Genomic DNA, 282,571 nt, shown 5'->3' on the forward strand with positions numbered 1-282,571 from the left:
CCATAATGTGTGGGTTGGACTTAATGACTAGTTTCTGTTCAGTAGAATGTGGTGAAAGTGATGGTATGTCACTTCCAAGTAGGGCTGGCTTTCTGTGAATACAGCCTGTATTCTCGCATAGGATAACCTTCTCAGAAGAGCTCCATGCTTGGTTTAACGATATGCTCTCAGTGACCTGAAATTCCTAACAATTTTTAAAATAAGGGTCCCTACAAATTACGTAGCCAGTTTTGCTTCCAAGGTCAGATTATAAATAGGGTTGCACATAAAATTCAGGAATTGGTAAAATCTGAATTTTGAATGAGCATGAATGATTATTTTTAGTCTAAGTACATCCCATGCAAATATTGAAATTATTATCTGAAATTTACATTTAACTGGGTTCCTTGTATTTTTATAGGTGGTTTCCCTGGTGACTCAGGTGGTAAAGAGTCTGCCTGCAATGTGGGAGACCCCGGTTTGATCCCTGGCTTGGGGAGATCCCCTGAAGAAGGAAATGGCAACCTGCTCCAGTATTGTTGCCTGGAAAATCCTATGGATGGAGGAGCCTGGCGGACTACAGTCTGTGGGGTCACAAAGAGTTGGACATGACTGAGCAGCTGAGAGGCTAACACTGTATTTTTATTGGATAAATTGTTTCAGCCACCGTAGTTGGGATTTATTATTTGCAGCTAAATGCATTCCTAACAGGCACATCGGGTGACTACTAAGCCAAAAGAAGGTGGTGTAGCTTTAGAAGTATCGGATGAAATGCACTTTAAGTCAAAAGGCATGATTTTTGAGGATGAATCATTATATAATGGTTAACAAAGAAATTGTTATCAAGGAGATATAATTCTGAACTTGTTTGAACCTAATAGCATAGTCCTCATATTATATTTTTCCTATAAAAGGAGAAGGGGAAGAGGGCAACAGGGGATGAGATGGTTGGATGGCATCACTGATTCAATGCACATGAACTTGCACAAACTCTGAGAGATGGTGAGGGACAGGGAGGCCTGGCATGCTGCGGTACATGGGATCACAAAGTGTTGGACACGACTTGGCAACTAAACAACAACAACAACATAAAAGGAAGGATATTAAATACTTTTAGACTTCTCAGGTAATATAGTCTCTGTCTTAACCTCTCATCTTTGCCATTGTAATGATAACGCAATCGCAGATAACACATAAGAAAAAGAACATGGCCATGTTCCAATTAAGCTTCATTTACAAAAACAAGGAGTGGGCCAATTTGGTTTGATGACTCCTGACATAAAGCAAAAATTGAACCAGTTTTGAAGATGAATGGATTCACAATTTATCCCAAGGACTAAATCGAGCAGCCATAAGATTAACAGACATGCAGAAAATTTGAATAACATAATTAAGAAGCTTGTTCAGACAATCAGAAAACTGACATTCTTCTCATACAATAAGGGAAATTTTATAACAATTGATTACACACTAGGTCATGAAGCAAGACTGTCCACAGAGTAAAGAACTGATATATAGGTCATCTTCTATGATTACAATAAAATGAAATGAGAAAACCATTACAAAAAGATAACAGTAAGTTTGAAAAGAAAGATCTTACCTCCAAATACTTAACAAAGAAAAAATACAAAATTAGGAATTGGCTGACAACAAAAGCATTACATTTTTTAAATTTAATAATTTAAATCAATTAATTTGTTTTTATTTTGAACTGTTCTGGGTCTTCATTGCTGTGCGGGCTTTTCTCTAGCTGTGGTGAGGAGGGGTTCTAGCTGCAGTGTAAAGGCTTCTCTTTGCCGTGGCTTTTCTTGTTGCAGAGCACAGGATGTTGGGCATGTGGACATCAGTAGCTGGGGCGTGTGGACCCAGCAGTTGTGGTTCCTGGGCTCTAGAGCACAGGCTCAATAGTTGTGGGGCACGAACTTAGTTGCTCGGCGGCATGTGGGATCCTCCCTGACCAGGAATCGAACCCATGTCTTCAGCATTGGAAGGTGGATTCTTTACCACTGAGCCACCAGGGAAGCCCAAAAGCGTTACATTTTGAAATTTGAATACAACTAAAGCAATCCTGAGGAGCATGCATATTCTTAAATAAATTAATTAAGGAGTTCACATTAATAAAGATTTCATATTAATGAGTTGAGCATCCAACTTAGGAAATCGAAAGAAAAAACAACATGATAACACCCTTCTCAAATAGCAGAAAATAGTAAAGATGAGAGAAAAATCAATATCAAGAACAGAAAGAAACAATACAGAATCAGTTTAAATAGTGTCTTATAAAATAGATACATTTCTTGAAAGGCTGATTAAAGAAGGCCCAAATAAATAATGAATAGAGGGAATTAACTATAGAAAGATTTTTTTAAACCATAATAAACAACTTTCTGCAGATAAATTTAAAATGTAGATGTAATAGATGTGTCTTTAAAATATACCTTCAAAACTGATTTAAGAAATGGAAATGAGGAATAAATGGTAACATTAAAGAAATGGTTGTTCAGATTGCTTTTTTTAAATCTTTTTAATCGCTCCTGCATGTGTGTTTATCACATCCTTTCCATTCTCAATATTTATTTATTTTTGCCTTTCCTTTTAAAACATAAATCAGCCTAAGAGGTTTGACTATTTTATTGATATTTTCAAAAAACCAGCGTTGGGTTTTATTAATCCTCTCAATTGTGTCTTTTTTTTCTATTTTAGTAAGTTTTGCTTTTATATTCGTTATTTCCGTTATCCTGCTTTCACTGGGTTTATTCTATTTTTTTTTTCTTAAGCTAAAACAAGATAGAATTTTCAACATCTCAGTCAGTAATCACCCCCAGTATCCTAGAGGTAAAACTATTCTGACTTCTATCAGAATTAATTTTGCTTTTGAACTTTATGCAAATGGAACTACAGAGTATTTACTCTTTCTGACTTCTTTCATTCAACATTCTATCTGTGAGGTTTGTTCATGTCATTGCTTGTTAAATAGTGATTTGTGTGTGATTTATTTGGGGGTGTAGCATCCCACTGTGGGCTTCCCTGGTAGCTCAGCTGGTAAAGAATCTGCCTGCAGTGCAGGAGACCCCAGTTGGATTCCTGGGTTGGGAAGATCCCCTGGAGAAGGGGTAAGCTATCCACTCCAGTATTCATGGGCTTCCCTGGTAGCTCAGATCATAAAGAATCCACCTGAAATGCCGGAGACCTGGGTTCAATCCTTGGGTTGGAAAGATCCCCTGGAGGAGGGCATGGCAACCCACTCCAGGATTCTTGCCTGGTGAATTCCCATGGACAGAGGAGCTTGGCAGGCTACAGTCCATGGGGTTGTAAAGAGTCAGACATGACTGAGTGACTAAGCACAGCACAGCATCCCACTGTATGAATATAATACAACTTATTTGTCTAATAAACTGTTGATGAACATTTGGGTTGTTCCCAGAAATGTGTTTTAAAATTTCCAAGCATGTGGGAATTGTTTATTATTATCAATCATTAACTTAATTGCATTTTGGTCAGAAAATATGTGCGTATGACTGATTCTTGACAGTAAGACTTGCTTTATGGCCTGGTGTGTGGTCAATGTTTGCAAATGTTTTATGCATGCTTGGTAAAATAAATGTTGGATGTTGGAGTCACTTTGGGTCAATAAATCAAGCTAGTTAGTTAGTTGTGTTACTTAGATCTTCCATTACTTTACCAATTTTTTTTCTGATTAGAAATGGCAGTCAATAATGGAGAAAAGTGTTTTGAACTGTCCTACTTCAAGCTGTGGCTGTGTACTGTTGATTTACTATTATTACTAAAGTATTTGACTTGTCTCTACAATTTTACCATTTGATTTTTATTCATCCCACTTCGGTCTGTTTTTGTTTGTTTACTTTTTCTCTGTTCTTATCTTTTTAAAAGTAGACTGAATTTCTGTTTTCTGCGTCTTTACTCACCCCCTTAATGTTTTGGACATCATATTTTTCATCTTTTTGTCTTGTATATCCCTAACTACTTATTGTGAATATAGATAGTTTTACTATTTTTGTCTTTTAACTTTCTTACTAGCTTTAAAAATAGTTGATCTACTACTTTACTGTATGATTGCCTTTACTAATGAAATTTTTCCTTTTGTAATTTTCATATTTCTAGTTGTGGTCTTTTCTTTTTTACTTAGAGAAGTCCCTGTAAAATTTCTTATAAAGCCAGTTTTACAAGTGGTGTTGAACTCTTAGCTTTTGCTTTGTCTGTAAAACTCTTTATCTCTCTTTCATATCTGAATGAAAGATTTTCTGGGTATAATATTCTTGCTTTCACCATTTAAAATATTTCACCATTCCATTCCCTCTGCCCTGCAAAGTTTCTGCTAAAAAGTCAACTGATAGCCTCTGGGAGTTCCCTTGCTACTTTTAAGATTCTCCCTTCATCTTTAATTTCTGCCGTTTTAATGACAATGTGTCTTGATATGAATTTCTTTGGGTTCAACTTGTTTGTGACTCTGTGCTTCCTGGACCTGGGTGTCTGTTCTCTTTCCCAGGTTAGAAAACTTTCAGCTATTATTTCCTGAGATAAGTTCTTGTCTCTTTCTCTTTTCCATCTGGGACCCCAATGATACAAATGTTCACATGCTTTATGCTGCCTCAGAGTTCTTTAAAATTATCCTCATTAAAAATCTCTCTTTTTTTCCATTCAGCTTCAGTGAGTTCCACTACTGTCTTTTAGTTCATTAATCTGTTCTTCTGTATCATCTAATCCACAGTTGATTCCTTCCATTGTATTTTTCATTTCAGTTATTGTATTCTTCAGCTCTGTTTAGTCCTTTTCTATTTCTTTAAACTCTTTTTTAAAATTCTCACTTTGTTCATCTGTTCTTCCCCTGAATTTATTGAGCATCTTTATGATCATTATCTTGAACTCTTTATTGGGTAGATTGCTTGTCTAGCTCTTCTTCTGGGGTTTTATCTTGTTCTTTCTTTTGGAATATACTCCACTGTTGCCTCATTTTGCCTGATTCTCTATTTTTATTTCTGTGTATTTAGTAGTTCAGTTACATTTCCTGATTTTGGAGAAATGGTCTTATGTAGGAAGCATCCTATGGGGCCCAGTAACACACTTCCCCTTGGTCACTCAAGCTATGCACTTTACATGGGCACTTCTATTGTAGTGGGATGGATTACTGTGGGCACACTGGTAGTTGACCCTGGTCCAGCTGGCTACCAGGCCCTGTCTAGTGTGAAGGTTGCTGTCCACCAGTGGGCGAAGTTGCATCCTGGTGATAATAAACTAGAGGGAGGATTCTAAACTGGTACTTGCCAGCACCAGTGTCCTGGTGGTACAACAAGCTCCCCAAAATGACTGCTGCCAGTGTCCATGTCCTCAAGGGGGGCCCGAATTGCCTCCCGTCTCTCCAGGAGACTCTCCAAGTTCAGCAAGTGGGTCCAATCAGGTTCCTTTCAAATTCCTGCCTCTGTCCTGGGTCTCAGACATGTGAGATTTTGTGTGAACCCTTTAAGAGTGCTTCCCTGGTGGCTGAGACAGTAAGGAATCTGCCTGCAATATGGAAGACCCAGGTTCAATCCCTGGATTGGGAAGATCCCCTGGAGAAGGAAATGGCAACCAACTAGTATTATTGCCTGGGAAATCCCATGGACAGAGGAGCCTGCAGGCCTCAGTCCATAGGGTTGCAAAGAGTCAGACATTACTGAGCGACTAACACTTCAAGAGTGTAGTTTCTATTTCCTATAAGCTCTCCTGTACACAAGACCTGCTAGCCTTCGAAGTCAGATGTTCTAGGGGCTCATCTTCCTGGTGAGAACACTGGGCTAGGGAGCCCAATCTGGGGCTTGAACCACTTGCTTCTTGGGAAAACCTCTGCAGTTGTGATTATCCTCCTGTTTGTGGGTTGCCTAACCAGGAGTGGGGCGGAGGGTCTTGACTGTACGTCGTGTCCACCCATCCTGTGGTTCCTTCTTAACATCCTTAGGTGTGGAAAATCTTTTCTGCTAGTCTTCAGGTTGTTCTCATAGGTAGTTGCTCTGTACAGAGTTACAATTTGGGTGTGCCCATGGAAGGAAGTGAGCTCAGGGTCTTCCTCCTCCACCATCTTGGTCACACCCTGAATTTCTGTTTTCGTACTCCACATTTTCCATCTACTGGCTTGAAAATTAACTCATTTCTTTGAAGTCATTGACTCTATTTCTATTCTTAGGGTTGTTATTTTTAATTTTTTACCTTGCACATTTAACAAAGCCTGAATTTAATATTCCAACTCTCTTTCCAAACAATGCAAGAACCTTGGAACACTCTAATTCCAATGACTGTGCCCTTCTATCTTGCAGTCAAGTTTCATTTCTATCCTCTTTTTCTTTTAGCCCATGAATTTGCCATCATACTGATTATATTATACAACATTTGTTTACATTATCCACACTTATCATTTTTTCCCTCAACAATCCTCCTTGCTTCTCAGGTTTGTCTTCTTCCATCATTTTTCTTTTCTCTAAAGTACATACTTAGGGAGTTCCCTGGTGGCCCAGTGTTTAGGGCTCAGTGCTTTCATTGCTGTGGATCCAGGTTTGATGCCTGGTTGGGGAACTAAGATCCTTCAAGCTACATAGTATGACATACTTGGACATTCATATATCTAAGGCTGGTCTGTTGGTGATTTTTTTTTAAGCTGTTTATTGTGAGATAATTGTATCTGGGAACTAGGGAGAGCTGCGGACCTGTAATCACTTTAATACACTTCTGTGTCCCTGTTCAAGCTGGAATCTCAGACTCAGATCCCTCAGGTGCTACTGGCCTCATCTGTGCTCCTGACTGTGGTGCTAAATAGGCATTTACTCTCACCCCTCCATAAATATGTACCCCTCATAGATCACAACTGTGTTTGTTTCATCTCCTTAGAGATTTCACTTCCTGGGGAACCAGTAATAAGATACAGAGTTATTGGGTTTTTATTTGGTTCTTTTTTATGTTTTCGACATCTGGTTCTTCTGGAGTGGGAAGACTTTTCAGAGTACCTAATTCACCAGACTTCCTCTGTGATCAATACAAAGAGAGGAAAACAATAGAATGGGAAAGACTAGAGATCTCTTCAAGAAAATTAGAGATATCAAGGGAACATTTCATGCAAAGATGGGCACAATAAAGGACAGAAATGGTACAGACCTAACAGAAGCAGAAGATATTAAGAAGAGGTGGCAAGAATACATGGAAGAACTGTACAAAAAAGAGCTTCACAACCCAGATGATCATGATGGTATGATCACTCACCTAGAACCAGACATCCTGGAATTTGAAGTCAAGTGGGACTTAGGAAGCATCACTACGAACAAAGCTAGTGGAGGTGATGGAATTCCAGTTGGACTATTTCAAACTGTAAGCGATGATGCTGTGAAAGTGCTGCACTCAACATGCCAGCAAATTTGGAAAACTCAGCAGTTGCCACAGAACTGAAAAAGGTCAGTTTTCATTCCAATCCCTAAGAAAGGCAATGCCAAAGAATGCTCAAACTACCACACAATTGTACTCATCTCACATGCTAGTAAAGTAATGCTCAAAATTCTCCAAGCCAGGCTTCAACAGTATGTGAACTGTGAACTTCCAGATGTACAAGCTGGATTTAGAAAAGGCAGAGGGACCAGAAATCAAATTGCCAACATCCATTGGATCACCAAAAAAGCAAGAGAGCTCCAGAAAAACATCTATTTCTGCTTTATTGACTATGCTAAAGCCTTTGACTGTGTGGATCACCAAAAACTGTGAAAAATGCTTAAAGAGATGGGACTACCAGACCACCTGACCTGTCTCTTGAGAAATCTGTATGCAGGTTAGGAAGTAACAGTTAGAACTGGACATGGAACAACAGACTGGTTCCAAATAGGGAAAGGAGTACTTCAAGGTTGTATATTGTCACCTTGCTTATTTAACTTATATGCAGAGTACATCATGAGGAACACTGGGCTGGGTGAAGCACAAGCTGGAATCAAGATTGCCAGGAGAAATATCAATAACCTCAGATATGCAGATGACACCACCCTTAAAGTAGGAAGTGAAGAAGAACTAAAGAGCCTCTTGATGAGAGTGAAAGAGGAGAGTGAAAAAGTTGTCTTAAAACTCAACATTCAGTAAACTAAGATCATGGCACCTGACCCCATCACTTCATGGCAAATAGATGGGGAAACAGTGGCAGACTTTATGTTTTTGGGCTCCAAAATCACTGCAGATGGTGACTGCAGCCATGAAATTAAAAGATGCTTACTCCTTGGAAGGAAAGTTATGACCAACCTAGACAGCATATTAAAAAGCAGAGACATTACTTTGCCAACAAAGGTTCATCTAGTCAAAGCTATGGTTTTTCCAGTAGTCATGTATGGATGTGAGAGACGGACCATAAAGAAAGCTGAGCACCGAAGAACTGATGCTTTTGAACTGTGGTGCTGGAGAAGACTCTTGAGAGTCCCTTGGACTGCAAGGAGATCCAATCAGTCCAACCTCAGGAAATCAGTCCTGAATATTCATTGAAAGGACTGATGCTGAAGCTCAAACTCCAATACTTTGGCCACCTGATATGAAGAACTGACTCATTGGAAAAGACCCTGATGCTGGGAAAGATTGAAAATAGGAGAAGGGGATGACAGAGGATGAGATGCTGGATGGCATCACTGACTCAATGGACATGAGTTTGAGTAAACTCCAGGAGTTGGTGATGGACAGGGAAGCCTGGCGTGGGGTCACAAAGAGTGGGACACAACTGAGTGACTGAACTGAATTCACCAAACTGCCAGAAGTAGATGTCCTTCCCATTCAAATTTTTATTATTTTGCTCCTCTTCTTTGTATCCTTGAGCAGCTGACAGTATTGTTTTGCTTATTCTAAAAAAAATATGTATTTCTTTGTCTGTGTCAGATCTTAGTTGCAGCACGCAGTATCTTTGTTGTGTCATTGCAAGAGGCGGGCTCTCTAGTTGTGGCTCTTGGGCTTAGTTGCTCTGTGGCATGTGGGATCTTCTCAGACCAGGGATCAAACCTTCATCCTCCTGGATTGCAAGGCAGATTCTTAACCACTGGACCACCAGGGAGGTCCCTCTTTTGCTTATTTTTAAGCTTCATATAAAGTTTTCATTTGGTACATATAGTTCTACCTTGTATGTTTAGTATTATAGGTGAGATTTGTCAGTGTTAACACATAACACCTCCCTTAGCTTCACGCCCTCCTCTATGGGTTAAAGTGCCAGGGATCACCCAGGACCATTCGCTTGGTCTTCTAAACCACGTCTGGGTACATGGGATCCTGGAACTCCCTTGACTCAAGGGCCCGGAACCTGTTTCCAAGGCCAGAGCAGTCATTTTGCTAGCTATTTTCCTGAGGTTGACCATCAGGCCATGCACACCCTAAGCCCAAGGGGTGTCCAGGGTGGCTATTTTGGGGGGCTGGCTCTGGTGGACAACATTAAGACAAACTGGCTGATGTTTGAGGTCCTTCACTATATGGGATTGAGCCAGAGTAGGCAGAGACAAGGCATGGGCTCTGAGCCTCCAGATTACTCTTGCCCTGGGTCTCACAAACGTTAGGCGCGGGCCTGTCAATAAATACATGCATAGACCTTCAGTGTATTCATCTTCGTCTTTTTTTTTAAGCTCTAACATGGTTTATTTATCCATTATTCTATTGTCTTCAATCTTTCACTACACACAGTGTTGTAATGAGCTTTTTTCTTTTACTTATCAAGAGTTAGAGCTCTTTCCCGTCGGCACGCCACTGAAGATCCTGGTGTCGCCATGGGCCGCCGCCCCGCCCGGTGTTACCGGTATTGTAAGAACAAGCCGTACCCAAAGTCCCGCTTCTGCCGAGGTGTCCCTGATGCTAAGATCGGCATCTTCGACTTGGGGCGTACGAAGGCCAAAGTGGATGAGTTCCCACTCTGTGGCCACATGGTGTCAGATGGGTATGAGCAGCTCTCCTCTGAAGCCCTGGAGGCTGCCCGTATTTGTGCCAACAAGTACATGGTGAAAAGCTGTGGCAAAGATGGTTTTCACATCCGAGTGCGGCTCCACCCCTTCCATGTCATCCGCATCAACAAGATGTTCTCTTGCGCTGGAGCTGATAGACTCCAGACAGGTATGCGCGGTGCCTTTGGAAAGCCTCAGGGCACAGTGGCTAGGGTCCACATTGGCCAGGTCATAATGTCCATCCGCACCAAGCTGCAGAACAAGGAACATGTGATTGAAGCCCTTCGCCGGGCCAAGTTCAAGTTTCCTGGCCGCCAGAAGATCCACATCTCCAAGAAGTGGGGATTTACCAAGTTCAACGCGGATGAATTTGAGAACATGGTGGCAGAAAAGCGACTCATCCAAGACGGCTGTGGGGTCAAATACATTCCTAATCGTGGTCCCCTGGACAAATGGCGGGCCCTGCACTCATGAGCATCAGCGCTGTCCCCTCCTTAATCATGCTTACCAATAAATGCTATTTCCTGTCAAGAAAAAAAGAGAGTTTATTTCAAGGAGTTAATTGCTAGATTAGAGGGTATGCATGTGTTGAAATTGACTAGATTTTGCCATATTGTTTTTCAAAGTGGTTATAGTTTAAACCTGCTTTAGCATTAACAGGAATGCCCATGGTTCCACACATACTCACCCACACTTGTTAATAATATACTCAGCCTGAAAATGTTTCCAATCTTTTCCAATTTGAGGTATAAAAATATACTGCATTTTGCTTTGATTTGTATTCCAGTAATTTCAAGTAAAGTTAAACATCATTTTATGTATTTGTATGGCTTGCTTCTTTATACCTTTTACTTGCTTTTCTCCTTCTCTCTCTTTTTTCTTACTTTTTGGCTCTGTGCTATAGCATATGGGATCTTAGTTCCCTATCCAGGGACTTAACTTGCCCTTCCTGCATTGTAAGTGCAGAGTCTTAACCACTGGACCACCAGGGAAGTTCCCTTTTCTCTCACGTTGTTTATAATTTGTGTGTGGATCTGTGGTTCTTTTTTAAAATATGCATTTATTTGTTATTTTGGCTGTGTCGGGTCTTAGTTGCAGCATGCAGGCTCTTTTTATTGCAGCACAGGGATTCTCTAGTTGTGGTACACAGGCTCAGTATTACAGCACGCAGGCTTAGTTGCTCTGAGGTATGTGGGATCTTCCTGGACCAGGAGACAAACCCACATCCCCTGCATTAGAAGGCAGATTCTTAACCACTGGACACCCAGGGAAGTCCTTGATCTGCAGCTCTCTATGTAGCCTGGACACTGATGCTGTGTCTGTTGTGTGCATTTTATATCAATACATATCACCTCCCAGCCATGTGGCTTGCCTTTAAATTTTGTTTATATTTTTACTACACAATAGTTTGGAATTTGAATGTAGTTAAATCTATCTGTATTTTCTATACTATTTATGCTTCTTGTTGCTTGAAGTCTTTACATCGTGATGTCTAGAAAAGATTTTCATTGGAGAGTTTCAAGTTTTCTTTTTTCACCTTTAGCATCCCTCTGCGTGGACTTTGGTGATCAGAGTGATAGAGGGGTGCAATTCTCTTTTATCCCACATGGAAAACAAGTTTCCCACCAATTATTTGAGGGAATGGATTTAAATACCACCTCTGACATATGCTGAACCTCCAATCTGCATGTCTCTGTCTCTGAGCTCTCAGTTCTGCCCCGTTAATTTATTTGTGCATCCTTCTGCCAAACTCTCCTTGTCTTACCTACTCCACCTGTATAATAAGTCTTATTACCTGGAGGATCATTCTCACTCGTTCAATATCTTCAAAGTTGTCTTGACTACTCTTGGTTTTTCTTTCATATGACTTTAGGAAAAGCTTGACATATTTCTGGAAACATTTTTTTCCTGAAAACAATAATAATAAAAAAAACACCTTTATTTAGCCCTTTGAAACTGAAATCGATTTATAGATTAATTGGAGAACTGACATGTTTACAGTTGAGTCTTTCCTTCTACAAGCAATGTATACTCTCTATGTACCTATGTCTCTTGAATGACCATCAATCAAGTTTTCTAATTTTCTTCACAAAATCTTGTACATCCCTTAGATTTAGCCCTAGACTTAAGAGTTTTATGTGCTTTAATGAAAGTTATCTTTGTAAATAGCATTTTCTATTTATTGCAAATATTTAGAAATGAAATGGCAGAACTGCCAAGAATGTGAAGAGCCTGGGATTTTGCCCTACTCAGACCCTTAGCTGTCAGTGTCCTAGATGATGAGACTCCTGGGTCAGAGACAAAGAACTCCATTACTGGTGGGTCAGCAAGCAGCATGAGCTTCCTGTTCAAGTCAGTGGTTCCACTTGCCCTTCAAGTCCCAAGGGATGCTGCCCATGCACTGAGTGAGTTGGCCTAATTGCTGAGGAACCCTGCATTGAGGGGACCCGAATGCCTGATCTTGGCTGCAGATGGAGACATTATCTTCATTATACTGGACAGTAAGCAAGTCTGCCTTCTGCTCTGGAGGGAGACGCTTACTCTATATTCCAAAGATGGTTGACATACAGATATTCTTGAAGAGAGTGTCAAGAAAAAGTCCAAAGGTCATTTAGTGCCTCTGTTTGCAGGTCATCCAGGAATGCAACAGACCTATGGGAAACTGCCTCTCACTATGAATCCTCTTAATAGCTTTAAGAATTTGTCTGTGGAATCTCTTAGAATTTCTGGGTAGACAATCACTTAATCTACAAATATATAATGACCATTTTGTTTCTTCCTCTTCAATGGTTTATATCATTTCCCCCCCTTTTTCTTACTGTACAAGCTGCAAAATCTAGTACAGCTTTGAACAGAAAGAGGGATAGTGAACACACTTTTTTTAGGTTTCTGACTTTGAAATGAATTCGTTTTAAGCTTTTATCATTGTTCTGTTTACTGTAGGTTTTAGAAAGATCCTTTACAATTTTCACATTCAGGGAGTTACCTCCTGCAAGTTACCTGGTGGCCAGGTTAGGATTCGATGCTTTCATTGCTGTGTTCTGGGTTCAATCCTTGGTCAGGGAATTGAGATCCCATAAGTCAAAAATAAATAAAGAAATAAAAATAAAAGTACATTCAGAAAACAAACAAAAATAGCCCTTAGAAATTAAAAACATAATATAAAAAAAAATACCTCAGTGTAAGAATTTCCAGTTTCTAATAGGGCTGGGTTATTTGGATCAGGTGTCACTATTCCCCTGGATAAAAACTTTAAAATAAGGATAAAACATATTTCAAAAATTAAAAAAGGAACCCCCTCCTATCCCTAGTTTGCCAAGAATTTGAATAAGTTTCTTTTTTCTTATCTGTTTTATACAATCATAGGCTTTTTGTATCTTTTAACCTGTTAATGCTGCAACTTAAAATGACAATTTTCAAATGTTAAAATAGCCTTGCATTCTTGGAATAAACCCAACTTGGTCATCATGTATTTTTAAATATATTGCTTATTTAGTTTGATAATATTGTGTTTAGGGTATTTGCATCCATATCCATTATTGAGATTGAACTTCCTGTCTCAAACTATCCTTGCCTGGCTTGAGTACCAAGGTTCTACTAGCCACATAAAGTATAAAGGGTTGTTTTGTGTTTCTTTTTTATTTTTCGAAGCCGTTGGTATAAGTTATGGACTCTTTGTTCTCTGAGCATGTCCCTGAGCTCAAGATACTTGACCGTCATAGTCACCTGCCATTAAGAGTGAAAGGGAGAGGCTGAACTGAGACTCTAAGCCCATGACATGTGAAATGGAGGTCAAATCATTTCACCAGGCAGAGATGGCTGTGAGCGGGGCTGCTAGCCCTCATCTCAGTGAGTTGAGATCCCTCAACTCACATCCTAAGCTGAGGCCCCACATTTTACATCATCAGCAATGAAAGTGATATTTTGTCTCCTATAATTACTCTTGTACTTTATTTCCCAGCACGCCAGAATAAAGACCAAGGAAGAGAAAGGACACCCTACACCCCACCCCACCCCGCAGATTTGATCCCTGGTTGGGGAACTAAGATCCTTCCTGCCATGAAGCTAAAAAACAATATTTCCCATAAGTATAGTACATGAACCACAGGTGTGAATAATATTTAGTGGGAAATAAATAAACCTCTGTTATCTTTTATTCAGCTTTTATTTTTCATTTTTGATGTGGACCATTTTTTAAGTGTTGATTGAGTTTATTACAATATTGCTTCTCTTTCATGTTTTTGGTTTTTTGGCCCTGAGGCATGTGGAATCATAGCTCCCAAACCAGGGACTGAACCCATCCCCTCCCTGTGTTGGAAGGCAAAGCCTTGACCAGTGGGCTGCCAGGGAAGTCCCTACTCTTACTTAGTCAAGTATAGTTGATTTACAGTGTTGTGTTAGTTTCTGGTATACAGAAAAGTGATTCAGTTTTTTATATATTTATTCTTGTTCATATTATTTTACATTAAGTAAACCTCTGCTATCTTAAGAGTTTTGTCTTTGTTTTCACATAGATTATAAGATATAACTGTATAATTACAAATAATAAGATATATAATTTTAAAAACACACTTGTAATTTTATAGGTATAATGTAGGATTGGAGAAAGCAATGGCGACCCACTCCAGTATTCTTACCTGGAAAATCCCATGGATGGAGGAGCCTGGTAGGCTGCAGTCCATGGGGTTGCGAAGAGTCGGACGTGACTGAGCGACTTCACTTTCACTTTTCACTTTCATGCATTGGAGAAGGAAATGGCAACCCACTCCAGTGTTATTGCCTGGAGAGTCCCAGGGACGGCGGAGCCTGGTGGGCTGCCGTCTATGGGGTCGCACAGAGTCGGACATGACTGAAGCGACTTAGCAGCAGTTAGCAATGTTGGACTAGGACAGTCAATTCGAAGAAAAATAATACCATAAGTAAACAGTAATGCAGGTAGTAAGAAGATATGGCAAGAAATTAAATAATGGTATGTGAATAACCAAAGTTTAGAAAATATTCAAGAAAAGGCCTATTTAGTGAATAACAAACCAGTATCAGCCACCAACTCTCCCTTATAGATACACTCATATCAGGAACATACAGAGAGACAGCCAGGTTAAAAAGTAAGAGAGAAAGGAGATATACAGATGGCCAACAGGCACAGGGAAAGATCCTCAAAGTCATTCATCATCAAAGAAATACAAATTAAAACCACAGTGAGCTATTACCTCACACCTATTAGGATGGCTATCATAAGAAAGACCATGAATAACAAATGTTGGCGAGGACATGGAGAAAGCTGAACCCTTGTACATTATTGGTGGGACTGTAAATTGGTGCCGCCACTGTGAAAAATAATATAGTGGTTTCTCAAAAAACTAAAAATAGAACTACCATAAGACCCAGCAATTCCACTCCTGGGTATATATCCAAAAAAGAAAAGAGAAGAAAATACTAATTCAAAAAGATAGTGCACCTCAATGTTCACAGCAGCGTTTACAATTGCTCAGATGTGGAAGCAACCTGTGTCCATCAACAGAAGAATGGATAAGATGTTATTATTATTCAGCCATAACAAAGAATGAAAAACTTCCATTTACAACAACATGATACATTATATAACAGAGAATATAGCCAATATTTTATAATAGCTACAAGTGGAATAGAACCCTTAAAATGAATTAATTTGGAGGATATTGAGTTTAGTGAAATAAGACAGAGAAAAACGAATATTGTACAGTATCATTTATATGTGGAATCTAAAACAAGCAAAACTAGTGAATATAACGAAAAAGAAGCAGGTTCACAGATTCAGATAACAAACTAGTGGCTACCAGTGGGGAGAGGGAAGGGGTAAATAGGAGTAGGGGATTAAAAGGCACAAAGTATTATGTATAAAATAAATAAGCTGCAAGGATACATTATATAACAGAGAATATAGCCAACATTTTATAATAGCTACAAGTGGAACAGAACCTTTAAAAATTGTGAATCACTATGCTGTACACTGGTAACCTGTAACACTGTACATCAGCTGTGAGCTGTGCTCAGTCACTCAGTGGTGTCTGACTGTTTGCGAGCCCATGGACTGTAGCCTGCCAGCCTCCTCTGTCCATGAGGACTGTCCAGGCAAGAATATTGGAGTGGGTTGCCATGCCCTCCTCCAGGGGATCTTCCCAACCCAGGGAAACCAGGTATCCCTCATTGCAGGTGGATTCTTTACCAGCTAAGCTAACAGAAAAGCCTGTACATCGACTACATCTCAATTTTTCAAAAGTAAAAATATTTTAAAAAAGAAAAAAATGAGAAAGAAGTACTTTCTAAAAAAACTGAGTAATGTTTTTCAAAAGGACCTGGGTTCCTACTCAGAGTACTGGGGTCTAGAGTAGATCACATCTTATTTGGCCCAGGGTGGGAACTCATGTCTGATTGCCTATCTACCCCCTTCCCACATCCCATAAAGTGAAGCCTGCTGGTTGACCTCCTGACTCAGTAAGCGCACAACAAATTAAAGTCATTTTCAGACATGCAATGAAGCTTTTCTCCCATGCACTCCTTTTTAAAATGTCATTTGAAGATGTACTTCAGCAAAACAGAGGCAAAAACTCCAGAAAGAGAAAGTTAAGAGATTCACGAAAGAGTGGAATTAACCCAGGAGTACAATGAATAGAAATACCAGAGGTCTATAAAGCCATCAGTCAAAATTAGAACAGGAAGTCAGAGGGTTTGGAGAAGAATGTCCTTAAGAAAAAAATGGGCTTCATTCAAAAAATAATGTAATTAAGAAGCTGGAAGATTCTAATGACCTGATTAAAAAGGCATATGTTTCTTTTCTCAAGAAGAGAAGAGAAAAGCAAAGAAAAACTCCCAGAGAACAAAAAGTTGTATAAGAAAGTCGTGGCCCAAATACGAAGCGAATTAAAATCCAACATGACTTTGAGTATCTAAAGGAATGTAGAAAAATATATTTGAACTTGGAGCCTGGAGCATTTCCTCTTCAAGAACATTTAAACTATAAGATCATAGTTCCTTCTTTAGAGGTCCCAGAATGCTAGTTAGTTCTCCAGGGAATAATGTTTGCATAGTCATAAAGTTTTTTCGACATTTTATTGATTTTTCAATTTTGAAGTTCAGAGATACACAACACACAAAACCAGAGCATTTTAATTATGGGTACAGAGCCAGATGCAAATGTAATGGTTTAGCAGGAAGAGGGAGGCCAAGAGTGATAAAGGAGGATGTCTCATCCTAGCCAGGAGTCAAGAGATGTTACGTAAAATTAGGGGCACAAGAAAAATAAGCTGGAAAGTGTATCTCTAACTGACTCTGGGGGCAAAGTACCTTTGCTAAACTTCTTGTCTTTCATAGCAGGTCACCGTTAGCTCCTCAACAGCCACCTCCTCTCCTTCCTTTAGAACCCATATATCTCAGGTAGGCACATGGGCTACTCAGAAAAACATTATATCCCTCAGCTTCCCTTGCAGTTACGTGTGACCAGGTGACCAAATTCAGGCCAACTGGATGCAACAGAAGAGATGGGCCTCCCCCTAGCTGGAATATGGGTGGAGCTGGCCATCTCTGACCCAGGGCAAGAGTTTTAGCTAAGACTTATATGTACATTCTAAAGGAGATCAATCCTGGGTGTTCATTGGAAGGACTGATGATAAAGCTGAAACTCCAATACTTTGGCCACCTCATGTGACGAGTTGACTCACTGGAAAAGACTCTGATGCTAGGAGGGATTGGGGGTGGGAGCAAATGGGGACGACAGAGAATGAGATGGCTGGATGGCATCACCGACTCGATGGACATGAGTTTGAGTGAACTCCAGGAGTTGGTGATGAACAGGGAGGCCTGGCGTGCTGTGATTCATGGGGTCGCAAAGAGTCGGACACAACTGACCTGAACTGAACTGAACTGATATGTAAGCTATGTGTCAGGTAATTTTCTAAGTGCTTTGAATGTATCAACTCATTTTAACCTAACGAAGGTGTGTATTTCCTATTGCTGCTATAAAAAATTACAGCACTGATTTTTTAAGAATTATTATTGGCTCTTTGTTGTGGCACACAGGCTTCTACATTGCAGAGCACGGGCTCTAGAGTGAGAGCCCTTGGTAGCTGTGACTTTTGGGCTTAGTTGCACTGCAGCATGTGGGATCTTAGTTCCTTGACCAGGGAGCAAACCCATGTCCCCTGCATTGAAAGTTGGATTCTCAACCACTGGACCCCCTGGGAAGTCCCTACAGTAGTGATTAAAAAAAAAATGTTCTCTTACCTTTCTGGAGGTCAGAAGTCTAAAAACAGTGTGTCAGCTGGGTTTCTCCCTTTTGGAGACTCAGGGAAGAATCCATTACTCTGCCTTTTTCAGCTCCGAGTGGCCACCTGTAATTCCTGAGTTCATGATCCTGTCATATCACTACAGTTGCTTGCTTCCATCATTCAGTTCAGTTCAGTCACTCAGTCATGTCTGACTCTTTGTGACCCCATGAACTGCAGCACGCCAGGCCTCCCTGTCCATCACCAACTCCCAGAGTTCACTCAAACTCATGTCCATCGAGTCGGTGATGCCATCCAGCCATCTCATTCTCTGTCGTCCCCGTCTCCTCCCACCCCCAATCCTTCCTAGCATCAGACTCTTTTCCAGTGAGTCAACTCATCGCTACATCTCCTATTATTATTTTGATTTCCTGCCTCCCTCTTATAAGGGCCCTGGTGATTACATTGGACCAACCTGGGCCACTCAGGATAACATCTCAAGATTCTTAACATAACCATTTCTGCAGAGTCCCCCTTTTTTTGCCATATAAGGTTACATTCACAGTTTCTAGGGGTTAGGACATAGATGTCTTTAGAAAGTGAGTGTTCGTCGCTCAGTTGTGTCCGACGCTATGTGACCCCATGGCCCACCAGGCTAACATCTTTGGGGGAACATTCTTCTTCCTAGCTTAGGTTGGAGCTATATCATGCCCATTTAACAGATGATGAAATTCAAGCACAGAGAAGTTAACTAGTATGCTCACACACATACAGCTCAAAAGTAGCAGATCCATGATTTAAACCTGGACAATCTGGCGCCAGAACCGGTGCTCAAAACGGGTACTTTTCTGTCCCAGCAGAGTTCTGGCTTTCTGATGATCGTTGAGCCACCTCACCAGCCCTAGATGTCTTGGCGAGAAAAATCAACATCCATCTTTCTAAGTCACTGTGACTGGGGGAATCTTTGTTAGAGTAGCTTCTTATACAGAAATCAATAGCTGCTCTACATAATTAAAAATAATGATTTTACGTTATTTTATTCTGAATGTTTGGAATCTTTCACAAGGAAAATGTACTTTTTATTCATTTCAAATGAGTTTCAGTCAGAGGGTATGGCTGCCAATCAGTCTCCACCACATCCTCACTTACACCCTTCAGGAACTCTACTGCCTCTTGGATGGAGCCCAAGCTCCTCAGCCTAGACTCAAGGCCAGCCCTTCATCCACCTTTCTGTTTCTCATTGCTTCCCTTTGCGGGAGCACCCTCAGGCCAAACTAGCATTTACTGGGGCCCCAGAGCAGACCTGTGGCCATGCCCACCCCTCCTGCTGTCCCCTCTGCCTGGAAGCCTGCACCCTTTTCCCCTCTCCCTTCTGCCCAGCATGTTTCACTCAAAGCCCATCTGAGAACTTCTAATCATCTCTCAAGACCTAGCCCCAGTTGCCCCTGGAGCTTTTTTGTTTATCTTGGTTTTCTCTGTCCTGTTAAAAGATTTTCCTCATATGAGTGGTGATCCAAGTCATAGCGAACTTGCTCTTCACCTCTAGTCTACACACACACACAGACTCACACACAGCCCTCCCAGGAAGACCAGGCCTCTCCTTCTTTTGCTTCCCCTCATATGTTCCTGTGTTGAAATAGCCAAACCAGTACATGTTTCCTATGATCATTGTTTATTACTAATATTATTATTTTAGGGTTTGGATATTTAACAGCCTCCAGCACCAATACGTGATGAGAAATAAAAACACTACTAGGGACTTCACTGGTGAAGACTTTCCCTTCTAATGCGGAGGTTCAATCCCTGGTCAGGGAGCTAAGATCCTGTATGACTCGTGGCAAAAAAAAAAAAAAGAACAAAACATAAAGCAGAAGCAATATTGTAACAAATTCAATGAAGACTTTAAAAATGGTCCACATCAAAAACAAAGAAACAACAACAAAACAAACGACAGGATAAGCATAAGGATATCTGGCAAAGTCTGGATCCTTCCCATGAAGATCACTCTGATTTTAAAAATATTATTTAAAAAATATCATAAGAACGAACGTGTGGTTGTCTGTCTTTCTGGTGCCCAGCACTTGCTGCTCTGCACACCTGCTCTGTTCACAGTGAATACACAACAATGTGCTAAAGGTTCCTGTTGGTCTCCTAGCCAGTGAACTGAGACACAGAGAGGCTGGATTATTTCCTATTGCGCTGTAACATATTACCACTAACTAAGTGACTTAAAACCACACAAAATTTTCTCTCATATGTTTCTGGAGTTTAGAAGTCCAAATGTGTCTTATGAGGCTAAAAATCAAGGAACTGGCAGGGCTGAGTTTCTTCTGGAGACTTCAGGAAAGACTCTGTTGCTTATCTTTTCCAGCTTCTAGAGGCTGCTATCATGCCTTGGTCCATGGCCCCTTCCAGGACTGGCATCGCTCTAACCTCTGTTTTTGTCATCACATCTCCTCTTTCTCACCCACCTGCCTCCTTATGAGGACCTGTCCTCATTATACTATATAGGGTCCACCTGGTTAACTTAGGCTACTCCATCTCAAGAACTTTACCTTAGTCCCATCTGCAAAGCCTCTTTGGCCTTGTAACTTATTTCCAGGTTCTGGGGATTAGGACACGGACGTGTTTGACGGCCATGACCCAGTCCATCAGAGAGGTGAAGTGACTAGTCCAAGATCACACAGTAGTATGCGACAGAGCCACGACTCTAACCCAGGCCTCTCTGGCCCTAGAGCCTGTACTCCTTACCTCCTTTCAGCACCAGAATTAACAAGCTGAGGGGTTTAGTTTGTGTTCCTTCGGATCCACATGCACTACCCATTGTTGGTCCGGGACCCGTCCCACCCCCAGGCCTGACTCCACAGGTCCCACCCTAATGGGCTTGATACCCACTCCACCCATGTTTCCACGAGGCCTCCGCAGCCTAAACAGGAGGACCCCTCAGCTCTGCAGCCTACCTCCCACCAGTGTCTGTTTGTTGAGTGGGTCTATGAGTGAGTGAGCAGACAGAAGACTGCTGTCTCCAGCCCCTTCTCTCTAGCTCCTGCCCCGGCTTGAAGATGCTCCCTACCTGGTGAAGCCACTGAGGATGCCTGACTTTCAGCCCTGGGCTCCTGGTTTTCCTGGTGGATGGTGGGTCCTTTCCAATCACTAAAACCCTAGAAAAATACTGGCCCTACCCAAGGAGAAGGGGCACAAAACCTGAGCTCCTGGCCTGGAGATGGAGGACCTGAGGTCCCAAGGTCCCTCCTGTGGGTATGATGCTTTGTCAGGAACTTCCAGTGGTCAGTACTTTTGGGCCCAAGGACCATAGCACCCTGGCCACCTCCATGGCCTATCTGGACTCAGCCCTCTGAAAGAATTCCCCTTTCCCGGGCCCACAGCCCACTCACTGCTGGCCTTCCCCTGGCCCCACCCCACACCCCTGCTTGTTTTCTGATCTCTGTTCTTCTGACAAGCACCTCTGCCCTCCCCGCCCAGAGTGTTCCCATCCCCATCCTGGGCCCGTGGCAGCATTAGCGAGTTGAAAATGCAATTACATTTTGATTATTCTAGTCCCAGCCAGACAGAGGTTACTGTAAGTCACGCTGGAATTGGGAGGGAGGGGGAGGTAGCACCTGGGGGCAGTGCCCAGGCTGACACTTGAAGATGGATGTGACCGGGCCCTGTGGCTCAGAGGCTCAGGATTAGATCAACAAGGCTGGAGCTGGCTGGTTCCAGGAAAGAGGTCGCGTGGCCAAGGCTGACTGACAGCTTGGGCAAAACAAAGGCTTCAGGCTGGCCCTCCCTGGGAGGAGGAGGCCTCAGGTTGCGCGCCCAGCCTGGAGATGGAGGATATGAGGTCCCTGGGGCCCTCCTCTGGACACAGATGCTTTGCTAGGAGACTCCCAGAGGACTTCCCAGAGGGCACTAGTGGTAAAAAACCTATCCCTGGGTCAGAAAGATTCCCTGGAGGAGGGTATGGCAACCTACTCCTGTATTCTTGCCTGGAGAATCCCATGGACAGAGTAGCCTGACAGTCTACAGTCCATAGGGCTGCAAAGAGTCAGACACAAGTGACTTAGCATGCATGCCCAGAGGACAGTGCTGTTGGACCAAACCACTGCAGCTCCTGGTGGGTCTCCTAGAGCATCACTGGCCCCCTTGGGGCCCCAGAATTTTCTCTGAGCAAGACACCCCAGGGCCTCTACTCCATGCCCACAGAGGCCAAAAACTGGTTTCTCTCTGCCCCCCTCAAGCCATGGCTTAGGGAACCAGACTCCAGGCGAGATGGACCTGGGGACCCAGAGCCTCCTCCTTGGCCAGGGTCTGGTAGGAAAGAAAGAAAAATCTGCTGCTTCAGGTTAGAAGGAATCACCCAGGATCCTTGTCCTGGGGAGCAGTCACTTCTGGGGTCCCCAGGAATGAAGAGGGATCCCTCTTAAGGGGAGAAGTGACAGGCTCTGTGAAACTGGATATTGTGGGCATAGGGGTGGATTCTCAGCCTGACTCTTCCCCATGCAGACACGTGAATCCCCAGTACAATGATTTGGGGGACCTGGAAAGCTCCTTGTTCACTCCAACCCAGTGTGTCTGAGAGGCCCTGAATCATGGCATTCTGAGCTGTGCGCTGGGTTCTAAGCTGGGGCTGTGCTGTGCTCAGTCGGTGCCCATCGCCCACACAGGCACAGAGGGGTCTGTCCCTTTCACATCACCGCCTGTACCTTGTTTGCTGCGGCTGTCATCTGAGCGTCCGTGCGCGATCTGCCTCCCATCCCCGCATGTGCCGCAGCCCACTCTCCAGCCCCTACCTAGCAAACAGTCACAGCTCTAGATGGGCGGGGGACGGGGGGATTCACTTGGGAGATTAGATGAGTCATCGCTGTGGGGGCAGATGTACCCAGTTTCATGCATGCGCGCTCACAGAGCCATGGACACAAAGGCACACCATGCTCACTTTCCCACACTCACAGGGGAACAAACTGGGAGGCCATGCTAGTCAAAGCTACAATCACACATCCAGACACACCAAGAGACAGACACCCCCAACACACACACACACACCCTTCATAGACACAGACACCAGTATGCATAGAGACAAATCAAGACACACATCATACAGACACATCCCACCCTGGGTGACTCGTCATCAACCCAGAGCCTGTCCCCTACCCACATGCATGCTCACACACACACACACACACAGAGCCACACATTGGTCCCCAGACCCTTACTTCTAAATAGAGACACTTAAACTCTCTCTCTCTTCCCCCTGCCCCACCACACACACACACACACACGCACGTCCCCTCATCCATTCCCTATGGCAGGCAGGCACCTCCGGCAGGCAGGGCAGAGCCTTGGAACCTCATGGATGCTCTGAACCATCACTTACTGTGCAGATGCCGCCCAGGGACGGAGTGCTACGTAAGGACCAGTCTCGGCCCTCCTTCCTGCCCTGGACAGGTGAAGCAGTTCCCTGACCTGCCCCCAGCTTCCCTCCCACACCCTCTATACCTAATGTGCATCTCTGCTGCTGCTGCTGCTGCTAAGTCACTTCAGTCGTGTCCGACTCTGTGCGACCCCATAGACGGAAGCCCACCAGGCTCCCCTGTCCTTGGGATTCTCCAGGCAAGAACACTGGAGTGGGCTGACATTTCCTTCTCCAATGTGTGAAAGTGAAAAGGGAAAGTGAAGTTGCTAGCTCCTTTGAAAAAATGCCTTTGGCTGCAACAGGGAAGATGGAAGTTCCAACTCAGGAATCCCCTCCCAGGAGGGAAGGGGTGTGAGTCTCTGAGGGTCAGAGAGGAGGGTGAATCTGACTGGTTAGGAAGGTCCTGTCCGGACACAGAGGACGGTCAAGGTGATGGCTCGATGCCTAGGAGGTCACCCTTCACCGACCTGTGACTCCCGGAAGGCCCAACCGCCATACTTTTGTCCCTGTGTTTTCTTCTGCTTTGAATCCACCACCCCTGCCCCCCACCCCCACCGCAGGGCTTCCTTCTCATTAAGTCTCTACGTCCCAGCTCTAGGAGACTGTCCTGATGTCCTGACTGAATCAATCTGTCCTTCTGTGTCCCAGCAGCTCCGTCACACTGTAGAGGATTTGCCTGGCTGTGAGCCCACCTGCCTCCAGCCAACCTGGGCACCGCTATCTGGCAGAGGAAGAGGATAGACCTGGAGAACTGGGCAGGTTTGAATCCCAGCTCGGCCGCTGCTGTGTGACCCTGGACAAGTCACTGAACCACCTGAGTCCAGGGTCCTTATCTGTGCAATGGGGGTGGTGAACAGCCGCCTCACCGGGTTGATGTGAAGATTAAATGGGATCATGCATGGCAGGAGCGGTGCAAATGGCAGCTGTAATATTCTAGCTCATTGCCTGACACACAGCTGAGAAAATGTTTGTTGAATTCATCAGCCCCTCTGCTCCCCTGCGTGCTGCCCCCATCTATGCTTCCTGACTTGGGAGGGGTGAAGCAGTCATGAACAGAAAGGACTGGAGGGCAGAGAGAATCAGAGGCTGGGGGACGGGCGAGCAGGGTCTCCAGGCATCTCTGGGAGCTCACTGCTCCGGCAACAGCTGGAGCCTGGCAGGAGACCGTGCAAGCGGCGCTCTCTCACCCTGGTCACCCACCGTGCCATCGTCCTCGTCAGCTAGGTGAGGCAGCGGGCAGAGGTGGAGCTGGGACCCACCTCCAGCACTGTGGCTCTCCCAAGCTGCACGAGGGCCCGCCGGCACACAGTAGGTGCCCTCTGAATGCAGCGTAGGCGGAGGCAGGAATGCTGAGTGCATGCGAACGTAATGAATGAACGGATGGACACATGAATGAAGGTGGGATGGATGCGTGAAGTCGCGAGCTGGGAGGGACGGGCCTCCCCCTCCGCCCTCTGAGACTCGGGGGTTGGGAGGCCTGCAGCCGAGACAGGCTGGGGGCCCCCTCCCGCCCCGGCCCCCCCTCCCCGCGGCGCGCAGCTCAGCGGAGCCCGCGCCCTGCACAGCCCGCGTCGGAGCCGGCGCTCGCGCCCAGCCGAACGAGCCCGGACAGCGCTGCCGAGCGAGGGGGCTGCCCCAGCGCGGTGCCCTCCCCCCAGCCCCGGGCCCCGGAGACCGGCCTTCCGGGAGGGGAGGCGAAGTCCCGTTGCACGATCGGCGGAGCAGCAGCCGAGGACGCCCAGGTCCCGGAGCCAACAGGTGCGGGGCTGGGGGAACCCCTGGGCCCGGGGTGGGCGCTTCCAGAGGACCCTCGGCGGGTGCCAAGGGTCTCGGGAGCTATGACCTGGGTGCTGGGAGGCTGGGTCCCCAGCAGGCTCTGCCCTCTTTCCGTCAGGTTCCTAAAGAACCCTTCGCGCCCTCGCTCCCCCGACCGCCGCCCCACAGCCCCCGAGATGCAGTGAGGTCCCGCTGGGGAAGCAGGTCCGTCGGCGCCCGGTGGGGATCTGGAGACCCCTCATGCTCTTCCGGGGGTCTCCAGGGATCCGCAGCCCTCCTACACACATCCGGGGTCGTCCCGGCTCAGCTTGGGGGTTAGGAGGGGTCTGAGCGAGGGAGGAGCAGCGGGGTGCGAGGCCGGTTTATGAATGAAGAGGGCGGCCGGCGCGCCGGTCCAGCGACCCCTGGCGGCCGCCGGGGCTCATCGCGGTCGAGGGATTCAAAGAGGGGACTATCTGGGGCCGGGGGTGCTGACCCGCTCAGCCCCTGGGTCTGGGGCTCTCCCCTCGCTTTCAGGGAGGTTGTCAGCTCCTCCCTGCACCTCCACCCACACCGTGTGTCTGTGTGTCCACCTGGGAGGGTCTGGCAGGTCTGGTGGGCGGGGCCTGGGTCTCTGAAAGCCTCCCTTGATCATTTTTTTTACAACCCCAAAATTCAGGCCCGTGAACTGACTCAGCAGAGAAGGTGTTTGCAACCAGGATGGCTTCTCCTTCCTAAACTGTGGTGTTTGGTGGACTCAGACAGACCACAGTGGCCTTGTGACCTTGAGCAAGGGGCTCAACCTCTCTGAGCTTCTGTCTTCTGCAAAGCGGAGCTCTTAATAGTGGTAACCCGCAATGGCGAGGAAGCCAGCCAGTTTCTGGGTAAAACCCTTGGCGTTCATTAGAGCTGATTTCTCCTCACTGGCCCTGTGAGGCAGGTTCAGTTATTACTCTACAAGATAGATGGGGAAACCAAGGCTGAGAGGTGAGTTGACCAACTGGTATGAAATGGGGATGCAAGGCTTTCTCCAACCATTTCAGGCTCAACCTAACCCACATGACTGTGAGAATTAAGAGAGAGCTTATCTGCACGTAACCCAGCACACTCCCTAATGTTCCCTTTCTTCCTTCCTTCCTTCAGAAGGTTTGGGGCTGGGACCCTAAACACCTGAGTGCAAGACTGGGTCCCCCCCACCAGGGAAGTGGGCTGAAGCCTAGCCCGGGTGCAACCCTCCCTGGGGAGAGCCTGGGATGCCCGCCAGCCTTAGTGGCTCCTGAGCTCATGGAGCCCTCAGCCACCCCAGGGCCCCAGACGGGGGTCCCCACTGAGGGCAGGGAACGGTCCCCGGAGCCTCCAGACTATGAAGACGAGTTTCTCCGCTATCTGTGGCGTGATTATCTGTACCCGAAGCAGTACGAGTGGATCCTCATCGCAGCCTACGTGGCTGTGTTCTTCGTAGCCCTGGTGGGCAACACGCTGGGTAGGTCTCTAGGTCTCTGGGGGTGCTGTGGGCTCCCCCTGGGGACTGGGAGGGGTCCTGGGCCTCACTTTTCTCCCCAGTCCCTACAGGGTAGTGGGGGGAAGGGTCTCGCTGATGGGGCCCAGCTAGACGGGGCATGGCTCTGCCTCCAGCCTCATCCCTCCCCCCACCCACCCTGCAGTGTGCCTGGCCGTGTGGCGGAACCACCACATGAGGACGGTCACCAACTACTTCATCGTCAACCTGTCCCTGGCCGACATGCTGGTGACGGCCATCTGCCTGCCGGCTAGCTTGTTAGTAGACATCACTGAATCCTGGCTCTTCGGCCATGCCCTCTGCAAGGTCATCCCCTATCTACAGGTGAGCTCCGCCTGGGTGACTCTCGTGATCCCTCTGACACACCAAGCACAACAACCATGGCCTTGCTAGGTCTCAGGGACTCTTAGTCTTGACTTTCAGATGGTGGCTCAGTACCTCGACAGGGTCATGCTCTACTGTCAGCAAGGGCAGGCTACCAGGCCTGACACTTAAGGGCACAGACACAGCCCCACGTACCGATACAGAGATCCCCTCCAGGTCACACCCGCAGACTTACACACAGTCATTTGGGGACACATGTACAGTCACCCCCAGGTACATGGGCACACCATGCAGGAGACAGGCACAAGCTTGCTGTGACAGAGTGCTGGGCCTGCTCCCTGATCCGGAGGTAGAGCAGATTTGAGGGCGCCTGCTGGAAAGAGTCTCCTCCCCTTCCCTCCCCTCCCACCCCCGGCCAGGGCCTTCCCTTTCCCAGTGGTGGGAATCAGGATACCCAGTGGGGTTGGCGGGATGGAAGGAGGATTGGCCAGAGGCCAGGGTTTCATCCCTTGCCCCACCTCCCTATACCCCAGAGGGCAGGGGGCCCTCCTGGAGCCAGTGCCCACCTGCATCTCTGGCCTTGGTTCATCTCTGCCTCCCAGAATGAGGACTCTTTTCCCTTACAGCCTGGGGAGAGGGATGAAATCCCAGGGCAGAGAGAATGCCTCTTGGTTTTCCCATTATATTGAGGTTTCCCACTCAACTGATTAACTCCAGCCACCCTGAAAATAAAGACAGGCAGGTGAGGAAACTCACCTAAGGCAAGTTATTTAACCTTTCTGTTCTTCAGTTTCCTCATCTATACCTTGGAGGTAAGAGTACTCACTTCATGGGTCATTGTGAGGATCCTGAGAACAGTGTCTGGCATGTAGTTATTTCCAAAAGTGTAAGTTATTACACCTGCTATGTGCCAGGTCTCAGGCTGGATGTTCTCCACCCATAATTTCATTTATTTTAAAAAGAATCCTGCCAGGAGGATGATATATTCTCATTCTGCAGATGAGGCTCAGAGAGGGCTAGTGATTTGACCAAATCTACCCTGGGCTTCCCTGGTGGCTCAGAGGTTAAAGCATCTGCCTCCAATGTGTGAGACGCAGGTTCGATCCCTGGGTTGGGAAGATCCCTGGAGAAGGAAATGGCAACCCACTCCAGTACTCTTGCCTGGAGAATCCCACGGACGGAGGAGCCTGGTAGGCTACAGTCTACGGGGTTGCAAAGAGTCGGACACGACTGAGTGACTTCACTTCACTTCACCCTGGCAGTAAGGCTTCCCTTGTGGTTCAGATGGCGAAGAATCTGCCTGCAATGAGGGAGACCTGGGTTCGATCCCTGGACTGGGAAGGTCCCCTGGAGGAGGGCATGGCATTCTCTGGAGTATTCTTGCCACGGAGAATCCCGTGGACAGAGGAGCCTGGCGGGCCACAGTCCATGGGATCACAAAGATTCGGACATGATTGAGTAACTAAGCACAGCACAGCACCCAGGCATAAGTGGTGGTCAGGATCAGCATTGCACCTGGATGCCTGGTATTTCTGGGCTGTGAGCTCCATCACTCGCCCCATGTCTCCGGGTGGCCCCCAAAAGGACTGACATCGTGTTCCCACTGGCAGGCCGTGTCTGTGTCCGTGGCAGTGCTGACCCTCAGCTTCATCGCCTTGGACCGCTGGTATGCCATCTGCCGCCCTCTGCTGTTCAAAAGCACTGCCCGGCGTGCCCGGGGCTCCATCCTGGGTATCTGGGCTGTGTCGCTGGCCATCATGGTGCCCCAGGCTGCGGTCATGGAATGCAGCAGTGTGCTGCCTGAGCTAGCCAACCGCACCCGGCTCTTCTCCGTCTGTGATGAACGCTGGGCTGGTAAGAGCGGGAGCCTTGGGAGGGCACCTGAGGTGGGCACCTCTGGGACACATACCCAGCGGTAGAAATCTCTCAGGGCACTTTTGCAGTGGGTACCCCCGGGGTGTGGATCTCTCGGGAGGACACTCCAGAGCAGGCATCTACCAGGATTACCTCCACGGTGGGTACCTCCTCTAGGGTAGACGTCTGTGCCAGGGTTCCTCCAGGATGGACACCCATGGGCTGGTAACTCCAGGGTCTCTCTGCCAGGGCTCCTGCATGGGGCCGAGCTGCTGGCTTTGGCTCTAGTTGGGGCAGGGTGGTATTGCTAAGTGGGGCAGGCTGGGGCCCAACCCTTCTATCTCTTGGCCCCTGCAGATGATCTCTATCCCAAGATCTACCACAGTTGCTTCTTCATCGTCACCTACCTGGCCCCGCTGGGCCTCATGGCCATGGCCTATTTCCAGATCTTCCGCAAGCTCTGGGGCCGCCAGGTGAGGCCCACTCTGGTGTCACTGTCTGGTCTGGGAGGGCACAAAGGGCCCTCATCTGAGGGAGTACACAGTCCTCTGCCTTCAGAACATGCCATTCTGGCTGCAACCAGAGAGGCAAGGCCTAGGGACAAACTCCAGGCCAGAAGTGCGAGTGTCGGCCCTGGAACCAATAATTGATACTATTCTAATATCAGTAGCTGCCTGCCGCTGTCCTAGCATCATACCAGGCACGCCCAGCCAGTCTTGTATCCTCTCCACCACCAAACATTATCCCCAACTCCATATATGAGCGAACTGAGACCCAGAGAGGCAAAGCAACTTCTCCCAAATCCTTCACAGTGAGTGGGAGATCAGGGACTAAAACCCAGGTCTGGCAGTTCCAATGCTTGGTTCAGGGCCTCAGCAACAATAATTGTACTTCTGTGCTGCTTCCCAGTTAAGCACTTGGCTTGCAGTGTCTTCACAACAATTAATATTTAACTGAAGAAGCAATACTACCCACAATACAAACGCTGAGTAAGGGCAACCAGTATGCCACAGCCAACGAGTAACAGCCATCCTGGTTCCAGAGCCTTCCTTCTCTCCTCTATTACAAACTGACCGACAGCAAGTTCCACGGGGTTGGGGGGTGGCGTTTGCCAAGGGAGGGGGTGCTCCGTGGCCCTTGGCACTTGTGGGGGTGAGTCCTGGATCAGTGCCTGGACAGGGAGAGGATGCCAGCCTGAACACGAGCAGGCCTGCGGTTCACCAACACGTGCCATCTGCTCCTCACGGTCCCCCAGTCAAGATGACAGGAGTCACTAGCCTCACCAACAGGGAAAAGTGCAGAGTAAGGGAAAGTCACTCAGCTGTGTTCGACTGTTTGTGACCCCGCGGACTGTACAGTCCATGGAATTCTCCAGGCCAGAATACTGGAGTGGGTAGCTTTTCACTTCTCCAGTTCTGATATAGATTCTCAAACGTTGTGCAAAGTGAAAGTCGCTCAACTGTGTCTGACCAACAGGAAAAACCAAGGCTCAGAAAAGAAAAGTGAGTCACATACCAAGGTCACATGGCTCATGAACGGCTGAGCTGGCCCTAGACCTCAAGTTTCCTAAACTCTGGCCCCATGCCCTTCTGTTGTAGGGTGATTCAGGTGTTTAGTGTGGGAGAGGCTGTGAAGGTATCTGTGCTGCTTCAGGAGTCCAGAATCATCATAGGCCTACAGGCACCGACCTAGGCTGGGACCTGTGCTCTGAGGCCCAGGCCATTCCATGCTGCCCACCTGGTCACCCCTTGCTCGGGCCTCCTAGAGTCAGGCACGCGCCAGGGGAAGGCACAACTCATCACCACTGAGGAAGATGAATGGGTAGCTGGGAGGATGTTCGGGACCCAGGCTGTGACCCAGGGACTTGTCGAGGGTCCCCTACCTTATCTATAACTAAAGGCCAATAACATGTTCCCAAGAGGTATATTGTGGGAGGGCTCACAATGAGCTAATGGAAAAACGGAAGTATACTCAAGTCCAGAATATTGGTCTTTATCATGGTTATTAGTTCCTTCCTACTGCAAGGGTTTGTGCCCTTGCTCACTTCTGCCCTGCCCCAGAGTCCAGCCCAGCAAAGCAGAACACCCCTCCCAAGGGGCTGTACCCACAGCTGCTGTCTGTGCGCTGGACAGATCCCTGGCACCACGTCAGCCCTGGTCAGGAACTGGAAGCGGCCCTCAGTCCAGCTGGAGGACCAGGGGCAAGGCCTGGGTGCAGAGCCCCAGCCTCGGGCCCGCGCCTTCCTGGCCGAGGTGAAGCAGATGCGAGCTCGGAGGAAGACAGCCAAGATGCTGATGGTGGTGCTGCTGGTCTTTGCCCTGTGCTACCTGCCCATCAGTATCCTCAACGTCCTCAAGCGGTGAGAGCACGTGGGGAGCGGCTGGGGGTGGGGAGAGGTGGTGGAACAGAAAAAGAACTGGCCCACTGCTCATTCGCTGTGTGACCTTGGGGCAGTTGTTTCTCTTCTTTGAGCCTCAATCTCCTCATCTGTAAAATGGGAAGAATAACCACCTGCCTCCTTAGGCTATCATGAAAATCCTCTCATCTGTTTACTCAGTCATCAGATTGTAGGGGCTGGGAACAGAGTGAACAAGTGCAGGGGACAGCGTCCTGCCTTTGTGGAGGTGACATCTGGCGGGAGAAAGAATGGACATATTAATACATTACAATATCAGCCAGCGATAACTGCTGGAAGAAAAAAATGGGGAAGGGATAGAAAGTGACAATGACTGAGATTGGTGGGGTTCTTTTAAAAATCTTTTTCTTTTAAGATGTAATGGTTTTTTAAAAAAGGCCTGAGAAAGTGACATTTGGCAGAGACTTGAAGGGAGGGGCCGCGCCCACGGGTGTCTGGAAGAGCAGAGGCTGTGGAGGGGTGGGGGTGGGGAGGGCAGCACACTGGGCTCTGGCCAGTGTGAGACAGTCTGAGTGTGGGTTTGTGCTCGGCCGCTTCCTGGCTGTGCGATCTTGGGCGCATCGCTTTGCTTCTCTGAATCTGTATTTGAAAATCGGATGATGTCTATGACTCATCATGCTGCTGTGAAGACAGATGATAAAGGGGAAGGGGAGCCCCAGGGGATCAGCCAGCCAGTGACTGGGCAGAGGTACCCTGGCTCCTGCCCCTGGGCCCACTTCGGTCATCTGCTCTGTGCTCAAGAACCCCAACCTGTGGTCAGGACCCCACACCCAGAGGCAAAGGCCGTCTGGTGAACAGAAGGGACCGTGGGACTGCTCTACTTTACAGCCATTCATGAGCTGTGTGACCTTGGTCAACTCACTTTCCTTTTCTGAGTCGTGGTTTTCCTGTATGCTAGATGAGGATGCTGACTCCTGCCCAACAAAACACACACACACACACACCCCGTTTCTGAGTGTCCTGCCCCCCCGCCCTGGTCCTAGGGTGTTCGGGATGTTCCGCCAAGCCAGCGACCGGGAAGCTGTCTATGCCTGCTTCACTTTCTCCCACTGGCTCGTGTATGCCAACAGTGCTGCCAACCCCATCATCTACAACTTCCTCAGCGGTGAGTGGACTGCAGACGCAGAGTAACAGGGGGTGACAGCACTCTCCGCATCTCCAATCCAGGCTGAATAAAGCCTGGGAGGATACACCTGCTCCCTCCTGGGGACTGTGGCCCTGCTCTGGGCACCCCCACTCAGGGGGAACACCTGGCCTCACCCAGGAGCCCTGGTTTGAGTGGGAGGAAGGCCACACTCCCAGTAGTGGCCGAAGAAGTTGTCCAGCCCCTGGATCGTTTTGCAGATGATGCAGACCAGTGGGTGGGTGGGAGGGCGGGTGCTGGGCCAGCTCATCGGGCCTGATGCATGCAGAGCAGGACCACGGACCAGACAGTCTGGTTGACACAGGCTGCAGATGGAGCCCCTGTCTGAAAAGGTGAGTGCATAAATCAAGGCATGGGAGGAAGGGAAGGCTGCCAGCAGCAGCAGCCCAGAGCCAGGAAGTGGCTTCCCCATGCCCAGCTAGACATATACCGGCAGAATGGCCAGGATCTGGAGGGGCTACCCCTGAATCCACCTGCCTCCAGCACCAGCCCTGTCACTCTCCAGGCATCTGTGGTCCCCTCTCCCTGCAGGTCTCCTCTCCCAGCTGTCCCACAGCCCCCACCCCCTTCCACTAGCTCCCGGCCTCAGGGCGGAAAGGCCCCACCCCTGGCCCCCGCCTGGGCTCAGCAGAGTGTGACTCACCAGACCTCTGACTTGGACCAGGCCTGAGAACCAGATGACTCTTCAAGCCTGGACACAAACGATTTTTGCGAAAACGTTGAAAAGTTAAAGAGGGGGCCAGGGTCAATATTTTAGCCTTCACCAAGACTAAAGACTTACTTAACAAAGGCTAGCCACTGGTTTCTGGCTCAGAGAACAGAAATGAGCATGTGATGGAGAGCATTCCCTCATTGGCTCTATATTTACTGAGTGCCTACTCTGTGTTGGGGGCTTCCCTGGTGGCTCAGATGGTAAAAAAAAAATCTGCTTGCGATGCAGGAGACCTGGGTTTGATCCCTGAGTTGGGACAGTCCCCTGGAGGAGGGCATGGCAACCCACTCCATTATTCTTGCCTGGAGAATCCCCATGGACAGAGCAGTCTGGCAGGCTACAATCTATGGGGTCGCAGAGTCGGACACAGCTGCGTGTCTAAGCACAGCACTGTGTGCTCAGCCCTCTGCTGGGCATCAGCGTGGCTTGCCGGTGATGGAACGTGGTTATTCAGTTACAGCACAGTCTATTGCCTGGGGTCCTCTGGCTGAACAGGTGGCCGTGGTGGTCCCTCCTTCCCCACTGTCCCCCCACTCTCCTCCACTTTAAGCGAAGGGCTTTAGAATGGTGACGGTCCACTGGACCTGTGTGTCTCATCAGTGGAGTGAGGAGGATGAAGGATTTGGGCCCCTCGGGGTGCAGGGGTGAGCTGGACAACGAGCTCAGACACCGGGCATAACACCTCGTTTGAGGGCCACTGCTGCGGTCATTTTCACCAACACAGGGCAGAGGTGGGCAAAGCCAAGCTGCAGATGGTGAGCCCTGAGCCCCTTTACCCACACGCCATCCGAGGCGGAGGTGACCTGAGGTCCCTGAGCCAGATGCCACGTTTTGAGCAAGGCTCAGAGCCAGGGAGCAGTCAAGGAATCAGATGAAAATTGCATTTCTCCTTGGGAATCTGCTCCAGGGCCTATCGTCTCTCCACCTGGCAGGGGTGAGGTCGCCTTGGGGCTGTCTCCTGCCCGGGGCTACCCTTCCTTCCCACCCCCCAACCCCCGTCACAGGCAGCTTGGCTGGAGCTATGTCAGTGTTCCTGGGCCGAAGGCCACCACTGTCTGCTTATGGCTGTCTTCTCTCAACCAAGGCAAATTCCGGGAACAGTTTAAGGCTGCCTTCTCCTGCTGCCTGCCCGGCCTCGGTCCCTCCGCCTCTCTGAAGGTCCCCAGCCCTCGCTCCTCTGCCAGCCACAAGTCCTTGTCCTTGCAGAGCCGGTGCTCCGTCTCCAAAGTCTCGGAGCACGTGCTGCTCACCGGCGTCACCACGGTGCTGCCCTGAGCGAGGGTCGTGCTGGTGGTTCTAGGGAGACATGCAACGTGTCCTCTGCCTGGGCTGCTCCTCTGGCTCCTGGGGGCCTGCCCCCATGCCTCGTGGAAAGACTGCTGGTTGCAGTGTGAGGCCGCCCAGGGCTCCACTCCTGGTTTTCTGCCTGTTTGCCTCCAGGCAGTGTCACTTCCCTTCTCTCAACTGTGTCCCCTACGAGGGACGGATGCGAGGATTAAGCACACTCAGGATAAGTGGAAAGCTCTCTGTAAACTGCAAAGCGTTACAGACAAGATTATCGTCTCGCTCCTCTCACTTGGCCATACCCCATGGTACCATCCATCACCATCATCCTTCCAGAGCTTGGCCCACCTCCCAAAGACCTTCTCCTACCCAATTACAGGCCTTCCCTGGAGCCTGCTTTAAGGGTCCCAGCAGGCATTTCCATCTGGTCCAGGGGCTCCCTAAAGCCCAGACTGCACTTGGCAGCTGCTCCTTGAGGCCCGTGTGAACTGATCTGAGCCCAGCCCCTCTCTGGTGGGAAATAGCCCCCCGCCCCTGCCAGGTGCCAAGTGCACACACCACAGACTGGCCCCCGCTGACTGTGTGGTGTCACAGAACCCTCTCCATGGGCCGCTTGGCAGGGAGGCTAGCAGCTAGCAGCCTGAAGCAACTGTCATTAAAAGCCTGGCACTGACTGTTCTCTTTCCTTGTCATTGCACAAAATCTGGGGTTCTTAGGTTGGGAGGGAGAAGGTAGGGAGTGAGAAGCTGAGGCGGGGCATGGACAGTCAAGGCAGCGCTGGAAGGCAGCTCTCTGCTGACCCCTCCCGCGTCTTGCCCCTGACACACTGGATCCCAGATGGCTCCTGGCCAGGCCTCAGAACTCAAAGGCTGCTGCCCCTTCTCGTGGCGCCGATGCTGGTGCCAGGACCTCAGTCATGACCACATCTGTCAGCTACTGGGCCCAGGAGCCTGTGGAAGGTGAGGGGGTGGCAGGTGGGCAGACAGCAGGGTTAACTGGTTTACTGTTATCTTCACTTTCTTGGAGATCATGGCTTGCGTTTCTTTTCTGTGAACTTACCGAATAATAAGGGAAAGCCAGGGACGGCTCGACAGGCTCCATCTGCTACCAGATGATTAGAGGGCAGCTGGAGGCCCTGATCCTCACGGCCGGAGCAGGAGGTGGGACGTCTTCTGAAGGGCTCTCTGCTGGGAGGAGCAGCAGACAGCTGGCAGAGGCTGGCTCGGCCCTGTGCACTGCCGGCTCTGCTTAACCTGATTAATGACCTCGCCTGTCAGAAAATGGGGCAAAATGCAGCTCCTGCCAGGGACCCAGCCCAGGAACGCGTCAGCACCCCTCCTCGTGGGCAGAGCAGGTGGAAGGAGTGGTCTGCGCCTGTCATCCCACTCTCCAGAGAACTCGCAGCCCAGCTCCTATGAGTCGTTGCCAGGCAGGATGGGGTGTCCCACCCATTCTCCACTCCCCTCCCTCTGGCCTTGGGATCCAAAGTTGTTTGTCAAGTCTGTAGCCAGGCTTGGAAGGGTGGTGTGGTAGAATGAGGTGGGACGGCTGACCCCCAAGCCTAGAACCAACCATGACTGTAAGGACGCAGCCAGGTCCTGGGCGCCTCAGTCCCAGCGAAGTGTGAGGGTGACAGCATATGACTGGCATGTTCTACACGTGGGTTTCAGTAGACACGTGGCTCAGTGGAGCGAAGAAACAACAGAAGCTTCTCCTAACGTCTGCATTTCTACCCGACTCTCTGCTGGTTGAGCCCAGCAGCGTGCTGGGCCTCGGGCTTCCGCTTTGGGGGACTCGGATAATTCAGAGGTCACCCAGGATGAAGCTCAGTGAAGAGCTTCTGAGGAGCCCAGGACTATGTGACCTAGGGAAGGGAGGCCCTGGAGGGAAATGCAGTGACAGGTTTCAGCTACCTAGGGGGCTGGCACGCTGAGAGGGTGAAACAGGTTCTGGGTGGCCCGAGAGAGAAAACCATAGCCAATGGGTGATGTTTCCAATGTGGTGGGATTTGGGATCCACATCAGGAAGACGTCCCTATTAGTCAAGGAGGAAATGGGCTGCCTGGAAAGGCACTGAATTGTCACTGGAGGTTGGCAAGCAGAGGCCAGACTGACAGTGGAGTAAATGGAGGGGGTTCTAGCTCTAGGTGGGGACTGGCCTCTGGGAACTGGCCTCTGGGAACTGGACTCCATCTAACTTGAGGATTCTAGCACAACAGCAGCCAGAAGAGAATGAGGCTGAACTGGCTCAGCCTGACACACCTGCCGGCCTCACTGAGCCGCTTCCCCAACCAAATATGGAGGAGAGCCTGGCTTGCTTATCTTCACCCCCCAGAATGAAAGGATTAGCTTGCCACTACCCATCATCAAGTCTCCCTGGCAAGTCAGAATGTCTGGTGTCTTGGCTTTTGATTGAGATTTTGTCAGATCACTATAGACATTTGGCATAGGCTGATTATCATGCTGAAGATCCAGCTGGTAAGTACAGATGTTTGAGCTTAATAAAAATGGAGGGAAAGTTCAGTTCAGTTCAGTCGCTCAGTTGTGACCGACTCTCCGCGACCCCATGAATCACAGCACGCCAGGCCTCCCTGTCCATCACCAACTCCTGGAGTTCACTCAAACTCATGTCCACAGTCAGTGATGCCATCCAGCCATCTCATTCTCGGTCGTCCCCTTCTCCTCCCACCCCCAACCTTTCCCAGCATCAGAGTCTTTTCCAGTGAGTCAACTCGTCGCATGAGGTGGCCAAAGTATTGCAGTTTCAGCTTTAGCATCAGTCCTTCCAATGAACACCCAGGATCTTATGACTTCATAAATGCAGTTTGTCTGGAAGATATAACTAGAGCTTGATGCTTTTGAACTGTGGTGTTGGAGAAGACTCTTGAGAGTCCCTTGGACTGCAAGGAGATCCAACCAGTCCATTCTAAAGGAGATCAGTCCTGGGTGTTCATTGGAGGGACTGATGCTAAAGCTGAAACTCCAATACTTTGGCCACCTCATGCGACGAGTTGACTCACTGGAAAAGACTCTGATGCTGGGAGGGATTGGGGGCAGGAGGAGAAGGGAACGACAGAGAATGAGATGGCTGGATGGCATCACCGACTCGACGGACATGAGTTGGAGTGAACTCCAGGAGTTAGTGATGGACAGGGAGGCCTGGCATGCTGCGATTCATGGGGTCGCAAAGAGTCGGACACGACTGAGCAACTGAACTGACTGACTGAGATGATAAAAGGCCGTGCTGTGAGAAGTCTGGGGTGGCGGCTTCTAGCCCAGAATGCCAGCCCTAAAACTGTTATAAAACACAGTCAGCCCCTTGGACTGAACTGGGCAGGCCCTGACACTTTTCACCCAGGTAAGTGATAGCTGCCCCATGAAGGCCATGCCCTTTGAGCTGTTTCTTTCTGCATAGCATGGTATACAGCAGGGGTCCCCAAGCTCCAGGATCTAATGCCTAATGATCTGAGGTGGAGTTGATGTAATAATAATAAGAAAGTGAAAGTGAAGTCGCTCAGCTGTGTCCGACTCTTTGCAACCCCATAGACTGTACCCTACCAGGCTCTTCCGTCCATGGGATTCTCCAGGCAAGAATACTGGAGTGGGTTGCCATTTCCTTCTCCAGAGAATCTTCTCGACTGAGGGATAGAACCCGGGTCTCCTGCATTGCAGGCAGACGCTTTACCCTCTGAGCCACCAGGGAAACCCAATAATAATAAAGTGCACAATAAATGTAATGCACTTTAATTGTACTGAAACCATTCCCTCCCTACTCCCCCATCCATGAGAAAACTGTCTTCCACAAGACCAGTCTCTGGTGCCAAAAAGGCTGCGGACCACAGGATATAATATGTACTTAAATATTCGTTGAATGAAGTAAACGAGTGACTAAATGGATACACGCGTGGGCCTTTAACTGGGAAGGTATGGTGAAAAACATGGAACTCCAGAATTTTATTCTTATATTGAAGCTTACGGTGTCACTGAACGTTTTGGCCCCAAATGAAAAAAAAAAAAACAACACAAATAAAAAAAGCATTGGCAGTGGGAGGTGGCAACTTGTTCCCTGGGAACTGAAGCCAAGCAGAAAACGCAGGCAAGTGAGGGGTCCGAGCTGCAGAGGGGTAGCCTGACCAAAGGTGCCCAGAGAGCAGACGGCCCAAGCTCCCTGAGCAGGGACAACCCCTGGGCAGCTAGAAGTCAACCACATACGGCCTTGTGGGGGTGGAATACAAGCCACTGGTCCCATGGGCAGATCTCTCACCCCTACCCCAGTCAGATTCCACTTTGGAGAAATGGGGTCTGTTTGACAAGATAGTGTGCTAATGGTAAGAGGCTGACGAATACTTACCACTGGTGTCAGGGCACAGAAGGAAAAGCTAGAGGCTGGAGCCAGCCAACTGGACAGTAACTCCACAGCTGTGACTTGCATCTCTTGCAACTGGCACAAGGATGTGCCATTTAAATGCTCAGGGATGTAAGGACATTCAACTTCCAGTCCTCTCCTCGGTCAGCCCTAACTGTGTGGCCTCAGCTAAGGCCCCCACTACTTGGTGGCCATGACACAGACTCCCAGCACTCTTTAGGAACACTGCTGCATCATGCAAGGGAGAATTCTTTTTCTAGAAGGGGCAGGAAAGGAAGAGAGGCCCACATGCTTCTCCCACCCTAGGAGCCAGGAAACTTCGTCGCCCGGCGCGCTCCCCACTCTGCGGATGGGCTGGTCATAGCATCCGAGAGGCTGTCATGGTGACGAAGTCCTCGAAGCTGAGCCGAATGCTGCCCTGCACAGCTGTGTCCTTCTCCCGGAAGGCCTCGGTCAGCACCTGCAGCTGGGTGCACACCTGGATGAAGCGATCCAGCTGCATGGCGGGATTGGCGGAGCGTGGGCAGTAGCGGGAGACCAGGAGCTGGGTGAACTGGGGGCTCAGGTTGTAGCCCATCTGGGAGAGAGCTGGAGAGGAGGGGCACACAGAGCAGACACAAAAACCTGCCGTGAGCACTGCCGTCGACCAGCTCCACGGAGCACAGCACTTCAGGAACTTCAAAGGGACTGGCACCAAAGTGAAAATGGGACAGATGTCCGAGATGGCAGGAGCACAGCCGGAGCTCTGGGTGCTCCCCTGAGCTGGAAGGCCCCCATCGCTTGCTCTCAAGGTCTCTACTGTCTGTTTAGTTAGGGGCCCGCAGGGTCCCAGAATGACACTAGTCTGTACATGCTCATCTCTGATTTGTCTGTATTACAGATGGAAGCCTGAGCCTCCTTGGGCCATCCTGCTCCAAGTCAACAGACATCAGAGGGCAGCTCAGCTGAAGCTATGAGGGCCTGCTCTGGAGTTAAGACAGCTCCTCTGCAAGTAGTTTATTAACCTTGCTAGTCCTCTGTCTTACCATCTCTAAAATGGGGATATTACTTACCTTGTAGGTTCTAGTAAGGATTAAAGGAGGTGATCATGCAAAGGATTTGGCATATTGCCTGGCACATAATAAACACTCAGAGTGTTATTTGTTAAAAGTAATAAATCCCCTATCTCCCCCGGGTGAGGCTGCAGGGCAATCCCAAGGTCGCAGCCTCCACACTGCTCCCCATGTCTCCCAATCCCAGCAGGGATGCCCACCCCTGTATAATCTACCCCCTCAGGCTACTACCTCGGCTCCCCTTTTGCCATGTGGCCCTTGGGCAAGTTTTCTAGACTAAGCCTCAGTTTGCTCATCTGTCAGTTCAGTTCAGTCGCTCAGTTGTGTCCGACTCTCCGCAACCCCATGAATCACAGCACGCCAGGCCTCCCTGTCCATCACCAACTCCTGAAGTTCACTCAAACTCATGTCTACAGAGTCGGTGATGCCATCCAGCCATCTCATTCTCGGTCGTCCCCTTCTCCTCCCGCCCCCAACCAGATGCCATGATCTTTGTTTTCTGAATGTTGAGCTTCAAGCCAACCTTTTCACTCTCCTCTTTCACTTTCATCAAGAGGCTTTTGAGTTCCTCTTCACTTTCTGCCATAAGGGTAGTGTCATCTGCATATCTGAGTAGGCAGTCAAGAAACACCTGGAGTAACAGGCATATTTGGCCTTGGAGCACGGAATGAAGCAGGGCAAAGGCTAATAGAGTTTTGTCAAGAGAACGCACTGGTCATAGCAAACACCCTCTTCCAACAACACAAGAGAAGACTCTACACATGGACATCACCAGATGGTCAACACTGAAATCAGATCGATTATATTCTTTGCAGCCAAAGATGGAGAAGCTGTATACAGTTAGCAAAAATAAGACCAGGAGCTGACTGTGGCTCAGATCATGAACTCCTTATTGCCAAATTCAGACTTAAATTGAAGAAAGTAGGGAAAACCGCTAGACCATTCGGATATGACCTAAATCAAATTCCTTATGATTATACAGTGGAAGCGAGAAATAGATTTAAGGGACTAGATCTGATAGATAGAGTGCCTGATGAACTCTGGACGGAGGTTCATGACATTGTACAGGAGACAGGGACCAAGACCATCCCCATGGAAAAGAAATGCAAAAAAGCAAAATGGCTGTCTGAGGAGGCCTTACAAATAGCTGTGAAAAGAAGAGAAGCGAAAAGCAAAGGAGAAAAGGAAAGATATAAGCATCTGAATGCAGAGTTCCAAAGAATAGCAAGGAGAGATAAGAAAGACTTTCTCAGTGATCAATGCAAAGAAATTGAGGAAAACAACAGAATAGGAAAAACAAAAGAGATCTCTTCAAGAAAATTAGAGATTCCAAGGAAACATTTCATGCAAAGATGGGCTCGATAAAGGACAGAAATGGTATGGACCTAACATAAGCAGAAGATATTAAGAAGAGGTGGCAAGAATACACAGAAGAACTGTTCAAAAAAGATCTTCATGACCAGGATAGTCACGATAATGTGATCACTGACCTAGAGCCAGACATCTTGGAATGTGAAGTCAAGTGGGCCTTAGGGAGCATCTCTGTGAACAAAGCTAGTGGAGGTGATGGAATTCCAGTTGAGCTATTTCAAATCCTGAAAGATGATGCTGTGAAAGTGCTGCACTCAATATGCCAGCAAATTTGGAAAACTCAGCAGTGGCCACAGGACTGGAAAAGGTCAGTCTTCATTCCAATCCCAAAGAAAGGCAATGCCAAAGAATGCTCAAACTACCACACAATTGCACTCATCTCACACGCTAGTAAAGTCATGCTCAAAATTCTCCAAGCCAGGCTTCAGCAATATGTGAACCGTGAACTCCCAGATGTTCAAGCAGGTTTTAGAAAAGGCAGAGGCACCAGAGATCAAATTGCCAACATCCGCTGGATCATGGAGAAAGCAAGAGAGTTTCAGAAAAATATCTATTTCTGCTTCATTGACTATGCCAAAGCCTTTGACTGTGTGGATCACAATAAACTGTGGAAAATTCTGAAAGAGATTGGAATCCCAGACCACCTGACCTGCCTCTTGAGAAACCTGTATGCAGGTCAGGAAGCAACAGTCAGAACTGCTCATGTGTAAAAGGGTAATAATAAGAGATCCTTCATCTAAGGGTGGGGAATAAGAAACGGTACCTATCACATGCAGAGACAGAATGATGTAACATAGGAGAAAAGCTTATTCCAGTGCCTGGCCCATAGCAAAGATTCAATAAGTACTAGCTTTCCTGTGATGGTATCACCCCTACAAACACCCATCACTGGATCATCACTCAACACCAGGGCAGGTGCTCAGGACAAATCTCCTCCTTTCTCTTCCACCAGGGAGCTCCCCTCTCCCCCTGCCTCCAAGCTCCTCGGTCTGAGTAAAATCCATGGCCAGGGCGATGGTCTAGGTTCCCTGGGGAGCCCTTTTGCCCTCTCAGCTGGCAAAGCTCCCTGTCCAGTTCTCATCAACCACACTAACCAACTGTCCTCTAGAGGTAGACCTGGAACCAGACCTGGAGCTGTGACCTCATGTCATCTTACCCAACTACATTTAGAGTACTCTGGGAAGGAAACTGCCTTCCAGCAGAGCCAGCAACAGAAGCCATCTTTCTGAGCCCTTCTACAGGGCTCTTTCCATTCTGCATGCTAGAAACTCAAGAGGAAAGAGCCACACAAGCCTTAAAGTGCCCTGGGCTGCTGAGTTTCCATCCCAAAGGCTCCCTGCCGGCTGGATCTCTCTGACCCAGCGCTGCCAGGAATTTCACTGTCAGAGTCCAGCGCTGCTCATGTCCTTGCCCGGGATTTGGCTCACTGTTCAGCCAGGTCATAGATGGGGTGGGGAGGGGGCCTGTGCTGAGGGCAGCATTTTGTAGTGCAGTTGGACACGAGGTGGTCAGAAAGCAGAGGGCACCCCCTGCTCTGTCCTAGGGAGTAAAGAGAAAGGTCCGCTGTGCCTGTGCACCGAGTCCCTGCCAGGCCCTCACCTTGCTGCAGCTCTGTGTAGCTAATGGAGCCCGAGCAGTCCCGGTCATACTGCTGGAAGAGGTTCTTCCACTGCTGGATGAACTTCCACAGGGCGGAGAAACCGTAGACGTCAATGCGGCCTGACTTGGTCTTGTCAAACATGTCTTGGGGGGAAAGGGAAAGAAGGCTTCAAGACTAAGGGCCCAGGGTCCTCAGGTACCACTCAGGCAGCCCGTCTCCCCAGGCTGGGGTAGGAGACTCCACAGAACCATAGGCCCGAGGCCCAGATGCCAGCACCCAAGATGCACCCTCATCAAGCGCTGTACCAGTCCCATCCCTGCCAAAACCGCATCATCTCCACAGGCTTGCGGCTGACCCCCTCCCTGCCATCATCCACCAGGACAAGTAGTCCCATCCTGCAGAACGAGAAACCGAGTTGGCCTGTGACTTAGCCATGTCTAGAACTTCAGAAAAGATCTAAGGAAAAGAGCTCTCAGTTTAAGGGATATCTCATCGTGAACCCAGTTTCCTGCTTGAAATCCTCCCTGGCCGAAAGAATTCTCCTCAGAATGGCCTTCCATTTGCCTCCCGTCAGACAGGAGGTGGTTCGACCCCAGCTCGAGTCCATGGGGAAGGGCTAGGACTCACTTATCATCATAAGGCATGTCTCATCGTTGAATGAGGACCAGTTGGAGTTGACCAGGGCCTGCTTCAGCTCCTTGATGGAGATGTAGCCACTGTGATCAGAGTCCACGGACTGGAACCAGGAGTAAGCCTCAGGATCCACATTAGGAGGGGCGCCACCTGGAGGAAGGGGCGCCAACCAGGACAGTCAGACGCAGGTCGCAAGACCAATCTGCAGAAATGCTGGCAAGGGCCAGCCTCAGTGCCTCCCTGGCTACAGGTTTTCCCTTCTCTGAAAGCCTTACAGGTCTGTCTGCCCCCTCCCTGTCTTTCATCAAGACAACACCCTTCCTCTAATGGAAGAGGACCTTCTGTGTAAATGCACTGAATTCTACTCCACAAATCCTTCAGGCTTTTCCTATAGTGCTCCAGCCACTCTTCTATTTGATTTTCAGTTTCTAAGAAACAGGGACTTGTCTGTCAGATTAAGAATCTTCTGAGAAGCGGGATCATCTCTTCCCCCCTCAGACTGGGGACCCAAAACTGTTTGCTGAGCATCTAACACGCATGGCCCTGAGACAGGCATCTTGAGCATCAGGCAGCAGGGAGTTCTCTGCAGTGGGAACCAGGTCTGGTCCATCTCTGACTGCCCTGGCACCATGAAAGCAGGCATATCCTCTCCGGACCTACCAGAGTGTGGGTGGCCACGGAGCTCCATTGTTCCTCCCTCCCCATGGCCTCCAAAGGTCCTCATCTGCGAACCTCCCTGCGGACATCTCTGACACCTCCTCACCCCACACATCCAAACAGCTGCCCAAAGCTGGCAGTTCCACACACAGCTATCAACTCTTCCCTGTTCCTACTGCACCTGCCCTGATTCAGACCCTCTCACCTGACTGTGGAACAAACCCCAAATCCTAACCAAATCCCCCATACGACAACTCTCCAGCATCCAGCACTTGGAGCTGAGTAACCGTCGAAAAAACTCTGTTCTCACCAGTTTCCCCCTCCCTCAACTCAAAACTCTTCAGAGGCGCCTGACTGCCTACAAAATGAAGCCCAGAGTCCCTAAAACAGCATTCCCGTCTCCCCACCACGTGGTCCGCCCCTGCCTACCTGTCAGTCTCTCCCCAGCCTTCTGTGCCAGCCTAGCTGCAGTAAGGCCCTTGCTCCTCCCCAGAGTGGCCCAGCCCCTCCATGGAGCCCTGACACACTGGGTTCTCTCTGCTTCGCACCCCCTTCTCCCTCAGCTCTTTGCATCCGTTTCCCATCCACACTTCAAAACTCAAAGAAAATGCTGCTCCTTCCCTAAAGCCTTTCTTCTTCTTCCATCCCTGGACAGACCTCCTCCCTCTCTCCTTTGTACCCCTTCACTCTACAGCCCTGATCACTCTTCTGTGTACATGTTTTTCCCTACTTCTTCCAGGTTATACTCGGAGCAACTTGCAAGCAAGATCCAAGCCTAACTCATCTCTGAATCCCCAGGGGCACAGCAGGACACAGAAAAGGAAGGTGCTCAGCTCCCGCTAGAGGTGGCCTCCTGGTTCAAGTCTCAGTTCTCCCGTGTGCGGCCTTGGCTAAGCTCTACAAAGTTCTCTGTGTTTCAGTTTTCTTATCTGTGAAATGAGGACACAAAAGCCTCCACTTCATAAGGTTACTATGAAGGTATAATGAATACATGAAAGCCCTTAGATCAGCACCTGGCACCATCTAAGTTCTGTGTAACTGATGATTATTAGTGTTGCTGCAGTGGTTCAAACAGCTTTGGGTGTCTGCGAGCTTTGTGTGTACGTCAGAAGATGCGAGAAAGGATCATTCATTTGGAAAGGTGACTGCAGGGTGGGTTGGGGGTGAGGGGAGAGGGTGGCAGATGAAAGCGGAGAAGCACAGAAGACTGTCTTGGGAAAAAGCCAGAGTACTGGTAAACCTGCTGAGTTGACTGGCCACAAAAAGGGCTCATTGGCACAAGGCAGTATCAGAGACTGCACAGAAACCACCGCCCAGTGCCCAAAGTGAGGCCGGAAGGAAAAAGATTTGCCTGACTGAGGGACTAGGCTGACCTGCTCGGATGGGAAATCCCGACAGGCCCCACCCTCTTTCCTAAAAAAACAGCTGCTGTGCCAGACGTGGAGGAGGCCACAGGCAGGGGCGAAGAGTCTCTGGAACACGTGGTCTCTGCAATCAGCAGAGAACAGCTCGGCCTCTGGAAGCAAAGAGCTCTGATCCTTACTAGCTTGTGTGACTTTAGAGAAACCGTTCCATTCTCTCAGTACTGATTCCTCCATTTCTAAACTGGACCTACTTCCCAGGGTTTCTGTGATGAATAAGTGACATAATGGCAAAATAAAATTTTCACAAAGGGCCTGGAATGTGTGCAGTCACATTTTCACAGAGGAAGGGCTTTTAAAATTGGGTCTGAAAGGGTGATAAAAGAGTTGGGATGGGGAAAAGAAAAGCTGTGTGCAAAGGCACAGAGTGTGTTCAGAGCCCTCCATGGGGTCTCGGGCTGGGGGGAGGGAGGGGCAATGGCAGGTGAGGAGCTGGAGAGGCCCTTTGGGAGTTGAGTGCCCCTAGGATCTTCCCTGTGGGCAGTGGGGGCAACTTTAAGGGCCTAACCTCTCTGGCAGAGCATGGTGCTCAACTTCTAGACCCTGGATTCAGCAGGGCTAAGATGGGCCCTCAGGTGATTCCAGAGCATGTGATGCAAGGATCATACTTCAAGAAGCACTGCTCCAGGGGTTCACAGGCAGCACTGGAGGAAGATGATGGTGGTCGGAAGAGAGGCAGCTGCAGAGGGTGAGCAGTTAACAGTCTGAAGTACATCTTTCCTCTCCTCTGCAGCCCCAGAGAATATCTCTGGCCTCAGGCCCTGGAGGAGTGAGCTTCACAGCCAGGGGTTCCAGTCCCCTGCTGGGAACTCATGCAAGCTCAGAAACAAAATTTTAGAAGGAGGAGGAAATCCACCAGGAAGCTGCTGAGCTGAAAGCAAATAGCCAGCAGCTCCGGCTCTGACAAGATAAATGCCACTGGCTCCCAGTGTTTAGAACCCCCAAGGTCTGAGCCTCTCCCTCGGCCACCTGCCGGTCTGTATTCCAAGATGCTGCAGTTTCCCTGCAGCACCACTCCCTGGAGGCCCTTCAGGTGCACCAGAGTGGTTTCAGGCTGCCTCACTGCCAAGGCGGACTCCTCGGAACAAGTATGCTGTGAACAGGTTCACTTATTTGGGAGGTCGCAGGGGTCTGGGCACTCACCTTTCCTGACAGCCGGTCTGAGACCACTCAGCAGTCTTCACTGAGCCTGAAGCCCCCACCTAAGCTTCTCCACATCCACTGAGTTGCCAAGCCCCCTCCCCAGCCCCATTTGTCCAGCAGCTCACCTTCACTGCCTCTGCTCTTTATCCTTCCCCATCTCATCTCATTACTCCCCTGCCTGCCTCGGCATCCTGCAATGGTACAGCCCTTGTCATATCTGCTGTCACATTAAATGCTGAATACCTCTTTGCTGAGAATGTTCCAGAACGAGCCCTCTAACAGAACACTGTTTAGTAAGCCCCTCCCACTGGCCAGACACTGTGCCCAGTGTTCACCTGCTACTTCTCATTTAATCTTTATTAACGATCCTGTGAAGCAGTGATATTTACCCATTTTACAGATGGCTACTGAGACTTAAAGAGATGAAGTAATGTGGTCAGATCAGTAAATGATCTTATCTCAAAAGCCCAAGCTTTCAGCAATTAGGCTACTGTGCCTTTCTGCGTATAAGCAGTCTCCCTTACACAGAAATGGGGTTCCTTCCCACAGCAGATGGTAGTACTGTCCCCAATGACTGGCTAATCCACTCCTTCCCCCACTTCTGACAAGGTCATGGTACATCCTCTCCACTGCCTAGGGGCTGCAGAGCTCCTCCAATGAGAGAAATATCCACTCCCATCCTATTGATGTCAGGCTTGAACCAGGGGATGTGATAAACCTGAGTGGAAGAGATATAAAGTCCTTCAGACCAGAAGCTTTAGGAGGCATTGTGCATTCCTCCTAGCTCTCCTGTTCTTTTTGCCTGTCACAGAAACAGCATACCCCAAACGGGGGCTGCGCCTCCAGCCGAGAGCCTGGCAAGAAAAGACACGTGGAGCAGAACCTCAGCAGCCAAGCCTGCAGCTGCCGACGTGTAAGCAAGAGTAAATAAGTGTGAGGGAGGAACAGAAATAAACGTTTGTTGCTGTAAGCCAGAGATTCCAGAATTGTTGTCACCACAGCAAAGCTAATTAACAGACTTCTCATTCTGCTAATGCAAGCAAAGCTAGAGACAAGATGCTTAGAAGCCAGAGAGCAGGCTGCCTGTGCATTCACAAGAAGTGCACACAAGGGCCCTGGATAACTCAGAACAAGGCTCAAGGCACCTGGAGTCCAAGTCCCCTACTTACCTGGAGGAGGTGGTCCCTGTCCATAAGGTCCGGCACCATAGGAATTTGGAGGTGGTGGACCATAGGGGCCCCCTGGGGCTGCGCCACCATAGGGTCCTCCCGGAGTTCCAGAAGGGATCCCCCCAGGGTGGGGGTGTCCATAGGGTCCTCCACCAGCTGGTGGTCCATAAGGCCCTCCAGGGGCAGGACCTCCTCCATATCCACCACCAGGGGGTACCCCGCTCCCATACTGCCCTCCACCGTGGGGGGGTCCGGGGTAGTAGCTACCCGGAGGAGCTCCAGGTGCCTGTCCTCCAGCTCCTGGGCAGCCCTGCAAGAAGAGCAAGACATCGGTCAGAAGGACAGGGCCAAAATCTAGCCACGGCACAGCACTTTACAGTTATAAAGCCCTGCCACAGCCTTTCTTTCAACTGATCCTACAGGCTGGACTGGACTCATGATCCCATGGTTCAGATGGGGAACCCGAGGTGTCTAGAAGACATACAGCTTATCCAATCACACTGCCCATGACCTGCAGAGGCAGGGCTGGAAACCTGCTCTCCTGGCTCCCCTGGAAAACTGCCCTTCCCTGCACACCAAGGGGCTCCACAAGGGCTGGTATCCTGACTGGTTTGCCACTTTATCCCCAGCCCCCGGGGCAGAATGGATGCTCAGTGAATATGGATTGTATCAGTAAGCAAGCAAATGAATCAAACTGAATTCAAAATCCACACTCCACCCCCACCTCTACCTGCAGAATTCACAGCACAAACGCAATCTCCAGCAAATGCCCCTGACCCTCCAGTCACCAACGGTGCATCCAGAGAATGGATTCACCCAGACCACGTCTTCCTTACTGTACTCTAGCTCATGATGCAAAAACATTTCCCCAGACTCACCCACAGCTCTGTGAGACAGGCAGGCAAGACCCTATTCCTAAAGTAATATAGGACAACAGTTAGGAGTGAAAAAGACCAGTTCAAGTTGGGGTTCTGCCATTTACTAATTGGTCCAATGACTTAGCTTCTCAATATTCTTTGCTTTAAAAGTGCCTGCCTACCAATTAGTATGAGAATGAAATGAGGCCTATCACGTGAGGAGTTCTGACAGGACCCTAGCACAAAACACTCAGTTTAGTTCAGTCACTCAGTCATGTCCGACTCTTTGTGACCCCATGAACTATTAATAGTAGCACTCCCCTATGGAGAAGGAAACTCAAGTCCAGAAAAATCACACAAAACTGCATGGAAGGGCTGGGGCCAGAATGCAGGTCTCCTGGCTGCTAAGCCCGGGCCATGGGTACAGTAGAGCCTACATGGGAGCACTCCCTCTCTTGTTCGTGTCCCCATACCACTAGCCAGGGATCCCTGAGACTCAGAGTATTCGGCTCCATCTCCCTAACAGGCCAGTCAAAGGCCGAATGCAGGACAGCCTCAAGGCCTCTGCACATTGGCTAAGTTCAAGGGCACAGAGGGCAACTGGGCCCAGCTCCAAACATTGTGAGGATGCTACCATCTAGACAAGTCCTAGACCAACCACCAGTGGCCTAGCCAGTGTGAACCTGGACATTCTCTTTTAATTGTGTTTGATGGCTTCCTTGACAGTTACCCTCAAGGCTAAGGCCAAATTCACACTTGATCTAAAGAGGGACTGCCTGCTCAAGGAAGAGAAGCTTCTTGAGGGAGGGTGGGTGGCAGGTCCTTCCCCACTCAGCATCGTGGGCACTCTTCTGCCCTGGAAGCTGCCAGAGCTCATGGCAAGACTCCTTCACAGATAATGAAGTCACAGGCAAATCTCAGTTCTATATTGTGCTCTCATCAGCTGATTTCATGACCATGTGCCAGTGGCTTAATCTCTCTAAGCCTGTTCTCTCACAAGCAAAATACATAATAATCCCTTCCTCACTGAACTGTTGTGCAGATTACAAGAAATGTATACAGCTTTTGTTAAATTTTAGCTAAAGAACCTTTTGATAAATACAAATTTAAAAACACAAGAGAAACTTTCTGTGGTTGGAGGTGGGGATTCCAGAGCCCCAATCAGGCGGGCTCACAAGCCCTCCCTTGCGAGCTTGTGAGTGAGCCCTGCAGAGCCTTCCCCAAAGGCAATTTGAAAAGCACTAATCTAAGACCTGGGTTCAATCCCTGGGTTGGGAAGATCCCCTGGAGAAGGAAATGGTAACCCACTCCAGTATTCTTGCCTGGAGAATCCCATGGACGGAGAAGCCTGGTAGGCTACAGTCCACGGGGTCGCAAAGAGTCGGACACGACTGAGTGACGGGACGGGAATCTAAGACAAGACAAACAGTTCTTACAACAGTGTCTGGCATAAATCATAGCTGCTATTGTTATATTAATTATTATTATTACTATCAGCAAAGCCCTGAGCCAGGTAAATTTGGCACGGCGGGGTGCAGGGGGCACGGTGTGGTGTATAAAGGAGAGAGAAATGTTCGAAGGAGCATGGAAACACTCTCTGTAACATTTAACAAAGCAGCATAAGGACACGTAAGCCAGGTGCCATGGCACCAACAAAGAATAAAAAGGGGGACTTCCCTGGTGGTCCAGTGGTTTAGAACCCGCCTGCCAATACAAAGGACCCAGCTTTGATCCCTAGTCCTGGAAGATTCCACATGCCTCAGGGCAACTAAGTCTGTGCGGCCACAACTACTGAAACCCACGCATCCTAGAGCTCACGCTCTGCAAAAGAAGCCACCTCTGTGGGAAACCTGCGCACCGCAAGGAAGAGTAGCTCCCGTTATCCACAACTAGAGAAAGCCCATGTGCAGCAACAAATACCTAGCACACCCAAAAATAAATAGATACAATTTTTAAAAGATTCCCAATGGGGTTGGAGAGATGCGCAGGGAACCTCTTCAATCCATCCCCTCCAGTTCACAGACAAGAAACTAAGGCCAGGTGAGGGGAAGGGACTGGCTCAAGAAACTGACGTGGAGGCAGACCACTCCTTGTTCACACCCCAGCCCAGTGACTCCCACTACCTCCTGCGACAGTGCTCTTTCCTTAAGCAATAGGGCACAGGATTCCAAGGTAGGCTAGAAGAGGGGCTAGGACTCTGCAGAGGCTGGGCAAACCAAAGAACAGGCTGGACAAGAAGCCAGGGAGTCGCTGCTCCCAAGAACTCCTGTGAGCGAAGCCATAAACTGTTCCTGGCTAAAGACACCTTACCTCAGGAAAGGCCCCCACGACAATCAAGCAAGGGCTGTCCCAGCAGGGCTTCTGACCTTGGCACTATCACAATCCAGGGGGCTGATGGCAACTAAACCCTTTCCTTTCTGCCCTGCATTGAAGCCCTCAGGTGTACAGTTTACAAAGCACTTTCACATACGCACATAAACGCTACTGGCAAAATCCCACCAACAATCCTTTAATAGAAAAAAAGGAAGGTGTTAGTAGGCCTATTTTCAGAAACTGATGTGGACAACTGTGAAAAGACTTCATTCATTCAGTAAAACTTTACAGAGCAATACTGTTGTGTTAGGTTGTGCTAGACAAAACAGGGCCTGGCCGTGAAGAGCCTGGGGTAACTGTGATACAATCCAACCAATGTCATCAGACAATCGACTTAAATACTATTCAGAGCCATGGGTAGAGGGATTGGTTCCATTTGTCAAATGGTAAATAAGCAATCAAAGGAACACATGCAGCCAGGGGCTCAAGGAAGGCTTCCTGGAGGAGGCAGAGTCTGGCACACAGGAATTCTCCAAAAGGAAACTGGATAACCCAGACAGAAGCGAAGAGACAGACAAAGGCACAGACCTGAGGGCAAGTATGGAGTGGTCAGAGTGGGCTAACCACCAGGGGGCAGGGGCAAGAACGCAGTGTGAGCTCAGAAAAGCAGGCTCTTTCCGTGCTCCTTGTCCCAGCACCGCTCCTGCTGCATTTTGGTTAGCTGGCGGGAGCTGCATCTTAGAAGAATTTCTCTCTGTCACAAAACAGTGAGCTCCCTGGGGGCAGACACTGGGCCTCATTCATCACAGCACCCCAGTGTCCAGCACAGTGCCTGGCACCAGCAAGCCTCCGTAAAAACGTGAACAAATGAATATCACTCAGAAGATGTGGAGCTTTATGCCAGGGGAAATGGAGTGCCACAGGAGGGCTTCCAACAGGGAAGAAATGTGATCAGAGCCTTGTTTAGAGAATTAAGCAGCAGAGGGTGTGGAGGATGAGCTTGCGGGGGAGGAAGCTGCCAAGGTGCTGGACAAGCAGAGCCTGAACCAGACAGCAGACTCAGAACAGGATGGATTCTGGAGCTATTTCAGAGATAGACTAGACATGACTTGGCAACTAATTAGATTAGGGAAGCGATGGAAGGAGGAGTGAAGAAGGGGAAGTGTTTAGGATGACTCAGGTTTCTAGTCTGCACCATAAGATGAGGAAAGTAAAACCACCAGAATCCAGGCTGGCGAAGATGGTTCCCGGGGTCACTGAGTTGTCACTAAAGGTCAGAACCAGAAATGAAACAGGAGTGAGAGTCCTTGACTCCATGTTCTTTTATACTACTCCATGCCACTTGCCAGCCCCTGTAAGAGGTTTTTCCAAGAGTATTTCATGCTGATAATAAACACAAGATTATCAAAAAAAAAAGGAGAAAAAAGACAGGAAAAGTTCAGTAACCACGGTTTCCAAAACATTACAGAAAACTAACCCTTTGTTGTTATTATTAGTTTTCAGTTGCTAAGTCATGTCCAACTCTTTGTAACCCCACGGACTGTAGTACACCAGGCTTCCCTGTCCTTCACTATCTCCTGGAGCTTGCTCAAACTCATGTCCATTGAGTCGGTGATGCCATCCAACCACCTCATCCTTTGTTGCTCCCTTTTCCTCCTGCCCTCAATCTTTCCCAGCATCAGGGTCTTTTCCAAACTAATCCTATGTCTTTACTGATTGCAAGTAAAATACATTTGATAAATTTGGGTGGCGGCAGGGAGCAATTAACATTTTATTAAGGCTCTCGCTGATCCTCTGTCCTATGAGGTAAGGGCTACGATCCCTATTTTACAGATGAGAAAATTAAGGACCAGAAAGTTTAATCATGTGCCTGGGAGGACACAGCTAGAAATAGTGAAATTTAAAACAGGGTCTGCATGACTCCACCCACTCTACCCTCTTCTAAGTGTTCATGATAAATGGGTGAGAGTCTACCACATGCCAGTGGCAGGGACTGTCCAAAATATATGTCAGATGTAATGGGTCTCTACAGTGGGCAGGGTTGAAGGGGGAAAGGCTGAATTAGGTGATCTTTCAGAGGCTTCAAGCCCAGAAATCAGGGAGACTCAGAAGAATTTTATCCAGCACTCAGACCCAATTCAAGACCCACAGTATTGTAACAGACCCCAGAGCTCTCCCGGTCCAACCTTTCAATCAATGATGGAATCTCTGTAGCACCATATGGAATCTCTGCTTACATTCCTGTAAGTCTTGGTGGGGAGCTTGCACACGCAAAGTCACTTCAGTCATGTCTGACTCTTCACGACCCTATGGACTGTAACATGCCAGGCTCCTCTGTCCATGTGATTCTCCAGGCAAGGATACTGGAGTGGGTTGCCATGCCCTCCTCCAGGGGATCTTCTCAAACCAGGGATCAAACCCACATCTCCTGCATCACAGGCAGATTCTTTACCTGTGTCACTGAGGAAGCCCTAGTGGGGAGTTCAGTTCAGTTCAATCCCCTCTTAAATAACCCACTCAGAAAGTCCTACATTTTGATTTGGCTCTGAGAGCTCATTCTTTTACCCTGAAGATGCTAGTAAAGCTCGGAGGTGTCAAAGGTTGGTCCATGCTGAGGCTGACGGGGAAGAGTCGGCTGTGTTGCAAAGACAAGCCCGTGCTCTGGAGCCACCCTCAGCCTGCTGCAGGAGGCTAGAGCCCATTCTAAGGGGTTAAACAGTCACAAGATTACAGAAGGAGTGGTTTGGGTGTTCACCAACAGAATGTCCTAAAATATTTAAAGGCTAGAAGCCTGTAGCCAATAAACAGAGAGCCAAGAATTGTCCCAAGACTTCAATTACCACCTCCCGTGCTGACACTCTAAAATCTTTCTCTCCAGCTTCATCTCTTGTGAGCTGCAGACCTTCATATCCAACAGCCTCCTGACGTTCCATCCAAATCTGCTCTCTGTGTGCCCACCGCAGTGAAGGGACACCCTGGTGCACTCCCTGACCCCTGCTCTTTCCTCTTCCCTGAGGCCTCAATTAGGCACCAAGTTTTCTCACTTCTACTTCCCAGCTCCATGTTCACCAGGTCACTGTTCTCTCACCTAGGTAACTTTTTTTTTTGGACAGGAAAGTAGGATTTATTGGTGGGCATGAATAAGGAGGGGTCAGCGCCAAGGCTCTCATGAATGCAGGGCACATCATTTGTCCAGAGGACCATGATTAGGGATGTATTTGACACCACAGCCATCTGGATGAGCCACTTTTCTGCCACTACGTTTTCAAATTCATCCTCATTAAACTTAAGTAAATGCCCACTTCTCGGAGATGGGGACCTTCTGGTGGCCAGAGAACTTGAACTTGGCCCTGCAGAGGGCTTCAATCACATGCTCCTTTTTCTACGGCTTGGTGCGGATAGACAGTATGACTTGGCCAATGTACCTGGCCACTCTCCCGTGGCGCTTTCTAAAGACACTGCACATAACCTGCTTGGAGTCTAGATTAGGGACAGCATGCCAGTCATGAATGTCCACTGGAAAAGGCTGTCTCCAAGGTCCCTTAGGGCAACAGGCTGTATATACTACAGAGGAGGTTGCTGTTTGCGGCCATGGCCCACTGGGCCCCCAGAGTAGAAAGAGCACAGTCGGCTTAATGGGCTGCAAATCATCTAGATTACTTCAATAGCTTTGAAACTGGTCTCCCTGCTTCAACCCATCCTGACAGTGCCCCCCAGTAACAGCTTCAAAACACAAATGGGATAAAACTCTTTAGGAGATCCCTCACAAGTCCACCCTCCTCAAAAAGAACATAAGGCCCTTTAAGATCTAGTCCTTGCTTACCTTTCTGGTCTCATTTCTTACCATTCCCCCCTCCTCTTCACTACAACTAGACTGATCTCCTTAAATTCTTCCACAATACTGGGCTCTTGCTTCCTGGCCTTTGCGAACACTATTCCCTCCACAGGAATACTTTCTTCATGCAGCCAACTCCTACCGGATGTTTGGTTTTGGGCTTAAATGTCATCTCCTTTAAGAAGCCTTCCCTCCCTCAAGACTGAGTTAGGGGTCCCTCCTGTGCAGGCCTGATTCTTACTCCCGTTTAACACTCATCACGCTGATTCTACAATTTACGTGTCTGTGTCACTCTTGCACCTGGAGTATTTACTATATGCCAAAACACAGTATCACTCACTTACCATGGATTATCTCATTTAATTTTTACAGTAACTCTTGAAGTAGGTATGCCTATGATCCCATTTATAAAAAGGGCGATACCAAGCCTCAGACTTTGGTGGGAAATTTCTGCAAGGAAATGGCAGTGGAGGGGTTTGAAGCCAATCTCTCTGGTCTCAGAGACCAAGCTCATATGTGCTGAAATCCATTAGGCTGGTTCCCCGACACGACCAAAGGGTACTCGAGTTTTACTTCTCCAACACCAAGTCCATGCTTGAGAACCCCCCCAGGCAGGCGGCAGTGGAAAGTTACAGGAATTTTGGTTCCTAACAGGAGGCTGGAATCCTCCAGGGCTACATACTGGGTGGAGGACAGGCAGTACTAATTCTTTGGATGCTTTCAAACAACCCGCTTCCTTTCTTGCAACACTGTGGACCACGAGGTGGACAGGAGGAACAAAGGTACGGTGAGGGAAAAGCATTTCTTCTTCTACTTGAGGCACATTTCTCTCTGGGCTCCTTCTCACTATCTCACTGAGCATAAGGCCAGGCAGCACAGCACAATAACAGCGATCACAGCAACAAGAGCGATGCCACCACAAGCTAGCACGCTACACATTAGCAATGCACCAAGCTGCCTACAGGCTTTACCATATTTCATCCTCTTTCAGCCCTATGAAGTATCATTCCTCCCTCTGTACAAGGAAGGAAACTGACTCAGAGGCCTTAGATGATTTGTCCAAAGGGGTATAAATATTAAATAGTAGAATTAGGATTCCAGCCTAATTCGGTCTAATCTGGAAGTTCAGGCTCCTCATTTCTATGTCACTGCTTCTAGGATGCATACCAATGATCTCCAAAAGCTTATTAAAATGCAGACGCTTGGGCCTTTTCTGGGTACAGAACAGGTCTGAGGTGGAAATCTAAACCGTGCTTTTTTAACAAGCTCCTAGGGGATTCTGATGCAGACCACCCACCGAGGAACAATGCACCATGGCAAAGTTTTCCCAAACTATATTCCTCAAGAATAATGTGTCACCAAAATAATGACCAGACTCAAAACAGGGGAGGGGGAGTTTTCCATGGTTAAGTAAATTTAAGAAACACTGCATATTCTGTCCCTCTCTGGCAAATATACAATGTTTATTAACAAGAATTCTGTGATGAAAAAGTTACTAAGCTATATTTAACAGAGTATTTCCCAAACTTATTTATCTATACTCCCTTCTGAGCAATACTTATTATCATCTCATAAGCCTCAGCAAATGGAACCGAGCTTGGTTATACTTCCTCCTAACCTCAGCCCCAGTGGGCCTCTCTTTCCTACCTCTGCTAAGTATGCAACAAAAGTTCTAAGTTCTAGCATAGATGCTCCCTCACTTGCTATGTGCAACCATGGGCAAGCCACTTAACCTCTTTGGGCTCTTTCCAGAGTTATAAGTTGAATCAATTATTCCTGAAAGCCTGCTTGTAGGGCCTTCACGATTGAGAATATGGATGTCCAAATACTGTGTACAGGGCTGCACTCCCTAAGAGGGCTCTTGCCACATCTTTTGGTATGTGATTACACATAGCGCTTAGTAAGAGCCCATGTGACCCTGTTTGCCAATTTTTCCTGCATGGGTTTTATCTCCTAAATTAGTGTGATCTTGGGCAACTCAGGAGCCCTCTCTGAGCTTCAGTTTCCTCCTTTTAAAATGAAGGAACTTGGCATTTCTCAGGTGGTCCACCAGTTAGGACTCTGCACTCCCAACACAGGGGGCCCAGGTTCCATCCTTGGCCGGGGAACTTGATCCCACCTGCTGGAACTAAGACCGGAGGCAGCCAAATAAATGACATTTAAAAGTAAATTAATAAAATGAAGGAACTCTTTTGAAGGCTCTTCCAGCACTGACCATCTAGGAAAAATCAAAATAGTAAAAGGTAACACCCGTTACACTCTTAGTTATACCAAAGGTTTTACGAGCATCACTTCATTATTCTTCATAACAGCTCTATGAAATAGACCCTATTATGTGGCCCTATTTTACAGAGGAGGAAACTTCAACTCAGAAAGGCAAAAGTACCCTGTTTAAGGGCTCTAAACTAACTGATGGACCCAAGATGTGAACCTTCCTCTGACTCCAAACTGCACCTGATCACTCAACCATTCTGTCATCCAACAACGTATTCTGGCCACAGAATCACCTTGCTGTGGCGTTCTTGGCTGGATCAAGGTGCGCTGGGGAAGAGGCATTTGCTGACAGCTCCGGGTTCTGCTGCCTAACGACTTCAAATAAATTCCATGTCTTCTTGGGTTTTACTTTTTCTATGTGTGAAACGAAGGTACTGGACTAAATCTGTGGCCAGACAAGCTCACTTGTGCAGTCTGCTAAAACCACAGATTCTCCTGATTATTCAGATGCAGTACGTCAGAGGTGTATTTTTATCCACTCCCCAAAAGATACAGACAGAACCAGTGCTCTAAACGTTCTGCTGGCGTTGATGACTTGCGGGCCCCGGTGGAGTCCTGGGAGAGTCGGGAGGCCCAGGCCAAGCGCAGTCTGACTATGGGGTCCAAGAGCCCCAAATCTTCCCGTGCGCAACGTCAAAGGAGGCGCGACACGACCTCCCAGACGTGCATGCCTACGTGACGTTAGCCAGGCGCGACCGACCATCCCTTTTCCCTTCTCTCCTGCGCAACCTCGCAGAAGACAATCTCAGCGTGGGAAAGGCGCGGAGAAGGCGGGAAGAAAGCGAAGCAGGGGGTTCCAGGCAGGACTTAGCGAGGGCCCTACTTGAATTCGCCCGCCCCTCACACTCACCTGCCCGTAAGGGTAGCTGGCCATGGCGACTCTGACGTCACACGTCCGAGAGGGGCGGAGCTTCCAGGCGTCAACCCCGCCTCCTCTTGGGTCTGGGGGCGGGCCCTACTCTGATTGGATGTATGAGACTGTCTATCCTGGACGCATGGGTCGACGGAACTGACGCTCTAGGGCGGAGATTTGGCGCCTCCTAGAGAGAGGCCACAGGAGCCAAGGGTCAGGAGACCGAATCCGGAAAACTTGTTTACTGTGGTGGCTCAGCTCTTCGTCCCTTTCTTGCTCTAGAGTAGGTCCCGGAACTGGTCGACCTGGGTATTTAGAGAGAAACTTGGGTAGGGTGTTGCAGCGGTGGCCATGTTTTAACCTGGCAAAAAGGACGCATGAAAGTGGCGTGGTTGCTGCCTTCGGGCCAAGTTTCCACCAGGGGAAGGCCCAAGCGGTTACCCTGACAACGGGGAACAGAGGCATCCTGGGAAGGACAGAGGCTAGGGCTAGAAGTACTTCGTTCTAACGTCAGGACACCATATGTCAAGTAACTTTGGAGTGGGATCTGTGGTATTTGGACAGGAAAATTCCAAGACGTCAGAATGGGAGGGAAATTAAATCATCTCGGGTCTCTTCAGGCTTTACTTTCACAACCAGACACATCCACAGCTGAGCCTTGTTTCTACTTTGGCCCAGCCTTTTCATTCGTTCAGGCTCTCCTGGTGGCTTAAAGGGTTAAGAATCTGCCTGCAATGCAGGAGACACGGGTTCGATCCCTGGGTAAGGAAATGGCTATCCATTCCAGTATTCTTGCCTGGAGAATCCCATGGACAGAGGAGCCTGGTGGGCTACAGTTTTTAGGATTGCAAACAGTACAGCAGGACTGAGGAACACTTTCTTTAATTTCTTCTGGAGTTATTTCTCTTCTCTTCCCTGGTCGGATACTGGACATCTGTCTGCCTGGGGGTTTATCTTTCGGTATCCTATCTATTTGCTTTTTCATACTGTTCATGGGGTTCTTGAGGCAGAAATACTGAAGTGATTGCCATTCCCTTCTCCAGTGGACCATGTTTTGTCAGAATGCTCCACTGTGACCCGTCTGTTTTGGATTGCCCTGCATGGTATGGCTCATAATTTCATTGAGTTACATAAGGCTGACTTGTTTCGTAAATGGAGAAATAGGTCCAGTGACCTGCCCTAGTTCACTATGGCTTAGGGGCAGAGTGTAGCCTAGAACTGGGGTCAATGGCTGTCCCAGGTCTCATCAGGGAAGTGTTGAGGACTGATCCCCAATGTAAGTAAAATCTTGGTTATTAAGAGATGTCAGCTACAAATTGGCACTTGCAAAGAGCTTTTGCCAGCGACTGAACTGCACCAACAAGGGCCCTTCCCGTCTGCCTGTGCTGGTGCAGCTGCTAACCTTCAACACTCCCCAAAAGGAATTCGGGGTGGAGAGGGAGGCACTCTGTGCTCCTGGGAAACGGATGAAACAGGTCTTTAGACAGTTAGATATTTTCAGGAACTGATTTTATGATCCCAATCCTTGCATTTCCTCATATCTAGAAAGGCACTAAATCCCTTGATGGTGACATCAGTTCCTCATGATTAACAGAAAACCTTTTGTGAAGTAAGCTCAGGAGTGCATTGAACTCCCCCTTTACCACAGCTTATGTATTGACCTTCCCCCCACTGCCTCTTTGGAGCAGTCTTTCAGAGCTATCTGAAGTGCTCTCTCCTAGGCTGCAGTCCTCATTTTGCCCCCAAATAAAACTTGACTCACAACTCTAAACATTTTTTTAGTTGACAAAGACCTCATAGTCATGTATTTGCTTCTTTGTGGTTTAGGCTTTCCACTTGTTTGCATGCTTATTTGATTAATTTGTTAGTCCTGTGGGGCACAGCTTGTGTCTGATTTTGCTTGTCATTGTATCTCCAGAACTGTATTTTTAAAAATAATTAGTAGTGTTACGAGGTGTTGTCACTTTTGGCCATCTAGCCATTGTCACCTGCAAATTAGCATTTGCCATCTATCTCTGCTGCTGCTGCTGCTAAGTCACCTCAGTCGTGTCCGAGTCTGTGCGAACCCATAGACGGCAGCCCACCAGGCTCCCCCGTCCCCGGGATTCTCCAGGCAGGAACACTGGAGTGGGTTGCCATTGCCTTCTCCACCATCTATCTCTACAGAGGATCAAATTATGAGCCACTATTGCTGCTGACCTTCAACACCCCCTGAAAGGAGTTAAACGTGGAGATTCGGAATGAGGCATTATGTGCTCTGGGGAAAATTGGCAGAATAGGTCTTCAGTTAGTTAGGTATTTTCAGGAGAAAATGTTATGAGCCCCGTTCTTGCATCACCTTGTACCTATGAAAGAACTAAAATCCTCCATGGTGACATCTTCTCGTAACTGGCAGACACATTCTGCAAAAAATATGGGCTTTATTACATATATTCCCCTTTCACCAAAATCACATATATACTGACCTTCCTCCTACCACTTCCAAGCAGTTTCTCAGAAATATCTGAAATGCTTTCTCCCAGACTATAGCCCTCATTTTGCACCAAATGAAATAACTCACAGCGCTCATGTTTTGCTTTTTTTTTTCAGTCAACAGCCAGCACTTTCCAAAATCATAGTGCTGATCATGCTCCTCACTCACTGGAGAACCTCCAATGGCTTGTCTTCAGCTCCATCTACAAAATAAGTCCAGCCTCTTCACTGCACTACAACAGACCCTTCACAAGTTGGCCCAGCCTCACCTTTTCATCTTATGTCTTATAGCCCCTGTTTGTCTGCTGTTCTGTACACCTACGTTCAGTTCCACCATTCAGCCCCCTCTCTTTGGAATGGGGAATCTTGATTTTACCACTTTCTAACTCTATGACCTCAGGCAAGTCATTTAATTTCTGAGTCTCAGTTTCCTCCACTGTCAGAAACTATAAAGAGATCTGAAAAAATGAGTTTATGGCACCTATTCATGCCCAGACTTGTGTTCAGACAAGACTTGTGTTCAGACCACTCCATTCACCCAACCAGCAGCCCTCCCAAGTCCAGTCCTTCAAAGCTCAGTTCCAGGGACTTCGCTGGTGGTCCAGTGATTAAGAATCGACCTTCCGATGCAGGAGACGAAGGTTCCATCCCTGTTCAGGAAACTAAGGTCCCACATACCTCACCAGGTAACTAAGCCAGCACGCAGCAACTACTGAGCCTGCATGCCACAACTAAGACCTGATGCAGTCAATTAAATAAGTAAATTAAAAAAAAAAAAACAGTTCCAGTCCCATGCTTCACCTAGCCCTCCCACATCCCCACCAGCTGCAGAGTTATCCACGCTCTTGCCTGCCTCCCTTTGCACTTGGCACTGTCGCTGTGCTGTATTCTAGCCTGCCTGCTTCAGAGGTCTCTTTGATAATTTTTCCCAAGCTCATTCCTTTCCTTCATCTCTGAAAATCCACCCAGTCTCTCAGGCCTGAAACCGAGGATCATTCCTGTGCAACCTCTGTTTCTCCACACACTCTCCCACTTCCATGTGCTCTAGCTCAAAAATAGACCATGTTTGCACAGTCACCCTAGCCTGAGACACCATCATCTGTGGCCTGGACCATGACCATAGCTTCCTGATCAATGTCCCTGCTTTCACTCCTTCCCCCACATTCTATTTTTCACAGGGCAGCTGGAATGATGGTCTTAAATGTAAATAAGATCATGTCATTCCTGGGCTTAAACTCCTCCAGAGGCTTCCAATAACTCTTACAGGAACATCTGTAACTGTACTCATCCTGATAGCATTTATGGCCCTCTGTAAGCAAGACCACGCCTGCCTCTTCAGCCCTTCTTCCCGCCACTGTGGTCCTCAGGTCACTCTCAACTGTGCTGGCCTGGTCTCCACCCCTAGAACGTACCAAGCTCATTCCCACCTCTAGATTTAGAATTAGCAGTTCCTTCTGCCTGGAATGCTCTTCCACTGGCTCTTCACTGGCTAGCTTCTCCTTGTCATCCGGCTCTCAGTTCAAATACCACTTCCTTGGGTGGTGAGGGTGGGGACATTGACACCAGATCTAAAGTAGCCACTGGGGGCTTCCCTAGTGGTCCAGTGGTTAAGAATCTGCCTGCTAATGCAGGGGACATGGGTTCGATTCCCCAGTCTGGGAAGATACCACGTGCTGCAGAGAAACTAAGCCCGTGCACCACTGCTACTGAGCCAGCCCTCCAGAGCCCATGAGCCACAACTCCCGAAGCCCACGTGCCTAGAAGCTGTGCTCCACAACAGAAGCCCCTGCAATGAGAAGTCTGTGCACCCCAACTGGAGAGTAGCCCCCACTCACTGCAACTAGAGAAAGCCCGCGTACAGCAATGAAGAGCCAGCACAGCCAATAAACAAATAAATCTTTTTTAAAAAGTAACATTGCCCCCCACACACACATTCTAGTCATCTTTAATACCACTATGTCTTATTTTTTCATAACACTTGTCACTACTTGAATTGTCCTCTTTAAAGTTCACATGTATACTGTAGGGTTGTCTTTTTCTTATTCAATCTTCTATCCCCAATGCCTAGAATAGTGCCTGGGATGAGTTCAATGACTATTAATAGTTATCAGTAGTATCCTGTACTGAATGTTTGCTACATGTCAAATATTGTGCTAAGTACAATATATTGCCTCAATTTCACCACAATCCTTTGACATACTGTTACCCTTCTATAATGAGGAGCTGAGGCTGACAGCAGCTAAGTTACTTCCCAATTATCAAAAGGAAATGGAGAAGGCAGATTTGAAGCCAGGTCCGCAAACTTAACTCATCAGTATTTAGTAGTTAGTTGGTCTTCTTTGCCTTTGTAAATCACCACCGCCCCCACATGCACAGTCCGAAACAATGAGAGGAGTCGAACTGCAAAATCTCCGAAAGAAGGAAGCCCTGCAGTCTGGGCTGAAGGTCAAGGGAGAGAGAATAGTGACACCTGGACTGCAAATTGGGGCAGTGTGAGACGAACTCATTTTGTTCCACAAGCATAACAACCTGTTGTGCTCCCACCAATTGTCAGGCTGTGTTCGAGGCCCTGAGGATTAAACTATGAGAATTTCACACCCCAGTTCCCTCTGCCCAGCAAAGGGCTCCTAGGAGGACGTTCTATTGGATGTCTGTGCTGTCTGGGGGCAAGGGTATCCAAATCATATCTCAGGCAGTCGGAGACCAGCCAAAGCCAAGTCCAGGGCTACGCCTCAGAGGACCTGCAGCAGGCCCAGGTGTGTTTATTTTGGAGAGGGCTGGGTAAAATGGAGGTCAGGAGCTTCCAAAGACTGAAAAACAATCAACTCGTTTCCAAAACCTCAGCTACCTGAGGCAGACAGAGGTGGGTGGAGAAGTTCCTGTTTTTGTTTCAGCTTTAGCCAAAGGGGGAAACTTGGATTCCAGCCCTTTTTTGGAGCACAGAGTACTTTCCTGAGTTCATGGAAGCCCCATGATTGACCCATGAGAGGTGAGGCAGAGCTTGGTAATGGAAGGACCATCCACGAAAATATCAGCACCCCTGGAGACACATTATTCCCTCTAGGCATCTGGTTCAGCACCAAGCTCCAGTATTGCTTACTGAGAAGGAATACCAATACCCACTTAATTATTATGGAATTAATTCTCTTTGATTCTGACTAGATTCAGTTCCAAAATTTAAATTCCAGTTGCATGCCTTGGAGCAGAGGGTGATTTGTAGCTTTCCGCAGAACCAACAGAAAAATGAGAACAGCAGACATGGCAATTTGGCCCCACAGCCCTTTCATTATGAGATCATATGGAGGCTACATTGATACATTCTATTCCCACAAACTATTCAGGACAATGACAAAAAGATTTAGTCTCGGAGGGGGTTAATGGACCACATATGAAGAGTCTAAACAGATTCTGTTAAATTCGGGTGACAACGGAAAATATTATGACAGAAAAGAAGATTTCAGTTCCAGAAGACATCAGATTTGGGGATTTTCCTCTGCAGAATAAACAGGCAGCAGCCTTTTCTCCTTCTCACTCAAATTTGAGAGGGGTTCTCAAATTAAGGATTCCCTGTTACGCAAACTTGACTCGACACAGCCTCCCGTGAAACCCTGGCTTCCCACCGTCTCCCTCCCTCCGTCACACTTCATGTTCCAACCTCATGCCCTGCCTCTCATCACTCAGCGTGCTGCCCCCAGTCATCTCTGGACCTCGGCACACGACGTTCCCTCTGCCTACAGCGATCTCTGTCTAGACAGGGCTAGGTCTCTCAGCTCTGTGCTCCCCTGGTGCCTGGTACTGCCCTATCACCACATGTTATTGTAGCTGTTTGTTTAACTCAGCTGTCCCCCACTAGACACTGTGGGGGCGCGGCCCTATCTGTCTAGGTCACCTCTGAATCCCCAGAGCCTGGTACTGTTCCCGGCACAAAATAGAAAGTGGAAATGGACTCATCAATTGCCAATCCAAATGATCTGTTGGTGCCTTCAGAACCTGAAATAAATATACTAAGAAACGAAGACAGGCAGGAATGTGAGTGAGCTCCCTGAAAGAAGGGGAAGGTGCACGCCGCTCCTGCCTTTCCCTAAGAGCTTACCCAGCTCCTACTTATGAGCAAAATCCATGGATTTTTTTTTTTTTTGCTGACCACAGTAACAGAAGAGACTATAAAATTCAGCTACCCATCTGGTTCTTCATGGTCCAAGAAAATACAGCAATTTCCAACTCCAGGGAGACAAGCACTCAAATCATGAAAGCTTAAACCTAGCCTGTTGTAGGATCCCCTGAAGAGTAGTATGAATTTGACTCAAGGAGAGAAGAGAAGAAAGTGTCATTTACTCTGTAAGGATCGATTCCCTGGTGGTCTTCCGAGAGGATGGGTTTGATGTTTCCTCATAGTGGTTTCCCCCCTCTGGCCTTCAAAGCCAACCTGCTGAGTTCAACAGCTGGTCCTTGCTTCTCTTTCCTTCTACTCGTGCCAACGTGCTCCTTATCGTGAAGCCCATCATCAGTTAGTGCTTCACAGATTGGGTTGAAAAGAAGCTGGCCTTCCAATGGGAGCACTTTAACATCTGTCCTCGTCCACTGTCAAAAACTGGCTGCTACTTCTGTGCGAAGAGGATGGGTTTGCTTTTTCATGTTTTATGTTGGAATCAGGGTTAACTGAGAATTGCTGGTGAGAGCTCAAACAAGAACTGGCTCCTCCTTTATCTAAAAGTATCATGTGAGATACTTGGCAGCCTCAAGAGTTTGCCTTATTTCATTTCTCTCATCACTGGCACACCTTTCTGCTCCTGGCAGGAAAAAAATAGGTCAAAGGTTCTGAAAAGCTCTTGGCATTTGGGGCTCAACAGGGGAAGAGTATTTTCAAAACCATGCTGGAAATGCCAGCTCTGGAGAGATTTGACAGCCAGTTTGAAAGCTTCAGGCAGTTTGGATAAGCATCTGGACTTCGGGTACATTTCTCAGCCTGCTCTGTGATCCCTTTGAAGTTTATCCAACTTGAATAAACCTTCCAGAAAGCTGGGGCCAGTAAAAAGGCTTTCTCTGGAAGTCCCCCTGGATGTGCCCTATTGCTTTCTCACAAGGCAGGCATCCCATCAGGATCAAGAGATCTGAGAAGCAGAAAAGGAAGAAGTCTGAGGTAGAATGTTTCTATAATATTCATCTTTCTTTTTTTCTTCTTCTTCTGAGCCTTTTTACAAATGGAGAAGGAGGCAGCAGATGGATCGCCAAAGTCCCAGTGGACTTGGAGGCCCATGAACTCAGATCTTATTGTGGCTTGCCTGTGATCCCTCTGCACTGATGCAACCTCTTTCTGAAGGCCCAGGGCTAAAGATGTACAGAAAAAGCACTCCACGGGCTAGATTAACAAAGAATAACAAAAGATGCCATGTGCAGTCCAGGAGGGAGGGTGAGAGGGCCCTCCGTCAGTACAGGAAGGAATTTCCATGTCATTTCCTGGAGAAGCACTCCCTGCTTCCCTGGGCCAGGGGCTGCCACTTTATCTTTCCTCCTGTTCGCACAGACTTTTCTAATCATGGAATTACTGGAGCAGCAAGAAGAGAGTGTGCTTGCTTGGAAGAGCTGTCAGGCAGATAGATGAATGTACCTCAGCACCAGGTGGCATTTCAAAAGGTGCATCCTGGATGGGGCTTTGCATCACACCCTAGAGATGAAGAGGGTGAGTGGGGTACCAGATACCCATCTCTTTTAAGGAAGAAAATAGGGAGTGGCCTTTATGAACTGGAAAGAGGTCTTCAAACTGCTTTTGGTTCATTCATGAGAAGGGACTGAGCAATGCCCTCTCTCTGATTTGGAGAAGTGTGCCATGAAGGATAGAACAGGTGGTCCGGAGGACCAAAGGATGACTCAGAAGTATCAGAGAGGAGACCTGAGCTGGGGACCCTCTCTACAGGAGCATTCCACAGCTTTACTGGTTGACCACAGGCAATGAAGGAGATGCCCCCTTTTGATCCTGGGACCGAATGATAAGAAGATGACAGAGATGCAGCTGCAGCCCCAGAGAAACCCCAGTGGCACTGACATTGCAGATAGTTTTATTTCTTTATTTATTGATAAAAAAATATTAATAGCAATTAAAAAAATCCCAAACATTCACAACCCATCCAGAGTCCTATAAAGTTTGAGCCATTTGTTCCCAGTGGAGTCCTTCATCTGATGGAAATGGCGATTTCAGCCAAAAGGCCCCTTCATGTTTTTCATGGGCGGGTACTGTTGCTCCATCGGCATGGCCCCAAAGCAGTCAGAAGGGTTACAGTGGCCAGTCTTGCCCGGCGGGCCCATGGGGCCTGGGGGACCAGGGATGCCAGGAATGCCTTGCTGGCCCATTGGCCCAGTCGCACCCATCTTGCCATACCCTGGAGGACCCTGGGGACCTAAGGCAGGAAGGAGTCAGAGAAGGGGAATCAGGAAACCCAGGTCATAAGAAAAGAAGAAATAACAGTCATGGTAAATAATAGGAATACCTTCCATCTGATGACTATTTCTCCAGCTACACCATATTTTCATGAAGACTTGATCTGATCCTGACGTTAACTGAACAGTGACAGTAATACCACTGGCTAATTTTATTCAGGGTTTCCACCTGCCGAGCAGAAGCCAAGTGCTTTCTCTGCATTATTCATGGAATCGTCGCAGCAATTCCATGAGAAAGAAACTATCATCTCATTTTGGAGATGAGGACACGGGCTCAGAGAGGTCACGCACCTGCCATGTGGTGAAGCTACATCTCAGAACCAGGCTAAACTTCGGTCATTTCCCTCTTAGGCTCATCGAGGTGATATAGCCAGTAAAATGATGAGCGGGACCTAAGCTTGCATTCCCTGGCCCCACCACATCCGAGTCTCTTCCACTCTGTCATGCTCGCCCAGGTTAGGACTTGAGAACAGGCCTGGGCTCTCCCACCTAATCCTCAACACTCCTGCCCCACCAACACACACACACACACACATACACACCTATGCCCTAACAGAGACTCTTATACACAGTGCCATTACTATAAATGTTGGTTGATAGGCCTATGGTTATTTGAGACACTACACAACTATGTTACGGAAAGAACATCAAGAAAGGAGCTCTCAGCTGTTCCAGATTCACAGTCTCAAAGACTGACTTTTCCTACCTGGGGGGCCGGGGAGACCAATTTCTCCTGTGATGCCAACACCAATGTCTCCCTTTTCACCTTTGGTACCAGGCAATCCTGAAACAAAAGAAATAAGATAAGAGGTCCCATCCTGGAGTAGAAAAATGGTCTACCTGGTCAGATTATTTGAAACACACGTATACACGCAAATGCTATACTCACAACAAACCTCGTGCAATGCTTCTGTGTGCCCCCAAGAACTAGGCATGTAACTGGAGGGCAGACCTACCTCTCATCCCGGGCAAGCCCTGCCGTCCTTCTCTGCCAATCTGACCGGGGAGTCCCGGTGATCCTGGGGAGCCTGGCCGGCCTGGGGGACCGTCCTTCCCTGGGGGCCCTGGTCGCCCTGGAGCTGCTGCCATCTCCATGGGAAACTGCATCCTGGAGGTGTAGTAAGCCATCCTCTCTGTAAGAAAGGACAGGGACTGGTCACAGGGCACCCTGGGGACTCAGAACGACAGGCTGCCGGCGTGAAGTCCAAGACAGCCTTTCTTCAGAGGGACGTCAGAGCAAGGAACACACAAGTGGATCTCTTAGGTGGTCGCGTGTGCCCTCTCCCCCACATCACTCCCCACAGTGATCTTCCTGAAACCCAGATCTGATTCCAGCATCTCTTTTCTCCAGCAGCCTTTATTAATCCATCACCGGCTTCAGAATAAAGTCCAGACTCCTTGCTTGGCATTCAAGGTCTGCTTCCCAAGCAAGATGCCTGGCCCCTTCTGGAAAGGTCCATGTTTTCCCCAGTCCCTAGCTTACTGATGTTGGATGAACAGATCAACAGGAGAAAAAGCTGAAAATGAAACCACACCAGCCATCTTAAGGCTGCTGCGCGCCCCTCTATTTAGAGCTCACTCTCTGCAGACTCATTTGGTATCAATTTTCTTGTCTGTCTCCTCTGCTTCAGTGGGGGCTTGGGGCAGGGGGGCAGGAGGGAATCATTTTGTCTCTGAACAGAGCAGGTGAGAGGGAAGGCTGAAGTCTAATTGAACAGATGCCTGTAGGTGGGGCTGCGAGGTAAGTAGCGGGGTGGATACTTTAAGGGAAAGGAGGCTGGGGTGGGGTGGAGAAGCAGCTGGGAAGGGCGAACAGTACCCACTGCCAGCCAGTCAGCTGCCAATTACCATCAAACATTTTAATGATCTCTTGTCTGATGAACCTCTTGATTTCATCATAATTCACCATGTCTCCCTGAGGAAAGAGAAGAAACCTGCCTCAATCACACTTTCAAGTCTGGGACTCATCTCTCCTGGGAATAGATTTCATGGGAATAAAGGATGGGGGGGCTGGGGAACAAAGGTCCCAGAAGCCTCCCACAGACACTGAAGCCAATGTCCTAACACCCCTAAAGTGGAAGAAAACATTTTGTGCATCTTCCTAGGGAAAGGGTCTCCACCCCCTCCACTCTCCCACACAGTTAAGAACTACCCATATGGAGGTCACACTGTTCTGCAGAGCATCTACAGGAGCTTCTAAAATGGTCTGCGCTCTGCCTTGCACGCCTGCTCTGTGGGACCAGTGCCCCTGGTGGCCAGCCTCCTCCTTACCATGGAGCCAGGCACCCCGGGCAATCCGGGGCTTCCCGCAGGCCCCGGAGATCCAGGGTGGCCTCTCTCTCCTGCAGGACCTGGCGGCCCCGCAGGTCCCATGGAGCCACTCTTGCCAGGCCCGCCAGGCATGCCCGCTCTCCCCTTCTCTCCTGCCTGGCCCTTCTGTCCTGAAGGTCCCGGGTCGCCCTGCGAGGACAGGAAGTCACATGGTCCAGCATTGCCAAGTACCGTCAAGTTTATCTCACGGTGTCTCAGTGGCCTGCCCCCGTGTTCAGTGCTGCACCCACCCCCAGCATCTCCCTCTGGACCACAGCATCTTGACAGGCGGCCCCATGTCTCTGCCCCCAAGGCAGACCTTTTAAAGGATGGTTTTCATGTTCTTACTCCCTACTGAGACATTTCCATATCTCCCAATTGCCCTCAGCATGAAGGTTCAATCCCTCAGCCAGGTATTCCAGGCCATCATGACGGGGTCCTGACTATGTCTGCTCCAGCCTCGTTTTCCTGCCCGTGTGCTTCCAGCCACACCTTGCTGGTGATGATTCTGACTCAGCCATGTGTCTTAGCCCTCCCAGCCTGGAAGGCCTTCCCTCTCCCCAGTGTCCTCCTTCCACTCGGCTGTAAGGTCCCTGTTCTCTGTACAGCCTCCCTGGCGCCCCAGGCTTAGTGGATCGCTCCCTCCCTCTGATTCCACAGCACTGCATCTAAAACCCAACAGGCTCCAGTGTAAGTGTGACTGGACTAAGTGGGCACCGGGCCCACGGCTAAGACAGGGCCTGGCAGGTGAGTAAAGCCAAGCAGATGCTCGCAGAATGAATGCATGAATCAATCAGGAGTGAATGAACATGAGAGTTCCGTTCTTCCGACCAAAGCTAAGAACCTTGCAACAGCCCCACGTGAGAAGTCTTCAGAGACGAGGTTGCTCCAAGTTCCGCCCATTTCTCTTCCCTGCCCACTGGCCTTGCAGTGTCTCCTCTCCATGGCTAAAGTCAGAGCTTCGGGCTGGGCTTCATCAACTCATGAGCTGCTCCTCTCAAACCCAGCCAGTGCCCAACTCACCTTTGGACCTGGGGGTCCATAGAGTCCCTGTTTTCCAGGGGGTCCCTAGAAGAAAGCAGAAGTCAAGGGTGAAGTCTGTGCAGCATCTCCAAACCATCCAGGGGAAACAGGTGTCATGAAAGGACCTTCCAAAGCGTTAGGCCCCCAAACCGTGTCCAACTGGGTTCTGTGCGAGAAAGGATGAGAACCTCCCTACCAAGAGCGTGGACAGCAGGAAGGGAGAATTATGTTTCCAGGACGTGGCCTCGTATGATTGTGTTAGGTGGGCCCCTTGTCACAGACAGAGAGCAGTGAGAAGTTAGAATGAAAGGGAGGGCCTGGCAAGAGCAGGTCCCCAGGAGATGTGTATTTGGACTTTATTATTATCATTGGCTTTTTTGGACCAGGTATATGGTTTTATTTTGTTGTTTTTTTTAAAAAAAGAAGAGTGAAAAACAAGGCTCATTCTCATCCTTCTTCCTAGTCCCCAGTTCCTCTCCTGTAATAACAAGGGCACCAGTTGCCTGTATATCCATCCAGAGATGGTCTGTATATACAGGAAGCATTTACCAAGTGAATGAAGAGGGGTCAGGGCAAAGCCAGGAGCTAAAAGAAGCATCCCTGAGAGGAAACGAGAAGCCCAGCACAACGGTACCTCTTTGCCAGCTGCGCCATCCGCGCCGGGTTCACCCTGGGGAGCAGAGAGCAACGGAGCTTGTGATGAGCCCCAACCCATTTCATGCCTCACCTCGCCCACCAGGTGTGGCCAGCCCCCATTCCACCTAGGAGCCACAATCCTCCCCACCTCCCCCTGACACTCTAGGCACAGGTTGTGGACACTCAGACCCCATGCCATGCTCTAGCCTGGCCCCGGCCACCCCCCAATTGAGTTCTGGGAAGGAAGAGCAGATTGCACCTGCCCTGCTCTTTGCTTGAGATCCTGGCATCTCACACATTTCCTGGCTCTGAGTGTATGTTCAGTGTTTGCTGAATGAAGGTTGTGAACCTGTGAACCTCTGTCCTTGATGAAGTCCCAGAGTTTGGCCAGGGCAGCCTCAGTGTCCACTCCTTCCCCAAGACGGGAGAGGCTGCCCCCTGGGCCCTGCCCACTTCTAGTGAAACGCTGGGGAAGAGGAATCTATGCTTGCAAGGCAACTGGCAGATTCGTAAGGGGACCCTGGAGGTTCTTAGCCTGTAGGCAGGAGGGACAAAGGACTGATGGGACCTGCCTGCCCAGGGCCCGTGGCAGGAATTAGAGGAGTGGGCGGCAAGACTGGAGCCTCTTGGCAGATGGGCTGGAGTCATCCACTTCGTTTCAGGGCACCAGCCCCAGGGGCATTGCTCTTGCCCCCACAGAAGAAAGTCCACTTGGGTGAAAAGCACCCCGGCCTGGGGGCTAGGAGACCTGGGTCCCTGCCCCAGTCTCCTGGGAGACTTTTCATCCCTGAGCCTGGCAGTCAGTTCTACCTGATGTGGCCCACCTGTCTAGAACCTCTGAAAGAGGGAGTATCACAGACTGGCTCCGGACCCAAGTTCTGGAGTCAGGCAGCCTCTTAATACTCAATAGCTGTGTGACTCTGGGCAACCTACTCAACCTTGCTGAGCCTTGGTTCCTTCATCTGTAAAACGGGGACAATCAGACCTACTAAATAGGGTGGCAGCGCAGATTGAACGACAACATGTCAGGCATGTAGGTCACCGTTTAGCCCAGTGTCAGGGACCAGTGTATCACAGCTCTGGGCATACATGCTAACGGACGCTGAGGAGTGGTTTCAGAGTTGCTGAGAAAGCTCCAGCAATAACACTGCGTTTGGGTGCCTGACGTTTACAGGTTTTCTATGCGACCAACAAGCTCCGCTGGGGAGGGGACAGGGGTGGGACAGGGAGCAGTTTCCCCGTCCGACACCTCAAGGAGGGATGTGCAGGTGGGTGCCAGGTCTGGCAGCCGTCTGCTGCGTGGCTGGCCCAGTGCTGGCTTGTACAGCTTGTCCTTTATTCCAAACAGGATGAGATCCTCGGGCATAAGCTCCAAGCTGCCATCGTGGTGCTGAGCACCTCTCCTTCCCCAGAGATCCCCAAAGTGCAGGGCTGTGTGCAGCTGACAAAGTCCACTGGCCCTTTCCCCTGGGCTGTGCCTTAAGAGGTAGGGTCTTACCGGGGGACCAGGGTGTCCAGGGGGGCCAGGTTGGCCTGGAAGACCTAAAAGGCCCCTTTCTCCAGTGGCTCCACGGTCTCCTTTCGGGCCCTAGAGAAAAAGATGGAGATGGCGGGAGTGAAGAGTGAACCCCACAGAGCCAGAGGCAGACAGTGAGCATGAGGGACCCTGTCCCCCAGTTCTGAGGCCCCAGAGGGGGAGGTGGCGCTGCCTGAACTTGGGGAAGGACCCTGGGGAAGCCTCCAGGCCTCTCCGAAGGTCTTCACCCCGGGCCAGTTAGGGAGATGGACTGGAGGCAGGAGAGGCTTACAAGAGGGAAGGAGGGGGGATGGGGACATGCAGGGAAGGGAGGGACAAACCTCGGGGAGGGAGGGAAGTGAGGAGGAGCACGGCACTCACCACTGCGGAGATCCCAGCTGGGCCCGGCTGGCCTGGAGGCCCCGGCGGCCCCTAAAGGGAGACAAGTCAGTGAGTTGGAAAGAGGCTCCAGTAACAAAGCCCCAGGAGGCAGCGAGGGACCAACCGCAGGAACAAGCCCTGAACTTGGTTATGGCAGCTCCACCCTCTTCCCTGAGCCTTCCTTCCATCTACTCTTGCATTTGATCTGTGCCTGGGGATCCCTGGGCACAGAGGATGCGCACACCTGCTGTTTGCCGAGTGGTACAACTGGGGCCTGCACAGAGGGGATGATCTGGGAGCCAGAGCCAAGTGCAAGGGAGTGAAGTACATGGCACGTGGGCCTGGATGTCTTCTGAGGACCCCCAACAGTCCCCACCCTGCCGCCTTCCCTCTGTTCTGTGGGGGGAGCAGAGACCAGGAGCTTGTTTCTGTGCGGGGGTAGGTGACGGACAGGAGCTCAGCTCCAACCCCAACATCCTCGCAGGAAAGCCCCAAGCTCCCTGGTCCCCTGATGCTCACCCATCACGGGGGGGGGGGGGGGCGGGGACGAGCCTCAACCGCTCAGGAGGGCTCCCACCTGCCCCATCTCTCCACATCCCACCCTGGAGGCCCAGCTCACACATCACCTCCCTGGTCAGAGCGACACTTCCTCTGAACCCAGGGGGCACACGAGTCTCTCTCTCGGACACCTCCCTCTGTGCTCACCGATGGAAAGTTCTGGAGGCACAGGTTCTGTTCTACTCATCTGAAGCCTCCCAGGCCAGGAGTGGCCAGCCCTCAGCAGGGGGCTGAGCTGGATGGATGGAGGTGGGAAGAAGAGCCCTGCACACCCCAGCCCCGCAGTGAATCCCCACAATTCAGAGTGTGTGCTTCTTTCTTTCATCTCTGGTGTGGAGTGGGGGCAGGCAGGGCTAGACCTGGGGTCCCCAATGCAAGGTCTCTGGACCCCTTGAGAGCCATAAAAACAGTGATGAGGCCCCAAGAGTTCCTGTTGTGGGGTCCTGATCTATTTTTAACATTTCCAAAAGCCTTCTGGAAAGCAGACGGCCAGTGTATTCCCTTCTCTCTGGAACCGCACCAGCTCGGAGCCGTCACACTGATCAAAGGCGCCCATTGGCAGTCATCTGCGTTACAGATGCGTCAAGGAGAAGGGAAAGTCATTATTTCATAAACCTCCTCTCCAAGTCACCCTTTCTCAGTAAACACGCCACCCACTCACCCGGCTGCCCGAGCCAAACAGGAGTCATCCTCGATTCTCTCCTTCTGCCGCCTCCTGCCCCCTTCCCGTCTGGGTCATTAGCAAGTCCTCTACCTCCAAACACTTGCAGGATGGGTCCACCGCTACCCTCCGTCCACTGACATCTCTGCTACCACTTGCATGTCCTTCCCCTCCTGCCCTGAGGGCCTCCACCATCTGCACCACAACCTCTCCCAGCTCAGCCTTCCCGTCTCCAATCACGCCCTCCTCAAACTCCACTCCCCCGTGCCCTGCCTGTCTCAGGCTCTTCGCAGCAGCTACACCCCTGCCTGGACGCTCCTCCCCCAGTCGGCCCAATAGCTGACTCCTGCATGTTATTTGGGCCCCTGCTCAAAGACCACTTCCGCAGGGAAGTCGCCTCCCAGCCCTCCCCAGGACATCACATCACAGCCTGGTCCCTCCGCGCTCATCAACATGTGCCCACATGGAAGTTCTGGGATCAGGGGACCTTTCTACCTCACGCATCGCCGTAGCCCAGGGCTTGGAACAGTGCCTGGCATGGAGCAGGTGCTCAACAATTATTTGTTGAATAACCGAATGATCTCTGTTTGATAAGCAAACTCGAATGTGCCCAGAAAATGGCACAGAGCCGGGGAACTGCTGGATGGGGTGAGCCCAGAGCCCTTCTGGTTCTGCGCGGCTGGCGCTGCTCCTGCAGTCAGTTCTTTCAAGTCATCGTCAGCTCGCCCACCACCACCGCCACCCAGCCCAACGCGATCCACACTCTTAGAGAGACAGAGGATAAAACAGGTCAACTCACAACATGGCCAGGGGGGCCGGGTCTTCCCTGGGGTCCCATGGCACCAGGCTCGCCCTGCAGGAGCCAGAAAGAGGAAGGGATGACACAGAAACAGACTTACACACACGGGCCGTCAGGTAAGAGAGGGTTGAGCAGAGCAGATGGGACACACCAATGGCCGGAGGAAACACGCTGAGCCCTGGCCTCTCGGTCTAAGCCCTAGGGGACCAGCCCTACCTGTAAATACGGTTGGAGGGGGAAGCAAGGACCAGGCCTTTGTAGGTTAGTGACCCAGCAGCCCATAGCGGGAGGAGCCAGTTATAAGCCTTAAGAGGGGGAAGGTCAAGATGTGCAGAGTTGGGGAAAACCTCCCCCAGAAGGCCAAGCAGAGGAGGCAGCCACCTTGCCAGGGAGGAGGGAGGAAGGGGCAGCATTCAGGACTCAGCAGAACCCAGGGCTGTCTAAAGGTAGCACGCGTAGACCCCGGGCCCTTACCTCTGCTCCAGGCCGGCCACTGCTGCCCGGGGGGCCTGGCTTTCCACAGTCACCCTAGAGGAGAGAGGGGCATCTGGGGCTGACCAGATCTCCACGTGGCTCTGCCACCCCGACTGACCCCACATCAGAGGGGTCCTGCCACAGGCCCCCACTCTGATGCCCTTAGGCTGGCAGATGGCAAAGTCCCGACCCAGTCTGCCAGGCATTGGTGGCCTCAGAAGGTCTGAATGCTGGAATGACATCTCAGTCAAGGGTCAGGTGGCCTGTCCACTCCAGCTAGGCTGACCCATCTGCCCAAGGTCGAGCCTTGAGAAAAGCCAAGAAAACCCGGTTGGTGGAAGTCACCAGGTCCTTACCTTCGGTCCTGGGAGGCCAGGATGGCCAGGTTTTCCCTTGAAGCCCTGGAAGAAAAAGAAGGAGCTGCCACATCCCTCACCTCAAGCAGAGGCCACTTCTCACCCCTCCCTCTCCAGGTCAAACAAGTCAAACCCATCCAAAGCCATAACTCAGTCCCCAGGGTACGTGGATGGGCGCTGCCCCGCCCACCGAGTCACCTGCCCAGCTTTGGAATCTCCCAGTTCCCAGCCCCTTCCTGCAGCCTAGCTTACCGGGGGTCCCATGAGTCCGGGAGGGCCAGCAGGACCGGGGTCCCCCTAGGGAAAGAGACCAGGGGCACAGAGACAGGAGCTTTGTCCAGCTTGTACCCACTCGTTCACCACTGTCTCCCGCTTTCTTCAGCCCCTCCCCCAGCTCTCTGGGATGGAGGGTTTGTCACACAGGGCTTGGCCTCTGACTTGGCTGTGCACGCTGAGTGAATCCTGGCCCCTCTCTGAACCTTATTTTCCTTCTTTTGGGTACAGAAGGCAGTTGACCTTGATGCTCTGCCCTTCTCCATGGTCCCCTCCTTTTCAGATACCCCAGAAAAAACAGGCACAAGGAGCCAGGCAGGGCTGCTCAGGTCCTTCCATGTCTGCAGCCTGTTCTTTCTGACGCCCAGCCTAGTTTCTTAGTTGATTGAGCTTCTGGGTATAAATTTACTGCCTTCACTGCCTGCCAGCCCATCTAACCTGGTTAAAGCAGACTGGAAGAATGGAGAAACCAGGGGGCTCTGGGGCCTTCAGAGAAGTGGGGTGCGGTGAGAGGCAGACTGAGGGAAGGTGGGGGCACCTCCTGAAAGCGGTGTGGGGGATGAGATTCAGCTCCCTCCATCAGGGTTCCCTCAGCTTTGGCTCTTGGGGAAGGAAGGAGAAGGAAGGGCGTGCCCTCCTGGGCCCGCGTCTCACCCTCAAGCCAGGCTTGCCGTCCTTCCCATCCAGACCATCCAGACCGGCGGGGCCCTGGAAATGAGGAAAAGACATTTCTGCATGTTGCGCTGGAGCCCTCGGAGGTGGGAGCCTGACCAGCCCTGCCCATCCACCCCTCATCCCACTCCCACCCCTAAACACACATACACACACCCCATCTGTCAGGCTATGACACACCCACCTGAATCCCGGGAGATCCTGGTGGTCCAGGGGGACCAGGCAGACCTGATGGGCCTCGAATCCCTTCACTGCCCTGGAAACGAGACCCCCAACAAAGTCAGCAGGACCTTGTCCCTCTCCCTCCCCTGGACACACCAGCAGGAGAAGGGACCCTGGGCCACAGGGGCTGGTGGCTACTGGAAGTCAGGACAGCTGGCTTCAAATCCCAGTTCAGTTCTGGTCTAACCGGCTGTATCCCACATACCACTTGCCCAAGAAGATCTGCCTTCATCTGCAGAGCATCTCCCTTTCTGCACTGCTCCACAAAGAAGGGACAGAGCCTGCTCAGTCCAGCACCTTCCCCACGGCTGATGGGGGACTGGCCTGGCACGTGCTCGGTAACGCTGGCTGGGCCTCTGATCCCCCAGATGGAACAAGGGTGGCTCCTGTCCCCAAGGAGCTCACAGTCCAGTGAGAGTCACAGACCCATGACAACCAAGAGCGATGCAACAGTCCCTGGGCTCTGAGTCAGGGGCCCTGGGCATTCAGAAGGGAACTGGGCGTTCAGAAGAGGGCACAGCTCACTCTGCTCGGGGGGGGGGGGATGGGGGGTCAGGGAAAGTGTCACAGAGGAGTCCACAGGCACTGGGCTCTGAAGGGTGGCTGGGATTTGGGCAGGCGGAGAGGGGGAAAGGGTGTGCCACTGGGGACTTCAGAGAAGGATAAAGGTTTGGAGCGGGCGACATGCCTGGTCTAGCCAGGGTGTCTGGGGAGCCCGTATGGTGGGGGTGGCAGGGAGAGGAGGCTGCAGGACTTAGATTGGGGGAGGACACTGAACCCTATACTAGACTTTACCAAAAGGACTAGTGGCTTTCAAACTACTCAGGGTCTGGGGGCTCCTGGAAGACTCTGGAGGGGCTGGGGGCACAAAGTGGAGACCCAAGGGTTGGACTCCAGACCCCTACCCCTTGCTTAGCCAGAGCAGCTCTACTTGCATATTTGTTTATTAAGATTTTTTTTTTAATATGGACCACTTTCAAAGTCTTTATTGAATTTGTTACAATATTGTTTGTGCTTTATTTTTGTTGTTGTTGTTTTTGGGCCCAAGGCATGTGGGATCTTAGCTCTGCCACCAGGAATCGAACCCACACCCCCTGGATCAGAAGTCTTAAACATTGGACTGTTGGGCAAGTCTGTTTTACAGATTGAGCATTCACATGAGATTCTGTGTGGTAAAAAGCCTTGTGGTGGTGGTTTAGTTGCTAAGTTGTGTCCAACTCTTGTGACCCCCATGGACTGCAACCTGCCAGGCTCCCTCTGTCCATGAGATTCTCCAGGCAAAAATACTGGAGAGGGCTGCCGTTTCCTTCTCCGGGGGATCTTTCCCACCCAGGAATCCAACACAGGGCTCCTGAATTGCAGGCAGATTCTTTATTAACTGAGCCACGAGGGAAAAGCCTTGGGGACTACAAAATGAAGCCTGAAAAACACCGCTACAGGCCCTGGGGCGCCACTGACAGTTCAGAGCAGGGGAAAAGGTGGAAGCAGACGTGTGAATTAGAATGTTTATCGGAGAAGGGAGGGCAAGGCGGGCAGCTTAGTAGGGGAGATGGCAGCATTTCCCCAGGGGGAAGAGGCTGGCTGCCCCAGAGCAGTCAGGGGCTGTGGGACTCGCCAAGGGGAAGGGCTCCAGCCAGAGACCCCATGGGAGGGGTCGGGGGAGAGAGCTTCGGGTGGTACTGCAATGCCACCAGCTACCAGGAGGGGTCAGCACAACCCCAGGAAATGGCGGCCCCGCAGGGAGTCAAGCTGGAGAACCTCTGGCCAGAGGTTTGGGAGTCGGCAATGACTGGCCTAAGGAGAGCAGGCAGCCCTGGATACAGAGCCAGCATGGAAGACTCTGGCAGGGGCCGCCACCCAGGTGAAGGGAGGTGGCACCTGCCACATCAACCATGGCTGATCGGGGAGGCAGCAAGGGTGTGGGGGTTCTCCTGAGTAGGGTTGGGGATGGGGGGACAAATCTTAGCTCTTTTTGCTATTATGCTGTGCATCCTGGAATGCCGGGGGCATTCCAGGGCCTTCCAGTATTCTCTGGGCCTCTTCTTCACCTGGATAGTGAGAATCTAGACCAAGGCGTCCTTTCCAGGAGGTGTCCTTTTCTAGGAGTCCTTTCCAGCTTTCAGAGGAAAGAGGCTCCCCATGAGGCTACAGTCCTCCTGCCCCTCCCTCTGGGCCATGATCCTCTCACCCCAAGCTCACAGGTCGCTTCCGGGACTCCTGACACTGCCCGCCTGTCACATCTGGAGAAGCCCAGAGGCTGGGCTGAGTCAGGGACGTCAGTCTCCAGACCAAAGCAGTGGTGGTTTAGATGCTAAGTTGTGTCCGATTCTTGCAACCCCATGGACTGCAGCCTGCCGGGCTCCCCCTGTCCATGGGCTTCTCCATGGCAAGAATACTGGAGTGGGTTGCCATTTCCTTCTCCAGAGGATCTTCCCGACCCAGGGATCAAACTCAGGTCTCCTGCATTGCAGGCAGGTTCTTTACCCTCTTAGCTACGAGGGAAGCCCTAAAGACCAAAACCAAAAGCAGAGCTAGTCCCAAAGCCAAACCCAGTGATGGTCAGTGTGTGCGCTCCCCGACTGCTGCTCCTTCCCCGTCTTGTCACCAGGTCATAGGCCATGCCTGCCCTCTTTGGCCTTTGGGGACACTCTGAGCCTGGCTCCTCAGGAGGCCCATTCCCTTTTCCTGCTGTGGTCAGACCCAGAAGGCAAACGCCCAGAGCTCCTCTTGCTGCTCGACTGGGGGTTCCCAGTCTTGGATGTGCTTCTCTCAACTCCTTGCCCTGCCCTGGAGAAGCAAGCTGCAAGCTGGCCCGGGCCACCCTGTCACATTCTAGTAGGCCACGTCTCACTACACCCTTCTGCCTCCTCCCCAGCCACCCTCTCCCACTGGGAGAGCTGCAGAGCTTGGTGGCATAGAGGCCAGCAGGCATCCTGGACCCAGCCTGGTCCAGGATGGGGGGGCCCACTGGTCTGCCCCGGCCCTGTTGCCCTACAGCAGTTGCTGGGCCCATTCTCGAGTCTCTTTGCCCATCCCTGCTGTAACTGAGTCAGTCCTTGAATTTCTGAAGGCCTGATACTGGGGGTGGGGGCGGGTGGGAGGAGGCAGACAGAGGCTAGGAGCTGCTTGGCTCAGATATGTGAGTGTGGCCAACTTGGGGGTCCTGCTCACCTTCTCCGCTTGGGGGCCAGGTGGGCCAGGTGCTCCAGCTTTGCCTGGGAATCCAGGGGGACCCTAAACCAACAAAGGAGCAGGCAGGGATGAACGCAGGGCTGGAAAAGAGCTCCGCTTCCTTCTTCCTCTTGGGTGTCCTTCGCGCCCGTTGTGTTAACGTGATGTGTTTTTTTTTTGACTTCCGGGCTGCTGGGCTGCTGGGGCCCACCCAGGAGGCCTTGCTCTCCGGGTCTCTGTTCCTGGAATCAGCCCTGACCACCCAGGCCGTTCCTCCTCCCGGGCCTTCCTCCCTCCCCTCCCCAGGCCCACGTTCATGCAGCCTGGCCTCACCAGGCCTGCCCCTGTCCCGACAGAGCTGGCTTTGTGTCTGCACTCACCGGGGGGCCTGGAAAGCCGGGTTGCCCTTGGAATCCCTAGGGGAAGAAAGCAAGGGGCAGTGTGCTGCGCCACCCTCTCTCTACAGCCTGGCTGCCCAGGTGGAAAGAGTGACACAGTAACGCTGCTTCGAGTCATGGGGCCTAGTCCTCCACTCTGCCCCCAAAGGCCGGCAGGTGAGGCTCTGGGTAGGAGGTGAGAGGTTACAGCTCAAGGATGGTGGAGGCTGGGAGGCTACAACTGGTCCCCACTCCCATGCCTAAGAGTGACCACCAGGGAGAGGCCCCCTTCCCTGCCTCCCCCCAGCCCTTCACAGTGGTCAGAACAACCAGCTAGGTCCTGTCACCACTCACCTGGTCTCCTTTCTCACCCGAGCTTCCCTGGGGTCCTCGCTCTCCTCGGGGACCCTGTCACCACAGAGAACAATGCATCTGGAGCCCCAGATGTAACCTTCCCATGCAACCTTCCTGATCCCAGACTGCAGGGCAAGATCAGGGATTCTCATGTCTACATCTCTCTGTCCTCATCCTCACTCACCGCTGGGCCTGGGGGACCTGGAAGGCCTTCAGATCCTGGTGGGCCCTGGTGACACAAAGGAGTAGAATCAGTCCCTCTGACTGGGGGAGGGGGGAGATCAGGGCTTGGGGCAGGGGATGGGCACAGAGCAGAGGCAGGGATGTGGGCGGAGGCCCTTCCAAGCTGCAGGACTCCTCTCCCTGGTCTGTTTGGCTGCCCCTTCCCTTGCCTGAGTTACTGAACCAGTCTCTTAACTAGTTCTGCCACTGCTTAGTTCACGCTAAAATCCAGCTGCTCTTCTTCAACACAGCCCTGATTATAACACCCTCTTGCTCCAACACCCTCCATGGCTCCCCTCCGCCAACCGAACACTGAGTTTTGAGGCATCCTGTGATCTGATACCAGCCACCCTTTCCTGTTTCACTTTCCTCTCCTTTTCTTATCTTCTGCCTGGCTTGGTCAGACTGCCATTCCCTGAATACTGTACATTCATACCACTGACTGTCCCCTCTACCTAGAAGGTCTGTCATCCCTCATCCTTTCCAGGTCTCCTGAAACCTTATCAAACCATCAATGGCGCCAATCTGTTCTGGGGTGCCCCCACCCGTGGACTCTACCTCTGGGATTCCCCAGCATGGACAACCATATGTCCTTCTCCACCCTCGACCCTGAAGCTCCATTCAAGGCTCAGCTCCGATGCCACCCCCTCAGAGAGGCCTTCCTAACCCTCTGTCTACAGCATCCTGTTCGTGGCTTCAGCTTGATTTTTTTCCACCAGTCCCATCTCTCCTAATTTATGTGTATCTGTTTATTCATCTGTTATCTGCTTGTCCCACTGGAACTTAGCTCCCTGAGGGCCAGGGGCCCAACTGCCTGTTTTATCCATCAAGGCGTCTTCAGAACAGAGTCTGGCACCTAGAAGGCCCCTCGAGGGCCTTATTGAATAAAGGCACACCTGAAGTTTACAGCATTCTCCCTGGCCTCACCAGCCGCTGTGGGTGGCCGGCATGAGTGATGGGGAAGGGAAGACAGAGGTTTGGGGAGGCTGGAAACAAAGAGGGTTGGGTGCAAGTCCAGCCTCCACCCTAATCCACTAACTAGCTGCAGGACCCCTGGTGAGCCGTGTCACTGCGGAGGCTCCCACTGATGACCTGAGCTCAGGGTGGGTCAGGCACACCGGCTGTGCCACCGTCGGCTCTGGGTGGCCTGCGACAGGCCTGGGGGCAGCGGGGTCCAGAGTGCCGGGCTGGCTCTCCAGCCTGTGGGCGTGGGGGTGGGAGGAGGGCCCCTCTTCCAGGCAGCCCCTCCAGCTGTCTCCACTAAACCTGGCGCGATCCTCCTCCTCGCAGCTGCCGCCCCCGCAGCAACCAGCCGGCAGCGCCGACTGAGACGCAGCTGGAGGATTGGGGGGGGGTTGGGAAGCTGGGGTCATGTCTCGCGTTCACAGGGCGGCTGGGAAGCACTCCAGGCGGCGGCAGTGGAGGAGGAGGAGGAGGTGGGCGGGCAGGACCAGCCATCTGAAGCCCTTCCTCCCGCCCCGGTGCGCGCCGGGGAGCAGCACTCCGGCACTCACCGATTCTCCCTTCTCTCCCGGGGAACCCGCGTAGCCTCGCTCCCCCTTGATGCCCTGACAGGCAGCAAAGAGAGAGGGAATTAGCCCCGCGGCCCTCCCGGCGCGGCGCGATGGGAGGGGTGGAGGCTGCTGCAGCTGGCACCCAGACTGGCACTTGGGCGCAGATGGCGCCCAGGAAGAGGCTGAGAACCAGTGGGGTGGGGTGCTCTCGGAGCGGGAGCGCGGCTCCGGGTCTCCCACCACCATTCGGTGGAAAGGGCAGGGGTCGTCATGTCTACCGAACTCGGGCCTCCGCGGGGTCTCCCCAACTTTCCCTCCCCCTCCCCACCAGACAGCCTCCAGTCTGGGAGGCTCCGGGTGCTGTGAGCCGCTGGCCCCTGATGTGTAGCGACTGCCGTGGGCCCCTCCCAAAGCAGAGAGGTGGGCCAAGTCCCACTCCCAAGGGGCTTATATGGCCGGGGGAGGGGAGGGGAGGTTGGTCCCTGAATGGACAGCCTGGCAGAAAACATCAGCTGAAATGCTTATAAGGGAGGCTCCCAAGCCTGGCCCTGTTCTGACCACCACCCCGGGGCACCAGGACTGCCCCCGCCCCCACCCCAGCCCCGATCTGGGCCTGCTTACTCACAGGCAGTCCTGGGGGGCCCATGGCGCCTGGGTAACCAGGTTGCCCTGGAGGACCCTGCAAAGAAAGGGAGACATGATGGACCAGCCCCTCAACATTTCTGTCACCCTCCCTGGGTAAGAGGGCAGCCAAGGCCAGACGGTCTACAGCTGCCCCTCAGCAGGCACCAGTCCTCCCCGGGGACAGCCACCACCTCAGACCGTATCCCCTAGGCCAGCTTCCCTCAGTGGAGACCACCACCAGAGGCCTGGACCCTGGGGGGCCGCGCCAAAGGAGGAAACCCGGGGCAGGGGATGATGAAGACCGGGGTGGGCGAGTGGAAGGGGCAGGCTAAACGCTGCAGGAAGAGGGAGAGAGGAAGCCCCTGGGGCTGGGGGTGTTTGCCCCTGACAGGAGTGAGGGCACCTGGAGATCGGCTTCCTTGGATCCTGAGGGGTTGTGAAGATCCCGGTGCTGAGGGAATCAAGGCTAAGGGGCAAAGAGTTTCACCTCCCATCTTCCACTTGACAGCTGTCCCAGGGGGCCCAACCCGTCTCCCCACCACCCCCTGCCACTCCCTCTTACCGGCTCCCCCTTCTCTCCCGTCAGGCCCCTGAGGCCTCGCTCTCCTTGAAGACCCTTGGAGAGAAAAATCATGAGAAACTGCAGGGGAGGGCAGTCCCCACCCAGCCCCTGCCTCCTCCCCACGCCCCACAGCCCTCTGTTCCCATTCTAGGCAAAGGTGTGGGGGGGTGGCTGCTGGTGGCCCCCAGAGTGTCCCCGGCAAAGTGACCATAAGGGGTGGACCCAGAATGGCAACACTGTCAGAGGTATAAATCCCCACATTCGGGTGCCTCTCAGGAGCGGGGGCCCCCACGACGGGCCACCAGAGAGATACACCCACCAGGCGGGTGCCTCTCAGAAGGTATTTCTCAGGTGACTGTCATCGCTGGGCCCTACTGTGACCACTGTCTGGGGCGCACTTTTAGGAGGGTGACACACGTGCTCTCTCCGAGGGGCAGCTGTCAGCAGAGGTGTCCCTAGAGTGCTCCCCACCAAGATGTATTACCCGATGCCCGACACTTACCTGTCCAAGCCCCCCCACCCCCACCCCAGGCAAAAATCAACTTCCTTTAGGGATCCTGGGGAAGGACTCAGGAAGGCTCCCTCCAGAGCAGTCCCTGTCTCTTTGGGGATATCCGTTGCAAAGTAGAGTCCCCATCCCTCATCCTCAGCCTGGACTTCATAGACGCAACACACACCGTTAAGGGGCCGTGTCTGCCCCTTCTCCCTCATGTCTTCCAGAGACGCGGCGCACAAACCTTTCCACAACACAAGACAGATGGCTAGACGGACAGATGGCCCCTCCACCCAAGCAAGCAGAAACAGACAAGGTCCGGCCAGGATGAGGACGTGGGGACAGATGGAGCTGTGACAAGGAGGGGCCCTGCTCCCTGAGCCGCCATCACCAGCCCTGGGAGGAGAGGAGCCAACCCCGGGAACATGAAGTCCAACAAAACAGGAGGTTAGTTTCCATGACCCAGGAGGGAGCAACAGTGAGGATGAGAATGACTTAAACGTACTTGTGATGATGACGAAGGCAGAGCAATTAACGACACCGGGCAGAAGGAGGTGGTCAAGACACTGGAGGGGCAGGGCCCCGTGACACCTGGAAACCCTACTGCTGGCATCACATGCCCAGCTTCAGAGCAGATGTGGCCCGGAGCCAAAGAAGAAGAAGAAGGGAAGAGGAGGAAGCTTCCTCTAGAATGATGGGAAAGGTTGCAAGCGTGGCCGCCTTGAAATCCCCAGGGCGCCTCTGGACCAGCCCCGCCAAGCAGCAGGGCAGCGATCCCGTGCCAGCCTGCAGTGTGAAGCCCTAAAGCTTTGGCATCTCTGCCGGGCTCTGTGCCAGGCGCCTGGCAGGGCCCCAAGAACTACTTTCAGCAAATCTTCAGTCAACACCAAAGGTGGGAGAAGCAGGAGGCAGAGTGAGAAGGGAGGGAATAAAGAGGCCCCTAGAGGCACCAGCTTAAAATAAGAAGGTAAAATAGCTCCGGAGGATTTAGGGGGGAGTGATGTGTGATTGTGGGAGAGAAAAAAGGGAAATGGAAGGGGGGGAGAAGAGAGACGATGAGAGAGAGAGAGAAAGCAGAAGAGGGAGAAAGTCAGAGACTGGGAGGCTGTCCAAGCTGCTGGGACCTCAGGGAACCTGTGTCGTTAGCTACCGAGCCTGCAGGGGTATGACGATGGTGACACACACACGGAGGCGGGGGGCCAGGGCACGGCAGGAAGGGAGACGAGCAAAAGCCACAGAGACCTGGCTGGCAGGGGAGGGGAGGTCGAGCAGCGCTAGGTTCTTACAGGCAATCCGGGGGAGCCAACAGCACCAGGAAAACCTGGGGGGCCCTGGTGGGAGAAACAGGCAGGTCATATCTCACAAGCACAGTAACCCTGGGTCACGATCTGGGGCTGAGGGCTCATGGGGAAAGGAAGTCATGGGGGTATTATCAAGGCAGCTAGCAAAGAGACTCGTCCCGAGTCGGTCCAGAAGCCACCTGCTCCTCGCCTCCGCTCCAGGAAGAATGAATGGCTCTGCTGACGGTGGAGACGCGCAACAGCCCCCGGAGTCAGACCACCGGCCCATGTCTGCCCGCGTCCAGGCAAACCCCAGTGCCAGAGTGGAAGCCCATGGTGCCTGTTACCTGACCTCCACGGGCCCCCAGGTCAGGGCTCCCTGGTTCTAAGATGGCTCCCACCGGCCAATTTTTTTTTAATTTCCCTCCAAAGGAAGCGTTTTCAGTTCTTCCAGGTTTTCCTAGTCACTTCTACGTCCCTGCCATGTCAACACCAGGGGAGATGCTCCTAGGCTGGCCTTTGCAGGCTTGTCCTAGAGACTGGCCCTACAGAGCCGTGGAGTGCGGCTCCATCTTAGCTTCTGGCCCCTGCCTGCAGATTGCCACACGCTTTCCTGGCAATCCAGACCATGAGTCGTCGTGCAAAACACAGCAGGGATTGTTGGGGCGGGGGTGGGGGAGCTGGGAAACACAGATAAGCCCTGAGGCCTCCTCTAAGCAGGACCACAGGCAGATCGTGGCAGAGCGGGCCGGCTCTGGGGGATTCGGAGGTGGGAGACCACGGTCCCTGTAGATGCTGTGACGAGGGAAAGGCAGAAGAGGTGACCCCTTTCTGTCCTGCCCAGCTTCCTGGGACAAGGCAGCAGAATGGTGTCTGGGTTTTACGTCTCCTTTGAGAGCCTCTCAAGCAGGCCAGAAGACCACGGATACTCACAATTGGGCCTGGAGGACCCGGGGAGCCCCTCATACCGGGTGGACCCTGCAAAAGAAGCCACAGGAAATAAATGGAGAGGCTCAGAGTGCGCAGCGCCCCGGGGGTCTCCACAGCCCTCCCCCCTAGCCCGCCGCAGAGTCAAAAGGCAGCTGCTGTCAGCGCTGGATGGTAAAGCTTTCATTCGGTTCGTTCAATCATCCAACAAACATTTATCGAGCAACTGTTCTGTACTGAGCACCAACTGTTGTGCTGAAGACACAACAGTAAACGGGACGTTAGAATCCCTGCCTTGTGGCGGTTTCGTTCTGGGAAGAGGTGGACAGGAAAGAATAGAACAGAGGCCGGCGCGCAGGTGGTGCTCAGCAGATTCCTGCAGTGTGGTCCCCAGGGAAGGGAACACAAGGACGCCAGGGCGAGGGGTAACGGGCAGGGAGAGGGCCTGGGGCTCGAGGAATGTGGGGTGTGTGGGGGGCTCCATTCTAGAGGGTGGTCCGGGAAGGTCTCCGGGAGATGGGCAGGGACAGGGAAGCCTGGCGTGCCGTGGTCCAGCAAGAGTCAGACGTGACTTAGTGACTGAACAACAGGGAATATCTCACTGAGAAGGTGATCTTAGAAAAAAAAAAAGGGCTGAAGGGGTGAGGGAGCAGGCCCTGGAGAAGAAAGAGCCACAGGCCGAGGGAGGAAGAGTGGCCGGGGGCCCAGCACTGCAAGGAGGCCCCGGGTGCCAGGCGGGCAGATGAAGCCAGCGCAGTGAGGGGTGCGCGGTGGCCTGACGCCTTAGCAGCCCCTGAGGGACTCCCGGGGGAGACGAGGAGCCAGCAGAAGGCCCAAGGAGACTGCTGGCAGGAATGGAACTGCCCTCAGGAACCCACGGTCATGGAGGTGCAGACACCGGCTGCCTCGGGGCCAGCCCAGGCGGGGGCCCAGCCCAGGCGGGGGCCCAAGTTCTTACCTCTTCTCCTCTCTGGCCAGGCAGTCCCGGAGGACCCGGCAGCCCGGGGCTCCCTGCACAGGCCGGGTCTCCCTCGTGGTTGTCCCCCTGGAGCGGGATGGACGGTGAGTGTGAGCAACCCCGTGGGACACGGGGCAGGAGGCGAGAAGATGGAGGCCCACTCACCCGGGCCTCCTCGGCTCTCGGGCGCTCCCGCTCCATGAAGCACTGCAGACGACAGTCGGAGGCCCGGTCAGCAGTGGGGGCGGGCATCAGCCGGGGAGCTCGCCCCGACCAGGGCCACCCTGAGCCCCCCGCCCCCTGCCCCCACCTCCTACCCGGGCACAGCTGTCGAGGCCTGGCACGCCAGGGATGCCCTGGTCTCCCTTCTCTCCACTTTCCAGGAGGGCCACCTCGTGGGCCGTCTTGCCCTGGATACAGTCCCCGCAGATGCTCTGATGAGAAGGGGAGGGTGGTGGGGTCAGGGCTGGGGAAGGGCCAGGATGGGCCGGATGTGGGGAATCCCTGCTCCGAACCAGCCCGGGGTGCCCTGCAGACTGGGCCCCCACCCATGCTCTTAAGACCTCCCCAGTCACTGCTCTCTTCCTCCCCAGCCACAACCCTGCGGCCTCTTGGCTGCCTCCTCGGGGGACCCGGTCCCAACACTGGCTTTGAGTTTCTTCCAGGAAGAAGCTCGGGTGGGGCCAAGCCGACGCCACTTTGCAGAGAGCCGTGTAGGAGGAGGCGGAGGGGCCTGACGGGAGGGGGGTGACCATCTGTCCCGGCTGTTCCTGCAACCTGTGCCCACTGTGAGGACATGCCACCAGGATTCAGCCTGAAAAGGCCAGCTCCACACAGCAGCTCCTCTGCCCAAGGGAGCCAAGGAAACAGCTGCCGGCCCTTCGCAGACAGCCTCAGGGATGGGACGGCAGGTCCCTGCTGTCACGGGCTCCCCAGTGTGCGGGCCTGACGTCTTCCTGTGACGAGAAAGGTCCTCCTCTTTTCTGGAGGCTTTAACTTCTTGGGGTCACAGGCCTCTCTGAGAGTCTGAAGGAGGCTATGAGTCCTTGCCCCCCCCCCAAAATGAAACCTTCTAGTGAAAACTAGACTACAATTTCAGAGGACTAGGGAGCCGGGCGTCCATCCACGGCCTGGTGGGGTGGGGAGGCGTCTGTGGGCCTCTAGAGGAGCTACCGCTCCATCGCCACTGTTCGCTGTGAAGCTCAGTGATAATGGTTGTCATTGACTCAGCACTCGTGACACCAGCCATGGTGACAGGCTCTGCACATGATCGCATTCCACCCAGACAGAGCAGTGAGGCGGGTCATCTCACAAGCACTCTGGAAATGAGAAAGCCAAGGCTCGAAGAGACAGCCTGACTTATCTAAAGTTAAGTGGGACCCTGGATTGGAGTTTGATTTGAGGGTGTAACGAGCGCTCTGTCCACAGACTCAGGCTTCCCCTGGGCTGTGGGGGCCTGCGGGAGTCAGCGTCCCCTGGGGCGCCATCGGATCCCTTCTCCAGACCACACTCGGTTCCTGTCAGGGGCCTTCCATGGAGCACTTGATTGAGAAGCTGTCAGATGACATGTTACACAGAGAATGTTGAATGCTACCTTTGGAGTCACACCATCACTTGCCCAGGGGCAGACCTTGGGGAACCTCAGCTTGCCAGAGGCCTAGGGCGGAAAAGCTGGGGTTCATTGCCGCAGCCTCACCATGATCCAACCTATAACTGTCGCCAGGAGGTTAGCCCAAATTCAAGCTGCTTCTGGCAATGACTGCTGTCCACAGCAGGGTGGGGCACCCCATGCTCTGCTCTGAGCAGGACCGCTTGATTCATGGGAGGTCCAGAGCACTTACCAGCCAGTGCTAGAAGGGGGTGACCAGGACGGGGGGGCTCTGGAGGCCAGGGCCTGGGAGGGACCCCTAGGGATGCTGAGCTGGAGGAAGAAGAGTCCTGATCTGGTCTTTAGAGGTGATTGAGTAATGAAAGGCTATGTCACCCGTGGTGCCCAGCATGGGAGGTCAGACCAGACCACGGCCCTGGGGTGTGGACTTAATGCTGCTGACAGCCCTGGTCCAGGCCAACTCTCCCACCAGGCCCCAGCTCCTGGTTCTTGCACCACTAGAATTGCCTTGCAAACCCCCTCCTTGCTGGATTCTTTCTGAATTGATCAGGGGACAGCGGAGGCTTCTTCCAGGCCCTCACCCAGTCTTAACCATAGCACATAACCCTCGCAGGCCCCTGCCTGGCAGCCAGAAGAGTGCACTTTCCCCCTCCCCGCTCTGCCCCAGTGTGTGACCTCACCGGCGGCAGCTGTGGGCAGGTCTCACAGGTGCAATTGGCAGGAGCACCCATGGCCACGTGGGTGCCTTTGCAGGCTTCCTTCAAACACTCATTCAGCAAACACTGACTGGGGGGGTCTGTTCTGAGCCGGCACTGTGTTAGGCCCCCTTATACAGATGTGTGGCATGCCTGGTCCCCACAAACAGCTCCATCTGCAGCTCTCTATGAGCAGCGCCATGCAGCTGAGCGCTGACTATGATGATCCCCTTAGGGGAAGCCCTGCCAGTTCCCATGCCCTTCCTCTGACGCTCTTACCTTCAGGAGGTGCTGTTCAATGGGCAAGGATCCCTGCAAGAGACAGACATGAGGGCTCAGAAGGGGTATGGGGACTTAGGGCACCAGGTGAAGCCTTGGGAAGCCACGTGGCATCTAGGCTTCTCCCAGCCTCGGAAGAGGGAGGGAAGAGGGACCCCCACTGAGGCTAAGGGTGCTGGCGTGGCAAACTCAGCCCCGAGAAGAGTAGGGGAGGCAGTGGGCGATGAGATCTGGCCAGTACCTACCAGTTCTGCAGTCAGCCCGGGCTGTCCCGGCAAACCGTTGTGCCCGGGCACCCCCTGCAGCCAAGAAGAGACACGGGTGAGTGGACACCTCTCTCTGGCCTGCAGGTCCCTCTGATTCATTCTCACCGTCACTGCCCCTTCCCTTCATCCTGCAGAGCTGAGAGCCTGGGCTGGCACAAAGCTGATGTCTATTCTTAGCTCGAAAGTCTCCAGACGGTTTGTAGGGGTAGCTGAGGTAGGCCCAGAGCGGGACCCCGACCCCAATAAAACCAGTCCAAAATAGTTCTTCCCCTACATGTGAGGGGCAGAGGGTCTTCTGTGTAATAAATAACTATGGTTTCTTTTTGTGCTAAGTACTTTTCCTATATTTTCTCATTTAGTCACCACAATTGTTTCAATGTGCTGGGTGTTATCTCCAGCTTAAAGACAAGATGAAGAACTCAGAGGGGCAAGTATCTTGCCAAAGGTCACAGCACAAGCCAGGCACAGAGGCGAGACGCAGACTGAGGACCATTGACTTCAACCCCCCTCTTAACGACTATTTCAGCATCACTCCTCAAAAGGCATCTCCCAGAACGCTCATGCACACGCAGGGTGGAGGCTGGAAGTCAGGCCCATCCAGGCGCAGATCCTAACTGACCACCTGCACAATTTTTGGCAGGTTGCTTGGGAGGGGAAAAAAAATCTCTGCCTCCGATTCCTTTTCTGTAAAACAGGGATAGTTTACAGGGAGGCGTAAAGGAGATCACGGCTATAAGGAGCTTCGTACAGAGCCTGGCACCTGCGATGCTCACGTTAACTGTTTGCGACCCAGACTCTGTTCCCCTTACAGACACACAATGCACATTTGCATATTAAATACTCCATGGAGGCTGGGCGTGTGTTAGGTTTTAAATCCCCAGTGCCCTGGCGGAGGCATGCATCAACTATGTGCAGCATGAATGCACCACTGCTCCCCCGCCCCGCCACGGGGTTTCCTTCGTCTACTCTGACAGCCGGTCTCCCTTCAAGTCGTAGCGCCCAGCAATAGAACCTGTCACCCTCCCTGGCAGCCCACCTGATTTCAGGCCAGGCTCCACCAGGCCTGAGTCAGACCTAGAGTCAGTCTCCCCAGGCCCCTCCTGCACCCCACGTGCCGTCACCCAGCCCTGCTCATTCCAAGCCCTCAGTGAATTAAGAAGGTAAAGTGTTTAGAATAGCACCCGACACAGGGAAACCACCTTGACCGTGTTCATTCTAATTATGCCCCTAAAGTATCATTCACCCCTGCTCCCTTCTTCATTGCCCGTGTGTCCGTTCAAGCCTGAGACTGAGTTTCTTGTCCTGCCCTTCCAGCACCACACCTCCCACTTGGTTCTACTGTAGACTGAAGAGCTACCTACGCACCGTCTTCTAGCTATAGAACCGCACATTTCTTAATGTCTGTAGGAATGGATGTCATTAGTGGAGCCGGGATGCTGTGTATCTCTGAGTCTGTTCCTGTACCTGAAGAGAATTACTGCTGGGATCTCTCTTCCTTGGAAGGACTGCAGACCACCAGGCACCGGGACCTGCACTCAGCCTAGCATGGGGCAGGTGCCCGCTGGCAGCAGCCTCGGCTTGGTCTCCAGCACTGGTGCCAGACGGGGACTCTGGTGCCTGGGACCAGACTTGGTGGCAGTCATTCTTTCTGCCTCGTTCCCCCAGCATGTCTTGGCCAGGTTCACATGACATCAGCGTGAGCTTGTTAATGGGTCACTTTGAAATGACTCTCACGCTTCTCCTGGCAAACCGCAAACCCCCTGCAGACTGATTCCTGTTTCCTGGCCATGCGGCAGGAAGCCTGGACACTTGGTAAAGGTGAGGCTGGCCTGTGGGGGACCCACAGTTGGCTCTAATTCTGAGCTTTCAAAGAGACAGAGAACTGGAATCCTGACAGAGGCTCCCATCAGCAAAGGGGGTCCCCAGAGTCAATTCTCAGGCCAGGGTGGAGGCAGGTATATCATAAATCGTCAGGGCAGAGGGAGTAGTTTGTAAAAACCTTCCACGCAATTATCCTTTGCTTTTTCAGATCAGACTCACTCTTTCAAGAGCTGGGAGCCAGACATGCAGAAGCCACTGTCTGTGCCTCCTAAGGCCTCTGAGAAGTGTGGCCTGGCATGCAAGCCTGGGGGAGCCGCCCTGCAGGGCAGTGGAGGTCAGACAAAAGTGCCCTGCTTGGGAAAGACCCAGTCCAGCACTGCCAATTCCTAGCCAATGACTTCAGACAATGACTTCACCTCCCAGAGCCTCAGTGTGTCCAGCTGTGACACACTGCCCTCCTATTGGAGTTGATGGAAGGCCCAGATGAATGCGAGAGAACGGATGGAAAATCCTAACAGTGGTTGTCATAAAGATGGCTAATGTCTGCTGCGTGTTTACTATGTATCAGGCAAGGTGCTATACATTTAGCAGGTTTTAACTTGTTTAACGATACTCACAAAAGCCCCATGAGGTAGGTTCGGTAATTATTTCCCCTTGACAGACGAAGGGACTGAGACACGGAGAGGCTAAGTGACACGCCCAGCATCACGAAGCTGACACATAGCAGACCCGGGATTCAAAGTCAGGCTGCCTGGTTCTGGACCCACACTCTAATCACGATGCCACGTGGATCTCACGATGCCGCCTGCTCCTCTCCCCCACTGCGTGGCCTCCTTCCTGCTCCCCAAACACGGCAGGCACGTCCCCACCCCCGGGCCTTTGCACCTGCTGCTTTGTCTGTCAGGAATATTCTCTTTTGCAGGCTCACTCCTCATTTCCTTTGAGTCTTTTTATTTTTCCTTTTTCTCTTTTTTTCCTTTAGGTCTTGATTCAAACGTTCCCTTCTTTTCAACACTTTTCTCAAATATCTGCCCTGGGCTCCTCCCATTTCCTACCTTCACTCCCTGTTTTAGGTCTCTCATCAGGATGTATCACTTTCTGACTTACTAAATTTTATTTCTTTCTCTGGCTTATCATCTGTCTCTCCTACTACAATGCAAGCTCCCAGAGAGCAGAGATCTCTTTCTGTCCACTGCTGTATTGCTGGCACCTAAAACAGTGCTTGGAAAGTGGTAGATGTGCAAAAATATTTATTGCATGAATGAATGTTCAATGCTGCTCCAAAATGGTGAGCTCTGTACCAGTGTCAAGGATTGTTAACTGACCTAGATTCTGGGTTCCTGCCAACTGACCAAGGCCCGAGCTTGGCACGGGTGTCAGTGGGATGCCTGAGCTACACTCAACAGGACATGCCTCAGAAAGGAGCTGGGAGTACACACAGCCTGCCCTCAGGGACCAGTGGGCCCTGGGAACCACTCTGGGAAGCAGGAGACAAGGAGTGAGAAATGATATGTACGGGTGTTGGAGCCGGGGAGCGGCACACTTGGGGTCAAGCACAGAGCATGCGCCCTGCCGCCCTGCCCTCCCTTCGCTCTCCCTCTTTACCTGCAGCCCAGGCATTCCAGGAGGGCCTGGTGGTCCAGGAACACCCGGAGGACCCTGAGGGAGAGAAGAAATCATCAGACCCGGAAGAAAGTTCCGCCCCATCACTGGGGGCAGCGGTGTTAGGACGGGCAAGCCTCGGGGTGCTGGCGGATGGAAGGAGACACAGAGGAGACAAGCGACACACCTGCGGGCCCGGCTGCCAGGAGCTGCCCATCCAAAGTCCCGGAGCACCCTGGGTGGGAGTGGGGGTCGCAAAAGAAGGGCAGAGGTTATAGGCAACGTCCACACCAAGCGCAGGGCTGCGTGGGGAGGCAGCTGGCCAGGGCATGGGGGCCCGTGCATCATGGGCACGAGGCAGAAAGCCAGGCCTCTCCCCCAGGTTCGGGGGGAAGGCTCTTGGCACCACTTACCGGCATGCCAGAGAAGATGGGGTCCCCTCGGGAAGGGCAGGAGCACTCCCCCGGCTCGCCCTGAAAAGAGAAGAGCCTTTGTCAGTGGCAGAGGGGCAAGGATGGAGTACCCTCTGGAAACTGACAGCTGGGAGGTAGGGTGGGCTCTAGAGATGGAGAGGGCAGGGTTTAAATCCAGGATCTGCCTCTTATGACTATGCCCTTGAGTAATCTGTTCAACGTCTCTGAACCTCGGTCTTCTCATCTGTACAATGGGGATAATAATGCCCAATAGCATAGACTGTCATGAGGATGGACTGGATGAACGTATACAGAGTTCCTGCCACAGGCCAAGCACTCAGCAAACAACAGCTCTTCCTATTCCTGCCTTATCAGCTTCATCACCATCTGCAACGGCACAGGTTTTCAGCCTTGTTCCCCTTGGCCCGGCCCGCCTTCCACGCCCTTCTCTCCTGGCCCCTCACGTCCCTGTCCTCTCACTAGTTCTTCTGAACTCAGCTCCTTCCCCTGTCCTGTGACTCAGCACTCATCTGAAAATGCAGTGCCCACTGTAGGGAGACTTGGAGCTCTCTGGGTCTCCTAGGAACCTGGTTGAGCCCTGGGCTGGCAACCAGGTGAGGTGGGAAGTGTTTGGGGCCCCCTGCAACCTGGAACCAAGGAGCTGGTAGGTGGCAAGAAGACCAGGATGGCTCCTCAGCACTCATCCTCCAGTCCAGGGTCACGACCAAGTGCAGAGGATCCCCCGAGTGGCAGGGTTCTGGGGGCTGCTAATTTCCCCGGAGGTACTGGTCATATGGGACTTACCTTCTCTCCCTGTGATCCCTTCTCACCCTGCAGGGAAGAAACACAGGTGGGTGAGGAGATAGGCGTGCAGAATCAAGGCCAGTGGTGGCTTCCTGCTGCCCTGACACGCAGCACTCACCGGCATCCCTCTGGCTCCTGGAAGTCCATTCTGTCCTTGCTGCCCATCAGGGCCCTGCAGGGAGAGAGCCCAGGGTCAGCAGGCGGGGCTGGACAGCAGCCAGCCAGCTGGCCTGCTTGGAGGGGATGGTAACAGGACAAACGGAAGCCACACCGGGCTCCCTGGAACCCACATCTCAGTGCCCAAGTCCAGAGGAGGAGACTGAGGCCCACCAGGCGAGGAGAGGGGGAAGGAGGGAGACTGGCATTGCTCGAGTGCTTTCGGGGGTCAGACTCCGGGCCAAGTGCCTGTCAGAGGGCGGTGGACGGAACCCCCCTGCTCCCAGCCCTCCAGGATGGTATCGTTCCACTTCACAGGGGAGGAAGTGAAAGTCGCTCAGTCATGTCTGACTCTTTGCAACCCCACGGACTATACAGTCCACGGAATCCTCCAGGCCAGAACACTGGAGTGGGGAGCCTTTCCCTTCTCCAGGGGATCTTCCCAACTCAGGGATCAAACCCAGGGCTCCCGCATTGCAGGCGGATTCTTTACCAGCTGAGCCACAGGGAAGCCCACAGCGGGGGAAACTAAGGCTTGACGAGATTTTCTAATAAGCCCAAGAGGACGACTGCACCCCGGCCCGCGCTCTGTCCCAAGGCCCCTGCTCTATCCTCTCTCTCCTCAGTGCTTGAGACTCAGTCTCTCCATCAGAGAAGGTCTCTCAGTTGACTTAAGAAGGAGATAGGAACTTCAGCTCTTATTAAAGGGAATTAAAGGCTCCGAGAGGCTTTCGGGTGCTGCAGGTCACGCAGCTAGGGACTGTGGAGCCTCACGGATGGGATTCAGCTTGAGGGAAGCTCTGGAGAGACCAGCCAGGGCACATGCTGACAGCTGCTCTCCTGCCGGACAGGCCACCTTCCCACATGGGACTCAGAGCTCCCTGAGGACCTGGGCCTCCTTCACCTTCACATCTGCCTTTACTGGGGGCAGGGGAGGGGGTGTGCTCCTTGGCTCAGGCGGGGACCATGATGACCCAGGCTGACAGTGGGGACTTGGGCAAGGCCGTAGCCCCCTCATGAGGAATCCATCAGTGATTGCCAAACTGGGTCTGGACTTTCTCTAGGGATTGATAAAGATAGAAAAGATATGGTTCACTGAGCTATTTTCAACATTACCAAAAGCCTAAGAAAAATTATACATTTGCCCACGACCTGGCACCGCACCGGCTGGCTGCAAGGCAGCATTTCTTTGATTCAAGCTAGAATTATATATCATCTTGAAAATTCTAGTGGGTTCATGTGGAGCTGAAGCTAGCTATTATATAGGTCTTTGATGAATAAAAACGAGGAAATGCGCTTATTATTACCTAATCTGTGCAATTTGTTCAATAGATACATCTTTCAGAATATGGGAATCATCGGTGGGACAGTAATCAAGGGAGGTCCTCGAGGGTAATGAGACTGAAAGTCTTGCTGGTCTAGACAGAGCTGTGCTGGCCAGCACGGTAGCCAATAGCCACATGTGGCTACTTACATTTAAAATAATTAAAACTAAATTAAATGTAAAATTTCGTTCTTCAGTCACGCTAGCTATATTTTGAGTGCTCAAGAGCCACATGGGGCTGGTGGCTACATCAGGCAGGGCAGAGAGTTCTATTGGGCAGCACTGTTTTAGATCATCCCGAATGACTTGAAGTTTTGAAGTGGGGTGGCGGGGCTGAACATATGGGCTTTGAGTCAGACAGAACTGGGTTCAAGTCCTGACTCTGTCTCCGCACTCACAGGCCTTCATTTTCCTCATCTGTGAAATGGGAATAACCATAGCTATTCCCTTACAGGGCTGTTGTGAGGATTAAGTTAAACTCTGTTTGTTTTAGCACGGGCCTCAGCACGGTCACTGCTCAAAAACTGGTGGTGATCAATACTGTCATTCTTCAGGGATTCCCCCCAAACAGTGTGGTCTTCCTACTCCCACTCTGGGCTGAGCTGAGGCCTCTTGCCTCCCATCCCCCATGCTGCCGGGACGGGCAAGGTCAGCCCCATGCCCTCTTCCTGGCACCAATGCCCTTAGTCCCAGCAACATCCCCAGTGTGGAGTACAGAAGGGGCCCTTACCGGAGGCCCAGAGACACTGGTGCCAGGTGGTCCCACAGGCCCAGTGGCTCCTTTCACTCCTGGAGATCCCTGTGGAAGAGACGGTACCAAGGTTGCAGGGCCCGAGTTTGAAGCTCGCGACAATCCAGCAGGTGAGACCAGGCCTTGGGTAGCCGTCTGATGAGTCTCCCTCAGTTCCCATGTCCCCTGTGCCCATGGCCAGGACATTCTGAAGCGTCACTAGTCTAGAGCCCAAGGAGGCAGAGGCTCACCTTGGCACCCTTCTCTCCAGCAGGGCCAGGTGGTCCCCGAGGGCCTGGAAGCCCCTGCAGATGGAAGCACACTTAGTTATCTCTATCCTCGGGTGGCCACTTCCCCAGTCAGGCTCCTCCAAGGCCCGAGGCAGACGTACCTGAATGCCAGGCAAACCCTGGGCTCCAGGCTCCCCCTGCAAGTCAGAAAAAGGCAGCCTGGGTCATAGCTGCCCAAGCCACCCTGCCCCACTGGCAGACCTGGTCTGGGGTGGGGTATCTGCCAGGCCAAACTCATGAGGGCTCCACAAGGAGACTCGGAGGGTCAAAGAGGGGCAGGGGGTCCAAACCAAAGTCCCAGAGAGAAGCGACAGCAGGCCAGGGTTGTGCCCTGGAGCCTCTGGGGGCGGGAAGGGGGCTGAGGTTTGGAGGGGCAGATGGGAGTAAGCAGTTGGCTAAGTAAGTGTTCATTGGAAGGACTGATACTGAAGCTGAAACTTTAATACTTAGGCCACCTGATGCGAAGAACTGACTCATTTGAAAAGACCCCACTGCTGGGAAAGATTGAAGGCAGGAGGAGAAGGGGACAAGAGAGGATGAGATGGTTGGGTGGCATCACCAACTCAATGGGACATGAGTCTGAGTAAGCTCCGGGAGTTGGTGATGGACAGGGAAGCCTGGTGTGCTGCAGTCCATGGGGTCGCAAAGAGTCGGACCCGACTGAGCAACTGAACTGAACTGAGAGTAAGTGCTGGGAAGCAAGTAGGCAAAGGGAAGGCTGGAGGCTCACCTGGGGCCCCTGGACTCCCACTCCTGGAGGGCCGGGCTCTCCCTAAATAGGCAGAAGAACAAGTTTGAGCTTGAGATTCCGTCTTCATCTTTCACCCCCGCCCCAGCCCCTCCTCCTCCTCCGCCTCCCCCTGCTCGGCGCCCCGATCTCCCTTCCCCCCTCCAGGCCCACTTGCCCCCAGTATCTCCCCACCCCCACAGAGCTGCAGCCCAGGCCCCCCACACTCACACATACCTGTATGCCCTTCAGTCCTGGGGGTCCTTGAACTCCTGGTAGACCAGGCTGGCCCTAAAAGACACAGGTGAGCCAGGGCTCCCACCGAGGCAAGGGGGCAGGAGGGAGAGAAAGAAGGCCCAGGGAGGGAAGGACGAGAAGGCAGGTAGCCAGAACTCACCGGTTTACCAGGCCGGCCCACGCCTTCTGGCCCAGGATCTCCTTTCGGGCCTGGCTTCCCAGGCAGCCCTGCTCTGTCTGTCAGCGCCCCCTGCAGGCCGGGGCAGGCGGTGCAGCCGTCACCCTGGTCAGAGATGGGCACCCGTGAGCCAGGCCCGGCAGCCAAGCTGGGAGCAGGCATTGGAAACAGGGGTCCTTGTGCCCTTTGGAGAGCTCCACCCCTCCGACCCCTCCTCAGCCCAGGATATCAATATTGGCCCCTGACACTCCTGGGTCTCCTCCCCTGCCTTGGAGAAGAGCCGAGGGGCCTCCACCAGGTGACGCCAGCATCTCATGAGGGTCACGGCCTGACCCCAAAGTCCTTCCCCTCATCAGCTCTCAGCCTGATCTTCTTGTGCTCGTGGGACAATCTGCCCCCTGCCTGACTGACCTTTTCTCCTTTTGGCCCCACAGGGCCCCGAACCCCTGGCTCTCCCGACAGTCCTGGCCGCCCCGTGGTGCCTGGTGTTCCAGGGTCTCCAGGATTCCCAGCATCACCCTGTAAGGAGTAAGGTTCAAGGAAGGCAGGGATGACCCAGCTTGGGGCATGGTGGCCTCTAGGGACCTACAGGAACTCAGAGCCCTTCACGGGGGTTGGGGGCTGGGCAGGGAGTGGAGAGTGGGCACAGCACAATTCAGGAATAGGAGGTGGGGATGGCATCTGAGAGAAGGCAGTGCCCACCCGTGCCCACCGAGTTTTCTCTCACCTTTTGCCCCTTCAGTCCACGTTCTCCGGCCTTGCCCTGAGGAGAAAGCATTTCCAGCATCCGTTCCCTCATACTAGACACCCTTACGTGTCTGGGAGTGTGTTAGATGGGAGGAAAAGACAACACACCAGACAAACCAAAACCTCTGCTCTCCTTCCAGTGAATTTGTGTAGATTAAGAAAAGAGCCTTGAGTCAGACTTCCTGCCTGGGTGACCCTGGCAAGCTGCTTAACCTCTCTGTGCCTCAGTTTCTTTATCTATCAAATGGGGATGATAAAAAGAGCACGGCCTTCTATCCCACAGAGTCCTTGTGAGATTAGACAAGTTGATATACATGAAGCTGCGAATGGCCCAGGATACACACTATGGTCGCATCCACTGCTATGAGTATAAAGCAGTAACAATAATAATCGCCCCAGTGGGAATTATCATCCTTATTTTTTGGTAATTATCATTCTTGAATGCCTGTGGTGTGCCACCAGGTGCTTCACACACGTCGTTCCTAGACTTTACAGCAACACTATTTGTAGGAAACAGACGCAGAGAAGGGAAGTAACTGGCTCAAGTCAAAGGGCTTGTAAAAGGCAGAGGTGGGCTTTGAACCCAGGTCTGTCAGGTCTCAGGTTGGTGGTCTTTCTGCACACTTGGCCATGCTGTGTCCCAGGACGAAGGGCAGAGGTCCGTCAGGCGAGCTCCCTCTGGGGACAGAGGCACTAGCCCCTCCACACTCCCACCTACGCCCCCACCCCAATGCACCAGGAGCCTAGAGACCCAGGCAGCCCTGCCTGTATCCCACCTCCACGAGCCCCAGAACTTGCCTGTTTTCCTGGCAGACCGAAACCTGGAGGCCCGGGCTCCCCCTTCTCTCCGCGGGGCCCCGGCAAGGCCACCACATGGCTGTCCTCATCCTGATGCTCGGTCAGGGCTCTGCATGGCTCACAGGGCTCCCCCTGCCAAGCAAGGACACAGGGTTGAGGGGACCCCAGCCCAGGCTTGGAATCTGGGGCTGGGAATGTAGCTGGGCCTGACCTAGCACCCAGACTGGGCAGGGGCATTGTGGAAAACCAGGTTATAAAAGGAGGCGGAGCCAAGCCTCAGGAGTTCTGCACATCCTGGTAAGGGTTCCGATGTTACTCTCAGGCAGTGGGCAGCCTGGGAGGGTTTGAAGAAGAGCAGGAGGAGTGTGTTTGGGATGCTCACCTTCTCCCCTTTGATGCCTGTGGGTCCCGCAGGCCCTGGCAGCCCCTGTGTGATGAGAAGCCTGTGTGACGCCCGGCATCTGCCCGGGCCCTGCTGGGGCCTATGGTCTGTCCGCCTCCCACCTTGTCCTGCCCCCTCGAGCTGTTGTCATCCAAAGCTCACTTACCGGACTGCCGGCTGGCCCTACCTCCCCGAAATTACCCTGAAAGCAAAGCAGAGAACACAGGGTCAAGCTGGGGAGGCACACAAGTGTTAGGTCATTCCAAAACCCCAAGCCACAAGAGTAGCCCCTGGGGACCCCTAACCACCCCCACTCCCATTTCCTGGCTAGGAAACAGACCCAGCGAGCAAAGGGATGGCCTCCAAGGTCCTCAGGGGAGACTGTGGCCAGCCTGTTTCTGTCCTCAGGTGCAGGCTGCAGAATCCCAGACCCACCCTCAGCCCTGGCCCAGCACACAAAGATCAGGAATTCGTTCATCCAACAGTCACTCGCTGGACGCCTGGACGCGCTGTGCACTGGGCAAGGTGCCGGTCAGTAGCAGAGAACAGCACAGACAAACACGTCTGTGGAGCTGACACCCTTGTGGGAGACACCAAGAGCTTTTAAATAATTGTAACTTGATGGCCAGGAGTGCTCTGAAGGAAGTAAACAGGGTGGGGAGAGAAAGTGGGCAGGGCAGGCCGTTTTAGACAAGATGGTCAGAGAACTGTTTATTATTATATTCCGACAATTACTGTCAGAAAGAGGAGACTAAGGCCCGGTCAATGAAAGAGCAGGGGGAGAAGAGAGGAAAAGCCTTCCAGACAGTGGGAGCCACGAGGACAAAATCTAAGAGGTGGGAACGTTCTTGACATATTCCGGAAAGGAAGGAGGGCGGCACATCTACAGCACAGGAAACAGGGAGAGAAGAACCAGATGAACCTGCAGAGGTGGGCAGGGCTGGGCGTCCAGGGTCTCGTTAGGCACAACCGGCCTTTGAGACAATGTGCAGTTCCAGAAGGATCTTCAGCAGGGAAACAGTGTAACTTGAGTGTATGTTTGTTTTAACAAAGCCACAATAGCTACTGGGTGAAAAGGTTGAAGAGCTGCAGTGGCTGCAGACAGGTGAGCTAAAGGGCTGCCACCTCCATCCAAGCAGGAGACTGTGGGACCAAGACGATGTGCAACCGTGGAGGTGAGCCAAGAAGCGGGAGAGAGAGGATCAGGAGAGACCTGTCAGATGGAGGAGATGAGGTGGAGACGGGTTTGGGGTTTGAGGAGGCTTGAAGAACTGGGAATATGCCACTTATGGAGATCAGGAGGACTGGAAGAGGAAACAAGTGAGGGTGCAAAGCTCCATCTGAGAAATCTGCCTGGTAGAGAGGAGTCTGAACATATATTCCAGGGTTTCTCACACTTGAACCCTCGTACACCCAGCGAACCCCTCACTGGAGTAGCTGCTTTATCATTTGTCTCTAACACAACCACAAACACATGCATTCACAGGGCACTGAAATTGAGTGACCCAGCCGAGCAGCAAGACTATAGACCCTGGAGCCAGGTTCCCTGTGCTCAAATCCCAGGTCTGCACCCGAACACCCACGTGACTTTGGGCAATTTACTTGGTCTTTTTGGACCTCTGTTTCCTCATCCACAAAATGGGAAGAATGAAGTACCTACCCCATGAGGTTTTGGGAGGACGAAACAAGTCAATGCATCTATAAGCCTTTGGAATGCTACTTGGCACAAAGTAAGTGGTAAAGAAGGGCTGTTATTATTATTTTATGAAGGTACTGAATTGTTTTGGATCATTAATAAATTAAAAATACAATACTAAAGGAACTCTCTTGGAGAACATGTGGGCTCTCAGAAATAAATTCTTTGACTCCAGTCTGCAAGACGTTGATGAATTTATTTCTCTGGATTTACAGTTTGCTCTCTTGTCTATGTTGTCCCTAGGCCCCACCCAGGGGCTCCCTCGCCTTCCTCCTTGGCAAGAATATCCCAGTTTTCCTGACATCTAACCAGATCTCACCTTCTCTCCTTTCAGCCCTGTTGGCCCTGGGGCCCCAGCTTTCCCCTGAAAAAAAAAAAATCAAGTCACAGTCACTGTGTGCCCCCTACTCCCATCCCTCTAAGATTCCATGAGTCCCAGTGTCCACCCAGAAAGAGAAAGGCCAGCTCAGAACTACAAATCCCACAACCCCATGGTGGTTGGACTACAGCTGTTGCACAGATTGGCACTCAGAGGTTCTAAGAGGGAGTCCTGGGGAGATGCAGGGGTGAAGGAAGACACTGGGCTATAGGCCTGGGATGCCTACCTCAGGGCCTCTCTCCTGGCCTCTGCCTTGCTTGAGACACTTGGCCTAAGGAGCCAGGGAGGCTACCAGTGTGGCAAAGATGGGCTGCCCTGGCCCGGCTGGGGGAAGCAGCAACTTACCGGAAGGCCTGGCAAACCGAGGCCAGGAAGGCCCGCATCTCCTTTGGCACCTGCAGAAGGCCTGAGATGCTGGGCCGCTATGGCAAAGCTGCAGGACGAGCAGGACTCCCCCTGGGGAAGGAAGAGAAGGGATCAGAAAGGCTCGCAGTGGTCAGAGGGGGGCAGCCAGAGGAGGGGGTCCCTCACCTTCTCTCCTTTGAGGCCTTGGATGCCAGGGTCTCCCTGCAGGGAGAAAAGGTTTATGGGCTGAGAGACTGGGTATGTTGGGGCACCCCAAATTTCCCAGCCATCTATGAGGACAGCAATGTCACATACCACAAACCCTTCAAACAGCCAGGAGTCCCAGGGCGTTCAAGGTCAGCATCCCAGAGTTGGGGCTCATCAACCCACGTGACAGACAGAGAGGAAAGAAGGCCAGGCTAACCTACCCCACTGGAAAGTGCCTATACATACCCGATCACCTTTTTGTCCGACAGCTCCCAGACCCTCCTGAAAAAAAGCATCTGTGAGGGAGTGGAAGACACAGTCCAAGCCAGGACCCTAACCACCCCTGCCCACTCCTTTCTTCCACCCTCAACCAGCATCCAATCCCAGGAGGAGGGCACAGCCTCACTCACTATAAGAGCTGGCTCCACCCCAGCATGCCCAAAAGGCATCTTAAGCCTTGGCTTAAAGAACCCTCTTTGGTTGCTATGGAGACCTGGGGCAGCCTTCTAGGCCAGCCCTAAACTCTATGGTTCAGTCCCCACCCCCATGGAACTAAGATCCTAGACTCTCTGCTCACGAGGTCTCTATGGCCATGAGAAATTTCCAGCCCCTCTGCCCAACTCCTCTCCATGATTATGCCCCCAGGTTTTTTGATGGAGTCCCGCAGGCCACCCTAGGCACTCACCCTGGCTGGTGCAGGATCACCTGGTTCTCCCTTGGGTCCTGGCTTTCCAGGGAGCCCCACAAAGTTCTGGAACCCTTCAGGCAGTGTTGGGCACACTTCACAGGGGTCACCCTAGCAGAAGGGAAAGACCATGAGCAGACAGGGCGGGGCTGAAACCCTGGGGAAGACAAGGGGTGAGCCAGGCAAGTGGGCAGCAGGAGTAGAGGGTGCTTTCTGTTCACCTGACTCATTCACTCAGAGTACAGTTCCTGGACATCAAAAACTACCTCCTCACAACAAGCCATAAGAAATCATTGTGTCCCATTTAGGGGTGTGGAAACTTGGGCTAAAAAGAGAAGCTAAGTGACTAATCATATGCATGTATGTAGCGGAGGTGGGATTTGAACCTGCCTGAGAATCCCAGGGATGGGGGAGCCTGGTGGGCTTCCGTCTGTGGGGTCACACAGAGTCGGACACGACTGAAGTGACTTAGCAGCAGCAGCAGCAGCATGTAACTCCAAAGCCAGGCCCTTTATTTAGTAGTCAAAGGCATGCCATTGGAAGGGGTGAGGGTCCCCCAAGGAAGGTCTCAGGTCCAGCACCCTTGATGCTCACCGTCACCTTCAGAGATAGGTTTGCCCTCCCACCCCACCCCGTTGCAACCAGGCCTGGGACTCACCTTCTCTCCCTTCAGCCCGGGCACCCCTGGTTTTCCCTGTTGGAGAAGTAGCAGGTGTTAGCCGTGGCAGAGAGGGCCCGAGGACAGAACCCCCTCCCTCTGGAGGCCTTGGTAGAGGAGGTCTGGGCATGGTGGGCAGCCGAGCTCCCACTGGGTCACTCACAGGTTTCCCGCCAGGACCTTCCTTTCCAGGCACCCCGGAGCTGCCCTGCAGTCAGAAGAAGGGTTAAGGGGAAGGGTGCTGGCCGTGGCCTCAGCCCATCCAGTCCTTCGCCCTCCAGGCCCCTCTGGATGGCAGGACAATCTTGCCAAATCTCTTGTCTCCTCTCGGTCAGTTTTGTCAACGAACACTCCCTTCCTGTTGCCTGTCCTTCTCCGTGTCTAACCCGAGTCCTTCTGCTTGCACAGGAAGGGGGATCACAAGGCCTCTGTGTGTCCCTGCCCCAGGGCAGCAGGTTGGGAGGTGACCTGAGTGAGCCCAGAGGAACCACAGCAGACAGACATTTCCAGGGCTCCTGCTCTTTGAGGCACAAGGCCCTCCCATGAGCTTGGGCCCTCCAGTCGGACCACTGTGGTCACTGACCAGACTTAGGCCTGTGAACCCAGGCCAAGGCCTTCATGTCAGCAAGCAATGGCATGGGGACACCGCCCACTGAGGGGCCCAGCCCCTAGCCCCTTCCCCGACACGCCTGCCGCCTCCCTCCCGCTGCCCCGGCCACCCTGGCCCCATTTTCCTCTCTCCTCTCCAAGCAGGGGGTTCCCACATGGGCCCCCACTCTTGTCCGTGCTTACCTTGTCTCCCTTGGGGCCTGGAGGGCCACCTGGGTCCCCCTGAGGGCAGAAACAGGGTGGGTCAGCCAGGAGCCTCCCATTACAGTGGGGTCCATTCTGGCTCTTTCCCCCAGCCCGGCCCCCTGGGACTCAGCCCCACCTCCCCCCCCCCGGCCAGGAGGGAGAAGGGTCTCTGAGGGGAAAACGGCAGGAGGGGCAAGGGGTACTCACCGGGGTCCCCGGAAGTCCTATCCCAGGGGGTCCAGGGAGGCCTGGGGGCCCGGGCTCTCCTGCCAGCCCCTCAGGCCCAACAAAGCCAGGGTCTCCCTAGCATAGACATAAGGTAGGTGTGAGAGACCCACCACCTCTGTTCCCCCTCACCTGCTCCTCCCCATCAGCTAGCCACAGCTCACCTTCTGCCCTTTGGGCCCTATGACACAGATCTCTCCTGGCCGGCCCTGTGGGCGGGGGGAGGTTGTGAGAATGGCTGAGGCCTGGCACCTCCCAGGACAGCAGCCCCACTGGGACATGGAAATGCCCACCCTCACTGCCCTGTCCCAAAGCCAGACTCCACCCAGTACCCCAAGGCCATCAGATGTCAACTCAGGACTTAGAGGTCAAGGGCTCCTGGACTGGGAGTCATGTTGCGCTAAGTCACTTCAGGTGTGTCTGACTCTTTGTGACCCCATGGACTGCAACCCACCAGGTTCCTCTGTCCATGAGATTCTCCAGGTAAGAATACTGCAGTGGGTTGCCATGCCCTCCTCCAGGGTATCTTCCCCACCCAGGGATCAAACCCACATCTCTTGTATTGACAGGCGGGTTCTTTACCCCTAGCGCCACCTGGGAAGCTGGGAGTCAATCAGGCCCTTTTCTGCCCCTTCCTGGGGCACAGCCCTCCCCTCCCTGGGTCTCCATTCTGTCTGAACAAGGGCAGTGGGTTGATTCCAAAGGTTACAGTTCAGCACTTCAAGACCACGTGCTGAGGACGTGGGGGTTGTGGGGGGAAGGGTCCCAGCACCGTACATCTCGGCCTGGCTTTCCCGGCGAGCCCTTCACACCTCCGTCTCCCTTCTCGCCTTTCTGGCCCTGAAGGAGGAAGAGGCAGAGTGATGGGGGCTGAGAGAACGGGCTGGAAGAACCGGAGCAGCTTCATCTGCTCCCTAGAGCCAGTCTCAGCCTCCCCAGAGATTAAATGGCTTCACAGGAGGGTGGACAACAGAAAGAACTGCCCATCTAGCCAGGCCACTCACTCAGGGAGTCTGTGGCTTTCCCTCCTGGTTTTGCTGGGACTGTGGACGAGGCAGGATGACTGGGAGGGTTGGGGGGTGCCACCCACTCTGGGCCCAATGACGTCATCCTCTGAGATGACTTTGGACACCTCCCTCCTCCTGTCTGTAGGGTTCACAGGTCTCCCTGGTACCCAGCCCCTCAGAATCCAGGCCCATTACCTTCTGGCCTGTGGAGCCAGGGAGTCCTGAAGGTCCCTGAGATGAGAAGGGGACACACAAGAGAGGTGAGGGAAGGACGGGGAGGCTGGCCTTGACCCCGCTGCCCTGCCCTAGCCCTGGTCGCATACTCACCAAGGCTCCCGACTCCCCCTTCTCTCCTTTCGGGCCTTCTGCACACTGAGCAGGGAGATAAGGTGTTGAGAGGGGCCCAGGGTCACCCCCCAGGGCTTGGAGGGCACAGCCCCCTTCCCCAGGAGTCACCCACATATTGGCCCTAAAGCAGACCTCTCCTCCAGGTCTTACCTGAAGCGGGGCATCCGGGGAGATTCTAACACAGTCATTGCCCTAGAAGTAGGAAGCAAGGAATCAGCCTCCTAGGGGAGCCACCCTAGACCTATTTTGAGAAGGAAGGGCCCAGGAATCCCATCGTCCCAGGTGCCCCTAGAAAATAGAGGTTTCTACACACTAATCCCTTGAAAGACCCTGGCCCTCCTCCTCTATTTAGACCAGGCTGCAGATTTCCAGCTAAGATGATGGGATGATGATGGCTCCCATTCCAGACCAACCCCAGGGCACACTGGGAAGATCCTACTGTGGGCACGGATGGAGCACTTACCCGGGCTCCCTTCTCTCCCTTGGGTCCTGATGGACCAGGCAGGCCCCGCTCACCTTTCCCTCCCTGTGGATGAGACCAAGACAGGGGCTGGGACCAGAGAAGCACATGAGAGCCTTGAAGAAGCTCTCCTCAGTCTGATCTTTTCCATGCATCCACCACACATGGGTGTGTAAATGAGTACAGCCAACCCAACCCCCAGCACCACGCACACAGCATATGGATCCCATACGCATTCATCCCCCTGTCCCTCCCACCCCAAAAGGCTATATTTGGTAAATCTATAGTCTCACGCAGAAAGCATCTCTTCCCCACACCCCTTTCCAAGCATGCTAGCTCACACCCAGGGGCTTAGGGACACACGTGCTTGGACACACACATGTGGAATGGCAGACACCCATAACGGTGAGTGTCAGGCTGCCCAAGTTCAAATCCTACCTCCACACCTTATAAGTACATGACTCAGGGTAAGTCATGCGACTTGTTTGAACCTCAGTTTCTTCATCAAGAAAATGGGATTCATGTCAGCACCTACCTCAAGGGGCTAAGGGGCTGTAATACGGAAGAAATGTAACCCTGCAGGTAAACTGCTCGGTGCCACCTAGCACGCACACAGAGGTGGCCCCAAGAATAACATGATTTATTCACGGGCACACCCAAGAGTGCAATCTCACATTCGCACACGCTGCCTAGCCCATCACCCACAGTTCTATGGTCTTGTCAGGCCCACAGGTATATGGGTTCACCCCCTGCACACGCAAACACGTGTCCAGAAATGCACAGTCACACACACACACACAATCACACCAGTCACACATGTGGGCATAGCTGGCTCTGAAATTAAATGACAGTACCTATGCCTGAGGTGGTTTAAGAAGGTCATACTGCTAATGGGCAACCCAGGGCCTGACGCACAATAGACCCTCAGATATGAGCAGTTCTTTACATCTTTACATTCACACGACCCCCTACTCCCTAACAAACACACACACACGCAAACATACATCTAATCAGCCCCACCTTATGCAGACTTGGGTGCATGCGTGCACACTAAGTCACTTCAGTCACGTCCAACTCTGTGAGGCCTAGAGGTGGGGAGCTGTAGCCTGTAGGGTGGTAGCCCACCGGGGCCATGGGATTCTCCAGGCAAGAACACTGGAGTGGATTGCCATGCCTCCCCAGGGCATCTTCCCAACATGCATCTCCTGCATTGGCAGCTGGACTCTTTACCACTAGCGCCACCTGGGAAGCCCAGGCAGGTTTGGGTAGCCCTGATATAAACACACAAGCCATGAGATGGGCTAGCACCACTGAAGAGGGCAGGGGTGTCCTATTCTCCATCTGGGACTCACCTGGGGACCAGAGGGACCAATTGTGACCTGAAAGGACAGAGGAGAGAGGACATAATTATCTTAGAGAGCAAGGGGAAACCAGGGGCCCAGAGAGGGCAAGCAGTTTAGTCAGGGTCACACAGGAGTGGCCGAGCCAACATACTGTATCCCAGCCCCTGCTCTGCCTCCCAGGCCAACCAGCATGCTGATTTTATATTCCAAAACTGTCAGATTTACAGAGGGGGTTTGACCCATCTTCTCTAACCTGCCTGGCTTTGGCTAGCTCCACCCCCTAGTTGCTAGGATAACATGGCTGCTCAGTTGCCATGGTAACCCCTGCATATCTGGGGATGATCAGCGTTACTGGATTTGGTGGGGGACAGGATGGAAAAAGGGGCAGGCAGCAGAGGGGTACTTCCTGACATCCCCGAAGGCCAGGGGCTTAGAGCTGAGGGGAGAGAGGGTTGTGTCCTTTGTGGATCAATGCAGAATGTCAACTCAGAATGTCAGGCTGTGGGAAAGTGGTGACTCATACTGCCCACGGAAGAGGCACAGTTGGGTACCAGCTGGGCTCACAGTGAGCCCCTTTCCCTTGTTCTTCTGGCCCCCCAGAGGGAGAATGGGCCAGGACCACCTGGAGAGGGATTAGAGGGGAGGCCCCAAGTCAACATGTGGCTTGGGGGGCCATGCTGCGCTGTGTCACCCTAAGCCAGCCCTTCCCTTTCTCTGTCTCTAGAATGACAATGGGAAGCCTTCCAAGCAAAGCAGGCCTGAGTCCCCGTGGGGAGTGCTGGGATCAGTACTGAGGCCCTGATCCTACAGGCTGCCACCCATTCCCCTTCTACCCTGGAGCCCAGTACATTGCCTAGATCACAGAGCATGAGACTCCCTTCCATGAGGCCCTGGCCTGGTGGGGCTGGGGGGTGAGGGTCAAGCCCGGCTCTGGGGGATGGGTGGGCAGAGTGTGAAAGTACACAGAGACCCCCTTGTCCTGAACCAAGAAGTTGCCAAGCCAACCTCCAGGCAGTGCCCACTCCCAGCCTCCTCCCGCCCCACCCAGCACACTCCCTCTTCACTCACGTTGCTCTCCCGGGCACCATGGGCACAGGGTGGGCACTGAAAGGGAAGAATGGACCTGGAGGTCAGGTCTGAGAGCACAGGACCAGTCTCCTGTACCCCACTGGCCCCCATACACACACCAGATGCACAGGTGTCTGGGTGGAGTTGAGGAGCATAAAGATCGAAATCCCATCAAATAGGCCGTGTCCCCCAACTCCCACCAACCCAGAGCCAAGCCGGGTCTCAGACAAGGAAACAAGCCCAGAGAGGGCCAGCAGTGAGCCCTGGACCACACAGCATACTGGAGCAGAGTGAGACCCCCAAATCCGGGGTCCCGTGGGCAAGGCCTGAGCTCTCTCCAAAACGCATGCGGCCATTGGCTGCCCACTCAACAGGAGTGCCCAGGGCTAAACACCCACTTCCTAAGGAGAAGCAGCAGACAGACAGAGCCCAGCATCAGGTCCCCAAGGAATGCTGGGAGCTGTGTGGTCATCCCACCCCAGGCCCAGCCTCCAGGGCCCCAAAGCCTTGTCCAAAGGGCTCAGGCTGGCACCCTTCCAACCAAGTTCTTTTCTCCAGTCTGGATGGGAGGCTTACCTCATCGGCTGCTGTCTCCTGGTGGGCCTGGGAAGAGGAGCGGGCATGAGAACGGGCGGGGGATGGAGGGGACAAAGCACGACTTCCAACACCCCTACCCAAGAGCCACCAGGAGAGGGTGCCCTGCACAGAGCCAGGTACTTTTCTGTCTCGCCCCCTTCATCTTTCCTTCTCAGAGCTGGCATCTTCAAGTCCTAAGCTCTGTCCAAGAGTGGGGGCAGGTGGGAAGAGCGTGGGCGGAGAGCCTCTTACTCTAGGGGTTTACAGAGGACATGGAGGGCAGACTGAGGACACCGTGGGCTCCTCCGCCCTCCGACTGTCTCTACCTTTGCTCCTTTTTCTGGCTTCTGGCTGATTCTTCCCGACAGCTGGGCATTCACCTGAGCAGAAAGAATAAGGGCCAAATCTTGAGAAGGAGACAGTTCTGGGGGCCCCTAGGCAGGGGCATGGACCCTAGGGACCCCCTCAGCCTGATATCTGGCAGCTCCCAGGGTATCGAGAGCCTGCTCAGACCCTTGGCACCCCCACAGTCCACCCCCCTTCTTTTCCCCCTACCCACGTGATGTCGGAGAAAACAAGACCATGAATCAATGGGATCCTGTGTTCCTAGAGCCAAAGGCTGGGCAAGATGCCTGGTGGGCAGGGAGGCTGCAGGGCCAGGGGTGGGGCTACGGGAGGAACTGGGTTTCCCTGCCACCCCCTAAAGAATCTGGGAGCAGGCAGGGCAGCTGGCCATGGTGCTGGGCATGGAACCAGCTTAGCATTGGCCCGGGTTGAGCCCAGAAGAATGAGTGAGCCCTAACGCAAGCAATGTGGCGTCTGGCCTCTGACCCTAGGTATCTGTGTCCTGGAGAAAATACCTTTGGGTGCCAGCCTGATCCTTCACTCATCAGGGTCTGGGATGGTACCAGTGAAGTTCTGGTTAGTGCCAGAGTTCGATAGGCACAATTCTCAATGCCAGCAAGCAGGCAGGCACAGGGTCATACAGTGGGCTGTCTCTCTGCCTCTCAAAATCCAGTAGGGGTAGGAAGCAAATAGGCAGGCCTTCCAGTGCCCTCCCTGCCCCGGCGCGCGTGACCAACTGACCCTGGAAGCAGGCTTTAGTCAGATTGGGGGAGGGACAGGACCACTCGAGCCTGTGCCCACGTCTGCCTACCCTGGCCACCCACCTTGCTGTTTTGGGGCTCCTCCAGGCAGAAGCAGCGGGTGTAGACCTTGCCCTCAGTCTGTGGATTGATCTCGATGAGCTCATTGTTCTGGGTGTCCCGGCGGGCCTTGGAGGTCTCTGGGGCACACTGTCCAGTGTAGGGGAAGGACTGGGGTCAGTACAGAAGGTGGGCCCCCACCTTTAACCCACTCAGCATCCTAACATGTCTAGGCATCGCCTTCCTGGCCCTTCTCCTCCAACACACTGTGCCCCAGGGCAGTGTCCCAGCCTCTCCCAGCTGGGCTGGGTCCAGGCCACTCACCCCTCCTGGTAAAATCTCACAGCAGCCCTCTTCTAGCACGAGCTCCGGGTCACAGTAGATGTGTGCCTGCTGAAGGTCAAACTGCAGGGGACACACAAGTGTCACTTCATTTTAGCAAACAGCTCTGTGTCCTGGCCCCCAAGGAGGCACAGAGATGGCTCCATCCCAGGGTTTGCCCTCAGAGGCTTTCCAGTCTGGCCTGGAAGACCATCAAGAATATAGTCACAAAATACAAAGCAAAACCATACATCCAAGATAGAGGGAGAGGCGGGAGAAACATTCGCTTCGGCCAGAGGAAGAGGGGAAGAGAAGGTTCCATTCAAGCTGAGCCGTGAGGACCAGTAGGTATTTGGCAGGTAGGTGTGCAAGGACAAGCATTCCAGGTGGAGGTAGCAGCATAGGCAAAGGCTGGAGGCGTGAAAGTATTAGGTGAGATCGATGGCCGGCATGGGATCAACCAGAGCCAAGGTGCATGGACAGACAGAGCAGAAGGTGATGCTGCAGACATTTTAGGGCCCAGGTCATGAAAGGCCTTGAATGCCAGGTTAATATGTTGAGGCTGCACCTGGAGGTCAATGGGGAAGCATAAGGGGATTCTGAGCCCTGGTGAGATACAGGTTCTGGGGAGCCCACTCAGGCTCCCAGAAAGTGGGAGCAGAGTCCAAGTTGACCTAGCACTCACCGAGACAGGTTTGCCCTGTTCAGCATCCAAGCCCAGAAAGACATGGCCCACAGGCTGTACGGATCGCCAGGGCCCCAGGGGCTGCGAGGAGGCTGACATGCAGTCCACGTGCACGGACGCCACTCGTTCGGCCACGCTCAGCACCAGCTTGTGCCAATGCAGGTCGAAGAGCTGGGGAACTGAGAAGATGCAGGACACGAAGTCACCATCCTGGCCCCGGGCCCGCAACTCCAGGCTCCGCTCTTGACCGTTGACTTCCAGGGAAATCTGTGGGGGCCGGGGGGAGGCAAGGACAGAGAATCAGAGCCCTGTGAGCCACAGCCTGGCAAAGGTAAGGGCCCTCCCACTCATTTCACAAGAGGCAAAACTGAGCCCACGAAGCGAGGAAAGCTGGCTGGGGTCACAGAGAAATGCCTTCTAAAAGAATGGGATAGGTGTGCTGCAGGTGGCCTCAAGGGTGGGCACTGGGGTGGAGCAGGGAGGCTCCAGAATCACAAGCTGGGACAGAAGCTGGGCTCAACTTGTACCGCTCGATACCCAAGAGCAACAGGGGTGAAGGAGCACGGCGCCAGGCTCACCTGCGGGTACCCATCTCCATCGGTCACTTGAAACAAATACCACGTGTTCCGGTGGGTGTGTTTCTTCATCAATAGTGTCAGCACCAGGGCAAACTCACCGGGGAGGCCCCGAGGGAACACGCGTCTGGGGGTAGAACAAGGAGGGTGCCCTGGGGCTCAGGTAAGAGACCATCCACTGCCCACCCTGGGCCCTCAGCACTGTTGAACCTACATGAGACATACACAGGCACACAACGTCCAATGGACACACATATACATATACACATCCATTCATTCTACAGACATTTCTTGAGGGCCTACTATGCGTCGGGGGTGGTCTGGTTGCCGCAGGTAACAGATGAAAAGACAGAGAAGAGGCCTGTCCTCAGGCAGCCTGCAAGTCTGATGGGATGATGGGAGAGGTAAAGCCACAAAACAAAGAATCCTCAGAATGACTGTTTTGCTCTTTCACGAGGATTCCAAGGAAACCAGGACGCCATGTGGAGCATGACCAGGTCTGGGGGAAGGGAAGAGATACTGAAAAAAGATGACTGGATTGAGCATGATTAGAGAATCAGGAAAGAAAGAGGAACATTCTGGAAGATGAGGCTGGAGAGGTAAGAAAAGGCCAGAACACTCAGGAACTTGTAGGAGCTTGGACTTGACACGCATCAATGCATGTGAACACACACACGCGCACTCACAAACACACCCAACTCTTTCAGCCTCCCTCCTCCATCCTGGGGTCCTCACAGTGCCCATGGGATATAGACCTGTCCTCACCTACTGCTAGCCAGAGATGGGGAAAGGACAGAGGGTAGGCCTGCCAGTCCCCTGCCCTGCCAGGCCCAGGGGTGCGACCAGGCTGACTCCTGGCAAGGAGCGAGATAAATGACCCACGGGTCCCCCCTGAGCTTAAGCTCCACATCCAGAGTTGCTGGGGAGTGTGGCTGAGACTGATTCCCAGTGGCCACACTGGGGCCTTTACCGCGTGGGCTGGGTGACTGAGACTGCTCCCAGTCGCAGGATGAGCGGTCCCTTGGGATTTCGGATCTTCTTGATAGCAGACGTCTTCATGAGGCTGAGTCGGTGGATGAGGTTGAAGCCTTTGGGGGAGACACCAGATGACAAGCTCAGCTGGGCAGGTGAGTGGGAGTACAGGCCACTCCAGGAAGATGGCGGAGGGGGGACAACAGCCTGAGATGGGGGCTCACCAGTCACGTTGGTCGATAAGTCACTTCTGTGTTCCAACTTGAGTCCTTCTTGCTGTGAAGGTGGGCACTGCTCCCCTGGAAAATAATTGGCAGTGGGGGCATCTGGAGGGGCTCAGGCTGAGGTGGGGGCATAGCTCTTGGGGAACCTGGGACAGAGCCAGTTCATGTTCCCTCCTCTGGATCTTCAGCCAGGCTCTGCCTTGAGCTCCTTTCAGCTTTTGCCTTCTGACCCTGGTGGTGGTTCAGTCGGTAAAGAGTCTGCCTGCAATGCAGGAGACCCGGGTTCGATCCCTAGGTCAGGAAGATCCCCTGGAGAAGGAAATGGCAACCTACTCCAATATTCTTGCCTGGGAAATCCCATGGACAGAGGAGCCTGCTGGGGTCGCAAGAGTCAGACATGACTTAGCGACTAATCCTACCTACCCACCCTGGGAGTCAGGGCACAGATGGGAAGACTGAGGCCTGGCCGAAGGCTACTAAGTGAGTTCATAACTGAGCAAGATCTCCTAGAACCCAGACCTCTCCTAGAGCCCCAGGACAGGGGCCAGGCTGCTTTCATCCTAGAGAATGAAAGAAATTCTAGACAGCTCACATATCCCACGACACACACCTGAGTGGGGGACAAAGGAGCACTTCAAGGGCAAGGAGATGTCAGATCCGCGCACACTGGATTATATATCTATGCACACGCGTGTCTGCACATGTGTGAGCTGCGGATGCCTGTGCCACCAGGGCTGCCATGTGTCGCCGCTACATGTGCTGTCAGCAATGGGTGGGGTTCCGCTTTCCGCAGCCAAAACAGACAAGCAGGCCAGACACAAGTCTGAGTCAACAGACTGACTTTTCACCTGGATAGCCACCTTATGAAACTGCGAGGAGAGACTGAGGGCCTGAGTGGACCACAAGCTCAAGGGAACCACCAGAGCCTTAGGGCTCCAGACAGGATATATGAAGAGGGTAGAGGCTCCTGCAGAAGGGGATAACTTATTCAGGTCTCCCAGACCTTAAAGGGACCAGGTAGGCAGCCATGGGCCTGCCTCTTCTCTAGGGCTGACTGAACAGAAGTTTTGAGAGAGGTACTATAACAGCAGAGATAGAGGCTAGAATTTTAAAAAAGAGAGAGCAAGCTTTTTCATCAATGCAGACAGGGTAGCTGGGACAAGGCGATGGATATAGCTCCTAGAAGCTGGGACACTGGACTCCTCGGATCCCTGGCTAGAAGAAGGAATCCTGGATCCCTAGGCTCAGTGACCAACCCCCCTCCCCGAATCCTTCTGCCCCAGGTTTGGCCAGGAAAGCTATCACCGTCTAGTATCAGCAGCAGCAAGGGGTGACTCACCCCTTGGCAATGGGCCCAAATTCCTTACAGATGTTGAAATTTTCTGCCTCAATCCCCAGGGGACCCGGTGAGGGAGAGGAGAGTAGAGCATACGTGGGAACATGCGAAAACACATATGGAGACACACAACCCACAGGTTGCCACATATACCCTCTCACATCTGTCCCTGGGTTTATCTGCCTCTTTTGGCCGGATTGGGGGTTCTAGGAGTTCTATTTCTGCTCAACTACACAGCCAGAGGGCACCCAGCAGGGCAGGGCAAGCTGCCCGGTCAACTTCCTCTGGCTTTGGGCCCTGGAAAGCTACACCCTTCTGTCTTATCCAGCGTCTGGGCCTTGAGGCGGGCCCTTCATCCAAGATTGCCAGGGAGGAGGAGGAGCACGTGGGCTGGAGGATGGATCCTCCACATGGAAAGGACTGGAGAGTCCTGGCCTGTCTGCAAGGAGAGCTTGCTGCCGGCTCCTCCCCACCACACTGGCCTCACCAGCCCTTGGGGCACAGGTTGGGTTTATGCACTGGGGAGGGGGGTTCTTCTCACACACAGAGACACAGGAGTGTGTCCAGAAGCACAGAGCAGCTCTGAGATGTAAAAACAGAGAGGCCCAGAGACGCACAGATATGTAGACAGAAACACACACACTCTCTAGCTCAGCGGTCTCCCAACTTGCGGCACCAGGCACCAGTGTCGTGGAAGACAATTTTTCCAAGGACCGGGGTCCAAGAGGGATGGTTTCAGGATGATTACATTTACTGTGCACTTTATTTCTATTATTGTTACATTACCTCCACCTCCACCTTAGGTGTTAGATCCCGGAGGTTGGGAACCCCTGCTCTAGCTCGCCTCACGCTGGTACATGTGTCCAAACAGCTCAGGCCACCCTGAGCCCAGCCTCGGGACTCTCCTATAAATGCCCACGTGACTGAGGCCCATGGTCACATACCTGCATAGGACCCCACACCTCGGAGAGCCAGCGGCAGGCCTATGGCACTCCGATCCTCACGTCATCTCACCTGCATCTGCCCCATGGCTGTAGGTAAAGCATAGACTGAGCAGCCACAAGCCAGGAGCCCAAGATGCCCACATCCTGGTCCAGAGAAGTCGACTGCAGCCACAGGACCTGAAAACCACAGGAAGGGGGACGGTGGATTCCAGAGCTCACAGAGAACAATCTCTCACGTGGGCAAGCAGCAGCCAGCCCATGGGGCCCAGGCGCTGGTCCTGGGGTGGCAGGTCTGGCCAGGCATCAGTCCCTCTCAGAGGCCCAACCACAGGCCTTGGGCTAGGATTTGGGCCACAGTGATATTCAAAATATTTAACCACCGGTATGGCACGGACACCCAGCAGCCAGCGCAGAATGCTGGCCGGAGTGGTGAAACCAGGTCCAGGCAGCATCAGGCTGTCTAGTGGACAGTTGCTGGACTAAGGAGAGATCGAGAGGGTCCTAAAAGGCCAGGTCACTGGGGATAGTACGGAAGTTTGAGGCAGAGGCTATTTGCCAAGACACTTGGAAGTACTTCAGTATTTTATCAACCTGTGCACTGTATTGGTATATGCTAATCTGGTACCTGGCTAGCTGCACCCAGCTCAGCCAGCAGGCCTTTTCTGGCACCCACAAGGGACTGACAACTGAGCTGAGTCTCCTAGAGGCATCACAGGAGCCAAGGAAGCTTCCCTCATGGGTGCAGTGGGCAGGAGAGCAGGTCACCGGGCTCGGGACCTTGTTGCCAATCTCCCCTGCTGATGGATGCTCGTCTTTTAGTTTTATTAAACCCTGATGGATGGGCCCAGATAAATCAATGCGAGCTCAGCAAGCGGCCAGGAGAGCCATACATCATCCGGCCTCCCCTGAGACAGGCAGCCGGCGCGTGCACACACAGTCATGATACACACAGATATACAGGCATATATACACACAGGCATATTTGTGCACACAAGCCTACCTACACACAAGCTCACAGAGACATGTGTCCAGGGGCCACCCAGACACACCAGCTTGAACGCATACACGTGCACACAGGCAGGCGATGACTACGCTTCCTGCAGGCCCTCCTGTTGGGAAGTTCTTAAGCAAGTCTGACCTCATTCTCTCCAGCTGCAAAGGAATTCTGTTTCCCCCTCCCTCAGTTCTGGATGGGGAACGAGAGCAGGAAGGACCCCTCGCCTCCATATATTTGGAGATAGGACCCCAACCTCCCTCTTCTTGAGGCAGTGCTGTTCCCCACCCTACTCATCCCCCATTCTGCCGGTATGCACCTCCTCTCCCTCTACCCCTATTCTGACCTCCCCCTCCTGCCAGTCAGCGGGAGGACTGCCGGCTGTGAGAGGCAGACGAGTGCATGTGGAGGCGTGAACTTCCATGTGCTCCCTGTCCCCTTCGCGCTCCTGACCTCTGGCCTCCCGCTCAGTGCCCCAGCCAGAGCAGGGCACCGCAGAGACAGGAGAGATGCTTCCGCGAGGAAACGATCCCATCCCAACAGGAAGGCACAGACTTGGGGGCAGGGAGAGTCAGAACTGCCACGGAGGTAGAGCTTATCCTGCTAGAAAGAAGAGGACTGAAGTCCAGAGAGGGAATGCCCTTTGCCCCAGGTCACACAGCAAGCCCAGAGCCGGGAGGCAACCCCCTCCACCCTCACTTACCTCGGCTGGGGATCGCCCCCACCTCACTGAGTAATCCTGGCAGCCCAGTGCAGCCAGCCCCAGAAAGCAGGGCCTGGGTTCCTCAGCCCGCTGGAAGGTCCTGGATCCCTTCTGGCCGGCTTCGCGGACCCCAAGTTCCCGGGTCCCGAGCTTTGGGGGCTGAAGGCTGTCCCGCTCGCGCGCCCGCGCGCGCGACTGCCCGGGACTGCCGGCTACTCCGGGTGGGGGACTAGGGGGCGGCTCCAGGGGGCTGGGGACTTGCCAGGGCCGCTAATGGAACACAGCTGGGCCCGCCCGCCAGGCTGGAGGAGGGCGGGAGGACCGGGAGGGGGCTCCAGCGGTGGCAGAGGCGGCGGGCCGCGCAGCCCCGCTGCTGGTCTGGCTGCGCTCCCAGGCCCGCCCCTCCCATTTGCCCGCCAGGTGAGCGAGCGAGCTAGGCGGGACCCTGCGTGCCCGGAGCTGCCCTGCAAGGGGGCTCTGGCTGCAGGCGGGTGGGGGGCGGGGGCGTCCTGCCCTTTAAGAGCCAGGCCTGGAGCTTGAAAGGCCTCCCCTTTGCCACCCCCTTCCCCTTCCCCGGCTGGGCCTCCAGAAACGGGGGTGGAGGGTGGGGAGGGTTGGGGGGGGAATGAAGACCCTCCTCCCCAGTTCCGCGGCACTCGTGACGTGGCTGCTGCCCAAGCCTCCTTGGTCAGCTTTTTCCAGTTTCTGAGCCTAACATTCCCTGTGACTCTATTCTCTGACCGTCTGAACTGGGGGGAAGGGGGGCTCCCTCCAGGAGTTGGGGATGGTGCTAAATTAACCCCTTCTTCTCTGGACTCAATTCCAGACAAGTGGAACCCAGCGGGTCCCCTTATTCCTCCTGACTCTATGAGGTTAGAAGGGTTCAAATCCCTATCCTCTAGTTTTGAACTTATTATTTATAACGATGACTTTACTTTCTCATCTGTAAAATGGGATAATGACTGCATATACTTTGTGAGCAGAAAACAAATTAGTCTGTAAAAGTGCTTACCAAGGGCACAAAAGAAGAGCTCAATAAATATTCGCTGTTTTATCATTATTATGGTGAATGCTGGCAGGATGTGAGAATGGGGGATGGGGTGAGGGGGTGACGCTGGGCCAGCCCAGCAATGGAGAGGGTTTTGCTTTATGCTCAGGATCCAAGGAAGCAAGGGGAATTGAGGTTGGATGAGGAGAAAGTTGGACTTCTGAGGAGAAGGAAGCAGGTAAAGTGCCTAGTTCTGTCCAGAGGCAGAGGGATGATCAAGGTGACCCTCCTAAGGGAGGTAGCAAATTTCTGGGCCCCAAGGATAAGGACCTATTGAGAAGTAGGTTCAAGAAGTCCTTGAGCATAAAAATGCCTGTGGGGGGAGCAACTGGAGTCCCCTGATTTGGGGGCGGGGGTCTTCCTGGAAAAGTGACCTTGTGGAGCCATAGCCCTGTGGCCCCATGTAACCTGAGGTGGGGGTTGTGAGGCAGGACTGGGATTTCCCGCCTCCAGAGCCTGAGGCGCTGAGTCAGCGGAAACCCCAGCCGTGGCCACGGAGGCGCACCACTGTGGTCCCTGCGCAGAGCTGGCCCAGATGTGGCTATGACAGTGGCAGGGCCTGGGAAGCGCTGAGCTCAGCAGGCGGGAAGTGGAGGGGGTGGGGCTTTCTGGAAGCTTTGGCCTGAGGAGTGGGTAGGCACAGGCTCTGTCTCCATAGGGTGCTGCCCCAGCGGCAGGCACTTGGGAATGAGTAGATAACACCCAGACAGAGGTCAGGCTCTGTGCTTAGCATTTCACATCGGCTAGCTCCTTTCATCCTCACAACAGCCCCAGAAAGAAAATTCTATGCTTACCCCCATTTTACAGATGGAGAAACCCGGAGCATAGGAATGACTCAATTTGCCCAAGGTCACATAGTTAGTGGGTGGTGGGGCAGGGGCCCACATCAGCTAGCCTGGACCCATTGCACACGCTCTTAACCACTGTGCCACCCTGGACACCCCCAATCCTTCCCCCACTCATACCCCAGACCCTCCTAGGCAGGAGGGGATGGTTGGACCCAGAGCAGAAGGGACCTGAGAAGCGGGAGTCCAGATCCCTTTCCATTGCTCCCTAAGGGTGCGCATATGAACAGCCAAGCCTGGGGCACAGCCTATGCCTGGATGCACTGTCACAGACACAGTCTAGAAATGGGCCTGTGCCCCTCCCTGCCCCGGACACATATATGCACCCATGCAGAAGCAGAGAGTTAGATATGTTCTCTCACAGCACATGTGGATAGACTCCGCATGCAAATGTAGACAGGTTTACACAGACACATGCACACACACAAGCACATAAGCACACTCCACATAAGCAGACACACAGAGACACACGTGTGAGCACAGATGAAGCCACAGAAATACATCCCTGGGTGTACTCAAACACAGGTGCATCATTTTCAGAATGCACACATACAGTACTTCATTTCATGTACTTGGATTTGCATAAAGAAACACATACAGGCCCATGCAGACGTGTGTGCACAGACATACACATAGAAACACACACCCGTGCCCGCAGGCATCATTCTTCATGTATGCACACAGGGAAACCTGCAGACCTGCAGAACATACACATGCACACAGACGCAGGGGGCCACACAGACTCGGCTCCCCCGGAAACCCCTGCTCAGATATGTACTCACCAGTGGGCATCCACACACACGCAGGCCATGATACTGACACAGTTACATGCATTGAGCCCCAGAAAGCCCTGCGTGCCAGCAAGCAGGGGATCCCGTGGGGTTGGGCTCTGTGCCCTCACCCCAGATGGCATCACCACGAGGTAATCAACGCTGCTAATCGCCACCAGCTGCCCCGGAGCCTGCCTGCTGCTGCCAGGCGGGGCTCCCGGGGCCTCCTGGGCCTGGGGTTGTGTGCCCAGATGTCAGCAGCGCCAAGGGCCTGCCCACCCCATTGTTCCTGCTGGCCCTTGGGGAATACCCATCTGGCAGGGGCAGCACCTGGGGCTGGGGGAAGCGAAGAGTCAAGACAGGGCCTGGTCCCAGGTCAGGCCCAGGAACCCCCACACGGCCAAGCAAGAGGTGGTCTGAACCCACACAGGCACACGTGCACACCTGGGCCCTGGCAGATGTGCACACAGGTGCACACACACACACAGGCACGTCACACAGCCGAAGCAGACTCCTGTACTGTTCCCCACAGAGCCGCCTCTCCGTGTCTTCCTCATGCTGGTAAACACCACCATAATTCATTCAGATGCTCAGGCAAACCACCCAGGAGTCATCCTTGGCTCCTTCCTCTCTCCCCGCCATCCCCACTGTCTTGTTGTTTCTACACCCAAAGCACAGCCCGCATCCACCTACTTCTCCCCAGTCTCACCCAAGCCACCCACCTCTTTTGCCTGGACTACTGCAGGAGCCTCCCCACCCCCTGCTTCCCACCCAGCAGCCAGTGAGATCTTTCCAAACCTGGATCTGTTGGCGTCACTCTCCAGCTTCAGTCTTCCAGTTTTCATTTCACCTAGAAGAACCCCGACATCTTTCCCCTGGCCTCACCAAGTCCTTCATGATCTGCCCTCTGCCTTCCTGTCCGGCCACCTCACTCCCCGAAGTTGTGGCCCCACCGGCCTCCTTTCTCAGTCTTGCATTCACCAAGTTGGTTTTCTCCTCTGGACTTCTGTACCAAGTCATCCTTCTGGAAGGATTTGCCCCTGATCTTTGCCAGACTGGCTCTTTGACATCCAGATCTCACCTCACCAGTCACCTCCTCAGTGACCTTCCCTGACCACCAGGTATAGAGGAGTCCTGAGTCGCCCTCTAATACATGACTCCGTTTCACATCTCTGCACAGCTCTGGTATTAGTTTGTATGCTTTTTCTATGAATTAAGCAAGCATCTCCATGAGGGGTTTTGTTCCGTGATACCCACTGCCCTGCACCCCACCGGCAGCCAGTGGTGAATTAGCAGATGAACGCACCCAAGCACTGCCGGGTTCTCAGACACAGATGGCCCTGCGGGAGGTGTGACACGTGAGCACAGACACGAATGTGCATGTGGGCAGAGATACACACACATGCCCAGAGGGCACGAGTCACAGAGAAGAGGCAGAGGTCAGCCCCTGGAGCGTCTCCGGATGCCTCTGTCCTGCCTCCTTTGACTCACTGAACCTGGCCTCTTTTCTCTGCCTCCGAGTCTCTTGCTGTCTTTCCTCTGTGACTCCGGCCCCCTCTCCAGCTACCTCTCATCTTTGTCTCTCCTCTTCCCCTCTGTTTTTGGATCTGCGTCTCTGATCTGTTTCCTGCATTTTTCGCGTCTTCATGTCCTTCTCTCCTGTCTCTGCCTCATCCGTGTTCTCTGCTTCTCTTCACTCTGCCTCTCTGCACTGTTTCTGGTTCTTTCTCTCTGACTGTCTCATCCTCCCTTCTTCCCCGCTAAATCAGCCCTGTCACCATGTCTCCACGGCTCTCTGCATCCCAGTGGCAGGGGGACCCATCTTTCACCTCTGGTGGCAGCTTTATGGTCCCGGCGGGCGGGCTCCACTCTGCTGATGCCCCCCTCCCTCACAGGTCATGGAGAGCTCCACACTGACAACCCCAGCCCTGGCTACATTCTTAGATGCCCAACTTCAATAGCACCTGGCACCAGGTACCTGCTTGGTTTGGCCACCCTGGAGCGTCTGGAAAGGTGAGCCCAGACTCTGACGGGCACTGCCAGGCATGTGGCAGTGGTCGGGGAGGTGGACTTTGATGGGGGAAGCGGGGACACTCCAGGCATCCTGAGCCCCAGCTTGGTTGTCCCCTGGGCTCTGCCCACCTGTTCTGAGGGACCTGTGGAGAGGCAACGGGCACAAGAGCCCTGGAGTCCAAGCCCATCTCTACCTGCTGTGTGACCCTGGACCCCAGCCTCCCCACCATCCCATGAGGCAGACAGTAGGATCCCGCGTTAACCTACCTGGTGTATTAAAACACCTCAGACCACCCTGCCTGATAATCTCAGTGATTCTCAACAGGGGAATTGTGATTTTCCACTCTGGGAGATATTCGGTAACGTCTGGAGATATCTGGGGTCATCACAGCTTGGTGAGGGGACCTCCTAACATCTAGATGACAGAGGCTACAGGACGTTGCTAAACATCCTACAGGGCACAACACGGTCTCTCACGATACAGAACGATCCGGTCCAAAATGCTCTCCTCCAAGGGGAAGATTCCACCCCTCAGAATTCCCACGCTCTCTGACCTCCTTTAAACTCTTAATCATGCTCTGACCAGGGCTAGGGGCCATTAGAAGACACAGGGGTTGCTCCTGCCTCTGCCTTCAATAACAGCAGCTAACATTTATTGAGCCCTTTTGAAGTTGCTGGCCGGCACCACGCACGGAGAAACTCATTTTAGTCTCGCCACAACAGCGGGAAGCCCAGGCACTGTTATCCCCACTCTAAGCCTGAGGAGACAGGCAGAGAGAACATGAGTAATCAGCTCAAGGTTACACAGCTAGCCAGGATGGAGCTGGATGGGAATCGGTCACTTTGGGACAGACCCACAGGGCAGAGTCCTCTCTGGAAAGGAGCCCACACAGCAGGGGTCTGGGAAGTCCCTTTCCCTCTCTGAGTCACCGTTTTTTCTTTTCTTTTTTGTAAAATATTTATTTGGCTGTGTTGGGTCTTAGTTGTGGCATACAGGATCTTTTGTTGTGGCACAAGGACTTTCTAGTTGTGGCATGAAGGCTCAGTAGTTGCAGCTCAGCATACGGGATCTTAGTCTCCCAACCAGGGATTGAACCTGCAACCCCTTCATTACAAGGCAGATTCTTAACCACCGGAGCCCAAAGGAGATCCCTGAGTTGCCATTTTTTCCATCAGTCAAATGAGATCTTAACCAGCAACAATTCTGGGAGGTGAGGTACTGTTATCACCTTCACTTCACAGGCTAGGAAAGCAAGGATTCATGATTAAAGTCCCAGAGTCATAGGGCTGGAAAGTGGTGGAGCAGAGATCTGAACTTAGTTCTGCCTGAACTCAGCTCTGTCTGACTCCAGGACCCATGATCTTAGATGGGTCACCTGCACCCTGCCCCACTCTCACCCAGAGCCTATAAGGCAGGAGAGCAGAAGTTGGGAGCTTGGAGGACTTGTTAAACACAGACTGTCAGTCCCTCACTCCCAAAGTTTCTGATTCAGCAGTCTGCTTTTCAAATAACTTCCCAGACAATGCTGGTGCTGGGCTCCAGGGACCACATGTGAGAAGCCCTGCAGAAGGGCATGGTGTTAGGTCACCTATGCTGCTGCTGTTAAGTCACTTCAATCCTGTCCGACTCTGTGTGACCCCACAGACGGCAGCCCACCAGACTCCGCCGTACCTGGGATTCTCCAGGCAAGAACACTGGAGTGGGTTGCCATTTCCTTCTCCAATGCGTGAAAGTGAAAAGTGAAAATGAAGTCACTCAGTCGTGTCCAACTAGTAGTGACCCCATGGACTGTAGCCCACCAGGCTCCTCTGTCCATGGGATTTTCTAGGCAAGAGTACTGGAGTGGCTTGCCATTGCCTTCTCCATAGATTACCTATCAGTTCAGTTCAGTTCAGTTCATTTCAGTCGCTCAGTCATGTCCGACTCTTAGCGACCCCATGAACCACAGCACGCCAGGCCTCCCTGTCCATCACCAACTCCCGGAATTCACTCAAACTCATGTCCATCGAGTCGGTGATGCCATCCAGCCACCTCATTCTCTGTCGTCCCCGTCTCCTCCTACCCCCAATCGCTCCCAGCATCAGAGTCTTTTCCAGTGAGTCAACTCGTCGCATGAGGTGGCCAAAATATTGGAGTTTCAGCTTCAGCATAAGTCCTTCCAGTGAACACCCAGGATTGATCTCCTTTAGAATGGACTGGTTGGATCTCCCTGCAGTCCAAGGGACTCTCAAGAGTCTTCTCCAACACCACAGTTCAAAAGCATCAATTCTTTGGCGATCAGCTTTCTTCACAGTCCAACTCTCACATCCATACATGACCACGGGAAAAACCATAGCCTTGACTAGACGGACCTTGGTTGGCAAAATAATGTCTCTGCTTTTTAATATGCTATCTAGGCTGGTCATAACTTTCCTTCCAAGGAGTAAGCGTCTTTTAATTTCATGGCTGCAATCAGCATCCGCAGTGATTTTGCCTGGGCCCAAATCATGGCTCTGTAATTTGGTGGCATCACTTCACCTCTTCTTCAGATAAACAGAAATACAGCACCTGTATACAGTATCAGTATACAGAAACACAGTATCTGTCACTGAGGGTTTGCTGAAAGGATTAAGGGAGAGAAAGGCGAAGGGAAAGGTGCTCTCCTGGTGTCAGCACCTACCAGATAAGCTCAAAAACGCTCACCAGCATCACCCTCCCCAACAAGGGCACCTCCCTCCTCTCCAGACAGACCGGAAGCCCCCAGGGCGGTGAAGGACTCAGTGAAGGACTTAAACAGCCTTTTCTCCTGTCTACCAGCCGCCTCCCCAGGCCTTCACAGTTCAGTTCAGTTCAGTCGCTCAGTCGTGTCTGACTCTCCGCGACCCCATGAATCACAGCACGCCAGGCCTCCCTGTCCATCACCAACTCCCGGAGTTCACTCAAACTCATGTCCACAGAGTCGGTGATGCCATCCAGCCATCTCATTCTCTGTCGTCCCCTTCTCCTCCCGCCCCCAACCTTTCCCAGCATCAGAGTCTTTTCCAGTGAGTCAACTCGTCGCATGAGGTGGCCAAAGTATTGCAGTTTCAGCTTCAGCATCAGTCCCTCCAATGAACATCCAGGATTGATCTCCTTTAGAATGGACTGGTTGGATCTCCTTGCAGTATAAGGGACTCTCAAGAGTCTTCTCCAACACCACAGTTCAAAAGCATCGATTCTTCGGCGATCAGCTTTCTTCACAGTCCAACTCTCACATCCATACATGACCACGGGAAAAACCATTGCCTTGACTAGACAGACCTTGGTTGGCAAAGTAATGTCTCTGCTTTTTAATATACTATCAAGGTTGGTCATAACTTTCCTTCCAAGGAGCAAGCGTCTTTTAATTTCATGGCTGCAATCAGCATCTGCAGTGATTTTGGAGCCCAAAAAAATAAAGTCTGACACTGTTTCCACTGTTTTTCCATCTATTTCCCATGAAGTGATGGGACCAGATGCCATGATCTTTGTTTTCTGAATGTTGAGCTTCAAGCCAACCTTTTCACTCTCCTCTTTCACTTTCATCAAGAGGCTTTTGAGTTCCTCTTCACTTTCTGCCATAAGGGTAGTGTCATCTGCATATCTGAGGTTATTGATATTTCTCCCAGCAATCTTGATTCCAGCTTGTGCTTCTTCCAGCCCAGCGTTCCTCATGATGTACTCTGCATATAAGTTAAATAAGCAAGGTGACAATATACAACCTTGACGTACACCTTTTCCTATTTGGAACCAGTCTGTTGTTCCATGTCCAGTTTTAACTGTTGCTTCCTGACCTGCATACAGGTTTCTCAAGAGGTAGGTCAGGTGGTCTGGGATTCCCATCTCTTTCAGAGTGACCTAACAGAAGCAGAAGATATTAAGAAGAGGTGGCAAGAATACACAGAAGAACTGTACAAAAAAGATCTTCACGACCAAGATAGTCACAATAACGTGATCACTGACCTAGAGCCAGACATCTTGGAATGTGAAGTCAAGTGGGCCTTAGAAAGCATCACTACTAACAAAGCTAGTGGAGGTGATGGAATTCCAGTTGAGCTATTTCAAGTCTTGAAAGATGATGCTGTGAAAGTGCTGCACTCAATATGCCAGCAGATTTGGAAAACTCAGCAGTGGCCACAGGACTGGAAGAGGTCAGTCTTCATTCCAATCCCAAAGAAAGGCAATGCCAAAGAATGCTCAAACTACCACATGCTAGTAAAGTCACACGCTAGTAAAGTCATGCTCAAAATTCTCCAAGCCAGACTTCAGCAGTATGTAAACCGTGAACTCCCAGATGTTCAAGCAGGTTTTAGAAAAGGCAGAGGCACCAGAGATCAAATTGCCAACATCCGCTGGATCATGGAGAAAGCAAGAGAGTTTCAGAAAAACATCTATTTCTGCTTCATTGACTATGCCAAAGCCTTTGACTGTGTCGATCACAATAAACTGTGGAACATTCTGAAAGAGATGGGAATCCCAGGCCTGCACAGAGCAGGACACAAAGATGACATCTCAGAACACACATGGGAGGGACAGTGCATCTGCCGAGACATCCCAAGGGTCCTGGCCCCATAGCACGGGCCTGTGGGGCAGGGTGCAGCTCAAGCAGCACTGAAGATCCTCAGATGGACCTGCCCCCCCCCAGCCTTCCTCCAGGCCCTGCCCCACCCCCAATAATCCCTTCTGGGGCAAGAGTTGGCCTCCTGAGGCCCTAGCAGGACAGTTTGTATACCTTTACCCAAGCATCATTTTGGGTACCAGCCAACTCAACTCACAGTCCTGTTTTGCTGTATAACCTTTAGCCAATCTCTAGGCCTCTCTAAGTCTTAGTTTCTTTCTTTTAAAATTTTATTTATTTATTTTGGCTGCGCTGGGTCTTCGTTGCTGCGCACGGACTTCTTCTAGTTGCAGTAAGCCGAGGTTACTCTGTTTTGGTGCACAGGCCTCTCATTGCAGTGGCTTCTTTTGTTGCTGAGCATAGGCTCTAGGGTGCACAGACTTCAGTAGTTGTAGCACATGGGCTCAGTAGTTGAGGTGCATGGGCTTAGTTGCCCCATGGCACGTGGAATCATCCCGGACCAGGTATAGAACCTGTATCTCCTGCACTGGCAGGCAGATTCTTAACCACTGGACCACCAAGAAGTCCTAGGTCTTAGTTTCTTTACCTAAAAGTCAAACAAAAACTCAGCATAGTGTTAAGGGTGGGGGCTATAGCCTCAGAATAATTGGGTTCAAACTTCACTCCTACCACTTAGAAGCTGTGTGGCTTTTGTCAAATCCCTTCATCTCCTGGAGAGAGCTTCAGTTTCCTTGTTGGTAAAATGGAATTGTCCACAGCTCAGGGATACTGTGAGAGTTCCCTGAGATGAGACATTTCAAGTGCTGTGCACAGCTCCTGACACTCAATAGATGTTAGCTATTCCATACACACGATGAGACAGTGTAACCTTACCACCACAACAAACACAGTCTGTTGGCTGCCTTCCCTCCCCACCTGCCCTTCCCATGTTTAGCTTTGAGACTATCTTCACCTTCCTTCCCAAAGAGGCTGAGGAAGGCAATTGGAAACATTCTCCCAGAAGGGGCAGATCTGAGCAGAAGCTTGGAAGAGGGAGGGGTGTAATCAATTATCAGCCTGCTAGACTGTTGCCTGGAGAGTCCCAGGGACAGGGGAGCCTGGTGGGCTGCTGTCTTTGGGATCGCACAGAGTCGGACACGACTGAAGCGACTTTGCAGCAGCAGCAGACTGTAAGCCACAGAAAGCCCTGTTTTTGCTACCATTTTATCCCCGGAGCATGTGACAGAATAGGCCCTTTATAAATACTGGCAGCAGGAATGAAACAGGGCCCAGGACAAACTCCCTTTGGTGGAGAGCAAGTCAAGGAGTCTCCTGAGTGAGGCATGGTGGGGAGAGGAGCACTTGGGGACTCCCGGATTCTGTCTTTGCATGCAAGAGCCTCAGACAGTTGGACTCATAAATTCTTTGAATCCTGGAACTCTGGGTGGAGAGAAACTGGCTGCTGCCCAGCCCCACCTCCTCCCAGTAGTGCCCGGGGCTGGGTTGGGGAGTCCTGACAACTTAGCTAGAAAAGGGAGACTGAGGGAGTGGATTTTCAGGGTAAAAATCCAACTTTTTCATCAAGGCAGGAAATAAAATCTAAGCTCGGAGAAGGTTTGTTCCTGGCTCTGCTACTCCCTGGCTTCGTTCTCTTCCTTTACCTCTCTAAGCCCTTAGTTTCCATATCTGTAAAATGGGGTGATAACGATAGCACCTAACCACATGGAACTGTCGGGAGGATTAAATGAGATAATACATGAAACTAAGCCAAGTCCATAGTAAATGCTCAAAAATGTTAATTATTAACATCATTAGTACTGGAGAGGGCTGCTAATTCACCGGGCACGCTTGCCTGCATCTTACACCCACGTTCATCGCTGGCAGTCCCTCCCCACCCTACTTGCCTTCCTATTTACAAAGCTGATTTCATGTAGCTGTGAAAAGTCAATGACATTTCCAACAGATATCAGACAATTTTTTCCATGAAGTGGCCTAAATAATATATTATAAAGAAATAAAATCAACTGGAGTATTGTCATTCTTGATCATTCAGAAAAGGCTTGACATTGGTGTCTGGATGCCAGAGGACAGGTGGTTGGAAGGTGGGGAGAAAGAGCCTGGGACAGGGGACCTGGATTCGGGGCCTGTGCCCTTTGCCAACAAGGAAAAGATGATCTTAGAGACTGTTGAGACCCTTTGTTCCCTGAGCCTGAGGCTCTTAAACCTGTAATGGCCGAAACATGCCCCCTCCTCAGAACGGGAACCAGCGTTAGTCTCTCAGTCATGTCCCATTCTTTGTGACCCCATGGACTGTAGCCTGCCAGGCTCCTCCATCCATGGGATTTTCCAGGCAAGAATACTGGAGCGGGTTGCCATTTCCTTCTCCAGGGGATCTTCCCAGCCCAGGAATTGAACCCGGGTCTCCGGTTCAATGCAGATTCTTTACCATCTGAGCCAGGTAAGCCAGACCCATGCAAAGCCAGGATGCTGCCCTTCCTCCCTCCACTATGACCCAAGCGTTCCACATTCACTTAAGCGCCCTGACCAGGCCCCAGTCATCTTAGCTGAGCTCCTGGGGGTAAGAGGTGGGGCTCACCACACCACACCCATTAATCCTCCTCTGTACATCCAGAAGCAGAGAAAAATAGGTGCCAGAGATAACTGACTTGCTGAGCTGCAACTAAACCCACATGTAACACCCAGCAGGTCACTGCTGCTTTTTAAAGAATAATTTTAATCGTCTGGACAATCCTACATATCTATTCTTATCCCAGTTTTACAGGTGAATGAGTGTCATCTTCAACTCGAGCACTTTACCGTAAGGAAACAGGCCGGGCGAAGTGGCTGGCTAGGAGTCAGAGCTGGGATTTGAACCCAAGAATATCACAGCACAATCTGCTGTGTGATAGGCCCCTTCCTTTCTCCTGGACTCAGCTTTCTCATCTGTTGAATGGGAATGCTAACTCTGGAATCTCGAAGATCCAAGTTGGAACTTCTTGCTGCCCGGAGGCCAGGTCCCCACCCAGAAGCCTAGAACACCTCTGTGGGCCTGGGCAGGAGAGAAGGGCAGGTGTAGACTTGACTGCCCGCGGGCGGGTGGGGGATGGGGGCGCTGCCGGCAGGCACACAAAAACAACAAAATAAATCAGGACCGGGGGACTCCTAATCCTTCCCGGCTGTGGCTGCTACCGCTCACGCGGCCGGGTCCGCCATCGCCTGGCTGGCTCCCCGGGCCTGGGAGGGGGACATGGCACGGCCAAGAGTGCAGAGTCGGGCCAACAGGATCGGAGCGATGCCCAGCTGTCAAGGCGGCCTCGGCTCCCCAGCCATCAAGGCGTCCTCGGCTCCCGAGACCGGGGAAGGCCCTGCCGGCAGGGTGACTCAGGCCTCCCAGACCCCCTCCTGCGTAGGCACGCTCCCGGGCCTCGATCTATTTTTAGAGCCGGCTCCAGGCCTGAGCGTCGACGGGCAGGGAAGGGGGGCGGGGGGAGATTCATGGGGTGCAGCCGCCTGACCAGCTTCTCCAGCTCAGGACTTAAGCCCCAGGACCTCCAGCTGTCTGTCTAGCAAAGAGCGGAAACACTTGGGGTTTGGTGGGGGGTGGGGAGGTGCGCGCCCAGAAAATATATCTCCCTTTTCCCTTTGGGCTCCGCAAGGCCTGATAGTTCTAGGGAGCTGGGCGCGGCCTCCTGAGAAACGACCTCTGTTAAGTGGGGCCAGGAGCCTCCCGACCGTCCGTCTGTCTGGCTATTGGACTGAAAGTCAGAGCGGGCAGGACTCCCGGGCGACCGCAAAGGCTGGGACGGGGCGGGGGCCGGGAGTGCTGGAAGAGAGGGGAGGATGCCTCCAGTTTCGGGAGATCCCAACCCCACCCCGCCAGAGGCCACGCCCCTAGCCCGCCTTGGGCCACACCCACGGCCCGGGTGGCATCCCTGACTCCACCTTGGGCCCCGCCTCCTAACTAGCTCCGCCCACAGCCAAGTACGTGTCCTGTTCCCACAGTCCAGGAAGGCCTAGATGCCATTCTCCTTAACAGCCTGGCACCGGAACTGGGCCCTATTTGGGAGCTGGGCAAAAGTGAGAGGGATGGTGGCCTCCTCCCCCAGCGTGAGGTCGGGAGAAGGAGAGCATCGAGGGCAACAATGGCGCCATTGATGGGGATGCCTGTAGGCTGGGGACCTATCTGTGGGAGCCAGGCAGTTTTGGAGGCTGAAGGGGTGGAGGCAGCCCCCAGCACGGAAACACCCCTGTATACCTGGGCACAGAGCTCTACACCGAGGGGACCTGGGGCAGAGGGCCCTTACTACTTGGGCCCTCGAAGCTGAGAACAGAGTCCTAGGGGGTGGGGACAGCTGATGACCCCAAATATTGATACATGTGCTCTGGGTCGAGTTCAGGGACACACGGGGTTTGGAGAAGCCCAAGTGGAGGCCCAGCCCACTGAGGGTGAGGGGCAGAGGATGAGAGGCGGAGCCGGTCTCCCAGCACCAGCCCTCCATCTAGTGGGAAGTTTGGGAATCGCCGGATGCAGAGATGGGGTGCGGGGAGGGGTCCATTGCACCCCCAATCTTTCCTTCTTCTCCCTAGATTTTCTGCTGACACCTTCACACCACCATGCTGCTCTGCTCCATCTCAAGGATTCACCCCTGCTAGTCATTCGAAAATCCACCCTCCCCTTACCCCAAAAACCTATCCCTTTTCCCTCATTGCTTATGGATAATGCCCGTTTCTGTTCATCACCGCCACCATCAGGGGTCCAGGCAGCCACCATCCTTTGTCTGGATCCCTGCAGTTCCTGCAACTGCCCTCCCTGCCTCCAATTTTACCCTCTCCCCATTCATTCTTCTACTACTAGTCAACTAAATGTTTCTGAACCAGACCTCTGCTTGGGTCACTTCCTTGATTAATTTTTTCCTGTGGCTTCTCGTGGTCAGATGAACTCCAGACCTTGGCTTGGGACTTGGGAGGCTCTTCATCATCCAGACTCACCTCCTTCAATCCCAGCTATTCTCACAGGGCAGTTATCAGTTCATCACACACCCCTGTTGGCTTTCACCTTGAGGCCTTCATACCTGCTGTTCCCTCCTCCTGGAATACTTTTCCTTGCTGTCTTCCGGACTCTGTCTGGCAAAAAAAAAAAAGAAATCCCCTCCTTGGGAGGCTTTTCCTGACCTTCTGGCATGAGTTAGGTACCTCTTGTCTGAGCTCCCACAGGACCCAGTGCCTGGGTCTCTCATCACTTATCCACTTTTGTGGAGTATATTTTATTGAGATGTTAATTATTTTGCTCCCTTCCCAGTTCCAAGCTGGTATCTGAGCCCTTTGATTTTTCTAGCCTCGGGGAACTTGTGAGGGGTTGAACACAAAAGCTGCTTGAAGTTTGATGGCTCATCCTGACTTTTGAAAAAGCTAACCTTCTGGAAGTGACTGCGCTAGGTGTTCCCAAGGGATGGGGAGAAGAGGGCAGCCAATGAGGGCAGAGAAAGGAGAGCATGCAGCTAGCTGCAGAGGATTCAGAAGCAGGGGTCGTCTGAACGGTGGAGATCTGGGTCCAGTAGCCCCTTCCCCAACAGATGATGGGAACTGAGGGGGCGGGTGGAACACCTGAGGAGGCCAGAGCCCAAGCACTGGCGTACCAGCCTCGATGCCTCCAGGTGGCAGAGGAGCAGCTGAGTTGCCAAAGCTCAAGGGACCCCATGGACTAGTACAATGAGCATCTATCTCTTGGTAACCAGTGTACCCAGAATCAGGACTCCATGTTTAGACCCCAGATGGGACACAAGCCTATGGGGAAAGTGACAGGCAGCCCCGAGGATCGTTGAGATTGAATCTTCTGCCAACATGTAGGAAAGGGCTTAGAGTGAGAGTCAGATTGGAGCTGATTTAATGAGAATACAAAAATAGGGTGTTTCTTGAGTCCGTGTGCCAATAGTCCCACCCACCCCACCTGTCTGTGCTTCCAACCGCAGGACTGAGGCTAGGTGTGCCTCATTCAGAATTGAATTCTTAGGACCCAGTGCGGTGCCTGGCACTTTATAAGGATGCATTCAAAATGTATTTGTTGAATTCATTTTTCCTTGGGAGCTACAGAAATCTTTCTAAAGCCCAAGTCTGTCCCAGTGATTTGCCAGCAGTCCTCAAAATAAAATCCAAATGCCTATTGTGGCCCACAAGGCCCACTGCCATCAGACCTGCCTCCCTTCGCCACCTCATCGCTGCAGCCCATCCTCCTGATGCTTTCCTCTCCACCCAAACCTCATGATTTGCAATTGTCCCAACTTTCCAGGTTGTTTCATGCCTCCGTGCATTTGCTTACGTGGCACCCTCCACCAGCAGTGTCCTTTCCCTTTTCTTTGCCTGCTGAGTTTTCAGTCTTCAAAGCTCTGTACAAGTGTAGTCTTCTTTAAGTGCCTCCCCTGACACCCTCCCCCTAAAGGCAGAGGAGACACCTCCTGCTGTTGGGCCTATTGCTCATGTCCAGGTCTGACTTCCTCTTCCCAGGCTCCTTTTCCTGGGTCGTGAGCTTCCCTCGTGTGATGAGGCCCCAGTGCCCAGAGCAGCGCCAGGTTCACCACAGTTCTCCATAAATGCTCAGTGTCCCCTGAGCACTAGTCCTGACTCTCCCCTCCGTGGACTCCTGGCCTAATGTTGAGCAACCTCTCCCCTCTGTGGGCCTGTTTTCCCTCTCTGCACAATGTGGAACGGGGGGAGTGAAACTCGTGGTTTCTAAGGACCCTTCCTTCCCTGAGTTGGTATTGGAAGTGATGGCATGTCATCATTAATCACCTATGTGTGCTGTCGGCCAGCTAAGGGCAGAGCCCACTCAGACATGTAGCTGCACGTGGTAGTGTCAAGGGACCATCTGGGAGCAAACCCCTGCCTAAATAGCTGCACATAACTCTCTCACACACAAGTGGACGTGGCCTTCATCCCCAATCAACCGTTGGCCCTAACACTAAAAAATTCATCAGCAGCTGGAGATGCCAGTCCAGCAGCAAGTTAATATGCAAGGAAGAAGCCTCCTGCAATATGCATGCTCAAAGGCTGATGTTCTCTGGGGCTCTCCCCTTTCCAGGCCGGCACATACAACACCCTCCCTCCACCCCGAAGTCTAGACGCAGACGCAGTTGGTCTGCGGTAGGGAAACAAGGGCCAGAGGCTTAGCTCTACCACCTCCCTGGACACTTGCCTCTTGATCTCCTATGGGAACCTTAAACTACACATTCATTCACTCATTCATTCAGCATTAGCTATGGAGTTCCTATCATGTGCCAGGCAATGGTGTGAATGTCAGAGACTCACCCTGTTTTGCCCTCACAGGCTTACAGTCTGGGGGAGGAGACAGCCCTCCTCCAGGGAATCTTCCCAACCCAGGGATCGAACCCAGGTCTCCCACACTGCAGGCAGATTCTTTACCATCTGAGCCACCAGGGAAGCCCAAACAGAAGATAGGTGCCATATTTTCACCAGGAGAAGTGGTACTATGGAAGGATTAGGGTGATGTGATTAAAAATGGTCCAGAAGTGCAAGGGGTATGCTGGAGGTGCATTAGAGCTTCAATCAAAAGATGGGAAGCCATCAAAGCAGATAACCAGGGAAGAACCTTTCAAGTGGTGGGTATAGCATACGCAAAGGCCCTGGGGTGGGAGAAACTGTGTTCAAAGAGCATAAAGGAGGCCACGTGACTGGAGCTTTGTCAAGAGAGACGGTCAGGGACCATAGGAAGGAAATGTAACTTTATTCTAAGAGAAACAAGAGGCCCTGGAAAGTTTGGGGCAGAGGAAACAAAATCCATCCCTTTGTCCTGCTTCCCTCTTCTGTGTCCTTCTTAAAAAGTACGCCTTCCTCATCTTTACATTGTCAGTGCCCAGTTCAGGGTCTGGCATAACTGGGCATCAGACAGTGTTTACTGGATAAATGAATGACCAAGCCAGGCTCTTGTGGCTTTAGGCTTGACTGAGTGGCTCCGAGAGGATCAACTGGGCTGCTGTGAAGTCTCGGCAGCTCAGAATGGGAGTCATCTGGGCCAGACTAAGACATTTAGATGTTCTCATACTCCGCATACATGATTCATAACAGAAATAACAGTAACCCACGAGGCATAATACTTACGTGTCTGCTGAAAGGAAAACAACTTCTTTGTGGATTTTTCAATCATGAAACTCTGGACAAGTTCATCAAAGCAGTATTTCTTCACATTTGTGTGTGTGTGTGTGTATGTGTGTGTACCTATGTTGTTGCCACCTTGCTGGTGCCCCAAACTGGACTGCCTGTTGGGTCACACCCAGTGCTAGATGGCTGGCCTGACCCGACTGTCCCCTTGGTGACACAGTCTTGGCTCCTGAGCTCTGGATAATGAGGAACACCTAGGGGGCCACAGTGGCCCAGGCCCAACTGATAGTGAGCAGTCTCAGAGCATCGTTGCCAGCAGCTTCTCAAGGCTGCACCAGGTGTGACAACTGCTCGGTGTGAGAACTCTCCTAACACCCCCTTGGGTCACCAAGGTTTACCCTGTCCATCCCTGACCCTCTGAAACTATGAAAAATGATCCAGGCCCTAAGAAACTTCTCAGAAGAGGAATCTAAGGCTCAGAGAGGTTATTTAATTTACCCAAGGTCGATCAGAAGTTTGGGATGGAGTTGTGGTTTGAGCACAAGCCTGGCCCGTAAAGCAGACTCCATGCCCTTCCTGAGGCTGGGTGGGCTGGCCTGGGTGCAGAGGCACAGCCCCCCAGCCCATATCTGGATCCACAGAGCTGACAAGAACACATGGTGGAGCTGGACCCAGCCTAGTTTTGAGATGGGCTCTGCCCTCCCCTCAGCTTCTTTCACTGCTCAGAGGGGCTCTAGGCTAAGGTCAACTCTCCCCAAAGCCCATCTCCAGGGCCCAGAGAAGGACTCCATATAAAGTCCCTGTGTGGGTTCCACAGCATCACACGGACACAGTGGTGGGCACGTGAGAGGGGTTCCAGAAGCCTGAGCCAATATGGCCCTTGGGTTCTGGGTCTCAGGATTGACCCTCACTTTTGTCCCACAGTGGGTCCTTCACGATTTCTATCCCTCCCTTCATTGCTCGACCTGCAACCACACCTGCTCTATATATGGACCTTGCAGGGAGTTAGGTTCAGTCCCTGCCTGGGAGGAATGTGTACCTCCCTACCTCCTCCTCGCTGGAGACAAAGCTCAGGAAACTCAAACAAAGCAGATCAGTGATTTTCAGGGAGAATGGGAGGCTGGGTGGCTAAGGGCAGCAATCCCACATGCAGCCAGTTTTCCCAAGCGGACACTGGCTGAGCTCCGCCACCCCTGGGTTCCAGTACTACATCACCCCACCCTGCCCCCCATGGGTGGGAAGTGACAGATGAATCTGAGGAAGTGGAGGAGGGGAGTCAGCAATCGATGGCATTAACATGGTGCCCAAATTAAATATTGACTTTCTCTGTTGACCCTGGGGATGCCTGGATTGATGGCTGGGGCTGTGCTGTGCCACCACCAGTAATGGGGACATACCAGCCTGGAGCAGGGTCAGTGGGCAGCTGAGGTTTGTGGGGTGAGTTTGCCCCTGTTCCTGACTGGTCAGAAGGAACAGGGTCAAGGGCTGCAGAGAGCCCAAGGCAGTGGGTTTGTCTGTCCATCTTGTGCCTGGGAGCTCCCTATTCTGTAGAGTCCAGAGTTCCCTCTTCCCAGAAGACCTTAGAGCCAAGATTTCATTGAATGCCCACCCCTCTGCTCCCCCACCCTCCTTCAGGAACTGTGGCTGGCCTGCTGCCCAGCAAATGAGCAGAATCAATCTCTGTGATGATATCCATTACCAGGGCTCAGGACCCTGCCTCCCAGGATGGTAAGGCTGGTTATTTTTGGTCTATCATTATGTAGGATCTTGGGGAGGGGGTAAGGACGGCCTCTCCATCCTTGGAAACATTCCATCATCCTCTCCAGGTAACTTCACCTTCAGAATCAACAGTGGCCCCTGAGCTTTCTTTCCTTTTCATAGCTCCACTTCAGGAATTGTCTATCCTGCCTTAATTTCTTCACCTCGCCCTCACCTTGCAGCCTGCTCCAGTACGCTTCCTGTCATGTCGGTTACTCTAGTCCCACCCTTCTCCTGAACTCTAGTCCTGTATGTCTAACCACCTACTTCCTGCTTGAAATTCCCCCCTTGACTACTCCAAGGTATTGCAGTGTTAACAGGCTCAAGGTGAAAGTCGTAATTGTCTCCCGCACAGCTGGTCCTCTTCCTGGCCTCCGAATTCAGTGGCATGGTCATCCATCCAGGCATGTTAAGACAGAAGCCCACCAGTTGCCCTTGGCTCCTTCTGATAACGCCCATACCAGGGGCTGACAATTCCATTGCTGCACACATACAGATTGCGTGCCCCTTCTGTAGCATCCCCCTAATTTAAGTTTCCTTGTTATGGGTGGTCTCTTCATTGGTCCCTCCACATCCATCTCACTCTTCAGTAACTGCCCCCATCCATTTCCCATCCACCCTGAGCAATCCTATTAAATCTGATCCTGCCACCCCCTGCCCAACACCCTTCTTGGATTTCCACTAGTCTGAAATACCAAAACCCTTATTAGAGTCTCCCCTGCCCTGGACACTTAGCAAGTGCTTCAAGAGCCTGAGAGGGTAGGGGGGGTTCCTGGGGTTGGTGTCCTTGGAGGAGCGCAAGGAGGAGTAATAGGGGGAACTGGGGACTGGCTCTAAAAAGCCCCAACTGTTGGACCCCATGAACTGCCCAGAAGGTGCAAGAAGCAGCCTCAAGGGAAATGAGTCCAGAGAGACAGAAGGTGGCAGCATCCTCCACCCAGGTTCTGCCTCTGGCACCTAGGCCACCTAATTTTCTTTTAACTGGTGTCTAATGGAAGTGAATTAAACTCAATTGAGTTTTAATATGTTGATCCAAGTGCCTTTCCTAACCTGTCTCCCTTATCCCAGGATCTGGGGCTGCAGGTGGGAGAAAAGGAAGACAGCTTGTGAGGGTGGTTGTAGAGGGTGAGGGAGGGGCTGTGTACTATAAGTAGGCCTGACACCAGCGCACAGGTCTCCTCAGGACCTTCTCCTGCATCCCTAACACCCCCTCTCTGCCAACCAGTATCCCCTGAATACCCAAATCCCGGGAATGTTGAATTTGGACCTACTTGGTACTGGCACTGAGCTGGAAACCCTTCTTACATCACCTCCATGAATCCTCCCATGACCAGTTGACCTCCTTTTCAGAGGTCGCTGAATTGATTTGCCCAAGGTCACTGCCTTTATTCTGTCTAGAGCTGTACTGTCTAATATGATAGCCACTGACCACATGTGGCTACTGAGTCCTCAACTCTGAATTGAGATGTACTGTAGGCAATGGCAACCCACTCCAGTACTCTTGCCTGGAAAATCCCATGGACGGAGCAGCCTGGTAGGCTGCAGTCCATGGGGTTGCGAAGAGTCGGACACGAGTGAGCGACTTCACTTTCACTTTTCACTTTCATGCATTGGAGAAGGAAACGGCAACCCATTCCAGTGTTCTTGCCTGGAGAACAGTGTTCTTGCCCAGGGACAGCGGAGCCTGGTGGGCTGCCGTCTATGGGGTCGCACAGAGTTGGACATGACTGAAGTGACTTAGCAGCAGCAGCAGCAGCAGCGCAAGTAATGCACACACTTTCAGAGAATTAGGTATGGAAAAAGAATATAAAGAAGCTCGTCAGTAATTTTCTATATTGATTATGTGTTTTGAAATAATGGCATTCTTGATATAGTGGGTTAAATAGATTATTTAAATTAATGTCACTAGTTTTTACTTTTTAAAAAATAGCAACGAGAAAGCTTTAAATTACATATGTAGCTTGCATTGGGCTCAGACAGATTAAGAATCTGCCTGCAATGTGGGAGACTGAGGTTTGATTCCTGAATCAGGAAGATCCCCTGGAGAAGAGAATGGCTACCCACTCCAGTATTCTTGCCAGGAGAATTCCATGGACAGAGGAGTGTGGAGGGCTACAGTCCATGGGGTTGCAACTTGAGCAACCCCATGACTGAGCGACTTTGAGAGTGAGAAAGAGTTTGCATTATATTTTTGTTGGACATTCCCAGGGTATGATCTTATGAAAGTAGGGATGGTCTGCTCATCCATGACCTTGCCACAGTCTGAAAGGCAAGGAAAGGCTGCAGGTGAGCTTGGGTGAGCTGCTCAGGCTGTTGTCTCCTTATTGCCTGGGAGGGCGGCAAGTCTCTTTCAGCACCCTGGACAGCATCTGGGCTCACTTCCCACCTGGGGTCCTAAGATAGCACTGAGGCCCAGGAAGGAATAACAAGAGTGAGGAATAGATGCCACCTGCAAAACTCTCCCTGGGAATAATCACAAGCCATGTTCTGGATACAGGGAGGCTGGGTAAGGATGATCAGTATCCCCATTTTGCAGATGAGAAAATCATTGTTTAGAGAGATTTGTGCATTCCATCTCTCTCAGGGCTTCCTTGGTGGTTTAGTAAAGAATCTGCCTGCAACGTGGGAGACCTGGGTTTGATCCCTGGGTCAGGAAGACCCCCTGGAGAAGGGAATGGCTACCACAGCGGTGTTCTTGCCTGGAGAATCCCAGAGACAGAGGAACCTGGAGGCTACAGTCCATGGGACTGCAGAGTGGGACAGGACTGAGTGACGAACCCTTTCACTTTCTGTTCTCTCAGTAAAGAGCCATAGTTCCACATGGAGCCCTCAGCTGAGTGCACAAACCCAAACCAGGTTGACACAGATGACAGCCAGTAACAGTGCAAGAGTGGTAATGTGTGCCAGGGCTGAGGGAGCCCATTGAGGGCTGAGGTGGGGAGTTCAGGGGCAGCTTCACAGAGGGGGCCACTGGCGTTGGATCTGGAAGGCTGAAGGGGAAGTTCCCAATGGGAGCCGGCAGAAGTTCCAGGCAGAAGAAATGGCATGTGCAAAGGCAGAGAGGTGAGAGAGATGGGTCAGGAGAGGTAGGCAACAACCACATCACCAAAGGCCTTGCATTCTAGGCTAATTCCAGGGTCGATGGAAGCTTTCTTAGTAGGGAGGGCAGTGGCCTGGCCAGATCTGCAGTTTGGAAAGATCATGCTAGAGCTAGGGAGTGACTGGAGGCGGAAAGAATAAGGAGGACAACTAGATGAAAGACAGGACAGGGGACACCCCTGGAAGTCCAGTGGTTAAGACTTCACCTTTCAATGCAGGGGGTGCAGGTTTGACCCCTGGTCAGGGAGTTAAGATCCCACATGCCTAGGGGCCAAAAGCTAAAACATAAAACAGAAGCAATGCTGTAACAAAAATTCAATAAAGACTCTTTTAAAAAAAAAGAAAGACAAAACGGTTATTAGATATTAACCCAAATGAAAGGGCAATCAGGACTATAGATAAGGAAACCCAAGTCAGACAGGGCCCAGCAACCTGTCTGAGGAGACTCAGTGCATCAGTGCCTGGGGACTGGGGACTCAGGGGCGGAGAGGAGCACAGCCCTCCACAGAGGAAAGCTCTGCCCCTGACCATGGACATGGTGAGTCTCAAAGCCCTCCAGGAGCCTCTGCTGCAGTTCTGCTGTTGGAGCAGAATCAATCAGGTGAATATTAACCCTCCTCCTCAAACCAGATACAAAGCAAGAAACTAAGAAACTGCAAGAGGGTGGGTGGGGGGATGCACATTGCATCTCAGCTGGAGAGATCCTAGTGGAGCCAGTGGAGCACAGCGCCGGGGAAGGAGGCAGGTAGGAACAAAGGAAAGGCACCCAGAGGGTTTTAGGTGATGCTTCAGAGAAAAGCCTTGCCCAGGAATGTGGGGTGGGGTCTGCTGGCACAAGGTCAGAGATAGGGCGCTTTGTTTGTGTGAGTCTTTAAACCCCCTTCTGGGAATAGCTCAGACGTTAAAGAATCTGCCTGCAATGCAGGAGACCTGGGTTCAATCCCTGGGTTGGGAAGATCCCCTGGAGGAGGGCATGGCGGAGGGCATGGCAACCCACTCAAGTATTCCTGCCTGGAGAATCCCATGGACAGAGCAGCCTGGCAGGCTACAGTCCATGGGGTTGCAGAGTCAGACATGACTGAGTGACTAAGCACAACTGGGAATAAGACTCCCTTTTCTAGAGACCTACGCCCCCTCCCCCTCCCCTGAGGTTCTCAAGGGGGCTGCCAATCACAGTGCCCCACCCCCTGCCTGGGGCCAATCAGAGTCCTTCCTTGGGGGTTTTCTGATTGGAATTCAAAAGAAAGTTTCTTTCCCTCTGGGGGCAGAGTCGAGCCATCTGAGCTGGGAGAAGGAAGCCTGGGGGCCCAGGGGAGTGAGGAAGTTTGCCTGAAAGAATGGCAGTGACGCAGAGCGCAGCTGGAAGGGATGGCAGATCTGGCCGCACCCTGACCCTGGCTCTCACCCCCCAAGACTAACCACCCACCCACTGCTCCCAGTGCTGCAGCTCCAACCAAAGTCCCCTTCTGCCTAAACTGGCTGGTACCAGGGCTCTTCTCCTTCCGGCCACAAGTTCCAATATAGCCGCTTACAAGCCATGGGGGGTTTGGCCCCTCTCTGAGCCTTGATCTCCTCGTCTGTAAAATGGGGCAATCACAATACCCACCTTGAAGACTCAAGTGAGGTGGTACCTGAATGAATGCTTTGCACCCAGAAGTGCTGGCGCTGCTGGAGGGGAGGGAAGCCCAGCTGATGAGCAATCACCTGGGGGGAGGTGGTCCGCTCTCTCCTCTGACTGGGCCCACAGGTGGCAGGATTCAGAGAAGCCTGGGGGAGCCTGTACCACCACGACCCCCAGTCCTCCAGCCGCTCCAGAAGGCCATTATCTGTGACCCCCACCCCCACCCCAGTAGCCAGTCCCTTCTTCCTTCCCCCTCCATTCAGTCTCCTGCCACACCTAATCCCTCCCTCTGACACGTCCACCCCAGAGACGGTCAGCTCCCCAAGGGGCTACGCCTGTGTCTCAGAAGCGCCCATGCTGTTAACCGACCAGGAAATGTGCCTGTGGCCTCTGTTCCTGTGACTGCTTAATCACAGAAGAGCCAGAGCAACACGTCTCCACACTGATCCTATCCGGTCACTTCTAGATTCCTGGGAACTGAGCAGCATCCACTCACTCAGGCCTGTAAAGACTATGCCCTAGAAATTGCCCTCTGGCACCAAGCCGGCCTGGCCCCTCCTCCCCACATCCACCTGAGCCCTGGAACCTGAGGCTCCCCCAGCACCCAGCTCCCTGACGTTTCCTGCAAACATGAAGGTTGGGTCCCCGCAAGTTGAACTCAAGCTTCCAGTCCTACTAGGAGAGTGTTGATAAAGATGCAGTCCCAGCCCTGCCTCTGACTGTGGCCTTGAGCAAGTCATTTCCCACCTCTGGCTTCATTTTCTTATCCACAAAATGGTCCGCCTCAAACCTTCCTGCAAAGTTGTGGTGAGGGGTCCAGGCCAAGGGTGTGGAGATCCTAACACGGAGCACAGCAGGAGACCAAGTATCTCGGACAACAGCTAATGTGCCAGGCACTTACTATGCTCTTTGCATCTGTTAAATTGTTTCATTCTCATAACAACCCTATGAGGTAGGTACTGTCACCATCCCCATTTCACAGATGAGGAAACTGAGGTCACTAAGCTCTGCCTGGCCTCTGGGTCTCATGACCATCACAGCCACTGAGGAAGTCTGGCTTCAAGGGGCCCCACCCTACGTTCACAATCTGCTTACCCTGTGCCCCAGCAGGGGAAGGGATGTGTCCAGGGTCACCCAGAGAGTCAGGGGCAGCGATGGGGTCATAGCCCAGGCCACCCCCCTCCCAGCTGGACCCCATCACAATGTGTCAAGACCAAGAGAGGTGAAGCACAGAAGCAGAGGAACAATGCTGGGGGCCCAGGGCCGGGCCTTCTCCTGGGGAAGCAAGCAGCTCAGAAGCAAAATCCACAGAGTGAAGTTTATTCCCAACAAAGTTCCCCTCCCCCCTCCCCAGCCCGGGACAGGCACAGACAGGCTGGGGGCGAAGATGGGGCTCCAGGAGCTGAGGGGCCTCTGAGAAACAGGGAAGGGCCCCGGCCCCCGGGCCACACCGTGTCTGGCTCCCCAAGCCTGGCCGCGTCCACTGTGCCTCCCTGCCCAGCCCTCGGGAGAGGGGAGGGGGCGCTGGCTCCTGGGTAGTTCCAAAGTGGAGTGTGAAAATAGAGAGATATATAATATTTATACGCAGTGGGCAGTCCGGCGTGGCACTCACACCTCTGTCTGGAAGTCGCCATCCGGTGGTTCTGTGGGTTCCCAGGCTGCTGTCCGATGCAGGGCCAGCCGTTCTCGGGGCTTGGGGGGCAGCGAGCCCAGCGTCATAGACTTGAAGGTGCTCCAGCTCTGATGTCGCCGCTGTTGGGATAAGCCGGGACGCTCTCCTGGACTGGGCTTCTCCTGTGGGCGGAACAAAAAGGGCCGGTGGAGATGGGCCAAAACCCTCTCACCCACTGTACAGAAGAACCAACTGAGGAAGCCCAGGGAGAGGGCCGGTGATGTCCCACGTTACCACCAATCAAATCCAGACCCACCAGCTCTGGAGCTGGGTTCCTGACTCCAGTGCTCAGAGCGGACCCCTGAGACCATGTCTCCTGTCTGCCCATCCTCCTCAAGATCCTGGGGGAGCCCCCACCGATACCCACCACCTCCTGAAAAATCCCAGACTGTTGCTTATGCCACAGGCTGGCCCTTGGTGAGGTGGGCTGAGGCTGGGGAGGAGGGCAGGGAGGAAGTGAGTGCCTACGGGCCGCCTCACCCCTACCCAGTCTGGGGTACTTATGCTGGACACACTCCATTTGGCCGCCCCACCCAGGGACACACACACACACCCGGCTTCTCCCTCTGCAACAGGGGACCATGACTCAGGGTCTGACCTCAGGGGCCACTGTGCCTGGTCAGGCCCCCGGCTCTGGGCAGGGGCAGCCACAGGAGGAGCTCTCACCTTGGCCGTGGACTGGCTGCGGTAGCGGTCGAAAGTGTGGAACTTCTGGTTGAGCTCGTGGTAGAGTTCTGAGTGCCGTTTCCGGGTGTGCATCACCTTCTGGGAGCCACAGGGCGTCAGGGGAGGTGCTCCCAATGGGGCGCCTAGCACCTGGGTCCCCACATCCCCACCTGCTGCTGGCCCCCACTCTGGGACAAGGCCTGGTTTGGTTTTCACCCCAGAGCTCTGGCCTTGGGCAGCAGAGGGACTGTCATGGGCTCAGGCTGGGCACTGATATTTGGATTAATTTTAGGAGGGGACCCTCCACAGCCAGACACCCCCGCCCACGGCCAGACACTCCCCCCTACACACACACACACACAATTCAACACACACGTGCACTGGAGCACTTACCTCAAAGTCCAGGTCCGAATACCGTAACTTCTTTCGCTGAGAAGGAGCAACCAGGAGGCAGCAGTGAAGGAGAAGAGAACTTTTTAACCAAGTGCAGGGGCTTTAGAGACAGGAAGTCTGCTCCCTCGGGGTCTGTCCCCCTGCCTAGGCCCAGGAGTTAGGAATCCTTTAAAGGGCAGCCCTTGAGGTTGTGGAAATGGGGTGGAGGCATGAGAGATGAGGTACTGAAGTGTGATCCGACCCCAAGGGGTGCACGCAGGTGGGCACAAGTGTAGAAGTGGACCTACACAGCGGCCAGATGCCACAGCGCAGACTTCCAACAAGGCAGGGACACAGATCCCCACCCCGGACCACAGGGCACACCCTCCTTCCTCTGTGCCCCGGAGGCAATCCCTGTCCTGGCCCATCTCGCCCCATCTTCTCTGACACCAACAGGCTCCCCTCTTCCTGGAAACCTCCACCCCGCTGCAGATACAGGATTCAGCATCACAGAAGCCTTCCTTCTATTGCACTTTGTCCCTTTTCCTGCCAAACTTGGCCCCGCCTCCCTCCCTCATGCCTCTGCCAGCTCTCACTTGCCCAAGACCACCTTCAAGGCCCCAGTGGCCTAGGCCACGTCCAGTGCCACTCAAGAAGTCCTCAGCATCTCAGAATGTCAGCACGGGAGCACTCGTGAGACCAAAACCAACCTTCCCAGGTTATACCAGGGAAACAGGTCCAGGGAGAAGGGACTTGCCCACCAGTCCTCAAGGATGTGGCTAAAATCACCATCTAGATTTCCCCAGTCCCAGGCCTGCACACACACTCTCCACCACTGGGGTTGGCGACACCCTCTCCCGGTCCTTCCTCCTCCCTGCCTGCTCCTTCTCGACCCTGCCTTCTCCAACTCCAGGCCGCCACGCTCTGCCCTGGACTCTCCCTGGCTCTTCACCGTGCATGTGCGTGTCCTCCCCGTTTCTGGTCACACTGCACTTTCAGAGGCCGCGGGACTCCTCCTCCTTGCTCCCTGATGTCCACAGACACCGCGCGCGCAGCTGGGCCCAACGGAATAAACTCTTAACGTCCCCCGCCCCAAACGTACTCCTCCGCCCCCGCCCCATCGCAGTTGCGCACACCAGAATTCTGGACGTCATTCCTGACCCCTTAAGACTCTGCCACTTTTATTGCTGCCTCCCACACAAGGAGCCCAGCACTGGCCCCTCCTCAGGGGCCCAAGCATGGGCAGGTGTCCACAGAACAAAACCTGCCATGATGCTGAGCGCTCCCCTCCCCACTGCCCGTGTCGAGAGTTTTCTGTCTTTGTGACGCCTTCCTGTTTCTGCCATCTGCGGCAGAAGCAGGCACCAAATGTTCAAGAAACATTTTGGGAGGAAAAATTAAACTTGAGAACCCTGTAGCTGCTAACTTAGTTCTCTCCATAGGGAGGATGGGGAGCCAGTTTCTGGGCCCCAAACATGAGCAGCCAACAGTGCCCAAGCGGTGACTCCTGCCCTTTCCCTCATCCACACCTTCCTTATTCCACCAATGAAAGTTCTAGAATGTTCTGGAGTTCTACAGTGGGTCACTATCAACTGCTTGTTGCCAGTGATTCCCTGCAGGGAGTGGGCCTGAGGGAACCAGACAGAAGGCGGGGCAGCCACAGAAAACACATAGGCAGGGAAAGAGAGGGGTTTCTGTTTTCTCGGGGTAGGGGGGGCAGAGCAAGGCAATTACCACAGGGCTGTGGGCAGTGCCTGAGGCTGATCTCAGGAACGGTAACAGTAGCACTCCTCAATTATCTAGCACTTTCTACCTGCTCCACACAGAGACAAATGTTTTATATCCGTCAATTAGTCCTCACGACAACTCTACCAAGAGGCTGCTACATTATCCCCACTTTACAAATGAGGAGACGGAGACTCAGAGAGATTAGGGCAAAGAGAGATTACGTGAGTCTCGGGGAGGGGAGTCTGGGCAGCAGATCTCACTGCTGATCCAGCGGCGCTCAGATCTGAACTCAGGGACTTGGAAGCCCAGGTTCTCAGTTCCTAGATACGCCTTCCCTAGCAATAAGGCACCAGGCCTGAGCCACGGGCCCCTTAAAGGAGGGCCCACCATGACCGGTTCACCCCAAAACAGGCCCTCAAGCAAATGTGGGCACCTTCGAGAAGGGCACCCTCAGCGTGTGGAGACCAAGCCCATCTGAGGAGCTCAGAGGAGCCAGGATTCCCTTGGAGCTGCTGTGGGCATCAACGGAGGAGAAACCCACAGCACGTTCATTTCCTGGGACTTTGTATGGGGAGGCTGCCAGTTGTCCCTTCCTGGCTGCTGCCAAACAGTCACAGGCGCCCTGGGGCAGGCCTCCGACCCCCAACCCCAGGCCCGGCAGCTCCTCACCTCCAGGGAACCCAGCTTCATGGTGGAGCCGGGCACGGTTCGGGGCATGGTCCGGCTGCGCTCCCCCGGCTCTGGCACCTGGCGGGCGCTGGGTGTTGGCGGCGGCGGTTGGAAGGTCATCCCGTAGGGGTTCTGTAGAGACCCATAGGCAGGGCCCAGCCCCAGGCCCGAGTGTTCCACAGAAAGGAAGCTGGGGTAGGCTTCAGTGTGGCCCAGTGACTTGGAGGCCCGCCGGGGGGTGCCCTCAGGCCGGGCCCGCGGGGGATCCTCGCCACCTCCACCCCCGCCACCAGGCTGCAGACTCAGAGTCCTCCGGGGCAGCACCATGTAGTCCCCCTCGGAGCCCGGCTCGGTCGGCCGCAGCCATGTGAGGTCCAGCTGCCGCAGGCCGCCCTCTCCACACATGTACACGGGGTTGGCCTCCTGGGGGGGCGGTGGCTCCCCCAGCCCTGGCGAGGCTGCCATGGGCACCAGGATGTTGCCAGGCAGCGGTGAGAAGCTGAGGCTGCCCTCAGGGCCCACAAGGCAGGACTTGGGCTCCTCGTCCTCGTCCAGAGACAAGCGGGACAGCGTGCCCGTGATGGTGGATGGGTTGCAAGTGTTGACCTCCTTGAACAGCACTGGGGGCAGGAGCGGAGGGAAGTCAATCCGGGGGAGCAGGAGCCCCAGATGTCCCCTTGCCCAGGCTGGGCAGGTACCAAGGCCCTGAGCTTGGATGATGGGGGCAACTGAGTCCCAGAGTGACAGCTGGGTGGTTAGCACGGGGGTTAAGACAGTGACTATCCCCAAGGCCCACAGCCAGGTAGAGCAAGGAATGAAGCCTAGGCCCCCGCTCCCACGGTGCCCAGGTGCAGGTCCTGACCTCTGACCCCACAGCCCCAAGGCTGTCAAAAGGGCCTTGTTCCTCCCTGCTCCCTGGGCAGCTCCTCCCGAGGTGACAGAACTTGGAGATTCTGATAAGAATCATGGAAATGACACAATAATATAACAGCCACTTTGTGCTGAGCACCCTCCTAGGCATTTGGTGTCCCCTAAATGATTTAAAGTGAAGTCGCTCAGTTGAGTCCGACTCTTTGCGACCCCATGGACTGTAGCCCATGAGGCTCCTCCGTCCATGGGATTCACCAGGCAAGAATACTGGAGTGGGTTGCCATTTCCTTCCTATCCACCCTAGAACAGATTTATCTCCTTTATAAGTGAGGCTCCAGGAGTAAGCTGTCCACCGAAAGTCATACAGTGGGTGGTATTCACAGCCTTGACTCCAGCTCAGGGCTGCCTGACTCAAAAGCTGGATTCCACAGCCAGAATCCATTGGAGCATCCCACGGTAGGGCTGGGGGGCCCCCTGTTCATCCCCATCTCTGGGGCCATTCTCAGCGCTTCCCTGGCACACTCACCTGTCTGACAAGCCAGATCCACATCTTTTTCAAAGTCTGACTATAGGCAGAGAGGGAGAGAGCAGACAGGCAGAAAGAGGATCCATGGATCAGGGTGGGAGGGAACTCAGGCCCCTCCCCCCAGCCAGAGGGTCTGCCCATGGCACATTGCCCAACAGAGCAGAGGGGCCCCCGGTGTGGTCTCCTCCAGCCCCACCAGAAAGGGGGGATGTCTGAAGTGGGGAAATGCCCAAGGCCACTCAGCTGTCAGTGGCCAAGCCAGAATCAAACCTGATTTCTGTTCCCAGAAAGATGGGGACAGAGAAAAGGGAAGGGGAAGGTGAGGGGTCTAGGGCAGGGGGCACTCAGAACCCACCTGTGCCCTGCCCGGGCCTCCTCACTCACCAGGATCTGCAGCTGCCCATTCTTACACGAGTCGGGGGAGTCTTCACTCTCATCGGCCCGGCACACACCCATCTGGCACTTCACCACGTCCTGGACCTGGGGACAGCAGGTGCCTGCTGGGCCTGAGGCCACCACAGGGCCCCTCGGCTACAGTGAGCTATGCCTTCCACCCTAGGCACCCAGATGGGCATGGAAGGAAAGCGGTGAATCCAGCCCAGGGGGGTGGGTAGAAGGAGCCCCAGGGGGGCCAAGGCTGCTCAGGTTATCAGCTTCCACACCAAGAGCTGCCCAGATGGGGGCCTGGTCATGGCCTTAATCCTCCCCAGCTGTGCTCGTCTGCACCATGGGGAGTGGCAAGGGACCAGCGTGGTCGTGGGCAGGGGTGGACGGGGCCTGGGAGAGGCCCAGCCCACCTCTCGGCGCAGGAAGCAGTGGACGGCTGTGATGACAAAGCCCTGTGCAGAGTTGAAGACCGCGAAAAGGGCCTGGAAGAGTACGGAGCGGCGGTCTGTCATGGCCAGAACGGCGGACATCCAGGTGAGCGCCAGCAGAGGCAGCACCACGCAGGAGCTCCAGAGCGAGGCCCTGAGGACGAGGCAGACGGTCCGTTGGGGACCCTCCCGGGGGCCAGGCTGCACTGAGCCTGGGCCTGCACTCAGCCTGGGGCCCTTGAGCTGCCCGAGACTGGCGGGGCCCCCGACGATACGACCCCAGTAACATCCCCAGGCAGAGAGAGGCTGAGCAGCTGGGGGCAGAGAAACGGGACAAAGACAAAGAGCAGAAAACTGGGGACCAGGAATGAGGAAGGGACAGACACACTGCCACAGGGGGCGGAGCCAGAGGCCGCATCAGGGGACGGACGGAGAAACTGGGGAGAACCAGCGGGACCGATACAGGCGCTGTGAGCTGCAGCCCCAATTTGCACAAAATCTCAGGCCTGCGCAGCATCCCCAGAGACTCTGGGAGGCGGGGAGAGGAAGAGGGAAAAAGCGAGACACAGACACGGTGAGAGCGGGGATGAGACGGCAGAGACACACTGGCAGAGGACGGAGGACACCACAGACCACAGATATTCAGGGCAGGGGAGGGGGCCAGGGCTGCAGACGCTCCTCCGCCTCAGTTTCCCAAGGAGGAGGTGCCAGGCTCTAGGGTGCCTGCTCAGAGCCGGGCAGAAAGACCATAGCTGGCGGGGGTGGAGGGGGTGGGTGTGAGGGGGAGGACGGGGGTCAGGGCCAAACCCACGTGTCCCCAGCCTCCTTGACAAAGGAGGGCAGAGAAAAAAGGCAGAGGGTCCCTGGCATCCGGGCACGGGTGTCAGCCTGCCCCCACCAGCAGTAGTCGATGACGGCACAGTGGGGACAGTCCTGCTCTCTGCGCCACACCCTGCCCACTCTGCCTCATGAACACTGGGGTGGGAGAGGCAGGCAGGAGTGGGCACGGCTCTGGACGAGGCAGGGACATGGGCAGGGGGTCAAGACCTGTCCTAGGAAGAGTGGTCCAGGGTTGTTCACCCTGGCAGGGAGCAGACACAGTGGCCTCCACAACCCCCAGGGGGGCAGAGCCAAGACTAAAGAGAGGGCCTAATCACAGTCATGAGAGCTGCCAGTGATTAACCACCAATGCTCTGCCAGGCCCTACACCGAACACTTTACATACACGAGTCACACTGTGACCAAAACAACTCTACTAAACAGGCATGGGGATTATTATCCCAATTTACAGATGAGAAAACTGGAGTGTGCCCAGCTGGGCAGAGACAGAGACAGACCAGGATACAAACGCAACTTGGCTGCCTCCGAAGCCCAGGCTTCTGACTGTTAGTTCTGAGAGACTGGGTCAGAGAAGCAGATGGCAGCCCCAGTGAGAGGGAGCTTTCTACTACATGGAGGTCCTGGAGATGGTCCCTGCCTGTGAGCTCCCTGACCCTGAAGGTGAGCAAGCCAGAGTTGGGCCCCCCTGGTCAAGGGAGGTTAGCTGCCTTTCTGGCCCTCAGTGGGAGGCTGGGCCTGAAACCCTTGTGAGTTCATTCACTCATTCTACTCTGTGGGTCTGGGATTTGAAGAGTCTCAGCTGCCAGGGGACATCTCAGCCTAATAATCCCCTACCTCCAAGCTTCCCTGTCCTCCAGCTGATTGTGAGATTCAATGCCTCTGAAATTCTAAGTCTCAGATTCTATGACAGATGATAAGACTCTCTGATTCACTCATTCGAACGTTCTTAGCTTCTGATTGTCTCATTCTAAGATTCTATCATTCTAATTCTAAGGTTCTTTGGGCTCAAAAATTCTGAGAGCCGAAGATTCTATGAGCCTCTGTAGGTTCGGGGTGTGAGGAGGGTGTGGCTATGCCTGAATAAAATGTAAGCTGGGGGTGGGGGGCAGGGGCGGGGAGCAACGTAGGGGGGGTGCACAGGACTCCAGCATATTCTGGAAGGCACAGACATTCATTCCCTGTGCCCCCTTTGCTATCACCCTTGAGAGTGGGAGGAGTTGGCAGGGTGCTGGGCTGAATCCCTCCTCCCCCCAACCACAAGCACTGCCCCCCACTCTGTTGCCCCTGCCCACCCCCCCTTTCCCACGGGGGCACAACTAACATGGCGTTCCTGGCCGAGGCTGAGCTGAGCAGGGGGCTGGGGACCGCTCCACACGCTGAGCAGGGGAGGAGCAGGCTGGCCCAGGGGCACCGCTCCGACCTCGGGGGGCGGCACAGACATGGGAGAAGGCAGGGAGACACACAGGAAATGGGAGGAGATGGGGCGGTGTGAGCCCCGAGTGGGGTGGGAGGGGGAGGGCAGATGAGAGAGAGAGAGGTGGGTTAGGGTGGGCGAGGGGCTGCAGCTGAGCACACCGGGTGCCCACCTTGCCTGCACCCTTGATGCCCCAAGGCCAGGGAGCCCCAGTCGCATCATCAAGCCCTGAGTCTCCAAGGGTGGCTGTGGCCTACCCTGCCTACAGCACTGCCCGTGAGGCCATGGCACAGACAACCCCCCTCCCCTTACCCGGCCCTCTGCTTCTTGGACTTGTCTGAGATGCCATCGCGAGCCATGAGCTTGTTGAAGACGATGATTCCGATGAGCATATTCACCTGGGGGCCCGGTGGAGTGGGAGTGGGGGGAAGACAGGATCACCAGATGCCCTCCTGGCAGGGACACCCCCAGGTGGAGGAGGCAGACCCCCTGGGGCCACACGCCCATCCCGAGACACTGCAGGGGCACATACCAGGACAATGACAGCTGCTGGGCCCACGAAGGCATAAAGCAGGCCACCCTCCAGAGAGAGCCAGCAGCTGGGGAAGGGGGGAAACAGGGGGTATCAGGTACCCAAGGGGGCATTGCCGTCACCCTCAAAGAGGCTTGCCGCCACCCTCAAACGCCATCCCTCAGGGCTCCCTGAGCTGCCAGGTCACATCACACATGGGGCCAGGACCCAGACGGGGTGAGAGTGAGCCACTGGCTCTTGCAGAGCCTCGGTTACCCCTCTAACAAAAGCTCTGGGGCTACCGTGGGGGTCAAACAAGGCTGATCCCTGAGTAAACAGTTCTGAGATCATCCAATCCCAGCACAGCCTTTTATAGTCAAGGAAACTGAGGCTCAGACATGGGACAACTGGCCTGAAGGCCCACAGCAGGCATGGGCCAGGATCTCAGTCTAAGAAGTCTGGAACCCTAACAGGTCCACGGACCCCCACTGCCCACCCCGGGGGGCCCACGTACTAGCTGGATGTACCGTATCCTTTGGTGCGGGTAAAGCCAACGGACACGGCCACCACCAGGGCAGGCAGACCTGGGGGAGCGGGGGAGTCAGAGTGAGACGGCTGCCTGTCCTCAGGGCCCTTCATCCTCCCAGACCCCCAGCCCAGCTGACCCCTGTGCCCAGAGAGCAGGGCCGGGGCCACATCTGGCACCAGAGAGCAGACCAGAGGCCAAAGCTGAAGCTCTCCAGCTGCCCTTGCCCCCAAGGCCCAGGGACAGGGTCCAGCACGGGTCCTGCTCACCCCAGCCCAGGCAGAGGAAGCGCTTGCGGACGAGGCGGGTGCGCATCCGCCCGATGACAGCCAGGTAGGACTGCCAGGCCTCAGTGAGCACCCAGCAGAAGGACGACAGGAAGAAGAAGTGCAGGAAGGCGGCGGTCATGGCGCACACACCCTGCAGGGAGACCGAAGGCGGGGAGCAGCCCTGAGCAGCCACCAGGGTGGGAGGCGCTGGGCTTCCCACGCCCGCTGCTGCTGGGCCCTGCCACGGCCACCCACCTGAGCTCCACCCCCCACAGAGCCCTGCCAGGCACCCCCGTCTTCCTGCACCCACACACAGCACGACACGGGCCCAGTGACACGCACATGGCGCTCGGCTTCCAGGGGCGGGCAGGCGGGCAGGCAGGCTGCCCACGCACAGACGGGGCTGCCAGGGAGGGGAACAAACAGGAGGGCCTGCGACGTCACGGCCGGGCGGGCCACATGTCTGGCACCAGTAAGGCTGGCGACAGGCAGAGAGGGCCGCGGGGACACAAGGGGGACAGCCAGCACAGACCAGACGTGGGCAAGGGGTGCAAGAGGCTTCACTTGGGCTCCCTTGTGCCCGCAGACACGCCCACCACACGTGGACACACTCGCTCAGCTCACCTCCACGTTCACGGATGTACAGACATCTCTCCCTGGAACACACACGCCGCCCGCTCCAACGCCCGCGTGGATGCTCACACACACCAGCTCCCACTCCCACACAACCCCCGCTTGAGAGTCTACGCACATCCGGCACTCCAGTTTCACACACACGCACATGTGTGTGCTGTCCCCGCTTCACCCCACTCTCACACCCCGGCACCCCTGTGAGCCTGCACCTGCCTTGCTCAGCACCCGCGACTGGCCCACAAGGATCAGGATGTTGGATGCCAGGATGGACAGGCAGAAATTCAGCAGGATGATGGAGCGTTCAGATTTTATGAACCTGGGGGTGGGGTGGGGGGACACAGTGGGCACAGGCAGAAGAGCTCGCTGCCCTGCCCAGCCTGGGGTGGCCGGACACCTCCTTCCCCATCCCTACCCGCCACCACCCCGCCTACCTCCAGAAGGCGGCGTAGATGGCAAGCAGGGTGAGCAGTGCCATGCAAGACACAGCACAGCCGATCACAAGGGGGACCGAGGGGGAGCCCGCCAGCTCCAGGGCCTGGGGTAGAGGGGCAGACAGTCCGATGCGTCACAGGCGTGGGGGCAGCTGCAGGGGTGCCCTCGCCCTCCCCCACTTCCTGTTGAGGACAGACTGGCACCTCCATCTGTGTCACACGCACGCACAGAGGGGGCTCACTGCTGCCTTCACACGTGCACGGAGCAGACCCAGTCACATACGTAGACGCGTATTTATGCTGTCACCCACACTCTTCCGCTCACAACCAGATGCACACGTGTGTGTACATGCAGGCAAATCACCCACTGCTACACACCCCCAGGCGTGTGTCATCATTGTGGGCACCATCCCGGGGGCACAGACTTCCTTGTGCCCTCCCACAAATACACCTGCTCAGACGCCATGTGGGATCACCCAGGTCCCCCACCACCACCACCACAGATGGCCCCTGGCACCCAGGAACCTCTTCTCCTGCCCAGCCCGGCACTTCCCTCCCACTCACCAGGTCCCTGGGGGGCTGGGCCAGCACAGCGAAGGTGGACAAGCGCTGGCACAGGCAGCGGGTGTGCGCTGCCTGCGTCTCCAGTGTCTGGCAGCTCTCGGTGTCCCAGTCCCCTGAGCTGGCGTCCCTTAGGTCCGGGGAGAGGGGGAATGAGCCCCAGCCTGGCTCGGCAGTCCCACCCCCGGTGCCGGCTGCTGCCCAAGAAGAGGTGAGACCCAGGGCAAGGCCACACCCAAGAGGCAGACAGCCAGAGCCCGGGGGTCTGCCCTTGATCTCTTAGGCCAAAGATGGTGCCCAGGAACCCTCCCTCTGGCCTTCCCGGTGGGACACCCCCACCCAAGGGAGGGGTCCTGCGGCTGCACCCTTCCCCACACTGAGCCCTTGCCCAACTCACGCTCTGGAGTAGTCCCAGCTGGCACAATGGGGATCCGTGGTGCCCTGGGGAGCAGAGGACCTGAGTCCAGTGCGGGGTGAGGAGCTCACCATCCCTGACCACCACCCACCCTGCCATGGCAGGGCCCCACAGGTCAGAGGTTCAGCCCACCATCAGGGGGACACCACCTGCCCATCAGACAGGCCTTTGGCTGCCCTTGCTGCATTACCCCAGGGTCCCCTGCCCAGGCCCCTACTCACATTGATGATGTAGGAGAGCTCCACTGTGATGAGGGGCTCAGCTAGAGGCTGGGTGGGAGGCCTCACGGTCACTGTCATCACTCTGGATGTGACAGCCAGCGGGGGCCTGGGGGACAGATGCTGAGGTCAGTTCCTGCCAGCAGGTACCCACACCTAGCTGGGAACCTGAAGGTGCTTTGGACCAAAGGTAGGAGGCTACCACGGGGCCAAGGCTAGAGGAAGATCGAGGGTTCAGTGGGGCCTAGGACTTTGAGTGAGGTCTAGAACCCAGTCCACACCCCCGGGGCCCCTCTGCAGCCTCAGGGAGCTGCAACGGACATCTCTGAGAAGCACCTGTGTCCAGAGCCAGGCAAAAGGTCCAAGAGGCTGCGGGAGGCTCCGGACGGATCTCTCTGTGGCCAGCGTAGGCTCAGCCCTCCTTCCTCACCTGGGCCTGCCAGGATCTACAGCAGCCCCATCCACGTCCCTCCTTCCAGGGACTCACCTGGGTGGTGGCAGGATGAGGCCCAGGGTGCGGTAGAGCACAGCACCAATCACAAAGTAGGAGGAGGAATCCTCGGGGTCTGCCGGGAGGAGGCGCTGGTGGGAGTGGCCGGGGCCAGGGGGCACGGTTCCTGGGCCTCTCCCTCTGCCCAGGCTGCCTGCTGCCCCAGGTGCGGCCGGCTTCCCTGGGGAGGAGAGGCTGAGCACCTCCTTGGGTAGGAAGAGGCGGTCCTCTGAGTACCGCACCCAGTCCTTCATGCCCCGGCGGCCCCGCATGGGGAAAGTGATGTCGCTGGAAACAGCGGAGACAGGCTCTCGCTGAATGCTGATCACTGCCATGGACCGGGAGAGATAAGAGACAGAGAGAGCCGTCACGGGGAAGAGACGGACATGGGGGAGACAGAGCAGGAAGGCAGATGGAGACATCAAGGTTGGTGCAGACACAGAGGTGGGGCGGACACACGGAGAAACAACAAAGAAATGGAGGAATGGGAAGGAAACATGGAGAGACAGATACAATTAAGGAGTTAAACGAGGGAAGACAGGACCGGGAGAACAGGGGAGGAAAACCGGAAGAGCCCTCGGAAACCACGCCCCCCGCCACGGCATCCCGCGTTTGGCCCCACCCCGCAGCCCCTCCCCGGCCTGCCTCTGTACCCAGGTTATCTGTGACAATCAGAGAGCTCTGGAAGGCCTTGAGAGCATCGCCCACCAGGTGAATGAAGTCTTCCACGACCCGGAGCAGGTGCACAGAGCCTGGGGACACCTGGGGACAGAAAGGGTGTAAGGGATCGAGGTGGGAGTGAGCCGGGGCGAACAAGCCTCGTAGCCCAGCCCCTCACCTGCTGGGCGTCATCCCACTTGTCCTTGTTCTCTGCATCTACCATGAAGCTCACCACCTGGAAGAAGCGCTGGGGAGAGAGCAGTGGGTGTCGGGAGGTCACGACCCCAGGGACAGTAGCTTCCCCGCCACACCCCCTGCAGACTCAGCTATAGGGGCTTGGCCTCCGCCACTTCAAAACAGGGCTTCTGAACCGTAAGCCGCCCTTCCTCTTGACAGAGCAGAGGGGTACCTGCACGTCATCGGCCGAGGGCACGTAGGTGGCTCTCCTGAAGGTGTCGGTGACGTTCCTCAGGATGTCCACAGAGAAAAGCAGGTCCCCGCTGTAGTAGGTGCGCCGCGCCAGGAGCTCCTGCAGGCTGCGCACCACCTGAGACATGCCCTCGCCTGCCAGCATGCGCTGCCCCTTGGCCAGGTGCTCCCGAAGCTGCAGGGGACAGCGGGACCACTGCAACGGGAGCGCCAAGAGCTGGGCCCAGCCCCTGGCCCATCCCGCTCCAGTTCAGCCACCAGGTGCATCCAGAGGGACAAGGTCAGATAGAGATGCTCAAAGGGACTGTGGGGAGAGAGAATCTAAGAAGGAGACACATACAGAGAGAGAATCCCTAAAGATACTTAAAAAAAAAAAAAAAAGACTGAAATAGAAGTAGCAAGAGAAGGAAGGAGCTCAGATGCACATATAAAAGATGATCAACACAGTTCAGGGGCCTCCCCAATGGAAAGGAGTCAACCCACACTGAAGTGCGCTGTGCTCTCTCCCTCTCAAACACAAGTTCCAAGCACCAATACAATACCAGTTCCAGTCAGACAAGTACATACAGGCCAGGCTCGTGAACACCATTTTTACCCCATGGGGAGCCCTGGGTTGGGCACTGGGGACATAAAAATAATTTCAACTTTGCTCCTGTCCTCAAGGAGCTCACAGACTCACAGGACACAGACACTGTGATGAGCACTCAACACCTAATGACGGAGAAGCTCAGGAGGGCTGTAGGTGCAGAGAAGCAGGCACTAGGGCTACGGGAAGACAGTCCGGCATTGAGGGATGAACAGGAGTTTGCCAGACAAGGAGAGGCAGAGCTGGGCAGAAGTGGGCACACATCTATAGCCCAAGGCACATGGGCATGAGCAAGAATCAAGCTCCCTCCACCCACCCCTCAGTCTGGGACAGACCCTATGTCGCCCCAGCCCAGCAGGGTGCACTCACTGACAGGTACAGGTAGCGGTACTCATGGGAGATGCAGCGGGCAAAGCTGGGCAGCCCCCAGTAGGCCACACCCTGGGCACTAAGGAGACAGCGGCGGCTGGCAGACCCTGCAGGGGGACAGGACAGAGGGCTGGATGTGGGGGCTCAGCTCTCACCCACTTCACTCCACAGGATGTGGAGGCTCAAAGGATGGAGGCTCAAAGAGGCCAGAGGCTTGGAAGGGAACAGCAGGGATGGCGGGTTTCGGCGGAGGGGGGAGTGGGGGGCCTGCAGGGAGAGCCACCTGCCCCTGACCTGAGGCATTGGGGGGGCACTTGTTGTAGATGATCTCGCCAGCAGCTGCCTTCTTCCATGTCATCAGCATCACGTACTCGTCCCTGCACATCTCATGGAAGGCTGTGGGTACAGTGGCGGGGCTCAGCCAGGCTCAGGCACTTGCCCCCCAAGCCCCAGGGTCCAGTGGGCAATATACCTGGACACCTCTTCTCGCTGCAGGGCTTCACCTCCTCACCGGTGCCCTCACAGGGGTAGCCCTGAGCACCCGTGGCCTGGCACATGCGGAAACGGCGCTGCCAGCCTGTGTCACATGTCTTGGAACACAGGCTCCACGCGTTCCACGGCCCCCACTTGCCATCTGTGGCTGCAGAGACGGGGGGCGTGAGTGGTCCCAGGCGCCCCCTGGTCCAGGGCCGCCACCTGCTGCCTCTGCACCGCACACTCACCCGGGCACTCAAGGTTGCCGCACTCCCGGGTGTCAGTAAGGGCCCCGGCACACGTGGCCCAGGCTGGGCCTGCCACGCTGCACTTCCGGCTGCGCTGCTGGGTCCCGTTGGCACAAGACGTGGAACATGGGCCCCAGGGACCCCATTCTAGCCACTGGCCTTCCACTGCATGGGGAGACACAAGCAGGGGTGGCTGTTGAGCAAGGGGTGTGGGGATGGGTGGTGGCAAAGCCCTGCAGGGAGATGTCATTCAGATTTGAACGAGGCCAGATCCACTGGAGAGGGGTGGATGAAGGGGGGCTAGAGGGAGCTGGTGGTGCCTGGGCCTGGGCCTGCCTGCCACCAGCTCCAGGAACACAGGACCCTCTGCACTAGGAACTGAGGCACCACACCACTCTTCTGGCTAGGGAAATGGGCCCTGGGCCACCTTCTGATCTTTGCCCACATAAAAACCCAGCTTTGGGTACTCTCAGAGCCCAGCTGGCCATGAGCTCCAAACTGCTGTGAACAACAAGGCGTAGCTCTGGCCATGAGCTCCAAACTGCTGTGAACAACAAGGCGTAGCTCAGGGGAAGGGGCACAGGCAAGCAGCCCCCTCGGATGGGGGTCCCTGGGTGTCAACTCCAAGTACTTGCTGGGCCAGGTCACTTCCTACACTGGCAGGTAGACTTTGGCAGTCTCCCCATGCTTGGTCAAAGTTCCTGGGGTTCCCCAGGGGCAGGGTACTGGACCTGACTTCCTCCCCTTTCCCGACCCCCCACCCTGGCTAGGCAATGCCCGCCTGGAAGCCCTCGGGTGCTACTGACCCGGGCAGGCGGCCATACTGCAGAGCTTAGTCTGCAGCTCGGGACCCTCGCAGGCCTTGCCGCCGTGCTGGGGGGGCACGCAGGTCCGCATCCGGCTCCGGGACCCCCGCCCGCAGCTGCGGGAGCACAGGCTCCAGGACCCCCACTCCTCCCACACGCCGTGCACTGCAAGGAAGCATGTGGCCGGTGTCTGGGCGGCACCTTGGCCCCGCCCACTGCCACCCGCCCACCAATCAGGAGCTCCAGCGGCTCTGCCCCCCCCCCCCCGCTCCTCATTGGCTCTGTCCTGGGGCCCAGGACACCGCCCTTTGAGGGTGATTATAGAAGACACAGACTTCTAGTCCCAACTCACACAGGCCACACTGCCTGTGGACACCCGACCTGGGAGACTAGAATCAACCCAGGAGGGGAGCCAGGAGTCCTCCTCTCCTGGGGGCACAGGAAAGCCCAGGAAAGGGCTTAAGATCTACCCCGCCTTACCCCATCCCTACCCCTCCCCACCCCAGACCCAGAGCGAGAATCCAACATGGCAGGCAGGGGCAAGAGAATGCCCCTCCCGATCCCAAGCACGTGGACACACAAATAGACATGACCTTCTACATGGACACTGACACAAAGCTCACATCGGAACACAGCTTTGCCCCAGCCCTTTGCAAGCTCCTGCACACCCCCAGTTGCCAAGACCCCCTTCCCCCGGGGTAGCCCTATTCTAAGCTCCCAGCCAAGAATAGGTCTGGACTAGGCACCACTTCACTCCCTCAGGCACAAGGGGCAGGACCCGCTAAAGCCGCCAGGCCCCTCAGGCGCATGCGCATTCCCAACAACTCCATGCTGAACCAAGGAAGGCTTCAGGGTCTAGAGGGGACTCCCTGGGGAGTAGGACAGGCAGTCAGAGGAGGGAGGGGATGGTCAGAGAAAGTTTCTTTTTTTTTTTTTTTTTAAAGTGGCATTTCTCCCAGATCTTGAAGGACAGGCTGAATTTTAATAGGCCAGGGGAAGGTGGAGGGGATAGGATGAGAATAGGCCAGGGCAGGGAGGTGGGAAAAGTGCAAGAGGTGCCAATGTGGCCAGAGCGCAGGGAACAGGGAGGACAGTGAGGGTGGCAAGACACGCCTTGATTACCAGGATGTAAGTATCAGGGGAGTGACGTGCCCAGAACCAAGCCCACTCCTGCAGGCCCTGGTCTGATTCATCTATGTCCCCAGAGCCCTGGGTGGGAGCTGGGCAAGGATGGTGGTGGGGTTGGGGGGGCGGACAGTCAACTTCACTGAATGAAAGGAGGAGGCAACCAACCATCTCTGGAAGATGAACTTGCCCGAGTCCCAGGCAGGACCTGACCCTGCAGGCAGACCAGGCGGGGAGGATGGGCATACCTGGGCAGGTGGCTGAATTGTTGCAGGGCCGGGTCTCCCGCAGGGGCCCGCTGCACAGGGTCCCATAGGGGGAGGACACGCAGGAGCGGGTCCGCACCTGCAGGCCCTGCCCACACGTCAGGGAACACACGCTCCACGGGGACCACTCCTCAGCTGCTGGGTCGCCTACGAGAGAGGGACAGCGTCGGCGGCAGGGGGTATCTCCCAAGCACTGTCTCCTAGGAATCCTCTTACCCTGACCCCGGAGCGACAGGCTCTTCTAGAGGCGACCCCGCCCTGCCCCAACAGGCGTCACATGGCAGAGAGACACGACTTGAGCGCCAGGACACAGACACAGACGGGCACACGCCAAGCACACATGCCAACAGACGCCACACAGTCGGGCCCCCGCCACAGAGGAAGGGAGGCGGGCCCGAGTTACCTGTCTGCGCCATGTACAGCCCAGGCTCATCTGCAGACCTTGGCCACTGGGTTTTCACCTTCGGTTCCTCTTCCGGCTCCTCACCTGGAACACGGAGGTGGTGGCAGGGGCTCAGCAGAGGCCAGCTCCATCCTGCCAGAGTGGCACAGAGGGGGTCTGCTTGCCCTCAGCCGGAGGGTCTGGAACCCACTGCAGGTGACGCTGAGAGAGCATCATATCCTGCCCCCTGCCCCACCACCACCACCATTTTACAGATAAGGAAGCTGAGGCTCAGAAGGCCACACCGGGTTCACGCATAGCCTCACAACTATCTCTGCCTCTTGCCTCAGCCAGACTAGGGGAGACTGGAGGGGAGTGGCCGCTCATATTAATGAGCTCTGGGAGGCTTCTCTGCCAAGTGCTGTCCTTACCTATCTCCTTAAACCTTCCTCGCCTGGGAAGTAGAGACCATCGCCGCCGTTTAAAGATGAGAAAACTGAGGACTGGAGAAAAGGGAAGTGCCTCATCCAAGATGACACAGCTTGGTAAGCCGGAAGTCCAGCCTCTTGCCCCTGACCCGAAGGGCTGACCCAAAGGCGGACAAACAGCCAAGGTGGCAGCCATGATCACCCCCAAGTCCTGCCTGTGGGACATGATTCCTGCCAAGTCAGGGGCTGGGCCTGGGGCCCAAGCAGCACTGGACTGTAACCTGGAGACACAGGTCAGAACGCTGCTCCTCCAGGACCTAAGGACCTAAGGTGCCTCCATCCAGCAGAGCCGACGCCCCACTGCTCTGTGGCCGGAGAGCAGCAGGCACTCTGGGGTATGCGGTTGCTCCCCGGCCGCACCTCAATGGGCTCTGGGTTGCCCTGATTTATGTGTCTGGTCTCAGCCTGGGAAGCACCGCCAGCCCTGGAGGAGAGGCTGGGAGCTCCCTTTCTCCAAAGCCAGGCCCTCCTGCTCAGACATGAGCTCATCAGGCCCCCTCCCACAGGCTGGGTAGTGGGCATGGCAGCAGACATGAATACAGTGGAGAAAGACCCAGCCCGTGTAGAGGTTGCTGGGGCAGGTGGGATCCGAACATAATTCTGGGACAGGGCTCAGCCCACGCAGTCCCCAAACTAGAAGGTACTCCTCTCCCCCACCCCCAGGCCCTCTCCTATTTCTGAACGCCAGGTCAGCACAGCACAAGCTCTCCGTGTTGGAAGGAATTCAAGAAGGTTGTACTCTTTCTGCGCCTGCTGCCAAGCCTAAGAGAAAGCTCTTCCTGACCAGGTATGCAAGTAGCCACTCTGAGCAAACCTGCAGGTCCAAGGAGCCCTGAGCTGCCACTCACCCCAGCCTCTGGTCACATCCACTCCTGGACCCTTCCCTCAGATTCAGCCACCAGTCCTAGCACCTGATCTTCCCCATTCCTCAAACTTCTCCACCATCTCAGAAACCTGGGGGCCCTCTGTCCCCAGGACAACTTCAGAGTCAGGCAACTCTGGTCCTAACTGGGGTGTGGATACTGACCAGCTGCGTGGCCTTGGGCAAGTGTCTTTGGCTCTCTGATCCTGTTTTCTGACTTCCAGAGAACAAGACTCAGTATACCCGCTAACTTGAGGGCTGACTTGAGGACTTCCCGACTGGAGGCCATGAAGCCCTCAGCACCCTGCTTGGACATGGAGAATCCTCAGAAGGCACTACTATCTGGTTTATTTTCACCATCTCCCCTCACCAACCCCTCAGCCCCCTGGGCCTCCTCCCTTTGAACAGCATCTGCCATCCCTCCTGGCTTCACTTTGGGCCCTGTTTCTGTTGAGGTCACCGGGAAGATGCTGGAGCCATGTCTGGCAAGCTCTTGAATCCCCTCACCCAGCCCTTCCACCACACCCGCTCAGCCACTCCCCGGCCCTGGGGCCTATGACAAACCGCCTTCTCCACGCCCACCCCCAGGCTGCTGAAGAAATCCACAGTTGTGTCAACTGGCACCATGACAAATTCAGGGCCGTACATCCACTGGGCACGCAGGGCTCCCTGCCTCCCCCGTCCCCCACCTCGGCGGCTGTGCCAGACCTCGACCTCTCTCCTCAAGCCCACCTCCGCCTACTCCCTCTCTGCAACAAGCTGCTTTACTGAGAAACTGCAGAAGCTTTGACACGGAAGCCCCCCGACCCACACCCACACATCCTGACTTCTTACCATCCTCCCTCCAACTCCCAACTTTCTGGCAGTCCTGGTCCTCTCAGAGGCCAGCCCCCAGCCCCGAGGTGCCTCTCATTCCTCCCGCCTGCCGTCTCTCTCAGCATCTCATCAGCATTCTCCTCATGGCAGCCGGGGAGCAGATCTATGCCTCCTCCGTTCTGAGGGCAGCCCTCCTTTGACCCTCCAGCCTTCTCTGGCTACTGCCCTCGGCTTCTCATCACCATCAGTGAGTGGTCTGCAGCTGGCACTCCAGTTTCTCACCTGCCACTCGCATCCTGCCTCAAATGTCACCTTAAATCCGCTGCAGTCTGACTTCAGACCACATCCTTCTGCTGAAACCGTTCTTGACAGTCATTAGCGCCCTCCTTGTCACTACATCCTATGGACACTTTGCAGGCCTTATCTCACGTGACTCCTTGGCAATATTTGGCCCTGCAGGCTCTCCAGCCGTGAAACACTCCCTCCCCGACTCATCTGGCTTTCTCCTCACCCTGCCCTGCCTCCTTGACCAGGGTGGTCTTCCTGCTGCTTCCCACATCAGGTGTCCACACTTTGTGCTGTTTCCCTGCTCCCCAAGGCTTCATTAACCCCCTCAGAATGGTTGCTCCCACATCACTCTCTCCCCTAAGACAGAGCGAAGCCCTCTGTGCTTTACTCCTGTACAGCGTCCTGCCTCCTAAACAGGTCCCCCGATGGGGGACCCCAAACTCAATACATCCCGGATAGGATCATCATCTCCTCTCAACCCTGTTTGTTTCCCACCTTCTTCAACTGGAAAACTCCTACTTGACCTTCAAAACCCAGTTCAAATGACTTCCTGTTTTTGAAGTCATATTCCTCGCTCCCCTAGCAGAGTTGGCTGCCCCATCTTATACATGTGCTCTCATCACAGATGATTGCATCTGGTAACTGAATTTCCCCCAACCCATGAGCCCTTTGAAGGAAGGCTGGGTGAGCCATCTCCCTGACCACCAGTGATGATGAGCACAGAATCCAGCCCAGAGAAACAGCAGTAAACACCAACGGACACACTGCTCCTAGCTCCTCCCACTCCATGGGGGTCATTGGAAATGGTCATCTGTAATCTTGACTATCAGCTCTGCCCTGCAGCCCACCACCAAGACCACCCCCAAGCCTGACATCCATTTGTTAATAAATATTCTGGAAATGCCATTTGACCTGTTGTGAACCCAGCTGAGAGTCCTCTCATCCAGCTTGTTTTTAGCGCCTTGGCCATTACTGTTGTGTGTGGCACCCCCTCCCATCCCTGACCTGGCATCCATTAAGCCCATCAAACGTAGCCACGTGATAGACCAGCCTGACTTACTTGTCAGGGGCTCACACTGCTTCCTGTGGTGCCTGCATCCTCTACTAACCACTGTCCGCCCATTTGCTGGCCAGCCTCACCATATAACCAGAGGTGGTGACGGTGGTTCTAGAATCCACCCCATTTGAAAATCAACAAGTCCCAGGTCCAGCTCTTGACCTCTCTTCTAGCCTCCTGGGTTGGGCCAGAGAGGGTAAGTGACAAGCCTAAGGCCACACAGCGGGGGCCTGCACTGACTGCCCTCCCCTCCCCATCCCTACCCCAGCCCCTTCCGAAGAAAGCCAGTTCTCCCTGCCAGGAAAGAAGGCAGCTAAGACCAGAGGTGTCAGCCACTGAAACACATGCTTATTGTACATATGCCATGAGCAGGTCCCAGCCGGCTCTGGGCCCAGACCAGGGCAGGGTGTGAGAGGACCCTGGGTCAAGTGGACACAGAGCAGTCCAGGAAGGGGTGTGAGCACCCCCAAACTGTGAGTGCCATGAGCTGACTGGGCCAGGGGTTAGGGTGCTCCTCGCCCTACAACTGATCAGCTTTCCCACCTGACTGCCACCTGGGACCCGCTTCCCAGCTCAATCCTGAACAATCTCTTCACTGTCCTGTTTGGTTCTGAATAACTTTGCAGCAGGTAATTCACCACACTACTGCTATGTGCCAGTCACTGTGTGCTCTGCATCAGCTCATTTAATCCTCATTAGGGCGGGTTTGCCCATTTTACTAATGAGATACTAATGAGGCTCCAAGGTCTCATTCTGCAGAGGCCCATGTGGGATTCGAACTCTGGCCCGCCTCATCCCACGGCCACGTTCCACTGAACTGTGCTGGCTCTGACAAAATACAGCTCAACTCAGGCCTCCCCAGAGACACCTTTCCTAATTCCCACGGGACCCAATTCACTCCCTCACCCCACCACTGCCTCCGTTCTCTTTTTTCTACACCTCTTCCTAATCATTCCTTTGCTCATCGACCCCTCCCTCTCCCAGGCGAGCCTGAGTCTCCTCCGTTCAGTTCAGTTCAGTCGCTCAGTCGTGTTCGACTCTTTGCAGCACCATGGACTGCAGCACACCAGGCCTCCCTGTCCATCACCAACTTCCGGAGTTGACTCAAACTCATGTCCATTGAGTCGGTGATGCCATCCAACCATCTCATCCTCTGTCGTCCCCTTCTCCTCCTGCCTTCAATCTTTCCCAGCATCAGGGTCTTTTCCAATGAGTCAGTTCTTCGCATCAGGTGGCCAAAGTATTGGAGTTTCAGCTTCAGCATCAGTCCTTTCAAAGAATATTCAGGACTGACTCCCTTTAGGATGGCCTGGTTGGATCTCCTTGCAGTCCAAGGGACTCTCAAGAGTCTTCTCCAACACGACAGTTCAAAAGCATCAATTTTGAGTCTCCTCTGTAGCCTCCAAAGTGGCCCTCTGGAAGCCCAGCCACACACACTCCCCTGCTGGGAAACTTCAGTGCCTCCCACTGCTACAGCCACCACAAACCTCTGAGCCTGGCATGCTCTGGCCCCTGCTGACCTGTCAGGTCCTGCTTTCCCCTCCCCCTAGGCAGCCAAACTCACTGTGAGGCCAAGTGGGCCAGTGGGAAGGACACAGATTTGGGAGTCAGACAGATGCAGATCTTATTCCCAAGCATGCCTAGTCTTGCTGTGTGCCCTTGGGCAAGTCGCCTCATGTCTCTGAGCTTAAGAATTTCCAACTGTACACAGAGATGACACTTCCTAATTCATCATGAGAATTAAATGATGAGAGATATGGGCCACCTGGAGCATAATAAGCTCTTAATGAAAAGGAGCTGCTACCCCCTTCGTGTTATCCCTTGAACATGCAAATACATTCCTCCCTCCACTCATCTGTTAATGGTATTCCCACCTCTTGGAATGCCCTTCCTCTACCTCAATCTGTCAAAAGTTTCTAGATTCCAAATGCCACCTCCTCCAGGAAGCCTGCCTAGACTAACTACACAGAGGTTTGGGCATGTAGGTCCCTTCTGCCCAGCTGTAGCTGTGAGTATCCTGGGCCCTGAGGGAGGATCTCAATCTCCCTTGACCTTCTTGCACAAACGGCCCAGCTCTGAACTGCCAGAACCAGGACAGGCATCCAGCAAACAGCAGATATTCCTGAGGGTTCCTCCACCCTAGCCACACAGGGCCACTCTAGTCTCACCCCAGGTACTGGCAGGCGGGGTGGGCACAGGCGCTCTGCCACCTGAGAAGGTCTACACACACCTGCTACTCCATGATCCACAGACCCTGCCCCCCAAACTCTACACAGTGCAGCCCCCTCAGCCTCCTTTGTCATGAACATGTCAAAAATAACCACGATAATCATCTCTTTCACAGGGAGACAGCAGTGCAATTTACAAAGCAGTCCTCCCTTCCCAGGGTTCTCTACATCCTCCCTGAGACTGGCCCTAGAGCCCCAAGTAGGCACCAACTGACCCCCGAAACACAGTTCTGTCACGTCCCTCCATGGCTCCCCATCTCAGCAGTGTATCAGGATCTGGGGGTGGGTGGGGTATGAGGGAAAGGCCAGGGCAGAGGAAGGCGGCTCTTATAAATTCCAGGCTCTATCTCTGCAGTACAATGCAACTGGGTACATACACCCCACCAGAATGCCAGTTCCCCCTCCAACAACTTCCTCCCCAGGCTGTTGGCCTATCTGCCCAGCCTCCCGACAGAGCTAGCTGGGTCTCTGCCACGTCCCCTACGTGACCAGGAGCTCCCTGAGAGCAGGGACTACGTCTGACTTATCCCTCTTCCCCCACCCTGCCTAACCTCTCGCTTCCTTAAGGCCCTCTACCAACAGGATGAGGTCCCAGTGTTTGGGGGCAGCAGTCAGAGCCTCGGCCCTCATCTCCCACCGCTGGGGCTACCATCTAGTAAAGGCTGCTCTACTAGAGCCCCTGATCCACACACCATGCCCTAGCAAGGGCAGCTTCCTTTACCTTGAAAGCCCTTCCCCTTGCATGGGGCAGTGGCTTGGGGAGGTGCATAAACGTGCCACGGAATAACACTGGGCCCCTTTCCAGGCCTCCTTCCCGCAGAGTGACAATTTGCCAATCTTCCGGGGAGAGTCCGGTTTGGGCCTGCCGCCCTAATGGAAGTGACCGTACCCTTCCCCCCATTTATAACCTCGAAAATGTCCTGGTTTAGATGATAAATTATATGACCCATGTCACTTTTAATCCTTCCAAATGTATGAGAAAGAAGGTGTCTGTGCACTCTGAGACGTTACCACCATCCCCAATATCTGATGGTTTCTTTTTCAAACAAATCGAGAGAAAGGTTGAGCGTCAAGCTAGAATCTCTTCTTTTCTTTGGCTATCTCCAATTTCAGATAAGTGATACTTCTTTTCCATTGATGATATGGTATTTCTTTTTATTATATTAAATTTTAAAAGCCATTTGATTTAAAGAAAAAAATTCACAGGCCAGTGAATTCCTATTCACTCCTCAAAACCCAACTCAGAATCACCTTCTTCATACAGCCTTCCCACCCCTTTGTGGTTTAATCATTCACTCTTCCTCCTCCCTTGACATCCAGCACATATATTTATACCTATTGCACTAAGTTCTGACAACACACGCCTATTTATTAGGAATTTACCAGGCACTGTGCTAAGCAGTAACCCACATTCTCTTGCTTAATCCTCACCACTACTCTTTAGAATAGCTCCACTCTCCCCATTTTATAGGTGATGATACAGGGATGGGGAAACATGCCCGTGATCACACAGCTAGTCAGTGGTGGTGTCGGGGATTGAACCTAGGGCTTCACGACTTCAGCCGGTGGCCTTGACCAGCACTGAACTAGCGGTCACTCTCCCCCACCAGAGGGCAGGTGTGTCTACTTCACCTTGGATCTCATTCACTCAGAGCTGCTCCAAGACTTGGAACAAACTCCACTCTGATGAAGATTCAAAGATGTGTGTGATGGATGGGCCGGGGCTCCGTCCCCATTGAGATGTCTGGGGCAGGGGTAGGTGGCCTGTGTCCCACTCCCCATCCATGAGCGAGCCCACAGATTTCTAGCAGCAGAGATCTGGCTGGAAGGATCTTCCCGGAAACGTGCCACATGTGCTATGTCTCCCCCCGCCCCCTCTGAGAGAGGTCCTGCCTCCTCCGTGTCTGCACCCTAAAAGGCAAGTAGAGCCCCCCTTCCTGCCACTAGGCCAGGCTTATCAAAGGAAGACAGCAGGGCCTGACTGTCGAGGAGAAAGCCAGTCTAGGACTGAGTTAGGCAGGTGAGGGGCAGCTTCCTGGAGGAGACACAGCTTGAGCTGTGCTTTGAAGGATGGGAAAGGATAACCCAGGGTAAAGGGCATTCCAGGTGAGGGAAACAACCCAGCAAAGGCAGGGAAGCCAGAAAGCAGAGCGTTCCAGGGCCAGCAGGTGCCTGGGTTGAAAGGGTGAGCGAGAACTAGAGAGAAAGCGGGTGGCAGCTGGATTGGGGTGGGGCTGGAATGCCAGGCCGAGGAGTCTAGGCCATAACCAGGGCCGAATCAGGGAAGGGACACAACAGAAAACTGGGGGTCCTGAGGCCCCAGTGGGCCTTCCCTTTCTTCCACTGGGCATCCAGCCTTGTCCAAGTCACCCAAGCAGCAGTGGCAGAGCGGGATCTGAACCCATTCTTGACCACCCCAGGCCCAACACTCAGGGCACTTCAGGCTCACCTGGTGGCCATGCCTCCGGAATGGAGCCTGGATGATGGGAACAGTCTGCCAGTAGCATCTGGTCAAGGGTGGGACAGTGCCCCTGGAGGGAGGCAGGGAGTGTGGCAGAGGAGGGAAGGGGGTACAGGGACACTTTCGCCCAGATGTCTCCTGGCGCAGCCACACCTCAAGTTGAGGATCAGTGGGCAGGAACTGTGGGCGGATTCCCGGCTCCCAGAAGCTGGGCTCTGCAGTGGGTACCACCTCTACCCCCTGTCTTCCAGCCCTGGCCTCAGCCAGCCTCTGTGCCCGTCCTCCGCGGAGCTCCTTCCTGCCTGCCTTCCCTTTCTTCCTCTCCCCCCCACCCCACCCCACTTAACAGATTGCGGCAGCAAGATGGCACAAATTTATGGCTCAACTCACCAAAAATAACAAGAGATCTATCAAAGGCAGTTTGCGTGAAATTAACAGGCGTCTGTACCCTCTTGTCAAATGCACTAGGTTTTGAGGCGGGCCAACCATGCCCCTCCCAGCCTCATCGCTTTCCCAGTAGCAACCCAGCTCCACCCTGCTTGGCCCTGCGTTGAAAATACCTGGGAGGCCCCAGAGAAAATGAGCACTGCTCCCCTTGCCCCGGTGCCTGGTGGAGGGGCTGGGACGGGGATCTCATGCTTTCTGCTCACCACCATCCCACCGATCTTGTCCTCAAGCTGGCAGCCCCATGTGTGCCAGCCAGTTCTCCTGCAGCTGGTCCAAGTACCCACCTGGCCCAGTAGGGAGGAGGTGAGGGGAAGCACAGAGATGAGGCAAAGGGTTTGGTAGAGGTGATGCCGCCACTGGGCACAGAGTGCTCCAGGTCCTGATGTTGCCACTGGGCAACTCAGATGCCCCCTGCCCCATGGAACAAACTGAATCAAGTGTCCATCATCTCTTGACCCAGAGAGGTAGGCCCAAGGGAAGAGGTGGTGAAGAGGAAGAATCTCTTGCCTACCAAGGGAGAGGAAGGGGCTGTGCCAGTCCAGCTCTGGACACCAGTGTGCCCTGTGAATCCACTTAGAGCTGATGCCACATCACCACCACCCCACATGCAACTCCCTACAAAAGCCCTGCCTGCAGACCATCGCAGGGAGCAGCCTGGCAACATGCCAAACAGGGCAAGGGGCATGAGCTAGAAGCCCAGGGTTGCCTACTCAGAGAAGATACCAGGCTTCATGCCCAGAGACAACCAGCATCCAATCTCCACCCATCCTCAGTCCCAGAGGACCCTGCAGAGGCTCAGAGAATGGTGGGAACAATGGTGCCCTTCCCATCACCGGCCCCCTCTGACCCCTAAAGACACCCCAGCTACCAACCAATTCCTGCTTCCGGCTTCAGCCAAGCCCAGCTGGCTGCTTCTGGCTCTGTGCTCTACATGGCAGCCTGCCCGGATGGTGCCCGCCCAGGAGGGCAGAGCCTCTCTCCATCCACTGCGGACCACTGGGCCTATGGACCATAGGGAAAGCCAGACAAAAGAACCTGCCCTCTGCCGAGCACAATGGGGGAGGTCCCCACACAGTGACAGGCAGTGGCGGCCAGGCAGGAGGAGCCATAAACCTCCTGATATATGCCTGGCGTTCTCCACTGATGTTCGACAAAGAAGCGAAATTCAATTTCTTCCTGCAGGCACTAAATCCCAGGCCAGCCTCCAGGGCCCGTAGCCTGCCCACGGCCTGGCTGTCACTCCGATGGCTTCATCGACCGCTGTGAGAGGCCAAGGTGGCCTAGGGGAGAGGCCAGAGCAAGGCCACTGGGTACTTGCCATGGATGGGCATGATGCCAGAAGTCTCAGGCGGAGGCTGAGAAGTGGGGGAGGCCGAGAAGCATCTCCCCCAGAGCCCTGGGAGAGGCCATTGTCATGATAAACCGTCTCCAATTAAACCAGGACTATCTCCCATTTTACAGCCAGAAACACTGATGTAAGTAAAACAGTATCTACTCAGTGCAACAAAGACGGCTCCCAACTTCCGGGCTCTGTCTCCAAAGCAGGCACGGGAACAGTCCTATTCCTCCAATGCTCCCAGCAGCCCTCACGCGAGACCTCTTGTCTCCCTGTCAATGCTCTCAGCCTGATCCAAAAGGTCCCTTCTGACTTACATCTGTGCATGAAGCCTCCCGATGGTCAGCCAGCACATGTTATCCCAAATGGGGAAACTGAGGCCCAGAAAGGGGTGGGGGTGGGGGAACTCCCTGTTAGTACCAGAGCTAGAAACCACATCCCAAATATGCCTCCCTCCCACACCCACGTCCTGGGCCCCCTGGCCAGTCCCTGGCCCAGCCCCATTCAGCAGACACACAGGACCCAGCTGAGGGTTTCAGGGCCTGAAAGCTGCAGGAAGGAGGGTCGGCAGAAGGTGGCCGTAGCTGCAGGAACTGGGGGTGGGAGGGGGAGCAGGCAGGACTCAAGGGCTCGGAGAGCTTTTGCCCACTCAGCAGGAAGCTCCAGCAGCTGGCGGCCTTGGTCCCAGAAGACGTGGGCCCAGAGGGGGAAGACAGGGGATGCTGGGAGCTGAGCCAGGCCAGCCCTCCAAGGCAGCCTCGAAGAAGCTAGGCCTCTTCACATTCTTCTGCTCCTTCCTCTGCCCTGACCCTGGGGCCACAGGCAAAACTCACTGACCCGTGTGGGCAGGAAGACGTCCCTGCACCCTGCCTACTCCAGCCTCCAGGCAACCTTGTCTGCTTGCAATGCCAAGGCCTGCTGCGGTCATTCCCAGCTTTGTACACACTCCTCTCTCTGCCTGGAATGCCCTCACCACTGCTTTGGCTTGGCTTGTTTCCACTTGCCCTTTTGATATCTGCTCCTGTATTGCTTCCTTCAGGAAGCCTTCCCTGACTGCCTAGCTAGGGGGTCCCCTCCCTGGGTTTATCATGCTCCTTTGCTTGATCTGTGCCCCCATTCATCCACCCAGACTGCAAACTCTTCCAGAGGGAGGTCTGACCCCCACCCCAATCCACTTTGGTGATTCCCACACTTGGATAAGGCAGAAACCAGAGGGGACACTGGTGAACAACCACATGAACACCCCAGGATCTGCTGAGATGGGCAGCATCAGTCCTCCGGACACCCCTGCCCCACCTGGGCCCTGCTCAGACTCACCATATCTCATCTCTGTGGTGAACAGGTCATTGCTGCTCCCCGAGTGCAAATCAGCCTCAGCAGGTGGGGCGGGGCCCCCGGGCACCAGGGCATTGGACAGGGTGTGGGCAGCAGGAGGACCCGGAGGCGTGGTGGTGGTGGCGGGGCCAGCCCCTGCCTCACCGGGGCAGCTGCAGCCCGGTTGGGCGAAGCCACAGGCCCTGCCGGCCGCGCGGCTGCACTCCTCACTCCAGCGGCAGAGGACCCCGCAGGTGAACTGGCTGGAGTTGTTGTTGTTGATGAGCAAGACCTCGACGAAGCGGAAGGCCAGGGCCGCGGGCTCCAGCAGGCGTGGGGCCTCGGAGGGCTCGGCCGACAGGCACAGCTGCACAAAGTTCTTGTCGAAGTGCAGGAAGGTGAAGGGGCCAGAGCCCCCGCAGAGCTCCAACCCCGCGGCTTCCTCCTCCTCCTCAGGCCGCCCCAGCTCCGACCCCGCCTGGGCCTCCGCCTCCTCGGGGCTGGGCCGCAGGCAGGTAAAGTTGACCAGGTAGTGGTCCAGGGGCAGCAGGCGAGGGGCGAAGTGGGTGCACACCTGCTCCTGGCGGTTGAAGCGCAGGTAGAGGGAGTACTTGGTTGGGTCTGGGTTCTCCAAGGTCCAGGAGCAGCCCGAGGCGATGGTAGGAAAGAGGTCCTGCAGTGAGAAGGCCCCGTAGAGCACGCCTGAGGCCAGGGCGGAGCAGGCGCTGGGGGCGGGGTCGAAGGCGGCGGCCAGGCGCAGGGACAGAATCACAGACAGTAAGAGGGGACAGGCTGGGGTCATCCTATGTCCCTTGCCCTGTGGAGAGAGACAGTGGTCAGTGGCCCTGAGCACAGCCAGCATGGGCTCCGACTCCCCTGTGGCCCGCTGCAGGTTGTAGCCTCGTGGCGAAGACTAGGTTCTTTTAAGTCACCCAGGTCCCCCTGTGTGATCTGAAGCCAGCAGATTTGACTTCTCTGAGCCCCAGTTCCCTGACTTCTTAAACAGAGGCATGAGGAAAGGATCTGGAATCTCGTACGTCCCTAAGAAGCATTAGCTGTAACGATGACTATACCACTCCTCCATCAGTCCCATCCGCCGCCAGCATCTCAGCTGATGTTTAGATCCAGCCCCAGCCCCAGCCCCACCACCCAGCTTGTATTATTCTCAAGCACGGCGCTGCTCAGAGTCGCAATGAGTCGTGATCGGCTGTGAGGCGTGTCACACACAATCCAGCAGTAATTGTCAAAGTAGCGATGTTTGACAACGATTTGCTTTTTTATAAATCAGAGCAAATCAAGGTTATTCCCGGAACAATGTCATTCTCAGTCACTCTGCTTTACTGAGTGGGAGAGAAAGGGGAGGAGTTACCGCCTGTATGCCAGGGACTGAGCACCGCCTGAGCCATGCCCATGGGAGGGCATCGCAGGCATGAAAGTCATGACTACCGCTGTGTGGACTTCCTGCTGGAAACCAGGGGGAGAGGCATCTGCAAAATGGGTACATTGTTCCCCTCTAACTCCTCTTCCCCTCCAAGGGGTTATCCTCCAAGGCCTGGCTCCTGGCCTGCTAGGGCCTGGCCCAGGGAGGCCACCGAGCCGTCTTCCTGCTCTTAGCTGCCACAGCCCTTTCCTAAAAGTCTGCGTCATCCAATTGAGATCACTGTCCCCTGCTGTCTCCCTAGGGCTAGCTCACTCATCTCATGAACCTTCAAGCTCAAGGAGGGGAGACCAGCGTTCGTTGATTTCCACCTCCCCCCAAAGCACTAAGCTGAGCTCCCAGCAGCTGTGAATGGACTCCAGGCATGGGAGGGTAACTAGGACCCGAGCTGATGGACACACAAAGCAGTCACCCCCTTGTGGACAAGAGATGTGGGGGTGCTGCCAGTGTCTCTCACCTACCAGGTCAAGCAGAGCCACTGCCCACGGCCTCCAGCCCAGCTGTCCGGATGGCAGAGAGCTGTGCGTGGGCTGCCTGAGACCCACTTCCAGCCCTGCCCCCAGAAGGGATCCACACTGCCTCCCTCCTCCATGCCCGAAGCATAGATCACAGCACTGGATGGGCCCCTAGAGCCTGGTTGTTCCACATTAGAGGAGAAAAGATGAGGCTCCGAGAGGGGAGGCAGTGTGCTCAAGATCACCCCCAGAGAAGCCAGGCTGAGCCTGGAGTCCAGGAACTGAGGCCCCAGCCCGGTTTCTCCTACATCCACCCATAGCCTCCTGCTCTGTCCCCTTCCTGCTACTCAGGCTTCAGGCCCAAGCTCTACACAAACCTAGGATAACTCATAGAGTGTGGCTAGGTTGTCCCAGGACACAGCTGCTCCCCCAGGGAGCTGTGGCTGTTCAGGGGTCTAAACAGTGGCTGGAGGTGGGAGTGGGAGGGGGGCGATGGACAGGAATTAGAACCCCAGAACTCCAAACCCTGTGCAGCCTGCAGGGAACGCCTCACTGCCCCAGATCCCATGTGCTGCCACTCTGAGCCCGGCCCCAGGCCCTGACCACAGACACACACTTGCCCATCCTGGGCCACAGAAGGGAGGGGAAGCAGGTTCCAGGCAGGAGCATTGATTGGGGAGGAACCGCCCCAACCCTTCTCCAAAGACCCACCTGGAGTTATTCAGCAGAAGCCAGGATAGGCTGTGCCTCTACTCCACCTGGCCCCAGAACTAGAAAAGGGACCAGACCCCTGGCCTTCTCGCTCCATATCATGCCTGTCCCAAACCAACCGTCCAGCCCAGCCAGCCTGCTGCAGCACCAGGTACCGGCAAAAGCCAGCAGCTGACGATGAGTGACATCCAATCCCCCCGCTGCCCCCAATTATTTTTAAGCAGGCTGCAAAATTCAGGCCGTGGCTGCAGTTCAGCAGAGGGGAGGAGGGGGCTCATTATAACTGGCCTTGTCTCCCCCACTGAGAGCAGATCAGGGAATCTCCACGCACAAACTCACCAACACCCCTGTGCCCTACAGACATGCACACAAAAGTGTGGATGCACAGACACATGTCGAGCCAGGCATTCTGCATGTGAAAAGATAACCCATGCACAGAAATCAGTGTAAACCCCAGATGAGTGAACTCAATGCACACGAGGTGCACACACTCACATGTACAAGGCTGTCAAGAGCCAGACGCTCATACACATGTATAGAGATGCAAATGTACTCTTCATTGTGAACACACACACAGGTGTTTGGTTCTTTGAAGCTCAGCCTATGACAGCTAAGTAGCACGCAGGATCTGACCTGCTGCTCCTTCCTTGGTGTTCCTGAAACAGCGACTCAGGCCTCGAGCCCCAACTGTCTGTCGGAGACTCCCCGGCTCCCGCAGACTCCGTAAGCTCCAACTTGCCAAAAAGCACTAGGTCTCTTATCCTTCAGAGCCACAGCCTGGCTTCTCCAGAACTGAGTCACCTCTAAGCCCTGCCCAAGCCCCCTACTCAAGTGAGTCTCCTTCAGACACCTCCCCTCACATCAATTCTGGCATTTCACCCTGGGTGTGTACGACTCTTGTTGTTCTTGCAGTGACGTAAGACCTTTTAGGGGTCCCTCTTTATATCACTCCCCACCCACAAAACAAGGCCAGTAGCCCAATTCTAAGCTGGGTCAGAGACTGCCTGCCCTGGGAAGGGACCCAGAAGGACCCCTGCCTCACAGACAGCTCAGATGGTCACCAGCTGTGAGTAGCCTCCCTGAGCCTCAGTTTCTCCCTCTGTGGAGCAGAGACCCAATCCCTGCCCTGGGGTTCCCAACTTGGAGCCAGTCTGTGGGGGAGACCCCTCGCACCACCTTTTTCCCCTTTACCCCCTTTTCAGAACCTCAGTCTCTCCTCTTTCCTGCTGAGGGTAGAGCTGCTGCCTCTGAAGTCTCTTTGGGTTAAACCTCAGGGTAGCTTTGCCACCTGCACGTCCAGGAAGAACACCAAACCTTCCATGCACAGAGCCAGACAGGAGGGGTAGGGAGGTCAGCTCTGAGGAAGAACTTCCTGGGTCCGGAGGTTGACCGAGCGGATAATCTGAAGGCCACCTCCCTCAAGACCTCTCTGGGCTGAGAGGGGTGAGGAGCTGGTTGGAGTCATCTCAGTTTCAGGGATCCCCTCCTCCAGCCACAGGCTTCCTTCGCCAGCGTGCCTCTCTGCCGCCCTCAAACGTGAGAATCCCACCCTCTCTCCAAGCACACTCAGGCCCGCTTCCTCCCTGACCCCACAGGCCTGGGCGTCCCTTCTTCACCAGTGAGGGAATCCGAGGCTTCTCCAGCAGCTGGAAGGACCAAGACCAGACTGGAGCGGGAGGGGGCATGGTGGGCAAAGAGCTGGGTCTCCGGGATCCCTGGGATCGAGCCCTAGCCTGCCGACGGCTGGAAGCAGGGGCGCGGGGTGGTGGGGGCGGGCGGCCCCGAGCGGGGGCGGGGCGCGTCCGCGCGCACATCCGTCGCGTTTATCCACCTGGCAGCTCCAATTCGCCTGCCCGTCACTCACCCTCCGCCTCCCGGGCGCTCGCGGCGCGGCCGAGCCCAGGCCGACACGCGGGCGGCGACCCCCACGCAGCGCCTCGAGGTCCCCCGCCCTGGCCCCGGCCGGGGCCTGGGTCTTCAAGGACCCCTCTCGCGGAGCTCTGGCACCCGGAAGGGCACAAACCCTCCATCCAGCCTCGAGAGCCGACGGGCCAGACCCAGGGGAGGGGCGGCCCTCCCTCTTCGGCGGGCAGAGTGTCTGAGGACGCGGGGGGCTCCAGGGCCCTCCCGCACCCCGCTAGGATGCGGTCCCCCAGCCCCCCCGGGCCGGGGGGCGGTGCCGTGCAGGCGGCGGGGGAGGGGTCGGTGACTCAGCCGCCCTCCGCCCGCCTCCCGGAACTTTGCAGCAGCTGGAGCCGCCGTTGCTACAGGAACCGAAAGCTTTTGTTCCCCAATGTCAGGGTTGCCCGGGCAGGCGGGAGGCTACGACTCCCCGTTGGGCCCCAGACCCAGCCACGCTGCCCAGAGGGCTTCCGGCCCAGCAGAACGTCATGGATTCGAGCCTTCCCTCTCCCCTTTGCCCGCCAAAGCCAGGTCTCTTCCAGCTCTTGGGGGACCTCTAGCCAAGTTGCCCCCTAACTCTGACCTGGAGCACTAACTGCCCTGGAAAGTTCCTGATGGCATCTCTCCTCCCGAGGGGTAGGTAGTGGCTCTTCTGTGCCCCCATTTGCTGCTCTGGGACTGATTCCCCGAGTGGGCCCCCACTAAGAGGCAGCCTACCTTGGGGGACCTTAGCTGGGGTTCCTCCACCTCCCCAGCCTCTGCACCTGAGCCAGTATTTCAGAGGCCTTGGCTTTTCACCGATGCCCCTCTGATCACACAGGAGTCTAGCAGGGATGTTGAAGTATGGGTGAGGAGGAGGGGAGACAAATGGTAACTGGCTTCCTCGACCCATCATGATGGACCCTCGAGCTGTTTTCTGGCTTTATTATCCTGGAGGCTGGAATAGTGTCACGGAACTTGTCCTGCCTTTCTCCTCTGAGATTAGGAGTGGTGTGGAGTGGAGAGGGGCTTGACCTTGGCCTTGAAGAGGAAATAGCCCAACACACCTATCATTGTCAAGCATTATTAGGTGCTAGACTCTCTATACAAACTACCTAATACCATTAGATACCATTAGATATATGAGGCAGTTATCACTGACCCATTTTATGGAGGGCCAGTTGAGACTCAAAAAGGTTATATAGCTTGCCCAGGTCACACAGTTTTGAACCCCGGTCATCCAACCAAAAGCTGAGTTTCTAACTACTTACTCAGCTCTATTTCCTGGAGGTTGGGAGAGAGGGAAGAGGGCAGGGACTCGCTGAGACCTCACTGTGGGTTACAGAAATGCCTGCCACACACACCCACCCCAGGCTGCACCTAGCTCCTTCTGAAGAGTGATGGGGGAGGGGGAAAGAAAAAGGGAGGGGAAGGCAGGCAAGGGAAGAGGAGGGGAGAAATCTGTCAATCTTGGTCCAGGGAAGACCCTCCCTCAAGCCCCCCCCCCAACCCAGGGCATACCCTGCAGGGTCCACACTGACCCTCACCTCTGTCGCAGCTCCAGGGATGCTCCCTAGGTCCCCTTTCTGTCCCAGGCAAGGCCAAGTGGATTCCCCCACTGCCTACTTCAGGCCCAAGCCAGAGCCCACCTTTGCCCCCACCCCCACCTAGTGGGGACTGCCATGGGTTAGACAGACAGAGGCTCCCCGGGGACACCTGCCCAAGCCCAAACAATCCCAACCAGACCACCTCAAATCCAGGGGCCAGTCCTGCTGGTCTGTACCTGGGGGCTCACAGGGCTCCCGGGATAAGCCCTCCTGCCCACCCCACACCCCATCCCCAGAGCATATGGCCAGACAACCAGGACTGTTCCCGCGCTGCTAGCATCAGGGGGCACCCGGCCTCGCCCACCAACCTCCTCTCCTCAGGGACTTCCCAGCGCCAGTCCCGCAGCCACCGCTGATGCTCGGGCTGCGGAAACCTAGGGTTGCCCGCGGGAGGAAAAGGGGCGGCGGGTCCAGGACTGCGGGCAGGGGGCGCCAGAGGACGCCCAGGGGCCCGGCCGGCAGCTGGCGAGGCGGACAGGCGGGCAGCATCTCTTGGCCCGGGAGCCCCTCCCCCCGCGGGCACCAGACCCTTCGCCCGCTCCGCACTGGCCGTGGCGCGGAGGACTTCCCTCGGACCCAGCTGACTGCGGGAGTGGCCGCCAACTTCAGAGCCTACAACCCTCACCGCCCCCCCCCATCGTGCCAGCCCCCGGGGCTGCGGGAGGGTGCGTTTGGTGCCCAGCTCTATGCCCTGGGGGTGGAAAGAGAGGAATAGGGGATGGACAGAGAGACTCTGACCAAAGATGGACAAGGGAGGCAGGGATGCGGGGCCAGTCGAGATCCCAGGCTGGAGAGGAGGGGGCTCGGAGTAGACATGGGGGACACGGCCCCAAGTCCAGGCTGAGGGGGAGGGGACTTGCAGCAGAGATTGGTGAGGGATAGCGGGACGCCCGGGCAGATATGGGGGAGGGGGCAATCAGGGCAGAAATAAGAGGGGGAAGCATGGTCGGGTTACTGGCGCGGGGAAAGGCAGTAACTCTGGGCAGACATGGACGGGGACAGGAAGGACTCTGTGCAGAGATGAAGTGGAGGGGAGGAGCAGGCTTCAGCCCCAGACGAGGAGAAGGGATTAACGGGGGAGACACAGTCGAGTTGCAGGTTGGAGACAGGGATTCTATTCAAGGGTGGGGGCGCAACCCCGGATCCAGGCTGAGATCGGGAAAAGACTCGAGGCAGCGATGGGGGTAGGTCTGGTCAGAGCCGGGGGACGAGGGCGAGGGGCTTTGGCAGAGATAGGTAAGGAGAAGGGGGACAGAAAGGGGACTCACCAGAGATGAAGGGGACCTCGGCCCCAGGCTTGTAAGTTCCCAAAGAGATGCGAGTGGGTAAATAGATGCCGAAAGAACTCAGTTCGGGCGGGGGAGAATTCAGCAGAGGTGGGTTGGGGGAGCGCCCCTAGTCCGGGCCGGTGAGGAAATCGGGACCGCGCCGGGAGGGCTCGGTGCGGGCCGGTCGCGGTCTGGGGCCGAGCACTCACCTGGGCGCCGTCAGCAGCAGGAGCGGGGGCCGGCGCTGGAGGAGGCGGCCACGGGGCGCAAGTTTGCCATCCCTAAGGCGGGGGCTTGGCCGGGCGCGGGGCAGCTCGCTGCAGCCGCGCGGAGGGCCGAGGCTCCCGCTCCGCGGAGCGGCGGGTGCAGAAAAGGCGCCGCGGAGCCGCGCGGGGCGGGCGGGCGCCGGGCCGGGCGCGGGCTCCTGCCGCCGCCTCCTCGCCACGCCGCCCCCCACCTCCCGGCTCCCCGCTCCCCCGCCCTGAGCACCGCCCGCGCCGCGCGCCGCCTCCTATTCGCGGGCGGCGGCCGCAGCCCAGGGCTCTGGAAGCCGGCGCCGCATCCTCCTCGGTCTCCGAGCGCCGCCGCGGCCAACCCGGGCTCCTCCGGCCGCTCCGGCCGCTGCCCGCAGCGCGCGCCGGGCCGAGTGACGGCCGAGGCGGGACGCGGCGCCTGCGCGGGCCGGGCCCGGGAGGGGGCGCGCGCCGGGCTGGGCGCGAGGAGCCGCGGGAGAAGGGGCGGGAGGGGGTGAGGGGGGTGGGGGCGACGCGCGCCGCCTCCTGTTAAAGGGGGAGCAGCGCCAGCCGAGCCAAGCGCACCCTCCCCCTCCCCGCCCTGGGCCCCCGGCGCCGGCGCGGGAGAAGCCCCGGGTAAGCCCCCGCCCCTCCCTCGGCCTCCTGGACCGCAGGATGAGGCGATCCGCGACACCACTCCAGAGATACCCCAGGCCCGAGGCATCTCGCGCAACCAGGGTCTCTGGGGCCCTGAGGGCTGAAGCGTTACCACCCCGCTTCCCCCGTGTGCACTGCAAATTGCATATCCCTGTGCATGCGGGTGCCACTCGTGTGCGCTGAACTTTGCATATGCTTATGCATACAGGTGCCCTACGTGTGCCCTGCAATGTTGCCTGGCTCTGCATGCAACCTCCACACACATACACGGTGCGTTAACGTGTGCTCAGATCCTGAATGCATGTTGCTTGTTCCTGTGGGTAAGGATGCCATATATGTGCAAGCTTCCAAGTGCCACATATGTGCTAAATGCTGCGCATCACTTGTATGTCGGAGCCACACGTGTTCACTGCAGTGTGCTGTGTTTGGTGCATACTCTTGTGTAAACTGGGCCGTGTTGCATGTCCCTAGGCACGGGGATGCTACACGTGTTTGGTGTGTTACATGTTTTCCTGAGGGCCTGTCTATTCCCTCAAGTGCCTTTCCTTGTGCCAGGGGCGCCCCCATGTTGCATCTGTTTGTGTAGAAGCAGCAGAAACCTACAGGCCCACCCCCTCCCCATCCTGGCAATGCACCCAGGAACAGTTGGGTGGGGCCAGAGCTCACACGGTAAAGGTGGCACTCAGGGAGATGCCCATGGCTCGGGGCCCTGGTGGGGCGGTTTGTGGCCTGGGCTTGTTGCCACCAGGAAGGTGGGCAGACCAGGGACACACCACTTCCGCCAAAGACAAGTAGGTTAATCGGAGGGCTCTGGTCAGAGGAGTAGCCGGCAGGGGGCAGCTTTGCAGTGAGGGTGGGATGGTTTCAGGAACTCTACTTCTTGAAGATTATCTGACCAGGAGGAGGCCAAACCTGGAGAGCAAGGAAGTCCCCAGTCCACCCAATCCCAACCCCACCTCTCTACGGGAGCACCTTGAATTTGTGTCTCCTGGATATGGGGCAGAATAAGACCACTTCTTCCCAGGGGACAGTACCAGAGAAAAAGCCCCCGTCCCCTCCCTCCATCACTCGCCTCTCCAGCAGTCTCCGTGACATGTGTCGTGAGTGATTGTGAGAGATTATCGACTTTAATAGAAGGAGGTAATAAGGGGCGATGAAGGAATCTCACCTGTCACCTTAAGGGAATTTATGAGGTTGGATGAAGCAGGCAGGAGAGCTGGCACCTTTCCTTTCCCAGCGAGAGCCCAAGGAGGCCTGTACCTTGGGCCTAGCACCGGCAGGCAGGGCTCCTGGGTTCTTACTGGACACGTTCGAGCACACCCCAGGTCTCTAGGTTTGGAGGTTCAGCTGCAGAGGGGAAAGCTATGCCCAAGCGGGCCTTGCCATCTGCACGGTGTGTTGAGAGCCATCCCAAGGGCAGTGGGTGATCCTGGGCCTCCTTGGGCACTGAGAGTGACAGTGGGGTGGCTGGAGTTGAGGTCCCAAGGAGATGGGCAAAGGTGAGAAGGGTGCTCAGGACATGGGATGCCCACGACGAGGTAAGGACCCAGTCCTTCACAGCTCCAGCCCCTTCTACTCCTACCCCAGCCTGCCTTCCTCCCTATGAATATTCATTACATTAGCATACCAAAGCCCCAGAGCCAAGAGAAACCCAGGGAAGGTCTCTTGCAGATGTGATGCAGCTGGATCCCTGAGGCCCGCCCCCTTCCCCTAGGATGCAGCTGGGTGCAGGGGATTGGAAGGCCTGGCTCCTGAGAGACAGCAGGCTTTTGTCTATTTCTCTGTGCCTTGGTAGCCCTCAGAGTTCTTGACCCCATTCTTCCAGCCACAAAAACGTATGCCATAGGAGAGACAGGTGGTCAGACAGAGAGAGGGACTGACAGAGATGGTACCCCATATTGGGGCAGGGTGGGGAAATCAGCAAGGCAGGAGGGGCTGTGGGAGCAGGGTGGAGAGAGCAGGACCTCCCAGGGGTTGTGCAGAAGCAGGCTGATTTAGGTGGAACCTCCAGAAGGCTCTCTCTCAAGGTGCCTCTCTGCACTGGGGCTTCCCCACCTCCTTTTCCAGGAGCCCCTGCCCTTCTACACTCACTCTGGTGATAATGCCGCCCAGGAGGACTTGGAGTAATTACAAATCGTTTCCATATTCAAATCCAGCTGGTTGAAGAGAAATTACTTCTCTGATAGCCCTGGCAGGGGTGGGAACAACAAGTCTTAGCCCCAGGAGGGCCTGCAGGGAACCTGGCTCAGAACCTGGGCCAGGTAAGGGGTATCGGCCAGAGCTTGAGCGCAGAGGGGCTTGTAGGGGGTGAAGAGACATCTCCCATGGGTCCCCACCCCACAGACTTGACAAGGACAAAAAAAATGACTCCAGCTCTTCAGCCCCATGGGGGCCCCTTCTGGGACCCCTGATGGGATGGAGGGGGCTGATCCCACAAGGGCACCTAGCAGTCACACTGTCTGCCTGCTCTCATACTGCCACTCTGGAGGGCCTTGAGAAAATCCTTCAGCTTTCTGAGCCTCTGTTTCCTTATCTGTGAAATGGTATAAATGAGCTCGGATTAAAAACATGGGTTAGCAAGAGCAATGCCCCTGAAGAGGGCCTTTTTAAAATAGTTTTGATTACCGATTAATTTGTATTCTTGTTAACAGTAAACATCACCAGTGGCCCAGGCAAGAGACAGCACAGTCGTTAGTGGGACAGCCCAGGAGGGGACAGTGGGTCTAGGGAGGAACCACCCCAGCCTTGTGTGCCTGGTCTCAGCCCTGCCTCCCACTGGGCCAGCCACCGCTATGCTTCGTTGCCCTTTAAACAGATGAGAAAATGTTCTTCTTCCCTTCCCAATGATTTATTTGGCCCAGAGCCTGGCCAGGTTTCCTTCTAGCTGGTGGACCTAGGAGCACCCCTCCCTCAGCCTCTGCCCTTCACTGCCACCCAGCCAGGCACCTACAGTAACCCAGAATTCTGGGTACCAAAGTCTCCTTCCAGACACCCACGCCCACCTCAGCCACCTATCAGGAGCTCATAACATGTCCCCAAAGACACCCACTTCTATATGACAGTCTTCTACCAGGATCTATCCCAGAGCTCATGTGACAAATACCTCAGTGTTCTGGCTGTCATGGATCCTGGCGGGGTATCCTGGAAAAGATGGGACGGGCCAGCCCTCTCTGCCTGCAGGATGTCCTGCATATCTAGCTCCCATCCCTCCTGCTGCAGATGCCAAAAGAGTTAGGATCCTGGGGCAACCCAGGCTGAATGTTTGTCATTTTCTTGGTGCGATAAGTTAGGGAGAAAAGGGAGGATTAGTTGCTGCCTAGCTAAATCCCAAGTGGTGCTAGTGGTAAAGAACTCAGCTGCCAATGCAGGAGATGTAAGATATGCAGGTTCGATCCCTGGGTTGGGAAGATCCCCTGGAGGAGGAAATGGCAACCCACTCCAGTATTCTTTCCTGGAGAATCCAATGGACAGAGGAGCCTGGCAGGCTACAGTCCATGGGGTCACAAAGAGTCAGACACCACTGAAGCAACTTAGCACAACTGAATCTTCCCAGAAGGTCAGTGTCTGGTTTGTGTACAACCCTTGGGGTTGCATTCTCTGGCCCCTAGCCCCTGGGGCAGAGGATGGAAAAGAATGTTAGGGTCCTGGGGGATCTTTACACACGTCTTACACTGGAGGATGTGGACAAGAGCTTGGCATGAAGAAGATGCCTTCACTCATTCAACAAATATTTTTTGAGTGTTTACTATACACTAGGTACCAAGGTGGGATTATTCCCTGGTGGCTCAGCTGGTAAAGAATCCGCTTGCAGCGCAGGAGACCCAGCTTCGATCCCTGGGTCAGGAAGATCCCCTGGAGAAGGGAATGGCTACCCACTCCAGTATTCTTGCCTAGGGAATCCATGGACAGAGGAGCCTGGCAGACTACATACAGTCCATGGGGCTGCAGAGTCAGATACAACTGAACAACTAACACTCTCCCTTCAGGCATCAAGATACAGATCATCAGCAAGTCCTATTGCTTCTACCTCCCAGAATATCTCAGATCTATTTATTCACCCTTCACATCCCCACTGCCAACACCAGGGTCCAAGTTCCCTATATCTGGTACCTGAACTCTCTCTTAATTTCCAGGTTTCCACTTCTACTTCTCATTCTTCTGGAGCTCACCAAACTATCATTTTTTTTTTGGCCATGTTCCCCAACCAGGAATTAAACCTATGCACATTGCAGTGGAAGCATGGAGTTTTAACCATTGGGCCTCCAAGGAAGTCCTTGAGCCATCTTTTTAACATGTAAATCAGGGGACCCCTTCTTAAGGCCTCCAATGGCTTCCCACCTCCCTGAGCACTGTGACCTTCCAGGCCCTGCATGACCTGGCCCTTAAGCCTCTCCAGAGCCACTCCCTCACCCCCACAGAAAGCTCAGGTGACACAGGTCTCCTTGATGCTCTTGGAAAACTCCAAACTCTCCTCCTCCCAGCACTTCCCATGCTGACTCCTCATCAGGAAGATAACAGTTCTATTATCACCTCCTCCTGGAGGCCTCCGTGATGACACTTCAAAGCAGGTCCCCTCCCCGCCCCCCCACCAACACCTCCTGGCCCCTGTCCACCCGACTCCATTCGCTTGATACCATTGCCTTGCTGCATTTCCTTCCTAGCACTCATTACTGTGAAAATGTGTCTGTTTCCCCACATGTCATCTGTTTTCCCCACTAGATTATGAGTCCTATAAAGGCAGGGACCTTGTCCATCCATTCACCATTGGATCTCCTGGCACAAAGCATGATACACAGGAGATAATAAATGTTGAGGGAGTGAATGGTGAAAGGACAGGCGTAGACCTCACCCTCAGAAAGCTTCCACTCTGAGATCTTCAATCAACACTTGCCCAATAAAACAAGTGTTTAACAGTTTCCCACGTGATGAACCAGAAGGAGTTCAGGCCCTGGGATCACACAGATCTAGACTCCTGCCTCTGTTCCTCACTGGTTGTGTGACCTTGGCCAAGTCACTTATGCTGAGTCTCAGTTTTCTTTTCTGTAAAATGGAAATAGCGATCTCAACCTAAGACAGCTGACGTGAGTCACATGAGACAATAAGGCAAAGCGCCACATGCAGGGAGGTGTCATCTGGGTGAATATGGGCCCCTTTCAACTTACTCTGGGCTGTGGGCTCTTCTAGGTTCTGGGTCATGGAGATGGCACAGAATGGGGCCCTGGCCTTGAGGCCTTCCCAGTGCCCCCTCCCTTCCCCATACCAGCTGGAGTTCTTATCTGCTAAAATCATGGCCGCGAAGGAGGCGGCCGGAGCCAGCGTGTGACCGAGACCGTGTGCACGTGTGATTCCCGTGGAGAAACTGAGTCCGGACGCACTTCTCCCTAGCACCTCCTCTCCTTATTTGGAAGACCTAGTTCCTCTTCTGCCATCCTTGTCTCTGTAAACACACACACACACACACACACACAGATGCACATACAGACAGAACTACATCCACACACAGTCACTGACACACAGACATACACACTTGCCCAGGGCACGACGGTATATAACTAACCACACACACACCCAACCCCAGGACGCGACCCCCTCTACTTTTCTGGTGCAGTAGAGACCTGTCTGGCTTACCTATCAGTTCTGTCACCTCCTGATCAAGGCTGCGTTCAGACACAGTCCCTCCGGGTTGACAGGAGGCAGCCCAGGCACTCCCTTGGTAAATTCTGAGGTCTAATCCCACACGCTACACAACCCCCCCACCACTGCTGCAGGCCTTAGGGGCTAAGAGCCCTGGCAGCCGCTCCAGAGTGTGGGGTAAAGTCCCTTGGGGAGGGCCTGGGATACTTGGCAGGCGTGGGGCACACTGGCAGTCAGGGGATAAGGATGTTCCCACCACCTGGGATACCGGATTTTCTCTCTACCCTCCCCCCCAAACCAAGGTGGGCTCTATGCCACCTGGATCCTGCTGAACTGGGCTCCTGCCAAGCCAGACACAACGAGCATAGCAGGCAGGGTGGGGGTGACCTAGAGGGACCCACTCAGCCTCTGTGGGCCTGACACTGTGCCAGCTATTTGTTACTTCTTGTCACAATTAGCCCCTGGACAGTGAAAGGGAGAGTCGCTCAGTCGTGTCTGACTCTCTGCAACCCCATGGACAGTACAGTCCATGGGATTCTCCAGGCCAGAATACTGGAGTGGGGAGCCTTTCCCTTCTCCAAGGGATCTGAACAACCCTTAAACTGGGAGGATTATCTCCATTTCACAGATGAGGAAACTGTGGCTTAGAGAAAGAGGCAGAGATAGAACTTGTACCTCCCCTCACTCAGGAAGGTCCTGTGTTAATCCTGCCTCATCTTCTGCCTCCTTGCCATCCACCCCCCCCAGAGGACAGACCAAGGGCCAACTGTGGAAAATAACTTATTTCACGATTAGAGGTGATCTTCCAGGGAAGACTATCTCCCTCAGGGTGAGAGATCTGAAAGGGGTCTGACTCCCAAGGCCTGCTAACTGAAAAGAGAGACTGAAGCTGGATTGCCTACATTTGGGGGAGACAACCGGGGTTTTGCTGAGGGTGTTGGGAAGGACATGCCACATGCTGCCTGACACCTACACACTTTCCTGGCTGGTACAGCCACAGGCCCCTCAGACACCACTGCACAAGGACACAACCCAGGAGGACATCACTCATCTTTAACATACGCCACTTCATGCTGGCAGGAAGGCAGTGACTACCGCCAGGTGAGGGACTGGAGCCAGCTAGCTGCCAACCCTGGCAACTCTCACCTCTGGGGGTCTCAGACTTGGAGGTTAGCCCTGTGACTGAGGCAGGGGGTTGGGGCTCAGGGGAGGGGGCCAAGAAGGCTCCCCAGTGTTGTATTTGGAGGGGAGAGGCCCCAGGGCGCATCACTAAGCCCGTGTTCTGCATGTCAGAGTGGGAGTGAGTGGGGCTGAGCTTGGGTACACGTGTGGGTGGTTGCGTGCGTCAATGCGTGGGGACAGAGTCTGTGTGTGTATACGGTGTGCCTGCGCGCAGGTTTTGTGTGTGTCTGCCCAGGCCTTGTACGTCAGAGCCTGGGCCTGGCTCTGGGGATCTCTGCTGTGTGTGTGTGTGTGTGTTTGCATGTGGAGTGTGTGGTGTTTTTGTGCACTGATTTTTTTTTGTTTGGGTATATATATGGTATAGAATGAGTATCTGTGTCTGATCTGTGCACCCACTCAGTGTCTGGGTGAATGTGGAGGGTGTTGACAGGGCAGTGTTTGGTGCTGTTGGAGTTTGTGTACAATCAGAGTGTATGGTGTTTTTGTTCAGTGTGTCTGTGTGTGCGTGTTTGTAGGAGAAAGTGTTTTCAGGCCTCTGAGTATCTGTGCCTTGGGGTGGCATATGAGTTAGGGTGTGTGCAATTTGCAGGTCTGTGTGTGTCTGTGTGTCAATGGTTGGTACCTTTCTGTACCAGCCTGTGGTGTGTGTTCCTGTGTATGCTTGGGGTTGTCGGCAGGCCTTCAGTTCCCCGCAGGGGGCCTGTGTGTGTGATACTATTTGGTGTGTGTCTGTGGCGGGTTGTGGACCTGGGTGTCATATATGTGTGTGTGTGTGTGTATGTGTCTAGATGAGGAGTGTGGATTATGTGTGGATATGTGTTTTGTGTGTCAGCAAATCCAGACACATGACATGGTGATTCTTGTCTCGGGGGACTTTTTGAACTAATTCTTCCCAGGAAGCCCCCGGGGGATGTACCCACTCTCAGGCTGAGACCTTGGCGGTGCCCCTCTCTCTCAACAAACTCGGTGAGCTTTATGCTTGCCTTTTGAAGGGGGACACCTGAGGGGACCCAAAACTGCTGACAAGGGGGTCAAGGTCACATAGCTGCAGGGGCAGGGGTTCCTGGTCCCCCGGCACCAGCACCCCTTCACTTAGAAAGGGCACTCCCCGCAGAGGCTGCAGCGCCCCGCCCTCCGCCCAGGTCTCCCCTGAAATGAATTTTAATTTCCGCTGGGGGTTGGGAGCGGGGCGGGTGGCGATAACGAGTCTAGTCCGAGCCGGCGGTGGCGGCTGGGGGGCCGGGCCGCAGGGTCGCTGAGCGGGCAGAAGACAGCGCCGATTTGAATTTCAAAGGCAGCTGGGGCCCAAGTGCGTCTGCGTTGTGCGATTGTGTGTGCGGCGCTGGTGTGTCTGCTCACGCGCGCCTGCATGTGTGGCGTGCGTCTGGGTGGATGCGCTCTGGGGCTGGGTCTCTGTGGGGCCGGGAGGAGCCCGGCGTTGGCTTCGATCCAGTGACCGGGAGCCCGGTGTCGGGTCTCCCTCACTGCGTGAACGTCCACCGGGCTGTGTCGGGTGTCTGTGCGCACCGTGCGCACGCCTTTGCCTCTGTGAGCGTGGGTTTCCAGGACGAGTCCGCCCGAGCGTGTCGGGGCCTGTGTCCGTGGTTTCGGTCCTGCGTACGTCTGCGAGTGTGCCAGTGCGACTGGGGGATCACTGTGTCACCGAGGGTGTGTCGGTGTGTCTGCTCGCCTGTGTGGACCCGCGTTTGCTCTGATGAGCCAAGGGGGCGGGCGTTTGCAGGAAGGAGTCTGCCTGAGTGTGTTGGTCCGCGTGAGTTCGCGTCCAGCCCCCGCATGAAGCTGCGAGCAGGTCCTTGCGTTTGCGCAATCAGGGGTCCGTGCCACTGCGTCTCCGCCGGTGTTGGCGCCCTCGAGTGTCGGTGCGTCTGTGCGAGGGTGCAGGAGTGGGTGTCCGTGAGCGGCGGGCTGAGGCCCGGCCGCCCGCCACGGCCGCCCCCAGTGCTGAGTGTGTCTGCGTCTCTGGGCGCCTGTGGGAAGCCGAGGGAACAGCCCGCTCCTCACGGGCATCCCGGGCACGCCGCTGCCGGGGCACGGCACACCCCAGTCCTGCTCCTCCCCTCATCCCCGGCCTTCGGGTTCTCCAACCCGTGGGCGCTCAATGGGCTCTCGGAAGCAACGGCCGGAGAGGATGGGCCATTAGCCCAAAGGACGGAGCGGCGCCGGTTTCACGCTGGCGCTGTTCTGAGGGCGTAGGGGCAGCTCATCAGTCTTGAGCTGCCGCCGACCTGTGGCTGCCCTGAGGCTCAAGCTAGAGCGCTGGAAGGACCACGGCAGGTACCAAGGCGGGCCAGCTCCTAACAAGCCAGGCGCATACAACCTAAATGCAAAGGCATTGGACACATTCCTAACACGCCTGACACAGACAGGAGTGTGAGACAGGCCCCTGCCACCCGGCTAAGAGGCCAGGCCCTGGAGACCGGCAAGTCTGCGTGCACATTTCACTCCCTTGACCCGCAGCTCTCCCTGGGTTTCGCACCCTGGGGGTGAAGAGCACCCAGGTTCAGAAGTCCTAGGGAAGAGAAGGAGCCTGAATCACTTCTTGTTCCCTTTACTCACTTAGGCCCTAAGTTGGGCCCTGACAGAGAGGGTTCACCCTGCATCCTGCTTCCCTGAGGCCGGCAAGGGGCACAAAGACCTCAAATCCAGCTATTTCTGATCATTCTCATAATGTGTGACTCCACAGCCAGAAGCAGACAAGAGCCAGGGGCTGCCTCCTCCTGAGGGCCCTCCAGGGGCCTGCCTGGGGACAGGGGGCTCCAAAGGATAATAAAAGAGGAACTAGGGATGAGAATATGATTTCAGGTCTTCTTTCTTAGGTAGCTCAAGTGGTAAAGAATCCGCCTGCCAATGCAGGAGATGCAGGAGACAACAGGTCTGATCCCTGGACCAGGAAGATCCCCTGGAGGAGGACATGGCAACCCACACCAGTATTCTTCCCTGGGAAATCCCATGGACAGAGGAGCCTGGTGGGCTTCAGTCCATGGGATCCCAAAGAGTTGGACAAGGCTGAGCATGCGCACACATGCATTCCTGGAAAGATGGGGAGAATTTTGAGGAGGGTAGGGGCTGACTCCTCCCAGTAAAGCTCAGCAAAGGACTAGCACCGAGGGGCTGCTCCAGAAACACTAGGGACTGAAGGAAGAAAAGTAGTAAATGAGTCAGAGAAAGTAGAGGACCACCTAAGGGCTGAAAGAGCTCTACACACAGGCAGAAACAGTGTATCTAGGCTCTGTGCCTGTGCGCGCACGCGCGCGTGTGTGTGTGTGTATGTGTGTGCAGTTGTTTGGGGAAGGATGTGTGAAACTGGAGGTTAAGCTGGAAATATATCACTCAGGGTCTTATAAGGTAAACTAGAGGTAGGTTTTAGAATCATAGTCAAGTTTAAGGAATGACAATGGCCAACTGGAAGGTAGATTTGAGGAGCCAGGATTGGAGAAGGTGACTGGTTAGAAGCTCATTCAATCATTCATTCATTCAACAAATACTCAGAGAGAGCTTATTAAAAGTGTATGGTACTAACAGAGTGAAACGGATACAATCTAGGATCTCAAGGAACTTCTAGAACCTGACCACATAACTGCTGTGCTTACGTGGAACTGACCTTCCAGTCGGGGAGGAAAGCCAGTCACAAAAGGATAAGTATACGGAATGTGAGAAGGAAGATAGCGTTGGGTGAGCAGGCAGGAAAGGTAGAGGTGAATGAAGTCAATTTAGGGTCAGGTGTCTCTGGGAAGGTGACATCTGAGCAGAGACCTGAAGGAGGTGAGTGATACTGGGAGGAGGAGCTGTCCAAATAGGGGGGATTGCAAGTGCAAAAGCCCTAAGGGGAAGCGTGCCATTTACTCAGATGGGGAAAGACTCGTGGGAAGTCGATGATTTCTATTTTGGACACACTGCATTGAGGTGCCTTCAGGACATCCAGGGATGGTGACCAGGAAACAGGAGAGATTTGGGTAAAGATAGGGATTAGAGAGAATGGAACTTTGGGAGCTGATGCAGTTGGAGAGATTAAGGACAGACTTCAGGGAGGAGGATGAAGCACAACCTGGGGCATGAGAGTCAATTCTGGGGAAGACTGGCTGCTAGGGATGGGGAGTGGGGGTGGGACCATGTGACTAAAATGGCATCCTCAGAACAGTCTCGGTACTAGCTGCCCCTCCTCCTGATCCTACCTGGGCCCAGAGCCTCTCCTCAACTGCCAAACTACCCGGCTACCTGGGAGAGAGTCAGGGAAACAGGCTGGATTGTTGACAGGAGTCGCTTTAAACATGACTTCCTGTGGTCCCCTGGCTTCCTCTGCCCCCTTCCTGGCCATCACACCCAGCCTGTCCATTTTTAGTGCCTCCTTCCTCTCTCTGGAGGCCAAATCCTCAAGCAACCCTGCAGCCCCCTCTGCTGTTATCAGTCCTGGGGAGTAGGGGAGTGTGGACTGAGAGTCTGGAGGCCCGCAGACTTCCTCGGTGGCTTCTGAGCCTCAATTTCCCCGTGTATTGGGATCTGGAGAGACCTTTGAGCCCTAACATGATTAGAGTCTCTGAAGCTCTTTCATCACATTTCAGACAGATTCAGTGGTCTGCTGGTAACTGTCCAACTGGCTCTGAGTAGGGTGTAGGGAGGTGTGGTCTTGATTTGTAGCATTTACCCATTTCTGTGGTGTAAATCCTCCCGTGATGGACAATTTCAACCACCAACACCAGGTCAACTGGTTGGCAAAATTCCTAAACATTTAACGATGGGGTCTCATAAGCTGGTATACCCATTCCAGAGACGGAAGAAGCAAAAAGCCTGGGGTGGGATATGGGGGTATCTGCCGGCAAGTGAGGAGGGGAAAAAAAGCCGAGTTTTCTAGCCTCCCCATCTTCCCTCTCAATACCAAATTCATTCCCCAGGGAGAGGCTCAGAGCCTCCTGTCTGCCCCCATCGCTCCTCGGACTTTAACCATTTGACATGCTTCCTAGGCCTTCTACCTACTGCATTTCCTACTCAAAAGGGATCTGGTACCCACAACCTCTACCCTTTCCCTTCATCCCTCTCAAAGGGGTACTTTTACTTGGAAATAGAGGCCAGACAGCCATGGGCCATGCCATAAGGACCCACAATCAGGCCACAGCCGTGCTCACTGTAGACAGCTGACCCAGATATACGGTCCAGCTCTCCCACCAGCTCCCAGAAGTTTCCTCCTGCCCCCTGTCCTCAGTTTCCCCATCTGTAAGATGGGCTGCAAGTCCCAGGCTCTCCAAAGGTTCTTTCCACTGTGAGATTCTGCAGTCTCTACCTTTCCTCATCTCAACCCCAATGGCAGTTCAGGGCCTCCTCCCTCAGACACATTTCCCCAAACTTCTAGACCTTCCCTGCTCCAGTGGCCCCCCCACCGCCCCTGGATCCCCAAGCTCCCGATAAGGGGCCCAACTAATTACATTAGGATTTCATGCCAATTAGCAAACAATTACACGGGCAAATTGGTGCCTAATTTGGAGCAATAACGACAACTCCATTGGCCGAGTCAAGATAGCTGCAAAGGAGGCCGCTCTGCTGGCCTGGCCCCCTCAGAGCCCCTGCAGGGTGGGAGCCGGCTCTCCTCCCTGACCCGAGCCAAAGCCTGCAGTTCTCCTTTAAAGATCTTTGAACAACTGTTTGTGCTGAGGACGCGGTTTGCTCAGACCTTTGCTAAGGGAAGGTTACAGAGGAAAGGAGGGAAAGTGGGCTGACTAGGCAGGGGGCGTGGAGGGGGTTGGGGCAGCGGGAGCAGCGGCAGACAAGGCCCCCTTCACTGAGGAGGTGGGGAGGATTGGGGGAGGCAGGGAGGAGGGAAGATATGGGGAGGGCACAGTAATGAACATGAACAAAGGCTAGGATGCTAGAATGGGTGACGTGAGCTCATGACTAGTGGAGAAACTAGTTGGGCCAGAGCACAGGGCGGTGGGAGGAGCTGAGTTCTAAGACTGTAGGTAGGGCCAGACTGGGAACGCCATTCTGGGGAGCTGAAACATTTTCCTGGGGGCCTAGGGAGCCACTGGGGGATGCGGGGAGGAGGAGGAGACTGTGCTGAGAGTCATCTTGGGTTCCTGACCTTGGACCACCAGCAACCACCCATCTCACCTGCGGACGCTGTGGGGTCCCATCTGACCTTCCCTCTTAATATCTCTGGAACCCGCTGCCCTCGTTCAGGACCGCAGACACTGTAAGAGTAGCTGCTAGTCCTGTCCTGCATGCTCTGTCTGTATTTTCCCCAAATGATCAACCTAAGGAACAAATTCAACCACACCTCCTTTGGTTAAACCCTCAATGGCTCCCCAGTGCTCTCGGGATAAAGTTCAAAGGCCCTATCTCAGCATTCACTGCCTTGTACCCTCTGACCCCTGCAAACCTCCCAGCTTTCCCTTTCTTCCAGCCTCTGCACCCACCCTGTGTCCCAGGATCTAGGACCCATTTCCTGATCGTGCCAGGTTCTTGGCTCACCTCCCAGCCTTTGACCACGCTATTCCTTCTACCTGGATTGCTCTTCCAACACCCTTCCTTTGTTATCAAATGCCTCCTTCCAGACCCCCTCCTCCACCTCCCAGACTCCTCCATTCTCTCCTCTGGGCTCCCTTTGTAAGCTCCTTCTTCTGTGACACTGTAGATCTGTTTCAGAGCATTAGTATCAGCATCTCTTGTCCCACTAGACTCGGAGCTGTCCATGGGCAGGGTCTCGAGCTGATTTACTCTGTGTCTCCTTCCTCAGCACCAAAAGTGAACAAAGAAGACAAAGGGATGGGATAAAAATGTTTCCCCTGAGGGTGGTAGGGAAACTGAGGCAGGCACCCAGAGAAGTATTCATGAATCTGGTGATGTTTCACTTAGAAGAGCTGGGTCAGCTTTCAATTCTCTCTTGACTAGAGCTAAGCCCTACCTCATCCCTCCAGGTTCTTTTCTGGAACACTGCTGCAAAGCTTGGAGTACCTCATTTCAATCCACTCTTATACAAGTGTTTTTACCTCTGCTTTCTACAAACAAGATAAAGAAAGCCCCTACTAAGCCAAGGATACTCCCCCCAAAATAAAGGCAGCTCTCAGGAGGATAATGGCAGAGTAAACTGAACTGCAGCATGAAGGACTGTGGGAAGACTCAAGGAGGAACTTCCTGACCATGAGGGCTCAGCCTGTAAAGTGATCCCTAAAGAAATGGCAAAGGGGAAGGGGTAGGGGGGCCTTGGCCCATCCAGGGGAGACCAAACAGCGGCCAGGGGTGGACATGTGGAGCTTCCTGGAGGCACAGGGATGACCTGGCTGACTTTCGTAAGAGCTTGGTTCTCACTTAAAGGGGGGTGCCACGCCATCTCAAGGCCCATCACTCACGTTAATTACCGAGAAAAAGCCGATTTCTCCTCATTTCCAGACTTCAAATGACAGTATCATTAGGCTGGTAATGTTCAGAGAAATTGTGCGTGTCTGTCTTGGAACATGTCCTGAGCCAGAATGAGTGAGGGTGTCCCCAGCGAGAGGGCTTGTCTCTAAGACACTCCCCGCGGCAGGGGGCCAATCTCAGGAAAAGATGCTGTGCCACCAGGGCAGAGGTGCTGTCCCTCTCTGGTGATGGTGATTTAACCATATCACACAATGGTGTGGGTAACAGCTCACAACACAGAAACCCTGCCAGATGGGGACAGTGCCAACAATTCCCCTCTGGGACTTAACACAGGACAAATATGCCCTACTCAGCTGAACTGGAGCTTAGGCCTGACTGCTGCCACAGCCCTTCCCAGCCCACCTGGACCCTTGGCTCTTAGCTCCCTGTCCACCTCTGGACCAAGAGGCATCTAGACCCCACCTTGTGTCTGGGAGGGGAGAGTTGGCCACTCCCGCACATTCCTTCCTCCCTTGGCTGCCTGAACGCGAACAACAGCTCATACGCCTCTTCAGATGCTTCTTCACATTGAAGCCTCACTCAAACCCACTTATCATACACAGAAGCTGAGGCCCAGAGAGGTGAAGTAATTGCCCAAGTTCAATCCTCTGAGTTAAGCTTGACTCCAGGTCTGCCCAATGTCAAAGCGTCGGCTGAAGACAGTCAATTAAATCCATCCAGCCCTCTGGAAACACCTCCTTAGTCCCTGCTCCTGATACAGAGAATTGGACCCAAACAGGCTCTGCCCTCAAAGCCAAGGTTGGTGAGGGAGAGGCAGGATGTAAAAATATAATTATAGCTCAGCGTGATCTGTGCATGACACAAAAGAGGAGATACAAAAGCTTTATCCTCACCAGTAATCAAAGACATGCAAATTAAAACAACAATGCAATGCAATTTTACCTATTGAAATTAACAGTTTTTTGGTTTTTTTTTTTTCAAAGATATCATCAGTGTTGATGAGAACCGAAATCTGGAGCATTCTCAGACTCCCAATGGAAGGGTGAAGGCCATTGCACTGTGGTGTCAGGAGCTTTTAAAACAGACAGACCCCTTGGCCCTCTTAATCTACTCTTAGGAACTCAATCCAAGAAATAACCAAAGATGCTGAAAAAGAACCACGCAGAAGGATGCTTATCACCATTATTTATAAGTGTAAAAAATCACAACCACCATAAATGTCTAGCAATAGAGGGCTGGTTAAATAAAATACAGTGTATCCATATATAAGAATATTAGGCAAAGAGTAAAAGTCATGTTCTTAAAGAACTTTTAATAACCTGGGGAAAGGTTCATTATATAATGATAAGTGAAACAAAGCAGGAAAAGAAACTATACCTATAGGATATTCTTAATTTTATAACAAAAATATTTAATCAATTCACTTTAAAAAAGTCTGGAAGAAATTAGTTAAGTCTGAGAGGATTATCAGTGACTTTTTGTTTCAATTAATACTTTTGTGTTTCTTCTAAATGTTTTACAAAATTTTGGGGGAAAAGTCATTAGAAATATATGTAGCATGTGTGGTGGTGGAGGTTCGGGGGCTAGGCAGCTGAGGATGTCATGAGAACACAGCCTGGGCAGTCAGGGAGGGCTTCCTGCTGGAGATGATGCCTATGCTGAGTCTCATATGCATAAGTTTATCCAAAGGAGGGAGGATTGGTCCTAGGCTAGGAAACATTATGTGCAAGGCACAGAGGCAAGAGAGATCCTGACCCCTCCTGGAAACTCTTCGTAGTTTGTGGAGCTGAGTGATGGGGCAACAGGTAAGCCCAGTCAGTGAGCGGAGACCCTGAGTAAGTTGAGGAGCTGGCAATTTGCCCTGAGAATAAAGTGGATGTTCCTCTGTGGGGAGGTGGTGGTGGGGGGAGTCGTGTAACATAACAGGATCCAAGTTGTGTTTTACAAAGATCACCATCATGGTCACAGCCTGGGGCGTGGGAGATACAGGGAGGCAAGATACAGAAACCTGGGAACCCGGGAGAGCCATTAGGCGTCTGTTGCATCATCTGAGTGAGGGGGGGGGGCCTGGGCTGGGCGGTGGTGACAGAGAAGAAGAGGAAAGGCGGGCTGGAGCAGTGATTATGAGGAGGCCTGACGGGACTCGGTGATTAATGGGAGAGGGGAGGCGGGCTGGGGGAGGGGAGGTGCTGCCTCTGACTGTAGCACACGCGTGCGTGCACTCAGATTTAGACCGCAAGGTTTCAGGAGTGGCTTTCTCCCCCCATTCTCCCAAAGGAGCAGATTCGGGGCTTATTCACATTTGGCTGCAGACCCTGGAAGAAGCTGACCTTGGTCCGGTCACCACCTGACCTCTGGTTCATGCTGGGACCCCCTGCATGTGTGGGCTGCCGGTCTGCTGCACCAGAAAGCGGGGGTGGGCAGGGGTAAGGGGAAGCCCACGTGGAGGGGAGCCGTGGGCAGGGGCGGGCACAGAAAGGCCAAGACTAGGCCTTCCCTCTGACGGGTACACACAGCCGCACATGGACCAGGATCCACAGAGCGCGCACAGTCGTCCACAGGGACTCCGGGAGTCAAGGCACAGGCAGAAGAGACGCAGAGAGGCACAGCCTGACGTAGGCTGTCAGACACGGGTCCTGTCGCACACAGCCGCACACCCACACTCAGCCAGCCTCCGACACAGTCAGCCCCAGACAGGTCGCACACTCAGGCCACTGTGCTCAGCCCGAGCCCCCAAGGGCGTCTGCCCCCAGCCACACACCCCTTCCTTCCTCCCCCGGAGGACAGGACAGAGGGGCCAGCATAGGGACTGGCAGAGAGACCAGCAGCCAAACGGGGCAGCTGGGAGGGAGGCCTCTAAGAAGGGGTTGCCAAGGCAACAGGCTCCTGCAGAACCAACCAGGGGCTTAGATTCTCGACTCTTATTTTTAGAAGTTGGGCCTGGACTGGTTGGGCCAGCCAGCGGGCCAGGCTTCCCCAGGCAGTGCCTGAGGGTATAGACACCAGCCTCAACCCTGTCCCCAGGGGTTCAGGTGGGCATTGCCCCTGCGGAGACTTTCACACACCCCCAGCCTCTTCCCCAGGGACAGGCCCTGGGCAGAATCTTCTACTCCCTTCTGTCTTCACACAGACCACAGGTCTTTCCACCAGCCCAGCCTCCAACCTCAGGTCCCAAGATGGGGACACAGCCTGCCCTCTTATCTCAGCCTGTTGGCATCTATGACTTAATTTATGGCATGCGGGGGGAAGACAGACAGACTTCCCAGGGGCAGTAAAGAATGTGCTCCCAACACAGGAGAGGCAGGTTTGATCCCTGGGTCAGGAAGATTCCCCTGGAGGAGGGCATGGCAACCCACTCCAGTATTCTTGTCGGGAAAATCCGATGGACAGAGGAACCTGGTGGGCTACAGTCCATGGGGTCGACAAGAGACGGACATGACTGAAGTGACTGAGCACAGCACAGGGGGAAGAAAGGTGGGGAGTTTCGCCAGATTTGTGTGGTGCTGCGTGTGAGGCTTGTGTCTGAATAGTGTACATGTGTGTACATCTTAGGGGTGATTCTCACCCTCAACTCCACGTGTCCATGGGTATGCATGTGTGCATGAGTTCTGTCTTCTGCAGGGGCAAAGCGGAGTTCTCCCTTTCTCCCAGCCCCACTCACCACCCCCACCCTAACCTCCATCCTTATCTGGATCTCTTAAAAATGGGAAGAAGGCAGAGACCTCAGCAGGAATGGTGGTGGAGGGCCCAGGCTGTGTTGTCCCTCTTGTCCAGACCCTCCCCGAGTCTGGGCAGAAAGCTGCCAGCGGGGAGGGGGTGTGAGAGTGGCAGCAAGGGCTGGAGGGACCAGACACACCCAGGTGGACAGTGTCTGGATGCGGGGAACTTGGGGAAGCTCCAGCAAGCTGACTTTATGGTGACTCCTCCAGCTGCTGGGGATTTCTCTGTTAATCTGGGACTGCTCCGTTTGCATCTCATTTGCCTATATTTGCATAACAAGGACCTGGCTGGCACCAGAAATTGAAATTCCTAGCCTGAGTAATTATGTGAAAAAGCCTCTGGAGACCAGCAAGAATTCCGGGGGACAGGGAAACAGAGGCAGGGAGCTGGATGTGTCGATGTACTGGTACTTCTACATTCAATCCGAGAGCCTCTATTCCTTCCCTAATCCCTGCAGCAGGAGGGGCGGGGACGTCAATGAGAATGGGGTGGGAGGGATAACAAGGTTAAGAATCAAGTCATCCTTGAGAGCCCCAGCACCCAGACAGAGCTGGGCACAGAGCATTCCCATGGTGGGAAGGGCCTGGATTTGATCAGGGCAGGGTTGGGAGTCAGGGTGAGAAAGTATAACTCAGTAACCTCTGCTCCTCCTGTCAGCCCCCTGCCCTCCTCGGCCCCCATCAGTCTGTTAAGAGCTGACTCCAGCCAGAGAGCCTGGGATCATAGCCTGAGACTGTCGTTTACCAGCTCCCATATTTTCAGACCTCGGCAAGTGAGGCCCTTGCCCTGAACCCCCCATTTTAGACAACCCCACTTAGGCCCTCTTCTGCACAGGGTGAAGAATTTAAACGTCCACAGGCTCAGGACTTCCCTGGTGCTCCAGTGGCTAAGACTCTGCTCCTAATGCAGAGGGCCCAGGTTTGGTCCCTGGTCAGGGAACTAGATCCCACATGTCACAATTAAAGATTCCACATACTGCAACTAAAAAAGAAAAAAATCCTGTATGCGCAACTAGTAAAAGTACCTGCATGCTTAACGAAGACTGAAGATCCTGCATGCCATACTAAGACTCGCGTGTGCCTATGTGCTCAGTTGCTTCAGCTGTGTCTGACTCTTTGTGACGCTACAGACAGTAAACCTGCCAGACTCCTCTGTCCACAATATTCTCCCGGCAAGAATACTGGAATGGATTGCCATGCCCTCCTCCAGGGGATCCTCCTGAGCCAGGGATTGAACCTGAATCTTCTGCCTGGAGCCACCAGGGAAGCCCACATTAAAACCCAGCACAGTCAAATAAATAAATTCAATAAAGAAATATTTAAAAAGAAAAAAGTAAAGGTCCACAGGCTCACACAGTTGTGCCCATCTGAAGCTCCAGCCCACTTCGAGACCATACCCCAACCTAGGATCCTGGAATTCCTTCCCCAAACAGCCCTAAGCCATCTGCCAGGGCCTAGTGGTCTCTTCACATGTCCTTTCTCCTCAAAGCTGAAGGGTTGCAGAAGGGTGACTCTTTGCCAAGACCACGGCAAGCAGGAACTCAAGTGTTAGGGCATCAACAGGCATGCACACGAGGCCCCTCGTGCTGCTGCAGGGAGCAGGGTGGGAGAGAAGGGGAACGGTTGGATGGCTAGATGCCTCCTTTTATACTCTGCCCTGGGCTCTCTAAATGCTTGGGGTGACTCTGACAAGCTGTTTGACCTTGGGCAAGTTACTTAACCACCCTGTGCGCCTAAGTGGGGTTAATAATAGTAACTGCCTTGTAGAGTTGTTATGAGGATGAACTGAGTTAATTCATGGAAAGCACTTAGAACAGTGCCTGGCACAGAGTAAGAGCCTGTTAAAGTGTTAGCTATTATTATCTATTATCCTGGGACTTGGTTTTTTCCTTCCACCTGCAGAAGCAGCACCTTTTCTTTCACCTTGAGGGTCTGAGGAAGAAGCAGGGAATGGGATACCCTTTCCACTCCTCCCCTTTCTCCCTCAGAGCCCTGGGCCCCTGCTTTGCTCCCTTCCCAGCTACTGTGCCCCCAGGCCAGGAAGCCAGGATGCCAGAAGGGCAGCCAGGTCATTAGCCTGATAGTAATGATTTGTTTAACATCCTTCTTGGTTGAAAATGAATGAGTGAACACACGAACAAATGAAAAGCAGACTGAATGAACAAAAGCCCAACAGAAGGCTGGGCTGACTGACAGAAGGAGAAACTGACGTGTGGATGTTTTGGCTTCGGGGGCCCTCAGATTTGTTTCCTGTCTGTTTTCATCAGATGGGGGGTGGCTGCTGGGGAGTGAGGGGTCTAGCCAGGCACTCTGCAAGGTTAGCCCTGGCTTTGGCGAGTGGCTCACATCTGGTGAGGGGCGCCTCTGCCGGGGTGGGGGGGTGCCAAAGGGGGAGTGCCAGACACTGCCTGTGCCTGAGTCCTTTGGTGCCCTGTGGAGGTCTGAGTGTGTGGGGACGGCTCTCTGTGAACCCCTGTGTCTGTGTCTCTGCTCAGAAGCTCCTCCCCGCCCAATAATGAGAGGCCCTGGGCAGGCTGTGTCCGGGTCTCTGGTGGAGAGGTGGGGGATGCTGGTGAGCCTCATTACCTCCTTATTTACACTGTGCCCCCTCTGGCAAAGCCAGGCCTCAGCGTCCCCGCCTGTCAGCCAGTGGGTGAGTAGTGATGGAGAACTCTCCCGGGGCCATCTAACCAGGCTAACCTTAGGAGAAGTGGGGGGCGGGGAACCTGTCTCAGGACCACCCTCTGGGCCCTTGGGCTTGGCACTGAGCTCATCTCAGGGATGGTGATGGGAATGGGGGCGTGTGGGAGTGCAGGAGTGTGTACCCACGAGTGTGTGATTTTCTGTGTGTGCCGGGAGACAGTGAGTGGGCAGCTAGGTCTGGGTGTGACTGTGAATAGGATTTTATGTGTTTATATTCATGACCATCTAGGTCTGTGTGTCTGCATGACCATATCCTTGTAGTCTGGGAGCTTTTGTGCATGATGGAGTATGTCCCAGACTGCAGGCTAAGTGTGTGAGTCTTGGGTCTGGGGGTTTTCCATGAGAAGCTCCAAGGTGGAGGCAGGAGTGGGAAGAGCCCCGTGGGGACTGGAGCTGTGGCCTTGAGAGAAACATTTCAGGGAAACTCTGGCTCAACTTTCAACCAGGAGAAATTACCCTTCAAGTCTATTTCTTTAGGAACTGTTCTCATTCCTCTCCTCCTACGTGGGTGAGGCCTGATGGTGCTGAGTGCCACTCCAGGGACTGGAAGTCCCTTGGAGGAAAACCAAGGAGTCCTAGAGGATGCTGGACTGTCCCTGAACCCCTGGAGGTAGACCCCGGGATCATCAGAATTCGCAGGCTCCCCGGGAAGCATCCTATAGAGAATTCCCTCATCTGCCCCAGCACAGAGACAGGACACACATAAAGCCACTCAGAGGAATAGTCAGACGATTACCCAGACCTGGGCACCGGCACAGCATCACACAGGAACTGGAAGCCCACATGTGCAGTCACAGATCCGCTGGACACAAGCACGTACACATGTACCTATGCACACATCACGACAGGCCAACACCCATACAGGCACTCAGATGTACAGACACATGTATGCTTACACACAGAAATACACACTGGTAAAACACACTCCTGCAAGGATATACATGCTTAGAGGTACATGCACACAGACATGCTTATGTACGTATTCACGTATGTTCTGTCCCTTCCTACCCTCACAACGGCTCTCTCAGACCAATGCCCGGCCATAGCTCTCACTCACAATGCAAGACCCTTTGCAAGGTGGACATTAAAGGCAGGCAGATGCCATATGCATCTGGGATCCTAAGAGCACTGAGCTGTGTGTCTACATGCCCAAATTGTACATGTGAGTGTCACTGTGTGTCTGGTAGTCTGTGCCGCTCTGTGCTGTTCAAGTCACTCAGTTGTGTCTGACTCTCTACGACCCCATGGACTGTAGCCTGCCAGGCTCCTCTGTCCATGGGGATTCTCCAGGCAAGAATACTGGAGTGGGTTGCCATGCCCTCCTCCAGGGGATCTTCCCAAGCCAGGGATCAAATCCAGGTCTCCTGCACTGCAGGCAGATTCTTTACTGTCTGAGCCACCAGGGAAGCCCCTGTGTGGCTCTGCTGCTGCTGCTGCTAAGTCACTTCAGGCGTGTCCGACTCTGTGCGACCCCATAGACGGCAGCCCACCAGGCTCCGCCATCCCTGGGATTCTCCAGGCAAGAACACTGGAGTGGGTTGCCATTTCCTTCTCCATACGGCTGGGAACTCCCATAACTCAGAATTTCAAAAACCCAACTTTCTTTTCCATCTCATTTCCTCTCCTTCCCAATCCAAGGATCCAGGGTTATAGTTATAAGCCACTGATATTACCACATTTTAATGTCTCCTGTATTAAATTTAAAGAAAGTCGCTCAGTACTGTCTGACTTTCTGTGACCCCCATGGCCCATGGAATTTTCTAGGCCAGAATACTGGAGTGGGTAGCCTTTCCCTTCTCCAGGGGATCTTCCCAACCCAGGGATCCAACCCAGGTGTCCCGCATTGCAGGAGAATTATTTACCAGCTGAGCCACAAGGGAAGCCCAAGAATACTGGAGTGGGTAGCCTATCCCTTCTCCAGGGGATCTTCCCGACCCAGGAATCGAACCGGGGGCTTCTGCACTGCAGGCAGATTCTTTACTGTCTGAGCCACCAGGGAAGCCCCTGTGTGGCTAGAGCTCCGTCTAAAAAAGGGAAGTGTCTCTTTGTGACACTGTGGGTATTTTCCTGTGTGTTTCTGGCAGGACCAACATGTAGTTACATGTACCCATTTGTGTGAATGCGAGTGTGGGTGACAGTAAGGGATGTGTGTGTCTGTGTGCATTTTATGGACTGTCTCTGTGAGCATATTTGTATACATATGTCTGTGTGCATGTCTGCATATATGCGCACTTTCCATGATTACATATGACTATGTGCTCCAGAATCCACAGGCTGGCTAGGCTGGTTCCCCTTCCAGCAAAGGCTGCAGCCTGGGGTGGGGCTGGGAGAGACTGGACTGAATCCCTCAGCCATTGACAGTTGTATTTACAGAGTTCCGAGTAAGATGTAATTGCTTCTATTAATCTTTCTCCGGTTGTTAATTGCTCACTTATCGGGTTGTGTATTATGCCGACTGTTGCTCTTAATTCGCCTCCATAGCTGCAGGTGTTTCCCACCTTATTAACTGCTCATTGGCGCAGCTAGGGATGGAGACTTAATTGGCCCCCAGAGCGGGACACAAGCAGGCCAACTGGGCACTGCCAGGCTTTCAGCCTGTCCCTAGAACCCTTACCTGTGGAGCACAGGTGGCTTCTAGGGAAGGAGTTGGCCCACTGCCATCCACCGGCATACAGCAGACTGACAACTGCAGGGTATGGCCTCAACATAATTCCACCTCCTCCAGGAAGCCAACCAACCAAGCAGAATCTAGCTTCTACATTCCCTCTCTATCACCAACAACCATCCGCCACCTAGGATAGGAGCCAATCTCATTTATTTTAATTATCTGAACCTAACTGAGAACTAAGAAATCAACACAGAGTAGAACTGACTCTCCTCCTTCAACACCTGCTCTGCCACCCCTCTGACCCTGGCTGTTAAGGTTACATAGAGAGAAAGGAGAACAAGAGGGAGCTTCTGCCAGAGCAGAAAGGTGACACTGGACTCAGGAGGCCCTCCCGGTTTTTTAAGAGGCTCTCTGGAACAATTATAGATGGGGGAAATGGAAACAATGACAGACTTCCATTTTTTCTCCCATCTGTAACGATGCTTTTGAACTGTGGTGCTGGAGAAACCTCTTGAGAGTCCCTTGGACTGCAAGGAGATGTTCCAACCAGTCAATCCTAAAGGAAATCAACTCTGAATATTCATTGGAAGGACTGAGGCTGAAGCTGAAGCTCCAATACTTTGGCCACCTGATGCAAACAGCCAACTCATTAGAAAAGATGCTGATGCTGGGAAAGATTGAGGGCAGGAGGAGAAGGGGACGACAGAGGATGAGACGGTTGGATGGCATCATTGACTCAATGGACATGAATTTGAGCAAACTCTGGGAGACTGTGAAAGGCAGGGAAGCTTGGCGTGCTGCAGTCCATGGGGTCACAAAGAGTCGGACACGACTGGACAAATGAACAACGAGAACAGAGTCCAAGTTAGAACAAGAACTTCCAAATCTGTTGCTCTATCCCAGCCACGCTCCAAGGATCCCTCTCAGCTTCTGCTTTCACAGCCCCAACAGGGAACTCACTTCCTGCCTGGCACTGCTACACAGCTGCAGCAGTGAGAGGGTTCTCCACACTGAGCTGACTTCTGCCTCCCTTTGCCCCAAGTCACAGCAGAGGAGTCCCAGTTGCTCATAATGGTCCCCAAATGGGAACACTAAGGACATAAAAGGCAAAGGAGTGGCCCCAGGGTCCCCCAGTCCTCTCCGGTAAAGGCTCAGCTACGTGGCTCTTCAAGCATAGTTTCTGGCCACAGCCTCCTGCTGGATCCTGCTCCATCCCAGATGTCACAGTCCTGGAGAATAATCCCTTGATCCCCATAAAACCTCATCTGGTTCTCAAAACTCTCAGCTTCACAGCTGCTGCTTTGAGACAGAAGTGTAAGGTTTCTTGGAACAGTTGGCCACTGAGATAGAGAAGGGTATAAGGGTGTGTGTGGTAATGGTGGTGATGGGCCAGGTGTCTGTGTTTTATCAATCTGACCTCCAACCTCCAAGAAGGACAAAAAGGCAAACTAATAGGCCTCACCCAGTGCCTCAAATCCAGTCTGCTTTGACATCTGGAAGTTCTTCCTGGTGTTTTGTGTCATGACATGAGCTGCAAAGAAGTCAGTTTGCTTTGGTTGCAGCCTGAGAGGAGCTGGGCTCCATGGAGGGCGGGAGAGAGCTATCATGGAGGGCCTACTGTATGCCAGAGGCAGCAAGAAGTGTAAAAGTGATATCTCATTGAACCCTCACATAACCTGATGAGTTAGGGATTAGCATCCCCATTCACAGAGAAGGACACTGAGCCATAGAGAGGGCAACTAAACTCGCCCAAGGCCACACAGACAGGAGACGGCAGAATTGGGATTTCAACCAGGCCTGGCATTGCCTGGTTGGGACTGGGTCTTTGGTCAAGGGTACTTGTACAGATTCACTCAAATAGCTCCATGAGGTGACTGAGGGACCCAGGAACAGATGGTCACTATTACAGTTCACCCACTTACCCCAAATCTGGGAACGTTAATAAGCAAAACACTCACGCATACGCAGCCCACGTGCTCATCAGGCGGGATGAGAGAAGAGCAAACGTAACTGTCCAGGGATTGTTGCCCAAACAAGTTCCGACTCCGCCTCTATGTTAATGACATGCAAATACATGTAAATTTGCACAAGCAACCGCTCAAAATCTTCGGGAGCAATGGGGTGACACTGGAGCGGTTGCTATAGAAACCCAAAAGCGACCCCCCCACCCCCGTTTCCTCTACTGCACAAGCAAACGCATAGACACGTTCACAAAGACCCAGGGTTCCTCGCTCCAGGGCCCAGAGGTTCGCAGAGTCTCAGAGGGTGTGACCGGAAGGACCCTCAGAGAAGGCGTTCTGCCTGGGGGAAGCAGAAGCCCGGAGAAAATCTCGGGAGAGCACGGCCTTTGGCCGCCCTCTACTAAAACCGAAGGGAGCTAGGGGGCTCTTCAGATCCGCGGCGGCAACTCCTACTCCGGCCTAGCAACGTGAGCCCCGCCCAGCGTTGCTTGGCAACCCCGAGCCTAGCAACCTCCGACAACGCCCCCTAGTAACAGCTCGCCTAATCCGCGCTTCTGGCCATCTCTGCCAAATAAAAGGCAAGGGGCTGTGGACTTGGGCCAAAGGTGGATGAAGGTTATGCTGTCCAGACCTCGAAGCAGCCTGAGGATTTACAGGCTCACCTATAGTCCTCTCCGCGGCGCAAGGTGCCAGAGGGCCGCATTATCACTCCCATTTACAGAAAGGAAAACTGACGCTCCGAAAGGAAGTTTCAGTCCAGAGTACGGAGCTGCTGCTTCCTGGAGTGCCTGGGAAACCAGCGAACACTCTCCTGTCTTCCTGGGAGGAAGCCCTGGGCCTTGAGAGGGGGCGCACTGCCGTCCCCTTACTGCCTTGTGTTAAGATAATGACCCAAGTTGCTGCCGAGTCAGCATCCAGGCGCAGGTTGCATGGCATTTTACGTAATTTGCATACAAGACGGAGGCCCAGACAAGGCCCTCGGAACCCCGCCCCCTCCCCTGTTCATCAATCCAGTTCCCACTCTCTCTCCCACCCCACCCCCGCACGCGCTTCCAATCCCTACCGCTAAATTCCCACACTTCGTCCCGCCCCCAGGCTGGGCCTCCAGTCCTGCCAGCCCCGACCTCCATCCCAAGGTCTAGGGCCCCCTCTGCTGTCGATCGCGAGTAGGGCAGCAGCAGAGCTCGTGGGGCAGAGAGGTGGGACACCCCCAACTACTGTCCCAGTGTTCCCAGCCCAGGGCGACGTAGCTAGACTTCGAGAACCGGTGGGAAGTGGTACAACCCCTCAAGCCGAAGCAGGGGGGTAAGGCTGGCATCCTGCTGCAAATTCTCTCCTCCGATGCTAGCCCTGCTTCTGGGCCCTGGGTTAGGCAGCCAGGAGGAGTTCCTTCTCATGCAGCTCTCTGGAGGTGCGCACACACTCAGATACCTTACAACTGCAGCTGCTGTTCGGAGCTCACCCCAACCCCCAAACAAAGCAGCAACATCCCGCTCTAACACCAGCCTCCAAACCCACCCTGAAAGTCCACCTCCCAAGCCAAGACCCTTGGCTTGTCTCCAGTATCAGTCCCTGGGGGCTGGCAAGAGGAACAAAGAAGAGACATCAGAGACCCACAGACAGACATAGGATCTGATGCACACACATGCCCACAGGCACTAGACACACAGAGACCCTCAGATATGCACAGAACAGAGACCTGGGGATTATGGTGGAAACCGCCAACTATCCAAAGGGGAAAACCTTGGTAACTGAAAAATTTAAAAACTACTGCAACTTGCTCTCCTTCACTCCCTAACAATCTTTAATTGTCTATGCCCTTTCAAAAACCTCATTTCTTTCTCTCTCCCCAACCTAGAGCTGCCCTCTCTCCCATCACTTCTTACACCCAGTTCAAAATACTTATAAAAATGTTTCCAGAGCCCACCATGGCAACAGGTGAACCCTGGGGCACAGTGATGGCCCAGGACCTCAGATACTCAAAGTTGCCCTGCCCCTCCATCCCTAGCACTTTAGCTCTGCCATACCTGTGCACAGAATCTTCCAGATATACCCACCCCAACCCACATAGGGCCAGTCCCAGGGTCCCTCCTGTCCAGCTAGCAGATGCAGTCTCAACTTTGCCAAATTCTTTATTAAACCAAAAATCAACACCAAGCAAATAGCAGAACAGGAAACTTAAACAGTTAACCCTCCCCTTCCTATGGCCCTGTTGCTCTCCCTGGAACACTTAAGAGTTCAGCACTGGTGGGGGAATTAAAACCCCTCTTCTATGAGTAATGAGGGTCAGGTCTCTCCAGGAAGGGGACTATCAGTGCCAGCTCCACGTGTAGGGCCCAAAGAGGAGTCCAGGGCTGGGCCAGGGGGTTCTGGAGCTGCAGGGGGCTGGCAGAGAAGGCCAAGAGTCCCAGGGGCTGTGGGAGGCTGAGCAGAGGGTTGGGAAAGTTCCTCCCGTCTGGGGGACATCAGTGAGGCTTGGAGCTGCTGGGTCATGGCCACCAGGGATTCGAGATGCTGGAGCAGGGCTTGGTTGGGACAGGAAGCCCTGTGGCGGTGCTGGTCACGGCCAGCTGGTGATGCTGAATAGGGATGCCAGGACTGGCACCAGCCTGGTTTTGGGGGCCACGGCCCTCGCCCAGGACCCTGCCAGGTCTCAGGCTCTCCCCACAGACTCCCCCTGCCTCTGCGTGGTCTCTGCCAAGCACAAACTCCCCTTGGAGCCAGGCTGTCTTTGCCCTGGCTTGGCTGCACCGCACCCCCTGGGGAAGGGGAGCCCCTCGGGGCCACACATGGCCCCTTGCCCTCTGGCTGGTAGCACCTCATCTCCACTTTTCTGTTGAAGGAGACCGTTTTCCGCACCTTCGCCCTCAAGGCACCAGATCCTGGCGGGGCCGGAAGCCCTGTTTGGGGGAGCAGCACAGCCAGCAACAGGCTTGAGTGAGTGGCTTCCAGGCCTGGAGAAAGATCGGGGGAAGAGACCAAAGGCCTGGACAGAGAGAACTCACAGCCCCCAGAAACTGCATTCTGGCTGTGGCCAAGAGGTCTACAGCTTAGACCCCAAGAGAGCTTTCCAGCAGCAAGATGGGGCCCATGAGGGGTGGAGAAAAGTAAGTAGGAGGGTTTGAGACTGGCTCTCACGGTGTGAGGACGGGCTCACTGGCTGGGAATGAAGCATGGAGGGTTCGCTCTCCAGACTGTGATTCTACCGTAGTATCCCCAGGTCAGGCAGCCCGGAAACATCCAACCCTCAGCTCCGGAACAGGCACATCCCACTCCTTGACACCACCCGGCTCCACAACCATGCTTTCCTGGAGCACGCCCTGGAGGCTACCCATGCACAAAAGCCAAGCCTGGCCCAGGACAGCTGTGGTAAGAACATCCCTCCTTCCTCTTTTATTTAGGCCTGGCTTTCAGCCAATTATTTCTGGTTCCTGCCTCTGCTCTGCTGTGTTTGAGTCAAACGTGACTGGCCAGTGAGTTTCTCAGCAGCCTTATCAGAGAGGCTGTCTGTGTGGTGGCTAGGAGCCCAGTTTCTGCTTCTGACTGACTTTGTGACTCTACAGACTAGTCACCTGCTTTCTCCCTACCTAAGTTTCCTCGTCCGTGAAATGAAGAAACTAACAGCACCATTCTGACAGAGTAACGTTGAGGATTGACTTGATATTTAAGCACAGCTTTCAGAATGCTGTCTGGCACATACTAAGTGGTATACCAGTCTGTTCTCACAGGTGCCTGTCTCGGGAGTTCCCTGCTGAGATATGCCTGCCTCCACAGAAATGGGGTGACTATGTCAGCAATGCCCGTCTGGTCACCAAGTGAGGGGAGGCGGGGTGTGGGACAGGCATCGGGCACTCACCTGGGCCTCCAAGAGGACGCAGTCTGGAGGGCAGGGGCTGGAAGGCAGGCAGGGGCAGCAGGACCACCCTCACCTGTTCCGTGGCTGCCAGGCCATGGCGCTGCTTGTTGTTCAGGTAGGAGTAGAGCATGTGGCAGTTCTGGGTGTCCCGAGAGCTCTGTGGGCACAGTCTGACCACGCAGATGTCCTGTGGTCACAGGAAGGACAGCAGGTTTAGCAACAGGCATGCTTTGCTCCTGTGAACACCCCTGGTCTCGGGTGAACCTGAGAGCCATGTGAGGAAGAGGGTCCCCATTTTTCAGAGGTGGGAACAGAGGGACTTGCCCAGGGTCATACAGGAGGTCTTCAGTCACTGGGGGGGATTTGGACCCGGATATCTTAAACCAGGCCTCTGCTCCAGAGCTGGAGCAAAAGGAAGCTCAGGGCTGGGGGGACAGTGCTAGGAGGAGAGGTGGTTCTCACGGCTGGGTGGTTACCTTGGCCTCAGCTGGGCAGATGCTGGCCAGAAAGTCCCAGACAGCGTCAGGGGCGATGCAGCTTGCAGAGCGGATCACCTGGGGCAGGGCCTGCAGGCAGGTAGGACGGCCAGTCAGCTTCCCAACTTCCCACCCACTTAGGGCAGACTCAGGACCAGCTACCCAGAAATTACAGCCTGTGGCCAAGAGGACGGACAGGCAGTCTATCAGGGCCCCCCTTATTGCTCCTGGAGGCCTACAGCCTGTCCTGGCCAATCTGCAACTTCTCAGAAACCCCTGGTTCCCTCCTCTAACCCCTCATCCAGTGTTTCAGCTGATTACTCTCTCACTCCTGGCTTCCTCTGAACCAGGAAACACCAGACCTTGTCCTGGGTCCTTCCTGCTTTATGCTTTGGGTTACAGGGAGTCCTCTGCCCATGTGTGAAGTGGGGCTGGCATCTCATTTGCCCCTGTGCCTAGCACGGGGCCAAGCACAGAGAGGGTGCCAATGATTTGTTTCAGAATGATGAGTGCGTCAGTGAATGAATGGTGGTGTGTGTAGCTGAGGGGGCTGGTTAGTGTACGAGGGAGTCCCCGGAGAGCAGGGCAGGAGGACCTGGATGAGGCGACAGCTGTGTCCCAAGACCAGCTGGGCCTTGACCCGGAACCGCTTGATGCAGAACATGTCCAGAGACCCCTCCCAGGGCAGCTGGCCGGGCAGGGCCTTTGTGAGCCCAGCAGGCATCTGGAGCCTAGAAGGAGGGATAGAGAGACGGGGCCAGGTAGAACAGGTCATCAGGGCTTCCCCAGCAGCTCCTTAGTTTTCAGAGAAGGTCCTGTGACTCCAGTGGGTGCTGGAACACCGGTCCAAGTAAAGCCTTACAAGGTGGAGACCAGTAGGCAGGGAGGATTAGCTCCATTGCACAGATGGGCAAACTGAGGCCCACAGAAGAGGCAAGATTTGCCCAAGGCCATATGGAAAAGCCCAGGTTTTGTCTGCTGACCCAGTGGGTGCCTCGCCTACCCACCCTGCTGGGTTGCCCACCTCCTTGCCCACTTGCCCGCACCTGTCCTTGCACGATGCTAGAGGCTTCTCCTTGTTTTGTGGCATATCTGGAAAGGACACGGGAACTTGGCTTGGGGCTCTCTGGAAAGCATCATTCCCTATCCTCCTTGCGGCTTTGAGGGAGCCTGGCTGCTCACACGAGGGCTTCCAGTCTGCAAAGAGCAGAGGCAGGAGCTGAAATGGAAGGCAGCAGCTGGGCTGAAGCCAGCCCAGGGCATGACAAACTGGGTTTGAACCAGGTCCTTTTTGAGGTGACCTGGGACACAGGTACCCCTACCCTGCCACCATCGCACCAAGTCCGTGGTGTGGCTAAACCCCACGCTCAGTCCGGGCCTGCCCACCACCCCCGTGCCCCTCCCCTGTCTCCCTCCCACCCATGCAGATGCGGCAGCTGGGGTCTAGGAAGTGGTGCTCCTGCTGCTCCGTGCTGTCCTTCGATGTGGCGGGCAGGGCTGGTGGGCCGCCGTCTATGGATACCATGGGTCCCTGGCAGGCACAAGAGGAGAGAGGGGGTGGGCTGGGAAGGCTGGGGAAGTCAGGAGGCCTCCTGTTGTATGGGGGCCTCAGTGATGTGGTTTTATGTTTCTAAATAAACACCCCTGGTCTCATCTGAATCTGTGAGAGCCATGTGAGGAAGAGTGTCCCCATTTTCCAGAGGTAGAAACAGAGGGACTTGCCTAGGGTCACACAGTAGTTCTGTAGTCACAGGGGGAACTGGACCCAGATACTATAAACCAGGCCTCTGCTCCAGAGCTGGAGCAAAAGAGAGCTCAGGGCTGGGAGGACAGTGCTAGGAGGAGAGGTGGTTCTCACGGCTAGGTGGTTACCTTGGCCTCAGCTGGGCGGATGCTGGCCAGAAAGTCCCAGACAGCATCAGCACAATACATTCTTTAATTACAAAAGTACCACGAACTTGTTACAAAAAATTTAGAAAACACAGAGAATTTGAAAATAAAAAAACAAAAAATCACTCCTTGTCTTACTACTCAGAAGCAACTGCTGATACTTCGGCTATTTCTTTATAATAGCTTATCTTTTGGGGACTCCTTTTGCTAAAAGAGCTGGGGGACTTCCCTGGTGGTCCAGTGGTTAAAAATCTGCCTTCCACTGCAGGGGATGTGGGTATGATCCCTACTGGGAGAACTAAGATCCTACCTGACACGGGGCAACTAAGTCCACACACCAGAACTGGAGAAGCCAGCAGGCTGTAATGAAGATCCCTAGGGCTGCAGCTAAGACCAGACACAGCCAAATACATAACTTTAAAAAAAAAAAAAAAGGAGCTGGGATCATATATGCAAGCCTGTCTTTTCATTTTGTCCATGAACCACAGCAGAGGCATCTACCATGTTACACGGTCCCTACAGACACTGCACTCATGGGGTGGACTGGAGTGTGCGCATCACCGTTGTTGCACTGATGAATGACAACTGGGTCACGCCTAGGCTTTCACTATTACAAATAACATTGAGGACATCCTCGGGCAGAAAGTATTTTCCTAAACTTTCAATTTACCTCCTTAGGATGAGTTCTCACAAGCAGATGACAGAATCGAGGAGAATGAACATTTTTAAAGCCCAAATGCCCATTGCTAAATCAGCCTTTTACCTTACAATAGAACCAGCTTTAAACACACAGCAAACATTTCTTTAGGAAGATTGGAAAAGATCTTGAAACTTACTTTCGCCTTGAAACCACCTCTAGAGCAGTGCACAAGGCTCAAGCTTTGGAGTCAGACAGCCTGGGTGCCAGTCTCCCCCACTGCCAACTAAGCGACCTTGGGTTTGAGGTGCCTCGCTCATTTCACTCATTTACTGCTCGTAAAAGGGGCACATAGTAGGTGTTCAACCTGAGGAAGGACTGCTATTCTGTGTCATCTTCCCCGCCCCTACTCTCCAACCACTCTCTCCACCGATCTCTCTCTGGCTCCTCCCCCTACATTTGCATTCAATTTTCTCAGGGAACACAGATTGCTTTGGGTTGCGGAGCAGCCACACCCCCTTAGGGCTCTTCTCTGCACCACCAGCAATTCTGGTTGTTGGCCTGGATACTGGTGCAGAAGAGTAGGGATTTCTGTTGGTCATGGTCACTGCCGTTTCCCCAGGAAACATGGCTCAAGGGACCTGCCCGACACTCCCCTATCCTGGACACACAACTGATTAGACCAGGGTGAACATCTGCTCCATGGAACACCCAACCAAAGCCAAAGCAGTCGTCTCCTGGGAGTGACTGAAGTGAGCCAAGCATGAGCTCCGATTGGCTGCAAGAGGCTGACAACGGATTGGATGGATTCACTGATTGGAGAGCTGCTCCACCCTGCTGGGCCAAGTGCAAGATGGAGGAGACGAGGGGGGTGAAGGGGCAGGATGGACACCAGGATGGGGCAGACCCCAGGTGATAAAAGGACACGCTGCATGGCCTGCCCTGGACTCCAAACAGCTCCCTGATGGAGCATCCTTCAGTCCTCCTGCTGAACAGAGTAAGCCTCTGCTCCTCACATTCCCAAAAGGCACCGCCTCAAACAGCATGGCCTGCCTGCTTCCCAACCTGGGATGTGATTGCAGTGTCTGAGGTTGGGGGAACTACTGAGATGGGACTCACTAATCCACACTTGGGGTTAGGCCAAAAGGCAGGGGAGCAGCACTGAGAAGGCTGTCTCACCCCATGCTTTCCAAGACACTGTGCAGCAACCAACATTCCCCGATTTACAGTGACAACCCTGGGGCTCAGTGTAGTCAGTGACTTGCCCACGGCCACACAGCTGGGGAAATGAGGGCTGGGGCCCGTGGGCACAGGCCCTGCCTGGCAACCACTTGGTCAGGCTCCCACTTACCACCAGGTCCTCCAGGGTCAACGTCTGGTCCATGTCCCGCAGGATCTCGACTTCCCCCTTGTGGGTCAGCTTGGAGGCCGGGAGGCTACGCGGCTCCTTCTGCAGCTGCTCAATGATCTTCAGGCCCTGCTGGAGGGGGCAGCCGCTGCTCAGCTGGGGTTGGGAGACTCTGGCAACCAGGAGTCCATGTGCTCCCTTTCCTACTCCAAGGTGCCTCCACTGCGGCTCCCTTGCCGTGCCAGCTGGTTCCCTTCCTCCACACCTCCGCTTCTGCAACTCCCTAACCCAGACAGACCCCCACCATCTGCTCTACCTTTCCATATTCCACTCATTCACCCTCCAACTCAAACCCTGCCTCCCCCAGGAAGCCTTCCTGAACTTTGCCTTCTGCCACAAGTCAAATCTGCCCCAGACTGTATCCCACCCACTCTCTGTCCTGGAAAGAGTGTGGTGTCATTGAGAAAGCACAGCCACCGGCCCAACAGCTGCCACTAATAAAAACCCACAACGTGGTGTGGCCTTAGGCAAGCCCTACGTGGCTCTAAGCTTCAGTTGATCCGTTCTTTAGAAATGAAATTAAGACTGTCATATTAAACAGCTTATATAGAGTGCTTAGCCTGGAGTCTAGTTCACAGTATTTGCTCCCTGTGATCCTTATTGTTGATCAATGTCATCCTATCTGAAATGTTTCTGGAAAGCCTGTCTGTCCCTTTCTAACAACCCCTGGAGAACAGAAGCCCAGTCCTCCCTGCAGGGCTGGCTTTGTGGGCATGGGCTCCATGCAGTAGCCCAGGGCCCTGTTCTAGAAGGGCCCCCATGCTTCATGCTGTCATCGTCTTGAAATTCTTAACCATTCAACAAAGTGCTCGCATTTTCATTCTGCACGGGCCCCACAATTTACACAGATGACCCCACTCCCTGACCCCCACAATGCCCCGACAGAAGCTCAGACTGCAGTGGACAGATGCACCTAATGGATTTCACGTATTTATTCTAACCAGCCTGGTTATCTGTCAAAACAACATCTTAGTGCCCCCAGTCCATCCACGGGCCCCACTCCCTCAGTCAGTCCCCCTTTTTCTCACCAGGTCACCAACAACCATTACACAAACATCTGCCAAAGCTGGCTCAGCGCCCACCACACTTCCCCCGTCTCAGAGCCATTCCCAGGGAGGGAGACCCACAGACAGAGAGTGTATGGGGGTGTAACTGTGCAGTGCGGGAGGCTGTGCGCTTCCTCACCGGGCCTGGGGCACCAGGAAGACGCTCAGCCTTTTCTGGAACTTCTGGGGCTGGAACCAGAGCGGAGGCATCGCACTGGGTCTACCCACCATGGATGGCGGATGATATTCCTGGACTCCAGAGTCTGGACCATCATTCCCAGTCCCCACCCCCCGACACACACCCTCCAAGTCCAGCTCCACAGAAAAGCCAGGGGACGACACCACCTCCCAGGACGTCACCGCTCTACCAGGCTCTCCATCCTCAAGCCCCTTCATTTCTGCCTCTTTTCCCTTTTTATCCCCCAGTGAAAAGAGTCTCTCTGGCTCTCTCCCTGTCTGCCTGCTCTGTTCCCTCATTTCTGTTTCTATCCTGTGCTCCCCTGTCTCACCACCTTCCTCCTCACTCTCTGTCTCTCCAGCTCCATCCTTGGGCCTCCCCCAAGTCCCTCCACCAGGTCCTGACCTGATCCGACAACTCACCCTCTTCTGCTCCTGGTCCCGCCAGCGGGCCAGTTCCTGGGGGGCCAGTTGGACTGAGCTCATCCGCACCAGGCCATGGGGGGTGACGGCTCCGTGAACCACTTTGAGAAACAGCTCCTGTAGGGGGCGGGGCTACATCACACCGATCGGAGAACACCCACCCCAACTCTGCCTGGCACTCCCAGCTCAGGCTCCCAGGTACGCCAGGGCGGAGGCCCGCTCACCGGGTTCCTGGGGTCCCGCAGGTTGAACAGCAGGCTGCGGTACTTGGTCTTGTAGCGGCCATTGGTGGCTTGTGTCAGGTTGAAGAGGGCTGCCTCGATGCCAGCAGCGATGCCCTCCACGACCTTCTCGTTAAACACCAGGTCTGGGTGATCCCGAAGGCTGTGGGGTGGGGAGGGGAACAAGGGCAGGGCCAGGGCACTGAGCCCGAGAGCGAGCAGGGTGGGGAGCAGGGTTTGGGCCAACTCCGGTTTCTACCCTGAACGTTTTCCCACATGAACCCATCTCCCCTCACTCTGTGAGGGACAGGTATTATTCCCCACTCACAGATGGTGACTGCTGCTCAGAGAAGACGAGGAGCTTGCCAAGGCCACATGATGATCCGACTGCTTGGCCCCTGCTCTCCCTGGCCAGTGAACCAGGGTATGGATGCAGAGGCAGAAGCCGGGGGGTGGGAGGGGAAGGCCAGGGCAGAGGATGGAGACCTGGTCCTGGATATAACCCTGGATCAGCCACTGACTTGCTGTGTGACCTTTGCAAAATCCTGCCCTCTCTGGGCCTTGGTCTCACCATTAGTAAAATGAGAGCTCTGAGCTCAGATCTCTGAGACGGTCCCAGCACAGAGTTGCCCTGAGTCTGAAAGCATTTTCTGTGGGTGACATCCATGAGGACCGAGCAGACAGACAGCTGCAGTGGCTTAAAGGAAACGCGCCACCTTGAAGCCAGAGAGACCCAGCTTCAAATCCGGCTCTCCACTGGCTTGCTGTGTGGGCAAATGACCTCACAGGACACAATGGGGTCAGTGGTACACACACAAGCCCTAAGAACACGGCACAGCCCCTGGAGGTGGGACATGTGAGGGCAGCCCTTCAGGATGTCCCAGGTGTCAGAGGAGGTGGAGTAAGGCCTTACCGACTCCACAGCGCCTCATGCATCGTGCGGACCACGGTGCCCCGTACCCCAGTATCCAGGGGTGGCTTCTCCTGTTGGGGCTGAAGCTGAGCTGTGGGGAAAGAGAGTCACAGGCTCCCAGGGGATGCTCAGAGGCAAGGGTGTGGGGCAACTCAAGGCTGAGGGGCTTAGGGAGGTAAGGAAGGGGTCCCACCTCAGGGACCCAAGGTGTCTAGGATGTCTGTCTGCCGAGCCCAGGCAGCCAGCAGCCCCCACCCCTTTGGGGAAACTCTGCAGGTAGATGGTGGGGGCAGGAGAGGAGTCCCAGCAGGGGTCAGGCCAGGAGCTGGGTATAAGCCCCATGTGTCCCCAGAAATTTCTGGAAGACAAGCGGCTGCTGAGGGCACCCTCCACAGCCCCTCACCTAAGTCCTCGCCCCCTGCTTGTTCACCAGGCTCCTCCTCTTCAGCCTTCACTGGGCTGCCCTGTGGGGGAGGGGTGAGGAACTGAGGCCTCGTCCCTGGTACAGCCTCCCAGCCCCAGGGGCGGGGGCGCTGTCTCCCCAGTCACCTGTGCACCCCCACATTCACCCTGACCTGTGCCCCAGGGAGGGAGACCGTGTGGCCGCAGCAGAAGCACTCACCCCTAGACCCTCAGCACTGGCCTCCTGAACGCGAACCCTCACCTGCAACAGAACAAGGATGCAGAGAGGAAGGGCGAGTCCCTGGGGCGCAGGGAGTGACTCCTGGGGATGGTGAAAGGTGTCGGAGAGGCCACCAGGACCGCCCTCCCCAAGGGAGGTGGCTAGAGGTTCTTGGAATGGCGGGACATGCCAGTTGGCCAGGAATGGAGGTTCTCTCCCCAAGTGCATGGAGGCCACGGGCCCTCCCTCCCTCCCTCCCTCGCTGCAGTCAAGCTCCTGAACTCAGCAGTGCCAGGGAAGGAGCACACAGATACCAGGTCAGACGACGGCCTAACACACCCCTGGCTGTCACATTCTGTGTGACCGTGGGCAAGTCACAGCATCGCTCTGGGCTGCAGCAACGTCTCTGTGAACCACATGCCCAGGCGTCTCTCGATTAAGTGACGTCAGCGTAAAGCCCCTGTTCTGTACCTGGCGCTTCACGTGGCCCCGGGCCATGCGCCTTTTCTTCCTTCTGGGCCTCTGGGCAGATGAGGCTGAGTAGGCCTCCATCATGTCCTCCAGAACCTCCAGCTGTGGAGGTAGCTGCCCCCCTGCCTGGCCGTAGCTCACAGCCCCCAGGAGGTAGATCACTGGTTCAGAACCAACCTGCCAGGGGAGAAGTGCCTTTCAGACCACTAACCTCACCTGCAATTTACAGTCCTTTCTCTTCCCCGCTGAACTGTAAGCTCCATGAAGACAGAGAGCACATGTGTCTTGGCCCCCACTGTACTCCCAATGCCTGGAAAAGGCCCGGCACACAATAGGGTTCAGTAAATGTTTGCTGACTGCCTGGCCTCCATCCCAAGAAAGGAGCCTGGCTTCATTCTCATCCTCTCGGCTTCACCCTTCCTCCTAGCCCCGTTCACAGTTACTTGGACCCTGTACCGAGACCCTTCTCACCCTTATGACCAGAGATGCATCTTACCAGGGGCTCATATCCTGTTCTGAGTCCACCCTCTCTTTCTCAAAATCTCTTTCAGGCCCCTTTTTGGGGGTCACTGACTTGCCTTTTCCCTCTGAAGCAGCCACACGGTGAACATATCCATCACCCCTCTGAAAGCCTGCTGATTATCCCTCTATTACCCAGAGAGGAAGCCCTTCATGACCCATTCAAGGTGCAGAGTAGTTCTGGGTCTTCTGATGACCTGTAGAACCTATTATGCTCCCCTTTCTGCTTTGGCTGCCAGGAAGCTCAGTTTTAACTTTAAACCTAGCAGTTGTACCTTTCCAGGATTGGTAGAGTAAGGGGTTGTTAGTAACAAGATTTCCCCTTCTCCTTGCCCTTTTCTTGCTTTGTTTAGACTTTTATCTCATTTAAGGGTATTTTGATTCTTCCAATTTATTACAAGTCACCAGGAGTTGTTTTGAAAGTAGATGGGTCTGAAAACTAATCCTTGAGTGAATGATCATGAATGATCAGGTTCCAAGGTTTGGGGGAAAATGAAAGTCTGCGATTCACATCATAGGGAGTGGGGATGCTCTGGAAGAGGGCAGGCAGGGACAAGGGTTTGGGACTGTCTCTGGGGAGGACCCTCCCGCCCCACCAGACCTCAGAAGAGGGAGAAAGAGCAGTAATAAAAAGCAAAAACCTACGTAACACACAAGCTTCACTCCATGGGCCATTCTCATCGCCTCCTTGGAGAGAAAGAGGATAGAAAGATTAGAATTCAGAGGACCCAGTGACCCCCCACTGCAGTGAATTCATAAGAAGACACCCACACAAAAGTGAAAGATGTACATTCAGTGTTCACTGGGTTGGCATTTGTAACTAAAAAGGGGGGTACAATCCAATGTCCACCAAAAGGAGAATGGTTAGTAAACAGTGACATATCATACTATGGACATATCATACATATCTGACTCTTTGCGACCCCATGGACTATAAAGACCATGAAATTCTCCAGGCCAGAATACTAAGTGGCCTTAAAAAGAGTGAGTCATAGTAAAAACCACCATTTGTTGAGGGCTTACAAAGCAGCTGGCTGTGGAGGGAGCATGTCATACATGATCTTACTAAGATCTCTGAACAACACCATGACTATGTACTATTTCTATCCCCATTTTACAGATGATGAAACTGAGGCTCAGAGAGGCTCTGAAAAGTCCCGCAGCCACTAAGTGGCAGAGCTGGAATTAGAATCTAGTTCTGTCTGACTCCAAAGTCCAGGCATTTAACTGCTGGGCCATGTGGAGAGCACTGACAGATGTGGTAAGATTCATGGAAAGATGTCAAGCTGCACAGTTTGGAGAAAAGGAAAAAAATAGGTTATGGAGCAGTACGTGTTGCATAAGCCGATTTATGTAAATATATATTTATAGATGCATAATATGTGTTATCTCTGGGGAATGAAATTCCAGGGGGACTTTCACTTTCTACTCGCAGACACCTGAGTATTTATGTTATTCAAAATAAGCATGTGTTTCTTTTACAATTACATACTATTTTTAAAATTAGAAAGTTCAGAACAATGTGTGTAGTGTGCTACCATTTGCTTTAAAAAGAGACAGAATTTTAAATTTGTATTTGTTTGCTGCTACTGTTGCTAAGTCGCTTCAGTTGTGTCTGACTCTGTGCGACCCCATAGACAGCAGCCCACCAGGCTCCCCTATCCCTGGCATCTGCATAAAATACCTCTGGAAGTATCCACAAGAACCTGGTAACAGAGGCTTCCAGTAGGAAAGGAACTGGGAGCTGGGAAGGAGGTTTTTCACTTTTTTTTTTTTTAAACCATGGAATGAATCAGCCTTTCAAAAAAGTAAATTGAGAAAAAAAAGGGGAGGAGATAAGAAAACAGGATATCTTGGAAGGAAAGCAGGCAAGAGATTAAGAATGGTCTTTCCCAGTTGAAAACCTTTAGGCTGGCCCCTGTCCTCAGGGGTCCACATACCAGTGTTATGAGGCTCCAAACAACAGGCAGCAGAGTCAGACCAGCAAAGACTTCAGATACTGGACTTATCAGACAAGAATACAATGTATGTGTGTATAATATGCTTAAATAAATAAAAGGTGAGGGGACTTTCCTGGTCATCCAGTGGTTAAGAATCTGCCTTCCAATGCAGGGACATGGGTTTGATCCCTGGTCAGGGAAGTAAGATCCCACATGCCTCAGGGCACCTATACCAGCACACCGCAACTAGAGAAAGCTTGTATGCCACAATGAAGACCCAGTGCAGCCAAAAAAGAAAGGAAAAAAAGAAAAGGCGAGGTCAAACATATCAGTCAGTTCAGTGGCTCAGTCGTGTCCAACCATTTGCAACCCCATGGGTTGCAGCACGCCAGGCTTCCCTGTGCATCACCAACTCCCAGAGCTTGCTCAAACTCCTGTCCATCGAGTCGGTGATGCCATCCAACCATCTCATCCTCTGTTATCCCCTTCTCCTCCTGCCTTTAATCTTTCCCAGCACCTGGGTCTTTTCAAATGAGTCAGTTCTTTGCATCAGGTGACCAAAGTATTGGAGCTTCAGCTTCAGCATCAGTCCTTCCAATGAATATTCAGGACTGATTTCCTTTAGGATGGACTGGTTGGATAGCCTTGCAGTCCAAAGGACTCTCAAGAGTCTTCTCCAAAACCACAGTTCAAAAGCATTAATGCTTTGGTGCTCAGCTTTCTTTATAGTCCAAACATATGATGAAGGACAAAAATACATATAAAAGACCAAGCATATTTGGTTGGAAACCAAACACAACTTCTGGAAATGAAAAATATGATAATAAGTATGAAAATTTAAAAAGTCAATATACAGGCCTAACAGTATTAGACAGCTGAAATAAGCTAGTGAACTAGAAGATAGGTTTAAAGAAATTATCCAAATTATTCACAGCACAGAGACCGTGAAACACAATCAAAGAAACACAAAGGACACAGTGAAAAGCACTGATTTCACTCAAACCAAAGTTCCAGAAGGAAAGAACTGAGAAAAGGGAGTATTTGAAGATAGATGACTAAGAATTTTCGAGAATTGATAAAAGACAACAATTTACAGATTCCAAAAGCTTAGTGAATTTCAAGAAGTTTAAGTAGAAGTAAATTCACACCTAGACACATCATAGTGAAACTGCTCCACAGCGATGATAAGAACATCCTAAAAGCACCAAGAGAAAAAATAACCATCCAACACCTTGCTAACCATCTAGCACTGACAATTTGCTACCTCTGTTCTGAATACTCTCCATGTTAGTTCAGTTCAGTTCAGTTCCGTTCATTCGCTCAGTCGTGTCCGACTCTTTGCGACCCCGTGGACTGTAGCCTACCAGGCTCTTCCGTCCGCGGGATTCTCCAGGCAAGAGTACTGGAGTGGGTTGCCATTTCCTTCTCCAGGGATCTTCCCAAGTCAGGGATCAAACCCGGGTCTCCTGCATTGGAGGCAGACGCTTTAACCTCTGAGCCACCAGGGAATACTGGAGTGGTTGCCATTTCTACTCCAGGGGATCTTCCTGACCCAGGGATCCAACCAGCGTCTCTTGCTTCTTGGCGGGTGAATTCTTTACCACTGTACCATCTGGGAAGCCCAACGGTATAATGCCTCTCACCAAAAGATATTTTACCTATAAAGAAATGGCAGTTAAACTAACAGCTAATTTTTCAATAGTAATACGGATGGCAAAACGTAGCAGAATAATATTTTCAATGTGCCTAAAGGAAATAACCATCAATTGTACACCCAGACAAAATGCTTTTTGAGAACGAAGATAGAATAAAGATACCATAACTTACAAAAGAGAAATAGACTTACAGACATAGAAAACAAACTTACAGTTACCAAAGAGGACAGCAGGGTGGGGTATAAATTAGGAGGATGGGATTAACACACACACACGACTATACACAAAACAGATGAACAACAAGGACCTACTGTACAGCACAGGGAACTATATTCAATATCTTAGACTATACTGAATGTAGTTCCCCGTGCTGTAATGAAAGGAATCTGAAAAAGAACAGATTCAGCCAGTCAAATCACTTTGCTATATACCTGAAACTAACACAAGACTGTGAATTAATTATACTTCAATTAAAAAAAAGTTTTAAAAATTTAAAAATAAAGATATCATACAGAAAAGCCAAGAGAGTTATTTTTTTTTAAATAATTTTCTCTTTCTTAATAAACGCTAAAGGATGAACTTGAGGCAAAAGGAAGAAAACATGATCCAGGCAGAAAAGTTGAGATTCAAAGAGGAATTCTGACCAAAGAAAATGATAAATATGTGGTTAAACCTAAACAAACACAGATTCTATGAAACTATAATATTTGGGTAATTTGTGGGATTGGAAAAATAACTGAGGACTAACTTCCTAGATAACAACATCACATAAATTGGGAAGGTGCATGCCTGGAATTAGAGCATCTTGAGAGTCCCTCGGACTGCAAGGAGATCCAACCAGTTCATTCTAAAGGAGATCAATCCTGGGTGTTCATTGGAAGGACTGATGCTGAAGCTGAAACTCCAATACTTTGGCCACCTCATGCGAGGAGTTGCCTCATTGGAAAAGACTCTGATTCTGGGAGGGACTGGGGGCAGGAAAAGAAGGGGGCAACAGAGGATGAGATGGCTGGATGGCATCACTGACTCAATGGACATGAGTTTGGGTGAACTCCAGGAGTTGGTGATGGACAGGGAGGCCTGGCATGCTGTGATTCATGGGGTAGTGAATAGTCAGACACGACTGAGCGACTGAACTGAACTGAACTGAAGATCCTGTTATTTCAGAAGAAGATAGTAATTACTTTTATACTGTGATAGCCTAGGTATTTCTGTTGACATTTCTAACAGACATCAAAAGAATATAAATAGGACACAATAGACTTCCAAACTACTAGAGAGATAAAAAGGAATAAGAAAAGGCAGTCAATCTAAAAGGAGGCGATAAGCCCCACTTGGCTGCCAAAGATAGTGGAAAGGCAGGTCATCATGCTCAACGTCCGGAGCCATCATGGCCGAGCAGGTGCTTCTGGGCCAGAAGGTTGTGGTCATGTGCTGTGAGGGCATCAGCATCTCTGGCAATTTCTACAGAAATAAATTGAATTACCTGGCCTTCCTCCACAAACAGATAAATACCAACCCCCTTCTGTGGCCCCTACCACTGCCAAAGCCCCAAAGGACTGAGGCTTACTGCTCCACAAGATCAAGTGAGGCCAGGCCGCTCTGGACCACCTCAAGGTGTCTGAAGGGATCCCACCACCCTATGACCAGAAAAAGCAAATGGAGGTTCCTGCCACCCTCAAGGCTGTGCATCTGAAGCCTAGGCGGAAGTCTGCCTACCTAGGGCACCTGGCTCATGAGGGTGGTTGGAGATACCAGGCACCAAAAGCCACCCAGAAGGAGAGGAGAAAAGAGAAGGCCACGTACAATTCTCGGAGACAGTAGTAGCTAATGAGGCTACGGAAGCAGGCTGAAAGGAACGTAGAGGAAGAAAACTGATGCATTCACAGAGGTCCTCAGGACCCATGGATTTCTAGTCTGAGCCCTATAAGATGGTTTATTCTTCATGCTTGGCCTGGCTTGCCCTTCCTCCATCACCGCACTAGGCTGCGGGGGACCCCCAGGGGCTACCATCCAGGTGCCACAGGCAGCCTGGGGCTTAGAAGACTGGGTAGAGCGGAGGGGCCTTTCTCATGGCTGTTTAAGAGGGGCCTTTTTGAAAGTGTAGGCAGGGCTGTGTTGTCTACTGGTCTAAGGGCTGTGCAGGCATAACTTGCCTGAGACCTACTCCTTCATGAGAGTTTAGGACATAGACGGTTAGAACAATCAGTGCTGTTGCAATACTGGCAAAAAGTGAGCTGGAAGACTTGGTTGGAAGTGACACCACACTGCGTACAGGGAGTCTGCTTAAGCTTCCCACATGGCTGGATATATACTCTGCAGCTGTTAGGATGGGAGACAACAGTTGGGCAGCATGAATCTGGGATTCTAAAAGGTATTTATGAAAGGGAAGTACAGCCAAAGGGTCACAGGCATTGCCCCTGTCTTCCCTATATTTTGTGATCCAAAATTAATAAATTGTTTTTAAAGAAAATATAAATAAATAAAAGGAACTCATAAAAGGGAGAAAGTGTATAGAAAATGCAGGGTATATTCAAAGTACAAAATAAGGCAGTAGGAATAGGTTCAAATAAATCAATGACTACAACAAATGTAAATGGACTAACACTTCAAATGAATACAAAAATTATCAGATCTTTAAAAAAGAAAATCCAATTATAAGATATTTATAAAGGAATTTGAAAGAGAGTAGATACATGTATAACAGAGTCACTTTGCTGTACACGTGAAATATATTGTTAATCAACTGTACTCCAATATAAAATTAAACTTTAAAAATAATAAAAATTTTAAAAGGTAAAAAAGATATTTGTAAAACCTATTTCTAAAACACAGTGATGCAAAAAGGTTAAGAGAAAAAAATGGAGTAATTTGTGAATGGGTAAATACTAACCAAAATAAAAGTTTTGTCGCTACACTAATATTAGATAAAACAGATTTTAAGGCAAAAAATAATTAGAGGCAAAGATCTTATTACATAATGACTAGCAGGAAGCTGCAACAATTCTAAATCTATAAGTATCTAATAACATAACCTCCAAAAACATAAAGTAAAAATTGGCAAAGCATGAAGAAAAAGACAAATCCACATTGTAGCATGAAATTTTTATGTATTTCTCTTCCGTTCCGTTCCGTTCCGTCGCTCAGTCGTGGCCGACTCTATGCGACCCCGTGGACTGTAGCCTACCAGGCTTCTCCGTCCATGGGATTCTCCAGGCAAGAATACTGGAGTGGGTTACCATTTCCTTCTCCAGGGGATCTTCCCGACCCAGGGATCAAACCCAGGTCTCCCGCATTGGAGGCAGACGCTTTAACCTCTGAGCCACCAGGGGAAGTAATTATTTCTCTTAATTACTATTAAATCTAGCTGAAAAAAAATCAGTAAGGAGAAGAAAGATTCAATGAAAACAATGAAGAAGCTTAATCTGCATACATATATAAAACACTGCTCTTAACAACTAGAATACACATATTCAAATATACATTCAACACACATGAAAATTAAGCAAATGGCAAGCCACTCCAGTACTCTTGCCTAGAAAATCCCATGGATGGAGGAGCCTGGTAGGCTGCAGTCCGTGGGGTCGCTAAGGGTCGGACAAGACTGAGCGACTTCACTTTCACTTTTCACTTTCACACATTGGAGAAGGAAATGGCAACCCACTCCAGTGTTCTTGCCTGGAGAATTCCAGGGACGGCGGAGACTGGTCGGCTGCCATCTATGGGGTCGCACAGAGTCGGACACGACTGAAGCGACTTAGCAGCAGCAGCAGCAGCATACCATATGGAATTTAGAAAGATGGTAACCTTAACCCTGTATACGAGACAGCAAAAGAGACATAGGTGTGTAGAACAGTCTTTGGGACTCTGTGGGAGAGGGTGAAGGTGGGATGATTTGAAAGAATGGTATTGTAGCATGGTATTGTAGAATGGTATTGTAGCATATCATATGTGAAATGAATCACCAGTCCAGGTTCGACGTATGATACAGGATGCTTGGGGCTGGTGCACGGGGATGACCTGGAGGGAGGATATGGGGAAGAGGGAGGTGGGAGAGGGGTTCAAGAGGGGAAACACATGTACACCTGGGGCATATTTGTGTCAATGTATGGCAAAACCAACCAATATATTAATGTAATTTGCCTCCAATAAAAAAAAAAAAAACCCTTTTTTTCAGTTCAGTTCAGTTGCTCATGACCAATAAAAAAAAAAGAAAGAAAATCTCATCAAGTTTCAAAAAACAAGTATCTTTTAGACCAACACTGCCCAATTAAATATGAATGTAAGCCATGGGTGTATTTTTATGTTTTCCAATAGCCACATTTTAAAAAAAGCAGAAAGAAACAAGTGAAATTCATTTTATATTTTACTTAACACATCCAAAACATTATCATTTCAACATGTATTGAGTTGGCCAAAAAATTCATTTGGTTTTAAAGTTAAAGACAAAGACATATTTTTCATTTTCACCAAGAACTTCATTGGGCAGTCTATTCACTGGTTGTTCCATAACCTTCAGTCATTTTTCAGGCAACTTCATAATTCCATCTCCCCAAAACTTTTTATCTTTCTGAGCAAAGAATTGTTCCAGGTGCCTTTTATAGTCTTCCAGGAAATTGAATTTTTTTTCCACTAAGAGAATTTTATAAAAACGAACTAAATAGACATCTGAAGGTGCAGTGTCTGGTGAACATGCAGATGAATCAGAATTTTCCAGCCAAGCTACAACAGTTTTTCCCTAGTCATCAAAGAAACATGTGGTCTTATGTTATCCTGATACGTATTCTGTTGACTAATTCTGGACGCTTTTCATCAAGTGCTGCTTTCAGTTAGTCTAATTGGGAGCAATACTTGTTGGAATTAATCGTCTGGTTTTCCAGAAGGAGCTCATAAGAGAGGACTCCCTTCCAATACCACCATATATACGACATCACCTTTTTTGGCTGAAGACTGGCCTTTGGTATGGTTGGTGGTGGTTCATTTCACTTGCCCCAAGATCTCTTCCATTCCACGTTATTGTACAGTGTTCACTTTTCGTCGTCTGTTACAGTTTGTTTTAAAAACGGAATATTTTCGTTATGTTTAAGTAGAGAATCGCATGCAGAGATACAGTCAAGAAGGGTTTTTTCGCTTAACTTATGTGGAATCCAAACATCGAAGCAATTAACATGACCAAGCTGGTACAAATGATTTTCAGTGCTTGATTTGGATATTCTGAGTATGTCAGCTACCTCTCACGTGGTAGCATGTGTTGCATGTGTGCTCAGTCACTCGGTGGTGTCCAACTCTTTGCAACCCCACGGACTGCAGCATGCCAGGCTCCTGTGTCCACAGGATTCTTCAGGCAAGAATACTGGAATGAGTTGCCATTTCCTCCTCCAGGGGATCTTCCCAATCCAGGGATCGAACCCATATCTCATGTAACTCTTGCACTGGCAGGCAGATTCTTTACAACTGAGCCACCTGGGAAGCTGAGTATAACATTAATTTTAATTGTTCTCAACTAATGCCTCGATTTGATCCCTGTCAACTTCAATGGAAAGATCTCCCAGAGAAGGATATGGCAGCCTGGGAAATCCCATGAACAGGGGCTACAATTCATGGGGTTGCAAAAGTCAGACACAACCTAGCGACTAAACCATGATCAGCACCACCTTCAACTGGTCTACCCAACCGTAGAGTATCATCCAGCAAGCAATCTCCAGCATAAAACTTCAAAAACCACTTTTGACATAAAAAACCACCTTCTCCACACACTGCACAAATCTTTTTCTTCATTTCAGTTGTGTTTTTACCTTTCTTGAAATAAAAAGCATAGTATTCTGAAAATGTTTCTTTTTAGCCTTCATCTTCAATATTAAAATAGCTACACAAAAATTCAAGATTGCGGGGAGAAATACCAATAACCTTAGATACACAGATGATACCACCCTTATGACAGAAAGTGAAGAGAAACTAAAGAGCCTCTTGATGAAAGTGAAAGAGGAAAGTGAAAAAGCTGGCTTAAAATTCAACATTCAGAAATCTAAGATCATGACATCCAGTCCCATCACTCCATGCCAAACAGATGGAGAAACAATGGAAACAGTGACAGACTTTATTTTCTTGGGCTCCAAAATCACTGCAGATGGTGACTGTAGCCATGAAATTAAAAGACGCTTGCTCCTTGGAAGGAAAGCTATGACCAGCCTGGACAGAATATTAAAAAGCAGAGACATTACTTTGCTGACAAAAGTCCGTCTAGTCAAAACTGTGGTTTTTCCAGTAGTCATGTATGGATGTGAGAGTTGGACTATAAAGAAAGCTGAGTGCCAAAGAATTGATGCTTTTGAACTGTGGTGTTGGAGAAGACTCTTGAGAGTCCCTTGGACTACAAGGAGATCCAACCAGTTCATCCTAAAGGAGATCAGTCCTGGGTGTTCATTGGAGGGACTGATGCTGAAGCTGAAACTTCAATACTTTGGCCACCTGATGTGAAGAGCTGACTCATTGGAAAAGACCCTGATGCTGGGAAAGATTGAGGGCAGGAGAAGAAGGGGACGACAGAAGATGAGATGCTTGGATGGCATCACTGACTCAATGGACATGGGTTTGGGTGGTCTCCGGGAGTTGGTGATGGACAGGGAGGCCTGGCGTGCTGCAGTTCACGGGGTCACAAAGAGTCGGACACGACTGAGCGACTGAACTGAACTGAACATCTCAATTTGGACTGAACTTTCAAGTGCTCAGCAGAGACAAGTGGCTAGTGACTACCACATCAGACGACTCAGATAAAGATCACTTTCTCAGGCCACAATATGAATTAGTTAAAAAGCATTAATGAAGGCTTCTCTGGTGGCTCAGTGGTAAGGAATCCACCTGCCAATGTAAGAGACACCGGTTCGATCCCTGGTCCAAGAAGATCCCACATGTCACAGAGCAACTAAGCCCGTGCCCCACAGCTGTTGAGCCTGTGCTCTCGAGCCTGGGAACCGCAACTACTGAGCCCACGTGCCACAGCTACTGAAGCTCTTACATCCTAGAGCCTGTGCTCTGCAACAAGGGAAACCACTGCAGTGAGAAGCCCGAGCACGGCAACGAGACAGTAGCCCCGCTTGCCGCAACTACAGAAAAGTCCACACAGCAATGAAGACCCAGCACAGTCAAAAATGAATCAATTAATTAATTTAAAAAAAGATAACAAAAAAATAGAAGGAAAGAAACAAACTCATATGAATGGAAATTATAAATAGTACACAGGCCAAATAAAATGAGTAGTAAAAATTATGAAATACTGAAAACTGAATTATAATAAGAAAAGGTTATATACGAGAGTATGTGGATACAGCTAACATGATCATCAGAGGTTCCTTTGTAACTAAATGACTTTATTAGAAACAAAATAGAGAAATTTAATGAGCCAAGCATTATTCTCAAAATATTATAAAAATAAGAGAATAAATGGAAAGAAGCGTGACACTGAAAATAAACATACAACAGGCAGGGTCAACAAAACCAAAAATCGGGTCTTTGAAAAGACTCAAACAGCAGACAACTCTCTAGCAACGATAAGGAAAACAGGGAAGGTACAACAAGACAATATTTGCAATGAGTAATCATGATATTAAAAATAATTAGAGGATTTGTAAAATACTTTATGCCAACATGCAAGTCAATTTGAAAACTCAGATTAAGTGGATGCATTTCTAGAAAAATATAGCTTACCAACATTGACTCATTGAAAATTTTTTTAAAAACTGAATAAACACATAAGCATAGAATTAATTGACTCAGTAGGGAAGGAATTATCTTCCCTAAGAAAACACCAGTCCAGATTTTTCTTTTAACCAGTGATTCTACTGAAATGTTCAAAGAACAAATAATTCCAATTTTATACAAACTGCTGTAGCAAATGGGAAAAGAGAACACAGTCTACAATTCATTCTTTGAAGCTGCAAAACTGAATACCAAAACCTCACAAGGACAGTATAAGAACAAATCATTTCAGGCCAGTTAACTAACTCATCAACAGAAACACAAAATTTCCAAACCAAATACTATCAACACAAAAACATAAGCAAGAAACATAAAACACATCATTATGTTCTGGAAACAAACACAAAACATGTTTGTGTGTTCAGAAAACATAAACAAGATATAACACGATCAACTGGAGTTTATTCCGGAAATGAAAGACTGGCTTCACATTTAAAAATCCAACTCTTTAAATTTACTAATATTAGTAAGAGAATAAAAACCATATTATTTCAAAAACTGTAGAAAATATACTTCTTAAAATGTACTTTCCATTCATAACAAGCAAATCAGGAACAGAAGGGAGTACCCTTATAAATATATACTATATATATAATATATATAATATTTATATATTATATACGCTTATATATATTATATAATATATATAAATACAAGTAGAGCGAATATACTGGTGAAATGGTGACCACATTACTTTTAAAATCCAGAACAAGACAAGGGTCCCTGCTATCACCACTTACATTCAATGTTTGACAGGTCTATACAATACTATAAAGGTCTCAGCTAGCACAATACGGAAAGGGAGTAGGGGAGATGTCAGAATTGGAAAAGAAATAACAAGATTGTCATTATTTGCATGTTTCATGACTGTCTACATAGAAAACAAACAAAATCCTAATAGATAAATTATATAAATAAAAGATTTCTGCAAAATCTATTGCATTTTATATACCATCAATAGCTAGAAACTGCATTTTTAAAAAACTACCATTTTATAGTACATCAAAAATACAAAGAAATAAAATGAGACATTATATGCTTTCAAATTAGTCTGCCTCCCAAAAAATAAAAATTAAAAAACTAATAAAAAGAAAGATAATTTTAAAAAGACAAAAAAAAACCCCACACTAAAAACAAATTAGCCCAGAATGTTGAATCTATACCTAATCAAAGCCCCCAGATTCAACCACCACTTCACAGAAAATACAAAAAACAGAGGAATAAGTCTCACTATTCCACGGAGATGCAATAAGCTACAACTTAGTAAATAAACAACTTAGTTTCTTCAAAAACAGACTTCAAGAGACTTAGAGAACAAACTTACAGTTGCCAAGGGGGGAAAAACGAGGGGAAGGGATAGTTAGAGAGCTTGGGATTAACATGTGCACACTGCCATATTTAAAATGGATAACCAACAAGGTCCTACTGTATACTACAGGGAATTCTGCTCAATGTTATGTGGCAGCCTGGATGGGAGGGGAGTTTGAGGGATACATATATATGTATAGCAGAGTTGCTCTGCTATGCACCTGAAACTATCACAACATTGTTAATCAGCTACACTTCAATATAAAAATAAAAAGATTTTTTTTTATTTAAAAAACTTTTAAAAGTTCAGAAAAAACAAGATTGGAAAGAGATCTATGGCTTGCATGTACATGTTCAATTGTCTCTTGACTCTTTATGACTCCATGGATGAAAACCACCCAGGATCCTCTGTCCGTGGGATTTCCCAGGCAAGAAAACTGAAGTGGGTTGCCATTTCCTCCTCCAGGGGATCTTCCCAACCCAGGGATTGAACCTGAGTCTTCTGCATGTCCTGAACTGGCAGGCGGATTCTTTACTACTGAGCCACCTGGGACTCCCATCTATAGGTTAGTCAGCCAGTCAGTCAGTCAGTTCAGTCGCTCAGTCACGTCCGACTCTCCGCGACCCCATGAATCACAGCACGCCAGGCCTCCCTGTCCATCACCAACTCCCGGAGTACACTCAAACTCATGTCCACAGAGTCGGTGATGCCATCCAGCCATCTCATACTCAGTCGTCCCCTTCTCCTCCTGCCCCCAATCCCTCCCAGCATCAGGGTCTTTTCCAGTGAGTCAACTCGTCGCATGAGGTGGCCAAAGTATTGGAACTTCAGCTTTAGCATCAGTCCTTCAAGAGAACACCCAAGACTGGTCTCCTTTAGAATGGACTGGTTGGATCTCCTTGCAGTCCAAGAGTCTTCTCCAGCACCACAGTTCAAAAGCATCAATTCTTTGGCGATCAGCTTTCTTCACAGTCCAACTCTCACATCCATACATGACCACAGGAAAAACCATAGCCTTGACTAGATGGACCTTGGTTGGCAAAGTAATGTCTCTGCTTTTTAATATGCTATCTAGGTTGGTCATAATTTTCCTTCCAAGGAGTAAGCGTCTTTTAATTTCATGGCTGCAATCAGCATCTGCAGTGATTTTGGAGCCCCAAAAAATAAAGTCTGACACTGTTTCCACTGTTTCCCCATCTATTTCCCAAGAAGTGATGGGACCAGATGCCATGATCTTAGTTTTCTGAATGTTGAGATTTAAGCCAACTTTTTCACTCTCCTCTTTCACTTTCATCAAGAGGCTTTTTAGTTCCTCTTCACTTTCTGCCATAAGGGTGGTGTCACCTGCATATCTGAGGTTATTGATATTTCTCCCGGCAACCAACAACCGCTGGATCATGGAAAAAGCAAGAGAGTTCCAGAAAAACATCTATTTCTGCTTCATTGACTATGCCAAAGCCTTTGACTGTGTGGATCACAACAAACTGTGGAAAATTCTGAAAGAGATGGGCATACTAGACCACCTGACCTGCCTCTTGAGAAACCTGTATGCAGGTCAGGAAGCAACAGTTAGAACTGGACACGGAACAACGGACTGGTTCAAAATAGGAAAAGGAGTACATCAAGGTTGTATATTGTCACCCTGCTTATTTAACTTATATGCAGAGTACATCGTGAGGAACGCTGGGCTGGACGAAGCACAGGCTGGAATCCGTAGGTGAAGAGAGGCTTAAAAAGCATATCAACCAATTCTAACATACAGATTTTATTTAGACCCTAACTTTAAAAAAAAAGTACAAAAATAAATTGTCATCTTTATGAGACTATTGGAAATTTGGATATGGCTACAGTCCACGGGGTCGCAAAGAGCTGGACATGACTGAAGCAACTTAGCCTGCGTGCACATTCACAGCAGCATATTTACAATGGCTATTAGGTGAAAATAACCTAAATTTCCATCAGCAGATGAACAGATAAACAAAATGTGGTAAATACATACCATGAAATGTTAATTCAGCCTTGAAATGGGAATGAAATTCTGACACATGCTACAACATGAACCTTGAAGACATCATGGTAAGTGAAATAAGCCAGACACATAAGGACCAATATTGTACAACTTTAGTTATGTGAGGTACCAAAATAGTCAAATTCAAAAAGACAGAAAGTAGAATAGGGGTTATGAAGGGCTGGGGGAAGAGGAGATTGGGGAGTTATTATTTAATGGGTACAGAATTTCAGTCTGCGAAGATGAAAAAGTTCTGGAGATGGACAGTGGTGATGGTTGTACAACAATGAGAATGCATTTCATGCCGCTTAACTGTACACTTACACATGTTTTAAAAGGGAAATTTTATATTATCTATGTTTTACCACAATAAAATAATTTTAATAATTAAAAATTTCTGGCACTTCTCTAGCAGTCCAGTGGTTAAGACTTCAAGTTTCCACTGCAGGAGGTACAGTTTTGATCCCTTGTTGGGGATTTAAGATCCCACATGCTGTGCGGTGTGGCCAAACAACAACAAAAGAATTTCTACCTATCAACAGAAACCATAAAAAAATCAAAATATGAACTTTGGAAAAATATATTTGCAAAACATATAATAGGCAATGGAATAGTATCTAAAATATATACTTATTTTAAAAACTCCTACAGATCAGTAAGAAAAAGTTAAAACAACCAAAATTTTTTGGCAAAAGACTTAACAGAAAATACCAGAATTTATGCCAAGAGTCTCCTCAGTAATAAGGAAATGAAAATTAAAACAACACTGAGACACCATAGCATATCTCCACTCTGGCAAAAATTGAAGTTTGATAATATCAGGTGTTGGTAAAGACATGGGGCTACTAGAATTTGGCACCGCTGTGGGACTACAGACTATTTTCAATCTATTTTAGACACATCTGGCACTAAGTTGAAGACATGTACACTCTATAACCTAGCAATTCCACTCCCAGGAATATTCCATGGAGGCATTCTTGCCCATATGTACCAAGAAACATACAAAGCTGTTCATCACAGCAGCACCAGATGTAATAGCATAAAACTGCAAACAGCCCAAATGCCCACATGGAGTCAAGGAACAAACAGATCGTGCCATATTCATGCAATAGGATACTTGCTGCCAATACCGAGGATCTGTGTGATCTTGAAAAAGTTACTTAACCTTCTGTGCCTCAGTTTTCTCGTTAGCAAAATGAGGATCATACCACTTATCAACTTCCTAGTGTCAATGCAAGGATTATTACCATTATTCAAGGCTCTCAGAACAGTGCCTGGAAGACAGAAAGCTCTCTCTGTAAACTTTCATGTTGTTAAAGATTCCTTGGTTCCTGTCCTTGAGAGAGTCCCTCCTGGTACCTGACCACACTTCAGTCTCTCCAATTCCCTTTAAACAATGTTCAGTTCAGTTCAGTTTAGTCGCTCAGTCAGGTCCAACTCTTTGCGACACCACGGACTGCAGTATGCCAGGCTTTCCTGTCTATCGCCAACTCCCAGAGTTTACTCAAACTCATGTCCATTGAGTCGGTGATGCCAACCAACCATCTCATCCTCTGTTGTCCCCTTCTCCTCCTGCCCTCAATCATTCCCAGCATCAGGGTCTTTTCAAATGAGTCAGCTCTTCACATCAGGTGGCCAAAGTATTGGAGCTTCAGCTTCAGCATCAGTCCTTCCAATGAATATTCAGGACTAATTTCCTTTAGGATGGACTGGTTGGATCTCCTTGCAGTCCAAGGGACTCTCAAGAGTCTTCTCCAACACCACAGTTCAAAAGCATCAATTCTCTGGTGCTCAGCTTCCTTTATAGTCCAACTCTCACATCTACACATGACTACTGGAAAAACCATAGCTTTGACTAGACAGACCTTTGTTGGTAATGTCATGTCTCTGCTTTTCAATATGCTGTCTAGGTTGGTCATAACTTGCCTGCCAAGGAGGAAGCGTCTTTTAATTTCATGGCTGCAGTCACCATCTGCAGTGATTCTGGAGCCCCAAATAGAGCAATGTTATGATCACTGATCTTTCACCCCTCCTTCCTCCCCTCTGACCCTGCCCCACCTGCTGCTCCTTTCCTGCAATGCTCCAAGCTGCCTCCTGCCTCTGTGCTTTTGCACGTGTTCTGTCCTCTTCCTGGGATTATTCTTCCTCCGTCTTGGCCTGCTGCATACCCACTTTCTTTGCCCAAACCCAGCTCCAACAGCCCCCGCTTCTGCTCCACCCTACCTCCAAGCCTTCCCTCTCACCCCTCCCCAGGGAAGACTCAATTGTCCTCTGGCCATCCAGAACATGCCAGGCTTCTATCTGCATTTGAATTCTGGTTACTTTGTCTCCTCTCCCCTGGACTTTGAGATCCTGGAGGAGCACCCCTGTGTACTGAACAAATAAAGTCCCATAAAAACCTAAATCCCGGACAGACCTAGAGATTGTCACACAGAGTGAAGTAAGTCAGAAACAGAAAAACACGTATCATATAATATATGGAATCTAGAAAAATGATACAGATGAACTTATTTGTAAAGCAGAAATAGAGACACAAAAGTACAGATTAAAGTTATGGATACCAAGAGGGAAAGCACCCATTGGCTGAACTGGGAGACCGGGTCTGACATATACATGCTACTATGAAAAAGAGAAATAACTATGAGAGCCTACTATACAGCACGGGAAACTACTCAGTGCTCTGGGGGGACCTAAGTGGGAAGGAAATCTAAAAGAGAGAATGGACATATACGTACACCTGATTCACTTTGTACTGCAGAAACACAAGACTGAAAAGCAATTACACTCCAATAATAACCAATTTAAAAGAAACAAACTGCATTTTCCCCCAGGAGGGAAAAAAGTCTAAATCCCATAGCTAAGCCTTTGGCAGCTGGGCTCAGGGCACAGAGTGGAACTGAACAGGCCGGGATTCAAACCCTGACTCCACCACTTACTTGCTGTGTGACCGTGAGTGAGTCACTTAACTTTTCTGAATCCCAGTTTTCTTAATCAGCAAAATAAGCATATTAACACTGAATTTTCATGCTACTATGAGAATTAAACATGAGATGATGACCTATGTAAAGCTCCTAATATATAGTAAGCACTTAAAAGAGCTATTCTTTAGCTGTCCATCTGCTGGAGACATGTTCCTCCCTCACACACCTCTTGATACTCTGTAGCTACAGACAGGGTACCTGAGCGTGAGAGCCTAGGTGGGGCCAGAGGAGCTGTGCATCTCCTGAACTGTGATGGGTAGAGCAGGGGGCCCTGACAGAGCTGCCCGACCCACGTCTCCTGCTATCCCAGCCACAGAGTGGCTCTGGATCTCACTAACCACCCTGGGGATCAAACAGAGAAGAAAATGGTGCTTCAACCAACTTCTCCACCCTCCTCCAAGAATCTCTATCTCAAACCAAAAGAACACAACACAGCCAGCCTCTCACACCAGATTCCCAGTAGTTCCGGGACTCAGGTGATCCCCCCATTTCATAGAGGAGGCAACGAAGATTCAGAGAAGAAACGTCTCTAAAGTCACTCAGTTGTAAGAAGCAGAGCCTGACCTTGAACCTGTCTATCTGCTCCTGACATGAGCAGAGCTGTCTCCAGGAGAAGGTACCAGAGCCCTGAGAGGGGATCCAGACCAGCTGGGCACTACGCCCACACCTGCCCACACCCCACTCAGCCTTGGCCTCAACCACCTGCCCATCCCTGTGGCAGCACAGCCTCCATTCTTCTCCTGCAGCTGGCACCAGTTGCCATGGCAACTGGTTGTTTGGGAGGCTGTGGGATGAGGGGCCGTGTCGCAGAGTCAAGGATGGGACTGAAGCAGAGAGCAGCCGTGGGTTGCTTCCCGTCAAGGCGGGCAGGCACCTGCCTCCACCACCAAATTCAAACACCCCCTCAAAACACTGCAGACCCAGGAATCCCAATTCTGGGCATCTTGCCCACATAGATAATCTGAAATGGGGAGAAGCCAGATGCACAGGGGTTCACCCTGGCAGTCCTTGGAGAAGGACAAAATTGTACAGTCAACAACAGGTAACATTTCTGAGTATTTTTCTTGTACCAAGCACTGTGCTAAATACCGAACACAGGTACGTGTCATCTCACCTGCCCCTTACCAGTGCCCAATGAGGCAAGTACTTTATTACCACTATTTTACAGATGAGGAAATTATGCTTGGAAAGGTGAGGCCACTTGACTAGGTCACATTCAGATAGCAGCAAAGCTAGGCCTGAATGCCAATCTGTCAGCCTCTGAGCTTCATGCTCTTAATTAACTACACGACAGTGACCAGAAATGAGAAAAGCAAGTCCCAGCCCACCCTCTGGTCCCAGCAGTGCCTGTAGACAGACATGATTCAGGGTTCAGGGAAAGCACAGATTTGCCAACTTGGAAACGTCTTCAAACTCTAAAGCATCTGAAAATCAAAGTACAAGTCCCAGAACAATGAGGCACGGCATGAGCCTACTTATATATAAAAAAGTCCGATCAATATACAGATGTTCATATATGTATAGAAGTTCATAAAAAAGGAGACCAGAAGGATGCTAACCATTAACATCAAACAAAGGGCAATTGGGTCAGGAGACATTAAAAGGGATTTCCTCATTCTATGTCAACAAATTCACTGTAACAACAATTTTTAATACCTAAAAAGTCAAGTTATAAATTTTGATCTGCATGATCCCATTTCTAGGCAAAGAAAAGATATATATGCATATGAAAAAGATGGAAGAAAGGATATATATACCAAAATGTCAACAGGAGATAGCTCTGAATGTTGTTGGTATTATGGGGATTTTTATTTCTTCCTTATTTTCTATGATAAACATGTATTTATTTTTTATTAAAAATTAATGCTTTGAGTGATATTTACACAGATAACGTAATAGCATCTCTAATGTAATTATAGTATCAAATAGTGATAATCACAACAGGCAGCTCATTGGTTCCTATCCTAGTTCAACTAATTTGCTTGTTTGACCTTGACATACTCACTTTGCCCGTCTGAGCCTCAGAGTCTGCATCTTTAAAATGGGTATATATCAATGACATCTTCTCTATAAGGGTGTTAGGAAGACTGAAGATAAATGATCGGGAATAGTGCCCAGCATGTAGTAAGCATGCCAGGTGCTTTTACCACTGTGACGGTGGTGGGGAACGTGCACAAGCAGGCAGGGCACTAAGCTTTCTGGACAGACGGCCTGGGTCTGCACACTGGCTCTGTCATTGACCAGCGGCGAGACCTTGGGCCTGTGACCTCACCTCTCTGGGCTTCATGTGAAGACTAAATCAAAAGCACTCAGCACACAACACGTATTCAATCAAGGTGATAAAAATTCAACTATGTGACTATGATATACAAAATAGATAACCAACAAGGAGCTACTATATAAAACAGGAAACTATACTCAATATTTTGTAATAACAACAATGATGACAGCTACCATTAACCAAGAATCTACAATATGCCAAACACTGATCTTTGCTTTTTATACAAAAGATTTTATTTAGTTTTCCCAACAACCTTATGAGCTGGGCACTATTTTTGTTATATAAGGTAAGAAAGTTCTGGCACAAACCAAGGACTAATGAAAGACGACCAAAATTACATGGATGTAAGCAATACTTTGGCCACCTCATGCGAAGAGTTGACTCACTGGAAAAGACTCTGATGCTGGGAAGGATTGGGGGCGGGAGGAGAAGGCGAAGACAGAGAATGAGATGGCTAGATGGCATCACCGACTCGATGGACATGAGTTTGAGTGAACTCTGGGAGTTGGTGATGGACAAGGAGGCCTGGCATGTTGTGATTCACGGGGTCGCAAAGAGTCAGTCACGACTGAGCGGCTGAACTGAACTGATAAGGGAAAAGGATCTGAAAAGAACATATATATACATATATATTCAGTTCAGTCGCTCAGTCATGTCCGACTCTTACATATATAGAATTGAATCGTTATGCTGTACGCCTGAAGCTAACATGATGCTTCAATTTAAAAAAAATTCAACTATGTCTGAAATATACATCAAACAGAGCAATGCCATCTTCTGCCCTTGGTATATAAACATATTGACCATGATTATTAATATTAATAAAATGACAATTATGGAGCAGTGAATACAGGGAACATGGCTAGGCACTGACTCCCCTGCTGTGTGAGCTTCGAGAATTCTGTTAACTTCTCTGAGCCTCAGCTTCTCTACATGGGAATATAGGGCTAATGCCTATCTCACAAGACTATTGTAACACTCAAGGAAAAGCACATTTAACATACATGGATTTACCTTGTGCCTTATGCTATGCTAAGTATTTTATTTCACACCATCATCTCATTTACTCCTCAAAAAAAACCCATTAAAGTGGAACTAGTATTCCCTTTTCACACATGAGGAAACAGGTTAAAAAATATTCCAGGGCCACTCAACTAGGAAGTGGGCAGAGATAGGATTTGAACACACGACTCACTGACACCAAAAGATAATGATGCCCTTCCCATCCCAACCTCTCAGAGTCAACTTACCAGTCTGGGGTCACTTCCTGGGCTGGATTCTTCTGTTTGGTCCTGGTTGGAGCTGTCTGGCCATCCGTTAGTGCCCTGATCCTGGGCACCAGGCAATGAGTCCATTTTCAGCTGTTTAGCACGCTTGGAATTTCTCTGCCTCGTGGATGGGCTTGAGCTAGCCTTGCTGGCTACAGGCTCCAGGAAGTTGGAGGGGGTGTCAGCAAGTCCCTGCCCTGGCCTCCCCCTAGACACTGGTTGAGCCACGACCTCCAGCTCCTCCTGGTTGTGTGAAGCGCCACAGCCATCACCATCACCAGGCCTCACAATGTGCTCGGCTTCCTGCTGTGCTGTGGAAGCCTTTCCAGACCCTCCTGGGCACAGCTCAGGGCTCTGGAGAGGATCCTGGGCAGCTAGTTGAAGTGATGGTCCTCCAGTGGGCACAGGGGAGCTCACAGGGTCACAGGGGCTGCCTGGCGGGGACCCACCCCCTACAGTGGGCAAATATTCAAGCTTCTTAATCCCTGAGTCACTGTCCACCCAACTTCCACCTGGGTGTCCAGGCCCAGACCCAGTGTCCTTGCAAGAGAGAGGACTGCACGGGCCTCCCAAGGATGCCACGTCAGCACCTTGCAGGGGGTCTCCCACAGCCTGGGGCTTATCCCCACTAGGGCTCTGACCAAGCCACAAGAAGCCACCCTCCTGACCCCCTGAGGGGGTCTCAGACTTCCTGCTTTTCTTTCTTGCCCCCACACACTCACTACAAAGATTCCTGGGACAATTTCCAGCTAAGATGTCATGCAGGATAATCTGGACCCTCTTGAAGGCCTGAGCCCTCCCCTTGGCAGGAGCTGTGGGCAGCTGATGGTGAAGCCTGGGGCTGGGCAACGAATTCTGGTTCTGTCCCACAGCTTGCAGCCCTAGGACCACCGGATGGGCCGTGGCCTCTGGGCTAGCCCCAGGAGCACCCACTGCCTGGGAGCTGGCACCTTGACAAGACTCTTCCCTGAGAACCCTCTTCCCGCTGCCAGCACAAATGGGGTCCCCCGAGCTCTCTCCTGACAGGTCTGGTGCCAGGCCTGACATGGAGCTGGTTTCTTTCATGTCATTCTGGAAAAGTCCAAGGCTGTTGAGGGGACTGAGAACGGGGTCCTCTGTGCTGGGGCCCGCTGGAGCCGCCTCCTGAGACATGTCTGTTCACCTCCAGGGGCCCAAGGCAGAAAGCAGGCCCTGTGAGGAGATAAGACGGGGGTCTGACCTGCCGGCCCACTCAGGACACCAGGCCAATGGGAACTTTGGAGGCAGCCTCCCTTACAGGTGGCACCTCCAAGGCACCCAGGAACCCCTGACCTGTCTCCAAACAGGGTTGAGCTACAGCCACCTTTTATAAGGTCTTCCCCTCTTCTGAGAGTTCACACATCTGCTTGTATGAGCTTTAAAAACAACAGTTATCATTTATGAATTATGTACTTCTGTGCATTATTTCATTTCATGCTGGCAGCCACAGGTGAGGAAACTGAGATCCAGTGACTCGCCCAAGGCCACGCGCAGATAAAAAGTGGAAGACCCAGGATTCGGTTCCCGAAAAAAAGCCCAGCTCTAAATCACTCAGGTTAATTGTCCATCACCCTCACATGGGGCCGCGCCTGACAGTCTTTCCCAATCACGTTCCCAGCCTGACCAGGCAGTCTCCCACTGCTCAGGGAGCCCAGAACCCACCGACCCACTCGCTCTCACCTGGGGTCTGGGGTCTCTGGGCTCCCCTTCTCGGGGTTCGACACCCAGGTGTAAAGTGGCTGAGATCACATGATGCAGAGAGCCCTCGAGGGATGGGGGCGGAGTCTGTTGATACGCAAAGGGCGGGACCTCGGGCGTGCTGGCGTCTCTGCTCCGGCAGAGGGCGCCCTCTTCCACCCAAGGGCTTCCGGGAGGAAGTGCCTGTCGAGGAAGGGCCTTGAATGCCTGCGTGAGTTTCATCTTGATCCTACGGCAATGGGGCGTTACCGAAAGTACCTGAACCTCTAGAGGAATATCAGAATCAGATCTAGATTTTTCCTCAATTATTTATTTTAATTATTGTTGTCTCAAGTATAATTCATGTAGATGAACACACAACACCCAACCCCAACAGAAAGGTTAGAAAGTCAAACTTAAAATTGTCCTCTCACTTGCCCAGCTCTTGGGAACAAGTTTCTTTTTTTATTCATGTGACTATGAATAATATACTCATACTTCTATTCCTTGGTTTATTAATGTCTTTGTTGTTCAGTCGCTCATTGCATTCCTCCCTTTGCCAGCCCATGGACTGCAGCTCGCCAGGCTAACAGTATCTATTGACTAACTGCTGTGTGATTTCACTACCAATCCTTCCTCTTTGCTCCTCCCAGTTTTTGTCTTTTATATTTATATATATATATATATATATTTGTTTTTCTATTAGTTGCTATTACAGTCGTCCCTTTGCTTGGGGAATTTGGTTCTCCAACTCTCAGGCACACCAGAATTCTGGAATGCTAAGTCCCTTATACCAAATGGCATAGCCATTGTATGTAACCTGTGTACATCCTCCCAAATACTTTGTCATCTCTAGACTGCTTATAATTCCTTGTACAGTGTAAATGCTGTATGAATATCTTGCATGTGCTTAGGAAACCCAAATTTTGCTCTTGGAGTCTTTCTTAAAATTTAAAAAAAAAATTATTTTCCATCTGGGACTTCCCTGGTGGTCCAGTGGCTAAGATTCCACACTCCCAATGCAGGGGGCCTGGGTTTGATCCCTATTCAGGGAACTAGATCCCGCATGCGGTAACTAAGAGTTCACAGGCTGCAACTAAAGATCCTGCATGCCACAACGAAGACTCAGTGCAGCCAAATAAATTTATATCTTTTTTAAAAGAAATGTTGCTGACTTTTTAAAATAATTAATTCATTCCTGGCCACTCTGGGTCTTGATTGCACAGGCTTTCTCTAGTTGTCGTGTGTTAGTCGCTCAGTCATGTCCAACTCTGCAAAACCATGGACTGTAGCCCGCCAGGCTCCTCTGTCCATGGGATTCTCCAGGCAAGAACACTGGAGTGGGTTACCATTCCCTCCTCCAGGGGATCTTCCCCACCCAGGGATAGAACCCGTGTATCCTACATTGGCAGGTAGATTCTTTATCACTGAGCCACCAGGGAAGCCGCATTCATAACACTCAGTCAGTTCAGTTCAGTTCAGTCTCTCAGTCGTGTCCGACTCTTTGCGACGCCATGAATCACAGCACACCAGGCCTGCCTGTCCATCACCAACTCCCGGAGTTCACTCAAACTCGTGTCCATCGAATCGGTGATATTTATAACATTATGACTATGTAAATACTTTCACTGCAAAACTAGAGATTTGACTGAGAGGCAGTTGAACTTCCTCAGCATGAAATTTGTGCCATGTGAGACCATGAGAAGCTTCCAGTCAATGGGATTACTACATTCAGTTAGAATTCATACATTTAAATATTGGGTTGACCAAAAAGTTCATACAGGTTTCCATACAATGTTATGGAAAAACCCGAACAAACTTTTAGCCAATCCAATAAAGATGTTGGATGTTAAAGACATGATGTTGAATTTAGAAAGCAAGAAAATGTTAATGAGGGAGACTGAGTGTTGGGTATATGGAAAATCTCTGTACCAGTCTTCATTTTTTTCCCTCCAAATCGAAAACTCTTCTAGAAAATAATATCTGCTTTAAGAAAAAAAAAAAGGAAGCTGTAGTGTGATCCATATTGAACACTCTCATTATATGGCTGTCAAGGTCGCAAATGAGGTTAAGAGGTGAGATTGGATGTTACCAATGACCACAATTACTGCTCTAAAGAAAAATTTTTGAAGATGACTTCCCACCATGGAATGTCCTGGTCGTGATGGCAGACATGGACCAGGGCCACTAAGATCGAGTAGACTATTTTTCTGGCCCATTTAGATAATGAAAGTCTCCCACAATTGGACAAGGAAAGGAGAAGCAGAGGTATCACATGGCATAGAGAATAAAAGGACAAAGGTGACTGATACAAATAGTGCTACTTCAAGCCAAGGTTTCCATACGTTCTTACGGAAAGACCCAGACGAACTTTTTAGCCTATCTCATGGATGTGAGAGTTGGACTGTGAAGAAAGCTGATCGTCAAAGAATTGATACTTTTGAACTGTAGTGCTGGAGAAGACTCTTGAGAGTCCCTTGGACTGCAAGAAGATCCAACCAGTCCATTCTAAAGGAGATCGATCCTAGGTGTTCATTGGAAGGACTGATGCTAAAGCTGAAACTCCAATACTTTGGCCACCTCATGCGACGAGTTGACTCACTGGAAAGGACTCTGATGCTGGGAAGGATTGGGGGCAGGAGGAGAAGGGGACGACAGAGAATGAGATGGCTGGATGGCATCACTGACTCGATGGACATGAGTTTGCGTGCACTCCGGGAGTTGGTGATGGACAGGGAGGCCTGGCGTGCTGTGATTCATGGGGTTGCAAAGAGTCGGACGCGACTGAGCGACTGAACTGAATATCTCAAAGACGTGATGTTGAATTTAAAAAGCAAAAAAATGTTAATTAGGGAAACCGAGTGCTGGGTATGTGGTCTAAATCCTTAACCTATATTAATCCTATGTTTACCTCTTTTAATTTACCTTTAGTAAAGAGTCGGACACGACTGAGCGACTGAACTGAACTGAAATTGGTTTAAAAACCCAGCAGCTCTCACTGTCTCCTGATATTCTAAATGTCTTGTCATACAAAATAATCAAGGTAAAGTTTTGCCAGGTTTTGGCCCAATGCCCTTTGCTGAATTGTTTGCTGATTCCTCCACTGATTCATGACATCTCTGATGTATACCTTGTTCCCAATAATGCCTGGGTTTATTTCTGGATTCTTTGTTCTGTTCTAGTGATCAAGTTGTCTATTCCTAACTATTATGCCATTATTTTAATACTATGGTCTTGTGATAACATCTTGATACCTCAGGGGCAAGTCCTATCCCCAACTTGGTTCCTATTTTTCATAATTGTCTTAGCTCTCTACATACCTTTATTCTTCCATATGAATGGTAGAACCATTTTTTCAAGTTCCCTGAAGAATTCTGTTTGAATTTATACTAAAATTTCATTGAATGTACAGATTGGGGGTATAACTGAATATGTATAATACTGAGTCTTCTAACCTATAAATTTGATTTATTGCTCTCTATACTTTCAATTTTGTGATTTTTCTCCACCAAAATATTGTGCATTTTTTATTGCTATTTTGTGCTCTGTAATCTTTGTTGCTTTTTTTCCCTTACTTTTCCACTTGTTTATTACCAATGAAAAGGAAGACAGTTATATTTTGTGGACTGTGTATCCAGAAATTTTGCTGAACTCTCTCATTAATTGTAATAATTTTTCTATTGGTTTCTTGTAATTATATGTAACTGTATGGTCATTAGGTCTGAAAACAATGACAATTTCATCTTGTATTGCATTAGAGTTATAGTTCCCTTTTTTATTTGATAATTTTTATTTAGACTGCATTTTCATTATCTGTCATATTTCTTTTTCTAATCTTCTTGCATTGTGTAGCACTTCTAGTGCCATTTTGAATAGATGCATGGGAATTTTTTTTTTTAACTTAAATGGTAAATTTCTAAAATTTCACAATTTTTGTTGTAGACTTTTGGTAGATAATATATATTACGTTAAGGAAATTCTCTTCTGTTATTATTAATAAATACTTTTTTCACTAATGAGGCAAATTTTATTGTATGTTTGCTCCACATCTTTTGATACCTTTCTACCTGAAACAATGCAATAAAATGCATTGGTAGAATTTTCTGGTGTTGAACCATCTTTGCATTACTAATACAATCCTTAGCTAAGTATGACTTTTTTAAAAAACAAACACCACCACTTTTGATTTGATCCAGTTTAGTAGGGTTTTTGCATCTATGTTTATAAGAAAGATAGGTTAAGGATTTATTTTCTTATTCTGCCTTCTCTAGTTTTGGTGTCAAGTTTATGCTAGTCTTATAATATGAATCAGGTAGATTTCCTTTTTTTTTTTTTTTTGTAGCATTTGTAACATTGTGTGCAGATTTTCTACTCCTTATAACATTTGGTGAAATTCACTGGAAAATTATATGGTGCCACTGGGGCCAATGAGACATTTCACTACTAGCTTGATTTATTAAATGACTATTGGTTTATTCAGTTCTTTTTCTTTATGAACCAATTTTAGTAGTTTGTGTTTTATGTCTATCTTATCTAGGTTTTCAAATTTATTTATTTATTTATTCACTTATTTTTACATATGCTCCACATCCAGAACCCCCCTCCCACCTCCCTCCCCATCCCATCCCCCAGGGTCATCCCAGTGCACCATCCCTGAGCACCCTGTCTCATGCATCAAACCTGGACCAGCGATTCGCTTCACATATGATAATATACATGTTTCAACACTACCCTCTCAAATCATCCCACCTTCACCTTCTCCCACAGAGTCCAAAAGACTGTTCTTTACATCTGTTGTCTCTTTTGCTGTCTCACATGTAGGGTCATCGTTATCATCTTTCCAAATTCCATATATATATGCGTTATTATAGCATATTGGGGTTTTTCTTTCTGACTTACTTCACTCTGTATAATAGGCTCCAGTTTCATCCACCTCATTAGAACTGCTTCAAATGCATTATTTTTAATGGCTGAGTAATATTTCATTGTGTATATGTACCACAGCTTTCTTATCCATTCGTCTGCCAATGGACTTCTAGGTTGCTTCCATGTCCTAGCTATTATAAACAGTGCTGTGATGAACATTGGGGTACATGTGTCTCTTTCAATTCGGTTTCCTTGGTATGTATGCCCAGCAGTGGGATTGCTGGGTGGTATGGCAGTTCTATTTCCACTTTTTTAAGGAATCTCCACACTGTTCTGCATAGTGGCTGTACCAGTTTGCATTCCCACCAACAGCATAAGAGGGTTCCTTTTTCTCTGCACCCTGTTCAGCATTTATTCTTTGTAGACTTTTTGATAACAGCCTGGGTTTTCAAAGTTGTTCACAGTATGGCACAAAGTTGTTCATAGTATTCCCATGAGTGAAAAAATAATCTCTGTTGTATCAGAGTTATAATCCACTTTTCATTACTGATACTGTTTATTTGTTCTTTTTCTCTTTCTCTCTCCTGATCAGTCTTTCTATGTTCTGTTCTGTTTTGTTTAAGAATTAGATTTCTGTTTATTTTCTCTGGGCTTCTGTTTCGTTTTTGCCATTATATTTTCTATTTCATTACCTTCTGCTCTCTCTCATTATGCAATTTCTTCTGCTCCCTTTGGTTTACTATTGTTCTTTTAATTCCTTCTCTTTATATGATTTTTTAAAAAATATTTGTTTATTTGGCTGCCCCAGGTCTTAGTTTCGGCACATAGGATCTTTTGTTTGCAGTGTGTGAGATCTCGTTCCCTGACCGAGTATTAAACCCAGACCCTCTACACTGGGAGCATGGAGTCTTAGCCACTGGACCACCAGGGAAGTCTCCTTTTAATTCCTTCTTAACCTGAAACTTCAGTCATTTTTTTCTTGTTTTTTTAAAATAAATTATTTTTAATTGGAGGATAATTGCTTTAAAATGTTATGTTAGTTTCTGTCATTCCATCAACATGAATCAGCCGTAGGTGTACACATGTCCCCTCCCTCTTGAACCTCTCCCTGAACCGCACTCCATCCCGCCCCTCTGCTGCTGCTGCTAAGTCACTTCAGTCGTGTCCGACTCTGTGTGACCCCATAGAGGGCAGCCCACCAGGCTCCCCCGTCCCTGGGATTCTCCAGGCAAGAGTACTGGAGTGGCTTGCCATTGCCTTTTCCAATCCCACCCCTCTAGGCTGTCCCATAGCACCAGGCTGAGCTCCCGGTGTCACAGGACGAATCCCCACTTGCTGGCTGTTTTCCGTAAGGCAATACGTTTCAGTGCTGCTCTCAACCCATTCCGCTCTCTCCTTCCCTCACTGAGTCCACAAGTTTGTTCCCTATGTCTGTGTCTCTACGGCTGCTTTGCAGATAGTTTCATCAGCACCACTTTGTCTAGATTCCATATATATTCGTTAATACATGGTGTCTGTTTTTCTCCTTCTGTATAGCAGACTCTAGGTTCATTCGTACCTTTCATGGCAGGGTGATATTCCATTGTATATGTGTACCACAACTTCTTTATCCATTCATCTGTCGATGGACATCTAAGTTGCTTCTATGTCCTGGCTATTATCCATGTTAGAGATCTAGGTTGCACGTTCCTGTATAAAAATCTAATGCCTGGTGATCAGAAGTAAAGTTGAGGTGGTCATGCTACACTGTGTATTTTAATTGCACATCCGCTTCTGGCAGCAGGCTTTAAGTCAGAATCTTCAGAACAGGTGAATGCTGGTGTTTATCATTAATGCCCATCTGTGCTCCCAGGTGTTTGTGCCAACTTACACTCCCACCAGTCATTAGGGGAAACCCCCTAATGACTCTGCATCCTAACACATGCTATTTTTTCACTTCTTAATGACCACTTTCTTTTAAATTTTATTTTAATTCATTTTATTGAAGTATAGTTGATTTGCATTGTTGTGTTTATTTCTGCTGTACAGCAAAGTGACTCAGTTATACATATATATACATATAATATATTCTTTTAAAATAGTCTTGTGTATTATAGTTTATCAAAGGACATTGAGTATAGTTCCCTGTGCTCTACAGTAGAATCTTGCTTTTTATTCATTATACATATAATAGTTTGCTTCTCGGAGAAGGCAATGTCAAGCCACTCTAGTACTCTTGCCTAGAAAATCCCATGGACGGAGGAGCCTGGTAGGCTGCAGTCCATGGGGTCACTAAGAGTCAGGCACAACTCAGTGACTTCACTTTTCACTTTCACACATTGGAGAAGGAAATGGCAACCCACTCCAGTGTTCTTGCCTGGAGAATCCCAGGGATGGGTGAGCCTAGTGGGCTGCCATCTATGGGGTCGCACAGAGTCAGACATGACTGAAGCGACTTAGCAGCAGCAGCAGTTTGCTTCTGCTAATCCAAGTTCACAATGCCTCCCTCCTCCACTCTCCTCTTGGCAACCACAAGTCTGTTTTCTATGTCTGAGTCTGTTTCTGTTTCATAGATAGGTTCATTTGCATTGATGCTGCTGCTGCTGCTGCTGCTAAGTCACTTCAGTCGTGTCTGACTCTGTGTGACCCCATAGACAGCAGCCCACCAGGCTCCCCCGTCCCTGGGATTCACCAGGCAAGAACACTTCTTCCTAATTCTTAGTACCCTGCCTCTCACCACTTTCTCTCTCTCCTTCTTCTTCTTTCTTTCCCGCAATAAATATGTGTTTGGGGCATATATTTCTTTTCCATTTTTAAGGAAAAACAAATCCTTTGTTTTTTCAAGGAGTAGTTTGTTGAGAGTGTCATTTGCTACAGATGGGTCTGGAAATATGTATCTATATTTTTTTTTTCTTTTTTTGACCAACCTACATGTAGGCTGTTAGTCCCAACTAGTGACTGAACCCATGCCCCCTGCATTGGGATCACAGAGTCTTAACCACTGGACCACCAAGGAAGTCCAAACCTGGAAATATAAAGACTAAATAAGAAAGGGCCCATCGTATTACATATGTGGAGTCTGAAGTATGACACAAATGAACTTATTTATGAAACAGACTCACACATACAGAGAAAACAAACTTATGGTTATCAAAGGGGAAGAGGGTGGTGGGGGATAAATTGGGAGTTTGGGATTAGCAGATACAAACTACTATTCATAAAATAAAGAGACAATGAGGCACTACTGTATAGCACAGGGAAATCCATTCAATTTCCTGTAAAAAGCCATAATGAAAAAGAACAAGAGAGATCCTAACATGGAGCCCAGGAGTATTGGTGACTCTCACAAGGGAATGACAGAAGGGAATGAAGCGGGAGGTTTGCTAGCAGAAGGAAGGAGAGGACTGCAAGGTCAAGGGGAGAGGACTTCCAGGAAAAGGAGCATCGAGTTTACGGCCCAATGAGAAGGAGCCAGGGAAGAGGGGATGATGGAGACACAGGAGCAAGGAGCTAGCTCAGTGTTGAGAGCATGTGGGCATTACAGCTCTCTCCTTTTGTGCAAAGAGCACTCACTTTAGAGCTGGACAGACATAGGTTCAAACCCCAGGGCTGCCATTTGAAAGGGTGGCAGCACATTTAGCAGAGTGGTGTGAGAGCCACGGAGCACCCAGACCTGTAGCTACTCAATGCTCGGTGGTTCATTCCCTCCCTTCCTTCTCCCCAAATGTCTGAGGCCCAGACTAGATTTGGAAGCTGGGAGGTGACCCTCGGCCGAGTGGGCTGCAGGGCCAGAAATTTCCTGCATCCGAGGAAGGAAGAGAGATGGGGAGAGCTAAGGCATGGAGCCCAGCCTGGGGAGAAGCAAAGGGGCTCCTGACAACCAGGGGGAGGCAGCGTGCTGATGGGGGAGACCTTGGTGCTGTGTGTATGGCAGGGAAGCTGCCATTGATTGAGGGCCTGGGGGCTGGGCCTTCCTGGCTGGGCACCAGCCGAGTGAGTGAATGTGGAACCCCAGCACAAAGGGCTTTGTCTTCCTGGCCCAAGAGGTGCCATCTCCGCTCCCAGCCTGCAGCCAGCCGGCGTGGCCCAGGCTGGCTTCCTGCCCCACCTGCCCCTCCTCCTGCGTCTCCATCTCCGTGTCCTGAGGTCCATCCACCGAGTCCTCCCAGCCAGAAACCTAGAAGTCAACAACCCTACCTCTCATCAGCCATAAGGTCTACCAGCCCCACCTCTCCCTCTGCTTCTCCTAGCAGTTCCAGGGCTCGGGACCTTCCCCAGGCACCAGGCAGCTCTCCCCTGGCAGGATTCCCTCCAGTCAATTACTCGACAGGCGGGGCTTTGACTGTCCCATACCCCTCTGGCCACCACACCAGAGGCTACTACAGATTCAACTAGGGGGAAGGTCTCAGTCTTGACTCCCTGACATGGGCTGATTTTTGTCAATTGGCTTCTCCAGCTGCTGGGGAGGGGCAGAGAGGACAAAGTTTCTTTTCCATGGATACCTTTGTGCATTTCTTCAATTCTGGCTTCTCAAGCTGTGGGACCCAGAGAAAGAGGGTAGGCAAACCCGTGATGGGAGAACAGACGTTCCTGGAAACTAAGCTTCCCCAGAGCCAACCCCTGCATGGCCAGTCCCGGGCCGGCTTCCACCAGCCAGCAGCAGCAGAAGTCAGTGGGGCGGCTCGCTCAGAGGTCACCGTGCCGTCCCATCCACTGAACCTGGCCTGCCTGCACGGGCTTCTGGCTCACCATCGCTCCACCTCCTCCCAGGACGGGTTGTTGACTCAGTAACTGGAAAACCAGAAGCAAACCCTCTGGGCCCGAGACTCTGGAACACAAGGCGTCAGCTGTGTGTCCCAAGACGCAGACTCATCTGAGGACAGCACCACGGGACTTTGCTGAGGCTGCCAGCTGCTGGGACCCCGGCCCCTGGGACCTCCTCTCTGACTCAAGGTCATGCCCTGGACACTGTGAACTCTGCAATCCTGGTCAAGGTTGCTGGGCACTGCCGGACCTCTGACTGAGCCCTCCTAAGATGCTCCTGAACCTGGCTGCCCCTCTAAGTTCCGGGCTGAGGCCGAAGATTCTGGATTTCCTGTGCCTCTGAGTTCCTAGCAGCAGAGGCAATCGCTGGTCAGATGCTCCAAGGTTCCTGATCCCCAGCCTGCAGGGATGTGGATGGACGCAGCCAACGGTAAACCAGGGCCATGGCTGCTGCAGGTGGACATGCTTGTTTATGCAAAGCTACTGGCAACTTGCCCAAGGCTGCTGATGCACACACATTGTATCAACATGACTGCTTATCGTTGTCAACCTTAGTCACCTGGCTGAGGTCTCATTTGTCAAGTTTCTCCACTGGCAAGGTTTCTCTGCATCTCCCCCACACCCCCACCACACGGTACTCTTAGGAAGGCAGCCACTGCGTGCAACCCACACGTAAACAGTGGGGAGTCATGCTCCGCTCCTTGAGGGCAGAATGTCTACATAAATTATTTGGAATTCTGCATGGGAGGTTTTTCTCTCCTTAATCATTTATTTATATCATTTATTCAATCATGTATTTGTAATCAGTAAGAACTCATGGGTATTTATTGTGCACTTTGGGTTGCAATCCAGTGCTATTTTATTTTCTTTTGTTGCTCCAACTGTTCCAGTTTTGGTCACTGGGAGCTCTTTCAATTGGCTCCTGTGTCCCTTTGACATTTGCCACACCCGCATTATTGTGTGTGTCAGGGCAGGTATATTTTCTACCTCCTTGGAGACTTTTGATGTCAGTTATCAGATGCGGCTGAGACTCAGAATGATCCCACCCCCCTTTTACACTCGCCCCAGCCACTTGCTACTGAGCCTCTGACTGTGGGAGACCTCGGAGTTGCTGGGCAAACTGAACTTGGGACCCTGCCCTTTCCTGCCTCCCCAGTCACTGCCCTGCGGAAACAATGCCCTTTCCCCTGGCTGAGTCTGTCTGCCAGTTTCGGCCCCAGAAAAGCTTGGGACCATAGCGACATAATTGCTTTCCTCAGTGTGTGTGAATAAACATATTATTTAAAGAACAAAACAAAATAAAAATTCTGCTTCCCTATGATCTTTGCAACCTACCTTATCGTCTTCATTCCTGAACGTCAGATAAATGTTCTTTTGCTGGAAACTGTTTTTATGACCTGCCCTCCCATCTGGTCACGGTAGCCGTCAAGGTCTCTGGAATCAACCAGACTCGGATTTCAATCCAAGTGGCACTGGGCAGTCACTTGAGCTCTCAATGCCTTAGTTTTCTCATTTGTAAAAGAGAGGTAATAATAGCCTCCAAATAGCTACCACTGAATGAGCCCCTGATCCATGAATTAGGTGGTAACCTACAAAATACATTTAATACTCCGAACATACATAGTAGGTGCACAATAAATGGAAGCTATTCCCACTGTTACTAGTGGGAATCTCCCTTTGTCTGCCTCTCCCCAGTCTCTCCCTCAAATCCATCATCTGCAGCTCAGACATGGCAGCATCACCCTTCCACTCACAATCTTTCCAGAAACCAGAATTCCAGAACCACTCCCCACCCCAGGATTGACAACCTTACAGAATCTTGTGCTGCTCAAGGACCTGGCCTCATCTTCCTTGTCAACCTAAATCCCACCAGACTCTTAACTGTTCCCCAAACAGGCCTTGCACTTCAGATGTCCTTGCCTTTGCCTGTGCTGTTCCCTCTGCCCATAATGCTCTTCCAGGCTGTCTTATCTGGAGACTGCCAGGTTGGAAAGAGTGTGGACTTAGAGTCCCACAAAACTGCATGTGATCTTCGTTTGGACCCTGGCTCTGCAGCTTATCAGCCTTGTAGCCTCAAGCAAATTCTCTAACCTCCTTGAGCCTCATTTTCCTTACTCATAAAATGATGATAATAATATAGTCATTTCATAGGAATGTTGTAAAGATTTCAGTAGATAATCCACATGAAGCATTTCACATAATGGCCAGCACACAGAAAATGCTTAATAAATGGTCCCTGTCTCTCTTCTAACTAATATCAGGCAGCCAGGAGTTGCCTGCTCTGCTGTTCTCTGTTTATTGATGGATTCAAGGCTAAAAATAGAACTGCAGCCTTGGGGAGTTGGTCCTTCCAGAGCTGGGAATTGATGCCCTTAGTACCACGGATGGAGAAGGAGCCTGCCTTTCCCTCTGGGGGCTGCTCAGAGAAACACAAATCTTAGTGCCTCCGGCCTTTCTCCATTATTTCCAGGGCAGGCCTGTGGCGGCTGGACCAGCCCAGGCTGACAAGCTCTCCTAGCAGAGGGCTCTGCGGTCCCACAAGCTGGCTTCTAATTCCAGCCTTGCCATTCACTGGCTCTGTGACCTTGGGATGACAGCTTGCTGCCTCTGAGAATCATTGTTACTGCTAGCCTGGGAAACTGACAATGGTAATAACCTAGTTTGCAAAAACAAATGGGCTTCCCTGGGCGCTCACATGGTAAAGAATCTGCCTGCAATGTGGGAGACCTGGGTTCGATCCCTGGTTTGGGAAGATCCGTGGAGGAGGGCATGGCAACCCACTCTAGTATTCTTGCCTGGAGAATCCCCATGGACAGAGGAGCCTGGCAGGCTACAGTCGATGGGGTCTATAAAAACAAAGAGCTTACCACACACAGAGGCCTTGAAGCCAACGACTGCCAGCTCTAGGACTTTGGGTAATGACTCCCCTGTCTGAGACTCAGTTTCCATATCTCTGAGACAGACACAGTAGTTTTGACCCTACAAGGCTTGTCACGTGGATCTAGAGAAGCCAGGGACAGCAGCTGCTGACAGCAGTGTCACCTGATGGGAACCTGAGTTATCCAATGGTGCATTTTGCCACCTGAGAGTTGTAAGGAGCTGAGACAGAAATTTATTTGAGCTGTTTGTAGCTATTGATCCACCAGCCTTGGAAAATGCAAAGAAATGCATCCAACAGAAAAACACCTGTCTTTTGCTGCTAACAGGCAAGTCCTGCCAGTGAAGGGACCACTTGTGTGTGATCGACTTCCCCTGCTGTCAGTTCATGCTCCGGGCGAGTTGTCTTGTCTCCCAGAACAAGATGCTGACTTAACAAAAGCAGATCCTGAATTGCAGACAGGAGCCCCCATTTTCCCTTCTGTGGTAGTAGTCTTTTTTGGTATTGTTTCATTTATTCATTTATTTTTATTTTGGCTGCGCCAAGTCTTTGTTGAGGCACACAGGATCTTCAGTCTTCATTTTGGCATACAGGATCTTTAGTTGTGACACGTGGGATCTAGTGCCCTGACCAAGGTTCGAACCTGGGGCCCCTGCACTGGGAGAGCAGAATGTTAGCCGATGGACCACCAGGGAAGTCCCTGCAGTGATCCTCTTAATAGTGAGGTCAGGGACATGCCTCCGGCTTCCAGAGGCACTGAGCCTGCCTTCTTTGATTGATTGATTGATTATTTTTGGCTGTTGCTGCTCACAGGCTTTCTCTAGTTGCGGCTCACGTGAGCCCTCCTTCACAAAGACACAGACATACAGGACTTGGATGGCCCACAACCTCCAGGCCATACACCCTGGGTTGTTTCTCCCCTTCTTCCTTTTCTGGGACGGTCCAGTCAGGCTGTAGCCCCTCCCTTATTTCTGACCACGGGATAGATGCAGAATCGCACAACGATAACATTAACAAAAATATACAATCCCATCACCTAGCAGTCCTCGGGGTAGGAGGATAGTGCAGAGATCGCTGCAAGAGACCAAAAGCCCAGGAGGGCCAGGGCCCCACATGCGAAGGTTTTCCTCCCAGCCACCCGCAATCTGTGCACCTGAAAGGGAAGGAAATCGTGTTTTTCTGCACAAAAGATGGAAGACTAGATGGTCTTCTCAGGCCAGCAACCCTGGAGGACTGGTCCCATGAGGCAGGGGCACTGACCCAGCGGCTCCTAGGATGAGATGCTGGCTCGGGATCCTCACTCTCTTGGGTTCAAATCTCAGCTCCACCACTGGGGAACCCTGGGCAAACCCCTTGGTTTTCCTGGGGTGTGTATTTGTTTGTCTGCATATTCACAGTACTCTCGCCTGCAAACAAAGGGGTCCACTCTGGCCAATTTAAGTAGAAAGCGAATTTAATTAGGGATGTTAGGCTCATTGAACGATGGAGAACTCAGCTCTAGATCCAGCTCAGGAGCATCTCCAAGAAGCACACAGCAGAACTGAACTGATGGGGGAACTGCTGCTGCCATCGCAAACCCAGGAACCAGTCCTGCCTTGGCCACTATCCAGGCCAGCAAAAGGTGTGCCCCCCACACACACAGCTGCTCCCACACAGCCTATCTGCTGGTTGATATCTCAGGAGGATGAGTGTGATTGGAGGAAAGTAGATCACATGCCTATACCCTACAAGGGGAGATGACTTCTGGTTTGGGAAGGAGAAACAAGATATAAAGGCTAGTCAATATGTAGAAAGGAACTGTTTTTAACTGTTAGTAATGAATGATAAATATTCAGTACATTCTTCTTGTCTGCTTCCCCCTATCTTGAACAAAAGCTCCGTGAGGCAGGTATTATCTTGAACGTCTTGCTTTTTTTTTTTTAACTTAATGTGTTTATTTTTAATTGAAGGATAATTGCTTTACAGTACTGCATTGATTTCTAGCAAACATCAACACGAATCAGCCATACGTTTACCCACGTCCCCTCACGCGAACCTCCCTCCCACTCCCTCCCACCCAACCCCTCTAGGTTGTTACCGAGCCCCAGTTTGAGTTCCCTGAATGTCTTGTTCACCTCTGTGTCTCTAACACCTAACATGGAGCCTGTGAGGAATACACAGATTAAAGAAAGTGTGGTCATTGAAAGAACACCTATACTTTGAGGCTACTGGCCAAATTACAGTCTCTGGTTGGGGGAGGGGTACAGCTTCATGCTTTTGGGAAAGCTACTCCTTTTCTTTCTTTTAAATAATTTTATTTATTTATTTTTGACTGTGCCATGTCTTCATTGCTGCACAGGTTTTTCTCTAGTTACAGTGCAAAGGTTTGTCATTGCTGTGGCTTCTCTTGTTGGGAAGCACGGGCTCTAGGGTGTGCAGGCTTCAGTAGTTGAGGCCTCCAGACAGATTCTTCACCACTGAGCCGCCAGGGAAGTCCCAGAGCTGCTCCTTCTTTGTGGAATACCCATTCCTCCCCAGCCCCTTACCTGATGGTGGAGGTGTCTTCATCTCTCATTTCTCAGCTTTGTCTCACCTCCTCCTGGAGGCCTTCCTTGATTTACAGCCCCATCCCTTACCACTGCCATCATCACCACCATCACCACCCTGGGGATGCCATGGGGTAGTGGTTAAGAAGGCAAGCTTTACAGCCTGGCTGGCTGATTTCAAATACTGGCTTCAGCTCTTACTAGCTGCTGGAGCTCGAATAAGTCTTGTAATCATTCTGAGGATAATTTTCCTCATCTATAAAAAGGGGTAATAATAGTTTTTAAGTCTCAGAGTTGTTGTGCTGCTTCAATGAGAGAGTGAAAGCAAATTCTCAGAACAGGGCCTGTTGCAGAGAAACAACTCAGACTACTGCTGATGCTGGAGCTGTTGCAGCCCTTTCTGTTCATGATGAGGCAGCATCATGATTGTGTTCATGTCTGTAACATCAATGTAACTGAGACCTTCTGGAAATCAAGAACTGGGGTAACTTTTCCTCCCTTGCCCCATGCCTTTCCATGCAGTTCCTCTACCATATGGTGTTTGTTGGGTAACTGATGAACTCAACCAAAGAAATCACAAAGGAGGCTTTTCTGGTGATCCAGTGGTTAAGAATCCACCTTGCAATGCAGGGGATGCCAGTTTCATCCCTGGTCCCAGAAGAGCCCACATGCCACAGGGAAGCTAAGTCTGTGCGCCACAACTACTGAGCCCATATGCCACCGTTTCCGCAGCCAGTGGGCCTAGAGCCCGTGCTCTACAAAAGAAGCCACCAAATGAGAAACCCAAGCACCACAATTAGAGAGTAGCCCCCTATTCTCCACAACTAGAGAAAGCTTGTGAGCAGCAATAAGACCCCGTGCAGCAAAAATAAATAAAGATCTTTAAAAAAACACAAAAACTGACAGATGAAACACTTTTTCTATTAGAAAACAACTAAAATGAAACTGAACCCAGGGATCAGGGAAAATGGCAAATGGTTAGTGCCTTCATTATGGAAAGATTTCGTACACAGAGATAAAAAATATCAGAGTAGCTAAGAGAGATCTGGACAAAGGTCATGAGCAGGCAATTCAGGTGAAGAAATAGAGGAGTAAGTAAATATGGAAGAATATTCAACCTTCTGCAGGAGAAATAAAAATGAGATCCCAATGAAACCAACAATCATACAGAATACAGAATTTGATGTGGAATTATTTAAATGCTGAAAAATGTCCAAAGAGTGGGAAAATGGTTACATAAATAATGTCACATTGATTCAATGGCACATCCACCATGAAATAATCATGAAAACATTGAAACAAGTGCTTAGGATACAGTAAGTTTACAAGCAGAGTGCAAAATTAAATTTCAAGCATGATCACAAGTGCAAAATGTTCATATGGACTTGATGAAAGCTTGGCAGAAGCTTTCTGAAAATTTAAAGAAAATGAAAACCGTTGCCTTGATAGAAAAAAAAAAAGAAAGAAACTTTGCTGAGTATCCACCAGACCCCAGACACTATGCCTAAGGAATCCCACAAACCTGAACCCACTTACTTCCCCAACTGTCTTCAAATAATCCCCATGAGGAAGGTGTTGTTCCCCTTTACAGTTTAGGCAGCTAAGGCAGAGAGAGGGCCAATAGCCTGCCCAAGGTGGCACAGCCAGGAATCAGGAAAGCAGGCTGCCAAGACTGGTGTGCTGGACTCCAAGCCCAGGCCTCTTTCCAGCACATCAGATGTGTAAGATGGATGGGGTCCAGTGGCTTCTCTTTCTTTTTAAACATTGCCTTTAGTGCTGTTTAAATGTCATGCGTGCAATCAAAACACAATTAAAAGAACAACCGAAGCTGTCTCAGGCAGCTTAGCCCTGGTCCCTCTGAGAGTTCTGTGGACCAGCACCCCACCCTGCCACTGGCTGATGCCCACTGTTTTGCCCAAACCATATCAGGGAAAAAGCCTTGCTGAATCTTCCGTCCCTCTTCATTGGATTAAAAACCCCTGGGAGGCACCTGGCCTTTCTTCACTAAGACCTTCCTTCCCACCCAAGGTATCCCAGGAACTCTGGCTACCCCTGCCATGGGGATCCCATTACTATTGTCAGAATTTCAAAAGGCCAAATGGGAATTGTGCTTTCACCCTGAGCAAAGCCTAATGGGCTACTGAAGTGTCCTGTATCACTGCTTGAACGGTATTAGGGCAACATGGGGGAAGATAACGCAGTGTCCTGAGTCCAAGCACCAGGAGGAAAGGTGCTGAGCACTGGAGACTTGATAGGGCTGTGGAACACCAGCTGGGGAAGTCAGGGAGAGCTCCTTGGGGAGGTGACTTTTTCAGTTGAGATTTGGAAGATATAGGAGTCATCCAGGTAAAGAGCAGAGGAAAGGCAAAGAAGGATGATTCAAAGTCTTGAAGAAGGAGAGATGCTGGGCTTTCAAGGAAATGAAACCGAAGAGTTCACTGTGGACAGAGTGGAGAACATTGAAAATGAGGCCAGAGAGGTTAACAAAGGCTGATCCTGGAATCCTGTAGGCTCAGCAGCCAATCACTGTAGAGGAGAGAAGTGAGGTTATTCATGATGCAGTTGGAATGCCCTATTTGAAAAAGTTGGTCCTTCCCCACTTCTCCCAGAAAGCAACAAGAAGGGGGATAAAAGAGGCAAAGGCCATCTTTGAAGAAACCAGGAGAAATCTGAAATGGAAGCAGATAAAAGCAAGGAAGCTCCACAATGGAGCTTCAGGGGGAAGTACGGAATTCATTTTTCAGAGTGAGATGGGAACAAAAGGAAATAAGCTGTCAGGGTTCAGGGAAACTACTGGATTGCCCAAAAAGCTCATCCGAGTTTTTTCATAATATCTTATGAATGAACTTTTTGGCCAATCCCATACAATGTCACAGAAATTAAGTCAAGGTGAAAGTAGTACAAAAGAGAACAGGCTTTGCTGGAACACGGTGAGGGGCAGAGGGAAAGAAATCAGAAAAGTGAGGAAAATGAAAAGATTTCGTTTTAAGTTTAATTGATGAAATAAAATGACAAAGAGAAGCCATGTGTACATAACAGAAGAAGTAAACCAAAATAATGGCATCAGACAATATTATTACAAGATACAGTTCAAGAACATATTTTAGGGGAAAAAGAGACATTGAAAAGTTAATGAGACCCATGAAAACTGACTCAAAATGATCCATTCCAAATATAGTCTAAGAAAGTGGTGGGATTTCCAAAGTTCAGAAAGAATCCTTTTGGCAACTCCATGAAAGGGAACAAATCACTTCCAAGGTGGGGAAACAAGGCTGGCCTCTGACTCGGGGCCAGAATCCAGTGTTGGAATTCCACAGAGCACCACCTACAGCGTCAGCAAGGAGAGAAAGTGTGACTCAGGAATTTTATTTTCAGCTGAAGTGCTGAGCCAGTATAAAGGCAGAAGACAACATTTTTGAACACATGTGGGAGTTTGGAGGCTGAAGCAAAGCCGTCTAGATTTGTTGGAAGAATGGGACTTTTTTTCCTTTTGGTGATCCAGAATCTTAGGGTTCATTTATGTGTTTGTACAGGCTTCCCAGGTGGCACTAGTGGTAAAGAACCTGCCTGCCAATGCAAGAGACATAAGAGACACTGGTTTGATCCCTGGGTTGGGAAGATCCTCTGGAGGCAGCCCACTCCAGTACTCTTGCCTGGAGAATCCTGCATGGACAGAGAAGCCTGCCGGGCTACAGTCCATAGGGTCAGGTCACAAAGAGTTAGACGCAACTGAGGTGACTCAGCACGCATGTGTTTGTGCAACAGATACTTAAAGATTCTTGTATGTGTTGGGGCCTGTGCCTCAGAGTCTTATGCATGTAAAACTTATGCATAAAAGAGTCTGATGTTAAGTGCTAGAGAGGGTGGGAGGAGAGCCTCCTTGGAGAAGTGAGCTGGCCTTGGAAAGATGAGTGGGAGTACATGAAAGGGAGGTGTCCCAGACGGAGGGAAGATCATTATGCAAAGTCAGGCAGGCATAAAGGCACAGAAAAAGCATTCCAAATTATAATTCAAGATGCCATCAAGGGTGTGTTCTAGGATGTTCAGGCATTTGGAATGAGTGCGTGAACTCTGAAGATTTAACATTAGGAAAGGGTAAGAGGCCTTTAACGCCGGGTTTTTTTTAAAAAAAAAAAACTTCACTGCCGTAGGCAATGTGGAGTCCTGGGGTAGTTGAAACATGAAAACCATTGTTTAGTTGCAAGAAGAAAGAGATCAGAAGTTCTGTGAGGACTCAGATTTCACCATTCCCACAGTTTCTTAAGCTAGTGTTCATACTGGATGGAGCACATTCTAACTATCTCTTCTAAAGTCAGAAACAAGGCAACATTGCCGACTATTACTGCTTTTATTCCATGTTGCACTGAAAGTTCTGGCCAGCACAGAAAGAAGAAAAATAAAAATTTAAGGGTTACTGTAAACATCTAAATACTGTTCAAGCACAAGGAATGTGCTTGTATATTTCCTTATTTTGCATCTTTATCTTTTTCCTGGAGTTTTAAAATATCTTTCCTTTGTTCTTGCACTTATTATTAAGAATTTTCCCAACAACTAGGTAAGACTGGTCTTCTTATCCCCATTTTCGAGATGGAGAAGGAAGGGTTGACAAAGTCCACAGTCGATACACAGTGGAGCTAGGGTTCTTCTCTGTCTTAGTGGGACAACTCTATCAACTCCTAGGCTGGCTGTACTCAGAGATAAAAGACATGCTGGGGAGACAGTGGTGTAATCAGGGTATGACTCAGTTATTTGAACTTCACAGAGTTCACGAAGAGGAGGATGGTTGCAGGACATTCCAAAAGGCACCTGATTAGTGCAGATTCTAAGAAAAGATGGATGGAAACTTCCCTGGTGGCTCAGTGGTAAAGAATGCTCTTGCCAATGCAGGGGACACAGGTTCAATCCCTGATCCAGGAAGATCCCACATATAAGCCCATGCACCGCAACTACCGAGCCAGCGCTTTGCAACTACTGAAGCCCACACACCTAGAGCCCTTACACCACAACAAGGGAGACCACTGCAACGAGAAGCCTGCTGACCACAACTAGACAAAGCCTGCACACAGCAAGGAAGATGCAGCACAGCCATAAATCAATAAATTAAAAATTTTAAAAAGAAAAGACAGATGGAGGGCCAGCCACCTTGGCCAACATTCTGTTCCCCAAAGGGGCCAAGCAAGCTCTCCCCAACCTCAGAACTTTTGCACACGCTGTCCTTGTGTCTAGAATGCTTTCCCCTGCTCTTCGTGTGTCTGGCTCCTCCTCAGCCTTCAGGGCACCACTTTATTCCCCTCCACAGAGAGCTTCCCCACTTACTTTTCATCTCTATTTCCCTGGGTTGCTCAAAGTTTTGTTACCAAGTCAGGCTTCCTCCTCCCTGGGGAGGCTGCCTCTTGAAGGCTCCCTAGGCCTCACACAAAGAAGCCCTGGGTGGTCTCTCTCACTAGGTCATCAGATTGGTCCATTCCTGTAGGGGTCCCAGGCTGGGTGCTGGAAGATGCCATCCTGAGCCCCTGCAACAGGAAATAAAGCACTTTGCCAATTCCATGTTATTGGACACCTGCAAGTAGAGAACTTCTTTTGAGCACAAACAAGAACCCCTCAGGGGCTTCCTCATCTCCTCTCTAAACCCACATCTAATCATCAACTTATTCAATAAATTTCTTGAGAGCCTCCTACATTCCAGACCTGTGACACACAGGGAGGGTCACTCACTGCACAAGGGCACCCAGGACAAGGACAAGTTGGGACCAAGATGCAATACACGCCCAGCCATGAAGAGAGGGGCTCACAGAGCTGTGAGCTCACAGGCATCAAAAGGATGCCTTTTTCACATTCCCTGGAGAGGACTGGGCAGGCTAGCAGCAACCCTGCACATTTATGAATGTGCAGTTCGAGATGGAGCCTGCCCACGTGGAATTATAGTCCAGTGGGAGACAGACAAATAATTAAACATTAGTAAAGTGAAAATGCTAGTCGCTCAGTTGTGTCCGACTTTTTGTGCCCCCTGTACTGTAGCCTGCCAGGCTCCTCTGTCCATGGGATTCTCCAGTTAAGAATTCTGAAGTGGATAGCCATTCCTTTCTCCAGGGGATCTTCCCGACCTAGGGATCAAACCTGGGTGTCCTGCATTGCAAGTGAACTTTTTACCACCTGAGCCATCAGGGAAGCATTCACACTTAGTTTGCTCGTGAGGACACTAGGCTTCTGAGAAGCTAAGCAACTGGCCAAGGCCACTCAGTTAGTGACAGTCAGGGTTCAAACTCGGGTCTCCTGCTTTCAAAGTCACAGTCTGCTCTGCAAAGTGAAAGAGGCATTTTAGCTATATCAGCATTAATGATGAGCATCTGCGTTTCTCCCTGTTCCTCGCCTTTTGATGACAAACTCGGGTCTCTGATCCTGAAGGTCAACCATCCTCTTGCCCTTGCCGTCTCTTTAGCTCAGCTCTCTTGGATTCGCCTGTTGCCTATTGCAGAGGCTTTTGGTGAAATGAATCGTGTAATTTTTACTTCCTGCCTCATGTGTCTTTTGGACCCCGCCATTCATCTGAGGGGCTAGGCTGGGGGTAGACCCGAGTGACAGCCCTGCGCTACACTCGTGATTCCATCCACAATGGGAACTAAAGCCACTGTATATCTAGGACTAAGCTGATGTGAGTAAAATTATAAAACTTTACTGAAGGACATAAAAGGAGATCTGAATAAGTGGAGAACACATCATGTCCCTGGATGGAAAGACTCAGTATTATAAAGATGTCACTTCTCCCCTAAGTCACCTATAAATTTCAAGTAATTTCAATCAAAATATCGAAGTTTTTTTAAAATGGAATTTGACAAGCTGATCCTCAGGTGAAGCTGGAAGAAAAGATATATAGAAAATACACACAAATAAAAAACAATTTAAGAATTTTTACTGTGGTAAAATACACATAACATAAAACTTATCATTTTAATCATTTTTAAGTGTGTAGTTTAGTGGCATTAAGTACAGTCACATTGCTATACAGCCACCACCATCCATCTCTGGAATTACTTTATCATCGCAAACTGAGACTCTGTACCTATTAAACAGTAATTCCCCATCTCTTCCCTTCTCCCACAAGAAAAAAAATTTAATGAATAAAACTAAGGGACAACTGCCAGTCCAGAAATAAAAATACTTATAAAATGAGAGAAATTCTATCACAAGTGTAACATTTCAAATCCATGGGGGAAATTCAGATTATTTAATCAATGGCATGAGGACAAATGACTGTCCAATTTGAAAAACAGAAAATTTGAACTCCACCTCACACCAGACACATGTACAAAGTACCTTTGATTTAAAGAACTAAATGTAAAACACAAAACCTCATAAACCATTGGAAGAAAAGTGGAAAAGGTGGATAGATTTGACTACACAGAAATATTTCACTTCTGAATGACAGAAGACTATGGGAGCAAAGTTAAAAGACATGTAACAGCCTGGAAAACAAACCTGTCATTGACATGCAGGAAGGCAACACAAGCACATCTCAAAATAACTATTCTTCTTTTATTTTCCCCACTTCCTCACGTCAATCAGAGGTCCCACTTTACCTCCAGGAGAATGAGTGCTTTCATAGCAGGAAGATAAAGAGAAGGAAACAGCCAACGTTCAGATGTCATTGTTTTTTAACTTCCCAGATAGTCTGCTGAAGCTCACATCAGAAACCACACGTTTGAAAGGCAAGAGCCTTTGATTTGTAAGAGACTGCTTTTGCCGAGAGAAGAAAATGTTCTTGAAAATCGAAAGGGAAGGTCCTGAAGGAAGCTGGAGGCAGAGTTTATGCATTAACTACAGATGGAAAAGAGAACAGAGGCAACCCAGATCACGTGCCACCTGGGGAAGTAAATGGGGTCACTGAGTTGGGAGAGGGGAAAGGAGCGGGAGGAGGCATGACCTTGGAAGAGGCTGGTGGGTAGGGGGCCTGGGAGGGGGGAACTTGACATGTGGGACCACAAGGAGGGGAAGGGAGTCAGTGCCCAGCGACTGCTAAGCCCTCTCCATCACCAACACCAGGGGCTTTCTGGGCACTGCACCATCACCAGCAGATCTTCTGTGGCCACTTAAGTGGGCACCAGAGGCCACCTTGGCTGAAGAGCCACATCAGCCCTTGGCTCTTCACTGACCAACCTGGACCTTCATTGGCAGCTGTGTGGAGTGCTCAGTGGGAGTGATGGCTACCCTTGTCCTGAGTAGCACCCTTGTCCTGCTCAACTTTGCTGAGTAGCCCCATCCACACTTACCCTTATTAATGCATTCCTTTTTCAAACAGTTCAGGACATTCACCAGGCTCCCAAACCAGGGGATGGGATCTTCAGCTCCCATAGAAGAGGTCAGTCAGTTCAGTTCAGTTCAGTCGCTTAGTCATGTCCAACTCTTTGTGACCCCATGGACTGCAGAGTGCCAGGCCTCCCTGTCCATCACCAACTCCTGGAGTTTACTCAAACTCATGTCCATTGAGTTGGTGATGCCATCCAACCATCTCATCCTCCGTCATCCCCTTCTCCTCCCGCTTTCAATGTTTCCCAGCATAAGTGTCTTTTCAGATGAGTCAGTTCTTCGCATCAGGTGGCCAAAGTATTGGAGTTTCAGCTTCAACATCAGTCCTTCCAAAGAACATTCAGGATTGATTTCCTTTAGGATGGACTAGTTGGATCCCCTTGCAGTCCATGGAACTCTCAACAGTCTTCTCCAACACCACAGTTCAAAAGCATCAAGTCTTCAGCACTCAGCCTTCTTTATGGTCCAACTCTCACATCCATACATGACTACTGGAAAAACCATAGCTTTGACTACATGGACTTTTGTTGGCAAAATAATGTCTCTCTTTTTTAATATGCTATTTGGTTGGTCATAGCTTTTCTTGAAAAGGAGCAAATGTCTTTTAATTTCATGGCTGCAGTCACCATCTGCAGTGAGTTTGGAGCTCAAAGAAATAAAGTCTTCCCTGTTTCCACTGTTTCCCCATCTATTTGCCATGAAGTGATGGCACCAGACGCCATGATCTTAGCTTTCTGAATGTTGAGTTTTAAGCCAACTTTTTCACGCTCCTCTTTCACTTTCATCAAGAGGCTCTTTAGTTCTTCTTCACTTCTCTGCCATAAGGATGGTGTCATCTGCATATCTGAGGTTATTGATATTTCCCCTGGAAATCTTGATTCCAGCTTGTGCTTCCTCCAGCCCGGCATTTCGCATGATGTACTCTGCATATAAGTTAAATGAGCAGGGTAACAATATACAGCCTTGATGTACTCCTTTCCCTATTTGGAATCAGTCTGTTGGTCTGTGTCAAGTTCTAACTGTTGGTTCCTGACCTGCATACAGATTTCTCAAGAGGCAGGTCAGGTGGTCTGGAGTTCCCATCTCTTGAAGAATTTTCCAGACTTTGTTGTGATCCACACAGTCAAAGGCTTTGGCATCGTCAATAAAGCAGAAGTAGATGTTTTTCTGGAATTCTCTTGCCTTTTCAATGATCCAGTGGATGTTGGCAATTTGATCTCTGGTTCCTCTGCCTTTTCTAAATCCAGCTTGAACATCTGGAAGTTCACGTTGAAGCCTGGCTTGGAGAATTTTGAGCATACTTTGCTAGTGTGTGAGATGAGTGCAATTGTGCAGTAGTTTGAACATTCTTTGGCATTGCCTTTCTTTGGGATTGGAATGAAAACTGACCTTTTCCAGTCCTGTGGCTACTGCTGCGTTTTAAAAATTTGCTGGCATATTGAGTGCAACACTTTCACAGCATCATCTTTTAGTATTTGAAATAACTCAACTGGAATTCCATCACCTCCACTAGCTTTGTTCACAGAGATGCTCCCTAAGGCCCACTTGACTTCACATTTCAGGATGTCTGGCTCTAGGTGAGTGATAACCCCATCGTGATTATCTGGGTCATTAAGATCTTTTTTGGTATAGTTCTGTGTATTCTTGCCACCTCTTCTTAATATCTTCTACTTCTGTTAGGTCCATATCATTTCTGTCCTTTATTGAGCCCATCTTTGCATGAAATATTCCCTTGGTATCTCTAATTTTCTTGAAGTGCTCTCTAGTCTTTCCCATTCTATTGTTTTCCTTTATTTCTCTGCATTGATCACTGAGGAAGCCTTTCTTATCTCTCCTTGCTATTCATACAGAAAAGGTGGTAGTAGGGAAATGAAGACTCCCTGCAACCTATATGTGACTAGAACCAAATAACGGTAAAACCTACCCTGGCTGAATAGATCCACAATATACAAAGATCGTCTATAAACCAATAAAAAAAAACTAGTAACCCAATAGAAAAACAGGCAAAGGATATGAAAAATAAGATTCACAGAGAAATACAAACATCCAGTAAGTATTGATACATGAAAAGATGTTCAGTGTCAGTTCTAATTAGGGAAATGCAAATTAAAACAGCACTAACATACATTTTCCTTAGCAAACTGGCAAAAACTAAAAAGATAAGGGGACAGAGCACAGTCATGTGCCCTTGATGCAGGTATTCACTGGTGAAGTTTAGTAAAGGGTAATCTGGCAATTCCATAGAAATTTTAAGTGTGTATACCTTTAAATCTAGGAATTCCACTTCAATCAAAATGTTCCTCTAGAGGATGGTTGAGAAAATCATCGATAAAATGTGTGCAGTAGAGTTGTTCTGCAACATCATTGTTAGAGTGAAAAATTGGGTAGCAAATTGGGAGGGCAGCTGTCACTATATAGATGGCTCGGTCATAGCAGGCTTGGCCAAGAAAGTGACCCTTGAGTAAACCCTTAAAGGAGGTGAAAACTGATCCATGCAGATTTTGGGGAAAAAAAACATTTCAGGCAGTGGGATTAACCAGTGTGAAGATCTGAGGCTGGAGCACACCTAGAACATTCGGGAAAGAGAGAATGTTATTGTGGCTAGAGAAGAGTGACAGTGTCCAGAAGGTGGGAGCCATCAGGGTTCCCCTCACAGGCCATCTTAAAGGCATTTTGGGTTTTGCTGTGACACTGGAAACCACTGGAGAGATTTATTATTAAGATAAAAAAGCGACATATTAAATTAACAGTATAGGATGATATGGGGCTTCCATGGTGGTTCAGTGGTTAAAGAATCCACCTGCCAATGCAGGAGATGCATGTTGATTCCTGGATCGGAAAGACGCACTGGAGAAGGAAATGGCAACCCACTCCAATATTCTTGCCTGGAAAATCGCATGGACAGAGGACCCTGGTGGGCTATAGTCTGTCGGGTAGTGAGAGAGTCAGACACAACTAACTGACTAAACAACAACAACAAAATATGCTTAAAAACTCATGTTTAAAAGACTGAAAGGAAATAACCAAAATTGACAGCTGTTGAGTCAGAATGAAGGGATTGTTAATTTTTTCCTCTCTCTAACTTTTAATATCTTTATGGTATGTTTACAATCAAAAAATTTTTATGAGTTTTTTTTTTTAAAAAAACTGGCTCCTGTTTGAAAAGCAGCAAACTATCCTGAAGGAGGAGGAAGGATACCGAGCCATGGAGAGTTCCATGTGGAGGCCCTAGGCCTGACAGAGGCAGAAATGGGGCCTGTGGTCGGGAACCAGGTGTCGGGCTAAGAAAGCAAGGCAGAGACAGAGACAGATGGAGAGCTGGGGAGGGTGAGGCTGAGAGAGCCTGAGAGATGAGAGATGGTGACCAGAACAGGGGCAGGGTCTTACCAGGATCCAGGCCAGAGACCAGAGACCAAGCACCTGCCTGGACCTATGGAGGGGCCCAGCCCCACTGTAACCCCACCACGCCCTCAGTATCCCTGTCAACCCCACAGTTCCAGGTGCCTGACCCAGGCAGCTGAGCAGCGGCCCATCCTCCAGCCTCTTTCCACCACCTCAGGAGGTGCCCCAGGGCTGCTGGGCTGATCTTAAACAAGGAAGTGACACGTTTGAACTTGCATGTTCACAGAGCCCATGTCTGTGAGGAGGAAATGAGCTGCACCCAGCACAGAAACTCTGAGCACCACCTGGCATTACAAGTGCCTTCACACTCCCCCCTCCACACACACACGCACAACACATCACACACCACAGCCTGCTTTCATGGGGGAAATTCTAGTACCTGGTGAGGACCGGAGGTACCTGCAGGAGGCACCCGGTAGCAGGGGTAGCAAAAGGAATTTGTTTTTGAGAACATGTTGAGAATTTGCCAAGATGCTTGCAGACAATGACGGTGTCCCTCCCCACAACCCTTTGGCCCGCTTACTCCTGGCAGCTGGGGAGCCAATTTTGTGCACCTCACCCTACCACCCCCGCTTCAAGTGTGCTCTGTGGCTTCCCTGGCCTTTCTGCTTTGCTGGGGAAAGCCACTCAGCCTTCCAGCAGGCACAGTTTGGAACTGCAGAAAGCTGATGCCCTGAGAATAACCTTCCGCCGTGGAGTACACGATAAACACCTCAGCTCTCTAGTCAAGCGGCACAACTCCAAGGCCTGCTCCTCGTGGGTCCTCAGAGGGGCCCCACGGGACTGGGCCCGTTGCTCACCAGGGTAACTAGCTCAGAGAACAGCAGGCTGAAGAAGTCATTTGTCCTGTAGAGTGTCCTCCATTCTGGATTGGTCTGCCTTCTTCTATGTGTATCATTCATCTCATTTCTCCTAGTGGAGTTCCTGTCACTAGAAGTCAACTCTTCCAGCAAGACACAAAGCGGCTGGAGCTGATGCCCGGCAAGATCCTCTTGGTCAGTCCTAGACTCCACTTGCAGACACGCTGAACCAATGCCCTGCTGAGTCTTCCACACTGAGGGCATTCTCTGGGGTATTAATACAACAGAAGGGACCTTTTAAAAAACTTTTATGTATGTTCAGTTCAGTTCAGTTCAGTCGCTTAGTCGTGTCCGACTCTCCGCGACTCCATGAATCACAGCACACCAGGCCTCCCTGTCCATCACCAACTCCCGGAGTTCACTCAAACTCATGTCCACAGAGTCGGTGATGCCATGTATGTTTGTATGTATGATTTATTTATGGCTGCACTGGGTCTTCCCCACTGCACACAGGCTTTCTCTAGCTGCAGCAAGCGAGAGCTACTCTAGTTGCAGTGCTCAGGCTTCTCATTGGCGGGGGTTGGGGGGTTCTCTTAGAGCAGAGCACAAGCTCTAGGATGCTCAGGCTTCAGTAGTTTGGTCCCCGGGCTTAGTTGCCCCATGATATGTGGGAACTTCCTGGACCAGGGATTGAACCCATGTCCCCAGCATTGGCAGGCAGATTCTTAACCAGGGAGGTTCCCAGGAGTAATCTTTGACCAAGCAGGATGAGAGCCAGTGGCTCAACACTCTAGCTTGCTTGCCTCTCAGAGGAGGTTTCTAACACTACCTGCACAGCATTTCAGAGGGTCCCCAGAGGACCTGGGACCCAGTTGTCTAAGTGATATGCCACTCATTAATTCGCTTTGTATTGGATTTCTACCTTCCTGGCCTTACCTCCCCAAACTCCCATAAAGGTACTTCCTGTGATTATCTACTTGAGCCCAGATCCTTTTCCTATGGTCTGCTTTTTTGAGGGAATCCAAGCAAAGGCAGACACTTGATAGGCAGGGCTATGCGTGTCCCATGACATTGCAGCAGGAAACACACACAGTGATATTAAGATTAACCAGTGGGCTCAGGGGGTGACAATCTGATTCCTCCATCATAAGACTCCCTGTCAACTTTTAGTATAATAATTTCATCCGTTGGTGATTATTGCCTGGCCCATTATTTTATTAAGGGCTGTAAAAAAGATGATTTTCTAATCCTATCAATCCTTCCACATTTATTAGTTGGAATTTTTTTATAGGGAACTTTTCTCTCATAAACTAGGGCTTTTAAGTTGAGATGAAATAGTAGAAAAATGACAGGATAAAGGCCTAATTCTTTCCTTTTCATGGCTAATCCTCAGGATGAGGAATTATGCCCTGGTCACCTCCAATGGTATTTAATGATATTTGGTTGATTTGAAGCCTTCTTTCTCTGAGCATCAATAGGGACATATAAATGTTTATATAGTCTTTCAATAATTATCTTGCTTTTCTTTTTGTCTCTTATACATCCTTTGGACATGATCCCCTTACTCTTTAACAATGTCTTTGCTTTCTGGCCCAACAAGATATCCCAGACTCATCTTGTCTATTTCCTGCCACAGATCTGGGATTAGCCAGTCTCCAAGGAGCTGAAATTTTTGGTAGTTGGAGAATACAATCTGGGCTCTAGATATGCTCATTGACAAAGGGTTATCATAGCATTTTCAGTGGACAGTACTGGAAAATATATACTTTAGAACAGAAAAATAGAAGGATTGCAAGTTTCTGCTATTATTTCCAATTCAAATGTAACATTTTAAGGTTTTTACTTAACTTCTTTGGTCTTATCCTCATATCTCTTTTCTCGAATCCACTGAAGATCTTAGATTCCAGTCCATCATCATTACTTCTTTGCATTATCCTGTGATTTATATAAACTAGTTTCAAAAATAATGCCAGTATTTTTACTAACAGTAAGACTTCCAAATGAAATGTTAAGATTTCTTTGCAGTTCTTTTTGACCTTCAAAAATGTTTCTTTATGGACTTCCCTGGTGGTCTAGTGGCTAAGACTCTGAACCCCAGTGAAGAGGGCCTGGGTTCAGTCCCTGGTCAGGGAACTAGATCCAGAATTCTGCAACAGAGACCCAGCACAGCTAAGTAAATAATTAAAATAGCAACTAAAAAAGATTAATTTTTTTTTAAAATATAGTAGCTATGTTGTGTCGTAAAGCCCACTGGAACATTGGAACAATCATTTTTACTGACTGGGTTATATCACTAACTTGACATACATTCAAGGTCCTTCATTTCAGGTTGCTTTCAAATTCTAGAGATGCTCTTTTTCTCCTTTCCTTTTGATTTAATGTTATTTTTGAATGTGTAAAATATTTATCTGATTCTGAAGTCAAAACCACACAACAGTCTACGTGTAAGAAAATTTCCTTTCCATTGCTGTCCCTCTGCTCTATTCTTTCCCACAAAAGTCATCATTTTCAGAGGTTTTTATATGTTTGTTTATTCTTTTACTATTTTTTTGCAAATATAAACAATTTGTATACGTATTTATAACTCTTTCTGCCCCATTGTTACACAGAAAATAGCATCCTAGATATTCAGTTCTACAAAGTTGTGCTTTTTCACTTAGCAATACATCTGGAGATCACACCATTGCAGTGACCTTCCACATTTCTTTTTACAGCCAGAGAGTATTCCACGGTGTGAATGGACCACAGCTGATTCAGCCAGTCTCCTAATGATGGGCATTTGGACTGGTTCCAACCTTTTGTATCTCAAATAATGCCACAATGAATAACCTTGTGCAATAAATCATTTTAGCATTTTTTTCCAGTGTGTCTTTAGGTTAAAATATTGGAAGTGGGATTGCTGGATTAAAGGATGAATGCATAAGCACCAGGTATTTTTAAAAAAGTATTTTCATGAAATTTTAACTGTTAATGTTTTTGGCATTGTGCTTTGTACCATTTATTAAATAAAAATTAAAAAAAAACTGAAAACAAACAAACTAACACAAAGTTAGTAGAGGAAAGGAAATAGCAAAGATCAGAATAGAAATAAATGAAAAAGAGGCTAAAAAGACTAAAGGAAAAAAATCCTTGAAACTAAGATCAAGTTCTTTGACAAGATAAATGAAATAGACATAGTGTAGCTAGACTAAGAAAAACAGAAAAAAAGACTCAAATAGATAAAGTTGAAATGAGACAGAAGACATTACAACTAATAACACAGAAATAGTAAGGATCATAAGAAGCTGCTGCTGCTGCTGCTGCGTCACTTCAGTCGTGTCCGACTCTGTGTGACCCCATAGACAGAAGCCCACCAGGGTCCCCCGTCCCCGGGATTCTCCAGGCAAGAACACTGGAGTGGGTTGCCATTTCCTTCTCCAATGTGTGAAAGTGAAAAGTGAAAGTGAAGTCGCTCAGTCGTGTCCGACCCCCAGAGACCCCACGGACTGCAGCCCACCAGGCTTCCCCATCCATGGGATTTTCTAGGCAAGAGTACTGGAGTGGCTCGCCATTGCCTTCTCCGTCATAAGAAGCTACTATAAACAATTATATGTCAACAATTAGCTAACCTAGAAAGTGAATAAATTCCTAAATACATATAACCTGCCACAACTGACTTATGAAGAAAAAGAATATCTGAAATGACCAATTACTAATAGATTAAATCAGTGTTTAAAAGCTTCTCCAACACATAAAAAAGCAGATGACTGCACTAGTGAATTCTACAAAACATTTCAAGAAGAATTAATACCAACACTTCAAAAAATAAAAAAAAAAGTATTTTCATGTTCCCCTCCCAAAGAGTTGTACTGTTTCACATTCTCCCTAATAACCAGTTTTCAGTCATTCATTCAATAAATACATATTGAAGCCCTGAACAAGATAAACATGGTCCCTGCACTGAGGAGCTCAGTCTGGTAAGGAAGAGAAAGTAACAGATGGTGGCACAAATAATCATTCATGATGTATTAAGAAGTATCAGTTCTGGAAGAGTTTATGACAAGAAGTCCTATCCTGATTTGCGGGGTCAGGAAGGTTTCCCTGAGGAATAATGTCTGAGCTGAGTCTGATGAAAAGTAAGAATTACCCAGGAAAATTTGGTGGAAGACAATACCTGGTAAAGAGGAAAATTAACACAGAAATTATAATAATCAAAGTAAGGAAAAGAGAAACCCAGTATAGCAAAACCCATGGGGTACAGTGATCTTTATTCAGAAGATAATTTATAACTTCAAATTATTTTACTGCTAAAAACATGCTGAATGCAAATAAGCTGAATATGCAAACTAAGGCCTAGAGAAATAACAAAATGAAGAAACACTGAGGAAAATGAACAAAGATAAAATAAAAAATGAATGAAGTAGCAAAGAAAGAAATAAAAAGGAGTTGAAAGGATAAACTAAAGTTGGGTTTTCAAAAATATTTTTTAAAGTACAAAATCACTAGCAAGCCTAATTAAGTATAACACACATATACATATATGAATATAGAAGCAGCTAAGGGAATTTAAAAATAATAAGAAAACATCATGGCCACTAATGTGCAAATTCACAGGAAGATGACAGTCTATCAAAACAAATTATCAGAATTGTGTCTAGTAGAAGTAGAAAAGCTGAACTGACCAATAATCAAAGATTTTAAAGACTATTAAAGAACTGCCATTAAAACACGGCATAGGTCTCTCCCTCCCTCCCTCACAGACTCTGTCCCTCTCCCTCTCTCTACATTTATTCTTATGTTGGTTCCACGCCTTCAGGTCACATACTCTCTTTGTGACCAGAAAGAGATCCACTGACATCCTCAGGGGCAACCTCACTGACAGCCTGCACCTCATTCCCTTGTGAAACATAAGAAAGAATACCATCCATCTTGTTAATTATAATAATAATAGTAATAATAATAGCAACAATAATAAAAACTCCCAGCTGACTGGCCAACTTCAGTCACGGGTCCATCAGACACAGGATTGGCCTGGGCCAGGCCATGCTTCACCTCTCCATGGCTTAATGCCTGGGGCACCACGTTTGGTAACTCCACCCAGATCACACGGAGTTGGGAGGAGTTATGCAAGGAGATAAAAGCCAGTGGAGAACTACAGTCCACTGGAGGCGATCCAGGATGTTCAGACAGTGAGAACAGGAAGGAGCAAGTGGTGTGTGCAATAAATTGGAAAATGGCAAGATGAATGGCGACCTTGTATCAGACAAAGCCATATAATATAGCTAAAATTTAACTGTCATCTCAAATATCATCTATTTAACATTTGACAAACATCTGTGGAATACTTACCTTGCTCCAGGCACTGTTTTAGATATTGGGGAATCAGTAAGGAACAAAAGACACAGAGTATCCAAAAATGTGTCTTCATGAAGCTTATGTTTGGTCTGTAGAGTTACTGACCATAACAATATGACAGATTGAACAATCCCATCCAGTTCAAAGGCCTTTACTGTAAAATGGAAAATCATGTTTACATATCGTAAGAGGAAAAAAGAAAGCAAAATTCAGCCTCACCCTGAATGGTTGTTCACTTTTTTTTTCTGGCTGCACCAGTGAAAGCTAGAAGTCCTAACCACTGAACCACCAAGGAATTCCTGGGAGTACATTCTTTGGGGAGTAAAAAGAATTGGATAATATAAGGAACTTGAATCCCGGAAATAACCTACATAGACATCCCCATGTTTTAAGTCTCAAGGAGGCAGTTCAGTGTTGTTTTTAGGAACAAGGATTGTTGGTTCAAATCCCAGCCCCACCACTCACTGGCTGGGTGACCCAGGACAGATTCCTTATCTTCTCTGTGCCCCAGGTTCCTCATCTGTAAGAAGTTAATAAAAATGTACTTCTCTAATGGAATTGGTCATTTAAAAACTATTTCCTGAGTGCCCACCAAATGCCAGGCATCATTCTAGGCATTTAGGAGACATTGGGGAATAAAACAAAGATCTTGGCCTCTAGCTGGGCAAAGAGTAAGCACAATCAGCAAGTAAGTTATGTGATATTTTGGAGCTGATAAATGCTGTGGGAACAAAAAGCAGAACAGGGTAAGACACAGAGACGGCTGGGAGGGCAGATTACTTACTGGCAACTAAGCCCACTCACTGCAACTACTGAGTTCAGGCATCCTCGAGCCTGTGCTCTGAAACAAGAGAAGCCACCGCAGCAAGAAGCCTGAGCACGGCAACTAGAGAGTAGCCCTGCTTGCCACAACTAGACAAGGCCCTCACGCAGCAACAAGGACCCAGCCCAGCCAAAAAGAAAAGGATCCCTCTAGTACTGTTACTGAAAATGTGGGGTCTGGCTGATCACTGTTCAAAAGTCAATAAAGAGGCCAGCTTGGTGGAAAGGAAAGTTTGCTTTATTTTGCAGGCCAGCAACCTGGAGTAGGGTTGTTAGACGGAGGGGGCAGACGTCTGTCCAAAGGCTGACTCCCCACCGATGAACAGTCGGTGGGTAAGAGCTTTTATAGACAGAGGGAGGGGGCTACATGCAGAAACAGTACAGTCAGCTCTGACAATCATCTTGCAATTGGCCATCGGTGGTCTAATCAGTGTCATGTTGATTGTTTTAGGTACAGTTAATCTTCAATTCCAAGGTTGTATTGTTTCCATTTCTTTGAGGCTAATTCTCAGAATTGTGGCAGCTTATGTCATGGCTATAGTCTGATCATCATGAAGTTAACTTCCCCACCTGGTGAGGTTTTCAGGATCTATAAGACAGCTCACAGGATATGGCTCAGAATAGCCCTTGAGAAGGAACTAAAAGTCCTTGACTACGTTTAATGACTACATTATTATTATTTGGTCTCTTTTGACTGTTTTCCTTTGTTTCCACATGTTCTCATTTCTCGGATTAAACGTATTCTTTGGCTAAAGTTTTTCCACAGGCAAAAGGCAGGCTGAGGACATGGGGGGCGGGGGGGAGTGATCACAGTGTCCTAATCCATTATATGGATTATGATGAGCACAGAATGTCAGTGGGCAAGGCAGAGCAGGGAGACCAACAAGGAAGCTATTGCAGCAATCCAAGTGATAGGTGATGGTTCAGACAAGGGTGAGGCAGTGGAGGTAGGCAACAATGGCCAAATTCTGGGTATATATATATTTTTTTCTGGGTATATTTTGATGGCAGAACCAGTGGAATTTCCCAGTTGGAAAGAGAGGAATCCAGGGTTTTCAGTCTGAGAAACTAGAAGGATGCTCATCAACTGAGGTAGGGTTGGGGGGACTTGGGCGGAACAGTCTTTGGGAATGAAGGAAAGATCAGGAATTCAGTTTTGAATGTGTTTAGTTTGAGATGTCTGCTAGACACCCAGTACAAATATTGAGTAAATATGTGGCTGGATATGTGAGCATGTAGTTGAAAAGAGAGTTCTGGGAAGACAATATAGTTTGGGATTCATGGGTGTGTAAATAAACGTATTGAAGACCGTGGACCTGGATGGGAGCATCAGGGGAATGAGAGGACACAGGGGAGGGAGGAACAGGGCCCAAGCCTGGGGCATTCGATGTGAGAGGAGAGGAAAGAGGGCGAACCATAGTAGAGACAGAGTTGGGATGGGCAGTGGGGAAGGAGGACACACCAGAGGCAAGGAGTTCCTAGAAGCGGTGTCTCCAGGAAGAGAGAGTGACTGACTGTGTCAAATGCTGCTGATGGGTCCGAAAAGATGAACAAAAGTGGAGTACTGGGAAAGAAGGATGTCCGGGAACAGGTTTAGAGGAGACAAGAGGGGAGGAGTGGAGATCAAGGGCAACAACCCTTTAGAGGAATTTGGTTGCAAAAGTGAGGTTTTTTTTTTAATGGGCTAAACTGAGACTTCCTTGGTGGTCCAGGGGTTGAGGATCCCCCTTCCAATGGAGGAAACACAGGTTTGATCCCTGATTAAGAACCAAGATCCCACATGCACTGCAACCAAGATCCCACATGGACAACTAGTCCCATGCACTGTAACGACTAAGCCCTTGAGCCACAAAGACCAATTACAAGCCAAACAAATATTTAAAACAAAAAAATAAAAAAGCAAAACGGGCTGATAGCGCAGAAAATATGGATTTTAAACAAGATTTATTTTTGTCTTACTTTATAAGATGGGAGAAATCACAATGTGCCTGTTTCTGATGGAAATAATCTGGTGAATCATTGTGGGACAGGCCACTGACACCGACGTGGGGAGGAGGTGCTGGGAGGCTGAAACAAAATGTATGAAACAGTCACTTAAAAGCATGTGAAAGTGAAGGGTCCACGGCCATACAGTGCGATTGCCAGGCAGCCTTCAGGGCCCACTTGAAGTCTGTGGTCAAGAATTTGTGAGAATTAAACGAGCTAATACATAATATATGAAAAGCACTTAGAACAGAATTTGGCACATAGAAAATGCAATGTATTAACTATTATTGTTTAAAATTAAGTGCCGAAAGGTCTAAGAGAACTAGAACTATAGCATTAATAATGCTGTGATAAGACGAAATCTCCTCATATTTGGTATTTTATGTGTTTGGAATGTTTAAGAGCACTTGGTCTATTAGAATGACAAATTAACTGTGTAACTCTAGCATAAATGTGTAATGGAGTAATTGATTAAGATGTATGATTGTCAGTAGAAATTTTACTAAACTAATGCACAATGCTGGAACATCAAAGTGAGTTTTTGGCTCACCATATTTATGAGTTTAATTTTCTAGATTGATAAAAATTATTTTGCACTTACGAAGGTTTTGTTTGTTAAGTGAGAAAATTTAAATGCTTAAAAAGAAGTCAGATCTATTTAAATTTATCAATGCAGTTTTACATTGGTGAAGGTGTTTAATTAACTGAGCTCATAAACAAGACCAAACATTATTCAAAGTCTCCTTAAAAATTATTCTTAAAATGTATTAGGGTTATAAATAGAATAATAAGATTTGTAACCTGAACATAAAAGCCTGATAAAGAACCAAAGTCTGTAAATTTGTAATTTTAATAAACTGACTCCATTCTTTAAATGAAAAATAAACTTTCTTAATAGTCTTCTCTGCAGACAAAAATCACCCTCAAGGGCACCAGAGAACAGCATCAACAAGTCCCAGGGACAGCTGCTTCTTGTGGGAGAAATGATCAGAGCCAAAGACAAAATACCTTGCTGCAGAGGGTCCTGTAGAGAACTGAGCGCCATGAGTGGGCACAGGGTGGGGAAGAAAGGGAACAGAGGTGGCAGGGATGGAAGGAGAGAGAGGATGCTTGCCCCGCTAGGGTGGAAGTTGAGAGAAGGCTGAGTCTTCAAGGTAACTGGGAGGTGTGAGTGAAGTCGAGAAAGCGCATTTCAGGTATGAGATTTCTTCATTTGAACCCCTTTTACATTTTCAGGACACGTCAGTAAAAATGGAAATTGCTTTTTATTGGTGGCCGAACAGCCTTTGTTCGAATGCAGTCCCAGGTCACAGTGGACCCACACGTAGGGCCTGGTTTAGGAGAATCTGAAGTCTCCAGGCAGAAAGTTGACTGTTGCAATGATCCCTGCAACTGTTTCCTGGCAAAAGATACTGAATTTGAAAGGCACACGAGATGTGGGTGCCAGAGAGGGGGTCCTGCTGTGGGCAGAGATATTTTCTGAGGCTTTTCTTCATCTTGGAAGGAGCCGTCTTCAGGACTATTCTCCCTTTGCCTTATTTCTGGTTCATCCAATAGACTTCTGGCTTTTGTTTTGTTCCAGTTTGGTTTTCAGATGTTGTCTGTTTAGTGTTTACTATGCGTCAGGCATTGTCCTCAGTTCTATTCACAATCATCTTGTTAAAAACTCTCTTAAGAAATTGGAGATGACAGGGTAGGAGGAAGGATGCCCAAGGTCACTGGCTAGTTAGCCTAGCCCTCCAGCCCAGACTTTTCTACCATGCCACAGTGTCTTTCATTGATGAGGTCTGCCTCCCAGAGACCTTGACACCAGGCTTAATGATGGCAAGTCTGAATCTCAGTCTCCTCAGGTATCACAAGGGAATGATGCCGCCTACATATCAGGCAGTTACGTCAATTAATAGGGACAACCGTACCAGGCGAAAGAGAAAGAAGTATTCCTGGTTTTCTTTACAAAACCCCTGTGCTCTAAACTCAAGGACAGTGCAGAAAAGGAAGAGAATAGAACAATTTCACTTACTCATATTGATGCAAAACTGCTGAAGAAAATTGTGGCAGAATGAGAAATGTGATATTTCTTGTTCAACTAAGCTATACACTGAGTTTATACTCTTAAAAATATTAACAAAGAGGACTAATAGTGTATTAAGAGAGAAATATGCCATGATCAAGAGGTATTTATTATAGGAATGTTAGGATAGTGAGATATTAATGTCTATTAATATAATTTATTCTGAAAAATAGACTAAAATACTGGCTTAAAAGAAAAATATATCATGGCTTTGTGGGTATTGTTTACAGGAATAAAAAGAGATAAATCAATATTAGAAAATCTATTAATATAATTTATCTTATTAATAAGTAGAAAAAGAAAATGATATAATATTATTAAAAGATAATGAAAATACATTTGATACATTTTGTATCCATAACTATCTTAAATCTTAGTAAAATAGAAATTATACCTTCAAATGATTATCTTTTTTAAATGTCTCAAACCAAACTTAAGCACTGTGCTTCATAATGAAACTCTAGATATAAAGAAAAATCAGAAATGATATCATGACTCTTCATTAATGGAATTCTGAAAATACTCATTAATTTTATTAGGGAAACATGAAAAAGGGTGTAAATATTAGAATAGAGGAGGGAAAGTAATCATTATTTAGAATGAATATGATTATTTATCTGGAAATCCCCATCAGTTCAGTTCAGTTCAGTCGCTCAGTCGTGTCCGACTCTTAGCGACCCCATGAACCACAGCACGCCAGGCCTCCCTGTCCATCACCAACTCCCGGAGTTCACTCAAACTCATGTCCATCGAGTCGGTGATGCCATCCAGCCACCTCATTCTCTGTCGTCCCTGTCTCCTCCTACCCCCAATCGCTCCCAGCATCAGAGTCTTTTCCAGTGAGTCAACTCGCCGCATGAGGTGGCCAAAGTATTGGAGTTTCAGCTTTAGCATAAGTCCTTCCAATGAACACCCAGGACTGATCTCCTTTAGAATGGACTGGTTGGATCTCCTTGCAGTCCAAGGGACTCTCAAGAGTCTTCTCCAGCACCACAGTTCAAAAGCATCAATTCTTTGGCGATCAGCTTTCTTCACAGTCCAACTCTCACATCGATACATGACCATGGGAAAAACCATAGCCTTGACTAGACGGACCTTTGTTGGCCAAGTAATGTCTCTGCTTTTTAATGTGCTATCTAGGCTGGTCATAACTTTCCTTCCAAGGAGTAAGCGTCTTTTAATTTCATGGCTGCAATCACCATCCGCAGTGATTTTGGAGCCCAAAAAAATAAAGTCTGACACTGTTTCGACTGTTTCCCCATCTGTTTCCCAAGAAGTGATGGGACCAGATGCCATGATCTTCGTTTTTTGAATGTTAAGGTTCAAGCCAACCTTTTCACTCTCCTCTTTCACTTTCATCAATAGGTCTTTGAGTTCCTCTTCACTTTCTGCCATAAGGGTGGTGTCATCTGCATATCTGAGGTTATTGATATTTCTCCTGGCAATCTTGATTCCAGCTTGTGCTTCTTCCAGCCCAGCGTTCCTCATGATGTACTCTGCATATAAGTTAAATAAGCAGGGTGACAATATACAACCTTGACGTACACCTTTTCCTATTTGGAACCAGTCTGTTGTTCCATGTCCAGTTCTAACTGTTGCTTCCTGACCTGCATACAGGTTTCTCAAGAGGCAGGTCAGCTGGTCTGGGATTCCCATCTCTTTCAGTATTTTCCACAGTTTATCGTGATCCACACAGTCGAAGGCCTTGGCATAGTCAATGAAGCAGAAATAGATGTTTTTCTGGAACTCTCTTGCTTTCTCCATGATCCAGCGGATGTTGGCAATTTGATCTCTGGTGCCTCTGCCTTTTCTAAAACCTGCTTGAACATCTGGAAGTTCACGATTCACATATTGCTGAAGCCTAGCTTGGAGAATTTTGAGCATGACTTTACTAGCGTGTGAGATGAGTGCAATTGTGTGGTAGTTTGAGCATTCTTTGGCATTGCCTCTCTTTGGGATTGGAATGAAGACTGATCTTTTCCAGTCCTGTGTCCATTGCTGAGTTTTCCAAATTTGCTGGCATATTGAGTGCAGCACTTTCACAGCATCATCTTTCAGGATTTGAAATAGCTCAATTGGAATTCCATCACCTCCACTAGCTTTGTTTGTAGTCATGCTCTCTAAGGCCCACTTGACTTCACATTCCAAGATGTCTGGTTCCAGGTGAGTGATCACGCCATCGTGATTATCTTCATCGTGAAGATCTTTTTTGTACAGTTCTTCTGTGTATTCTTGCCACCTCTTCTTAATATCTTCTGCTTCTGTTAGGTCCATACCATTTCTGTCCTTTATCGAGCCCATCTTTGCATGGAAATCCCCATAAAATCCATTAAAAATATTGAGTCCAGCCTAGAGATTATCATACTAAGAGAAGTAACTCAGAAAGAGAAAGACAAATACCATATGATATCACTGACTTGTGGAACGTAAAATACTGTACAAATTAACATATCTATGAAACAAAAAAAGACTCACAGATATGGAGAACATACTTGTAGTTGCCAAGGTGAGGCAGAGGGTGGTGGGTAGAATTGGGAGTTTGGGATTAGCAGATTCAAACTACTATATATAGGATGGATAAGCAACAAGGTCTTACTGTATAGCACGGGACCTATATTCAGTAAAGTGAATAAAGTGTTAGTTGCTCAGTCATGTTCAACTCTTTGTGACTCCATGGACTCTTCTGTCCATGGAATTTTCCAGGCAAGAGCACTGGAGTGGGTTGCCATCTCCTTGTCCAGGGGATCTTCCCTACCCAGGGATCGAACCCAGGTCTCCAGCACTGCAGGCAGATCATTTACTGTCTGAGCCACCAGGGGAACCCAATATCTTGTGATAAATCATAATGGAAAAGAATATGAAAAAGAATGTATGTATATGTATAACTGAATCACTTTGCTGTATAGCAGAAATTAACACATTATAAATCGACTATACTTCAATACAAATTTTAAAAAACTATACTTCATGTGAACAAATGTACACCCAGGGCGGATTCATATCAAATGTATGGCAAAACCAACCAATATAATATTGTAAAGTAATTAGTCTCCAATAAAAAGAAATTTTAAAAAATAAAATAAAATGATAAATTGTAAATATATGAAAAAATTAAAAAATAAAAAAAATACTTCAATAAAATAAATTTAAAAATAAACTCAGTCCCAGAACATGGCCAATTTAGAAAATAAATATATAAGAATCAATTAAAAAGCAGTTAGAAATTACAATAGGGAGGAGTTCCATTCATAATATCAGTAAAAACGTAAAGTAACTAGAAATAAACTTTCTGGCGGAAAAAGTCTATTGAGGGTCATGGAAGAGAACTTGGAAACTTCTTAAATAGAAACACTCACTATTTAAAATCCACCTATTTTCCTCAAATTAAAGCAAAAATTCACACATTCAAACTAAAATCCCCAAAGACCTTATCTTCAAATTTAACAAAGCAATTCTAAAGGCAATTTGAAGAATAAAGCTATAATAATATTCAGGGAAAGTCTGAAAAACAAGAGAAAGGACTTGCCCATCCATTAAAATATTATATTTTAGAAATTAAAACAGTATGGTACTGGCAGAGATGTTTTTAAATGTGCCTGGGATTTTGTATTAATCAGGTGTGACAGGGTGATAAATGCAAGCACAA

General features: G+C 51.4%; 7 protein-coding genes and 1 pseudogene across 20 annotated transcripts; 3 read left to right on the plus strand and 5 right to left on the minus strand.

Moving 5' to 3' along the window:
- The first annotated feature begins 9,693 nt into the window (after nt 1-9,693).
- LOC129537868 (large ribosomal subunit protein uL16-like) lies at nt 9,694-10,441 on the plus strand. Its single transcript, XM_055397706.2, has one exon. The coding sequence runs from the start codon at nt 9,732-9,734 to the stop codon at nt 10,374-10,376; it is 645 nt and encodes a 214-aa protein (XP_055253681.2). The 5' UTR covers nt 9,694-9,731; the 3' UTR covers nt 10,377-10,441.
- A 15,577-nt stretch (nt 10,442-26,018) lies between these two features.
- On the plus strand, nt 26,019-35,228 carry HCRTR1 (hypocretin receptor 1). The gene is made up of 7 exons (XM_055397917.2): nt 26,019-26,796; nt 26,978-27,156; nt 28,767-29,010; nt 29,368-29,483; nt 31,143-31,369; nt 32,410-32,531; nt 34,367-35,228. Exons 1-7 carry the CDS (start codon nt 26,598-26,600, stop codon nt 34,555-34,557), a joined length of 1,278 nt encoding a protein of 425 aa, XP_055253892.1. The 5' UTR covers nt 26,019-26,597; the 3' UTR covers nt 34,558-35,228.
- Nucleotides 35,229-38,286: 3,058 nt separating this feature from the next.
- Nucleotides 38,287-58,255, minus strand: PEF1 (penta-EF-hand domain containing 1). The gene is made up of 5 exons (XM_055397919.2): nt 58,107-58,255; nt 47,978-48,287; nt 43,582-43,737; nt 42,954-43,097; nt 38,287-39,519 (listed from the first exon to the last, which is right to left on the minus strand). The coding sequence occupies exons 1-5, from the start codon at nt 58,128-58,130 to the stop codon at nt 39,290-39,292; spliced, it is 864 nt and encodes a 287-aa protein (XP_055253894.1). The 5' UTR covers nt 58,131-58,255; the 3' UTR covers nt 38,287-39,289.
- On the minus strand, nt 54,672-54,793 carry LOC129538737 (small nucleolar RNA SNORA70; annotated as a pseudogene).
- Nucleotides 58,256-66,644: 8,389 nt separating the features above from the next.
- COL16A1 (collagen type XVI alpha 1 chain) lies at nt 66,645-118,393 on the minus strand. 4 transcript variants are annotated; one of them, XM_055397855.2, is made up of 72 exons: nt 118,129-118,392; nt 116,502-116,608; nt 114,152-114,226; nt 113,926-114,043; nt 112,959-113,082; nt 112,381-112,647; nt 111,699-111,779; nt 111,399-111,524; nt 110,556-110,609; nt 110,230-110,256; nt 109,654-109,689; nt 108,595-108,621; nt 107,246-107,308; nt 106,933-106,974; nt 106,762-106,806; nt 106,630-106,665; nt 106,205-106,267; nt 105,592-105,636; nt 105,410-105,505; nt 105,200-105,238; nt 104,571-104,615; nt 104,408-104,443; nt 103,750-103,860; nt 103,311-103,346; nt 103,044-103,079; nt 102,858-102,968; nt 102,453-102,497; nt 100,604-100,639; nt 100,438-100,482; nt 100,056-100,187; nt 99,238-99,273; nt 98,922-99,029; nt 98,493-98,615; nt 98,333-98,386; nt 98,099-98,140; nt 97,470-97,505; nt 97,330-97,383; nt 97,079-97,147; nt 94,987-95,040; nt 94,869-94,895; nt 94,065-94,124; nt 93,839-93,886; nt 93,655-93,708; nt 90,208-90,261; nt 89,963-89,995; nt 87,697-87,813; nt 87,545-87,586; nt 87,380-87,466; nt 86,428-86,472; nt 85,501-85,545; nt 83,722-83,775; nt 83,161-83,214; nt 82,536-82,589; nt 80,984-81,028; nt 80,800-80,853; nt 80,449-80,484; nt 80,069-80,131; nt 76,860-76,931; nt 76,658-76,711; nt 75,983-76,027; nt 75,731-75,775; nt 75,375-75,428; nt 74,901-74,954; nt 72,883-72,933; nt 72,484-72,573; nt 70,984-71,019; nt 70,350-70,394; nt 69,288-69,476; nt 68,865-68,931; nt 67,973-68,149; nt 67,723-67,800; nt 66,645-66,976 (listed from the first exon to the last, which is right to left on the minus strand). In XM_055397855.2, exons 2-72 carry the CDS (start codon nt 116,572-116,574, stop codon nt 66,774-66,776), a joined length of 4,878 nt encoding a protein of 1,625 aa, XP_055253830.1. In that variant the 5' UTR covers nt 116,575-116,608; nt 118,129-118,392; the 3' UTR covers nt 66,645-66,773. The 4 variants fall into 4 exon arrangements, with proteins under 4 accessions (XP_055253830.1, XP_055253831.1, XP_055253832.1 ...); XM_055397856.2 differs by lacking the exon at nt 118,129-118,392 and adding an exon at nt 117,879-117,916; XM_055397857.2 differs by lacking the exon at nt 85,501-85,545 and having other exon boundaries at nt 118,129-118,393.
- On the plus strand, nt 117,739-137,643 carry LOC148778487 (uncharacterized). Its single transcript, XM_088841198.1, has 8 exons — nt 117,739-117,808; nt 118,413-118,548; nt 120,928-121,044; nt 122,155-122,229; nt 122,685-122,803; nt 122,922-123,042; nt 137,108-137,200; nt 137,586-137,643. Exons 1-8 carry the CDS (start codon nt 117,739-117,741, stop codon nt 137,641-137,643), a joined length of 789 nt encoding a protein of 262 aa, XP_088697324.1.
- A 5,611-nt stretch (nt 137,644-143,254) lies between these two features.
- Nucleotides 143,255-179,930, minus strand: ADGRB2 (adhesion G protein-coupled receptor B2). Of its 10 annotated transcripts, none has more exons than XM_055398344.2 (30): nt 179,788-179,930; nt 172,222-173,035; nt 160,943-161,026; nt 160,522-160,686; nt 159,149-159,313; nt 158,343-158,507; nt 158,093-158,260; nt 157,915-158,016; nt 157,621-157,727; nt 156,646-156,840; nt 156,415-156,483; nt 156,230-156,338; nt 155,574-155,904; nt 155,090-155,195; nt 154,851-154,894; nt 154,457-154,583; nt 153,893-153,996; nt 153,675-153,777; nt 152,829-152,979; nt 152,548-152,617; nt 152,055-152,121; nt 151,835-151,920; nt 151,430-151,528; nt 149,251-149,422; nt 148,838-148,933; nt 148,454-148,493; nt 147,058-147,677; nt 144,682-144,717; nt 144,289-144,387; nt 143,255-143,744 (listed from the first exon to the last, which is right to left on the minus strand). In XM_055398344.2, the coding sequence occupies exons 2-30, from the start codon at nt 173,018-173,020 to the stop codon at nt 143,559-143,561; spliced, it is 4,665 nt and encodes a 1,554-aa protein (XP_055254319.1). In that variant the 5' UTR covers nt 173,021-173,035; nt 179,788-179,930; the 3' UTR covers nt 143,255-143,558. The 10 variants fall into 10 exon arrangements, with proteins under 10 accessions (XP_055254319.1, XP_055254318.1, XP_088700608.1 ...); XM_055398343.2 differs by lacking the exon at nt 179,788-179,930 and adding an exon at nt 176,687-176,987; XM_088844482.1 differs by lacking the exon at nt 179,788-179,930 and adding an exon at nt 176,439-176,560 and having other exon boundaries at nt 144,289-144,384.
- Nucleotides 179,931-207,843: 27,913 nt separating this feature from the next.
- SPOCD1 (SPOC domain containing 1) lies at nt 207,844-240,651 on the minus strand. Of its 2 annotated transcripts, XM_088841760.1 has the most exons (15): nt 239,482-240,651; nt 218,948-218,989; nt 217,784-217,978; nt 217,313-217,354; nt 217,094-217,154; nt 216,691-216,781; nt 215,781-215,940; nt 215,557-215,673; nt 213,854-213,979; nt 211,395-211,506; nt 211,022-211,172; nt 210,571-210,706; nt 209,976-210,065; nt 209,500-209,686; nt 207,844-208,597 (listed from the first exon to the last, which is right to left on the minus strand). In XM_088841760.1, the coding sequence occupies exons 1-15, from the start codon at nt 240,649-240,651 to the stop codon at nt 207,930-207,932; spliced, it is 3,348 nt and encodes a 1,115-aa protein (XP_088697886.1). In that variant the 3' UTR covers nt 207,844-207,929. The 2 variants fall into 2 exon arrangements, with proteins under 2 accessions (XP_088697886.1, XP_088697888.1); XM_088841762.1 differs by lacking the exon at nt 217,313-217,354 and having other exon boundaries at nt 217,784-217,960.
- Nucleotides 240,652-282,571: the final 41,920 nt, after the last annotated feature.

Source organism: Moschus berezovskii, chromosome 2, assembly GCF_049115385.1.
Source record: "Moschus berezovskii isolate FMDL1 chromosome 2, NW_MosBer_1.0, whole genome shotgun sequence".
Taxonomy (NCBI): domain Eukaryota; kingdom Metazoa; phylum Chordata; class Mammalia; order Artiodactyla; family Moschidae; genus Moschus; species Moschus berezovskii.

What these genes read in the sequence shown, in the direction of transcription:
- ADGRB2 (XM_088844476.1), bottom strand. Translation starts at nt 176,507, where the DNA reads ATGCCCCCTCCCGCTCCAGTCTGGTCTTGGTCCTTCCAGCTGCTGGAG. An exon ending in CACCACAGAGATGAGATATG is followed by an intron (nt 161,027 to 172,221) that starts GTGAGTCTGAGC and finishes TCCGTGTTCCAG; the next exon opens with GTGAGGAGCCGGAAGAGGAA. An exon ending in CAATTCAGCCACCTGCCCAG is followed by an intron (nt 159,314 to 160,521) that starts GTATGCCCATCC and finishes GCTTCCTTGCAG; the next exon opens with TGCACGGCGTGTGGGAGGAG.
- SPOCD1 (XM_088841760.1), bottom strand. Translation starts at nt 240,651, where the DNA reads ATGTCTCAGGAGGCGGCTCCAGCGGGCCCCAGCACAGAGGACCCCGTT. An exon ending in GAGTGAAGCTTGTGTGTTAC is followed by an intron (nt 217,979 to 218,947) that starts GTAGGTTTTTGC and finishes GTGGTCTGAAAG; the next exon opens with GCACTTCTCCCCTGGCAGGT. An exon ending in GGGGCCACGTGAAGCGCCAG is followed by an intron (nt 217,355 to 217,783) that starts GTACAGAACAGG and finishes GTTCTGTTGCAG; the next exon opens with GTGAGGGTTCGCGTTCAGGA.
- HCRTR1 (XM_055397917.2), top strand. Translation starts at nt 26,598, where the DNA reads ATGGAGCCCTCAGCCACCCCAGGGCCCCAGACGGGGGTCCCCACTGAG. An exon ending in CTGTGATGAACGCTGGGCTG is followed by an intron (nt 29,011 to 29,367) that starts GTAAGAGCGGGA and finishes TGGCCCCTGCAG; the next exon opens with ATGATCTCTATCCCAAGATC. An exon ending in CATCTACAACTTCCTCAGCG is followed by an intron (nt 32,532 to 34,366) that starts GTGAGTGGACTG and finishes CTCTCAACCAAG; the next exon opens with GCAAATTCCGGGAACAGTTT.
- LOC129537868 (XM_055397706.2), top strand. Translation starts at nt 9,732, where the DNA reads ATGGGCCGCCGCCCCGCCCGGTGTTACCGGTATTGTAAGAACAAGCCG.
- LOC148778487 (XM_088841198.1), top strand. Translation starts at nt 117,739, where the DNA reads ATGCACCTCCTCTCCCTCTACCCCTATTCTGACCTCCCCCTCCTGCCA. An exon ending in CCCTCCCATTTGCCCGCCAG is followed by an intron (nt 118,549 to 120,927) that starts GTGAGCGAGCGA and finishes CCCTCACCCCAG; the next exon opens with ATGGCATCACCACGAGGTAA. An exon ending in CTGGGGTTGTGTGCCCAGAT is followed by an intron (nt 121,045 to 122,154) that starts GTCAGCAGCGCC and finishes GTGACACGTGAG; the next exon opens with CACAGACACGAATGTGCATG.
- COL16A1 (XM_055397855.2), bottom strand. Translation starts at nt 116,574, where the DNA reads ATGTGGGCATCTTGGGCTCCTGGCTTGTGGCTGCTCAGTCTATGCTTT. An exon ending in AGGGATCACAGGGAGAGAAG is followed by an intron (nt 94,125 to 94,868) that starts GTAAGTCCCATA and finishes TTCTCTTTTCAG; the next exon opens with GGCGAGCCGGGGGAGTGCTC. An exon ending in CCGGACTCATGGGACCCCCG is followed by an intron (nt 75,776 to 75,982) that starts GTAAGCTAGGCT and finishes TTTTTCTTCCAG; the next exon opens with GGCTTCAAGGGAAAACCTGG.
- PEF1 (XM_055397919.2), bottom strand. Translation starts at nt 58,130, where the DNA reads ATGGCCAGCTACCCTTACGGGCAG. An exon ending in ACAGGGACCACCTCCTCCAG is followed by an intron (nt 43,738 to 47,977) that starts GTAAGTAGGGGA and finishes CCCTTCCTCCAG; the next exon opens with GTGGCGCCCCTCCTAATGTG. An exon ending in GACATGCCTTATGATGATAA is followed by an intron (nt 43,098 to 43,581) that starts GTGAGTCCTAGC and finishes TTTCCCCCCAAG; the next exon opens with ACATGTTTGACAAGACCAAG.